At 40.0% G+C, this 249,791-nt stretch overlaps 3 protein-coding genes across 5 annotated transcripts; 2 read left to right on the forward strand and 1 right to left on the reverse strand.

The window, feature by feature from the left end:
* The first annotated feature begins 29,204 nt into the window (after nucleotides 1-29,204).
* On the forward strand, nucleotides 29,205-114,824 carry BAZ2B (bromodomain adjacent to zinc finger domain 2B). The gene is made up of 36 exons (XM_086466056.1): nucleotides 29,205-29,233; nucleotides 33,203-33,358; nucleotides 43,295-43,456; nucleotides 45,013-45,206; nucleotides 52,254-52,460; nucleotides 52,905-53,303; nucleotides 55,718-56,327; nucleotides 57,567-57,863; nucleotides 60,229-60,289; nucleotides 60,831-60,939; nucleotides 61,213-61,314; nucleotides 67,151-67,361; nucleotides 72,009-72,101; nucleotides 72,226-72,287; nucleotides 76,952-77,017; nucleotides 77,718-77,783; nucleotides 78,466-78,510; nucleotides 78,773-78,805; nucleotides 79,976-80,041; nucleotides 87,757-87,897; nucleotides 88,681-88,935; nucleotides 89,603-89,817; nucleotides 91,230-91,304; nucleotides 96,337-96,580; nucleotides 98,581-98,643; nucleotides 99,857-100,001; nucleotides 102,838-103,499; nucleotides 104,069-104,345; nucleotides 104,530-104,685; nucleotides 105,146-105,306; nucleotides 106,205-106,515; nucleotides 106,902-107,037; nucleotides 109,472-109,618; nucleotides 112,198-112,457; nucleotides 113,235-113,378; nucleotides 114,647-114,824. Exons 2-36 carry the CDS (start codon nucleotides 33,205-33,207, stop codon nucleotides 114,798-114,800), a joined length of 6,483 nt encoding a protein of 2,160 aa, XP_086322182.1. The 5' UTR covers nucleotides 29,205-29,233; nucleotides 33,203-33,204; the 3' UTR covers nucleotides 114,801-114,824.
* Nucleotides 114,825-120,126: 5,302 nt separating this feature from the next.
* WDSUB1 (WD repeat, sterile alpha motif and U-box domain containing 1) lies at nucleotides 120,127-144,779 on the forward strand. Of its 3 annotated transcripts, XM_009959473.2 has the most exons (11): nucleotides 120,127-120,367; nucleotides 122,641-123,062; nucleotides 126,367-126,551; nucleotides 130,799-130,891; nucleotides 131,705-131,798; nucleotides 133,980-134,013; nucleotides 135,610-135,650; nucleotides 135,748-135,854; nucleotides 136,747-136,926; nucleotides 141,470-141,604; nucleotides 144,329-144,779. In XM_009959473.2, the coding sequence occupies exons 2-11, from the start codon at nucleotides 122,665-122,667 to the stop codon at nucleotides 144,490-144,492; spliced, it is 1,431 nt and encodes a 476-aa protein (XP_009957775.1). In that variant the 5' UTR covers nucleotides 120,127-120,367; nucleotides 122,641-122,664; the 3' UTR covers nucleotides 144,493-144,779. The 3 variants fall into 3 exon arrangements, with proteins under 3 accessions (XP_009957775.1, XP_086322322.1, XP_086322323.1); XM_086466196.1 differs by lacking the exons at nucleotides 120,127-120,367; nucleotides 135,748-135,854 and having other exon boundaries at nucleotides 121,883-123,062; nucleotides 135,581-135,650; XM_086466197.1 differs by lacking the exons at nucleotides 120,127-120,367; nucleotides 133,980-134,013; nucleotides 135,748-135,854 and having other exon boundaries at nucleotides 121,883-123,062.
* Nucleotides 144,780-145,745: 966 nt separating this feature from the next.
* Nucleotides 145,746-204,876, reverse strand: TANC1 (tetratricopeptide repeat, ankyrin repeat and coiled-coil containing 1). Its single transcript, XM_009959474.2, has 25 exons — nucleotides 204,801-204,876; nucleotides 188,561-188,764; nucleotides 181,014-181,115; nucleotides 177,871-177,992; nucleotides 176,716-176,905; nucleotides 175,747-176,004; nucleotides 173,694-173,819; nucleotides 171,371-171,652; nucleotides 170,317-170,468; nucleotides 168,804-169,035; nucleotides 167,695-167,861; nucleotides 165,092-165,699; nucleotides 163,721-163,829; nucleotides 163,373-163,495; nucleotides 162,278-162,514; nucleotides 161,433-161,618; nucleotides 159,379-159,457; nucleotides 155,677-155,810; nucleotides 155,033-155,156; nucleotides 154,736-154,911; nucleotides 152,613-152,745; nucleotides 151,684-151,775; nucleotides 149,272-149,418; nucleotides 148,420-148,520; nucleotides 145,746-147,540 (listed from the first exon to the last, which is right to left on the reverse strand). The coding sequence occupies exons 1-25, from the start codon at nucleotides 204,859-204,861 to the stop codon at nucleotides 146,169-146,171; spliced, it is 5,517 nt and encodes a 1,838-aa protein (XP_009957776.2). The 5' UTR covers nucleotides 204,862-204,876; the 3' UTR covers nucleotides 145,746-146,168.
* Nucleotides 204,877-249,791: the final 44,915 nt, after the last annotated feature.

Consider the following 249,791-nt stretch of genomic DNA (forward strand, 5'->3'; position numbering starts at 1 on the left):
GCTTTATAGTTTACTGCAGGCATCAGACATTGTGAAACTTTCTGTAATACAGTAGTATACTGCCAGCTTCTGTAAGGTGAGCCAGTTTTAATGAAAAGCTTTCTTTTCATAAAAGCTGAACCCTGTTGGTTTTTTGTTAATGAGGTAAAGTTTTTTTTCTGGGACATACTGAAACTGAAAGAATGCTACTTTCCCAGTCTCCCTGTGTCTGAAGAAAGATGTTGAAACTTCTTAGAAGAAACTTCCAGTTTTGCAGGGGGTGGGGGGGGTGTAGTATCTAGTTTTAAACATTACCCATATCTTGGGCTTTAAAAAGCTAAACCTGCTAACTTTCTGACTTGTAAAATCTTGTTAAAAAAAAATTTAAAATTAGTCATTTTCCTTGGGAAGGAGATGCAATCCCATTGAGAATACAGATACATAGAAATGTGAGTTTGCTCACAGTTGCTCAAGTTGAAAATTTCTTTCTGACTTTTCTGAACACTCAAGTGTTACGAGGGCTCATTCCTCCTTAGTGTTTTGGGTGTTACTACCCACAAACAAGTTAGATTTATGGGACGGTTTTCCCTAGACCTACAACCACGGAATAAGAGCTGCTAGCTGGCTGCAGCTGACCTCTGTTATTCTGTGGAACAATCAGGATGAATACTGAACAAAAAAGTGCTTTACTCAGTAGAATAAGAAGAATGCTTCGTAAATGGTCAAGTTGACATGCATAATTTTCTCCCTTTAAATATGCTATTGCAGAAGAACAAGAGGAATTTATAGAAAGATTTGTGCTTTTTGATCAGTTTTCCCATGCACCTTAAAAAATGCAAAGGAAGCAATAGCCAGGTGTAGATCTCTCTCTTATTTTTAAGGCTGATTGTTTGTACTAACTCAGTGTACCAGTTTATTCTGCTTGTGTGTTTACGGCCAACTGTAAGTTACCTGATCCTTTTGTGAGGCATGAAAAAAGTCAAATCTCTGAAAAAGAAGAAAAAATGTATCCTTAGTCATCTCTTCTCCATCACTTCTGAAGGGTACAGTCAATTCTTTAGCCTACAGAACATACTTTATTATGAAGCAATAACAACCCTTCCATCCAAACAAAGAAAGCTTCAGTATGCATTCTGTTGCAACAAATAAGTTGCTCAAGGGAGAGCTTGAAAAGGTTAGGAAAAATAGCAAGTAATAATTCATCGAATCCTTGTACTTTGTGAGGTGTGTCCCGTGTTGTCCTATCTTGTGTCGTTCACCTCCCGTCTGTCCCGTCCCTCCCCACCCCGTTAAATTCATGCCGTTTTAGATACAAGGCTCTTGAGGATACCAATTTCGACTCCCAAAATATAAAATTCTTTTAATCCCTGATGATGGTCCTTTTTTATTTGTTCCAAAAGGGATATGTGTGTGTGTGTAATTCTTAGCAGTACTGCTTTACCTGTGGAAACAGAAATAATGTAGAATGTTGACACAGTACTTAAAAGTTACGCAGATAATACTTTATAAAATTTTTCTATGTGGTTGTAACTAAACAATTTATTGATGGCTATAACTAAACAAGTGATTTAAAAGATCAGCTGAGGAGAAGGCCGAACAAAATTTCCTAAAGAGTTAAAGTTAAGTTGAGGGGCCTCAGAATTTGACCAAAATTGTGATGACAAGTTACATTTATGAGAGATGTTGCTATTACAGCAATACTAGAGTTGGTGAATACTGCAGTAGCAGAAGAATCTTCATGGGTTTGATCTACACTTAAGTTTTTTCTGTTTTTGGGGAGGGAGGGTGGAGGAGGAAAAAAAAAAAAAATGACCAAAAACCTTAAGCAAAGAAGAGGAAGATATTACAGGAGTCGTAAATCATGGTTTCTACAGAAATGGAAGTAAGGATTTGGAAGGTTTTGAAAACTACCCAGTTTCTTTTCATAATAATGAAGTATGCATTGGCCTACTTTGAATTGGTGACTAGGAGGGTGAAGGTGAACAACAACAAAAAAAGTGTTTGAGGTTTTTTTGCTGTCAGACCCAGGAAAGATTTTATATATTTCAATTACTGGTTCTAAAACACAGAAGCAAATTGCCAAGAAAAGCTCTTCCTTTACAGGAAACTTAAATGCATGTAAATAGTAGCCTGTTTGCAAACAAAACCACAGCAGACTTGCAGAAACATGCAAGTTAGGCAGACATGTTTCTTTTTTTTAAAAAAAAGGTGTGCTTTATCACTTGTCAGCTGCTATGTCTCAGAACAAAAGAAATTGCACAAAAAATGTGATTGCGGAACTGTAAGTGAAATCTAATGAGACGTCTGGGAACTGGGAACTGATGAGACACGATTGATAAATTGGAACACACTGTATAGAGAGGTAAGGGGGAAAGAAGGAAGAAAAATTTGGTGAACTTGAGTTAACAAAAATAGTTCTGTGCTTTCATGGCAATTTGAGTGTATCCTTAGCTCCCTCCCCACAGCTAGGGGGCTGAAAGAGTTGGGATCGTTCAACCTGGAGAAGGCTCCGGGGAGACTTTATTGCAGCCTTTCAATATATAAAGGGGGATCATAAGAAAGACAGAGAGAGACTTTTTGCCAGGGCCTGTAGTGACAAGACAAGAGGCAGTGTCTTTAAACTGAAAGAGGGTAGGTTTAGACTGGGCATAAGGAAGAAATGTTTACTCTGAGGGTGGTGAGACGCTAGCACAGGCTGCCCAGAGCAGCCGTGGCTGCCCCCTCCCTGGCAGGGCTCAAGGCCAGGCTGGATGGGGCTGGGAGCAACCTGCTCTGGTGGGAGGTGTCCCTGCCCAGGGCAGGGAGGTGGGACTGGATGGTCTTTAAGATCCCTTCCAACCCAAAACCCTTCTGTGGTTCTATGAAAACTTGCTGTTCGTTGTTGGTAGTAATTATATTTGAAAAGTAGCAGTTTGGGTGTTTGACAGTGTAGATGGATGTACAGTTTGTCAAGCTCAGAAAAAATACAAAAGCTTCCAAAGCAGCTCATCCCCCAAAGAACTTGAGAATTTACTTCCTTCGTACATGTGTAACAACTGCAGATTTAATTATATCTTTACTTCAGTATAACAACAATTAGCATTGACTAAGAAACTACAAATAATATGATTTTAACAGTTTTATGTGCTTACAGTAGTTATACAGAGTGTCAATAAAAGGTAAAAGGCAATTACTCCTTTTTTTATACTTATTTTTGGATAGTTATTTTAGGAAAAGAATCTGATTAAAAAATTGAAATAAAAGTAGTTTACTGCTGTGGTTGCTGATTTGTCTGCAAATATGGTCATTGTGTGTGTACATGTATATACTTTCTTGTATGTGTGTGTTTAGAGTTATTTATCAAGGAGAACAAGTTAACATGCTAGATAAAACAGTTATGGAAGTAAAATTGCAAAGCGACTGAAAGTTTCAAGGAAAGAATGAATAAACCATGTATTTCTCTGTGGAATACCTACTTCTATTACAGTTTTCTTTTAAACTAATAGCCTACAGTTTGTGTTGTATTTTATAACAGGAAGGCAGTTTTAAAAAACAAACCAAACCAGAAAAGGCCCACTACTGACACAACTTCTGTAAGAGTTACTCCTGACTGTTTTAATATTGCTGCTGCAAACCAGATTTAATAACGGTTATTTGCTGAAAGGGTTAAAGAGCAGATTTTGATTATGTATTGTCAATCTGTGATTAGCATCTGTTAGGAGGAATAAGTGGTTTATTAAGCCTTACTGTACAGATGGCAACTGGAGGAGCTCAGATGTAAATTGAATTTTCAGTAGTATCACTGTATTGTTAAGACCAGCTGGTTTTATCTTTGCGGTCGCAGCGATCTGTTTGCACAAAAAAAGTGTTTTGGTTGTTTACAGTTCCTTCAAAAGTTTAAAAGTTCAGGAATCTTTCAAAATACATACGATTAGATAAGAGTTTTCACTTGGTTTGCTTTGGCTTTCTTATAGGAAGAAGTGTTCTTAGCATTTAAATACAAAGCTTTGTCTGCTTATGGCAAAAGAGAAATATTTTTTTCTAATTAAATTTCAGAGTCTTAATATACAGTAGCTCTGTAGTTTAGATGTTTAGGTTAAGATGGCATTTTCCTACTCTGAGGGTGGTGAGGCACTGGCACAGGTTGCCCATAGAACCTGTGGATGCCCCATCATTGGAAGCATTCAGGGTCAGGTTGTATGGGGCTTTGAGCAACCTGACCTAGTAAAAAATGTCCTTGCCCATGCCAGGAGTGTTGGACTAGATGATCTTTGAAGGTCCCTTCCAAATTGAACCAGTCTGTGGTTCTATGAAACATGGAAATAGGTGCTCAGAGAGCCTGCAAAATCCGTGTCTTTACTAGACAAGGCTCTGAGCAACTTGATGTATCTTTGAAGTTATCCATGCTTTCAGCAGGAGATGGGACCAGGTGACCTCTGTAAAATCCTTCCAATCTAAACAACTTTATGAGCTGTCTTACCTAGAAGGTTCTTAATTATTTTCCTTTTTTTCCCCTTTGTCTCTTTCCTCCCTAGGATTTTTAAAGGAGGAAGGCAGAGTTAGAAAGAGGCAGTAGCATCAAGGCATTGTTGAGTCAAGGTAGTGTTTCGTAGTGGGCAGTATGTGGTGGAAGACAGCTGACATTGTGTGAGACTGAGAGGTACTGGATTTCTAATAGTGACTGACTCTTGTTTTTTTCCACTGCCCTTCCACATCCTCAATGAGATCTTTCTTAGAGCAGCGCTGTCTCCCAGATCTGGCCATGCCTGAATACCTTACCTTGGTCTCCTCCTTAGCTCTGCTGCATTGTAGTACATCCTCTCAAAGATGTGTTCCTTAGCTTTTCTGGGCCTGGTTTTCTCCAGTTTGGGAACAATTGTCTTAAATTTGGATGCAGCATAGTTCCCTTCTTTGGGTTTGACTATTAGGTGTGAAAAATAGTGAACAATGAAGTGCTGGTCCATATTTGACTTGAGACAAGTATGTTTTGTGCAGGTGCTCCCTTGTATTCTATAGTTTGCCAAGCCACTTTAACATCACTAAACCCCAAAGTAATTAGCTAGTGGTAATGAGGAGATGAATAGCGGTAGCTGAATTGCAGGTGAGATAAGAAATGCCTGAAATGTATATTGATAGCAGGTGGAAAATTGAACTCAGGTTTGGTGGTGTATTTTTGTTTGGTTGGTTTTGGTTTTTTTTTTGGGTGAGAGATGTGATATGAGAATGTCAGGTGAATACCTGTAAGTCATAAAATGAACCTTTTGGATACATATCTGTGTATATCTGATCCTACCCTTTCTAAGGCAAGCACAAAGCTAATGCCTGAACTAGTTCAAACCTTATGCTGCAGCCTACTCAAGCCCTAGTGTGATTTAACTAGGGAGATTCTAGGGGGCAATGTATTTTGAGGGATGAAGAGACATTTTTTTCTATACAGATTTAGAAAAATACTCTTGGCTTAAATTGTGTTTGTTTGGAATATTAAAAGTAGCCTGAACAAAGTTAATAGTGGGCAGAGATCATGCAGAAATGGAACAGATTCATTTCATGAAGTGTGTGACTCTATTACTTCTGTAACGGGAAGAAGACATAGGCAATGAGAAGAAAGGATGGGAGGTAAACTTGAGATTGTGAAATATGTACTTTACAGGTGTTTATGAAGCAAATTTTCATACAGTTGCCTGCAAGTTTTGCCTGATGTTCAAATATTTTGTTCCTATACATGTAACATATTAAGTGTTTGTGTGGCAATAGTTGGACATCTAGCTATGTGATCGTATGTGTTTACATATATATTTGTAATACAAAATTGTTTCTCCTGTAGTCCAGTTCCATTGTAAAATCAAGATGCAAGTTTGCACGTTTAAAAATCACTGTAGAGTACTGACATCTACCTGAATTTCAAGACTCCAGAAGTTGCTATACAGTCATTAAAAGTCGTGATGTGATAAGCCTGATGGACTCTATATTCTCATACTTGATGGAGAGTGTGTGTGTGTGTGTTTATGTGTGTGTATACATGAATATATATAAAATTGGTTTTATTGATCCATGTATAATCTGTGTTATCTGAGGACCTAATTCTTTAGGTATTCATTCAGTAAGACAAGTTTCTCTTTCCTTTTTTGTCCCAGCTCTAACCTGGATTTTTTTTTTTTTTAAAATCAGTTTGTATATACATCAAGAGATGTAGGGCTGAATGCAGTTTTGTTGGTTTCAATGAAGCTATGGTAGTTTATTCTGCATGGTGGTCTGTAATAAGGATCTTACTAGGCATGCTTTGTTTATTTGGAAAAGAAAAAATAAATTGAGATTGTGTGCATGTGTGTTATGTAAATACAGATTTTAAAACAGTCAGATGTTTTCTAACTGTTTTTACATGTTTTGACAATATTTGAAAGGTTTTCTTTTTAGGTTTTCCAAAGTGATTTATTTAAAATGAGCACAGCGATGAAAAGGATGTAGAATTTGGAGTTTTAATGTTCTTGAACAATTCACAGGAAGTAAAGAAACAGTATGTTAGAGCACAGCTTAAATGCGTGTCAGTTGAATAAAGCATGGGCTTAAAGCTTGTAGAGGGGTTATATGTATCATCTGTTTTAGATGTATTGCAGAGGTGATGTCAAGGTGAAAACAGACTTGCAGAATGGTTGGAAATCATTGATATTCTGACTCTGAGGCTGTAAATGGCTCTCTGGCAGATGGAGTCTTTGTCAAGGAAGAAAAATGGCAGCTCTGGAACACTATACCTGTTTTTTGCTTAGCAGCTCAGCACATAGGCTGTGACCTTCCAGTATTCTGGAGTTCCTCCTATGCTTTAATAAATAGTCCTACACTTTTTTTCTCTAAAGGTAGACAAATAGTAATCTGTAATTCAGTACAATTTGGGGTATTTCATTATGAAAAAACCATGAGCATCCTTCACTGCCAGATTTTTTAAAAGTAAACTTTGAAGGATGCTTGCCATTTCTGCATGAAGTGCCAGAAATAGCTTTTAACTAAGCACTGTGCGTTACTGAAAATAAGGTGCACATGTGTGTATAGATCCAACTACTAGTACAACACAATACTAAAACTGTATGTGTGAACTCTTAATTCTCTGGAGAAACAGTAAGCTGGACGGTGATCATTTTTAGAATATGTTCAGACTGTGGGCTTGTATATCTGTGTGATTTATTCCAGCAAAATACAGAATTTTAGACTACATGCTGAAGAAGCTATTTTGGGTTAGTTCAGAGAGGATAAATACGGTTGATAAATTCAGTCTCATTGCTGAGTTCATGTTTTTTCTTTATTGATAAGAATTACGGTGTCCTTTAGCACCTGGCAGCATGTAATTCTGTGTGCTCTTGATATGGTTTCATCTGTGCTCTTCTATGAGGTTGACTAGAGAATAAGAGTTCACTTTAATCGTAGAGTAGCTGGTGTCTGTATTCTTATTGCTATTAATGAAACTTGCACCAAGTTGGGTAAGTTGTGAAGTTTGATGGCCTGTGCTTAAGATACATACATGGATGTCTAGTGTCGTGTACCAGAATCACATACTTCATATGTACAGTAGACTTGGATATCTTAAGAGTCTTTCTCATTTAATCGTTTGACTTGAGACTGTATCTTTTAATAGTTCTCTATATTCTTAGGTCCCATATACACTAGTTTGATCCCTATTAAAACCATTGATGTCAGTTGTTGTAGTATACAGCTTCAAGAGCCTGTAACGCCTTGTAGAAGATGCTAAATTGGATGGTTGACCTATATTACAGGGTAATAAGTCATTCTTAAAAGTGCACGCATCTCACAACTATCACCTGCCAGCCATACTCTTTAGCCTACTTGACAATTGTTAGAATTACAGAAAGTAATCACTGTTCATCACAGAAGAAAAGGACCTAGTACTTTCAAGGGTCAAGGTTGTTGCATTAGAGTTTCTCTTTCAAACCCTGGAGGGTGTATAGTCGTCTTTGCTTTTAAAGGTGAGCCCACTATGATTAAGTATACCTCTATCTATTCAGTATCAGTCATTTTGAGTTGTAATGTGGATGGCTTTTTTGCAGAAAGACAAATGCTCTGTAATTGAAACAGAAGCATTTTTGATAGTGTGCTCTTTGAAAATAGTCTTAATACATCTTTTTATTAGGACATCGTAATGCACAAATGAGAGTGAGACCGCTTCAGATGACCTAGATGTTTACATCATATAGCTGCTTATCTTTAAAAGTGAGAGAAATGGAAGGAAAAATAAGGCCAACTGTTAGATGCTTTCAGTTTTTAATGATGTAAGTGCTTGTTAACTTAAAAAGGAAGAATTGGAGCACGTATGAAGAGAGTTTATGGAAATTTTTATGCTTTCAATTACTTACCTAGTTCATTACATCCAGTATCTTGATGGTATTCTTCCTGGGTCATATAGTGACAATTTGATATGACTGGCTCCAGGGATGGTTAAGTCCATTTTCAGAGATTTCATTATTTTTCTCTATTTTTCAGTTGCCTCTTATGCCTTCTGTTTCTTTAGCAGTGTGGTGGGCATTGTAACTATAGAATGACTGAATTACTTCCTTATGCACTCAAGATAAAATGAGAAAACAAATTACAAATTACTTTTATTTATTCCAAAGGAGCTCTGCATGCAATTTTGCTATGCTAAAAGCAACTAACTAATTGGCAGTTTGTCTCCATGGAATTAGGATTTTGGACTGTTGGGAAAAAAAAAAAAAAAAAAGGAGGAAAACCAAGCAACCCCCCCACCCCCCCCAAGCAAAAAACCCCAACCCTACCAAACAAGCCAGTAAACATTTATTTTCTACTGTTTTGGTTAGTTTTTAGCATGACTTTGGAGCTTATCAACAATAATGCTAACTTGACAGTGGCACTGTAGTAGCAATATCTTACTTCTAGTCTTTAAATTAAAAAAATCCATAAAATGAGAACAGTGGAAAAATTTAGTGGTCCGTATTAATAGTTTTGTCATGAATTCAAAACAGTTTTGATACTCTTAAAGCTAGGGGTGTAAATAGGTTGCTTGTTACCTGTGAAGTATAAGGCAGCATATATCCTGCAAAACCCAACATATGATATTAGTATAATGAGAGAAAAATGTCTTTTAAGAGACTTCTGTCATGTTTTAATTTTTATAGTCAGCTCTGAGTAGTTGAATAAATAATTCCATTCAGTATTCATCTCTTTTTCAGTAAAGTGTTTTGCGTAACTGATGTGTATACTGCATGGAACTTGCTGGATTGTTTTACTTGGTTTTATGATGATTTTGCATGTTCATGCAAAGCAAGTACACTTTTATTTGTGTAATCGTCCTAAATTCTGTTCCTCTAATCATAAAATAAATGTAGAAGAGATTTTTTAAAATGTGTTGTTCTTGTATTGAATTCTTGTATTAATTGATGTGCAACTTTAGCTGTGTAAGTATAGTTTGTTCAAGTGACGCACAATTTTTATTAGATATGCCTGCTGTTTTGCAGAGAAATAAAACTGCTTTGTCTTCCTTAGCACCCATTGATTTTTCTTTCAAGGCTACGTTAACAATGCTAATAGAACCCGTGCAATTAGAATCTGCATTTAGCGATAAGTAGAGAAATAAATTTTGTAAAATAGAAAGTGCTGTACATACAGCGTTAACAAAATATTTTGCAATATTATTGTACCTGAAGCAGTGAAACCAGGAAGAGGACAAGTTACTGAAAGGTCGAGGAAAAATGAGAGAAAGAACAAACGATGCAAAAAGAAAATGACACTGAGGTCTTGGTTTAATACATATGTATTCCAGGTTGATGGCTGATTTCATTAGCAAATCTCATTGTTATGCAATGTCTGTTCTTCTGCAGCAAAATGAATATTGTATTCTCAGAAGGTCTGTGAGTGTGTATTTGCGTGTATTATGATGATAGATAAAGAATACATATTTATAGTTGTTCTAATCTTTCGAAACATCTGAAAATATATTTTCAAAATAATTTTCTATCACAATTTGCAAATCAAATGGTAAACTAATGGTTATTTTAATGGAAAATGGCACTTAAACCCTCCTTCTCTGTGCATTTCTTTGCCATGTTTGCTACTTGTACGATCTTTTCCCCAAAACCTTCAGTTTGACTAAATAACAGTTAATACTGAATTTACCATATCAAAAATATAAATTTAACTATAGGAATATCAGTTTCTGTAATGCTTTTTAAAATGTCTGATAGTAACATATATAGAAGAGTGAAAAAAACATCATCTCAGCCTGAAATCTCATCAAACTCAAATCACTATGTTTTAATGCAATATACTGAAAACCACTGAAAAATAATTATTGTAAGATAGATCAACTTTATTATGAAATTACATGTTTTGGTACACAGGACAATGGGTTTCTTAAGATACTGGTGTGCTTTATTTTCTTTTGTTTCCATGTTGCTAGTTAAAACTACTGTTTCTGTAATATGAAGACATTTTGATAAACAGTATTCAAAATGAGAAGGAACATTCAAGGAGGCTTTGATGCAGGAAAATTAAAATGCGCTGAAATTATTTCATTCAGGTATTTTTCTATGCTCTTTTGGAATTTATTACATATCTAAACTTTGTGGGGTTGAAATCTAGTAGCAAATGTGTGAAATGCTACTAAATAAGTGATAATTTGGGATTTGGAACACTTTTGTGATTAGTTCAAGATAACGAGCCAGCATGAAGAATGCTTTTGGGCACTGTAGTAATACAAAGAATAAACCAGTTTTCTGCGGTTTCATTTAAGTGACTTTTGCACACCTTGAAACAATTCTGTTCTTCTTAGGGTTTTGTTAGATGTGTTTAATTGTAGTAGAATATGGTTGGCTCTTTCTGAGTGACAGTTCTGTAGTAGCTACTGTGTTTATTCCAGTTCCAAGCTACTATTTTAAGGATCAAATTGATAGAGGAAGTGGCCATGTGTTTGGCAAATAATTCAATGGGGACCAAAGGGCCTTTAAAATGAAGCTAAATCATGAGCAATAGGACCGGTATATACGACCAGAATAAGGAGGAGGTAGAACAAAGAGAAGATTGCTGCCTCTCTTTTCCCCTGGGGAAAGGGAGCCTCTTTCCCTTTGCTTTGGTAGGGCTATAACCAGTATAAGGTTGCAGATTACTTGGTGTCAGCGGATGGGTTTTAGGGATCGGTTGGTTTAGTTGGTTTTGGTGGCGAGAATCTAATGGAAATGAGATACTCTGTCTGTTGCTGCATCTTAATGTTTTCGAATGTGGAGACCAATTTCAACATCCAGTGTTACACCGTGTAACTGGAACCCAAGGATGGTCTCTGTGCAGTAGCATACATGGGGAAAACATGATACTGAAGCTTGTGAATGTTGTCAGAATCTGCTTTGTAGGGACATAAATAGGACTTGCTTTGGCATGCTACTGTGTGAAGGCAGGGTACGAGCGGTAAAGGTGGTTGCTTAGTGTGTCTGTCCCCTGCCATCTTTTGCAGTTTACTTGGAGGTCACTTTTATTAACTTGTTAATTTTTCTTGAGTAGAAAGATGATTTAGAACTTCTGGTTCCCACCCCAGAAAACTATTTCTGTAAGTAATGAATTGTCCCTTTCGCCCCCTCCTGATTTGTCCATGCAACTAGTGTCAGAGGATTCCAGCTAAAATTGCTAGAAGCAAAAGAAAGTCTAATGCTGCATGTGAAACTTTTAGAAATAAATTTATTGATTTACTGCACTATAGAGTAAGTGTCTTCTGTAAGAAGCTGTTGATGTTTAAAAATGAAAAAAAAGTAAAAGTTTTTAGGATTTTGTATTTTCTTTATGACTGTAGATTTGATTCCCCTGGGCAATGTTTGAAATCTCAGTTAAAGAACACATCGATATTTTACTCACTGTATGTTAAAATATTTTTAATTTTCATATATTTAATTTATTTTTCAAGACCCATTTTTATAGCTATACCCATATTCAATACCCATAGTTAGAATTTGCTGTGTAGAAACTAATACTCTTTTGGACTCCACAGGTCGACGCTGTGCCATTTTACGAGGGCAGGTGCTGATGCGTATTTAAGATGTAGCTGGAATAGTGATTTATTTTATCACGCTTCAGTATCCTAGTAGGCCTGTTTTATAAACATATTTTTCTCACAGAGCTGAGGTGTTGGACCACCAGTGTTTTAGCAGCCTGTAGAATTTCTGCCCGAGAACATCAGTGCTGAACCATTATTCTTCTTGTCTTGCTGACTAACATGGAGGTGGTGCGTTGTCGTTCAGTATATTTAGCTTATCTAATGGTTGTTGCACTGGTAGAAAACAAATCCCTGCTTTTAATTATCTTGCACAGACTGTAATTGTGCTAGGGTCTGATTCAATCTGGAGTTCACAAAGTAAGTATGGACCTTCTGTTTGGTTGTTTACGGTGCCATATTTTTGTTTCCTTCCCCTTCATTGCTACCTCAATGCAAAACAGCTGTTCCACAGTAAATATTTTTTACATTATGAGCAATATGGATTGAAATAATTTTAGAAAAATTCATCATTCATGAGCTAGTATTTTATCATGTAGAACTATTGTACGTGGTTCTCCCTGAGTCCTATAAGGCTGAAATTCATTGTGGCTGTGTTTTAGCATGCAGATCTCTAGAACTGAGTAATTCCCAGATTGAGACCTTAGATCGTGTTCTCCTAAATCTGTGAGAGCTTGCTTGCAGTGATACTAGTACCAAACTTACCCTGATTAAATACGACATACATTGCTTTTTAAAACTCATTTAAGACTTCTTTGAAGAGTTCTGCTGATGCTCCTTGCCTTTGCAGAAGGCTTTTCGCATTTGATTGTTTGGATTTTTACTGTTTTCTTCAGAAACACTGTCTATTGTTTGACAAGACTGCTTTTTTGTAAGATGAGTAACAACAGAAAACGAGATGAGTGAAATGCTTAAGTTTTGATGTGGTTTTACTTAACGGAATGAGTTATATCCAAGTGTTTGATTAGGAAATTGTGGTTGTACTAATTATGCCTACAGCAAGCACAGCTTCCAAAAGTCCTACTTTGGGTGTTATTTTGGTTGCAGAGATCCCTCTTGTTAATATATCTTACCTTGTTTGGGAGGTGGTGGTGGCAGAATAACTCCTTCATTGGCATGAGCTGCATCTTTAGTAGCAGGTTTGCTGATTCAGGTACACCTTCTCATATTTCATGATCTTTCCAGTAATGCTTTCTGTATTTTTTTTTTTCTCATAGCTTTCCTTTGTTCCTTTTTTGAGCTTAATGTGAAAAACAGCTGCCATGTATTTGTGTCATTACTAGAAACTTCTTTATTGTTCTGTTCCTCAATTTGTTTCTTCAGACGTGTTACTTTGGTATATTCCCTAGGTTGTCTTGTTTCATGCGGCTGAGTTTCTGAGAGAGGGAGAATTGATTGATCAATCGATTCCCCTGCCCCACCCCGGCCTTTGCGTATTTTCTCTCGTATGCAAATACTCGTTCATCGTACGGCAAGTTTCAGCCGTTGTGCTGCTGTTTTAGGGTGCTGTAGCAGTTTCACTTGCATCGACCTGATGTGTAATAAGTTGACTGTATTTATCCCTTAAAGAGATTCTACCTTCTGTCAGCGGACCAAATGCTTTATTCTACTTGCTTAGGAGCAGCAGGCTTTTTCTTCTCTTAGCCAAGGGTGTTTTTGTGGGGGGTGGTTGTTGTTTGTTTGTGGGAAGTTGTTTTTTCTTTTTTTTTTTTTTTCCTTGTAATTTTCGTAGTAACCTAGGATCCTCTTCAGTTCCACTGTGAAAATCTGTTTTTTAAACTGGAACTTGTTGAAATTAATTGAGATCATAGGTAGGAAACAAGTAGCTTTTCTCACTGGATCACTGCCATGTGTATCTAGTCCATATGTGATTAGTTTTTTTGAGGAGGAAAAGTGTTAGGCAGTTTGAAAAAAAAAAAAAAGGGGGGGGCATTTTAATATTTTTCTTTTTAAAATTGTGCTCAGTACGTTAATTTTGGTAATATCTGAGTATTGTTAGTAATTTCTTTAACTGTGCTTTTCTTGGAATTAGTTAAATTGTGAACACGCCGATTAGCATTCGTTTTTGGCAGTTCCAGGTTTTCCAGGGCTGGTTCGGGTTCTCACTTCACAGCACTTTCTCCTGCCGAAACAACTTCGTGAGCAGCTTGGTCTGGGGGGGTGTGGGGTGTGGGTGTGGGGTGTGCGTGTGTGCGTGTACAGAAGCGTCGTTTGAAAGAAAACACTTTTCTTGGGCTTGGCTTAAGGAAGAAGACAGCCCCGGTGCCGTGCGGCGCTGTGGAGAAGACCCGCCGGCCGGCTCGGTTGCTTCCGTGCCTCCCCCCGCCGCGTTGCCCGGCGCGACCCAGGGCAGGTCCCGGCCGCGCTGGTGCCGGGCCGGGCCGGGGAGCCGGTGTCGTCGTCGCCGCCGCCCGGCTTCCCCCCCGCCCCCCCTGCCCCCGCGCCGTTCGCCGGGAAACCGAGGCGTGTACCCGGCAGGAAGCGCCGTTTGACCCTCTCCGGCAGCACCTCGTTACGATAATGGCTAATCCCCGAACGAGACCGCCATGTTTGTGTGTGAGGCGGCGGGGGGCTGTGGCGGGCGGTAGCGGCTGCTCGGGCTCGGCGCCGTGAACGCCCGCTGGAGTTCGCTCTCGGGGCAGCTCTCGGCAGCAGACAGCTGGCGACCCGCGGGCTCCACAGAGCTCGGGCACGGCGGCATATGTTCGTTCTTCCTTCTGGGCTGAGGGGAGAAACCAAACCCAAACCAAAAACCAGACCAACACCAAACGCACGGCTGGTTGTTTTGGAGCGCTGTCGTTGCTCTGGAGCGCCAGGATGATGGCTCCTGCCTGATAAACCACTCTCCACAGTAAGCTGTCCATGTCGTGTCTGTTCTCCGGTAATGCCCAGTGTTCGGGGCTTTTCTGTGCCTCCTGCCCTCTTCCCCCTCCCGCCCTCTTCCCCCTCCCTCCCTCTTCCCGGGTTAACAGTTTGGAATCTTTATAGACTGAAAAATAGATAGAGTTGCAGCTTCTGATTTTTCCATGTTCTAAGACATACAGCTGCTGCTTTTTTGTAATGCTTATTTGATAGTAGTGATGAGCAAATGTATCTGATTTGCGTGGGATTTAAAAAAATCCCACTAAAGTCTATTTAGGTGTATGACAAGTAGTATTAACTTTATGAAAATTTCTGATGAATACTCATTGGACAAATACAGTGACATAATATGTATGTGTTTCATACACATTCTGAAATACTGATATTTCGTAGCTTATTTTTATCACTTGCAGAACTGTTTTGTGTGTAACAAACTAGTCTTCAACTAAAACAAAACAGTTGTTTTGTCAAATTCTTTTATATGTATAGGAAATGCTGTGCTGTTTCTGTGTTTATTGTAGTTGATGCAGTATTTTTACTTACCAAGTAATTTCTTGGCTCTTGCTGATGAGGACTAGGTGGGTGTAACAGGGATCGCTCAGTGCATGAGTCCAGTTTTATTTTGCTCCAGAGTATCAGTCTGCCAGATTTCATATTGTGAAACGATGGTTGCAGTGCATTTTTGGTCTTAGTCTGCTCTGTTAAATGGGTCTACAATTAATTTTTTTTGAGGTTGGTCTTGTCTTATGCTAGTATAAGTGACAGAATTTGCAATATCATTGTATGTACCATGACAAACATTACTGAAGTTCTATACCAGATAATACCGATGCATGCTCTTGGTTGTTTTATGAAAATCTAGAAAGGCGCCTGGTCAAATTTTGCAGTTCCAATACAAATTTATATTAAAATAATACTGTGTTCTTGGTACCAAAGACGACTTGTCCTGTTTTTGGTTTTGGTGGGGTTTTTAAATTTTTTTTTTGTAAGCTAAAGTATGAAAAAACCCTGTAGTGAATTCCTAACCAAGTCATTGTTGCTCTTCAAAATGTCTACTTTTTCTATTATTGTATCTTACTATGGAAATAAAATTATGTGTAGTTTCTTTTAGTTACAGGAGGTATCCACTGTGTTGACAGATACTGGAACCGAAACTGAAATCTGGAGGGAAAACTGTGTCATTCAGTAAAATAAATAGATATTTTCATAATAGGTAGTTAATATATATTTTCAAATTAAATAGCCATTATTAGAAAACTTCTAAAGTAGACAGCACATACAGGAATTCCATGTTTGTTTACACTATGATAAAAACAAGTAGATGAGGAACAGAGACAGTATTCCTCCAGCTTGGGATAGAAAGGTTTTTGGAGATGCTTGACCTATTAGTTCACATGGGTTGTTATATATAGAGAAAAGGGTGCGGACAGTAGAGTGGCTAGAGCGTGTAGATACAGGTCTGTTTTGAGGGGAACAAGGCAGGAAAAATGCCATGGGCAAGAAAAGAAGAGGGATTCAACCTACATTAATTTGTGAAGTGGTGGTGAAGACCTGGTTTTTGGAAACTGTCGGTTTGCACATTTTTTTTTTTTTTATCCCAAAATACCCACATATTCTGAGGATTACTGCGGAATGAGTGCCAGTCAGCATTCTCTATGAAACTATGACCTCTTCATGTTGAGAGCATGAACTGCAAAACAAAGGTTTCATAGGATAGCCTTAGGTTTCTTACGCATGCTGCCTCCCTCGCAGGCCATTTAACAGTGGCTATTTAATTTGAAAGACCAGTGACTTGGAGTACTATTCTATACCTCTCTTAAAAAACAAGATCCCATTATTTTTTTTAACAAAATACTGAATCACTCCCATTACTAGATAATGTTTCGTATAACTTCATGTTCTAAGTAAGTTACAATAATGCTTGATATTGACCGTGTCTAAGAAGTGTCCTAATTTGGGTGTCAGCAAAACATGCATGTCTTCTTCCAGCAGGCTTTGTCTTCCCTCACCATATAGCTGTCTTTGTGTACCCCTGCTCAGTTTTTTCCAACGTCCTACAGTCCTGGTGTTTTAAAAATGTTTTGCTTGCTATTTTTAATCTTTTTGCGTACTCTGTCTCTATAGATGCTCTTAAACTCAAAGCTCGATGCCTCACAGCTGAACTCGTTGGCTCAAAACTTCAGCTTAGTTTACTTGACAAAACTAGATTCCTGTAAAACAGGACGTACAGCCCTGATGGGTGCTGCTGGAGCTACCGGTTCATGGGCTGCCTTTCAGCTCCTGTCAGAGAGGGAGGGGGAAGCAGGGGAGGCGTTCAGTCCAGGCGTATGACTGCTCTTGCTGCACAGAGAAGGGCAAATCCTAATCCAGGGTACAGTCATAGCCCGTCACTGTGCACTTCTTGTTGCTGTCCCCTTGAGGTGAATGCTATGTGGCAAGAGCTGGAGCTCCTTGCCCCCCACCCTGCAAAAGAGCTAGTTTTATCTGTTACTCAAATATGATCATGATGTACCAGGTTGCCCTTGCAGAGTACCTTTAAATTCTGAAAGGATGCTTTATGGGAATACTGTGTGTCATTGTTAATCTTTAAATGATTACCAAGCTTTGCCAAGAAAACAACATGTGATAGAGCTAAAATGGACTCCTGTATTTTAACTAACGTTCTTTAGTAATGTAGGAAAATGTAATTGTTTAGCGTGTGGCTTTGTTAGAAGCTGAAATCTAGATAGGGATTCTGACACGTACTTTTGGTTTTGTAGATGGAAATGTGGATGGTTTATTATCTTCTTCCTCTCCAGTGTGTGGAAATAAAAATGCAATCTGTCAGGTTTTTTTATGTCTAACTGCTTCCTTCAAGTGTGTAAATAACATTGAGATGTCAGATTTGCTTCTGCTTGGTTTGTAAGAATAATATTGTGAATGGAATCAGCAAGGATAGCCTTCTGACATGGTAATAGCTGCTGTGGCTTCTGTTGAAGCCTGGTTTTATTTCTTTGTATCTTAAGAACCCCATTATTATTCCTTCTAGTTACTCTGTTAAGGTAAACTTTAGTGGACTCTTTTTTTTGGGGGGGGGGGGGGGGGGGCGCGTGCACACAGTGGTTTTGTTTGTTTTGTTTTGCTTAAATGTGTCAGGTTTTTTAAAGATCATAATGCATTAAAACTGGAAGAAACAGTTAATTTAAGAAGGATATTTTGGAAATGAGGGTGGATGCCAGTGATGAAGCAGACTTAAATCAATGGCTAGTATGGCACAGAATACTTCCTTCTACAAGTGGTTCTGGGTTTCGAAAGAGCTATGTGAATGGAACAACATGAAAACATGGAAACCATTTATCTGCGTCTCAGCCTTGCTGCTTCAGACTATTGGTGGGAACCATTGCATTCCTGCTAGATGACACCACAAGGTGTTTTAAGAGTTAAAAATGGGGAATTAGCATTTCTCAATGTTAAGTTCCTTAGTCAAGGTGCCAAAACTCACTTAATGACATGAGAGGCTGATAGGCTTTTTCACTATCATATGGGCTAAAACTAGTCTTTGCTGGCATTGCAGAACTGAGTGTACAATTTAGATGCTTGGCTTTTTCTGTTTTTGTTTAAATGTACAACAATATTAATGTTAAAATAGTGAGACTGAAGCTTGGTGCTATTATAAAACAAAATCAGGACTCGGTGCAAAGCCTGAGACTGGTACATGTACAGATTGAAAAGATTTGTTTCTCTTTAATGCTTCTCTGGAGCTCTGACTTATTATCTAAGAACTAGTTTCTCGTCAGAGTATGCTGGTGGTTTTAGTTTTAGCAAATTTTAAGGGAATAAAATGGTATTGTAAATTGTTAAGATGAAAAATCTTAGTAAGTAGCAGCTAATCCTTGCTCTAGACCATATATTATGAAGGAGTTTGATTAACATCCGTGCCCTTTCTTACTCGTTGAGTACATGGGGTATTATGGTAGTCTGTAAGTTTAGGACTTCAGGGTAAAGGAATCCTTTTCTCTGCATTTTTATTCTTTGAAAGATTTACAGGGGAATGCCCATGAACTAGTTCAGAGGTGGTTACTTTGACTTATGTGGAGTTCATATGCACAAACAGATAATCTGGGTTTGTAGTTATTTCTTCCCAAAATTATCTTTCCCTTAGCTTATGCTTTTAAAGTTTGACTGTTTGGATTGACATTTTCTCTGCCTGCTCTTTTTTTTTTTTTTTTTTTTTTTTTTTTTTTTAATGCTCATTTTCCTACATGGAGCAAAATACTATACCAGGTGGGCAAAACATGTTGTTTGTAGTGATTTTTTTTGGAGAGTTTTTGTAGATTTATGTTAGAGCAGATACATTAGGTTTCACAAAGTAGCCTTTGTTTTAGTGCCTTCTATCGTTCTTTGGCAAAGATAGGCAAGGTTCAGTTATGGAAATACTAACCAGTGTGTTTGGCACAAGCATGAATTTTAACACTCCTGAATTTTAACAGTTCCCAGACAAACCTATGGCAGCTTTTGCCATCAAAGGTTCAGCAGGGCACTTCCCCTCTTAAGTTTTTTCTCAAGCTCTGTCGGTGCCTGTAATTGGAGCTAAGCCTAGATTTTTGAGCTTGAGGATCTGGCTTTTGAACCATGGGAAGAGGTGTGCAGTACAATGGCTAAACTGGAACTAAGGTTCTGAGTGACAGAATGTCAGGAGAAAAGCCGAAACTATGCTTCTGACAGATTGAAAGTTGGGTTTTGGAAAAGCACAAAGAAAAGGCATTGAGTTCAGCTGTCCTAGTTTCGAACTTCTTGGCCACAGTGTGTATTTCTCTTTTGTATTCTATTTCCCATTTAGTTCTGTATCTGCTCTGAGACAGTTCTGATAGAGTTAAAATACTTGACGTTATTGTCTTGTGCAAATGCACTGCTATATGTTTATTGGTAGGGGATGAAGAAAGAGATTCTGAGATTGAAAATAAAAGATTTCCTGAACTATTAAGCAGAATTTATTTAAAATCAATACATACTTTGACAGAAAGATGGTTACATGTTTTAGGGATTTTTCTTAATAAGAGGTGAGTTTTAATAGTTGTTTTAAACACTGAATATCTATTCAACTAACACAATGTTTTATTTGAGACCTGCTGTTTTTTTAAAATGCAGTGCTCATTAAGAATGCTTCTGGAAACTATGCTAGGGCACATGGAAAATAAGGAGGTGATGGGTGACAGCCAACATGGCTTCACTAAGGGCAAATCGTGCCTGACAAATTTAGTGGCCTTCTACGACAGGATTACAGCTTTGGTGGATAAGGGAAGAGCAACTGCTGTCATCTACCTGGAGTTGTGCAAAGCAGTTGACACTGTCCTGCACAACATCCTTGTCTCTAAACTGGAGAGACATGGATTTGATGGATGGACCACTTGGTGGATCAGGAATTGGTTAGATGGTTGCACCCAAAGAGTCATGGTCAGTGGCTTGATGTCCGAGTGGAGACCAGTGCTGAGTAGTGTTCCTCAGGGATTGGTACTGGGTCCGGTGCTGTTTAACACCTCTGTCGGCAGCATGGACAGTAGGATCGAGTGCACCCTCAGCAATTTGCCAACGACACCAAGCTGTGTGGTGCGGTGGACACGCTGGAGGGACCGGAGGCCATCCAGAGGGACCTGGACAGGCTGGAGAGGCGGGCCCGTGCAAACCTCATGAGGTTCGACAAGGCCAAGTGCAAGGTCCTGCACCTGGGTCAGGGCAATGCCAAGCACAGATAACAGGTTGGGCGAGGAGTGGATTGAGAGCAGCCCTGGGGAGAAGGACTTGGGAGTGCTGGCGGGTGAAAGACTGAATATGAGGCAGCAGTGTGCACTCGCAGCCCAGAAAGCCAACCACGTGAAAAGCAGCATGGCCAGCAAGTCGAGGGAGGGGATTCTGCCCCTCTACTCTGCTCTGGTGAGAGCCCCCCTGCAGGGCTGCCTCCAGCTCTGGGGCCCCCAGCACAAGACAGACACGGACCTACTTGAGTGGGTCCAGAGGAGGGTCATGAAGATGCTCAGGGGCTGGAGCACCTCCCCTGTGAGGACAGGCTGAGAGAGTTGGGGCTCTTCAGCCTGGAGAAGAGAAGGCTCCAGGGAGACCTTCTAGCGGCCTCCCAGTGCTTGAAGGGGGCTGCAGGAAAGGTGGGGAGGGACTCTTGATCAGGGAGGGTGGTGACAGGATGAGGGGTAACGGTTTCAAACTGAGAGAGGGGAGATTTAGGTCAGATATAGGGAAGGAGTTCTTCACCGTGAAGATGGTGAGGCACTGGCACAGGCTGCCCAGAGCAGCTGTGGCTGCCCCCTCCCTGGCAGTGCTCAAGGCCAGGCTGGATGGGGCTGGGAGCAACCTGGTCTGGTGGGAGGTGTCCCTGCCTATGGCAGGGGGGTTGGAACTGGATGCTCTTTAAGGTCACAGAATCACAGAACGTTAGGGGTTAAAAGGGTCCTTGAAAGATCACCTAGTCCAACCCCATTGCCAGAGCAGGACCACCCAGAGCAAGTCACAAAGGAACGCGTCCAGGCAGGTTTTGAATGTCTCCAGAGAAGGAGGCTCCACAACCTCTCTGGGCAGCCTGTTCAGTGCTCTGGCACCCTCACAGGGAAAAAGTTTTTCCTTATGTTAATGTGGAACCTCCTGTGCTCCAGCTTGCACTTGTTGCCCCTTGTCCTGTCACTGGACACCACCGAGAAGAGCCCGGCTCCATCCTCCTGACACTCGCCCTTCATGTATTTATAAACATTAATGAGGTCACCTTTCAGTCTCCTCCAAGCTAAAGAGACCCAGCTCCCTCAGCCTTTCATCAGAAGGGAGATGTTCCACCCCTTTAATCATCTTTGTGGCTCTACGCTGGACTCTTTCAAGTAGATACCTGTCTGTCTTGAACTGAGGGGCCTAGAACTGGGCACAACCCAAACTGTTCTGTGATTAGAGAAATGTATTAGAAAATTGTAGAAGAATCATACAATGATCAAGAATACCCAGCTGCTAAGCAGCACCGCTTCATCCTGTTTGTTGACTCTTTAATAATAAATACCATTACATAATAGTAAAGAGAGTTCGTGCTGAGAGCTACATGCATAAAAGTTGATTTCAGAGTATAACTATTAAGTTGATTTAGAAAACAGTCTGCATAGATTGCTTTTCTGTCTTTTATCATGATATTTGGGGCTAATATGCAGTTAAGAGAATTTGTTTAAATATAACCAAACTGGAAGTTTCTTAGAATTCTAGGATTTCTAACAATATTAGAAGAAAGAGTAATTTTTTGTTTCAAACTTGACTGACATTCATGTTTAATCAAAATAATATATATGAGAGTGTAGTGGCTGGTTCCCCCCATCCCCTGGCACCACCTCCCTTGTTTGGAGTCTTAGTGCAAAAGGTGAATTTTTTTTCTTGGTGCCGTTTGTTTCAGTTGTAGAGCTGGCAATGGAAAACATTTTATACAATACTAAGTATAGTTATGAGGGCAGGAATTTTTATGAAGTATAAATACAAAATACCAGTGCAATAATTTGACAGTAAGCTTTCAGAACTCATTACAAGAAATCCAAACGTTCTTTCTTGAAGGTGCACTTAAAGTTATATGTTATTTGAACTCCATTCAGTTGAGCATAACAATGGAGAATTTAGATATTTTCACTGGGCATTAATTTAAACTTTTTGTTTAGATAATAGACTGTTCGGTACTAACCATGCACATAACTTTATAAATGCATTGAGGCCAAAATAAGAATTAGAAAATAAAAGAATACTAGTTCAGCTCAGTAGATCACTTACAGTAGCTAGCAACCTTAAGTACTTGTTTCTACTTGCATTTAAAAATAAAACACATTTCAGTCAAGTATCAATAACATTTAGAATTATGTGTAAGGACTTCAATGAGTCAATTCTGTGTTTGTTTAAAAATAGCTTATATTGCTAAGATAATCAGGTTTAATTAGAAGGGCTTCACTGAAAGAAGAGCGGTTGCTTTAATGTCGCAGTCCTTGGACAGCTGCTATTTTGCTGCATGAATGTTGTCAGATGAAATAAAACAGAACAAAGTGTTGGAATATTTTATTTTTCCTTTCCCCCCCCCCCCCCCCCCCCAGGCTGTTTATCTTGAAAAGTCAGACACAAAATAGCTACTAGTAATCTTTCCCAACTGTTTATATGACTGTGCAAGAAACTATCGTTGCTTATTCAGGTTCGCTTCATCTTGACAAATCAAACATTGGTGCAGAGTCAAGCGAACCAGGGAGAGGTGTCATGGGTTGAGCTCTCTGGCGGCCTGCGCCCTGCGGTCCATGCCCGCGGCCCTCACACAGCCCTCAGCAGAGCCCAGAGGCTCCCTGCGAGCTCTCCTGCGACCTGCCCTTCCCGTTGCGGGTCTCTAGCGTTGGGTGAGCAGGTGGCTGCGCTCCTGCTGCTGTAGGCAACGGGTACAGGCCCTCCCCGCTCAGCGAACGGCTGGCAGACGCAGGCAGTTGCGGCCGACAGAAGTAAAAGGTGGCTGGTGCCAGCTATCGCTGTCAGCAGCGGGCCACCAGGAGTTCCTAAAAGCTCCTTAAGTAATTTCCTCCCAAAGCTCCCTGAAGAAGCAACCTGGTTAACTGCTGCAACAGTTGCACTGCCTCTGTCGGCTGCCTTGTTTGCTGTGCTGTCATAGGCAGGCTCAGAAAGCTGTGAAATGGTTTGTGGAGCCACGTTATGTATGTGACTGTCACCTGTTTTCAGTTTCATTTTAAAAGAGAGGATTTTGTAATTAGTGTTCCTTTCGCTGTTTCTTACAGTATATAACTAGGGGTAAGAAATTATTCTTTATGCTCAACTGAAGTATAATTTTTGTTTTTCAGACTATTATTTTCTCCTTCCTTCCTTGTAGAGAAAGATAAGGAGCACAAAATCAGGAGGTAGGTCTGTTACCAAGTGGCATATCTAGATAATAACACTGAAAAGATTAGAAAGTGCTGTCCTGAAATCCTGGTATGTGAGCTACTGTTACGTGATAATAGTTAGAAGTTAATTTCCCTCTTACCATCCTCAGTGGTGGTATTTACCAAGCTAACTGCAGGACACTCCTGTGTCATCAGTCTTGGAAAAAACTCTTCAGGATTATCCCATGAATGTCTAGGTCACTTAAAAGTGTGATACTGATTCTCATTTCACTTAATGAATAGGGACTTAGATGGAAAGAGCACTTCTCACCTGGTTCTCGTGTAATAAAGTATATTCAGGCGTTCTTCACTGAAGGGAAAATATCTCAGAGGAAAAATCAGGATGCAGAGGGAAGATAAACTTTTTTCTCAGGCACCTACTCAGGTATGTAATTACTGGAGATGAAGGCAATTTCAGGACATGTTAGTGTCACAGGCACCTCAGTGAAATGACTATGTAAACTTTCTGGAACATTTTCTGTTTTCAGTTGTTTCTGTCCTTTGCACACAGACTACTGTTATAGCATCTGTAATTCAATCTGTGGGCATCTGCACCTCCAAGTGATTCTAGATGGTGTGTCTGCAGAGAGGAGTTGGAAGACCCAAACCCAGTTCTTCATAGTGCTTTATAGCACCTCAATAACGTAGAGGCTTCAGGTGGATTAGAAAAGGATGCAGCATCAAAAATTGTCTGGCTCATAGTGATTTTAAAAAGCGTTAGTTCAGTAAAAGGTACACATCTTAATCTAGTATACCTGTTAAACTGGCTCGCTTCCCTGGGGAAAAAGGTTTTGGTGCTTTGGCCATTCTGACAACGGAGCTATTTTTTCACAGCTGGCTCGCTGTCTCCTATAGAAAATGAACTTCTCAGGAGCCTCTGTTGGTGTTAATGAAACAAAACAAGAGATTTACTGCAAGGCAATGTTCTTCCCTTTATTTTTTCATCCTACTGGACCATGATTTTATTGGATACTTTAAGTTGGAGGGAAAAAGTAACAGAGGAATTCAGTAGCTGTTTACATAGTTCAAGTACGAAGAGACCAATTAATACAGTTCTTAGTGGCAAGTCCCACTTAGTGTTCAGTCATGTGAGGCCCAGCATCTTTCTCACCTGGAGTTGCCAGTGTAGGATAACTGTCTTTTAGTATTAGAATGTCTTTTACTATTCGAGTGTCTGATGTCTTTAAAGCAATGACGGTGAGAATTTGAGACAGATAAATAAAAAATAACAGTTTTTATTTCACACTCTTGATTTTAATGGATTAGTCTGCCACAGGGATGTTCAGACACTTCTTTCCTCTTCCTTCCTCTTAAAGTCTGGTCAAAGCAATTCTTTGTCAGTGATATTATTTCGGCACACAAGTTTTGCTGCTTTAAAGACCTGCTCGAGAAGTGTCTTGAAAGAGACTGTGCTGCTGCACTTCACTGGTCATTCCAGTAGCATAATTTCTAAAATGACACTATTTTTTCTTGTCCCTTCTTGGTACATGAGGAAAAGGGTGGTAATATAAATATACATTCATACTTTCATGAATTCTAAATGCGTTTCTTCACTGTGAAGTATCTAAGCATTTTGTGCATAAGTAGTGCATAGGTGAATGAAAAGATTAGCTTGACAGACATGAAGGAAAAAATTTGGACGCATAATTCTGTGCAGGAATACTTGTTGCAGATACAAAGTTTTAAATATGACCAGGGAAGATAACCAAGTGATTCTCAGGAAACAAACCTTAAAAATTCCAGTTGTTCAGCTTAGAGAGGTGAAACGGAGAACAGGATACAAATAACCACAAAAGTAGGTAATGGTGCTTACTCTGTTCACAGAACGCTAGACTAGGTAGTGGCCACGTGACGTATTACTGGATAGCGCTATTTCTCCTAATAATGTTTGGAAACTGGGGGCCTGATGTTTGTAGTACGAGGAGCCCTAGCGCACAATTAGGTTTGTAAGACTGTAGAGCAAAATGCAATTCTTGTGAGTCCTTAAACATAAATTATGCTACCATGTGAAGAAATGCTTTGTAAAGGCCCCCCGCTCCCCCCAGTCTGAATCACTTTCTTGAGAATTGCTATAGGAAGCCTACTTACACATATATTTATGGATTTAATTCAGTTTTCTTGTTTGTAAGCTGCAATGAAAAGGGTATATCGACACTGTTGCCAGCAATGATGTAATGCATTGTCTTTTTAGCTCAGTGTTAAAAATTACCTGATTATCAAATGACTGGATAAATAGGGCACAGATCTATTGTGTGGTTCAAAATTAGGGGAAATAGAATGTTTAACACCTTATTTTTGAGTACATACAACAAAAAAAGTAAAAAATGGGCTTTTGAATACCTGAAATACTGCAAATAATTTTTATACTTCTTCATGTTAATGTTCTGATTTTTTTTGCAGCTATCCTTAGAAATGGAGTTTTTGTTTGATAGAGCCAGATAGTAATTTCTGTAAAAAGCATACTAGTGAAATTTGATTACTTGTAATTTATTTTCCGTGCTTCTTCAACACTTCCTGATTTTCAAAGTATTGTTGGCTTTCTAATGTGGGTTCCTGTTAGCTATTTCAGAGCTACCCTAAGAAGGAATTTTTGCAGTATGTTTAAAAAATATTGTATTGAGCATAAGTATGCAAATACTGAGTAATACTTGATGATTTAAAAAATTACAGAGGTAGTTAGAGATACAGTTTGCTCAGTGCCCTCGCAAACTTCAGTAATAGTACAGAATGCTTCTGTAGAATAAGATGTAGTAGCACTAGAGTCTAGTGCAGATGAACCAAGTATCGAAGTCTCATAATCAGGATATGAAAAAAATAGTTATGTGGGGAATGAAAGATTGGCTTTTACACAGAAAATGGAAACATGTTTTTAATCTGTTTAAACTGTCATGCACAAAAATATAATCGTTAAAAGCTGCTACTCATCCCAAGTCAATATGAAATATTGCAGTGATGAATTTTTTTAATTTTTTCTTAGTACGGAAAGGTTTGTGAAATGTCAGTTGTGAAATGATGAAACGTTTGTTTCAGTTTGGGTCAGAATCTGGCAGAATTGCCTCTTTTGGACACTTGTCAAACTGATACCAGAGAATCCTTGCGTTTGAATGTTCTTCAGATACTATTATTCCAGTCTCTGCAGTCATGGCAGAGTCCAGGCTCTGCATCAGTTTTAGGTAGTGCCAATACTTACTTGCTGTGTAGGATCTGCTTAGAAGTGTTGGAATACAGACTTGTAGTCACGTCATCTCCACTCCATGAGCTATGTCTCTGTGAGCCTTGATGTTATCTCCACAGAATTGCATTGTACCATTGTCATTCTGCTATCTAAAGCACAAGTGGTCATCATCTTGAGCGGAGAGAATTGTACAGCTTTTCTGTTGCCAAAATTCAGTCCTGTGATGGGGTCCTTTTCTTGTCACCTGATTGAAATTTGCAGTGCTGCAAGGAGTGGTTCATGCAGATTAATTGCACTAGCAGACTGCTTTTGTAGGATAAGCATTGCTGATTGAAGGTGTTTACATCTCTGTAAGAAGTTATCTGCACTAATCTGGTTTTGTGTTTTGAGCATGGTGGTGTCAGCTTTTCCTGTCATGTAAGTGAGAACACGAGAAGGTGAAGGGGTGCTTATTTGAAATAAAAGTGGTGATTGCTAAACATACATGTATAAAATTGATAACCTCATACAGAATAACAAATAATATGGATAGATTTGCCATTCTTATTTATTTAAACTAGACTCTGGGTTTGAAATGTTTGTTTTAAATAGACTTGGGTCACTTCAACAGTAAGTGACACCCTGCGGTGCTGCATTGCTTGATGGGTACCTGGTACGGCCATTCACTTTTTGTGGTACAAATTGGATAGATTGTGTTTCTTGCCCAGTGTTATGCAGCTTTGAGGAATATATTCTGAGATTTATCCAGAAGCAAGGACCATGGAGGATTGTAATTTAAGCTGACCTGTGTGCCCCTACTCCCTCCGTGGAATCTAAAGCTACCGAATTATAATGCCCTCTGTGATTTGTATGTATTCTTCCTTTACCGTAATCATGCAGATCATGAAATGTGTGAATGCAGGAGTATTTGAAGTGAGGTTTATTTCTAATAACACAATTACTGGTAAAATAGGAGAAAATAAGATTTTGAGTCGCAACTTAATTTGCATGTCTCAATGGTGAGTTTATATTGTCTATCAGATAGAGTCAAAACAGATGCATTTTTAAAAATGTCATATTTTATCCTGAGTCTATTTAAAACAGCCATGGCATGTAATCAGGTAGTAGAATGGCAATTGATTCTCTTCTCTGTTTCTATTTTTGCCAGGCCAGACCTAACTTGGTTATGCCAAGCTTAAGACTTGGATGTGCTTTTACGTGGCTTTTAGTGAGTCACCTTATGTGGGTGAAGACTGTTAAACATTTGTGGAATTGTGATGTGATATATTTGTGATTTTATGAATATGCTATGGATTCCGATGCAATAAACAGTGAGGTTTTGTACCAGTGATTGAATCTGGCCTGGTATTGGAAAGGGGAGGGCTATAAAGGCTTTAGAGCATAATGTAGCAATGTGCTGTGTGCCTCACATAGCGTAACTGTAATATATTAAGGTTATTTGTGGATAGAAGTGTCTTTGCAGTTGGTATGATATCTGTGAAACACAAGCCAATCTTCCTGTTGATTTACTAAGAAGAGTTTTATTGTAATGGTTGATTTAGTAAAAAAAGTTTTATTGTGGTGGCGTTTTTATCTAAAGTGCTTAGAGTATTGACATAATTACAGTGAAGTTCTGCAAAACTTGGAATATTTTGCACTTAACGTGGCCGTTAAGGCTTGTACAGCATTCAAGACATACAAAGTGAATCTCATTCATTATGTTGACACTTGTATTTGAGTTTGAAGATCTCAGATATGTAAAACGTTGTAGCAGTAGTAGGCTGCCTGTTGGAAGGTCTGTGACCAGACCTGGTCACTAGAGCAGGGAGCATTGCTGGGAGCCTGGGGTGTTCATAGCTTGTCTGTAAAGAACCGCACCCGTTCCTGTGGGGTTTTGGCCAGAGTACTTGCTTGTTTTGTGTGTTTTTTGGCACATCACTGCTTTTACACCCACTCCTTCTTGGTTCTGCAGCCCCTGTGGCATCGCTGTGCAGAACCCAGGGGTGCCACTTTGCTTGCTGGGTTGCCCAGAGACTCTGGCGTGCTTCCCTTCAGCAGCCGTACGATCTTCAGCATCAGAGCACTCATATTGACTGAAAAAGAAGCTACAGACTGACAGCGTTATGATACAATGCGATTAAATACCTTGCTGTAAGGCAAGAGAACACCAAATGGTATAGGACTCTTCTCCAGTTCACTTGTCAAATAGTTGTTAGAAATTTCACTTGGTCATTGAAGAAGACTGAAGTGTGTTTTTACTCTTGGGCTTTCAGCTTTTTTCAACTAGAGGTAATCACTGAAATAATGAAGCAATACATGGGAGTGTAGAGCTTAAACTGGAAGTTGGAGGTAAGTCTACTGTTTAGATTTTTTTCAAGACCCACTTTATAGTATTCACACATCTTAAATTGACAGGATACTGTTCTATCCATGATAGTATCATGTGAAGGGAGTTATTTGTTAATACCTAGCAAAGATTTTGAGCATGGGATTGGTAGGTAATTTAGTTTTAAAGAAATTTCATCTTGTTAAATGTGAAAAGAATTTGATTGTTGTTTCCGTTGGTAAACCTTTACCTATTTTTTAGTGTTCTTATTTTTATTAAACATTAGTACCCCCCCACACCTTTTTTTTTTTTTTTTTGGAGAAAAGACAACACTTTCCTTGTGTAAAGCAGCACATAATTCCCCTTTGTTCCTTTTTAATGAGAGATTGCTTTCTGTTTTCATTGGGTTCGCTTGCATTCATGATTATTCACTATGGAAAAGTCTGGGAAAATAACTGGACTTTCAGGCAAAGCATTGAGAGGAACTGACACAAATCACTGCACCTGGAAAATAAAGTGTGTCAGGTTTTTTTTTTTTGATAGTTTTACTTACTCTGTTTCTCTTTTACAAATATGAGAGTTTAAAAAGCAGTCATAAAGTTCATTGTAAGTGTTGACTGGCAAAATACACTAAAAGGGAACAAATGTCTAATTTATACTTGAGGTTAGAAAGAATATAGATCTGCTGTAACTGGTATGGACTTTTTTAGTCACAGAATGTGTTTAGGTTTACAGTGTAATTCTTGCTGATCCTGACTAATGACTGTTTCGGGGATTATCTCTTCTGGAGTTAGCCATCTGCTGTGGTTAAAGTAATTAACTAAACATAAAATTAAGGGTTGACTTAGTTTGAAAGCAAGAGTATGTATGTCTCTAGGAGAAGAATATAATTTCTTCAGTTCAAAATCATTCAGAAATATCAATATTCCAGTTTTCTATTAATGACATTAAACAAGGAGCTGAATTAAAGGTTGAAACCCCTCCAAAAACACTGCCCAACCCTCTGCAAACTGAAACAGAACGAGAGGGGAGAGGGGGAGGAAGGAGGGGAGCCTTAAAAGGGCAGTTTATTACTCTTCTCTCAGTTCTTATTTGATGCTATATTACCAGTTCAAACAGATGGCTTCCGTTGGTTAAAAGCTTGCAAGCGTAGCTAAATTTACATTTCTGTATTAAAAAAAGTATTGATTTACCAGGATATCTTCCCATTTGTGACATAAATGCAGATTGCTTATAGGTGGTTCTTAACTGTGCTTATTTATAAAATACATTAGATGGTAAAGACTTTAATGCTATATTATTACACACAGCACGACACCAATTTTTTTTTTTAGAAATTGGAGAGTTCTGGATGTTTTTGTCAGGAAACATAAGTAAAATACCGATTTTCAATCTTGAGTTTTGAATGCAGTGCATTAAAGCTTAGAAATACCTTCCCTTTTGCAGGCGATTTACTGTAATAATACCATTATGATGTGTTTCTAATTTCCCTTATGCCGTCTGTCTATACAGTAAATTCACTGTGGCCATGCGTACAACAGTGAATACCAAAATGCAACAAAGCCATAGGTGCAAGGACTGCCTGTTGGCCTCACCTAAGTTCAATCATTCATAGTGTCTAAAATGTACTTTGTTATATTCATTTATGTCTGTCTACTGATCTCTATATATTAAAGATTTTTTGTAGCATGAAATAATGCATCTGTTTGCAATGCTACAGACTTAAATCTGTAGATACAGACTTAAATCATAATCCCTTATGAAAGGGATTTCTAACAATTGTTATCCTTAGGAATAATTGTAAAATTTAATGAACATAATATAACATTTGAACTCTACAGTACATACAGTATTTTTTGGTGGCCTGCTTCCACTGAGTAGCAGTTTAGCTGAATTATGTTCACAGATTACTAAAACTCAATGAAGTATTTTTAACTGTGGACAGAAAATGTTTAATTGGAGAAAAGTATGGATTTAGGAGTCTTGAATTAAAAATGTAAAATGTTTAATAATATTTTGCCTTGATGAAGTCTCTGAAGTAAAACAGTTTTTGTGATTGCTACTGTTGTTCTGAAAGAAAAGTTGATAGCCCTCAATTCAATATAGTAATAGATACATTGATATGGTACAAAAAAGTAAGTAGTTGATTTTTCTGTATTTGCAGAAAAAAATAGTTTTCTTCTGCATGCATGAAAATCATGTGTGATAAATTGGACTGTAAAGAATAAAAGCTATGAAGTCTTTCAATGCTTTTTTCTGCAGAGTGGTTGGTTGCAGTTTGTGTGAAGGGTAGGCAGTTCTGTATGATATTCTACAGTTCCCTTGTTAGCAGAATTTTCACTTTGGGGAACTGGTATCTTTTCTTCTGCTAGCTAGGAAGTCTAGAGACTTTATCCGCTACATAGAAATTGCCATGTATAAAAATTATTAGTTAAAAGGAATTAATGGTTTAGTTGGCATAGTGTATGTTCCAGATATGTTGTGTGTTTCTTCATGACTTTCGCTTTTGTATTTTCTTTGGCTTTTTAAGATTAATTTTTACTGACTGAGAGGATACAAGGATGCTGCATCTTTCTGGAGAACTAGATAACAGCTTTTATAGGCTGGCTTTCCAAATGAGTGTTTGGGAAGTCTGTTTAACATTGAATCAGAATTTCTGTTTTACACATCAGTTTTCAAATTGATTAAAATAGAATTTGGAAAAGCGTCTCTCTTGTGTACTTGGCATTCTTTTTTACAGAGACTGGGAGTGATGTTTTACAGCAGCTGTTTGACTTACATGTAGTACTGGGCCTCGTCACGTTGCCCGAAAAAGGGTACTGCCTCTGCAGCTGAACGAGACTCTAGGACCGGAACCAGTTTCTCAGGAGTTTCCCTGTTAGGAGTTGACTGCGCTTAGTCTCCTTGCTTTTGTAATAATAAATGGACTCTGAAAAGATTTCTCCCCACCTTATTTATACTCTGACCCTGACGCACCATCAGCTGCAGTTCTGGCAGATTGAGTCAGATCAGTCTTTTGACTCTGCTACTGCTGTGCTTAGACATCATTTGCTTGGCCACAGTTTTTAAGGATTTGAGAAACAACTTCTGAACAAGTGGTATTTTTAATGATAATTTTACGGTGTGATTTTCTTAAAATATACGTGCTTGTTCAGTGACACGAAAGTTTTCGTTTAGGCAATTCGTGGCACAAATAAGAATGACTTAATTTATATGAAAAGCTCACCAGGAAAAAGAAAAAAGCCAGCAACTTACAGGAGTTCTTCTATTTATACTATCTACCAATAATTGCTGGGTCTTCCCCTAAATTGAGCGACTAGATATGGACCTTTTGGCATGCATTACAGGTTCCTTAAAGCTGGGATCTGTCAGGGAGCAGCAGGAACAGGGCTGCTCTGCCAGGAGGGACAAGCTGGCGGTCCAGGATGACACAGGCAGTGCTTTTCCGGACCCTGGCACAGTCCCACAGGATCTGAACCCTGTGCTGGTCACAGGGTCCAGGTGAAAGAAAGGAGTCTGTTGGGCCCAGGGTCCGTCCGTCTGATCATCAGCAGCAGAAGGTAGGGGCTGATGCTGGCCCAAAGGGAGGCTATAACATGAGACATGGGATCTAGCCAGCAGGCATGGGTGCGGACCAAGCTGCAGAGCTGTGACCTGACTCAGGCAAGGGCTGAAGGTGCCTGCCTGAGGCCAGATGGAGCTCCTGAGCAGAGGGTGTGGGTGGTGGTCCCAGGCGAGGCTGTTGGCATCCAGATCGAAATGTGATGTCGCTCTCAACAGCACTACCCAGTTCCCTTACTGTTGCCGTTGTGCTGGGTCCCCCTGATGACTGAGTGCTGTTCATGTGACGTACCTCTGCTGTGAAGGTCTTGTAGGAGCCACTCAAGAATTGAGTGCGGATCCTGGAACATGGTCAGCACAGACACTTCTGTAGTTCCCTTGTGATCTCATTTGCTGCCATAGAGGACAGATGTTTATCTTCCCTCTTACAGATATGGAGTCTGGAGAGCGGTTAACGTCGTCGTCAGTCTCCTCTACTGCTGCTGCTTCGACTCCAGTGTCTTCTACACCATCTGTAGCTTCAGCAATATCGAAAGGTGGCCTTCCCGCTGGAGCTGCATCACTGAGTTCCACGATCAACACATGTGGTAAAAATTACTTAATTATATATTGCAATGTGATTTTAGTGTTTGTCAACACGGGTAATTATTACTACAGGTCAAATAATAAGGTTGCACAGATGCATTGAAGAAAAAGAGGGGGTTTTTTGCTAAGCAAAATTTATATCATGTGAATGCATTTTACATAGTGCTTGTTTATTGAAGGAATGAAATTGATTTAAAATTGCCGATTTCAAATGTGAAAGAAATTTTCAGTTTGCAAAGCTGCCTTGGAAGCAAGGGTCAAATTAAGGATTGATGTAGCAAATATTGTGCCACTTTCAAATTAAGATCTGATAACTAGCTTCTTGGATATACATTGTGTTCCCAGCATTCAAGCTCAATCCATATTGTATTTTTATATCTGGAGGAATAGTGTCTCCTAAGGGAACTTGAGATTGAAAAGGTGAATTTCAAAATGTCATAGTCTTAGATAGTCTTGACTAGTGAAGCATCTTGGCTTGAATCACAAAGTTATATGGAAGATTTCTCCATGCAAGAATCTCATTTTTATGAATGAAACTTGTATTTCAACTGAATAATGCGTATGTCATCAACAGAAGAAGAAATAGTGAATAACTTTTCCTTGCCGTTCTGTCTTCAGTTTGGAGAACAGATCATATACTTCTTTTTTGTAGACCTGAGTACTACTGATTCTTATATACAGCAAATAGGAAGTTTTTCAGCTTAAATTCATGGTAATCCACTACTTCACAACAAACTTGGTTCTTGCAGTGGAGTGAGGAAGTGTGTATTCTCCAAATTGGAAAACTCTTCTGCCCTGATACTGTACAACCGGTAGATTGAGTGCCCTACTACAGCGTGCATTGGTTCATTTGCAGCTTCCTTGAGAAGAAAAATAGAAACCAGGATGTCTGCATACCTAGAATTATGTCTCAATTGTTTATTTTAATTACGCTAAAATCAACCAGAAAAGTTCTTAACTAAAACTAATCTGGAACAAATAACAGTGTGTTTTATTTTTCAGTACCCCACTACAAAGTCAACTCCAAAAGACTTCTGTGTCTTTCGTTCATTAGCCTGTGCCATTTGAAGTGGTTCTCTGTGATGGTTCCCAGAATGTAGTAGGAGTTCATTTACATACGGCTATAAATGTGCAGTCCCAAACTGAGGATTTATGTGACTCGTTTACTTCTCCTTGCTGCTTTTGCTTTACAGATATATAGGTTATATATTTGGTCTGTCTGTAGTAAGCAGATGAATAATGTAATAAAGATACTAAACTGTAAGTGTCTGTCTTCCTTAGAGTCCAGGTAGTCCTTTTCTTAAGTAGGTTTTAAAATTTTGTTCTCAACTTTTATTTAAAAAAAAAAAAAAAAAGTTTCTGTCTGATAGCTGATAGGTTCAAAGACTGGTAGTAGTTCCCAGTATTCACGGATTGTTTCCTTTTAGGTTTTTTTTTTTAATGGCCATATCCTTTGCCCAGCTGCAACTGATCTTTAAGAATGTGTATATTTTCTCAAGGACACTTTGTATTCCTAAAACCAGGCTGGAATATAGTTTACTATTATTACTGTCCTATCAGTTATATTTATGAGTATATCCATTTCTCTACCTGACACAGTACACTATGGTTACTGTGACATCCACTCTGTAAAGGTATACACTGTCCTAGAGAAACTTCACAGAAGTGTTCATCCTGTCAACCAGACAAAGACTGTTTTCCCATGAATGACCTATGGCTGGAATGGCAATTCCATAGAGTCAAAACTTTCTTGAATTTTCAAGATATGCTGTAGTCAAGATTGACTAGTATCCTACCCTGTCCCTGAACTGAGATGTTACTCACTTCTGTGATATTTAAAAAAAAGTTATGACAATGTCTCAACCTGATAATTAAATTATCATCACGTTTAAGAATACATTGCTCTACTATCTATAAAATAATTGTTTAAGAATGATCAATTATTCTTACTAAGAAAAGGTAAAGGCATCTTAATCTATGCGTTAAATTAGAGAGGTTCTTTTCATTCCAATTAATCTATTTATTTTCTTTGAAGCAATCAATAGTCTGTTAAGTAGTCTCCACAATAAACTTGATTGCGTACCCTGTCAGGTCTCCGCGATGCATGGTGAGTTAGGACTGGGAGTCTTTATGATTTGCCAGGGAGATTACACTAGAAATAAATTATTTTGGCATATTCCCAGGTCAAATAGACAAAGCACCTGTGTGAAACCGTTATGGAACATATCACATACTGTTAGTTTAATTGGTTAATACAGCACTAGTTCCTGAATAAATGAAGCATTCCAGTCAAATAAACAGATACTTTACTTGCTTTCTTCTTAATTACCCTTTGTTGAAAATAAGAAGGTGCTTTGGAAAAGAAAACTGACTCTGGAAAGAGGTTTAAATTCATCCTGATGACAACATTAGCAACTTTGGAAGAATATAAATTAACAGCCTTCTCTCACATGACTAAATGATATCACAATTCAGTGTTTTGTCTTTATGAGGGGCATTAATACCAGCATGTGAAACTGTTCAAAGCTAAACAATTAAGTCTTGCTCTTTTGATATTATCAGACCTGAAGGGTTCTTTATTTTTAATTTTCAAGAAAGGATGTTCATTAACTTTTTATTAAAAAAAAGAAAAAGAAAAAGAAAAAAAAATTTTCTCCAAACCAGAAGCTGCTTATATCGAAGCAAAAATCTTTAGTCTTTTTTGGAGTACACTATTTATCCTTAAATGAGACCCAGAAGAATTTTTTAATTGTGGACATAAATGCACAAAGTCACAGAATTGTTTTAATTGGAAAAGTCTTTCTTTAATTTTCTACTTGATTTTTATGATTTCTAGTAACAATGACTTTTTTTTTTAACACCAGCTTTTTTTTTTTTGTCTCAGTCTTTGTATAAAAATTACAGTGTGGCTCCTGAAATAAATGTTGAGAAAGATGAGGTTTAGTGCCTAAAATGTAAAACCATATAAACAAATTCCTTTTGTGGTGTTTTTTATAGTCCTTGGTTCTGTCAAAAGTTTCATCTGGGGCTTGTAGGTATTTCTTGACTTCTTGAGATTTTAAGGATTCTGAATGCCAAGTAACAGTAGCAAAATTGAAATGGATATGTAAAAACAGCGGTGATTCACAGTTTGTGGAGTGTACAACAGTTTCAAATTTTGAGGGAGAATGTGATGGTAATAGTTAAAGCGATGCAGATGCTTGAAGTACAAGGATGTGAACAGTAGTAGAGTACAATTTCCAGTTCTGATACTAATGGTGTGCCCGTAGTGTTATACAGTCGACATCACAAGTTCCCAAGTTTTGGAAATCAATGTTAAGAAGGTGAGAAAATTTCAATTTTAGTGTCTTATATACGTATCGTTAAGAAGCAGACTGTAGTTTTGTTATTGTCAATAATTCTTTCAACACGATACCAGCCTTGTTTAGGCTTCCTGTGTTTTAAAATTCTATCTCATCTGATACTTGCTATAAGGACTACACAGATGAGTGAACAATTTTGAGTATTGTTTGGACATGGAATTTTACCTTTGTCAGGAAAGGACTTAGTAGAAACATCATTGAAAGAAAAACAATTTCATCCATTGCTTTTTGGATGTTGAAGATTAAATGAAACCATTGTATTCGAGCACCTAAATAATATCATTGAAAACCACATCAAGCACCTCGTAGTTCTCATGTTAAAGCAAGCATCATTGAGAGTTGCCATGTGATTGATACTGTTTAAAATATGGCTTTGTAGGTCTGTGCTCTGTGTATGTTCCTTGTATTCTTACTCAGCAATTGTGCCTAAGTTGTGTATCAGCTTCTCAGTAGAGTTCAATCCCTTTTGAAATTTATGTATTTTTTTAGAAAATTAGTCCACTATTAGCTTCTTTTAACCTATGATTCAGGAAGGAAAGTTAAAGATATGAGAGTCCTTGCAATTGCATTCATGTTTGTTACCTGTGCACTTGCTTCTGTGAGACCATATTCAGAGTTTATTAAAATGCTATGTTTTTTTTAAATGCTTTAATGAGGTAGCCAGTGCTTTGCTCTCAATTTAGATTAACAGATATTTTTGACGTTTCTCTGTTCAGATGAGGGGTTTTGTTTTTTAAACCAATGATAAGAGTGGATGACTGTTACTTATGTATATATAAACAATTTCTAGCCTTTTCTGTGCTTTCCAGCTTTTTACATTGAGGAACATTCACCAGTACCATGAGTCATGCTTACAAGTAGTTTGGAATCAGGCATATAAGGAGTTTGGAAGACTGGTGTTGGGAGCCATGTAGAAGGCAAACTTTCCTAGCGCTGTAATGATTAAAGAACAACACAGAAAGGAGGAAAATACACAGTAATTTCTGTCACCCTAAGAGTTCTCTAGATTTGCTGTGTGAGTTGAAATGCCCTTAGCATTGTTAGAAATACCACATTATTTTTGTATTTCTGCTGGTTGAGGCATTGATGCTTTGTATTTTAAGGCATTATTTAAGTATTTATTCCTTTTCAGCTCTTTTGAAAACCCTATATTGCACCGTGAAGTTCATTAATATTAACAAAGGCCTTCACAGTTGCCGTTCCTTGTTACTAAGAGACCAGCATTGCTGAAATGTATGTTGCCCTTTGGAGTAATGCTTTCAATCATTTATCTGTGTAGTGGCTAGTAGAATTTCAAAAGCTGTGCTCAAAAATATTTAACCTGTTTGAAGTAAGTCAAGAATGTTAAGGAGTACACTTTAATATGATTGATTGAAGGCCAGGACAATTTTGATGGGAAGAAACGTATTGGCTGAGTTCCTCAGCAGTAGTGTTTTCACAGTAGTCTTGTAAGAAACAAAGTAGTGCTTGAGATCCTTTCTATTCTTTCCATCACAAGGTAACATCCTTCTTCGTTAAGTGGGTGTGTTGATTGCAAAACCACAGTTCTTGAAAGAACTCAGCTGGTAATAAGGTGGACTTGTTTTCCCTCATAAATGTGCTTTTTTGTCTGTTAGACCTCATAGGGGAAGTTCTATCCAAACTTGGTCAAGGAAATTTCATTTGACTTTTTGTGAGCTCAATGATTTTTTTTTTCTTTCTCCATTTTCCCCCAGTTTACATCTATACTGTGCTGTGACAGGGAAATAAGTGTAACTCTGGAAAGTGGGGTGGCCTGACCCTATAAGCATCAGTGTGGAACTGTATCTGAACTGCTCCTAATAAAAGATATGTCATCTTAGTTTGAATGCAGTTCTTCCTCGATGTGAGTGTTCTTCTCTTGTGGTGCTGTAGCTCAGTGGACAATGCTGTATTGCAAAATACACCTTAGGTAAACAGATGTTTTTTTTCTCAAAAAGCAAATAGTAGATTGTAGAAAGCCGGAGGAATTTAAAAACGTTGTACTATTACAGACATATCATTTGTCTGTAATAGGATTGTCCAGCATGATCTTAATTCTTACTTTATTTTATTCATAATTAAAGGAAGTTTTTTTGGTGGTGTCTTGTAAAGTCAGTAGTCTCCTGTCCTTTAAAATGCCAACATATTGCACAAGAGAGATAAATACAGAATGGTGCATCTGACTTCCACCGTTGTCAGTTACTCAGCCGGTGTTTTCCAGTCTTGCATTCTGTCAATCTTGCATCTGAGAACAAAGCTTTCTAAAGTAAGTTAAATACTGTAAGGCATTCTCCAAAGCATGCAGTAAGTCAAGATGCTTCTTAATTCACTTTTTCTGTAGTTTGAAGAAAAGGTATTCCTGCCAGAAAGTGAATATCTTGGAGACCTCCCCTTTCCTTGGCTGGCCAGGCCCTGCATGTCCCCTTCCCCCCTGGCAGAATTTAGGATTGTGAGGTCCCACCACCAGTAGAGTTTTAGGAGTGCAGGATCAGGTACTGGTAAAAAACTTCAGCAAATATTGCAAAGAGATCTTTATTTGATATAAATAGAGAATTTTGTTGTAGTTACTAATGCCAGAGGAGTAAAAGCAGAGCTTTGATTACTGGGAGGATAATGAAATACTATAAACACACCTACGTAAAGAAGAAATGCATGACACTGAAAGAAATGCGTGTAGAGGTGGTGTAAGGAAGGGTAGAATACTTCAAAAAGCAGTGAATACCGATTCGTTTGTAATGTTCTTACTGAGTGGTTGTTTTTTGGGATGTTGTTTTTTTTTTTTATTATATGAAAAGATTCATTCAGTTGTAAGAGCCATCTGATGCGTGTTAGCGCAGCATGGTTAACGTGTACTTGCTTTAAGCATTGCTGTAAGGGGTGGTAGTTGTCCATGGTTTCCATTGACATTGTTCCAATTTGCAGGAGAAACTTCCTTTCACTGAGAATATTTTATTTTTGCTGAAGTAGGAATGAAAGAGCTCTGCATCTGACCTTAGACAATTTTCTGACCTTCTGAGGGGTTCTTAAAAGTTGCAACTAAAAATTGAGACACTCATGTCTGTAAAGATAGGATTTTGGTATTCGTGTATCTGGGTAAGTAAGCATGGTGGGGGGTGGGGGGGGGGTGTGATCTTAAAATTTTGGTTTTGCTGACTCACTGAAGGGCAGTATTTTCCATAGATCTCGATAATATGATAAATAGCTTGAAAGTTATCTTAAGCAGTCTAGCTGTATGTAGTTGTTACAATCTTGCTTAAGCCTTTGTATGGCACATTTGTCCTTAATTTAGTAGCAATTTGTCTGCATGTGTACTGGTTTACATATATTGGCCAGTGGCTGTTGTTCATACACTTCTTGGTTAGTACATTCCAAGGCAATGGTTCTGTAACTTTGTGGGACCACTCAGAATACATACAAAATTACTGGGTATCACTATGCTCAAATTCCAAATTTAAGATAATAGAATAACGTGACGTTTTTTGCAGATCTATTACAGTCTGCTTATCATACCACAGTGAAAGTTTTTGAATTGTTGCTGTATTGTCCAGTCTTCTGTTTTCATCGCTGGTCTTCTAGCAATGTAGAATCTTTCATTTATAACATTTTAAAATCACTGATGATGATACTGAAATACTGGATCAATAACTCTCTAACACAAATTTGTAGGTATTAGAAAGCAAGGCATTCTTTTATTGAAGTGCTGGGCACACACACAAATCATTTTGCAAAAGTGAGCTTTTTGGTTGCATGGTTACAGCCTTTATAGACCTTTCTCATTATACATTTATTATCTTTCCCCAAAAAGGCGGTGTTATTCTAATGATTTCCCAGAAATTTTTTACATAGGTTCCTTCCCCCTTGCACATGCTCTGTCAAGCAGAACTAAATGAGTCGGTGGTCTTTTGAGGGTCTCTAGTGGTTGTCCATAGTCTTCCTCACGATGTCCTCTAGTTGAATCCTCCTTCTTGAGCACAAGCCAGGGCCCCTTTTCTGATGCAACCTCTTGTTTGTTCTGCAAGCCTAACAATCAGTCCTGGAGGTGTTTGCTAGGTGTCTTCTTAACATCTGGCATGTGTAGATAGCTTTGTCTCCTTGATGTCTCCTTAGTATCTGGAGATAGCTTTGAGGGAGCTCCTGTGGTTCCTGCAGTTTCCGTACATTCCTCTTTCATCAGCAAACAGGCTATGCAGAGTTTCGCGACTCAAAGTTTCACATAGTTTCACAACCCCTAATTCAAATGTTAGCAGAACCAAAATTCATCCAAAAGTAGAAAATTTTACTTCGTGAATGTATGTTCCTACAATTTCAGTGTCTGTTGACACTGGCAGGTTAAAATTTGTTTATTAGCATTGTTCAAGCTTAATTTATGTATTCATTAAAAGTCTTACTTACTGTGTATTTAACATCCTTATACTTACTTAGCTATTTGTTACTTTCCTTACCTTAATGTGTTTTATAGCAATATAAAATAACTGTATGAAAATACATTAGGCTAAACCCTGCTCCACTATATGGTTTAATTCTTTTAATCACACTGGTGGTGTACGTGTATAAGATAGCAGAATTTATATACTTAGAGCACAGTTCTTGTCCTTGTAATGTACAAAACTTTTTTTTTTTTAAATTTTAAGTAATAAAGAATGCCAGTGAGAGCAAAATCTGTGTTTTGGCCTTCTCAGGTGTTCACAGGGATGGATATTATGCAAAACTGTTTCTGTCCTGAATGTATGCCACAACTTAATCTATGCTTCAGGGGTAAAAAAAAAAAAAATCATAGTTGCACTTAAGCCCTAAAGAAATAATGTTTAAGGAGAGGAAAAGCAGGCAGTCACAGAAGTCCAAAAAGACTTGCTTGCCATCTACTCCGTCCTGTTACTTCTGTAGATCGTGTCTTCCAGTGTATTTCTAGTGTTTAGTTTTACGTAATAAAGTTTTCACTATAAGACTGGAAAGTGTTCTCACAAATCTGATATTTTAAGCATAAAAAGGGCAAAAAAGCGCACTATTTTAAGAACTTTTTTGTACAAGTCAGCTGTACTAAAATACTCACCGTTGCTGCCTTTTAAACACCTTCACAGAGTTGTATGGGCAGTATAGGACCTAGCCAAGAGATAACCATCTCTCCCATGACTTTAATTATTTTATGTGCACTTGCTTGTTAGGTTTAGGTTTTATGTAGACCAAACCTCTGTTTCTAACCCTTGTGACAATGGCATTTGTGTGTCATGTTTCTGATTCTTGTGCTTCTTGTAATGTGGTGTTTTGTGTTGATTGGTGGTAGGTGGGGAGAGTTAGTTTTAAGAGAAGTTTTTAAGAAGAGATTTTCTTTCCTGACAAAATATTACTGCATTTTTTTCCGAACACATGCATTCTCTCTCTCACATATATAATTTTTAACATAGGATCTTCTTTCAAAAGTTTCTTTCAGTTCAGAGGGATTTGAAAGGTGGTTCTTTAATCACACTTTGTGTTTCTTCAGTTGTTGACTAATAAATGTGTTACAACATGTTTTTATAGCTACTGCAACAGCTGTTACAAAAGACAGCCCTACAAGTTTTAAGTAATTCCTCTATGGAAATCTGCACGCCGTTTCTGGGCTCCTGTTTAAGCACAGAAAACTATGACAAGAGCAGTGCACTGGATATTTGCATCTTACATAGTTGATTAGGCTTAGCAGTGCCTTACACAAAAAATAAGTCAATTTGGTCTTGCATAGTTTCAAGAACCTGCGGAAAATAATTATATACGGGTTGCATAAATATTCTGAATAGTTGCTGCTATAATAAAGAATTTTAAACATTGGAAGTTGTAGGGACCGTATCAACTCATTTGAAGTTCATTTTCCTGGAAAACAAAAATCACTAACTCTTTAAGAGGAAAGTTTAGAACAGCAACAAAACCAAAAATAATATTAGATTGTTTTTAAAGTAAGAAATCTTTATTCCTTGCTCAACCACTTCAATGTATGTAACAAGCAGCACAGAGCAGCCCTGTTTCTGCTTGTGAAACAACCATTTTAATAGGGATGTTACAGGTAAAAATAAGAGACTGCTTTGTTCTGATCCAGTGTCAAACTCCAGAGTAGAAACCTCTTGGAGTGTGTATAGAGTTACTGTAGAGTAGCTAGGGATTCCTATGTTAAACAGGTAATTTCACAGGGAACTGCTTCAGGTGTGGTTTTGTGGTTGGAGGCCTTGCAGTACAACACAGATTGCGGAGGTGACTTAAAACTGTTGTGCTTTGCCATAATTCCGATGTAGGAACAATGCTGAGGTAATAATGAATGTTCAAGAGCAGTTCTGTTTTGGGGTGATCAGCGTCACGTAGCTTTCTATTAAGTATGTATTTTCAGAATGCATTTAAGTAAAACTGCATTAAAAGCTTTACCGGAATGGCTTTAATGACTTCAGACCAGAACTGCTGCAGGACATTCATGCCATTTAAGAAGTTGTGTTTTCTTCTTATTTCCAGGTTTAGTAAATCTGCTCTAGGCTATGCACAGCAACGTGCTTACAGAAATATTTAAATATATTGCTAGAATGACTAAAGTTTGTTTTTATTTCCTTTGCGGTGCAGAATGGTGGCGAACTGCGGACACGCACTCTCGTCCCGGAACAGCTTTTTTCCCACCACTCTTGGGAATTCCCCCACTGTTTGCACCTCCTGCACAGAATCATGATTCCGCTTCATTCCACTCCAGAGGTACAGGAAAAAATAGTCGGAGTAGTACAGAAAAAGGTAATGGCTAAAGCTGTAGAGGGAGTAATCATATCAAACATCTGCACGTGCAGAAAGATGTGGAATTTGATCGTTACCTCTCATCATACTTGCCATTCCCAAACAGTTCTATAAAAATTGATCCTGTTAGATAAGCATGAGACATACAAGTATGGGCTTTCAATAATGAAATACTCTTTCTACTAATATCTGCCCCCCCGTCCCCCCTCTTTTCCTTAGGTAGTTTTTCTGGGACTGAGTGGCAGCGAAGAGTTTTCTTTTAAAGCTTGTGTTTTGATTTAGGAGGCCTTGTACTTCTGTTGTGAATACCTTTCCTCTGCATATAAGAAGCAGGCATCAGTAGTTTGTGGGGGGGTGGCAACGGCTACAGGATCTCAGTGGAAATAGCCCAGTGACATTAGACATTGGAACGTTTTCTTGCGTTTCAAACCAGTATATTACGTATTGGTGTCACGTGCCTTTTGAAGAGGTGAGGTGTCTTTGTTCGATGTTTGATAGGAGGTTTGCTCAGCTTAGAGGAGAGGAGCCTGAGGGGTGGCCTCAGGGTTGCTGCCTGTGGCTTCCTTGTGAGGGGGAGTGGAGAGGGAGGTGCTCTTGCCTCTGGCATCCTGTGGCAGGGGATGGCTTACAGCTGCACCATGGGAAGGTCATGTTGCCTGTTAGACAAATGATGTAAACTGGAGGGTGAGCAAGCTTGCCAGGGAAGTGGTCATGGCCCCAGGCCTGTCTGTGTTCAAGAAGCTTTTGGACAGTGCTTTTAAATCTGTTGTTTAATATTTTAAATTTGTCCTGTGTGGAGTCAGGAGTTGGACTTGGTGATCCTTGTGGATCCCTTCCAACTCGGGGATATTCTGTTCTGTGATTCAGTGGTGTACAAAGCTACTTTTTTCAAGTTTTGGTAGGTTTACCACCTGATTTTAGAATCAATCTGATAATAGTCCTGGGATTGCAGAGTAACAAGTTTGTGTGGTTAGGGCTATTTTTTTAGAAAACAACAGTTGTCTTGACAGATAAGTAAGGAGGCTTGAATGTGGACGTTATTTCAAATAGCTTTCCCAAACACACCCCCCCCCCCCGCCCCATTTTACACATTGCAAAACTCATAGAATACCATAGAATATGTTGGGCTTCATGCGGTTTTCTTTGGACCTGATTGATACTTCAAAATTGTAAACAAATTATGCAATGAGATATATACTGAAATGTATATTTTTGTGTCTGTCTGTCTTCACAATCTTATTTTTCTGCCCCTGACTAAACTGAAGGATGGTTTGGGCTTAAAAATGGACAATTTCAGATATTGCCCCCCAGTGTTAAATGTGTTTATCCTTTAAATTGTGAGTGCTCTGCATGTTTTAATGAAAATCACTCCAAGAGCAAGTCAAAGTGACTCTTGGATGGCAAATTTTTCGTGTGTTGGGAGTAACCTGTGAATAGTCTAGTATCTTGTTACGTGTTTATGGAAGCTAGGTTACTGTGACTGGAACAGCTCAAAGAAAGTATCTGCTACTTCAGATTTTTTTTTAAGTGTCACTTTGTGTAACTGTCATCTTAAGGTATAAATGGATCACTGAATGGGAACAGTACCACTGCAGTATCTGGTATCAGCACATCTGTACTATCCACTAGCATTGCTGCATCACCAGGGCAAGGGAAAGCTGTAACCTCAGGAGCAGGAGTCCGCAAGTACAACCAGGAGCAAAGCAAAGTTCAGCTTTTGGACACCAGAGCTGACAAAATCAAAGACAAGGTAAATATACAGAAAAAAACTTAAGATTCAGACAAAAAAATGACATGGTAAGTGTTCTGATTGTGCACACAGCAAAATTTTAAGTGTTCTCTCCCAGTAAAAAATGTTTTGGGTTTTTCTTACAATTTATTGTATATATACAGCAAGATCTGTACCATTGTATCTGTGTGGAGTCTGTTTGTGTTTGGTGTTTTTTGACATATGTATAAACCAAAAACTACCGTTAGCACTAATTCCACTAGTTAATGGCTGTATGAGATAACATTTATTTTTAATTTATGTAATTATAAAAATAAAGTATATTATTTTTAGCACAAGTATTTGACATTATTATATTACATTATAAATTACAACCTATTATAAATTATATGTTTATTATGTTTTCATGTAACTTAAAATATAAAAAATTTCAGAAACAAAATGAAATTTTTGGACATTAAAAGAAAAATGCATTTCTGGGAGTAATTTCCTATTTATCAGCAGAAGGAAGTATTATTGTTGGCTGTAATTCAGCAAAAAACTTAGCCATCTAATATGAAAGATGTGAGTAGTCTCAGTGAGTTAGTACACCTCCTTATATACTGACCCAAGTACTCCTTAAGAACTTTGCTACTCTTGGAATCAAAACCACTTAGTCAAAACGCAGGAAATACGGGATACTGGGAAATTGGTTACTGTCAGAATAGAAGCTAAGGGAGTCATTCCCTACTGGCAGCTATCTAGGCTAAAACTACTTTTATTTCTTGATATTTATATTTTTGATATGTGAGTGAATTCGACCTGTTGCTTGCTTTCTCAGTTACTGCGTTACATTGAGCTCCCAAATCTAAGTGCTCTTGGGTGAGCGGTTGTCATTTTCAAAGGACAGTTGGTGTTTGCATGTAGCAGTTAGCACTAAAATGGTTAATTATATTTGTGTAGTGATACAGTGTTTAATATAGTGACAACAGGGAAATTATTAGCATTTTCCCCTCAAAACATTCTTCATGTATTCAACAGTCGACAACTTTTGATGATATTAAGGGTTTCTTTAAGCCCTTTTCAGGCTTAAATACTAGAAATAGCTCTTTGATTTCTGAAATTCTGCTTTTATCCTGGATATTTATGCACAAAGCGTAAGCTTTGTGTCTATGGTGCAGAGCTAAAGCTTTTTTCCAGATGACATCTCTGCATTTCTGACTATTTCTGCAGTTATGCAGAGTACCAGATAAATGACTTATCTTTTACTATCTCCAAATACCTTCCCAGAAGTTTATATTGTAATTAAATGAACAGACTCTTTTCTGTTCTCTTCTTGATTCTTTGCCTTATTCAGAAAACTGAGCTGGTGAAGTTAGTTGTTAATACGAGTATCACTGAGTATTTCACCTCTTTTTGCCTTTTTTTCAAATTTCAGTCAGGATGTTTGTCAGCATTGTTATCTTCTCCTTTGTATTACCATTTGTTTTTAAGTATAAGTTCTGTATCCTTGATAGATTTTCTTTTGGTGTGGGTGCTGTTTCAAACTCTGTTTCAATTTGCTGAATACTGAGTTGCTGTAAACAGTGTACTCGATCAATTAGTGTACCTCCTTCCTTAACTTTGTTTAGTTTTGTATCTTAGCATTTAAATAGTCTATCTAATGTAGATAAATTTCAGGTTGTCAGCAGTTTTGCGTCCTCAGTTTTTTAGTGATTTTTCTAATACTGAAGTGGAGTTTGTTGTTCCTGGTCCTACTCAATATGCTGGCATTCTAGACATTCCTCTAATCCTTACTCTTAACTTCTTTTCCTCTGAAACTTTGAGTTTTGAGTCAATGGTTTGAGCAACCTTTCCAGTCAAAACATACAGACTACTCTAAATGAGAACTCCAACAGGCAGAGAAGATAGAGGTTTGATTTAAAAAAATTTAAAAAATAAAAAATAAAAAATCAGTATTTTTATTTTGGTATGTTAGAACAAAGCCACAACTGGAACTGTAGGCAGAGGAGTAAGCAGGGGGCAGTAGGCAGATGGATTATTTTGTGCTGGGCTTTGTACAAGTGATGTTATGTTTTTAAATTTCAAAATGTAACAACACTTGTCTCTTTTTTGAAAGAGCACGGTTTATTTTAAAACATTTTAGTTATATTTCTCTAAATGCTCCTTTCTTTAGAGTTTTATTTTTTCAATATTCATCTGCTGTTTTCTTCAATCATATCCTTAGTTGTAATTTTCTTTTGAGGTTGGTATTTAATTTTTTTTTTTTTTTTTTTAAAAGGAAGTGAAAAGGCAAAGCTGGTACTAAGCTGTGTTTGCAGTTGATGAAAAATCTGAAGAGTTACTTTTGGTGCAATGTGTTCTTCCTGGTTTAATTCCAGTTCTATTGTCCTACTATCTTAGGGAATCCTAAAGTGCAGTCTGATAGTAACTTGTATAAATTTTTTTTTGCCTGTAGCGTGTGAAAAACAACTTCTGAGTTGATAGAAGCATCTGATGTTCAAAGCTGTTGTTGTTAGAAGTTCTCATCCAGTTCCTTTTGTCTAGGGTGTGTGTTTGACCATTCAGAGAGCTATACATATTGAGCAATGATAAACGAGAATCACAGAATCTTAGGGGTGGGAAGGGACCTCGGAAGACCATCTAGTCCAACCCCCTGCCAGAGCAGGACCACCTAGAGCAGGTCATACAGGAACGCGTCCAGGCGGGTTTTGAATGTCTCCAGAGAAGGGGACTCCACAACCTCTCTGGGCAGCCTCTTCCAGTGCTCTGGCACCCTCTGAAACATGAGTATAAAGTTGTGCCAAATCCCCACTCATTGCTGTATATTTGTGGCCTATCATGTTATGTCTGTTGAGCATAATGATGTGGTACTGAAGGAAGATGTCATCATGAGGTGATACACTGTCCATGACTTATTTGGTAACTGCGTTACCTGTTACTTTGCTGGGTTAGTCACTGTGTTGATCACTTCAGCATGCTTTGTCATCTTTTACATCTGCGCAGTTTGTGGCCAAGATGAAACTGAATAAGCGGATACACTTTATAAATAATCATTCATCGGAATGTGCTGCTTCAGCCTCACAAAAGAAGTGTAAAAATGACTTGCCCCTCTGATGATTGCATTAGAGAATTTCTAGGATGAGGGAGGTCAGCAAGATCTTTACATTGATAAAGCAACAGTCTCTGGGAAAAGAAGGCATAACTCGGGAACTTGAGTCTCATTTGGCTTAGAGAAAGTCTGCTACTGTTATGGGCAGCCAGTGAGATGGGAATCCCCTCCAAGATCTTGCGTTGGGGGCTTTTACTTAACCTGGATTCCAGAATTAGCATCAGGACGCTGGGTTATTAATTAGTCACATCCTTTACATTTAATACCTCTTCTTGGCAGTTGCCATGTTGTGTTTCCTTTATAAACTTGAGTACATGACTAAAATATTTCTGAACTATCACTTTAGTGACCTTTTTATGGGACTACCCCATTGGGTCATTAAGGTCGAGCAACTTTTCTTGGTGCTCATATTCAGTCTAGATTGTGGCTTTCTGAACAATGGACTTTTTCAATTAGCAAATCTGCTGGATGATTATGCTAAAGTCAGTGAACCAAAATCAAATAGGAAATTTATCTTAATTGAACCCACTCTTGCTTCGACTTTCATGACTGTATTGTTGCCAATAGAGGAACGAGTTGAATTGAGATTTGCTCTTTTAATATAACTTAAATTTTTTATTGAGTGTATTTCTTGAAGTGTCTTTTAGTATTTTTTTCTAAATAATATGGTTTTTAATATTCTATAAATATCTGCCTGTCTTACATGTATCTTCAGAAGTCTAATGCTCTCTTTTTTTCTTTCTAGTATATTTCAAAGGAAGTAAAACAGTACGCACTTTTTGGTCTGTACTTTTCCTTCTCTCTTTTGACTATTTTCTCTCGTGTCAGCAAGCTTTTATAGTTTCTTTCCAGTAATTTTTGTTGTTCTAAATGTCTTTACAGAGAGATTTTTCTTAATGGTTTCCTTATTTTCCTTCTGGCTTAAGTTATTTGATCTAGTCTGAATTATTTCTTCCCTGTGCAGTTTACTGGTGGCTGGCCGCCCGCCCCCCCCCCCCCCCCCCAGCTGCTCTGCCTTTTGTGGTGGATTTGATAGAAGCTTCTCAATCAAGATTGATCCTTTTATATCCGCTAAATGCACAAGTTTAAATTTTCCCTCTCATTACGTTTTCTTTAAGCTACTAATTTACCATCCCTTCTTGTGGAATCCTACTAAGCCAACTTCTTTGTATTGGTTTTGTCAGTGTCAAAAGATTCTATTTGTTTATGAAGTAAAAACTCCGAGGGAAGCAATTGTGTTTCACACTGTAGTTAAGTGCCTGATTTGGTTTGAAGCATTTGATTGCTTACAAGTTATACTAAATTTTATGTCAAAATTGTCTGTCTCTTGCCTTTCTTGAGGTGGTTCTTTGTGAATCAGACTTAAGTATTGGATGTTGCTTGGTGCTTGCCACCTCCTTTTTCACAAGAATATTATGACTTCTTTTTTGGTACGGTAATTCTCTTGTGTTCTTGGCTGCAATATGAAAAGATAGATTTGTAAGATGCAGCAGCTAACACATTTTGTAAAGGTAGATGGGCAGCAAAGTTTTAAAATGTTGATGAGGGGAAGCAAACACTGTGAGCTAAGTACGCCCGTTGACATACTCTTCTTTTTCCAGACTGTTACATGCATCTCTTAAGAAGCTGATGTTACAAATCAGTATTTCATCAGCATTGTGAATAAACTGGATACTATCGGTTTTAGTATTATTGCAGTGTTTTGGGTATTTCCATTTCCACATATAGAGTTAAATAGAGAACCATGAAGGGGAAAAACTAAAATAGGATCCTAGAGGTGTGATTCCAGGAGGCATTGTTACTTTTGTTGCTTCAGATCATGGTCTTGTCCTTCATTTTATGGTCTTAACCTTCATGAAGAAATACTCTGCATCTGTGCCAAGTATTACACAGGAAGATACTCAAATGTGATGGAAAGGACACCAGCAATGAAACCTATAGGACCTACCATAGACTGGCATGGTTATTTAGATTTGTTACTTTTTAACCGTCTGCCTGCATTCAGATTGTTGTCCCTCACGTGAAGTATCAACAGATTTCTGAGTTGAGCAGAGAAACAATAAAGCAAAATAAATACACTTAAATTCTCAAGATTTCCCAGCCATGCATGTGACAGTATGCAGAAGGTATGATGGTATTAAGTATTACTGTGTTCATCACAGGAGTGGATAAAGAGAAGCTAGGTTAAAAAAAATGATATGGATATCAGCCAACTGACAAATAGATGAGACTTGATCTACCTGCAGCTCCCACATTTCATAGCTATTTCACAAAGTAAACTGAATCCCATTGTTGTGGTTTAACGCGGGTGGGCAGCTCAGCCCCACGCAGCCACTCGCTCACTCCCTCCCAGTGGGACGGGGAGAGAATTGAAGGCAGACTCGCGGGTTGAGACAAAGGCAATTGAACAGAGAAAGCACGAGCTGTGTGTGCAAGCAAGGCAAAAGGAGGAAGAATTCATTCCCTGCTTCCCATCAGCAGGCAGGTGTTCGACCATTTCCAGGAAAGCAGGGCTCCATCGCGCGTAACGGTGGCCTGGAAAGGCAAATGCCCTAAGTCTGAACGACCGCCCCTTCCTCCTCCTTTTGAGCAGCTGTTAGTGCTGAGCACGATGCCGTATGGCGTGGAATATCCTTGGGTCGGTCAGGGTCAGCTGTCCCCACTTTCGGTGCCCCCCAGCCTGCTCCTGGTGGGGGTGTGGGGAGCAGAACAGCCCCTGGCACTGTGCAAGCGCTGCTCAGCAGAAACTAACCCATCCCTGGGGGATCAATGCCACTTTGGTATCAAATCCAAAATACAGCACCAGGGGAGCTAGTATGAAACATTAACTCTGACCCATCCAAAAGCAGTGCAGGCACTTATAAGAATGTTCATATGTTCTCCCTCAAGAATCTTTGACATAAAATTGCTCTTTCTTTGTAGCCTCTTGTTTTATAATATACCTGCCATAATAAAATAGATTTGAAAAATAAACTTTTGGGTAAAGTTTTGTTAAGAGGGCATATATTTTTAAAGCACTATTTCTCTGATGCTCCTGTCTGCACTGTTATCTAGAATTGCAACTTTTTTGCCCTCCAGTCACCTACTTTTGCTGTCCATGTATCTTCCTTTTGACTAAGCTTAACCTTACAGTTCCCTCAGTGACTCCACATGCCCTGTTTAGGTGCCACATAACAATCTGCTGCTGCTGCTTGACATCTGTAATAGTGCTTCACGTGTGTCTCTATCTTCCAGCATCATTCTGTGAACTCTCTTCAATGATTAAATACGCTTTAATGCAGTCATACGTACTTTCAAGTCTCTTCTCACAGGCTACCATCATAACACTCAAGTCCATGAGCACCTCCTTCAGATGTGTTTGTGAAATACACATGTTCATTTTAGTTGACTCCCCGAAAAGCTAGCTTTCATAGAATCATAGACTGGTTTGAGTTGGAAGGGACCTTAAAGCTCATCCAGTTCCACCCTCCCCGCCACGGGCAGGGACACCTCCCACCAGAGCAAGTTGCTCCCAGCCCCATCCAGCCTGGCCTTGAGCACTGCCAGGGAGGGGGCAGCCACAGCTTCTCTGGGCAACCTGCTAACTGTCCTCATCTACTGCCCTTTACAAGGTGGTCTTGCAGTGTCAACATTTTGGAGCTCCTGTGGTTTTTGCACCTTTCTTCTTCTTCGGCATTCTTGTGTGCTGCTGCTTTTACTTTCCCGTTCTGGTCTGCAAATTTGTTCTTTCCGAGAATTTAAACATGATATAGTTGTCAGAGTATTTCAGCAGATTTTGGTCCATTTTTCAGAAGCAAATCCCAGAAGCAATTTGATGAGCATATTCTTTTCAGTCCTTAAAACCTTACGTTGCTGAACAGCACATACTTTGAAATTACAAGTTAATTACTGTTTTTTGTTTTAAAGATTATATGTAATAATATGATGATAAACAGATTAAAACTGAACCATTAATAGAGCATTCATCTTCCTGGTAGAAGCCCAGAAAAAAAGCAGTGGAAAGCTCTAGTAACAGCGACAGCGATTCGGGCTCCTCTTCAGACACCTCAAGTGAAGGCATAAGTAGTAGTGACTCTGATGATCTAGAGGAGGATGAAGAGGAGGAGGAGGATCAGAGTGCTGAAGAGAGTGAAGATGATGAATCTGATTCAGAAAATGAAGCACATCACAAAACCAAGAACAAGGTATCACATGTCACTCTGCTGCTCACAGTCTTGTCACAAAGAAAGTGCTGTGTGCTGATAACGTATTGGAAATATATCCTTCTATGGATATTGCTTTGGCACTTGTTTTTTTCCTAGTAGAGTGGTTACTTTTCCTGGTAGCCAATAGAAGAACAAGATTGGAATCTTGGATAGTCTGTTAATTTACAATCAAAAACACATTTAAAAACAGCCATGGCTTAGTACTCCTCTACTAAGCATTGTCTTCACATGCTGAAACTATATGGGGAAAAAAACCACCTAAACAACAAATATGTGACAAGATTGATTTAAAAATTATTATTGTACATCCTCTGCCAAGAACAGTACAATTGTTTCATGGGACTGATGATGTAGTTGTTGGGGTTTTTTTTAAAGGATCCTTACCTGCTCTAATACGAACAGTCAAAAATACATGTTTTGCAGGTGCTAATGCATAGTGGCGTAACAGATATGAAAACTGATGGACAAAAACCACACGAAAAGTCCCAAGAAAAAAGAACACACCAGCAGATACCTCTTGTGTCTGATTCGCAGACTCACTCATCATTCCAGTCCCAGCAGAAGCAGCCTCAGGTTTTGTCACAGCAGCTTCCGTTTATTTTCCAAAGCTCTCAGGCAAAGGAGGAATCTGTGAACAAACACACAAGTGTAATACAGTCTACGGGATTGGTTCCCAATGTGAAACCTTTGTCTTTGGTACATCAAGCCAAAAAGGAAACCTATTTAAAACTCATAGTTCCTTCCCCTGATCTACTCAAAGCAGGGAATAAAAATACCTCTGAAGAATCTGTCTCTTTGACCAGCGATGTAAGATCAAAACGGGTGAGTGAAAAATCACTGTGTTTTTGATTGTTTGTAACCTGCATTGCCTGCTTAACAAGTTGCAACATGGTACTATCAAGCTCTTTTAAATATGGTATTTTAAAATAATATTTTTATTTATTTTCATACCATCTGTTTTTGACATGTTTTTAGAGTTGATACAGATTTATGAATGATGTGATTAATCAAAATTGTGTGGGTAGTATGTGCTCCTAACTGCGGTGGTTGGTTTTTTTCGGGTGGGTTTTTTTTGGTGGTGTGGTGGGGTTTTTTTTGTTTTGTTTTGTTTTGTTTTCAAAAAGCAGCAAATAGTTATGCTTCTGTGTACATTACAAGTGTCCTGAACTATTCCATGACTATCTCAGAGAAACGTAATCTACTTGGTGATGCATTTGCATGTATGCGTACCCTAATGTATCCCTGGTGTAATCATACACACAACTTACTGTCACATAATGCCAAACATGAGTTTCATGCTCGTCACATAGTGGAACTTCACAGCTCTGCTGGAAAGCAGTCAATGTGCTGGTGAGGGTAATGGGCAAAGGATTTTATCATGCATCTCTTAAGGACAGTGAGCGGCTAAAATCAGTATCAAAATAAAAACAGTAGCATGGGTAAATTGTGTGGCCTGGATATTCTTCCTGTGCTTCTCCTCATTTCTATCAGCGTGCCGATTAATATTTTTCCATTCTACTATGTAAGAATGGATTTGCTTTCTTTCAAGTTGGATGGTTTTAAGTCAAAATAGTTAAAATTACCTATTTTAATCATGATTTTAAACAAAGTAGCTGAAAGCCTTTTTTAAAAAAAGTTGGATTTAATCTTGGGTTTTGTTTGCTCTTGAAAAGACAGAACAATACTCATGCACTGATAGCTATTAAAACTCGTTATGGCAATTGCAATACATTGATCTTCCTTTTTACTGGTCAGGGCTCTACAGTATGTTTACATGTGTCTGTCGTAGCAGTTCTGTACCGTACAAAAATTCTTTGTAGATTTTCAGTTTGCTTATTTTGTTAATAGTGATTATGGTGAGTAGTGATGAATTTTCATAATTTCTGTTCAGTTCGATTTGAATGAGAATTAGAAGGAAATAAAAATTCCCATTTGAGGAATGGTGAGGCTTGAGATAGGTATATATATTTATAGGGGGATGTGTGTATGTATATATATATATTAAGAGGTACATTTACCAAGGTAAGTTTTATTATAAAAAACAAACTTTGTTTTAAACCTAAGTAGCGTTGGAGAAGAGTAAACTGAACTATGATTTGCAGCTAACGCGGAGTCCTCATTGAGGACTGAAAAATATTTTTATCACATAGTTTTTATTCCTAGACCAGAAGAGAGAAACTGTTTTTCCTTTGAAGTCCCAGTTAGTTCATAAAGTTCAAATTAGCCAGTCATTTACCTGAAAAGTTAAATAAGTTATAATTATGAAAACATATGTCTTTGCCATTGGAAGAGGCTTCTGCTGTCAAATTTAGATTATGAGACTTTAGCTGATGATACATCACCCATTCAGTGGTTTGATTTATTTAAAACTTTTACTGGGAACATGCACCATATGAATATTTATTTTATAGGTTTTTGTAATTTCACATTCAGTTTTAAATATTAGTAACTTCAAGAATGTATTGTGTTGATTAAAAGTTGATTTGAAATGTACCATCTTTATCCATTCTGTCATTTTTTTCTTCCATCAAAGAGGATGTGTTTTCTTTTTTCCTTGGAAGAGTCTTGAGACTAAAGACAGTGCATTACATGCATTTCTGAGCCACTACTGGTTAAGGTTTACCTGAAGAACTTGCAAGTACTACTTTTTCAGAGTTAAAAAACTAGCGTATCACAGTACTTCTGAGTAATACCTTTTTTCCCATGTATTTTTTTTCTTAAAAATTTTGGTATGCCAAGAGCCTTCTCTTGGTTTTCTGCTAATTTTGTAGCCATTAGTATGTTGTATTTACCTTGTGCTTGAAAATGAACAAATTACTGAACTAGTTTTACATCCACTAATGAGATTTTTAGATGCTGAAATGAGTAAAAAGGGGGAGTTTTCCTATGCCAGTACATAAGAGTAATCTCTTTTTGAAAGTGTCTTTTTTCAAGATGCTGAATATCTTTATGAAAACCACTGTCTAGAGTGAAAAAGCCTCCCTACATAATTTAGATCAGCTTCCTCTTGAGTTCAATTTGTCTTTTCCAAATTGATTTACAGTGAAAATCAGAAGAGAGACTTATGTAACTTGTAGTTACTCCTCTCTTCTGATGTAGCTAGCACTACTTTTGACCTACTAAAAATAGCTTAGCAGATGTTTAAGACTTCATAGAGTTCACCTGCCTGAATACTAAAAAATAAATAAATTTTAAAAAATTTCCACATTTTATTCCTCTGTTTCTTATTTCTTTAGGAACAAAACAAACAGACTTTCCCAACAGCACAGCTAAAGAAACAGGAATCATCTAAGAACCTGAAGAAGGTTATTGCAGCTTTGTCAAGCCCCAAACCAACATCTAGTTCACCAGCTCATCAAAAACTCACATCCCTGGAAAACAACCATTCTAATCCATTCCTGACAAATGCACTTTTAGGTAATCACCAACCCAATGGAGTTATTCAGAGCGTCATCCAGGAGGCTCCTCTTGCACTTACTACGAAACTGAAATCCCAGACCAAGATCAATGAAAGTGTAGCGATTTCTAGTAGTGCCCCCTTTTCTTTGCCAGTAAACTTGAGTGCATGTGGGAAAAAACCAGCTGGTAACCGGACACCTGTTATGCCCTCTACCTCTCCTGTGTTACCTGGTTCAGGAAAGGATAAAGCAGTCAGCAATAATGCAGTAAATGCAGTAAAAACACAACACCGCCATCATTCTGCAAAACTGGTGGTGGAGCAGTTCAGAGGGGTAGACTCAGATGCCCCCAGCAGTAAGGACTCTGACGACTCAAATGATGATGATGACGACGATGAAGATGAAGATGAGGACGATGAAGATGATGATTCTGATGATAGCCAATCAGGTGGTTTAACCTTTTTAATAGGAAAAGCAGAAACTTTATTTTTTGAGTATTGAAAACATGCATTTACCACCATATTTTAAAATAGGGGTAAGAAGTTTTGGGGCAGCATGACTCACACAGTGTCCTACAGAAACCCGCACGTCTTCCAGTCCCCCATTATATCATAGCCAAAATCATGTTTTGGGTATTCTCATCCTTGGTCACATGGCAAATGTGCTTTCAGCTGTCCTGGTAAGATGGCTCCACAGCCTTCTAGAAAGGCTGTCAGAGACTACTTTCCAGATCAGTCACCCAGCCTGCAGTTCATGTACTGCTCATGTGGCAAGGTGCCCAGGAGGGGGATGGAGGGAATAGGCTAGTTGATGGTTGATTTTTCTGGCAGGCAGAACCCATCTGCAGAACAGATGAGGGAATAAACAAAGGCCTTCAAATTGTCAAGAGTGGCAAGAAAGCACGTTTCTGTGCTTCGTTCAGGAGCATGGTAGTCAATAAACAAGATTAGACAAAAGTACCAGGACAGTTGTAAGGCCTGTAGTGTTCATAGTGTTCAGACTACTATTTTAAAGGCTGTTAAGCAATTAAAAAAGACAAGGGCTGTTTTAAAGAGTTGGTTGTGCTGATATCCCTTGGGTCCAGCTCCACCTTCATCATTCTTTTCCCCCCCCTCTTGTCCACAAACCCTATACTAATCCTTTTTTTCTCACAGCTGTAGCCTATCTTCAGTTCTTTGTTCTGTCTGCCCTTTACCTCTGACTCTTCCTTTGCCCAGATTGCCACACTTCCAATTCTGACACCTTTCAGTCTGTACCCAGGTCCATCGTTTGCTCCCTCTTCATGCTAGATTTCACAACCTGTGGAGTGCCCTTCCTGTGGCAATGTTCAACCACTGCCTGGGTCACAGGGGATGTCTTAACTGTGTCTCATTCTAGGGTAAACAATCTCTTAAAGTACTGCAGCTTCTGTCTCTCATCTCCTCATGGAAAACCAAAGAATTCTGTCCAAAACAACAGTGCATTATCGTGCAGAATTACTTTATGCTGTCATATTTTGGTAATTTTAAAGTTTAGGTGGTTAATTGTAACCTTCTATTTATACTCAAGAGATGTTATTAAAAAAATTGAGGTCAGAAAAGCTGCTTATTTAATAAGACAAAAGACTTTGCCAGTGTTAGAACTTAAATGTATTTGCTATTAGTTATCAAGTCATAATGTGCCTTTTGCCACACTTTTTTTAAAACAGAGTCTGACAGTAATTCTGAGTCAGATACAGAAGGGTCTGAGGATGAAGATGATGAGGATGATAAAGATCAAGATGAGTCGGATACAGACACTGAGGGAGAAAAATCTCCGCTGAAATTGAATAAAACTTCATCCTCCGTGAAGAGCTCTTCCATTGCTCTTGCAGCTCATTCTACCCCGCTTAACCTCCAAGTAGCAAAGACCCCAAGCTCTGCACCAGCTGCCTTATGTCCTGAGTCCCAGCCTGCGGTTTTTCTTGGGACAGCACCATCTACTCTTACACCAAGTACACACTGTGGTATCTGAATGTCTTTTGTTATAGTACAATGTAATATCTAAGTGGCATGTGTTGTAAAAGTAGTTACAAAATTAGTTTAGACACGGGTATCAAATGATACCTTGATATAAGAAATTTTTTACAGTAAGAAAAATCATTCACTGGAACAACCTCCCCAGGGATGTGTGGAGTCCCCGTCACTGGAGGTTTTCAAGATGCAGTTGGACAGGGTGCTAGATAATCTCATCTAGGCTCCCTTTCCCATGAAAGGTTGGACCAGATGATGTTTTGAAATCCCTTTCAACCTGGGCTGTTCTGTGGTCCTTTCACAGGTGTTTGCAACAGACATTAATATCAGTCAGCAGAATTGCAAGTTCTCAAGACCTGAACATTACACTTAGTCCAGAACATTTCAGGTCCTGTAGTTATTTGAGAGAAGATAGGATGAAATAACCAGAGTTCATATTTATTACATTAAAACTCTTCATTATTTAGTCTTTGTTATTTACAATTTTTATTTATTTACAATTCTTATTTATTTTTAATTTCTACACATGATAATTTCCATTCTGAATCTTCTGTTTCTGCCCCTTCCTCAACAAATTTAATGACTGTATTTAGTTAAATTATAACTTTATTTATTATTCTTTCAAAATTCTCAGTAGAATCTGTGGACTAGGTGCAAGGAATTATTTTTAAAATATGGAAAGTACATTTAGCATTTGCCTGATGTTATATAGTGTTTATTATCCTTACTTTGGTGAGTAATTTGTTAGATTTAGTAATAATACTGCTACAGAGAAGAATGTTTTTCTGAAAGTCACACTTCTCAATTTGCATGATAACCATTAAACAAAATAGCATATTTACTACTTTGAATTAGACACTTGATAGTTAATTAACATGCAAGTAAGTAGATTTTAAATGGGGATGTTGGCTCATAAATTTTTTTTTTATATTTGGATTCAGTAGACCAGGAATTTCGTTCCCTGTCATCAAGAGCATTAACTTTGAAGCACTGTTATGTGATCTACTTCATATTTTTTTCCCAGAAACAGACCTATTCATCGCACAGTTTGTAAAAGTTTTCCCATGCATTAGGAGTAATCCAAATTGTTAAAATACAAAGTTAATTTTTTTGCTCAGGAATCTGTGTTGATTTATGATGCTTTGAAAAGGCTGATAGATTTTTGGTTTTTTTTTTTTTGGTCTGTTTACAGAGGTGGAAGGTAGAATAAATTAATTTAATATCCTTGTTTTCGGTGTAGTACTTTTTTCCTAATACAAGTCACAGTAATACAATTAAAATATTTTTGTACCCATTTTACCTAAAGCTGGTCAGTTGATGAAGAGGTCTTGTGTCTCATCTCTGTATCTGTTTTTCACTGGACAACTCATTTTTCTCAGTTCACTTGTATTTGGACAAGCAATCTCCCTCCCTCCACTGTGACACTTAGAAGTAACGTAATAGTCAGTCCTGTTAGTTTAAGACTGCAGACCGGTGTCCGAGAAGTTTGGCATTCAAGCACGGGCAGTTCCTCAGTGCTTTCTGTAGAGGACTCTTAGCGGTTGCTTCCAGATCATGCAGGTATCTGATATGGAAATCTGCACCATGACACCGTACGACACTCCTGGCTGTAGGAGGTTGGAGCAAGTTTCAGGGGTTCAGCCTGATAACGATACTCTCTCACGTCCATTTCCACAGGGAGGAGAATCTGTCACATTCTTTACACAAGGTCCAAACTTCCTTTTTGAGAAATGCCTGTGTACATAGTTCATGTCCTACAGTTCTCCCAGAGGCCTGAGAAAATTATCAGCCTTCGGCATTCCATAAAACACGTTTGGCAATCGTCTCTCTCATATCATTGATTCAGTCTCCTGACTAGTGCCAAACACAGCATCTGTTTGAACTTTGAAAAGCTGGAATAATCCTGAAAGTTTTCCGCACTTGGCAGCGGACCACAATTCACAGTGCTCCTTGAAGGCTGAGCCTATTGTGTATGAATTTTTAAAGTACAGAGTGTTTTCATTTTCATCTTCTGTACTGAAAAAAATTTAAATGTGGTCTAGTATAGAAAAACAGGTGTGCAAGGAATTATTTTAGCAGTATCTGAGAGAACCTAACAAGGCAAGCAGTTCAGTATACCATAATTGGGTTTTCTTCTGTTCACAGTGTTAGAAGAAGAGGTTAAAGTAAACTTAGTGGAAAATTTATTTCAAAAGGAGGATAGTTATATTAATTTTCTTGCTACGTGAAGTGTGTCATGGCTAGAATGCCAAAATGCTTTGTCTTTTCATTAAGGGATATAAGGCTAAAAAGTGTATTTTAAGAACATGTTTTCATTTTGTAAATTATCTTAGGTGTTAATCAGAAATTCTGTTCTAGGTATTTCAAAAAGACGAAGAGTGACAGATGAACGGGAGCTGCGTGTTCCTCTTGAATACGGGTAAGTTATAGGTTGATATTCCTTAAAAGGAGATAATACCTTCAGAAGTCATTTGATAAAGAAACGACAGTTTAGAATTTTTTGAGGCTGAATAATAGAGAAGGGGCTTCAACAATTTAGATTATCAACTCACAGTGACTGGATCTCTTGGAAAAAAAAGCGTCGACATTTAATGTTAATTTTTGTGTATCAAATTTGCCCTTTTGCAAACATGACTTGTTTAGCAGTTTTGCCACTGGAAATTAATCCCAATGGCTAGATCTGAGCCAGTTCAGACGCCAAATAACTCCTCGAAATAACAGTTCTAAGCTGTTTAAAAACTGGTAATATGCATGTAGCTTGATATAAATAAATCCGTATATAGTCAGAGTTTGGACTATCAACATAATAACAGTTTCTGGTTTTGCCTATTTGATTTGTGATACACTTGTCACAGCTAGATATGTGCCTTTTTCCTTTCGTATAAAAGTCTTAAATTGACATAAATGACTTGTTTTTTAAAAAGTGTATTGTTGTATGCAATTATTTCATATTCCTCTAGCTGGCAGAGAGAAACCCGCATAAGAAACTTCGGTGGTCGTCTTCAAGGAGAAGTGGCATATTTTGCACCTTGTGGGAAGAAGCTGCGACAGTATCCTGAAGTAGTAAAGGTACACCCCTTTTTTTAACTGTTGTGTTCTAATGTTACTAAGCATGCTTGCAGTTTAAAAATGCCGGTTTTTTCCCTCCAATAAAGATACTTATTTCAAAATACCTGTGATATGAGGCGTAATGTATCTCAGTCTGTTACTGATTTGATCTCCTATAAATGCATATCCCTTTAATAGAATATGCAAAACATTACACTCACAAAGTTAGCTGTACATCAAAGCTGGGTTGTAATTATTTACAAGCTGAAGTGGAAAAATATGTGATTTTTTCAGTATCTCAGCAGAAATGGAATAATGGATATCTCAAGGGACAATTTCAGCTTCAGTGCAAAAATAGGAGTGGGTGACTTCTATGAAGCCAGAGATGGACCGCAGGTATCCGCTTTTTAAAAAGTAAAGTCTTTGATCCAAGGAACATTAACTTAAATTTAGGTGAAGTAATTTTCACTACAATCTGAAGCGTTGCCTGTTTTTAGCTAATTCTTTCTAAACATTGTGCGTGTTTCTTAATAGTAGTTACATTGAGATGCTGAGAGCTTGATCCTGGGCAGTGTTGAAAACTGCTCCTCTTAGTAATTTTATTAGGAGGTTGCAGGAGTTCGGCATGCCTTATGATCAGCTCTGAGCCTGGATTTGCCTAGTATGAAAGAACTCTGAGCTACGCATTTTATCTTTGTCAGATGTTTCTGACTGGAACCCTATTTCTTCCTTTACTTTATAAACTTAATATTGATAGTAATTTATGTGTATGCGTTAAATCACACTCTTCTCATCTATTCATGTGCATAATTTACATAAAATACGTGTTTAAATGCAAGTGTTTCCTGTATCGAGAATGCTGTCTGAGCTTCCCGAAGCATGAGATTTTTACAGGTAGAACTCTTAGACTTTGTGTAGACAAAGTGCACAAGAATAAGTAAAATCAGAATTTTAAGGAAATTAATGCTATGTTTGTGCCATACTGTGTTATTGCATTTTGGTCACGTTGCCATTTCTTCAGGATGTGCGTGAAAGTTTCTGACTTTTGTCAGTGAATATATTTACTTCTTCAAAAGATAAGTATCCTGAACGTGTTACTACAGGAATGTGCACAGACACCACACTCTTAGTCTTGAACTCAGGTTCTAGTTAGGCCTTATGTCCTTGTGATACCCTGTAGAAACACTTCATGTTTACATAGTGTAAATTTGAAAGCAATAAAGACTGAGTTCATAGTGAGCAGCAGCTTCTAAGTGGTGCTTCCTGGTTCCTGGCTTGCAGGGTAAAACATTGCTAAACCCTCTTCATGTTTGGCCTTCATAAAACAACAATTACAAGTTCATGTAGTTGTGAACTTCATTACATACCTGAATGGCTTGATGGAAATAATTCCTTATAATGTGAACGTAATGCAATGTCAAGGTATCTGCTCTGTTTTTACCTTTTGTGTCTGTTGCCCATATTATTTCATTAATCTTGTCCGCTTTTCTAGTTATCTCTTTCTTCTCCCTTTAATTCTTGAGATGATTTACAGATTTTGTCCTCCTTTGATACTACAATGCTTCATAATGAAGGCATTGGGGAGGGCAGGTTTCTGTAGGCAGGGTTGGCAATATGAATAGTAAGTTGCTGTACATCTTACTGTAGTTTCTACTTGTATCATTTGTGGTAGGTTCCGTTGAGACTTGGTTAGACAAAGGAAAAGTTTTCTTGTAAGTAAAAAAAAAAAAAAAAAGGACCGAGGGCAGCTGTTTCAGATGTGCTAAAATGTATTTGCATTTTACGTATGAGATTTTGAATTAGAAGATTATAAACAGTTGAGCTACACTCAGGCTGATAATATGCACTTAGCAAAACAGTGTGTGATACTGATACTTCATGAAGAGAATTTGCACCTTTTTTTACTAATATTTTTTTGATTATCCAGCCTATGGTTACTCTTCCTTTTCTTTGTTACATATTTCTGTCATCTTTTCAGACATGCAGCGTGCATCCAAAGTGATAGGGTAAGTTTCAGAAAGCTCAAAGACAGAACAAGATGTGAAGAAAATTATCTAAGGGCTATATCAGTTATATTGAAGAATTACATATAGCAAGCCAAAAATGCATGGATTACCTGCTTCTGATAGCACCTGTGTTTGTCTCTTCTGGTGCACAAGCAACCAAATGTTATGGGTCATTCAAAGTGGTGATTAACTACTTTAACAGAGAAGTGTGTCTGGCAGAAGTGGGCCATGAAATAGTAGGGTTAGAGGAATGTTTGAAGTCTGGCAAATGTGGAAATTCAGTGGCGAGACCCAGGGGCTTTAAACCGCTATGGTTTAGAAAGATTAGTGTGAATGTGATTTGAGGTGATGGAGAGGGCATGGGTCCTTATGAGTTCAAGTAATATGGATAGGAATACTACATCAAGTAGTAGGTGGAAGAGGGAGTTGTGGAGTGATACTGAGCTGCGCCTTAAGATTGCATCATGCTGGCTTTGATTAATATATAACAGCAGGAGCATCCATTGCAGGATCACAGAATGGCTGAGGTCGGAAGGGACCTCTGGAGATCACCTTGTCGAAGCCCCCCTGCTCAAAAAGGGTCACCTAGAGCCAGTTACCCAGGACCATGTCCAGACAGCCGTTGAAAATCTCTGTGGGAGACCCCATCACCTCCCTGGGCCACCTGTGTCAGTGCTCAGTCACCACTGTGGTGACAAAGTGTTGCCTGGTGCTCAGAGGAACCTCCTGGGTTTCAGTTTGTGCCATTGCCTCTGGTCCTGTCACTGGGCCCCTCTGAGAGGAGCCTGGGTCTGTCGCCTCTGCACCCTCCTTCCAGGTATTTGCACACATCGATGAGATTCCCCTGAGCCTCCTCTTCTCCAGGCTGAACAGTCCCAGCGCTCTCAGCCCTCCCCTTCACAGAGTCATTATGTAGTTAGAGAAAACTTGACCCTTCATGCAGCTCAGTTTGGATCCATTTTAGTTGAATGTGAAATACCAGTAAGGGCAAAATACAGATGTTTTAACCTGGATATAGTTCTCTGTGAGTAATTGTTAAGTCACGGTAAGCATGGCATGCGCTTTTTTTCCCCAGTAAGATTTTGCATAAAGCTGTGAGAATAATGCTTTGATTTCTGCCCCTCCCCTTCTCCCTCCACCCCCACCCCCACCCACCCCCCCCCGCCACGAGTCTCAATGCTTGCCTAGGAATTCGGGAATGGGAAAGGATGAAAGTGCTTAAAGTACTTTTTCCTGTCTCCTTAGTGAATAGTAACTCCTATGTACATTGGTATTTCTGAGGGTACTTGTTTATGGTGCTGCCTCAGAACAAATACAGCATCTTTATAAGCTGTGAAGTCTACCTCTTAAGCTTACTGTTGTTTCCTTAAGAGACTTACTCTGTGAATAGGTATTTGGAAGTCTAATAAAATGTTTATTACAGATACAATAGAAATACCGTACAGAACAGCCGACTATATAATCAGCTGTCGTATGCATTTGTAATGTAGTAGTAATTATTTGCTTCCTTTTCTAGAAACTGGAATTGAAAATGTTCTATGCTGAATTCTGCAATTAAGTTTAGAAAGCTTTGTTGTTAATTTTTTCTCACAAATCTTAAGTTGAAATTAATGAGGACGTCTCCTTCTTGCAAAATGCTTGTGGTTTTGTTCGTTAGTTTGGTTAACGGTCTTTGAGCTTGATTCTGCTTCCACGCATAGTTATCTGGTGCCTTTCTGGCAAATGGCCTGATTACAGAACAGTATTGCGATAGAAGGTGGATTCCTGAAGGTGAGAAATAGAGCCAAGTCCTTGCTTTGATGAGTTTCAACAATGAAATACAACATTTCACGGTGTTATTCCTGGTTTTATTCGAATGTTTGCGTAGTGAAGTTTGGATTTTATGGAAGCCTCTGATTCTCCTATGTTGGGGCACAACCCTCATTTTTTTTCTTTGGAGTATTGAAAATCCACAGAATATCAGATTGTACATTCTTTTATTAGAAATTTATTTTGGGTCAGATTTTAAGATATCTGAGCAAATAATATAGATGGTCAATTAGCACCTGCTTAACCCTTAATGGGTCTTTTCTGGACTATTTTTGTCTTGTCTTCTCTTAAACTTGTGGGAACTTGTTGCATCCACAGTGTCCTTTGGCAGGACATTAAACAGTCTTCTCCTTGTTCCTTGAAACGCCAGCTCCTTTTGCTTATTGAACATTCTACTAGCTTCATTTGGTGGCATCTAGTTTCTCTTGCGGGAGACGTTAGGAAAATGTAATATACATCCATGGTCTCTGTGGCACTAATGATCTTGACAACATCTATCTTTTCTGCATATTTGTTGTCATTAGTATCATTAATCACAGAAAATAATAACACAGAGCAAGAGCAGTCTCCATTGCAGGATCTAAGTTACTTCTTGAACTATGGCTGCTTCTCTTCCTTTTCTTTGAATTCTACTTTGACTTCCCCCATGCCACCCCACCCAGGGTCTTGCAGTTTTTGAGGTAAGATTTCCTAGATTGGAGGTTGGTGTAAGTGATAAGTACGGTATTAAATCTAGCTTACATTGCTCAACAGACTGAACCTGTGGTAAATCGTTAAGTCAGGTGCTAGACAGTGAAATGAAAGTGCATGCCGAAGTAGTACTCTTAAAGATAGAAAATTAATTAACTTCTCTTTAAGTGATAGAGGTAACTATTTTGGATTGAAAAGTCCTTCGAGATGATGCATTGTACACATAGTGATACGATCATGATGCTGAACAGGTGGTTTTCAGGATCATAGCTAATAACAAAGCCCTTTGGAATGTCTGTGTGTGAGATGTACTTTGGGGGTGGTCTTAACTGGGAGTGATTCAGACTTCAAAAAAAGGTGTCTTTGCAGATACTGACAGCTTCCTTGGAATCTGAACGTTTCATTAGCAAAAATGGCATTTCTCTTGTCAAATCTTATATTAAATGTTTGTAATTATGACACATGAGCAGAAAGAAGGTAAATTGTCAGAATGAGCAAATAAAAATGTGTTTTATGGTACAGCAAATTTGATTTCAGTGTTTATGTACTATAATTGTGAAAACTTTGATAATGTAAATTATTTTTTCTGAACAGATATTTAACTAATGTGTTTTATAAGTTACCAACTTTCATTCTTGCCTTTGCAGACATTTTCAAAATCTTTTACAAACCTTTTTAAGGCAGATTATGGAGTAGTCCCTAAGGGTACTTAGCTTACATTTTCCCCCCACATTTTTCAAAAACTTGGAAAAGTGTTAAAAGATCTTACAATTTTTAAATACTCATGTTCAATCAAATGGGATCGGATAGACCATGCTCCTGTTCTGCTCAGTAGATGCAATAAACTCTACTTTTTATCAGTTAAAGTAAAGCTGTTTCTGTGTGAGGACTAACTTGGGTATTTGTATTAACAAAGTGTTTCACTATTTGTTTTTGAGATTTCATGAAAAACCAGTCATAGTAGTGAAAGACTGTGTTGAATGTATTGCTGCATTTGTTTAGTTTGAGAATATAGTTAATACAACTTCTGGTTCAGATAGATGGATTCTTAAAAGTTACCAACTTCCAATTGCTTCAAGTTGACGCAGAAATTAATTTGCTTGCAGTGGATGAGGGGAGAAATAAATTGTACTAAATAAAACTTCAAGATTAAAATGAGTTTGTTTTTTCAACTTTGTTTACATCTACAACACCCCAGAAAGCAATATTTGAAAATACGTTACTGCATTTGCTTGTCATGTATGTCAAAAACTCGGCAAACGCTAACAGTTGGAAGACAGTGACTCGTAGCTTGACGTGTTTTCTCATTCACGTTGAGCAGTGGATTATGTGAGAGCAGAGTAGTTATTTTTGAGTTTACGTAATAAGGAAGAATCCATTAGTCCTTTTAAAAAGGGTTGAGCAATAAGTGATTTGGTCAGAAATAATTAAAAATAACATGGTAGTGGTATACCTGCTAGGTAATACCTGTGTGTCACTGCATAGTCTTCAAAATCTTGCATAGTAATGATAAGTGTTCAATATATAGCTTCTATGCGTCATCAAAATGTTGTACTACCCAAGTAGTGCATCACAGCTCTTGCATATTTTGTATATATAACTTACTTAGGAAAAAAAAAACAACCACGACATCTCTTGCTGTTCATGTTCTCAATTGTCATAGATTTATTTTTCCTTTTTTTAGTCTGTGCTTGTAATACCTGTCTCTGAAATGTGTCAATTAAAAGGGTGTGCAGTGGTGTCTTCTGAAGGAAGAGGAAGTCATTCCCCGTATCAGAGCTATGGAAGGGCGTAGAGGACGACCACCAAATCCCGACAGACAGCACTCTAGAGAGGAGTCAAGAATGAGACGACGCAAAGGCCGACCTCCAAATGTTGGTAGCACTGAGTTTCTAGACAACACTGATGCAAAGCTTTTAAGAAAGCTCCAGGCTCAAGGTAGGTAGTATGTTGCTGTTTTCATGAACAGAGGGTGTCAGTATATAGAGAGTTAATACTTTTTCTGAAGAGGAGTGATATGTGTCACTAGGATATTACTATACAACATTTTGTTTTGGAAATTTGTCACATGCTTTTATTAAAGCCTTTTTCAAGATCAGTAGAGTATATATGATTCAAAGGAAGAAGTGTGTGTGTAAATGCGTGTGTAAGAGCTTACTCTACAGTTGCTTTATTTAGATTTATAAAATTTAAAAAAGCAGACATCCAATAGTCTGGTTACCACTGATGTAATTTTTTTAAATTGGCAAAAATGAACAGATCTTTGTTTTCTCCTGTATCAGCTCAAACAACAGTGGACATAGAGATTGAAATTGTGATCTGAAGTTAGCATTTCTGTGAAGCTTTTGGCTTCACAGTGAAAATGCTATTCTTGTAAAATCTCTGATAGTGACAAGATTTAAATGCCCATAAGGTTGAATAGGCTCCTGTAATAAGGAGTACCAATGTTGACAGTGGAACTTCCATGGTGTCAGGTACTACTATATATAAAAAGCATGAGGACCTGATTTTAATTAACACCAGGTATGTAATTTTCGAATTTCAGTTCTTCAGTCCATAACCGTATCGTATTTTCTGAATGCATCTAATCCAGTATGAAAAACTCTTACAGGATGTTTGTTTTAACTTAGGACTTCACTGTTCTTTCATATGCTGACTGTGGACATGTTTGGGGAGCAACATTGTGTTTTGCATAGTGTCCTTGCTAACAGTACGTGTGCCGTTAATACCTGCCTTGGTGCGATTCTTTGCATCTTTTTCCCTTGTTGCCTGCAAAGAGTACTGTTCTATACAGAAATGTTTAAGGTATGCAGCCAAATAAGGTAATTCTTTGGACCCATGGACAGAGAGAAAGCAGTTTTATAAATACCTTAATTTGTGGTATGTCTTGTAGTGTTGCACAGCTATTTTACCTGTGTTAAGGTCACCGCCACCTTTGGTTCGGTCATGAGAATTAGGAAACTGTAAGTGTCAGCTGAGAATTAGGAAACTGTGTCAACTGCTGAAGCATCGTAGCATTTGCTGAGAGGCTGTGTGTTTATTGTTGAGGCACAGTGACTAATTCCAGAAGTCTTTTCTTCTCAGTGGGAAAAGATAAGCCCTAGTCACTAAGCCATTTTGTTTCACTTTGCAACTTCTCTTTCCCTGTATTGGTCGCTGTAAGGGGTGGAGGAGAAGTATTTAGGTACGTTCTCCCATGTCTGTTTTCCCACCATGCACTGTAGCATTTAGTAAAATGAACAAAAACGTGGTCTATAGATACAAGAAGATTCAGGATGTATAATATTTCATGTTAGTTTATTCATATCTACCCTGCTTTTTTCCCCTCATGAGAACATTAGAAATGTCTCAGTGGCTCAGCCCAGCAGTTCATCTAGTGCAGAACACTGTCTCCCATAGTGGCCATGGGAGAAAGCATGTGAACCTGATCACTTCTTGGTCCATTTATTTCCTCGTACTGTGGCATCCTGAGTTGTTTTATGAGTGATGTTGTAGAGTACATTTTTTTTCTTGTTCCATTTATTTTCAGTTTATAGAACTGCTGCACGTGAATTAGTCTGTTGTTTGTTTTTTAACCTCCTGACAACGTTTGCTCTATCAGCCTCTGGTGGCAACAGGTTCCAGAAGTCTGCTAACTACTGTACCATTTTAGTTTTTAAAAAATGACCTTCTGTTACCATTGGTGGGTGTTCCTGCAGGGTTTGGAGAGTAACGGTTCTCCAAATTGCTATCCACCACTTTAATGATTTTGCATACCTTAATCCTCTCTGTTCTTAGTCTTCTCCTCTCCAAACTGAAAAACCTCAAGTATTTTCAGGTTTTTTTCTCAGAAGATTGTTCCATCCCTTTGATCCTCTTGTGTGTCCTCTAATTTCAGTATTTCTTTTCTAGGTGTGTTACCTTACATTTACCTATGATGAAGCTCTTCTGCTACCTTTGCCCACTGTTTTTCAGGGCTCTTCCAGAGTTTCTTGCTGTCAGCACAGCCTTGGATTTTCCAGAGTGCTTAATATTGTCTTCACATTTTGGAATTTAACTTTGCAGTCCCCTTTCCAGGTTCCGCTGATGAAAAAGTATTAAATAAAGCTGGTTGTAATACTGATTTGTGAAGAAACTCTCTGCTAACTCTTCTTCATCACAAAAGGTGACTGCTGAGCTCTGCCTTTTGTTTGCTATCATTTAAAGAGCTTTCAGTCTGTGAAGCTTGCCTTCAATGACATAACAGCTTAGTTTTACTAATAACGTTTGACTTAGAACCTAGTAAAATACTTTCTGAAATTCCAAATACATTATATCTATTAGATTGTCTTTATCTCCCTGTTACTGACGCTCTCGTTGAAACCTGAAATTAGGCAGAAATTTCCCTTTGTAGAAGCCATGCCGCCTGTCTGAACTGATAGTGTTTTATAATGTACTCAGTAAGTATATATAAGATATCATATGTGCAATAAGATCCTACCACCTCAAACAGGAAAGGAAAATCAGACTAACTGATCTGCAGTTCCCAAGACTTCTGCTAGAGCCCTTTTTTTGTTGTTGATGAGAGTTGCCAATCCTATGACACAGTGGCTATTGTTAATAATACAGTAAACAGCCAGATGTCTCTGTGGTTTCACGTTAGTGTTCCTTCAGATTTCTCAGCTTAATCTGTCACGTCCTAGTCATCTGTTAACATCTGACTTACCTTCTTGATGTAATGCTTCTTTTGTATTTACCTCAAATTCATGTAGTTCTTCTGACTTGTCTGCTGTAGATGACGCTCCGAGTAGGGGAATCTGCCCGGCATCTTCAGCAGTAGAGACTGGCACAAGTAATTCATTAAGCTTTTTTTCCTAAGGCTCTATTTTTTATCCTGTTCACCGTTAGGTCCCACTGATTGTATTTCTGACTTCCTGTTGTGATGTATGTAAAGATCTTTTACAATCTGCTCAGGCGTCCTTTGCAAGGTGCTCTTCAAATTCTTTTTTAGCCTTTCTCACTCATTCTTTAAGTTTGGTCTGTCATAGGCTTTTCTGTTCTTACTTGAACACGCTTCTAGTTTTTTACATGCTTACTGTTTTCCTATGACAGCCTCCTTTTCTAAAGAACGACACATGGACTACCTTTTTCCGTTTTTAAACGGCTCAGTATTTAGCTGGACAAGCATATGTTTTTTTTGAACTGCCTGTAGATTGCTCACTTGAAGTATGCGTGCGTGAAGACTGCTTTTGTATAGCTTCTTTTAGGGTTCCACCAAATGGACTACACAGATGTTTCTTCATTCATCATTTTTACACTATGTGACTTGATACTGCACTTTGCATAGAAAGCACGTCTTCTGCCTTACATCTCATTCTGATATTCCTGTAACGTTCGTACTTGGTAACAACATGTATTATTAATTATCCTTCTACTGTGTCTGTGATACGTCCGTTACATCTGAGTTGTCATTTGGTACCAGGAATTCTAGTTTCCCTAATTTCTTTTTACATTTCTTGGCTTGATTTACAAGGCCTTACATTTTGCTCAATACAGCACGTACTAGTTGAATGGAAATACAAGTGGTCTGATTTGTCATCCCTGTTTTTTGCACTATAGGTGTTTCTTTCCCATCTGTCCTTTTCAAACGCATGCCGAATATTAATTGCATCCTCCTTGTGGATTGTGTCAATTCAGACTAAGCGGTCTTCTGCATCTGTTGGCCTTTCCATAGTTCATAGTTTAATTTCTCCTCTGTGATGTAAATTCTGATTTCCAGCTACTGGTTCTGTTTCGATTAAGGTGTAACTTCTTCTGTATGGTTTCTCCTTGGCCCTGAAGGTTTCACTGTTGTTGTGTACCTATTTACACTACCCTTGCTATCTATGGCATCATCTTACCTGTACGTGGATTTTCCATGCGTCTGCCTGCATCTTGGTCATTGCACAAGAAGCTGACAGTATTTTGGAGGATGCTGTCGGAGACATTCTGGACATCAGTCCTTTGAATAGCATGCTGTCCTACAGCTGTCTTACATCAGTGTGGCCGTGCACAGTTCATGCAAATCCCATAAATATTCTTACTTAAAATAGTGGAATGCTTCAGGAAGTGACTAATTAGTGGAAGAGTGGCTGGCTGTAGGTAGCCACAGTACAGAGAGGTGTGACCCAGATGAGTCTTGTGTGCTCTTACTGCATTCGTAAAAAATTCGTAATTACAGGAGGTGACTTCTAAAGAAGACAGTAATTCCATGCTTTCTGAATAAAATGTTGATTTAGTACTCTGAGAAAAATGGGTTTTGCTTTAAAAAGAAAGAAGAAATCAATTTTTAAGTGAAGCAGCATTATTGGCCCAATGCTGTCACTTAATAGGTATTTTTTTCCTCCAAAAATAGTATTTTCTTTTAAGTAGAAAACATCCATGTTCATTTGCGCTGTTGATGTACTTACTGATACATGAGAGACCACTAAAAGTAGTTTATAGTGAAAAGTTGTCAAGATAAAGATAGAGAAAACAGTGGATCTGTTTTGCACATATTTAACTCATGAAAATGTCTGGAATATGAGCTATATCTTTATTGTTGGACAGCACTGGTTTTATGACATTAATATTTTCTTTTTGTTACAGAAATAGCTAGGCAAGCAGCACAAATAAAGCTACTGAGAAAGCTCCAGAAGCAGGAACAAGCTCGAGCTGCCAAAGAAGCAAAAAAACAGCAAGGTAGGTATTACTTGTGAAACTTTGGGCATGCTAGCAGATTATTTTGAAAAGTATTAGTGAAAAGTTAGCTATCTCTTGTCATGTTCTGCTGATACTAATTTTTTTGTTTGCTTTTGTCCTTTAGCTATTATGGCAGCTGAAGAAAAACGAAAGCAAAAGGAGCAGATAAAGATAATGAAGCAGCAGGTAAACTTATGTGATTGCTAAATGAGCTCCTTAAATTATGTTTTGAATTACTGAATTAGGGGAATTTTTAATTAGTAAATTATTAAGTATGCTGATTACAAAGTGAATGTTTGAAATCTAGTTTTAAAGAGCACACAATGTATATTATTTAGAATTCTAAACTCTGTAGTAGCTGTTCGTATTGTCAGGACATAGCAATTTTGTCTGTTGATTTAAGCGACCCAGCATATGTAATTGCTTGCCAATATTGGTAAGAAATTAAAAAACTGCTACTGAAGTAGTGTGATGTGGTCTTCCTTTATTTGGTTCTAAATACTGGAGTAGTGTTCGTCAGTGATTCTGGCTGGCTAATAATTTGCATCCAAAAATGTATATGTGTGTATGGTTGGCTTTTTATATTCATTCTGTTCAGTATGAAACTTAGAGTACAGAAATTAAATACTTCATCTCGCAGCAATCAAAGGACAAGTTTTTTTAGCTTTCAGTGAGAAGACATTTTTGTGTTCAGTACCATTACTGCTTAAGATTTTTACCCTCTTAACAGTGGCAGCAAATAAGAATATAGAACCTTACAAAAGGAGAAAAAGTTGACTTCAGTTGGCCAGTTCAACCTGTACGACTGCTGAATTAGTATGTGTGTGCATAGTACAGACAGTACATTCAATTATTTTTAAAAAGAAAGTCTAAATATTGTTGGAATTATGTTCCCTGTTCATGTTCTTACTACAGTATTATTTATAGAGGCTTAAATTAAAGGGATATATGGAGATGGAAATGATGAACATTTACTATTATAACCAATAACTTATTTGTGATACAAACTTTCACTGAAATTTCCATGAAGTTCTATAAATATTTGGACTTGATGATATGCTACTTTGTAATGTAATGTGTATTTTTAGCTCTAAATAGAATTTTGAATTTGGACATGGGAGGAGAGGATTCCAGGTTTGACTTCCTGCATCAGCTTGGGGCTGATTTAAAATACCTTGTGCCTTTCATACAGGGTAGAGCTGAAGTCAGTTGCAGGGAAAATCTTTCTTCAGTGGTGCAGTGTATTCACTGTAGTCTCAAGACTGGTTTCTATTTATATTGTACTTCACTTGTGTTTTTTCTAGAGATGGTTCAATTGTAATTTTTTTGAGCTCTAGTTACATGTTTTCAACCTGTTGTGTTAGGTGCTGTAGAGTAATTTTATTTTGCAGCTAAGTTGCATTTAGATCCCCAGAGAAGCTTCACATCTAGCATTCAGATTCAGAAATCAGCAAATCAAAACGTGTCTATATTTGATTTATTTTGTTTGTGGCTTTTTAAATCTCAGAGAACAATTAGTATGAAATAATAGAATCACAGAATCATTTAGGTTGGAAAGGACCTTCAAGATCATGGAGTCCAACCATTAACCCAGCACTGCCAAGCCCAAAACTAAACCCTGTCCCAAAGCACCATGTGTACCTGTTTTTAAATCCCTCCAAGGATGGTGACTCCACCAGTTCTCTGGGCAGCCTTTTCCAGTGCTTGACAGCCCTTTCAGTAAAGAAATTTTTCCTGATGTCCGATCTCAACCTCCCCTGGTGCAACTTCAGGCCATTTCCTCTCATCCTATCACTTGTTACTTGGGAGAAGAGACCGACCCCCACCTCACCACAACCTCCTTTCAGGCCGTTGCAGAGAGCAATGAGGTCTCCCCTCAGCCTCATCTTCTCCAGGCTGAACAACCCCAGTTCCCTCAGCTGCTCCTGGTAAGACCTGTTCTTGAGACCGTTCACCAGCTTCGTTGCCCTTCTCTGCACACGCTCCAGCACCTCAATGTCTTTGTATGATCTTATCATCCCACCACTTAGAAAATAATACTGGTAAAACAGATCTCTCATGATTTTGCCTATAAGCGGCATCCTGAGGTGTTAAGAACACCAATGAAAATATCAAAGCCTTTTGCATCTTTGAAATCCAGACATTAAACGTAACATACTTTTTTTTTTGGTAAGTACTTAACCAAAATTGTTGTTACTGCTGACTGCCTTAAATATCCCAGGAATAGATAACAATTAATCCTTGTCAGTAACTGTTTAGATTTTTCGATGAAAAAAAGTGCTCAGTATAGTAGACACTGGGCTAGAAGTTGTCACTCTGCCATCTCTGAGCTAAACTAGGAAGGGCTGAGAGCGCTGGGACTGTTCAGCCTGAAGAAGAGGAGGCTCAGGGGAATCGATGGTCCTTTCCAACCTAAATGATTCTGTGATTCTATTATTTCATACTAATTGTTCTCTGAGATTTAAAAATCGATGTGTGCAAATACTTGGAGGGAGAGTGCAGAGAGGACAGACCCAGGCTCCTCTCAGAGGGGCCCAGTGACAGGACCAGAGGCAATGGGCACAAACTGAAACCCAGGAGGTTCCTCTGAGCACCAGGCAACACTTTGTCACCACAGTGGTGACTGAGCACTGACACAGGTGGCCCAGGGAGGTGATGGGGTCTCCCACAGAGATTTTCAACGGCTGTCTGGACATGGTCCTGGGTAACTGGCTCTAGGTGACCCTTTTTGAGCAGGGGGGCTTGGAGAAGGTGATCTCCAGAGGTCTCTTCCGGCCTCAGCCATTCTGAACTTTTGTAGATTGTGACAGCTTCAAAGTTTCCACTTCTGAAGGCAACCCTTACTTGTTAAGGAAGGACAAATAATGCAGGCTTTTTTTTTTTTTTTTTTTTTTTTCTTTTCAGAGCGTTGGACTTGTATCCATTCACATCACCCTATGATTATAAAGTAGTCCTTATATTCCTAAGTGTTCAGGACGCAAGAATTGCTTAATCAAATCCAGACCTTGTTTATCGCCACCATATTCCTTCTTGATGTATAAACTGATAAAATTTTCATTATTCCAATGTGTAGAATATTTCTTTTCTTCTCCGAGATACTTCTTTTCTCTCTTTTCTGCTGAAAAATTTGTTCTGTATTAACTCTGACCTTTGTTAAATTGAGAGAGTATAGTGCATGCTCTCAACTTTTGTACAGTTTTGTTTGTAAAGTATAATGGGGGATAACAGAGACTTAAGGTCCATGCCATGAGCTTTGCATGTTGAAAATAAAAGTTCAACACTGTATTATCAAGGGCCCTGAATGAATTTGCTGGATAAGGTAGTCTTATGTTGAACTTCTCGACAGTTAAAGAGCTGGTAACATTTGCCTGAAGTTTGTAAGACCTCATGAGGTCTTCTTGTATTGGAGCTCTATTCTTCAGGAAATTTTGTATGCCTTTCTTCTGTGATTGCTCATTTTCTCTTAAATATTTTATATTGCCTTTTGTTGGAGGCTTGGTTTTGGCTTCAGTTATTTTTTTGATAAAGTATATATATTACTATGTGTTCTCTAGAAAGTAAAATTTTGGAGTAGTGCATATTCTAGAGTCTCAGACCAGCTCACAAGAAGACAGTGTCTTCACTACAGGTGGGCTTTACACTCACTGTTGGGACATCTGCTGTTCCAGAGAAGAGCATTGAGCTCCATTTCAGGCTTCTGATTTAGGCCTCCCAGCTTGCAGGGCTTTTTCGTGGCCTCGGTTTTGCTGTTAAAACTTAACAGCAAGTCCAGCTGAATGTATTCCTACACTGCTTGTCATAATGGTCCCTTCCTAGCCCCTGTGGCTTAAGCAGCTTTTTTTGAGATCAGGAAACCACGAATAATGTGCTAAGAAATTTTTGATATGAACTTGGGTTGCTGCTATTTAAGAGCCAAAACCCATGCAGCACACGAAATGTGAACTAATACCAAAGTTCGCAATGATTGCATTTCTAAAACAATGTAATAAGATTATTATAGATTTTAGGAACTAATTCCTGAAAAAGAATAAATTAGAATATGGTTACATAGCACCCATCTGTGGAGTGCATAGCGTGATCATTTTCTTCTTACCACGATGAAACATGCTGAAATGTGTCATACTGCCTGTGGCTGCTGTTTCAGTTACTTTTTTTGTTATTCAGCTCTTCAGCATGTGTAAAACTGTCCCCTACACTACATATTAAGGCATCCAAACTGATTGTCAATTACCTGAATGCTTTAAAAATCTGGGGAAACTGAAGTGTACTTAACTGTGAAAATAATACCCAAATTGCATGTGGGTAACTTACTGGCTGACAGAGTGTGTGCTTTGATTTTCACAGTACTCAGGTTTTCCATGTTGCCCGTGGTACCATAATGAACTGAAAGGCTGCTAGAACTAAGGGAGAAAGTAGTGGTTTGACAGAACCCCATGTTTCTTATTCAGGGAAATACCATCAAAACATGGTGGGTTTTATGCCATAGCTGCCATTTCCATTCATTCCTAAATAACTCCACCGTTGCAAAGCTAGAATTTGAGTGCTGCTAGCTTGATGACATTGTCATTAATCTGGTCCCCTTAAAGCTGTTAAAAAAATAAATACTATGATGACTTAAACATGAGCACCTATGCATAGTGTTGGTTCATTCCGGGATATACCAGACATCATCTAGTGCTAGTAAAAATGCTGAAGGTGCATTGTCATGTGGCAGCAATTGACTACAATGGGTGTGAGGCTTGGTAACAAAATGTATCTGTGCATAGACTTGGTCATTTTTAAAAATGTAAACGTAAATTTACTTTCTCAGTTTTTTTTTTAAAAAGAAATAACTTTTTTTCCTCTTGTAGGAAAAAATTAAGCGAATCCAGCAAATCAGAATGGAGAAAGAACTTCGAGCTCAGCAAATTTTAGAGGTAAAAATAGTGGCTCAAATACAATTCCTTGTGTTGCCATTTTAAACAGCGTTGTATTTTAATAGTCACACATGCAGTTGGGAATGCAACTAAATATAACAGCTCTAACAACCTGGACTTCCAAAGGCCAGTTCAAAAACATGTCTTAAAATGTTTTTCTTAAAAAATCTGTGTTAACTGCGACCCAGATCTCGCAAAGTTAACAGCTTAACTATTCCTTTAGAAATAGTTAGAAAACAAGTTTGCAATTAATAGAACATTGCAGCAGTATCACTTTACTCTGTATGAGGTGCAGTGGATTTAAAATCCTAAGTTTATGTATATGCCAGAATATACCTCTATACCATACTAGTCTGCTACTATATTACCAAAGATAATTTGTTAGTTTTCACGTGTCCATTAATGGAAAAATTAATGGTAATCTTGTTGCCATTTATGTTTTATTGCTTATTTGTATACTTACTTCCTTAGCTATAATAGCCAGGTGAAGCAAATTTGATTTGGACTTGAAATTCTGGCTTAATTTTTAAAAAGTTAATGAATTGTGAGTTCATTGATTGTGAAAGCTGCGTTGGAGAAGGAATCTGTTGCAATGATACACGATGATGTTTTCAACTTTTAAAGGCATGTAACTATTTCTAGTCAGATTATTTCCAAGTTGTAATGATGCTATTGTGTGGAATGTGTTTCACATGCACAGGCAAAAAAGAAAAAGAAGGAAGAAGCAGCAAATGCCAAATTATTGGAGGCCGAAAAACGAATAAAGGTTGGTTTAGAGGAGCTCTAAGACCAAGAACTGTGTTATTGTGCGTATGTGTTGATGTGTAAGAGCAGTAAATTTGGAAGAATATTCATTGATAATGGAACTGTCAATAGAGATGGCGTGTGAATACTGCATACGTATGAAATGCATGAAGCGTATGCTGAAAGTTGGTGTATATGTGACATACACAAACACAGGTGCACATACGTACATTCGTACATACTACACACGTGAGTATAGAGAGAGATGGTAAGCTTTTGCGTGCCATTACCATGAGTTTTGCTTACATGATGCTTGGTTTGCATAACTTAAAATGCCCATGTAGTAACATTCACAGTATTGTTTTCAGCACACTGTGTCAAAAGACTGTTGCTTCTCAACAAGCATAGTCTTTCTAGGTTGTAAGTATACAAGGCTACAGAACTCTTTTACAAACAATGAAAAATACTGTTTATATATGTGCTTCTATTTCTGCTTTGGCATTCTTGCTGTATTTTAACGTGGAACTCCCAACTCAATAGACCTGCTGTCACGTATACCATGTATACTTCTCTGCGGTCAGTTTATGGGGAGTGGGGAAGTAAGAATTTAGTTCAGATCTACTGCTTTAGCATGGCAAAAATCTGCAACTTGGTAGGTAAATTCTGATAGGTATTTTAAATACATTTTTGTTCTTTTGTTTAAGGAAAAAGAGATGCGAAGGCAGCAAGCTGTTCTTCTGAAACACCAGGTTGGTATACATTCAGTTGACCAAACAGGCAGAATGCCAGTTGCGATCTGCTACTACTTAAGCTATAGGGGGGGGGGGGGGGGGGCGGCAAATCTTCAAAATATGACCTTTTTAAATTTCCCGGTTTGATTTCTGCACAAATTTTCTTTCACCTTACGATTTGTTGCTTTGCTTTGGTATTGGGGTCTTTTGGGGGATTATGAAGTGGTTTTATGACTTTGTGATTTCTGTTTCATAATATTGTGCCAACTCTTTCTACCAGGAGTTGGAGAGGCATAGACTAGATATGGTATGGGTATGTTTATTTTTGTACATCTAACACCGCATTGTGATTTGGTTGTGATATGGTTGTCATAGCAATGCATAAAATGTAGCACTGGCTGCTGTCATATTACATACTGCTGCATGGCTTTACAGCACAGTGCATTGCATACATCTGCTTGTCTTGTCTGTTAAGGAAAAAAAAATGACGTCTTGAACATGGCAATAAATAAATGAGATTTTTAACCAGAAATCCATGTTACTGATGTCCCAGTAGAAATTGGACTACTGTATAAAATCAGGGATTAATTAATGCAAAATTATAGGTAGTCACTTGGATAATTTTTGCAAGCCTTGTCCCATGTATGGGAGTGAATCCAGACATTTTAAATACAATTTGAATTAATCTGTTTTAGAAATCGGGATGATGTCTTTTCGAAGTTTATAAGGTGATGAGGAAATTAGCTTTCAGTTGGTGGTAAATACATAAAGTTATAAGTACAGAACGAAACATTAGAATGTAATCCTACCCTCACTGAATTAGATGATAAAATTTCCATAGCCTTTACTGGGGCAAGAATTACTCTACAACTTTTAAGACAAAACCCTCATACTTAATGCTCTAGAATACTGCTCCTTAGTGCATTTGAAGTTACTGACATAATTTGTTGAGGGACAGGCATCGCTAAATGCAAGTGTCATTGCGTACGTATATGCACCACCACTAGTTTGATTAAAACTGATCTAGAGCCGAGAAAATTAATCATATTAATTTGTTGTTTGGTTACAAAAATGTTAATGTTTGCAATACTTGAAAATGAGCAGTTTAAAATTTCTGCTTAATTGGCTATTGAGGAAGTAAATTGCAAGTTCCATAATAGCAGATGTAAGGTAACTGACCTGTTCCAGCCAACCATTATGCTTTTTGTTCTGCCAGCTTATGAAGGAGCATCACAACTGACCATAAGTAAATCTGTATGCTTCTTTTTTACACTGTCTCCATGTTCATTGCTTTACCTTTTTGCTTTTGATTGTTCTGTATTTGCTTTCTAAACCTGAACTAAAACATGCACAGACTTGGCCATTCTTGTCCTATATTTAGTATTTACTGTGACTTGTCTATTAATGCTAAATTTGTTACTCAGCTTTTTTACTGATTTGAAAATGTGGATTAGTTTTGTTCTAATCTTACCTGCTTCAATAGGAACGAGAAAGGAGAAGACAGCATATGATGCTTATGAAAGCCATGGAAGCACGTAAAAAAGCAGAAGTGAGTATTAACCCCTGAAAGTTTGAAGTTTTTCTGGTTTTCGTTCTGCAGTGATCTGTGGAAGAGCAGTGTCTTTGATGTACCTGTATGTATAATTTTGTTTGTATACATGGCAGTGGCAGGACAAGAAACGACAGGCACAAATTGAAATACCGGAAATTCTGTTTAAACTGAAGAAGAAATTTTTATTTTGAGGCTGATGGTTGAACACTGTCACAGATTGCCCAGCTAGGTTGTTGAGTTGCAACCTGCTGTAGCTGATACCGCTGGGAGGGACGGATGATGGCAGGGACAGAACACACACGGGGATGGGGATGGGGACTGGATGATGTCAAGAGATCCCTTCCATCCTCAGTGATTCTGAACAAGAAGCCAATAATTGCACAGTCACTTCAGAGACCTTAGTATTTCCTGGGAAGGAAGCTTTATTTTCTCCTCTTCGTGTTGTTCATGAGCATAAGAAGAGTAAGGACTTCATTATACTGACTTGTCAGACTTGCTGGACAGGCTTTCCTCAATGCTTATCCAGGGGTAAAAGCACGCATCTTATTCCAGTCCAGGTGTCTTAGAACTTGTGGATTTTGTAGATGACTCTAGATTTGGAGCATGATGAAACCAAGCAAATAGGATTATTATGCCTTAATAATTTTATTTTTTCTCCTTCAGTAGAGTGTACTGCTGCACTACAGAGAATAGGTGCTTCATTTGTCATTTTATTTTACTAAAAATGTCAGAAATTCTGAACCAAGAGGTAGAGAAGCCTAGAGTCTTAAACGCATATGTGTCATTTAGTGTACAATTGTTTTACATTGTCCATCTCTGAATCTAGATATTTAACTTGTTTTCTTTTTTGAACACAGTGACATTAAGCTGATAACAAAAACCTGACTGATTTCAGTTTCCAAAATTTCAGGCTTTGTTGATGCTGATCATCTAAACATCTACATTATTTTGTTCTGTCCTGTTTCTGAAAATAAGATTATTTTCAAAATAGCTGCACTTCCTTATGATGTGTGCTTCTTATTCTGGTGACTGCTTTCATTTATATAAATCTGGTATAGATCTAATAATCTAGAGGATTATTAGGATCTAATAATACTTGCTTATTGTGAGGATTAATGCTAAAGATTAGATAGACATTCTGTGCTATTAAATCGGGTGTTTGTTGGGCAACTGAATTAAACTGTTCCTTTTAAAATACTGCAAGATGGAAATGTTTTTCGTAGTTCAAACAATTACTTTGCTTACAAATTAAGGAACTCTAGCTAATTTACTTAGAGGGGAAAAAAATATTCAAGAAATACTGGTAGTCCTTATTGGCACAGCCTTACCCCAAATCCTTCAAAATATTTTCGTTGAGTTGACTAATCAGGCCTTTAACTAGTGAAGTTTTACTCTTAGCCTTACTATCACATGAAAGACACTGAAGTTCCCCTGCTATTAAGCTAATATAATAGTGGTTTTGTAATAGAACTTCTTCTTATAAGCAATTGAGAGGTAGCAATTTCTTTAGAAGGTTGTGGAAGGAGATGAGGGCAAAGGTCTTTAGCTTTGCCTTGAAAAGGAGTATTAACCTCATTGCTTATGTTCATGACTGAGGTAGCTTGAGAGGAAGCCTCTCTTAACACGAATACCATGTCCTGCTTATTCAGGTTACACTGCAGTAAATAAAATGTCACTAGCAACATTTTTAGCTTCATTGGTTTGAAATAATACAGTAGTTTATGTTGCATTATAGGTGGTTAAAAAAAAAAATCTAAACAAAAGTACATGGTGGAATAGCATTGATGATAAAACTAGAGCTGTACAGTGTGATTGATGAAACTTTTGTTAGACCGTATCTAATTTACATCTTAATCCTGAGGCTGTCTTCAGTTTTAACTCTGATGTTATCTTAAGGGAGGACTATCAATGCTAAAACATAATGGCTAACTTTTTTATTTTACTTTTTATATATTTCTCTATAACCTGAGACTTTAATGAATAAAGTACAGATAGCTAAGAGATTGAGGTAAAATAACCATCATTATGGCATCTGGTTGTCAAAGAAATTGATAAAAATTTTCTCTTAAGTATGTTTCTAAATTTAAATGAAAGTGACAGACCAAAGGAAAATTGAATTATACTTCAGTGCAAGGAAGTAAAAAACTGGCTGGGCAGCCAAGCACAGAGGGTGGTGATGAATGGAGTTAAATCCAGCTGGCAGTCGCTCACAAGCAGTGTCCCCCAGGGCTCAGTATTGGGGCCAGTCTTGTTTAACGCCTTTATGGATGATCTGGATAAGGGGATTGCGTGCCTCCTCAGTAACTTAGCAGACGACACCAAGCTGGGTGGGAGTGTTGACCTGCCCGAGGGCAGGAAGGCTCTGCAGAGGGACCTGGACAGGCTGGATCGATGGGCTGAGGCCAATGCCATGAGGTTCAACAGTCCAAGTGCCGGGTCCTGCCCTTGGGTCACACCAACCCCATGCAGCGCTACAGGCTGGGGAGGAGCGGCTGGAAAGTGCCCGGTGGGAAAGGAGCTGGAGGTGCTGGTCGGCAGTTGGCTGAAAGTGAGCCGGCCGTGTGCCCGAGTGGGCAAGGCGGCCAACAGCATCCTGGCCTGTGTCAGCCACGGTGTGGCCAGCAGGAGCAGGGAGGCGATTGTGCCCCTGGACTGGGCACTGGTGAGGCTGCCCCTCGAATGCTGGGTGCAGTTTTGGGCCCCTCACTGCAAGACAGACACTGAGGTGCTGGAGTGTGTCCAGAGAAGGGCAACGAAGCTGGTGAAGGGTGATAGGACAAGAGGAAATGGCCTCAAGTTGTGGCAGAGTAGGTTTAGATTGGACATTAGGAAAAATTTCTTCACTGAAAGGGTTGTTAAGCACTGGCACAGGCTGCCCAGGGAAGTGGTGGAGTCACTGTCCCTGGAGGTGTTCAGAAAACATGTAGATGTGGCACTCTGGGATATGGTTTAGTGGGCATGGTGGTGTTTTGTAGATGGTTGGACTTGATAATCTTAGAGGTCTTTTCCAACCTAATGATTCTGTGATTCTGCGAAGAATTTCAGGGTTAACTTTTAAGCCAACTGGGAAAGGTGTCCTCCTGGGTTTCTTATATGTATATGGAGGGACTCGTGGGTGAAATGGTGATTGGTGGCTGTCTTGGTCACAGTGACCATTAACTAGTTGAGTTTCAAATCGTTGGTGATAGGAGAAAAACTGCCAGCAAAGTTTCAACCCTGGATATGGGAAGAGCAGACTTGGGGCTGTTGAAGGAGCTAGTTAGTAAGGTCCCCTGGGAATCTGCTTTTGAAGGTATTTGGGTCCATGAATGCTGGTTACTTTTTAAGAGCTGTCTCTTAAAAGCACAGGAGGAGGCAATTCCAAAGTGTGGGAAGCCAAGCAAGCAGGGCAGAATGCCGGCTTGGCTGACCGGAACTAGAACTTGGGTGGAAAAGGAAAGTGTATTGGAAGCAAGGACAGGCAATATGGGAGGACTATTGGGGAGCTATTCACCACTGTAGGGAGAAAATTCGTGCAGCCAAAGCTCGATTAGAGTTCAAGCTGGCAAGTACTGTGAAGGTCAACAAAAGGGCTTTTTAAAATATGTTAGCAGCAGAAGGAAGATCAGAGATAACATTGGTTTGTTACTTGATGAGGTCAGTCACCTCACCAATAGCGATGTAGAAAAAGTGAAGACCTTTAATGCCTTCTTTGCCTTTGTCTTTAACACTGATGATGGGCCCTGGGACGCCCAGAGCCCTGTGCTAGAAGACTGACTGGGGGTATGATGAACTCCCAGACGACTCTGAATGTGTTGGAGACTTGCTGCTCCAGCTGGGTGCCCAAAAGGCGATGGGGCCTGATGGGATTAATCCCAGGGTACTGCAAGAGCTGGCTGACATTATCGTGGGACCTCTCTCCATTATTTTTCAATGGCCTTGGGAATCTGGAGAGGTTCCAGTCGACTGGAAGCTGGCAAATGTTGTCCCAGTTTTCAAGAAGGGAAAGAAGGAAGAGCCTGGCAATTACAGGCCTGTCAGTCTCACTTCAGTGCCTGGTAAAATTATGGAAAAGTTTATTCTGGGAGTTATTGAGAAACATTTGAGAGACAATGCAGTTCTTGGTCATAGCCAGCATGGGTTCAAAGTCCTGCTTTTTTCTTTTATAAAAGTCCAACGTGATTTCCTTTTATGACAAGGTCACACATCTAGTGGACCAAAGGAAGCCAGTAGATGTGAGGTTTTAATATTTTAGCAAAGCTTTTGGTACTGTCTCACAGTATCTTTCTCAAAACCGTGTCCAGCATACAGCTAGACAAGCGCATAATATGTTCAGTGAACAGCTGGCTGATGGGTCGGGCTCAAAGAGTTTTAATAAATAGAGTCACATCGGGCTGGCAGCCAGGCACCGGTGAAGTTCCTCAGGGCTCAGTTTTAGGGACAGTGTTCTTTATTTATAAAAACATTAATCTGGATGCGGGACTAGTGAATGTACATAAAGTAAGTTTGCCAGTGATACTAAACTAGGAGGAGCTGTGGACTCCCTCGAGGACAGAGTGTTACAGAGAGGTCTGGACAGGCTAGAGAGCTGGGCAGTCACCAACTGCATGAAGTTTAACAAGAGTCAAATTCTCCACCTGGGACGGGGCAGTCCTCATTGTACATACAAACTGGGGGACGAGAGACTGGACAGCAGTCTTGTGGAAAGATATCTGGTTGATGGCAAGTTAAATATGAGTCAACAGTGTGCCCTGGCAGCCAAAAGAGCCAACCATGTCCTGGGTTGCATCAAGCACAGCATTGCTAGCTGGTCGAGGCGGGTGGATGATTGTTGCACTCTACACTGCACTGGAGCAGCCCCACCCTGAGTACAGTGTGCAGTTTTGGGCTCCTCAGTGTAAGAAGGACATCAGACTATTAGAGCGTGTCTAGAGAAGAGCAGCCAAGATGGGAAGGCTCTCAAAGGCAAGACTTAAGAGGAGCAGCTGAGGTCACTTGGTTTGTTCAGCTTGGAGAAGAGAAGACTGAGCGGTGCCATCATTTGCAGTTTGCAAGTTCCTCAGGGGGGGTGACGGAGGGGGAGGTGCTGATCTCCTGGAGCTCTGATGACCAGCGACAGGACATGTGGAAGTGGAATGAAGCTGCATCAGGGGAAGTGCAGATTGGACATAAGGAAAAGGTTCTTCACTGAGAGGGTGGTTGGTCACTAGAACAGGCTCCGCAGGGAAGCGGCCATGGCACCAAGCCTGTCAGAGTTCAAGGAGTGTCTGGACGATGGTCTTAGTGATATGGTTCAGTGTTAGGTAGTCCTGCCAGGAGCAGGGGGCTGGACTTGATGATCCTTATGAGTCCCTTCCCTCGAGATATTACATGATAAATCTTTGTTAAAAAGTTAGATTAAGTTGTTTCTGATCTTCCTACTAGTATCCCATAATACAAACTAGAAAAGAAAATAATGGCAGTTTTGTTGATAATATTTTCATAAACTAAAATCAGGAAATCTGTTTCTGACCTATATCATGCTGGTAAGTTAAAATTGTGCAAATAAAGCTACTGAGAGCTGAGTATTCTGAAGATGTTTTTTCCACAGCAGCTGTAAATAAGAATAGAATTCAAAAAACCAGTATGTTCCATTTTTAAAACTGTGTTGTCCTCTCCATGTTCTCCACATCCTTGAGGTGGAGGACTCAAAACTGGACATTATTCCAGATGCTGTTTCATCATCACTGAGTAGAGGAAGATCATACCCTGAGCACCAGGTCCATTGTTGGAAATCAGGATGCTAGGCTAAATGGTTGTATGGTCTGATCCAGTGCTGTAATTGTATTCTTACTCTCAAGGAAATAGAATAGCAAATGTTTATTGCAGCCAGAAAAAGTAATCTCTAAATACATTCATGAAACTTAGCATGCTTAAGGTTTGCATTTTTAATCATAACTGCAAATTAATATGTTTCCACCTAAATATCCATATGTACTTCTCTTGTTTTCTGTTGACATAGAATGTTTTTAGTTGTCAAAAACAACTTGTAGGAAATGCCAGTTGGCTTTGAGACCTTGCCATAGGTTAAGATAAAAGACAGTGAACCATTTAAAAAAGTAAGTCAGGGAGTATTTTCCATTTTAAAATAAAATTATTGATTTTGTGTGCTGCTTTAGTGTATTGTGATTTTTCCATACAAGATGTATGCTGTTAAAGGGAGAAAACCATGAATAAGCGACGTATCCCTTATGAAATCGTCACGGATATGAGGGCCTGCGTTGTCAATACAGAGGATGCTGACACCGCTGCAAAGCAGCAGTTGGACAGATGGGTAGTTCTATATGTGACTGCCTTTTATCTGCCAGTATAAGGTTGCTAGTCCAACCCGTTCTTTGTGTCCAACTCTGACCTCTGTCTTGCCTAAAATCCACTGAAGACTGTAGTAGTAGAGGTCAGCTGCTTTGTGCAGTCATCGTGTTATCACCAGTGGTGTAGTAATACTCAGTACAGAATCAAAACAAGGAATAAACAGCCATGGGGCCTGACAGAACTATGTCGTGAAGTCAGCAGTTAATGCTGTTCTACAAATGCAGCCAGGTCCTGAATTACAGTTATAGCCCATGCCTTTATTTATGCAAAATTTGTTAGCGGTACGCTGAAGAGACTAGAGCGGTTTCTTAAACTGACAGAATAATGGGGAGTGATTCTTAATTATATGAATCAGCTTATCTTGGTTCTTTAGCCTGTCTGCGTCCACAGGTGAAAAGCACGTATAATGTCTTCAGCTTTGTGTCGTGTCAGGGTCTTACGTTGTCACGTGCACATGCGTGTGTGTATAAGCACGCAGTTCTGTGATCTAAAGAGGTAGCACTGGTATATGGCAGATTCCACGCATGGTTTCTTACTCAGTATTTGCCTTCAATATCAGCTGGACAGAGGTGTGTAATGGGTTGTGTAGGCAGACCAGCATATCGATGCTGGGCCTGTGCTAGCAGAACCCCTAGAGTTGGGGATGGGAAAGGCAATTGGAGCTCCAAATTCAGAGCTTGTCTTAGCAGGTTGGAGAGAGAGTATAATATTCTGTGTGAGATCAATGCAGAGGGTGTTGGAAGAGAAAAATAATTGAGGGTCTGGCTTCCTACTTGATTATCCCTGTGATCATGTTGTACCGAATAAGATGCTAAGACTGTTCAGTTTTCAGATTGGATGATGCTATGTACACGGTAATTCAAGGCCAGAAGCTATATGTGTTGAAAAGATCAGTTGTGGTTTGTAAGCTATTTGTATCCAGGTTATGTATTATGGGCTTTTTTAAACCATGTGTTGTCCAGAGATGTTTTCCCACCTACCTCTTTCTTGAGCAGTCTCTGCTTTAGCAGATGCATATTGATGATAGCAGCATGTAAGCAGGGCCTTTAAAATCAGATGCCTTGCCTGTATGGCAGTTCTTTGCTATGTTTTCAGTCAGTCAGCTTTCTGAAATGTTACTCCAAAGATCTCTCAATGTAAACAAACTCAATACCCATGGCCATGTGGACAGAAGAGAAAAAAAGTGAATCTTAGATTTGCTAACAAATTCAATGGTTTTGTTCTATTTCTGTAGTTTCTCCCTTACCTTTAGTTGAATGCACGTTCCTTAATTGCTGTGGTAATTATTAAGATTACGTAAGTGGTGCTCTTCAAATTCTTAGATTGTTCCATTGTAAGCATAATACCTGGGGTTTATTTTCTGCCTTTTGATTCTATTTAAGGAAAAAGAGCGGTTAAAGCAAGAGAAGCGTGATGAAAAAAGGTTAAATAAAGAACGTAAACTGGAACAGCGAAGATTGGAATTAGAAATGGCAAAGGAGCTAAAGAAGCCTAATGAAGATATGTGCTTAGCAGACCAGAAGGTAATCATAATAATGTAAATTTATTTTTCTGGCTCTTGTTTCTGTATTTTGCCATTGTGACAATAACATTTTTCTTGCAGCCACTCCCAAAGCATTGAAGTTTTGGCCTAGAAAATTAGATAACTATTTGAGATATGTACAAATACAGGTGCTACAAACACTAAAGTAGCGTATGTTTAGTTATGAAGAGCGTTTTGTTTAAAAGTGGCCTGCTTCACAAAAAGCATTTGCGTGATTTTTTTTTTCAGTTACTCTTTAGTTATTTATATAGCTGGAACGTGCATCCTGTCTCAGTACACAGACCGTAGATAGAACTTTTCTCTTATGTGTAACTATTCTAAAAACTACTCAAAAAAATTACTCTCCCGGTCTTCTCTTTTCTTAGTTCCTGTCCTTCAGGGCTTAACATACCTCAGGTTCAGGCTCCCTCTGTTCCAGAGAATTTCCCTCCCTGTGTCCCCCAAATATTTTTATACCACCGTTTATAGTATTTTGCTCAGAATAGAGCCTGAGAGCATCTCCTGAACAAAAAGTGAGTATTTATTGATCTCTTGCCTCCTATAATATGTGAAAAGGTAAATATGTTTCAGCTTTAAATTAAATTTACTAGATGGAATGGGGGGGGGAGGAGGGCGGGCGGGCAGCTTCCCAGTAGGCTTTAGCTTCTGTCATTGTCATGCTGTAGGCCGTATGGAAGCATCAGCCAATTTCCTAGCTAGTATCAAAAAAGTTTTCTTTTGAAGTATACCTCTGAATCTTTCATTGTTTTTCTTTACTTTTCAGCCATTGCCAGAGTTGCCTCGCATCCCAGGCCTTGTTCTCGATGGAAGCACGTTTTCAGATTCTCTCATGGTAGTGCAGTTCCTGCGTAACTTTGGTAAAGTTCTTGGCTTTGATGTAAATGTGGATGTCCCTTCCCTGAGTGTTCTTCAAGAGGGCTTGCTAAACATAGGGGACAGCATGGGAGAAGTACAAGACTTGCTTGTAAAGCTTGTCTCTGCAGCTGTTTGTGATCCAGGACTTGTTACAGGATACAAGGTAAAAAAAAAAAAAAATTAGGATTTTTTAAATTTATGAATGCATTCTTCATAATGTGTCTTTGTCACCTCTCTGATTTGAGTTCTCTTTCCTGATTCTTTTTGGTGTCACTGTTCTAATGTTACTGGGCATTTTCTCTACCCTCCCCAGTTTTTTATTTGGACCTCTTATATAGGGCACTATCATATCTGTGGCCATGTCTTTTAACTCCTTTTTTTTCCCCCCTTTTCATTCTTACCCTCATGTATACTCTTGCCATTTCTTTCTCCAAAGTCTGCTCTTACGTCAGTGCATCAGAACTGTTTCATTCATGGTTCTTTCCTATTATCCTTTTTCAAGCCAACATAGCTCTTCTCTACTCTAGAACTGTCGCAAGTTTGTACAAAACAGTATCCATCCAGTTTCAGTTGGACCATGTATTTTTTCATTTAACCTACTTCATTAATACTATCTCTGCTCTTAAAAACTTAGAGGTGAAGACATTCTAATTTGTTACTCTATTCAAGATTCACATTTGAATAGTTTTAAAGAAAAATCCTGATTAAAGTCCTTAGGTAAAAATGCAAACAAATGCACCCACCCTACTGTTTTATGAACAACAGTATAGCCTGCAGAGGAAAATAGTATTTTTAATTGTGATTGTTTGAAACTTCTTTGTCCTTTTTAGGCTAAAACTATTCTTGGGGAACACTTACTGAATGTTGGTATCAATAGAGATAACGTTTCCGAGATTCTACAGATTTTCATGGAGGCTCACTGTGGGCAAACTGAGCTGACGGAGAGCTTGAAGACAAAAGCTTTTCAGGCACATACTCCAGCTCAGAAAGCATCAGTACTTGCGTTCCTTGTCAATGAGTTAGCATGCAGCAAAAGTGTAGTAAGGTAAGACTTTTCTCAAACAGGTCTGCAAAAATAAATTTATAAAAATGTTAATAGTTCAAAAATACTGTACACACTGTTCTGCCACAGGAGGGTTCTTGATGTTTCAATAGTGAAAGATGAAATTTTCTGTGTTACTGCTTCTTACCTTTATATACTTCTGATATGATGGAAGAGTAGAACTTTTCAATGTTTGATTTGTAAGTTTGTTTTCAAAGCTTCCACCAATATTTCTGCAGCTATTTTTGGAGTAAAAGATGAGGTTTAATACAAAGAAATTTATTAGGTATTCTAGGGAATAATGTAGAAGATTCATATAAGGCTTCTGTAGTACTGTTTTCCCTTTTTTCCTTTTGTTTTTTTAAGACCTCTTTTGTCCAGATACTTTAACTAGGGCCATAAACTGAGGTGGCAAGCCTGATTTATCATGGTAGTAATTCAAGGAAGTGTGTACTTCATTTGTGGTCAGTAATGTATAGCATTCTATAATTAAAAACCCTCTATGTTAAACAACATTTTAGAACCCAACAACATGCAATAAAAACTTAGGAAATGCCAAGGAAACTTGAGATACCTCTACCTTCGCATACTTACTTTTGTTTTATTACCTAATTGAGTGCTGTTGTGTTCCCTGGTGAGTTCTGCTGCTTTTGATGTTGCATGCTGCAAAAATGAATCGGGGTTGTGTAAGGCAAGAATGAAAGAGATGCTTCATTTTTTCCAAAGCTGAAAAACAGCAGAAGTGGGCAGTGCAAGTGCTGTGCGTGTACTGTGCAAGAGAGTTCATGTCTATTAATCAAATTCGTCATCGTAAGAAATTTTATCATATTGCAGATGATGAACTGTTAAGTCAGATTTGTAGAAATAATCATTCAGAACTTGAGTTTCTATATTTCGATCATAGAAACTAGTATAACCTGCTAAGTTGTTGAGACTGGAATGTCTCAGAAGTGGGCTTGCAGACAGTCACTGTACTGCAGCGCTTTTTCTGGTTCTTCAGTTTCTACAATGAAAAGTGAACATTAGTTTTTAGATCACGTGGATCCTAGTTAGAATACTGTAGATATACCAGTGATAACTTGCTTTCAGCGCAGGGCTGGATGCTTTGTGGCAAATACATCTGGAGGCTTGACATTGAATTAGAACTATGGAAAGAAATGTCAAATGCTTTGAATGATACACTTCTTACAGAAAGAAAGCTTACTGATACTGTAAATAAAGACTGCCTGACACAGGTACAGCAGTACGCTACATTGGTGTTCCTAGCATTGGAATTTCCTAGCTTTAAAATTATTTATTTTGATTTTTAAACATTTCTCCAAGATAGTTATTTGAGACAAAGTATCTGTACGTAAATGTCTTGTCAGAAAAAGATCTGTACGCTCACAGTTAATGGGTTATTTTGTCTTTGACAGTGAAATTGATAAAAACATTGATTATATGTCAAACTTAAGGAGAGATAAATGGATGGTTGAAGGCAAACTTCGGAAGTAAGTTTTGTTTCCTTAAATATTACAATATATTGCTTTTTTGCATTTGCACAGATATGCTGCTATATAGGCAATCGATTCTAAGGACGGACTACAGGTTTACCAAGAAGTCAGTAGCTGAACTGCTTGATTTAGATGGAAGTGGATTTAGAATGGGGCGGCACCAGTCTTTTACAGTCCATTAAAGATGCATGAGATTCAGAGGGTTACTGTCTCAAAAATGAAGCAAAGTCAAGTCCATTTTGCATTCTTTGGAAGAAAGTAAAAAAATTTTTATTGGAGTATTACAGGAGCTGTCAAATCGCTATGGACGTTACCAAAGTTTATTTGGACCTACCATAATTACCAGTGTTCATCCTGAAAGGCGTTTTAAGAAGAGATGGTTTTCGTACAACAATTACCAATTGAATTTTGTTAGTTTATATTATGTTATCTTAGCATTTCCCATCTGTCAGTTCAGTTGTTCCCTATAGCTAGGGATCATATGTCGAATGCAAACTCTGAGGTTTTTAATATTTTTATTTAAGGTAAAATTGGAACTTTTTAACGGTTGTGAGTTTCATATCCACTGTTCTCCCATCCTACAAGACAAAATTCCATACAGCAAGCGTAACGGCTCCAACTACCAGGAAGCTAGAAGGCATAAAGTTCATGAATCACAGGGGGTAAAAATACATGGCCAGACTCTACTTTATGGTTTTTGGTTTTGTTTGGTTGTTTATTTGTTTTTTTTGTGTTTTTTGTTTTTTTTTTTTTTCTGTCATCTTTGCCTCTTACTAGGAATGGTGAATCCTTTCTTAGTCCTTGCTTTAGGTATTTGTGTTTCTAATCTTATGTCTCCCTTTTTTCCCTTTAATGTATCTCAGAAGGAAGAAGGAAAGAAGTGAAGAAGAAGGACGAGAGGGAGGTAGAGGAAAAAATTAGACCAATAAAAAAAATTTCTCTACTAAAACTGCGGATCCAGTCTGCACAGTGTTAATATATTTTCTCTTTTAGGACAATCCAAATACATTTTCATGTCTTCATCTGTAATCCCCTCTAGGGTTATAGTTTAAAAAGTGTTTCTGAAGTTCTGATGTAGCCAACGGTCTATTAGTGGAATGGGACCCTTACCTGTCCTTGTCTCCTTAGGGATGCTTAGTCTTTCTCTCCCTCCATCGAACTGTAAGTACTTGTAGTTGTAGGAGCCTTCCTTTTTGTCATGATCTCTGTCTTCTTCCCTTTCAAATAGTAGGCGTAATACCCTGAAGTCTCAAGCCCTTCTTCCTTTCTACAATCATTTTCTCTCTTTCTTGTGTTTGCCCCTCATGTGTGGATTTCAGGTTCCAGTAGTGCTGTCCCTGTTTTCAAGCGTAAGTATGGTGGGAATGCTCAGAAACGATCTTCCGCTTCTTTAAATTTACTAGATTCGATGCATCTCTCTCACCTTTGGTTCAAAATCTTTGGATTTTCCACTGTTTTTCTGATGAACTCTTAAGAAGCTGTTTAGAAGACCCTTCTTTGATCACTTTTAAACAACATTTTCTTCTTTATTATGTTAGTTGGTGTTTTTCATAAGCTCTTAGAACTGCTCTGGGGCTTCTCTGAAAAGAAATCTGTCCATTTCAGCCGTCTGTTTGGTCTTTTTTTTCTGCTTCCAGGCTTCATTCTTATGTATGTTATCATCCCCATCCATTCCAAAGCACAGTCTAGGTTTTAAGCATCCCAGTCCCAAACAGTTTCGCATAGGAATATCTGTTTTCTTGCCTGTTTGCCATGTGATCGAGAGATGTGTAATCTTTTCATAGCATACAGGCCTTTACGTGACCCTCAACACAAGCCCATCGTATGTGGAAGTTGTGTAGTGATAGAATAACGGATGCTGAGGAAAGGGTTTATTTCATCTCAGCCTGATTCACCAGTGTTTGTGGTGGTAAATCTTCATACCACTATGTCCAGACTGCCTTGAATTGTATCCAAGTGGGATGAGAAAAGATTGTACCTGTGATCACTACGTGATTTTTCTCTGCTTACGTGCTCACTTTTTATGTAGAGTAGCTCCTCAGCTGGATACTGGCATTGGGGGAGCATAAAAAAAAAACAAACAGGAAAACCTGTGTTTGTAAGATACAAAAAAGCAACATTAAAATCCCAGGTTGGAAAAAGGAATCATTGTATAAAAGCCTTGCCTGGACTGTTTCTGCTGGGCTGATGGTTAGTGAGAGGTTGCACCTAATTCCTTCTCTGTCACACTTAGATGTGAATCTTGGTACTAATCGCCCTTTTTGTAAAGGTACCCGTCTCATACAGTCAGTTCATCTTTCTTTGTGCTTTCTGTATCATGACTGTACTCAGGAAACTGTCTCACCTGAGATGATTCAGCTATTTTTTAACAAGATAATCGCAATCTCAGCATTTCCTTTTCCATTACATGTGTTCTCCGTGGCATCTCTTTTGTAGTTTTATAAATATGAAAAGGAATAAAATTAAAATGGAGCTACTTGAGGGATTAGGTAATACCTGTTTCTTCACAAGACTTCAAATGCTGAAGAACAAGGTTTTTCACTGCAACGATGTTGGTTTTTTTTTAACATGTCAGTTTTTTGGCATACTCCTTGTAAGTTAATTTCCGACAAGGCCATCTCCACTGTAAATGATGCTAGTGTTTCAAAAGCAGTATTACATGAGGGGAGATACTGCACCCTGAGTTTGGGTGGGAGGTGGTAGTGCTGATTTGGGAAGCTTCCATTTTTTTGTGAATATGCTGAAGTATGTTAAAAGTGCATTAAAAGTGCGATGTTAAGAAATTCTTTGCCTTGCTGCTACTTAATAGGCATGAAAATTAAGTCAAAAGGTGAATTTTCCTTCTGTGCTCTGGTAAAGATTACAGATCAGATTAGAGCAGCCTTAAATCAAAGGTCTGATTATCTGATGGGCCACTTGCTCTTTTTATAGGTCAGTAAACTTTATATCAACAGTGCAGGTGTCATTTTGGTATATACCTGAAAGTGAGTAAGATGAAACAGTTTTCTAAGTGAAGGTTTTCTTCTCTCAGTGAGCCATATGTCTAGGTAGCAACAGAAAATTATGCTATCTCTTCAGGTACCTGAACATTTCATAAGTTATGCTTTCTTTGATTTCTGCTTCTACACTACTTCAGACACAGACTCCTGCCTTCTTATGCTTATGGTGCTGTTAGGAGAGCATCTTTGATTCATTTCCATCCTTATAATTTGTAGCATCATGCAGGCTTCCTTTAGTGCGTGACAACACTTTATTTCTATTTTTGATTTCAGCAAAAGTAGCCTTTTTTTGCTGCTTCTCATTTCTTTTAGGTATATGAAAGAGGTGTTTGCTGGTGATTGATCTTCCTGCCAGCTTTATTATTGATTTGTCTTCAAGATTATCTTAGTCTAACTTGTCTCTAAAATTGTCCAGTCATGCAGCAGTCAATCCAGTCATTGACTAGTGGCTTTGTTTGATAGTTAATTCCTTTGTACGGGCAGGAACTTCCAGTCCAGATGAAGAGAATTTCATGGTTTGAAGTTGTCTTCATAAAAAGGAATTTTTTTTTTCTAAAAACCTTCACTCCGTGGAGGCCTGAGTAGTATTGGTACTCAATGAGACTAAGGCTTTTTGCACCAGACCTGAAAACGTTACTTGCTTCCAAATTCATTGGGAAGCTTGAGAAATTTTTTTATCAAAAAATATTTCAAATCATTAAAATAGCTAAATATCCATTTGTATCGCAAAAATAAAAAGTGTAAAACTTTCTGAATTCTCCAGTGGATTAATTCCTGCGTTTAAAAAAAAAAAAAATCCAAAACCCACCACACACAAAAATCAACACCCAACTGTTTTCAAGCAAACAGAAGTCCCCTTGATGATTTCTTGCTAATGGTCTTTTTAAAAAGTGCTGCTACCAGTTGAGCAGTGACAGCTTCATTTAAATCTGTGCTGTTGAGTACTGGCTTTGTTATCAGTGTTTTAGAAGGCTGATGCATCTGTCAGTGTGCCCAGAAGCTGGTACCTCTACAACACTCATACTTGTAGCCACTTGCTGTATGGAATATTGTTTTGTAGGATGGGAAGAGAGAGAAGTATGACAAGGAAAAATTACGTACTGGTAATTGTGTTTGTCGTTACCGTTCTACTTTTCCCATCCTACCTTCTTCAGTCATCTCTTAAAAAAATCTTTGTCTTTTCTACACGTGTTTATGAATCTCTTCTGAGTCAGTTGCATTTTTGGTCTGCATTAGAAGGGAGTCGTTAGGCCTGGCTATTTATACCTCCTGTGATTCAGCATGTTTGCCTGCTAGCTCCCTGGTAGGTGGAACTATAATTTCTGCTGTGTGGAATCTTGTCTTATAGGGTTTTTATAGAAGAAGAAGGTCTACTACAACCATAATTACTGGTATGTAAGTTTCCATTTTCTTTCATAAAAGGAAAAATGAGAGTTTGATTGAGTAATCTCCTAGTAGTTTAGGTAGCTAAGATTTCTCAGAAAAGAAAGTATGTCCTAGCTGAAGGACTGAAGTCAAATAATAATATATAATAAATTAAAAATGCTTAAAAATCTGAAATGAAAAAGAAAAAGTTAAACCAACCTTGCTGTCGCCATGCGAATGTGAATAATTTCATACCTCCAACTGAGAATTTTTGCCAGCCCCTCCCCTTCAGACACAGGTATTTTATGATCATATTCTTAAATGCATGAAACAGAAGATAAAGATGTTGAAATGGATCTTTATTCTAATTGTCTTTCCTGACTTTTCAGAATCTCTCTTGTATTTCATTTCTTCAAAATAGTTACGCAATAAAATTCACCTAGGAGAAACTAGTTCATAACTGAATAAGAGGCTTAAGACTTTTATAACCTTAATTTTTCTTGTTGATTAATGGCAAGAAATATTGAGAAAATGCAATGTCATATTAGAACAGAAGAGCTAATTTGAATCTAAAGTGTATGATTTACTTTGAGTCACCTAGGAAGAAAGGTATGTTGGTGCTACAGCCATACTCCATAATTTCAACCCTTGTCATATGTTTCAAGGCTTAGAATCATTCATGCCAAGAAAACTGGCAAAAGAGATGCTACAGGAGGTGGTGATGTAGGAGAGGAACAGCACTCTTTGGAAACACCAACACCAGGCCGCAAACGCAGACGAAAGGCAGGGGACAGTGATTACGATGATGACGACGATGATGACAGTGATGATCAGGCAGATGAGGATGAAGAGGATGAAGAGGACAAAGAAGATAAAAAAGGAAAGAAGGCAGAAGTTTGTGAGGATGAGGTGGGAGATTTTAACTAAGTTAAAACTAAGAATTAACTAAGTTAAAACTTGTTTTCCTTCTGTTTCTGTGCAATATGGTACTGCTTCCCCAAAATCTCACAATAAAAAGGAAAGAAGAATAACTTCCCTCCAATATTTTTAAATTTTTGGAGTAAGTTTATTTTCTGGAGTATTTTTTTTTCTTTTCTTTTTTTTTTATAGCTATCTTAATAGGGTTTGGTGGGGGTTTTTGGTTGGTTGGTTTGGTTTGGTTTAGGTTTGGTGGGGTTTTTTTTTTGGTTGGGTTGTTTTGTTTTGGTTTTTTATTTCCTGCTTACTTGTTTTGATTTAGTCTTAATTTTTCTGAAATTCTGAAGGATTGTACCAGATCCAGAGAATTGCAGCTTTGCTAGCGAATGAGCCTAACTGTAATTTTCTTTTAGGGGAGAATAAAGATTATTTATTAGTTAACAAAATAATAAAGAAGTGTAAAGTTATATTTAACGTTATATGTTGCAAAGCTTGCCTGTGACCTTCCTGTGTGTTTTTTTCATAACTTTTCTAGGGTGGTCACTGCCTGACTGTATTTGATCACAAGATGATAAATATTACTAGTCAATATCAGCTAAGATACAGGGAGGATTACTGAAACATTTTTAGCATGTTGAGCTGAATCGTATCTAAAACAGTAAAAAGGTTTTTTTACTGGAAGTGCCACAGGCCTGTAAGATTCACTGTAGAACTCTCGAATTCTCTACTAGATGAAACCTGATAAAGACAAGCAGTATCGATTACTACATTTTAGCACACTAGGTGTTGCACTGTTTGCCAGAAAGCGATCTATTTGTGCAAGGTTATTGAAGTTCAGAGTAAGGTTTTATGGGTGCTGTGGATATGGCCACTTGAGCAATGCGTGTGTACAACGTACGTGACCTCAAATCTTTGCAAACACTCTTCATTAGAAACCCGGATAGTTTCTAGGGTAGGATCAGCCCTTTGTGCTTTTATTCTGGATTTATTTCAAGTAGTAAAACATGTATGAATTTGAGAGCATACCTTAGAGGCATAGCAGCATAGCACAAAATTCTTACAAATTAATACTTCGGAATTAAAAATAAGTAGTACTTAGGTATCTGATCTCACATCCATCCCTTAATCTTTTTCCTTTAGTACAAGCTCCTGTTTTGGCGCAGTGGGCATTGCATAGACAAAAGTCCTGTAACTCCTGTAGAGAGATTAATATGTTAACAGAAGTTCCATTGCATTCGTGCTATATGTGGTATTTCAGAAGGCTTCACTCTGGTATATTTTTACAGAGCCAGGAAATACAAGACCAGTATCCTACGGTGCAGGTGATTGGGAGCTCCTAGGATATTGGTTGTATTCTTTTGGAAACTTACTGCTATGCCCAGAGACTTTCTTGAACTAAATTAAAACTCTCTTTATGGAAATGACTTTCATTTTTAAACTGTGTCAAGAAGGGAACCCTGCACTTAATCGTGTGTGCATTCCTCTTCAAAAATCAGCAAGATTGATACTGGAACTTTTATAGCAGACCTACAATTTGTTGTAAACATTGAAGTAAAATGGAAGTGTGCACTGATGAAGAACTGATAAGATTTCGTCAAATTCCATTATTTCATGCATGAAAAACACTTAGAAATTAATTTGAATATCCAAAAAGCTTCCTAGAAATGAAGATTAAATTCTGTAGTCTTAAGTGTTCATGCACAAACTGAATTATTTCTTCCAGTAAAAGAATGTTTTCAGTGCACATTTGGCCACAAGCTTTCTCCTTCATGTGCCTCTGGGTTGGTTTGAAAAGGTTCAGGATAGATCTTTTTCCAGTTGTGTTGTTCCTAGTCAAATATATTGAACAAGCACAAAATTTGAACTTTTTTACCCTTAGAATTTGCTTCTATGTTTTCTGTTACATCTTTTTACTGTAATGTTAGTAAGACATGGTAGCATGATTTTATGCTGAAATAAATTTGGTGTGACAGTATATTTGGTGATTACAGGATGATGGAGACCAGACAGCAAGTGTTGAAGAACTAGAGAAGCAGATTGAAAAACTGACAAAGGTGAGAGGTTGTTTGTCTTTGTTACACTACAAATTTGATCACTGGATATCATGGGTTAGAATGTTAACTATCGTTTTCAGTGCTCTAACTTAATATAACTTGAAATAAGGATAAGCTTTTGTTTCATGAAAATATGAACGATGCTACTGTTCATGACACCTGAATTGTGAGTTCAGTCAAGCAGCTCTAAGCCAATATGACTCAAAAGATAGTTAGAAAGCTGTTGATAATATATTTGCACATCTCAGAATAAAAAGTAATATAATTTTTATCTGGGCCTAATATATATATACTTCAGTTTGTTGATGTTAGAAAATGATGATAAATTTTGTGTACGAGAAGCAATGACTTTTCCATTTTACAAACGATTGCAGTTCTCATTCCCTCCTGCCGCTGGCTAACTTCTGCAGCTGTGTTCCAAGCCAATACAGAGAGCTGTCTTTGCTTCAGTTTTTGAACGGAAAAACAATGGAATAGGAAGAGAACCGTAAATGAGAAAGATAGAATGCTGTAGATAATACTCATGGCCCACGTTTTTATTCTTTGTATTAGAAAATTCATCCTTTAAGACTTTACCTCTTGGTTTCTCTCACGTTCCAAATTGCAGTAAGTTAGTAGTCCAGAAATGCATCTGTCTTCCAGCAGTGTCAATTTAGCAGAGGAAGAATTGAATAAATAAACTCAAATTCTTGTTGGCCCCCTCAGAGAACAGTTTGTGTTCAAATACAGGATTTATTTTCAGACATTATTGTTCTCATTCTTTTATGAAGCAGTTAAAATATCTCATTCATTTCCCATCAGGAGCTGCAGTAGTAGCTATCTTCAGTGCTCTGTTTACCATTTGCTCTTACTGTATAATTGATAGGATTTCAGCTGTTCTTGTGCAATGAAATCTTTGGTCCTATTGTTCTCTGAGTCAGTTTAAAAAGAAAGGACCTACCATTGCAAAATGTGTTTTTAAAGGAAGACTGATAGACTTAACCTGAACTAGAAAGGGATTGAATTGATTTTCTTTTCAAAGGGAGCTCTGTAAGTAAAACCATCAAGGTGGCAACTGTGAGTAGAATATCGCAAACGAACACACAGAATCTCTTAAGAGAGCCTTCTCATGTGACCCTTGAACTTCTACTCAGTCTGGCAGCCAGTAGATGTTTTCTGTTATAACTAATTTTTTTCCCCTGTTGACTTACAATGCTTTCCCTTTTTAAAACAGCAACAAAGCCAGTACAGAAAGAAGTTATTTGAAGCCTCACACTGTTTGCGTTCAATGATGTTTGGTCAAGATCGTTACAGGCGCCGATACTGGATTCTCCCCCAGTGTGGTGGTATTTTTGTGGAAGGCATGGAAAGTGGTGAAGGTGAGAAACATAAAGGAATAACGTCACACCAAGGCATGCTATGCCAAGATATACTGCCCATCTCTGTAGGCTATAATGTTGTGCAGCAAGGTCTTTAGGCTTCACCTTCAACCAGAGGCTAAACAGGCTACTGTTAGTAGACCTCTCTATTCACACGGTGCTCTCTGGTACTTTCTGGTTATGAAATATCAGTCAGTATTTTTCAAAGTGAGGATTAGTATTTTGGAAGTTTTCAGTCGTTACAGTTCTATATGTTTTGCTTTTACAGATTTATCTATGTGAGATATTTTTTGGCTCTTTTTGAACTATTTCACATTTCCCTATGGCAGTGAACTCTGCATATGAAAACTAGGATGACCATAGAAAGCAAAAAAATTCCTTTTCATGTTCAGTTTTTACGTTTTGTGTAAATACACAGACTGTTCTGTGCTTTGAGATTTGATATGTGTCTGCAAAAATATGAAAACTTTTCACACAGCGAAGTACTGTATTTTCTAATCAACAATATGATACAGTCTCTGTATTTTACCAACTGATCTTTCTTCCAATCCAGCAAATGCTGAAGTTTTTTTTGCTAAAATTAAAATGTAATTTTGTGGTTGTGACAGTTGTATGCTGTGATCGAATTTATCACACACTTTAGATGGGTTAGATGCAGAAAATAGGTATTAATCTAACCTTTTTGTGTTACTAGAATTTTTAATTAGAAGCCTTCATTTTGATCACAGAAAAATCCTTTCTAATTCTGATACAGATGAAGCAAACCCCCATTAATCTCACAATTTCCCCCCCTAAAAATAACAACAAAAAAAATCTCTGATACACATCAGAATTGCATGATCTCATGAGGATTGCATCATTCTGGAAGAGCTATTTAATGAAAGTAACTGTAACATTAAAGCATGGTATGAAATGTGACCCCTGTTTTGGCCCCAAAAATAAGCCATAGAACTTTTCCTAAATCTAATTTTGATCTTAAAGTTACCTTTCTAAAATGGGTAGCATAAAAAATAATTTCTCTGTGTCTCCTGTTCTGCATTATTTTATGCTCTGTGTTAGGAACTGTTTTGCACATGAGTAGCTGAGTACAGAAGGTAAACTGTCATATGCTGTACTGCTTGCATTTCTTTTGTTCACTGCATTTTATTTATTGTATTTTAACCAGATGAGTCCTCAATTGCTTCGTAAACTTGTACACAAAGAAAAATCATTGAAATACACCTACCTGTCTTAAAGACAGTAAAAACAAACGAAAAAAAACACATGAAAGTTTTAGCCAAGAACTGTAGAGCAAACCTGTATTTTTTAAATTATTGTCTTAATGAAAGTTTATCTCCCTGAATAGCGTAATGGACAATGTTCTTAAATTCTCAACTTCTTCCTCTTCCCCTCAGCTCTTAGTTTGCTGTTTCAGTAAATTCTATAGTTTATCCACTCCTGATTCCTTTATCTAAACATTGGAAATGTGAGACACAAACTGTTGAATGATCTGTCCATTTAAAAAATACCTCTTCCCTCTTTGTGTAGTCATTTTGGTTCTTATGCTGATCCTCAAGTTGTTTATATCTTGACATACACCATAGCTGTGGACACATTTTGAAGTTTTAATGGCAGGGGATATTATTTTCTTTAATGGATTATCTTTGTAGAAATTATGATTTTCCAGAATGAGCAAGTAAACTTTTGTGGATGTTCTGGCCATAAATCATAAGCAAGACCTTTCGTCTATTTACGATTGCAGTATCTGATGGAAATAATTTAAGAAGTTGGAATGTTGGATTTTCTACTTCCCCCCCTTTTCCTGACATTTTTCCATCCCATTTTATACTTTTTAAGACTTTTCATCTAAGCTGATACATCAGTGTAAGTGTAGAAGAGACATCATAGAATCACAGACTGGTTTGGCTTGGAAGGGACCTCAAAGATCATCCAGTTCCAACCCCCCTGCCATGGCAGGGACACCTCCTACTAGGCCAGGTTGCTCAAGGCTTCATCCAGCCTGGCCTTGAGCACTGCCGGGGATGGAGCATCCACGACTTAGGAGAGCAAAGAGGACAGAAAAATGTTGTTCCTTCTCATAAAAGATAGATATTTTGCACCTCATATGTTGAAGAAGCTGGTTTTTGCAATGAACTTCTGCTTGTTGTACTTTAAATTGCTCAGATGCAATCAGACAGCATAGCTTCTGTCTGCCTAGCTGTGTGTAGAGTCCCAGTCGTCACGGGGGTGGCTTTTGAAAGAGTTTTAAACTTTAAATAACGTTGACATTGTTTCACAAAGTTGTTAATGATTTTTAAAGAAAGAGGTAAAATATTTAATGTTGTGTTTCAATATTTGGGGAATATTTGATTTCACAGAGGGAATTTTGGTCCTCCTTTTTTGTTGTTGGCTGTGAGTTTAATGAAATCGTCTTTTGTAAAAATAAGCTTTAGGGCCGTAAACATTGTACCCTCTTGATATAAACAGGAATTTTTTCCATAAAGCATGGAGAGTCCTGCAAAAAAGAAAGCTGCCAAAAATTTGTCCCTTTCAAAGACTTTATACTGGCAAACAGCTTCATATATACATGCATCTTAAGGGAGAATACTACAGCAGGTTAACTATGTTGAGGTTATTTTTCCTTCAGGTGCTTAGCAGGGTTTAAATCTGGGTGCACAGAAGCTTGTTTCCTTCTGCAAAGTGTTCTGTAATGTGAGAAATGATTTCATTAAAAAAAGAGGAAAAGACATTGTGATCTAGCCAAAAATGAAGTAATTTTTTATTTAACTATGATGATAAAAATGGTCTGAATTAGTTGGTCTGTTATATTCCATCTATGTTTCTTGTACATTTTTAGGCCTAGAAGAAATTGCAAAAGAAAAGGAGAAGTTAAAAAAGGTGGAAAGCATGCATATCAAAGAAGAATTTGAGACAGAAGAAAAATTACACTGCTTAAATACAGTTCACTGTGAGCAAAAGGAAGATCTGAAAGAAAAGGACAACACTAATTTGTTTTTACAAAAGCCCGGGTCATTTTCAAAACTAAGCAAACTGTTAGAGGTAGCAAAAATGCCACCTGAATCTGACATTATGTCCCCAAAACCTAACGGCAGTGCAGGAAATGGCTGTACGTTATCTTACCCAAGTAACTCAAAAAACTCCCTCTGCAGTCTTCAGCCCACTGTATCACAAAGCAGCATTGAGAAGTCTGATTCTAACAATCTTTTCAGTCCTAATGCAAGTGGGACAGGAAAGTTTTACAGTTCTCCACTAATTCCAAATGACCAGTTGTTAAAGACTCTTACTGAAAAGAGCAGACAGTGGTTCAGCCTTTTACCGAGAGTACCCTGTGATGACATGTCTGTTACCCATATAGATACACTGGCTACTACAACTTCACTTGCTCCTCAGTCACATCCACCATCAAAGTCACCTTCACCTGTTCCATCACCACTTCTGGGCTCAACCTCTGCACAGAGTCCAATGGGATTAAGTCCTTTTGCATTGTCACCACTGCAGGTAAATAAATGAATTTTTGAATAGTCTGAATTTGCTGTGCTTATGTGGGCAGAATTTTGGTTTAGAAAAATTGTTTCACAGAAGTGGCATCATTATATCTTCATTTCTTCATTTTTTTTCCTGTTTCTAAGTGTTAATAACTAATTCCATGTTACAGATGTTTTATAATACCAGAAGGTTTTTTGATAAAAAATTATTAGGATAGGTAAAATTAGGTATGCCAGTGTATGATATTTTTGTACGTGTATTTCAGTAATTTAATTTGGCTTTTAGGAGGTTGGCCCAGTGGTATTAAATGAAAATAAATAAGTGAAATAAATAAAAACTGCTTCTCAGAAATTTGACATATCACACCCTCACTTTAAAAGCTGTTTTTTAAGCGTTAGCAGAGCCCCAATAAGGAGTATTACAGCTTAGTTCACCTTAGTTTTTCTTAAACTAGTCAAAGAACGGAGCAAAGGCCTCCTTTATGTTTTGATTATTGTTTGACAAGCAGCATGCCACTTGTAACTCTGTTTTCTTGGTTTATAAAGGTAGTTGTGCTTGTGTTAACAATATGTTCTGTGTAGCAGATGAAGACTGGACTGCCTGTAATGGGACTTCAGTTTTGTGGGTGGCCTACAGGAGTTCTTACTTCGAACGTTCCGTTTTCATCTCCTTTACCTGCTCTTGGATCAGGGTTGGGATTGTCAGAAGTGAATGGTAACTCATTCTTGGCATCTAGTGTTCCTGCAAGTAAAAGCGAATCAGCAGCACTACAGACTGAAAAAATAGCTTCTGCCCCTTCTACAGCAGTTGAAGTGGCCAAGCCAGTAGATTATCCTAACCCAAAACCTATACCGGAAGGTAAGTATAATACAACAATACGATGGATCTATGTGAAGGACAATGTCTACGTGCCACTATGACATTACAATTTATTTCTTTTTATCATTTGCCTATTGAATTTGGCTAGATGATTTTTGTAAACTGATTGTGTGTGATCGCGTAAAAATGCCTGCAAAGTGTTTATACGTTTGTCTCAATTTAGAAATGCAGTATGGGTGGTGGAGGATTACTGATCCGGAGGACCTAAAATCTTTGCTTAAAGTGCTGCATCTCAGGGGAATAAGAGAAAAGGCCTTACAAAAGCAAATACAGAAACACATGGATTATATCACTCTGGCCTGCATCAAAAATAAGGATGGTATGTGATGGATATTTACATTATGCATGGTGGTGGGGCGTAAGATGACTGGCATAGAGTTCTGTGAGATGTGTTTAGATAGAGAGTTAGAGTAGTGGCTGGAGAAAAAAAGGTAAAGGACTCGTCTATAGTTGCCTTTTCACTAGCCTTACTCTGGAAGGTTACAGGATTGGAGAAATCCCATTTAATATAAACTGCTGTAGTGGCATAAATGTCAGTAACCTTTTTAAGCTCTTTCCATCTCTAACACTCTAGCTCAGCCTCTCCTTCCCCTTCTTGCCTTTAAATTGCAAATTTGAAAGCCTGCAGAGTTTGTTGTCCATATTTGGTATCTTAAGAGTAGTACACTTTTGCAACAGTTCTTCAGTATTGGACTGGAGTGACACGTGAATCAGCTTGAATTTACTCAGAGAAGTTATAATACTAATTAAAATAATAAAAATGTGATTCTCAAATACAGTTGCAATTATTGATATCAATGAAAATGAAGATAACCAGGTAACTCGGGATGTTGTGGAAAACTGGTCAGTAGAAGAACAAGCAATGGAGATGGATCTTGCTATTCTTCAGCAGGTGGAAGATCTAGAGAGGAGAGTTGCATCAGCTAGTTTACAAGTTAAGGTAAAACCACCTTTTAGTAAAATGTATCTTTAAAATAAATGGTAAGAATTTGAAGTAGATAGTAGCAGTCCTTTTGCTGTTGGTAAGTGCCTTCCTATTCCATCTCTAATGGTCTGCAAATGAAACAAATCCACTCCAGCAGTATCATGGATATTTGTGTTTGAAGCATTTTATTGCAGTGAAATCTTCAGCTGAACAGCAGTTCCTGGAGAGTATTCTTGCACACTGTGTAGTTCCCTACGCATTTTGTTAACCTTATATGAATGCAAAGGTTTTATTTGGTATAGACTGCTTAATGATAGCGAGTTTTGCCACAGTTCTGCCTCACTTGGATGATTGTTGCTGTTAATGCTTTCAGAAAAGCCTAATACTTCGCTCGAGTATTGTAGAGTCACAGAGAACGTGTGATGGTTGTGAGTGTGAAAGAATTAAGAATTCACTGGCTGTTGTTACAATTTGGAATTTTTCCAAGGTGGGTGTAAGGATATCAAATTGCATATGTTTGGTTATAGTACAGATGTCGTTTTTGGGATCCAGCTTGTTCTAGGGGTCGACGTTATTTCTGTGTGACCAATTGATACTGTCTGCTGAACCTGTTGGACAGATATAGATCTATTCTGGTATTTCGGCCGGTAGAACAGGGTACTGCAAAAGGAGATAAGAAAGCAGACTGTTGCAGAAAGGTCCCTTCAGAAAGTCTGGTAATGCTTGTGTTTTTTGATTAATTATTTTAGTTCTCTGGATATTTTGGAAACTGTCTCTACAGATGGATTACAAGTAACCAAGATCTACTGGAAACAGCGCTTCAGTTACTTAGTTTGATTCCATAAAACAGTTCCTCTGTTACGCACTAAGTTAACAGCAACCAATAAATGCACAAACCTTTCTATTAACATAGGGTTGGCTGTGTCCTGAACCGGCATCAGAGAGAGACGACTTGGTATATCGTGAACATAAGTCAATTACTAGATTGCACAAGAAGCACGATGGAGATTGTGCTGGAGGTGGAGAAGGCAATACCAGCTCTCTAGAGCGGAAGAGTGACAACCCTCTAGATATAGCTGTAACCAGGCTTGCTGACTTGGAGCGGAACATAGAGCGAAGGTATCTGAAGAGCCCCTTAAGTACCACCATTCAGATCAAACTGGATAATGTGGGCACAGTTACTGTCCCTGCTCCTGCACCATCCATTAGTGGTGATGGTGACGGGTAGGTTATTGAGATTAACTTGAAAAATTATTGTGCTTCTTTGCTAATTGGAGCCTATTTTCTTATTGCCTGTTATCTATGTACTTTCTTGTATGTCTGTGATCCATATGGATCATGTTATTCTGCATGGTGCTTTGTAAAGATATTTTTTGTTATGTTTGTTGATAATCTTGCAAAGTTATCTTACATTTAACTGGTTGTGACTAAGCTTTGAGGCACGTAGCCACAGTCTGTGCACTACATGAAATTTAGTTGCTTAAACCTTATACTTATTGGCTGTGTATGTTTTGTCATTGCTTGGCTTTCAATGTGATAATGATTGTTCCACATTTAAACATAAGCAAACACGGATGTGACCTACTTAATTTCTATATATTTCAATGCAGAACTGAAGAGGATATTGCTCCAGGGCTAAGGGTATGGAGAAGGGCATTGTCAGAAGCGCGCAGTGCTGCACAGGTAGCTCTGTGCATTCAGCAGTTACAGAAATCAATAGCATGGGAAAAATCTATTATGAAAGTTGTAAGTGGTTTTAATTTTTTTTTTTAAAATACTATAGCTAAACTATTTTTCCTCTGTCTTATTTTCCCACTTTAAGCAGTTTAAAATACCATGGTTAATAATGCATTTCTTACTACTGCGTGTAAAACTTTAAATACAGTTAAACTGTCCATTGTGCACAGATAAATATAAGCCTAATGGAAAAGATTGTCTCTTGCTTGCCAAATTCGGCATCCTGACGTTTCTAAGATAAAAAGCCCCTGTAATGGGTTGCTTTATTTAAGACGGTAATTACTCTGTGTTGTTAACATTTAGATAAAAAAAGAGTAATTTCTGGCTCTATCTGATGGAAGATACTCTATCTGATGAATATTTCTGATCTCATCCGTGACATAAGCTTTGTGGAGGTTCAGCATCACATATCCCAATTTAAGGACTTCATTTTTCAGAAAGTTGAGATGCTCCAAACGTGTGGCTTCTTTGCATGCACACTTCTCACAACTGAACATACAAATTGGGCAAGTGTGTGAGCAAATAGCCTGAAATACCTGTTTCCTTGTAGACTTAACAAGTAGATCTGTGTTAAAGGCAGCATGCAAAATGCATGTGTCAAAATTTGCATGGACCTTTGAACCTCCAGTTTCTGAAAACAAAACTATTACTACAGCAATAGTGATTATGATGGGATTAAGTATCACATTAAGTATGGCCAGTGCTATGTAGTGGATAGCAAAGGTGATTCTTTTATTAGTGGTCTTTTACCCAATTTTTTTAATTTCTGCCAGTCCTACGCAGTTTCTAATTATGTCTGGACAATTAAAGGATGATTTAAATAAAAACTATAGAATCATAGAATTATTAAGGTTGGAAAAGACCTCTAAGATCATCAAGTCTGTTCCAATGTTTGACCACTCTTTCAGTGAAGAAATTTTCCCTCATGTCCAATCTAAAGCTCCCCTGACACAACTTGAGGCCATTTCCTCTCGTCCTGTCGCTTGTTACTTTGGAGAAGAGACTGACCCCCACCTCACCACAACCCCCTCTCAGGCAGTTGCAGAGAGCGGTGAGGTCTCCCCTCAGCCTCTTCTTCTCCAGGCTGAACAACCCCAGTTCCCTCAGCCGCTCCCCATCAGACCTGTTCTCCAGACCCCTCATCAGCTCTGCTCCCCTTCTTTGGACACGCTCCAGCACCTCAATGCCCTCTTGCAGTGAGGGGCCCAAAACTGCACCCAGCATTCGAGGGGCAGCCTCACCAGTTGCCCAGTCCAGGGGCACGATCACCTCCCTGCTCCTGCTGGCCACACCATGGCTGACACAGGCCAGGATGCTGTTGGCCGCCTTGCCCACCCGGGCACACAGCCAGCTCACCTTCAGCCGACTGCCGACCAGCACCCCCAGCTCCTTTCCCGCTGGGCGCTTTCCAGCCACTCCTCCCCAGCCTGTAGCACTGCATGGGGTTGGTGTGACCCAAGGGCAGGACCCGGCACTTGGACTGTTGAACCTCATGGCATTGGCCTCAGCCCATCGTTCCAGCCTGTCCAGGTCCCTCTGCAGAGCTTTCCTGCCCTCGGGCAGGTTAACACTCCCACCCAATGTAGTGTCATGTGCTGTGTCAGATTGAGTTTATATAGCTATAAATTTAAAGCTATATCTTTAGAGCAAAAAGTCTACGAATTTTAGTAGGAGCATCTGAAAAGGCATTTGAATATTTCAAGATGTAGTAATTTATTATCCAGAAAAAAATGCATAGTATCTTTCTCAATTTGATTGAAATGGTCTATGTGTATAATTACACAGTAAATGTCGGTATTTGGTGAAAACACGTGGAGGTCTTTTAAGTTCCTGAAAAAGAAGTCCAGATATAGGAGAGTATCAGAATCACACAATGTATGTAAGAAAATTGACAGTACATTTAGGTATTTTTAGTTAGTGTGAATTTTAGGAAGTGCTAGGATTATTTGTGTTGCCTTACTGAATTTGTTCGTGGCGGGTTTTGGATCAGATCCTTACTGATTATTATTTGAAAATACTGTCATAAAATCTAAATTATTTTTATGAAATACTAACTTACATATGCAGTAGGAGCATAAATGAAGAGAAGATTACTAAGGTAGTATGTGTGGGCCAAGTGATTTTCATGGGTATAAGATACCTTTACTTCTTGTGGACATTAATGAAATATAAAAAGCATTCATAGCTTTCTGTGCTGTAGGACACCTATCTTACAATGAATGACTTTTCAAATGTGTTCCCAAGTGTAGCCTTTATATTAGTTCCTCCCATACTGCATATATTCTTTTACAAATGTGATCATTAGTAGACTCTGATCATGGTAAAATGAAAGGAAAATAATTTTGAGAGTGAATTTGTGTGTTTGGAGGGGAAGGGTAATTCAAGTACTTCCTGTGCTTCAAATTTTAAAAATTGAATTAAAGCCATTTTCCATGTATTATAGTACTGCCAAATTTGTCGAAAGGGAGATAATGAGGAACTGCTGCTCCTTTGTGATGGCTGCGATAAAGGCTGTCATACCTACTGCCACAGACCCAAGATCACTACCATACCAGATGGTGACTGGTTTTGTCCTGCTTGCATAGCAAAGGTAATACTAACCATAAAGGTGAAGGGACTTGTAGCGGCCTTTTTACACATGGTAGAGTTACAGGTCTACCAGTGCTTTTTTCAATGAAAATATTGGTCTATATGTTTTATGTCAGGGTGCCATTAAATAATTAATGGTTTTATTTAACATGGATTTTAGTGGCAGTAAAGGTTACAGTTTTATTTATTTTAAACTATTTTTCTTTAATGTAAGTACAGAATTTTCTTGCTGATTCAATACTGCAGTTTTTTATTTCTCTTCTAGAATTTTCTTCAGTATTTGTTTTTCGAGCTTCATTGTTAAGTGTTGACAGACCAATGTCTTAGATTCTGTTTGAAAAGAAAAATTTGAGAAAATACTTAGTAAATATTTTTTGTCATTTTTGTACAGCATATTTTAGTTTTACTTTTTTGATATACAGTACCTTTGAGAGAGAGGCTATGTATGTTTCCTATGTGAGGTTTGGGGTTTTTTCCCCTCCCAAGAAAAACAGTCTAAATAAAACTTTAGGATAGTTCTATTCAAGTGACTGAATTAGCAGTTAGTATTGTTTAAAAGTCCACAACTTTCACATCCCTAGTTAGTCCTAAAATTAAATGTGTTTTTTGCTGACCTTGTTTTCTACCATTACGTGTGAATACTGTAACTGAAGAAGTAGCTTTACAGTAAATACTCAGGTTTGTATTTTCTTTGGGTATTGTCAATGTGATCCTTTTTTTTCTGTGCATCTTTCACAAAGTAATAAGGAAGACAAACTTTTTTAAATGATTACGTGCAATAGAAGTAATAAAAACAGGTTACTGTTGAGAATCAATTGTGTAGTAGTTTATAAGAGGTAACTTTTGTCATTATCATGGTTATATCACAACTTGTTATCAAGATAGAAATTACCCTGTCATGCTATAACTTCTCATGATGTTCTGCACCCTGTTATGTCAACCCCTGCCCCCAGCTACTGGACTTAGTACAGGAAGACTTTTCTTTCTCAGGTTTTTTTCCATCCCAAATTTGGCTGAAAAGCTGGAGATCTAAAGGTAGCAGAAGTTAAAGGTGAAATTCCAGTAGAACTTTAGAACATGTTGAATATTGATTCAAAATTCTGCAAAACATAGAAACAGTTTTGTTGAAGACTAGGTATAAACTATGCCGTCCTAATTTAACTCAGCTTTAATTTTTTTTCTTGTCTAAAACAATAAAAATGGCAGGTGCCATTCCCACCTACTCAGAATTAACATTCACAGAACATCTCAAAGTCAGGCCTTAGGTGGTGACAGTTGATCTTTTCTCATTGCCTTACATTGTGTTTTTAACTAAGTGGCTGAAAATCAACATTCCTCTTCAATTGCCATGTGAACAGACCATACTTGACTTTCTGTCCTTGGACCAAGGACATAATCATCATATAGAGTAGTGTTAAGACAGTACAATTATTTACAAATCCTTCTAGTGTTCTGTGTTAAGCAAAGGGAATTCTATATACAGCATATATTTTTCCGCATTCATGCATGTATTCATCATTTGATTTGTACAAACTGGCTTACGTTTTTCACCATGGTAGTTACAATCAGTGCCAAATGCTCAAGAAGGTTATTTATGACATTCATGGAATAAAGGAATTGTGTTGTAGTGATTTTGTAGTAGGTAGGAAAATCTGAGTATTTTTAATTCTGAAAAAATATATTATAAAAATACAGGTTTAGACAACTTTAAAACCAAATAGTATTTTGATAGGACAGTATAAAAGTTATAGTTTAAAAATGGTTCAAACTATCTAAAGTAGTCTTAGTAGAACAGGCAGAGTTTAATACTTTTGATGCTGGCTGTCTGTCTTTATGAAAGTAGTTTTCTATCTTTTCATTCTGTCAGTGAGTCTTCTCAATGACGTCATGTGCTTGACTTGAGATTCTGCAAAGTTCGTATTCTAACAGGAATGGACTTCAAACTGTGCTGCGTTATGATGCTGCCAATACGCATAATAACTTACTATTTCATCTTAAATATACCCCTTAGTTTCATTAAACTGTCTATAAATAGTTCTGTATTAAATAGTGTTCCTTTTCTCCCCAGTTTGTGGCATTCTTGTATTGTCATACTCCTTCTATGTTCTCCTGTAGTTGTCTTGTAGTCAAGCCATCTATATCTTTCATATCTAGCTTTTAATCTTTAAATAATTTTAATCCTGCCCCTGACTTTTTAAAAACTCTTTTTCCAGTTTTACATATCTTGCAAATAACAATGGTTGCTTGAAATTGAGTCTACTATTCCAGCTGTGGTTACATCAGTCTTTGAGGAATAGACAAATACTTGTCTATATCTGTGCCAGCCTGGTTTGTTAGGAGGTACTGATTTGCCAGTCTGAAGGTCAGGTGCTTTTATATTGTCACAAGTTGAGAACCTAAATCACTAGTTTACAGCCTTACTTGCCTTTAGAGAAGAGCAAAAAGCAAATAATCTCTGATATTAAATATTTCAGTTGTTTTGGTGCTTCTGTTTGTCTCATCTTCATTGCTGTCTATCAGTAGTAACAGAGGTTTCTGTAATGTCTCGGTTATTGCTTATTTCAGTTCTCTCTATTGTAGGCAAGTGGTCAAACTCTAAAAGTAAAAAAACTTCAAGTCAAAGGGAAAAAAATTAATGAACAAAAGAGAAGCAGGAAATTAGCAGGAGATACAGAGGATGAAGATTCTGCGACTACAAGCACCTCTTTAAAAAGAGGAAAAACAGACCCTAAAAAAAGAAAAATGGATGAAAATGTTTCTGTGAGCCAATTAAAGCAAGAAAATACCACTGCTATGAAGAAGCCTAAAAGAGATGACTCCAAGGACCTGGCTATATGCAGGTAAAGTGACAAATTCTAAACTTGGGTAAGTCTTGTCGAAACAAGTAGTGCCTGGTTCTTTTTATCTGTGTTCTGGGGAACAAGAACTCTATTCTTTGTCATGTATCCCATACAGGTTGTGATAATTTGAGTGTACGTGTAAAGGATTTAATGTGTCATGCTGGGGGTAGCTGTTGCATTTGGTAATGAAGCCTGAGAGGAAAGCACCTAATGTTAGAATGTGGTCTGTGAAATCTACTCCTCCGTACCCTTCCAAGGACGGGAAGAGAGAACCCTGACAGCAGTGGTACCAACAGCTTTCTCAAGGGTAGCAAAGGTGATTCCCCACTCTGTCCGAAAGGCCTTGCATTACAGAGGAGGAGACAGTAATAGGAATGCGTCTTCTTTCGTAGTATTGCTGGTCAGTCAAAAGTGACATGGTTTAGCCTTGTCACAGTTTTGGGAAGCCAGTATTAGCACCCCTTTTACTGATTTGCAAATGGTTCACATTGAGGTTGGAAGTATTGAAGTTGCAGGGCTGTGTTTTTCTTTTAGAATGTGGATCACTAGAATTTCACCTTGCATAGGTTGCCTGGAGAGAACTTCATGCTATTTTAAATGCTCAATTAAGATGTCTGCCTTTATTGTTCTCAGCCTTGCAAAGAGCACAGAATAAAGTGCTTCCCTTTTATAAAGTGAATATGTTGGCAGTACCTGATGCATTTCTGGAACGGTGAAAAACCTCTGTAAATATATGAACAGCTTAAAAATACTGATTTAATACCTCACTTTATTCAGCATGATTCTCTCGGAATTGGAAACTCATGAAGATGCCTGGCCTTTCTTACTTCCTGTAAACTTGAAACTTGTTCCTGGTTATAAGAAAGTTATTAAAAAGCCTATGGACTTTTCCACCATTAGAGACAAGCTGAGCAGTGGACAGTAAGTAAACCTATTGTAAATTTTACTTTACATTTTAAAAGTATTTAAACATTGAAGTACAGTACTTTTTAAAATATCAGTTAAACTGTTTTGATCTGCCTGCTCTGGCACCTCTGAGATTGCTTTTACAGTCAAAACAAAAATTCTGAACTTGTATACTTCTGTCTTTGCTGTATCAAAGTGAAATAGTGTGTCAGGTGGGAGAACCTGTGGAACTGGGTGAAAAACAATAAAACTGCCAGAATCAATCAACAGGAAAAACTTTTTTCCTCATCTTTTCTCAGTGAGACATCTTAGTGTTGTCACATGTAAGCAGGAACCGCTTGTGTGGGCATTAAGCTAATGGAGTGCCTGTAAATTATGTTGTAGCTGTGGAGTGAATTGGTACCCCTGTTGTGGGAAGCTAGGTAACATTCCAGTAGTGGTGGTTAATCATTTTATAGTCCTAGAAGGAGACTGCACAACTTCCTAAAAAAGAGGACGACACTATATGGCTCTGTTCCCCTTCCCTCCTTGTTACATCCCTGTGCTCTAGTGACTCGCCCCCACCAAAGAAAACTTGGTCATCTGTAAACATTGACCCTCTTCAGTGTCTCTCAGCTCCACACAAAGCAAGTTTCCTGGGATAACACAAGGGGCTTTTTAGCCTCTTCAGGCTTTTTCTACCTTGAATCTCAGATCTAAACACTCCACACGTGCTCATTGGTATCAGTAGACTTCTGACTTTTACTGCCTTATTGGAGAGCTATTCAGGCCATGTATGATCAGGCTAATAAAAAGAATATTACAGACAATGTTACAGGATTGGTCTGGGCAGCCCTTTTTTGTACCCGGCTGCTCCTGTTTTAAGTAAATGCATCTGTACTCAGCACTTACTTCGAAAGGACTTGAGCCCAAGAATAGATGAGTAAATGGAAAAGAGACAAGCGTTTTAACTAGAAAGCCACTGAAGGGAAGGGGGAAGTTAATTTTTAAAGAGTTGGTTTTCCAGTACAGGCTTGAAATTCTGCCTTGCAGAGTCTTTGAGGAAAATAACAAATACAATGACAAGAGAGCATTTCCTTCCACTGATGTTCATTTTCTTGTTAATATTAAATCAGAATTAAAAAATTGAAAGTATAATTAACTTGTAAAGCATTCATTGAATATTCTGTGGCTGGTTGTAAATTCACACCTGATGTTAAGGTAGTTGTTTCTCATGTAGTTGAAGTGGTTTTCCCCTTTGATTCTCCATGTGCCAAAAATCATTCACCTTTTTCTTCTTTCAGGTACCCTAATCTTGAAGCATTTTCGCTAGATGTCAGGCTTGTTTTTGACAACTGTGAAACCTTTAATGAAGATGATTCTGACATAGGCAGGGCTGGCCACAACATGAGGAAGTATTTTGAAAAAAAATGGACAGAGATTTTCAAAGTGAGCTGAAGTTGCCAGAACTCTTTTCTTTTTCTTTTTTTCATTAAATGAGGACTGATGAGACCAGCAATGTGAACTGTATTTATATGAACGTGCAAGGCACATGCGTAACTAATGACTGTTTTTTTCCTTTAAAATATCACGGAGTTGTGATACTAGTTCTAAAGGCTTCACTCCTACAACAACCGTGGCCCCTTGGTTATTGGTTTGTGTGTTTTAACAAACTAATTTAGGTAGAACAGGGAAGCACACCCAAAGAATTTCAAAGGGGTGTTATAGTGCAATAGCAATTTAAAATATATCAAAACGCACTGAATATTCAACCACCAGAGCTCTACTCGGGGAAATGGTTCTCTTTTCCCTTTCAATAAATATCTATTTTTCATTTTTTTTACTTTGTAGTTTATTTTTTAGTGAATGTATTTAATTTTATGAATTATTTATGATTATACAGCATTCAGAATCTTCGTTTTCTGTGAAAAGGAAGAATTAGAAAATTGCTTTAAATCTTGAAAATACAACAAGGAATGTTTTAAAATATAAAACAAAGCCAAGTAAAACTGTTTACACTGATGTGCTGTAAAAGCACTAAAAATTAAACTTTACTGTAGAGTTACAAGTACATTTATATATATGTTGCTGCATCTCTTGTGTAGTTAAATTGTATTTCAAGACAGTGAAGAAAAATTGAAACATGTATATACTGTTCATTATTGTTTATATTAAGTCTTGTTTTAAATATGTATGATGTGTACATATTGTTTGCAGACATTATTGTTTATGCCTTAGGAGGACGGTAGCATTTTATTTTAGTCTTAAGGTAATTATAGCTATATGGCTTGTACAGTAATTATCCTCTACCAACACTGTGGAGTCTCCTTAATCTTGGTAGTGCCTGCCTTTAAAACAGGGTGTAGGGGATATTAGTTTTCCATTTTTCTATTTTGTTATATAATTTCAAGCCACCACGGCCTCAAATTCAAGTATAATCATTTGTATCCATGTGGAATAAAATTGTGACGATTTCCTACGCACACAGTATTTTTTCATAGAAACATTTCCCTCCATTTGCCTTGCCACAGAAATAACAAAAAAGACATTTGTAACCACTGTGTTTTATCTACTGTGTGTTGTGGTGGCCTGTTGGGGCAGATAGATCAGAATTTTTTTTGTACTAACGTAAGAGTACTTGAAGTTTTATTTAAAAGAAATGTTGTGGAAAGGTAGCATTCTCTTTCTTTTCCTTTTTTAGGAGTGTTATTTTTCACTAGTATGTGTGGCACGGATACAATAAAAGACTGTTTTGCAAACCAGATTTTCTTGGCGATTTTAATACTTCAGATCCTGTGTATACAGGAGTTTTTTTAATAATATCTTGGGAGTCTTGCATTTAACATTTAGTTCTTACTGTGATGCATCTAATTCTCCTGGCCTTTCAGTGGCAGTTCAGAAAGGAGCAGTCGCCAGGCAGTCAGGGCGCAGTTCAACCGCCTGTTCGAATGGGCGTGAGTGCTGTTTGCTGGGGCTGTGGGTGAAACCCTTGGACTGCCTGGCGTGTGACCTGCTTCTGCCAGTTCTGTTCACCATTGTCACTGTGTTAATGCACGTGGTAATGTAAATACATGCCACGCGCAATGTCCCTTAAATCCACGGTCTCTTTTTGTCCTTTTTTGGTCTGTAGAAGGGCATGAGTCGTAATCCTTGTTCTGACTGAAGAAGACAGAGGAATTACAAATGAACATTGTGGAACCCCAATACCTATAGCTTCCTGACCGAGTAATGTTTTGGGCTTTCTTCAGGGGGGCGAGGGAGGTGTGTGTTCTTTTTTGCTTTCAAACTAGGCCTTGGAGTCTTAGAGCCTTGTTTTATACTTGCTTGACTTTGTATTTCTTCCCTCAGCTGAGAAAGAACAGTCAGTGCCTGGTTTTTAATAAAATTTTTGTTTCCATTGCCTTCCCCAAAACATCTTGTTCAAGAATATTTTTCTTTTCTAGAGTCCTGTTAGAATAACTTGTGTTACCTAGAATAAAAAACTCACATTTGGGTGTCAGGCAGTCTTGCGTTCTAACATGAGCTCCACCGCTGACTGCTTCATGCCTTTCGTTTTCGTTTCTGAAGTCTTCAGTAGAAAGGTTTTCTGACATAGAACCACAGAATGGTTTGGGTTGGAAGGGACCTTAAAGCTCATCCAGTTCCAACCCCCTGCCCTGGGCTGGGACACCTTCCACCAGACCAGGTTGCTCCCAGCCCCATCCAGCTTGGCCTTGAGCACTGCCAGGGAGGGGGCAGCCACAGCCTCTCTGCGCAACCTGTGCCAGTGTCTCACCACCCTCACGGTGAAGAATTTCTTCCCTCCTCTGGACCCACTCGAGCAGATCCATGTCTGTCCTGTGCTGGGGGCCCCAGAGCTGGACGCAGCACTACGGGTGGGGTCTCACGAGGGCAGACCAGAGGGGGATGTTGCAGAGAAGTGAAGGTTAATCAGTGTTTTGAATATCGGATGGTAGGCCTTAGAAGTTTGCTTGGATTATTGGGAAAACTGTTCCTTTGATTCAAAACAATTGGCTTTTTCTCAGATTCTGTACTGGTTAATGCTTTGTCTGCCATGCTAGATCTAGTATTAGTTTTCTGAAAAGTCAGAATGTTACTAGCTACAGTGCGTACATATTTGCATTCTTCAGCTTGTATCCTAATTCAGCTGAACAGCTGGGAACGTTAAGGCAGTAATGGCTGGTACAGCTATGACAGCGAGACAAGCATCACCTCTCTTGGCTTGACAGTACCAATGTATTGCTTTGCTCACTAGCAGCCAGTGTCTTGATTACTATTTCAGTAAAACTAAATTTACAGGAATTATTATGTTTGAATGGCAAGCTTGAATCATACACATGCCATTATATTTTTCTGTAGAAAAGAGCAGGGGTTTAACTGCTAGAAAAATGTGCTTAACCTTTCTTCTTTGCTAACTTTCTCTCCTGTCTGTCTGTTTTCTTGGAGGAAAAGTTTTCCCATGTGCTCTCTTCCTTTTTAAATCAAGTATGCTGGTCTTAGTTTAGAGAATTTATTGACAAGCTTTCAAACTTGTATTTTAAAGGACTGTTAATGGTGCTCAAGGAAGAGTGTTCTGGTTGTGAGTGTGAGTTCTCTCTAGTCTCTTGGCATCTCTTTGAAAAAAATCAGATGATATAAAAGCAGCTGAAAACCAGGAGTTGTAGTTGTCTTGGTCAAAATATGTATCTTTAAAAAGAGGTCTAAAAGCTTTGTCTTTAATCTTTTTATATGATTTCTGTAGTTTCCTAATGACAATTGGAAGGGTGGAGGTGCTCTGTTAAGTGTGAATGGGCACAGATGTCTGACGAACATATATAATATGCTGAATGGGGGCCTTGGAGACTTTGTTTATTGAACTTGTATCATTCCTAGATGTCTTAGATTTACCCAAACGTGCCTGCAAACTGAGGGCTAGAGACCAAAACCAGGAACACCACAATTTCGCTATTTGATTATGTAACTGGTTTTGAACTACCTTGAGCTTAGAACTTCAAATTTAACCAGAAATTTTATAGCTAGTATGTACATTCAGAAAAATGAATGTTATCTTCTATTCCATCAATTTCTATTGCTTGTACTGTCCAAACTAACCATCATTACTAGAACTGATAGTAGCTAAATTTCTGGGCATGTTACTGATTCATCAGCGTCTTATTTAGCAAGTAATTTCAAGTTTCCCATCTGCCAAGAGGTCGGAGCTGATGATCTCAAAGGTCTTTTCCAACCTGAATTATTTCTACGAAAATACTATGGAACAGCCTTTAAATGTATGGGTGTGGTATTCACAGTGCACACAATTTGAGTGTGTGGTATTCACAATCGACTGTCTGCTCTCCTCCTCAGTAAGGACATCTCTGACAATTGAGGCAAAGTTCTTTTCAGGCCACGAGGTGTTTTATTTAGTAACATACAATCTCACGCATTGCTACATCCGTGCAGCACACACGAAATAGACTGGAGGCTAGCCCTCACCTAGGGCCGTCATCAGCCAGTGAATCAAACGGAGTGCAATCAAGTAGCGTAGTATAAAACAGCATGCAGGATCATGCAGGTTCAGACAGGGACGGTGAGACCTTTTACATAAAAGGGAATGTTTCCTGAGCACAGAGTGACTCCAAGACTATGCCTTTGTTTTTTGTCACACATTCTCTTGCGCTCTCGCCCCTGGTTCGCCGGCTGGGCCGCAGCTGGGGGCAAGCCCTGCCCTTCTGCTCTGGAGCAGGGGCCCACGCGCCTCCTGGTGGCAGCCGGGCGGCGCAGAGACAGGCACCCATGTCGCCATGCCCGCTGGTTCCTCCGGCCGTGGGCGCAGTCCTGCAGCCCTGGGTGACGTACCCACCTGGCGCTGAAGCATGTGGCCCCGCAGCGACGGGAGGTTCGGCACGTCGCGGAGCCCATCCGCCCCGCGGCGGCCTGCGCCGGCCCCAGCGGCCCCTTTCCCCCCTCTGGGCCTGCGGCTCTCGCCGCCGGTACCGGCCCCCTTCCAGCGCCCGCCCGCGGAGGTCACACCGCCACACAGCGCACCCCAGCAGCGAAAACCACCGCGGGCATCCGGCGGATCTGAGCGGTGGAAAGGGCTTGGACGGGAGTCGTGGGCGCGGCCGGACGAAAGCACCACCCAGGCCGACGCAGCTCCAGTGAGGGGAACGACGGAGGCGGGAAGTAGCGAGTCGGTCACCGCGGTGACACCGCCCCCCCTTCCGGCCTTCCCGTCGTCCTGCAGCCCAGGCCCGGGGAAGCCGCTTTGCGCGTGCGTAGCGATGCTGACCTGCGCAGCGGGAGGGCTCCGGGGCGGGACGGCTGGCAGAGGGTCTGCGGCGGGCGGGGTCCTCCCGCCGGGGGGTTACGGAGGGCGGGCGGCGGGCCGCCCCGGGCGTGCTCATGCTACGGGAGGCGGCCGGCCGGGCTCCGTCGCTGCGGCCTCCCTCCCTAAGTCCGGTCGGCCCCTCTCCCTGAGGCCTCCCTCCCTAAGGCCGCCTCTCCGCGCCGGGCGGGCGGGCGTGACCTGTCGCTGCCGTTGCGGCAGGGCTGCGGAGGCCTTGCGGGCCGCCGCGGGCAGCTGCAGCAGGGCCCTTCCCGGGCGATTCCCTGGAACCCGCCTTGAGTTCGGGGTGAGGTCGCGGCCGTCCTCCCGAGGCGTTTCCCTGGCCGCGCCTCCGGTGCGGCGGCGTTAGATGGTGACGGGCTGCAGGCGGCGGCGACGGGAAAGGGGGTCTCGGGGGTGCCTAGAATTGCTGCAGTCTTTTGTGTGAGCAGCTGCCGGTGGCTTATGGGTCAGGAGAGAATGGTGGTTGCTCGAGAAGGTAGTGCTGGTGCTGAACGTCTCTTTGGTGACTGGTGCCGGAGTCTCGTTGCGCCCTCAGCGAGTCTAAACTACCGATACCCAAACCGTCTGGTTCCTAGATGTGCTGTTCTGCGGTGAGCTCCTAAAGATCTCAGATAACGAGGTGAAGTTGCCTTCTTCAGCCTCATCTTTACAGATGTGGAGCTTTGTCTGACTCTCCAGTTTCTCACAGTTGGAGGAAGTATGTTGATTTTCCCTCTACAGATAAAGAGATGTTGATATTATGTAATCTGTTTAATGGTTTTAAAGAGCATAGTAGTAAAACTGGGAGAATCCTGAAGCTAGAGTATTCAAAGGTCTGATCTTTAACTAAAGTGGTGTGCCGTATGCTGCCTGAAGTGAACAGTTGTTTGCCCCTACATATACCTTTATCTGCATATATATATATTACCTCTTAACTCTGAAATTATTGTTCAGAATGAAGCACATCTGCTGTTTTAAGTTAACTGAATATAGATAGCATTGCTGCTTCTGTTGAGCATAAACAACATTCAAGAGTTTTAGGCACTTCCTTTTGGCTCTGTGCTTCCTTATTCTCACAAAGCTTGCCTGTGATCAGCATGGGGAGGAACTGGTTGGAATGCACCTTTTTTTTTTTTTTTTAGGGGCTTTCCCAGTCATCAGCCGTGTTAATCACTTGTTAGATGCTGAGATCTAAATTGGTCCCTGCAGACTTAAGTACTGGGATAATGTGTATGGAGTTCATATTTTCTTGTGTTGTTTTATGTAGCAGCAGATGCAATTTCTGGAGAGGTTCAGATTCTGATCCCCCTCATAGTATTCACATTTTGACTTGGACTTAAATGTGTCACTTGGTATGGGATGTTTGATTTACATGTTATTTGGGCCAAATCTCTTGACTGGCAACACAGGCCTGTTGCTGGTACTACCCTGATGTGTTGGCGTTACCGTGATGTTTTTGCTGTCATAGAATCACAGGCTTGTTCAGGTTGGAAAAGGCCTTTAAGGTTATTGAGTCCAACCGTAACACTAATGCTGCTGCCTAACTGAAAGGTAGCAGAATTTTTGAAAGGAGCATATCAGCTGTTGAATCTGCAAAACTGCAAGGTATAAACATATTTCAACAAGCTTCAGATTAGAATAATTTCCAGGAATCTTTTTGATACTGCTTCCTGATTAATTTTTTTTGGGGTCAGTGATGACACACAAACGTACTTTTTTGGAGTTGTAAGTGGGAAGAGAAAGATTGCTGAGTACATGTGGTTATAGTTGCTGAAAGTGTCTGTATAAAAGTGTAAGATGATTTTTTGAATACTCTTGGTATAGCTGAAGCATTGCTTTTGGGTCTATACTGTACTAATTGTTTTCTGTTAGAGTGAAGGATAGTTGAGGACCTGTCTTACAATAATGGATCAAGGCGAATAAAGAGTGAACAGTGTCTTTGCTTCTGTAGGACTCTCCTAATGTTTATATTTTACTTTAAAACATTTTGAACAGGCAACCCTTGATTCTGTGCTCAGTTATTCTATTTTTTTGTCTCTACTTGCTTCTTTTTAGGTAACTTTGTAAGTTTGTTGGTACAAGACTTCTTTTCTCTGTGTTACATTAAAAACAGTGGGGTCTCATCCTGGTTGCACCCTCTATGCGCTGTAGTGCATACAAATGACAGAGCTTCTTGGCAGTACAAAGAAGGCACTGTGCTTACACCCACCTGAAATTTTATCCAGCTGTCAGTTCATGTTTTCTGTCATAATGTTTTTAGTCTTTGTAAGTCTTCTGCAGTACTCTGATCAGCTCTGTTCCCGCCTGCCCCCTGCTCAGTAGTTTAGATTCCCATCTCTGTATGTGTCCCTCTCCTGCTCCTCTCTGTCTCCCTCTGGATCCTTGCTTCTCGCTGTGCATAAAAATGAGTACTGCTTATTTCCTCTTTTCCTTGTTACCACCGAGAAAAAAGAGAAGGGGTGGGGAGTTAAGAAGGAACAGAATAACCTCCCCATGGCAGGAGGGTTGGAACTAGATGATCTCTGAAAGTCCCTTGAACTCAAACCGTTCTATGATTCCGCATTTGTGGTGCAACCCTACTTAATGCTTTGACTGTCTTCATCAGTGCCCATTTACTCCGTTCTGTCTAGTGTAGATGCAAATAATAACAAATGTGAACAGGAACTTCGTAGCATAAATTAGGTAACTAAAATAGCTCGTTTTGCCACTGCTTTAAGACCAAGTATCTGCTCTGCGATCTTGCATGTGGTACTGCAAAATTGCAAGTTGACATTAAATGTTTAGATAAGTTAATTCCAACCAAGTCATAAACCCCTCATCTCATTGCTGTGGTTGATCTCTGATTTAAGTAATAGATAAACAATGCTCAGATTAAAAATCTGCCTCTACAAATGAATTTACTACTTTTTTCCCGGAGAACGTCTTGTTAAGGTGGTATGTTTCATTTACAAAATAGGAGAGATAAGTCTTAACTGTCAAACTTTCTTTCAGATTTTTTTATTGAAAGTAGATAAAATGGCGACGTTAATTCACACTTTAGCAGACCATAGCGATGATGTCAACTACTGTGCCTTCTCATCGTCATGCTTGGCTACTTGTTCCTTGGATAAAACGGTTCGCGTTTATTCTTTAAAGAACTTTGCCGAGCTCCCCTACTCGCCTTTAAAAGGTCATACATATGCTGTCCACTGCTGCTGCTTCTCTCCGTCGGGACACGCTTTGGCTTCATGTTCGACAGACGGCACTACCGTGGTCTGGGACACTCGCGATGGTCGGATGCTGGCGGCGCTAGAGCAGCCCAGCGGCAGTCCTGTGAGAGTCTGCCGCTTTTCTCCTGAGTCCACGTATCTGGTGTCGGGGGCAGCGGATGGGAGTGTAGTTCTTTGGAACATGCAGTCTTTGAAACTGTACAGGTGAGTGCCAGATACTTTTTGACAGCCTCGTTTGCAATGATAAGAGTATAATTTAAGTAGTACGCTGTGCTGTGTACAAGACTTGCAGGCTTACACCACTGGTTGGTATCGTGAAGAAACAGGAATAGGATTTGGAAGACCAAAAGATTATCAATAGGAGAGGGAGAAGTGCTGAGTCTTTTTTTTTTTTTTTTTTTTTAAAGTTAAACAGTGCAAAAGCCAGAGGCTTTAAGTGTCGCTAAGTTATCTTTCATCTGAATCCTGATTTTGTTTAAGTTCATAGAAGTGTTTTCCTTGGTTTGACATGAAAACGGGATGTATTGCATACCGCGTGCATCTGGATTCTAAACAGTGGATCAGCAAACTGATATGTAATACACAGTTAGTGCAGGCTGACCATGCTGTGTGCCTTGTATTGCATTATACGTAGTGGGTTTTAATTAAGTATTTAATTAGAAGGCTATTTGGAGTCCAGGAAGGTCTTAGAAGATGGATAGTAATCCAGCAATCATGGAGTTTGGAAACTACTGATGTATCCTGAAACCATACAGCTTAAGACATAACAGTGGCAGACAAGAGTATCAGAGCTGAGTGTGCTAAGTGTGATGGTCAGTGGTTCACGTGGGTTTCCAATAAATATTTGAAACAAAGCAAGTGAGCATTTTTAGTGATGTTGCACTGTTAAAGGCATGAACCTCAGGGTGATCTTCCAAGTCCTCCTCTGCAGCTCTGTATGTCAGTAAAGTCTTCAGGCCAGTCATACTCTGAACTTAGGCAAGACATTATTTCGGTTTTAGAGCAGCAATTACACAACGTCTCTCTAAAGTTAGGGGAGAAGTTAAGAACTGGAGAGAATTGATGAGATGTTTCACTTGGGATGAGGGAGCGGCCGTTTCTGAAAGCCAAACTTGGCTTGATTTTGGTAATCCCCTGGCAGACATGTTACTGCTTTTGTGGCCCTTGCCTCCCACAGCAGTGATTTAGACGGTAATGGTAACGCTTTTCAAAATGATTGGTTATAGTTATCTGAAATCATGTAAATCTGGAAACCTGTCCATAAACTGATAGAATTCTAATAGACTTTTGCCACCTTGTTGTTTGTAATGCATACAGAAACACTGAAATGGTTGTTTTGTTTGCAGAGAATAGAGAGGTATTGATTACATATAATTTCTTAGTTTTATCTTTAAGAAAAATAGGGATTTCAGTCATTAGTATTCTGAAGTCTTAAGTGTTTTATCTATTTTGAGCTATTACTAGTGAAGAGTGGTTTGGTTTGGTTTGGTTTTGGTTTTTGTTCAGAATACTTATTACTGATAGGGTAAAACCCAGAAACACTAAAAAGTAATTTCTTACAAGTATATGCTATTAATATATGCAGTGATGCGTATTTTAGACCTACATCCTTAATTTCCTCCTAGTTGAATGGTGGATATATAATGACTATGTAGAAACTATATTGTTGTTTTAAGCAGAAATTACTCTACTTTGGTGTTTCCACTGTAAACAAACAAGAAAGAACTTGAACATTCCAATACTGTCCCCTTCACTTCGCTTTTAAAAGTTCCTTTCAAAGTGTTAATGTGTCAGCAGTAGTTGGCTTAACTTTAATTGTATGTATTTTGGGATGTGTGTGTGTGTATGTATTTTCAGCTGATGAATTTTTATTATTGTCATTTGTAATTGCAGATAGAAAAGTGCACCTGTCCTGTTTTCCTAAAGCTGAGATCAATATTACTTAAGAATTATCAAGGTACTTAAAAGTTTTATGTCAGAGGATTTTAGTTAACCATCTAATGTCAGTCTGTGGTCCTCTGTTTCTTCTGCAACAGTTGATTGTGTGGGTGCTAAAAAAGAGAACACCTTTTACCGCACTACTGTGTCGCCTGACTCAGTGTATGGAGGGCAATTACAACAAAGGTACCCGGTTACTCCTCCTCACCTCAGCTGTTGTAACTGACTGTTCAAATTGAGAAGTCAGATGGCTATTTAAATCAGCTCTATGATGGATGTGAACAACATGACAGCAAGTTAATATGTATGTTTCTTAAAGTGTTCTCTGTTTCCTGTTCAGTAGTTATGATACTGATACCTGGCCTGAAAGTCTTAAATGCATACTCTGAACACGTACAGTGCTATTTATTTTACTGTTACGTTTTCAGAGCAGAATCTGCAGCTCTTTTTATGAAAGGAAAATGTCAAAAGCTACACTAAGGAAAAAGAATTGTACATATAAAACTAGGAAGCAGTGTAGTGTATTTGATAGTATTCTTAATGATAGAATTAAGGGAGTTAATGCTTTTTTGAAGGTCCTGGGTCTGATTAGAGAGGCTCTCAGGAAAGTTTATTGACTTGTCTTCTGTGGCATCAAGTTTGACACCTCTGGCAGTAAATAAAATATCTATCAGCAAAAGAGAATGAGCAGCTGTTCTACACAGTACAATGACAGACTAAATAAGACTGACATTTCTTGCTGTATGGCTGTTGCTTATGGCTCTGATTTTTTTCCCACACTTAAAGATTAAACTCTGCGTGCCGGGGCAGTGTCCATTAAAAGGAGTGAAACACCTTCAATTGACTGTAGGTTACTGTCAGATAACCTAAAGGCTGTTAGATTGACCCCGCTTCCTTCCCAAGGATTGACCACACTTCCATGTCTGCCAGGACTTTTCTTTTATGATCAGTTTTACAAAGTGCTTTGGCCAACTTAGTTAAAATATAGAAACCAATTTTTTTACATTGCTGTCTTTTATGTACGAGTAGTCCAAAATTAACCTATATTATAAATCACAAAGTATTCTGCACAGCTACATCTTATCTTGTGGGTTAGTAGGTGCACTGTTTTGTCCTTAAAAACAGAAGAGAGAAATTGTTGGAGTCTGTCTGTCTTCCCCCCCCCCCATTTGTATACGTGTAAATGTGTGATATTATTGTGTTGTGTATTTATCTTTGACTTTTAACACTTATCCTGCCGTATAATTTTAACAGTGCATTTCAAATGGTAAGTCCGTACAAATCGTCTTTAATTTGAAAATTATTTTATCACTCAGTCAAAATTATTGCCTTGGGGTGCCATCTCATTTTTTTTCCTCCTGCAGTCCACAAGCAGGTCCTGGTTCCTGCAGCTGTGCTTATTTTGCATCTCTTTCCACACCTGGTGTGAGTTTTTCTCCCTTCTGTTAACGAGCTCCAAAGTGCAAAACTTAGAACAGTTTGGCTTATTGTATCAGATTGCATTTTAGAGGTCACTTCTTCAGAGCATTACTTATTCTAAATTCACATCCTGTGTACTCTTGCTTTTCAGATCTGGGAATGTTGAAGATGGTTCTTTGGTGGCCTGTGCATTTTCTCCTAATGGAAATTTCTTTGTCACTGGATCATCGTGCGGTGATTTAACCATTTGGGATGATAAAATGAGATGCCTGTATAATGAAAAAGCACATGACCTTGGCGTTACCTGCTGTGATATTTCTTCACAGTCAGTTTCTGGTTAGTTATTGACTTGTCAGGGGAGGAATATGAAAAAAAAGGGGTTACTTTTTTTCTTTCTAGCTCTTGTTTTCGTATTCTTTTTGTCATCGATGCTAAAGATATAAATGACATGGGGAAGAGCTGATTTGTTAAAATATTCTGAATGTTCTTGAGTAAACATTGTGGTCAGGTTAATGACAAGGAGCGTACTAGGTCAGCAGCAAGGTGATTAGCATGCTTATGATAGCTTTCAGCAGCCAGTTATCATGTCAGAGTTTTGGAAAATGTTTGGGCAGTGCCTGTAAGTGAAGCCTATCCCTGGGGCCGAGAAGGGTGTTAGGAGCTGCAGTACCTGATTACCTTTCCCACTTTACTCTTTCATACTTTGGTTCCCCAAGGAGCAGGACTGGACTGAAGCAGTGCGGAAGTGTAAACCTGATAAGCTGAATGCTTGAGCTGTGGGATATGAATAGGTAGACTGTTTTCGTGAACCTGACTTTCTCAGTTGGAGGAATCTGGGGGAGCAGTGAGCCCAGAATCTCATGTGTCCCACTAAGATGTGGTACTGTGGTACAGCTGTTTTAGCTGACCTCTCGCTGTACGTTGCATTTCAATTTTGTCGTTATGCGCTTCTTCACAGTTGTAATGGGTAAGAACTTAGTTTTTTCTTTTGAGAATGAAATCTGATATTCTTGTATGTTTGGTTATAGAGATCAAAAACATAAGGCATACATAGCCTAGGCCTTTCTCTGGGCTGATTTGCTTATTATGTTCAGTTTTCATTCGTTTCACATTTGTAAGACTTTCTGTGGAACTAAAATAATTAGAACCTAGATTTCTCTATATGCAAAAACATGTATACTGAAAATTGCATGTTTAAACTTCCAGCTGTCTCAGGGGAAGCTTTGTGTTTGTGTGTACAGGCTTTTAAAATTATTGTTGTGGTTTGACGCGGGTGGGCAGCTTAGCCCCATGCAGCCGCTCGCTCACTCCCCCCCAGTGGGACGGGGAGAGAATCGAAGGCAGACTCGTGGGTTGAGACAAAGGCAGTTGAACAGAGAAAGCACGAGCTGCGTGTGCAAGCAAGGCAAAAGGAGGAAGAATTCATTCCCTGCTTCCCGTCAGCAGGCAGGTGTTCGACCATTTCCAGGAAAGCAGGGCTCCATCGCGCGTAACGGTGGCCTGGAAAGGCAAATGCCCTAAGTCTGAACGACCGCCCCTTCCTCCTCCTTTTGAGCAGCTGTTAGTGCTGAGCACGATGCCGTATGGCGTGGAATATCCTTGGGTCGGTCAGGGTCAGCTGTCCCCACTTTCGGTGCCCCCCAGCCTGCTCCTGGTGGGGGTGTGGGGAGCAGAACAGCCCCTGGCACTGTGCAAGCGCTGCTCAGCAGAAGCTAACCCATCCCTGGGGGATCAACGCCACTTTGGTATCAAATCCAAAATACAGCACCAGGGGAGCTACTGTCCCCGTTAAAACCAGTACAACTATGTCACAACACAGACTTTTTGTATAGTTGTGTGGGAATACTGAAGAGTTGCTTGTCTAAACTTACATAGCTTATATAGTGGGAAGCAACATTTATACAAACAAGAACTTCTATTTCAAATATCTTGGTAGAAATTAATTGCAGTACAGGGAAGTGTCATAGCTGAACAACCAAATAATGTAAATTCTGAAATATTTGCAAGAGGTTGAAAAGCTGAAAGGTTAATTTATATAAATTTTTGTCAGGTAAAAGTGTGTAATAAAGAGAAAATAATGTAGTCATCTGCTTTTGATGGAGGTTGGGAAATTGGACAGAAGCCTCATTGTCAGATGTAGGAAGTAATGCTGTAACTTGTCTTAACAAACTTGTAGGTATACATTTGGGCTTTTCAGATCTACTACAGAGACAAAGTGGTCTCCGTAAAGAGACGTAGGCTTCTGTTTTCAGAGTACACGTGAGTTGCTCTTTCAAAGGTACCAAAAATTGTAACTGAGCAGCCACTGGCATCTTTCAGTGCTAAACACAGCACTAAGTACTGCTCTCTGTGTACCACCTTGTCTAAGAAGGTGGCACAGAGCAGGAAGAAAGCCGGCGAAAAAAAGCAGGACAGAAGCAGGAGAAAGCTGAGGAAGTAGGATGTGGGCATGTACTGAAGTACAGAGTTAGTGACTGAAAGTACCAAATCAGTCAAATGTGCGTCCACTGAAAGGTGTAGGGACAGCATTGAATTAATCTGTCGCAATAGAAAGGGGATTAATCTTTAAATAGCACCTCTAGATCTTTCTTGGTGAAAATACTACCCAAAAAACTCCACGTGAACTGAGCTGCATCTGAGGGCAAAGGAACACGTTGAAGCTGAAACAGATCAGTGTGATTGCTGCTGCTCCATTTCCTGTGGAGATTATTTTCTTGGTTTAAAAAAGTATGTTACCAGCCCTTTGGCCTTCTGCCAAGACAGAGAGAAATAGGCAAGAATGCAAGCATTTCCTACACTGTGGAGTTTTTTAGCTGATTTATGATCGTTCTTAATTTTATTTAAGCCATGTGCTATTGAAAGTCAACATTTTTCCTTTTTGTGTGTTTCTTTTTAATCATCAAGGATTGAAACTTCTGGGATTGCTGGCAGATTTAACACATCACAAAATCCATACAAGTAGTGCTTATCTAGTACAAGACAGTTTTAGATTGAGACTCTCTTTACCTGCTTAATTCAGAGCAAGTCAGAACCGGAGTTTCTCATTGGTTCTCAGTGCTTCAGACTATTTGTAACAGATGATTCTCCTACACTTCAAGTGGATTCAGCCACGGTGGCGTAGACACTCGTTGGATCTAGAGCAGTTGTACTGCTGTGCGGGCTTCCCCATCTGCTGCAAAGTTTCAGTACTGCCCTCCTCCTGAATAAGCAGACTTCAGTGAAATGACCTAGTGGTACTGGTAAAAAATGGACAGATCTTGCTAAAATTTTCTCGTGAACCTCAGTGGAAGACTGTGTAGTCCTCCTCCAGGTTATCCCAACAAGCTCTGCGTGTACAATGCTGTAACAGCCCATTAACAAGTTTGCAAGTTGGTGACTTGTAAGAAGGTGTCACGGTCTGTGCATCATGCTGTTAGTTACCAAGAAACATGTGTCTTTACAACATGATAGCTAATGTGTGCTACTGATCTCAGACCCAAATCTTACACTGTAAAATCCTAGCAAAAATGATGCACTTTGATGCTTTAATGTTTAATAGATTTGAGGTAAGTCCTAAGATCTGCCACAATCATAGCAGATCTGATTGTTCCTGTGAACAAACAGGTCTGTGTATACGAGGATTTTATTGTGATGACCGTATGAAATTAAAATCCACTGTATGTGGTGGAAAAATGGAGAAAAAATCTTTGGGGTTACTTTTATAAGGCACTTGACAGTAAACATTTTGACATTTCTGGTAACTACAGAGCTGGAAAGATGAGCCCTTAAATGTCTGTTACAATTTTCTGGTTTCCAGCCTTAATCCTGGTGATTCTTGTAGGAATTCTGACTTGGTACTGGCAGAGGTAATGGCATTGAAGGATTGTTATGGTGACTTGTGTCAAGCAGGTATGGCAGCTCAGTGCAGTAGAACAGCAGAACTAGTTTGGCACAGGACTTAAGAATAATTTAAAAAAAAAATTATAATGGACTGAAACAACACATTTGAAATGGAACGTGGTAACTCAGAAATGTTGATAGCTACTGAACAGAGAGGGGAGAGCTGTAAAACTATTACTGTTGAATTTCATCTTTAATGCAGTATGTCTCAAGTGGTTGGCTGGTCTGCAGTCATGAAATATCACTTAGTTTATAAAAATGAAAAGTTGAACATTTGAAATTATGAACATACTGTGTCAGATACTCTCAAATTTTGTACATGCATATGTGGTTAAGTTTGAGAACTACTGTAGAGGAAATGGGTATAAGCACATAACTTAGGTTGAAAGACTAATATCGTTGCACTCGCTAGATAGAGGAATCAAGTATTTACCATCAAGGAAACTTAGAATATGAACCCAGTTTTGGTCTTTATCTGCTTGTACAGAAAACAGTATAACGGTGATACCTATTTCTTCCGTCTAAATGGTTTTAGAACTTCTGCAGTTGTTATTATGTACACTTTTTAGAAGTAGTACTGAGATAAAGGAAATGTACCAAATTCCAATGTAAGAATACTGATGTAGTTTACTGATATGCTGTATATACTGATATACTGATTTTCAGTGCTTCTGATTTCCATTAATATATTTGAATTTTGTCAGATGGTGAACATGGATTCAGATACTTCCAGTTGGCTTCTTGTGGTCAAGATAATCAAATCAAACTCTGGCTTATTTTGTGTGCAGATTTTTTAGGTGTGTATTGTGATGGTTTTTTCATACTCCAATGTCTTAAGTCTTTAGTGACAGTTTACATCTAAGATCAAATTTATACTGCTGTCATGGATTCACAGCCAAACTAACCACAAATTGAAATTTTCCTTTTAATTGTTTAGCAGGAGAGCAGCTAAAGCATGCAGCACTTCGTGAGGTTGTGCCCTGTAGATTTTATTTAGCAATCTATTTATTGATAATTGTAAAAATAAAGATTTGAAAAAAAAATTTCCCCCAATTCCCTCAAGCTTAATGTTATGATAAACATTTGGTTTTAATTAGTATTTCTGTCTTTTGATAACTAGCAACATTTCTACTGTGGCCTTTGAGCAGGTTGATAGGTTGAAACCTCTTACTCTGCCAGGCCAGAGGGAGGTTTCCTTTCATCTTTCAGTACATCTTGGCCCTTGAGCAAGAGCCAGAGACATTAAAACCATGTTGGCTCCTGCTAAAAAAGCAATGTAGATATGTAACTGCTATGTAGAGACTAGGCAGATGGCCAAAGACATGTTCAGTGGGTATTTTTTTGTAATCTCTCTTATGTAGAATTCTGTAAGGATGAATATTTTGTGTACAGATACACATTTAATTATCTGAAACGCTGTTAGACGTGCTAAGATTACAAAGTGAGAAAGTCAGAGATGTTTAAATTGTCTTTGTGATCTTTTATGTCCTTTTTTTGTAGACAGTATGTTAGAGTCAGATCTTTGGTGCACCTTTACGCTTACAAAAGCAACTTGTCTTATACCTTGTCAAATATGTCCATAGGTAATAATTTTCTTTTTGTATTTTTAGGTGTTGAATTAAAATATAAATGCACATTGAATGGACATTCTGCCCCAGTTCTGGCTTGTGCATTCTCTTATGATGGGCAGATGTTAGTTTCAGGGTAAGCAGTATCTTGTTTAAATGTCATGCAGATGGCTGTCCAGGTTCACACTTCAGTAACACAGAAAGTTCAAAAGAATTGGAGATTTCAAAATACATTTCCAGTAATTAAGGACTAGTTCTGTGACCTCCAGAACTATTGAAGTGTCTTTCAGATTGGTCTGTGTCTTGTGGGTGATGGAGTTTGAAATCTAGGATGTTGTGAGCTCTCTTCTCTTGAGTACTGTAATGAGATTCATGATTTCCTTTTGGGGGGCATTTATGTGGTCTTCCGTGGGGATCCTCTAGCATCAATTAGAAACACAATTCTACATTGCAGTCTTACTGTCTCTTTGGGACACCATTTAGGATTTCTTTCTCACTCATGCACTTTCAAGAACTTTTTAGGAAGTTAACTATCTTGAGATTTTTTGTCTTTGATAGATTTGGTTTAAATTAAAATTTTTTTCACTGATCCACACCCAGACTATGGCAACATAAGCACTTTTTTCCTAAAAAGTGCATGATTGAGATAACTGTAGACCTGTGTGTTTGATGTCAGCCCTACAGAATAATGGTTAAGACCCAAATTAATCATGGACCATCAGTTAGAGACTAGTATTATTATTAGTCTTTGTTGGAGGGTGTTAAGGGAGTTGCCAGTGCCATTGCAAAGTCACTCTATTATGTTTGAAGGGCCCAGGAAGGTGGAGGTGATGGGAAGATTCCTGATGACTGGAAAGATGCAGAAGTCCCACTTAACCCCAAGAAGGGCAAGGTAGAGGATCTGGGGAGCTACAGGCCAGTCAGCCTAACTCCAGTCTCTGGGAAGGGTGTGGAGCAAATCCTTCCAGTGGGCTTGGAAGCCATTTCCAAGCACAGTGTGTTTGGAGAAGGCAGCAGGAATTGAACGAGGGCAGTGCCTGCCTTCTGTGGTGAGGAGGCTGGCTGTGTGAACACGGGGAGAGCAGCGTGCATGTTACACCCCAACTTCAGCGAGGCTTTTGACATGGTCTCCCAGTGTAGTCTTATAGCCAAATTGGGGAGATGCAGATCAGAAACGTGGACGGTAAGTTGTGTGGAAAAATGATGGGACCGTCAGGCTCAAATGGTTGTTGGTGATCAGCAACACAAAGATAAACTGGCAGCTGGTTACCATTGACTTTCCTTAGGGATCAAGCTGTTGAAAGAGGAGATTATGAATAAGGTAGATGTAATCATTTATGTTTTTATGAATATTAATGACTGTATGCTTTTATTCTGCACTTTTCATGAAAAGTGCTTGATCACTTCTAAAACAGTGCTTAATCGCTTGTCTAAGTGACAACTTGAAATAGCAAATAAAATGGTTCAACTCTAATTGTCTTTTTTACAAAGACTTTCTAAACTGAAACAGGAAAACTGATGTCTTGCAAAGAAAAAAGACTACAGGAGCCAGCAAATAAATTTAAAGCTATACAAACCCCCAGAGACAATAACTTGCTTTGACATTTTGCTTTGTATTCTTTTTAAGGGAGTCTTTTTCAGTGTTTGAAGATGGTTACGAATGTTTGTGATCTAGGGTTATTTTCCATTAGATGTACGGATTATTGTTTTTGCTTAAATTGTCAGAAGTGAAATGTCTATCCCATAAGTCTTTCAGGAAACACTGCTGTCATGGTAAATAGCTGTGCAATTTGTATTTCATTAAATATTTTATGTATTGGTTGCATTGCACCACTGTATTTTATGCGTTGCATTGCACTTCTTCCTCTAGCTTGCTTTGCAGATGAAGAAGTTTCAAAAATAAATAGAAGTGCTTAGAATAGATTGTGAATAGACAGATTCTGTGGATCTGCTTTACAGGTACTGCTTGCAAAGACATAAAGTAGATAGGGTGCAGACAGTGGGGAGCAGTGGGAGTAGGGGCCCAGTTTGTGTGGGCACTGTGCAAATGTTCTACATCAGAAATTCTCATGGAAGTGCAGGGTTTACGTATTGAACTACTGTTCTTTACATCCTGGAGGAACAGCTGATCAGTGGTGGTGTTTTATGGTGGACATGGGTGGAGGGGATTAGATACCTAAGCTTTTCAGGAAGTGGTGTTAAGAAATCTGATGGCTCTTATTTTGTTTTTGGAAAAGGGTTTTTTCTTCCTCCTTAATTAAAGATTGTTTCCTTTTTCCTTTCTGCATCATTTTAATGGGATGTGTTTTTTTAAAAGGTCTGTGGACAAGTGTGTCATCATATATGAAACTGTAAGTATAGTGTAGTGCAACATTATTCATTGGATTGTGGTCTTTAAATATCAGCAACTGCTTCTGTGCAGTGTCTTATCAACGTAAAGAAATACTAAAGAATAGAACCTATATAAACCTAAAATATTTACTGTGCATTTGGGGAGGGTGGGGAGGAGTTTGAGGAAAAATGTGTCTCGAGAACTGATCACACTTTCACACTTTTTATTTACATTTTTTTGATGGGTTTGTTACTTTATTTCTCTACAGTAGCATATTATTCAATGAATTCCATACTTACATGTTACCTTCATATTGAAGTAGAAGGATTCTTTGTTATCCTAAATTTATCTTAGCTTCCAAAGCAAGAAAGACTGTAGCTTTTGACATAAAATCGGGAATGGTGATCATAGAAATTCTTTAGTTAATTATATATAAAGTGAGCAAAAAATAGAAGCATAATAAAGAATTCCAGAGATTTTTTGTTAAATACAATGTCTTTTCTTTAAAACATATGTTTAGGGATTTTCTGTAGTACTGTTCTTACATCCTTCGTGGTTCATCGTAAGTGGTATTTACCTTTAGTACTTTATAGTATTAAAAATAATAATAATTTTTCTGAAAATGAAGGATGAACGAATTTTAAGCTGCTCCAGCTTGCTCCACACATACTATTGTACCAATACAATTTTTCAATTAGGGTTGAAGTTTTGATACCTTTCCAATTTTTGGCCCAATAATTTTAGTAGTTTGAAGCTTAGACAGGTACATAAGAACTTCCCTAGATTTTTGGAACCCCAGGAAACTGGAAGAAGCAGAAAACTACAGCGTAAGTATTTCTCAATACTATTTGACACCTTTTGTGGCCTTAGGTTTTTACCAAATGGGACAGTAACTTTTATAGCTGTTGAGGAGAAGTAGGGACAATAAACCTTCATGGGAAGGAGAGAGATTTCAGCCTAAAACAGGGAACTTTCCTCATCATGGACAGCTCAAAACTGGAGTGCTGACCGATCAATTAGGGATTCAGAAGACTTTGCTCTTCATCTTTCTAATCTGTCTGTACCTGTCAAAGCAATAGTATCTGTCGTAAGAAGGAAATGTTTCAAATCGTAAGTTAAAACTATGCGGAAATTCAGGAATTTGTTTTTTGGCATCTAGTGGCCACCTAGGAGAACCACAAGTGGGGTTAATTACCGCCCCCATTGAAGGGCTGTAGCACGGATTCCATTTGAATTTCAGTTACCTCTTCACTGCTGGTCATGTCTAATCCGAGATGGGCAGAAGAAATGTTTTTATGCCCATGAGCAACCAGCCAATATGGATGTAATTAATGTGGCTGGTGTTTCTGGCCCTGGTCTGCTGAAAGGTCCGTGCTGGCTGGTTGTTGAAGGATAGCAGTGTTCCAGTGAATTGAACAGAGGGCTTCAAGTGGAAATTCAAGTTGCATTTCTGACTGCTGCTGATCGGCTTTGGCAAGGTTGTGTAACTTCTCTGAAGGTAACTTCTGTCGTCTTCCAAGAAGCGATATTATTCCGTGTTTTGAAAGAAGGTATACAAACGAATGAACATTCTTCTTATTCTTTAGGATTTAAAATCACAAATCTTCTTTTACAGAGTACTGGCAATACCCTTCATACTTTGTCTCAGCATACCAGGTGAGAATTCAGTATGATTATCCTGTTTTATTGTTAATAAATAAAAGAAATGAAATAATTTTCTTGTGAATTGTCACACATTTATCTGTATTTGTAGGTATGTTACAACTTGTGCTTTTGCACCATGTAGTCCCTTACTTGCCACAGGTTCAATGGATAAAACTGTGAACATATGGCAGTTTGACTGTAAGCAACCCTGTGCAGGTTAGTGTGTGCAGTATTTGTAACCTGTTCTCTAAATTTAAAGCACAACACTGTTGAACACCTTCAGAAGATGTGCAAAACCCCACTTTTTCTTACATGCAGTTAGTTTGTAACCTAAGGATTATGTGCACGTTATTTATCTTTTCTCTGAACTGATCTTATTAATGTCCTACAGAGGTGTTATCTTTGTTTTTTTAAAGAAAAGCTATAGTAGGAGTATTTTAATTTTATTAATCTGCTATATCTTCTTTTCTGATATTTGCTGTTTCTTACTCTCTGGACAGCATTTAAGAGATGAATATTATTCCCAGAATGCTGAAAAACATTTTGGATAAGTATCATTGGTGAAGAGTTAAACAGAAAATAGGCTAATTTTAAGCATAATTGCCAGCAAGAAATGCAGCTTACCGGTTGTTATAGGTTAAAAAACCAGGGTAATTAATCTTACAAAATATCGCAGCACCTAAAATGTGTGGAACAAACGTACGTAGATCTTTGTTCAAAGCACAAGAGTAAGTCTGGACTTTGGTCTGCTTTTCTAAGGAGGTGTGAGACTTGGGTTTAGTGTCTGCTGATGCTTTTCTTTTAGTTCAGATTTGACAGAAGTGTAGGCATCTGAGAGATTAAATTCCTCTAAACTTTGAAAAATTTTAGGTAAAGGACAAACCCAACTTATTGCCCCCCACTGAAGTAATGTCTAATAAGCATTTCTTTTATCAGATGTTGGGGAATGTGTAGTACTGAGAACACTTGACAAACAGCTTTCACTGCTGGCTTTGTTCTTAGAACTGGAGAGTTTTGTTTTGTTTTGTTTTTCGGGGGGAGGCGGGGAGGGAGTGAGAGTGTTGTTTGTGGGTTTTTTAAATCTGTCTTTTATCTTTCCTTTCCAAAGGGAATATTGTAGAAAATGAATCTAAGGTGGCTGTTGAGGACTGGTCAGAGGATGATGTTTCAGCCTGGCTTTGTGCACAAGACTTAACAGACTTCGTTGGGCTTTTCAAAACAAATAACATTGATGGAAAGGAGCTACTGAATCTTACTAAAGAAAGTCTGACTAATGAATTAAAAATTGGTAAGAGTACAGAAATCCAAATAGCTTTTAATCTTTTAGAGTACGTGTGATATGCTGGGATGAAAGCGAGTTAGGAGTTACGTGGGGGGGGGGGGGGGTGTGTTTCGCTGAAATGCATTCAGAATCTTTTTTTTTTTTTTTTTTTTTGGTGTATGTGTGTGTGTTGCTTCCACCAACCATGCTGTGTTAAGTGGTCTTACCTGCTTTTGTTTCTATTTTCCTTTTTAGATCTTGTATCATTAAGCTGTGGAAAAGGAATTTCAGCTTTTATGTAGACCTAATGATTCTGACTTTGGTAAATAGGGTACTCTCTAGTTTTCCCTATCAGTCTGCAAAAGTGACATGTTTATAATACTATATGGTCAACTACCTTGAATTAAGCAGGGAAATTCTTCAGTATGCTGTTACCGTAATAGAAAAACAGAGGGTGTGTTTTAGTTTTTACTTTGGAGATGAAGCATTTGATGGTGACCTTTAGTAAGGATCATACAAAGCTTGCCTGGCTCAGACACTTTATAATTCGTCAGGTGTCCTAGTTAATACATTATCTTGTCACTTTATTGCAAAACTGTGATTACATTTTAGAAGAATCACAAGGAAGTGCCGTATTAATAGTGATTCCACAGTGGTAGTTCTGAAATAAGAAATTTAAGGATAGTGAACTGCACTGGAACTTTCTGGATATAAGTTCTCTGATCACTTTGATGGCTAGATTTAGGTGTAACTTAGGTGCTGGTGTGTTTGCCAAAGTGAGATCAAGTATAGCAAAAGGCTGAATGAGTTAAGAAAGCTTTTAAAAAGTGCAGGTTTATTTTTGAAAGTTAGTATTCTTCATTGTAGGAAGACTGCTCCCTTCCTTTTTTGTTTCATGTGTGTATGTGGTACCAGTCTATATCACATCATGGCACTCTGTGTATCGACTAGCTTTGTTGAATTCTAGAAATCAGCAGAGATGCTGGGAATCTGTCAGAAATTGTCATCCCTGAAAGACACTCGGCTTAATCAGTTTCTGCACACGTGTTCTTGAACATTGGAGTAGCCTAAAGCTCTGTTGCAGCAATCACCTGCTGAGGCTAATCAGATAATGCTGACCAGAAAGTTATATGGGGATTGCATGATGAGAACCGACCTGCTGAGTGTAGCATTCTCGATGGGGGGAAACCCAACAACGGCGTGTGTTGCCTGATAGGTTTGTAATGATGCTGTCAAACTCAAATAACAAAATAAAATCTGAGCCCATGGTGAGGCAGGCTGTAAGAGGCAAAGGGTGGATGTGGCTTTAGACAGAGCGCACGTAGAATACTGGCTGATTCTGGGACGCTGTTGCGTTCTGGCTCTTTAATTTGCTCTAGAAGGATGCCGTAAGGATTGATTGTACACATGAGCTGAAGTAGCTTCAGTATGTTCTTTCCCATTATCAGGTAAAATGCTCATTGCTCAGTAGTCTCTGTTCTCAAGACTTTGGTCTTTTACTTTTTCTTCGGTAGGTACTTTAACACCCATCATAAGATTGTAGGAGTCAGATTTTCACAGGTATCAGGCAGCTGTAAGAAATTTTTTTTAAAACTCTAACTGAAATCACTTGCTTTCTTAAACATAAGCTACTCCACAAACATGAACCAGCAGATATACGATGTGAAGCAATGAGTTCCGCTTTAATGGTTATATGAAAGAGGTTTTTAAAACAAAACAATGAGATATACTATTGAAAGTAAATGCTTCTGATTCTGCTTCTAAGTATCAGTCTACAGCTGTAATTGACACAGAATAGAAATCACAGCCTGATATGTTTGACTTGAGGAATTGCTGTCTGTGTGCCATGGCTCACACATTTACGAAATAGGAAAATACTGTCTGCCTAAAACTTAGCAGCTTTTCAGCGTTAGTCAGATTCCAGTTTAACTAAATTTTACGAGTCTGTCGCTGTACAGGTACTTGAATGAGCACGTCCTTTCTCTCCTTGGTAACCTGTTTTCTTTGCTTGAAAAATGCAACATTTACGAGTTCCATAAAGTCTTGCCAAAGAACTCTTGAGGTTTTTTACAGTCTTTGCAAAGGGAGTTTTTTTTAGACTTTTTTGGTTGATGATCGATAGGATGGGAGCTTTTTCTTCTGTTATTTTTTATTAGTCCTGTTAGTCTTTGCTTCAGCTCTGATTTGCATTTAATAAAAAGGATATTCTCATGCCTTTGAAGGCGTTTGATCTAAGAGAAAGTGATCAGCAAGTGGTTCACATGACATTTCATTAGCTGCTTTGATTGTTTTGACAGCTTTTTGAAAGAAAGCTTCATTACCATGCAAATGGAACTAGCCTCTTTCCAGCCTAATTGTCATATAACATAAATAACACCGTATTGAACTCTGTAAGGTGTTGAGCAAAAGTAAAGTGACAGTTATGTACATTTTGTCTGAAAAGCTTGTGTACATCCAACAGAGTTCAGGATTTCTCATTCTTACAGACACAACGACTCATTCATTGCAATTCTGTGATGGGGTTGAGTCAGGATAAAAGGAATACACTTCCTCTCCCAATTCAGAATAGAAGGTGCGGTACGTTGTTCCATGCCTGCATGCTCTTCTTCCTGTCGGGCTAACTGAATTTGTTAATGTAAGGTGAATTTTGACTTCGTTTTGCTTGCAGAAGATCGGCAGGAGGTGAGACTAGGTCTAATTTTCTGAAAACCAAACCTTCAGTTCAGGGGTTAGTGCCAATTTTGTACTGTAATACCAGAAATGGTAAAGGAAGTTGGAGGCATTCCAAATACTTCCCCTTCTTCTGCAGCACATTGAGAAGGCTTCTTTTCATGTGACTCTATCCTGATCTGGGGTAGGTATGTAAAGAGAACAGATACTCTTAAAAACAGTTCAGCCCTTTCCTCACTTACTGCAGGGTGTCCTTAGAACATAAACCAAGGATGAATATGCATATGAACTGAATTTTGAGATCTCTAATCAGGCTGACTTTGTCTGCTCTTCATCAGCAATGTGCTATCAAAGACATGGGGTTTTTGTCGTCTTCTTTTGTATGAGGACGTTCTTTCCTGTTTCACGTCTTTATCAAGAAACTCTGTGTGTGAGAATAAGCTTGAACACAACATTTTGGAGCAGAATTTAAATCACTTGTGATTCACCATGCCTTACATTATAAGGGAAAACTTCCCTGTGAGGGTGCCAGAGCACTGGAACAGGCTGCCTGGGGAGGTTGTAGAGTCTCCTCCTCTGGAAACATTCAAAACCTGCCTGGACGTGTTCCTGTGTGACCTGTTCTGGCAGGGGTTTGGACTAGGTGATCTTTCGAGGTCCCTTCCCACCCCTGACATTCTGTGATTCTGTGATAAGTGTGATGCACTTTTTCTCAGGAGAGGAATACCAGTGTTACCACTTACGGTGGTGGTGAATGCATGTATTAATGGTGGCCTGAATTCAAGAAGTAGGAACGTGGTTCTGGATCTCCAGTAACAGAGTCACAAGAACCCAAAAGGCCTGGATGCAAAGTGTCAGAACCTCTGTGCAAGTCTAATTGTGTCAAAGGTAGAAGATTAAACATATGCTGGTAAGCTTATACTTGAGCAAATGGTTCCACTTCGTGTGGTTTTTCTGCAGTTATGCAGTGCAAAGAGAGTCAGGAACAGGGACCAGAACCTCTTAATGGAGTCTTGTGATCCTGCTACAGTGTCAGTGAATTTTCCTTGGTGTGATATTCTACTAGAATAGTGGTTGATGTGTACGCTTGGGAAGTGAGAGGTGGACTGGATGCTGCACAGCCCGAGGCACACTGGAATCCAGGCTGCCAGGTGCCTGGGCATGGTGCTAAACCCCCAAGCTGTTACACAGAGGGCTGAAAGTGGAGTAAATACCGTCCTTCTCATCTTGTTTTGTGTAATGCTGCACCAATGGCAGAGTCCTTATGTTGTGTGCTCAGCCTTACTGGAATTAGACTTTTTGGGAGATCAAGCAACATCTAAATGCCTCCCTACTGATCTGTGATAAACTTATGTCCGTAATGATGACATGAATATGACCCTGTGCCAAACTGCAGGGCGAACCTGGTCCGAGGGTAGTGAGTCCTCGCTCAGGTGCTTTGGTGTTAGGTAGTGTTCTGTTTGGAGGTGATGGCACTTGTGCACTCTTGTACCTTCATGCTGTTATTTATATGGTCCAGTTTCAAGGGAGAAACACTGCTGTCTTCCACTCTGTCCCAGTTTTACCTACAGTTAGCTTTGCATGTGCAGCAGCATGTGCAGTTCTATGATGCATCAACTGAAACGCTGTCCTGCCAGGTAGCCGTGTCTTTGCAGCAGTTGTGCACTAGCACTTGCTTGACTTGTTTTCATTACTCCACAAAGTTACTGCTAGCCAGCAGGAGTGACCTGCTGCAGTTGAGCTGGTTGTGGCAGCCAGGGGTGTCTGCAGCTCTTCTGTGTTAGGTGAGGGTGGCGAGATGGAGCTGTGTCTGCTGTAACACAGCTGCTAGTCAGTGCAAGACCTGACCTCTTTGCCTTGCGTGTCTGTGTTGTCCACTTACGTACGAATAACTTTTCAGAGTCTCTAGGCCTGCGCAGTAAAATCCTCCAGAAGATCGAAGAACTGAGGATGAAAATGACCCGTGTTACTGTCCCTGATGAGTTTTTGTGTCCTATAACAAGGGAGCTTATGAAGGATCCTGTCATTGCAGCAGGTATGTCTTTAAATGGTGTTGACTAAAATGAATTACTTAAGGGTAAAGACAGGTGTGGGCACACAAAAATGGGCATATCTTCTTAGTTGTAGAAAGATAAACTGTTCTAAATAGCTGTTGCAACAAAATAGAGCTGTGGTAAATATTTAATTTGCCAAATTACATCTCTGGTATGGAGCAAAATACTGTATCAAGCAATTTGCGTAGTGTCAGCTCTGCTGATAAGGCTGTATGCAATTTTTTTTTTTAATATTCCTTCCTTTATGTTCTTTTTCAAATATAATTACAGTCCTAGTTTCAGAGTTGTCTCAGTAAGTGCAAAATGAAATTGTGGACATGGGGAGGGACAAAACAAACCCCAGGTTCGTTTCTGCTCCTGGCACACCTTGTATGTGGCACTTATGTAAAGGTTGCATAGAACAAGATTAATCTAAATTCAACAGGACCTTGGAACTGAGATGTGCAAGGCTCAGAAGATGTTAGGTGGTTAAAACATTTTATGAAGAACTAGTGTTTTATAGTTCTAATCCTGGGGGTGGGGCACATGCTCATCAAAAGCCCAGTGTATCTCTGTGCTCTGTACAGTTCTGAGGTGTCAGGCCAGACTTTTAGGAATTAAAGCATTCAAAATACAAAAACATTTGCTAACTGCTGGAGTGGTTAAGCACTGCACTTAACAGCTTCTAAACACTAGCAGTAGGAGGACAGCCTTGCTTATCACTTTTTTAATATAATTTTGAAATAAGGATACATAGGTTTAGAGCAGGATAGTGTTGAAAAGGTGAACATTACTGCCAGTCTTTATTCACATGTATATTACAAAATCAAATTGGCATTTTTAGGAGAAACTGTTGACCTTTTAAAATAAAATGTTCACAGTGTGTATGTGATCAGTTACAGAATTTACTGTCTAATAAATATTGCTTGTGTGCCATTCAGCGTTCGTGTGTCCTGAAACATGGGATTCCTCTGCCTTTCAGAACACAGGGTGGGTGTATCTGGGAGTTCCTCACACAGCAGTTTATTTTATAGGAGCTGATGAGTAATAATGGAAATGTTGGCGATTGCAGCAGGAGGAGGGCTGGTTTGTGGCAAGACAGGGGGAGGAAAGTATAGTTTTGTGTTTGGAAACTTCGGTATTCGCTAGCTGCGTCACTGCCCGGCACTGTGGAACTGCAGCTCCTGCAGAGGGTGAGCATGGCTGACTGTAAGGTGTGGGCAGTTTTGCAGTCAAACTGGAGCAATTAGGTATTTCTGAAATTGGAAAGTAACTGAAGTGAGCTGGGTAGTTTGTTCAGTTCAGTAAGCGAAGTAAAAGTTGAGTAAAACTCTTATGCCTCGGTGCGGTGTAGAATTTAAGGGAAAGCACAAAGGCAGGATGCCGAACTGCCTGTTCCCTTTACTCAGGTGACCAGCTGAGATGGATTTTTTTTTTTTTTCCCCATGTTGAGTGGCTCAGTTGATAAAGGCAAAGGAAACGGCGTGTAGCCATGTGTTGGAGGGGGGGAGGGCATGGGTTTGTGCTTCCTCGGATGGAGGTGCTCCAGGGTGAGGGCGTGAATAGCAGGTGGGGGCTGTGGTTTATGCCTCTGGCTCAGCTGTTCTTTAGGGAACACCTTGGTTCGGTGCCGACTGCAGTCCTGGAACTAGACCGGTGTCGAGGGCTGCGTGCGTGCCCGAGTCGGGGCTCGGCAGCCACCCGCTGCCAGCAGCAGCGCCAGGCCTTGCGTTAGCGTTGGGTGTTGACGAGCTGTTACTTCACACGGTGGAGTGTGCAAACTTGGAAAGAAAGTCTCATTTAACATGGGCGGCATGTATTTTGGTGCTTTGCAGTCAGAACAGAAACATGAAACTAGCCTGAGCTGTTCATGTTCATGGTCACCTTTCATTATGTTTTTTGGGCTGGGTTTTTTTGGGGGGTTGTGTTGTTTTTGTGTTGTGTGGTTTGTTTTTTTTTTTTTTTTTCTTAACTAGGAAGGGTACCTGAAGTGAAAATTCTTTTTTAAGAAGTTGCTCAAAAGAACTTTAGATCCAGCTAAATGGAAATGTTTGCTTAAGTTGTGATTAAGGCATGCACTAACTTTAACACCAATATGCCATTTATGTTTTTTTTTTTTTTGTTGGTAAAGTACAGCTTTGTTTTGGGACTGTTTTTGTTTGGGTTGGTTTTTTTTCCCCTCTGGCAGGGAGAACTTTCCCCCCCTTAGGCACACTTTTAACTGGTTTTTTGTTTTGTTTTGTTTTTTTAACTGACATGCTGGTTATTACCAGCTGTGTTTCAGGTAGTGATGGTTCAGTACTCTTTGTTTCCGTTCCCATTGTCCTTAACAAACAAACACAACCATGGTGACACATTTCTGTAAGGATTGGGGTGGGGAGAATATAACTTGCAGATGCTTGGTGAGGCTCGACAAGGTCGAGCATGGTGTCTGTGAGTAATTTAGAACTGAGCATCATGAACTGAGCTAAGCAACTGCATTTGCAGCAACTTGGTGAGCATCATCTGATTTTCTTTCTTTGAAGGCACTTTTTTTAAAGGTCCCCCTGTAAGGGCTGTTGTTCCAGGTGCCAGTGGTTTCCTGGCTTGTCACCTCACTGTTTCTGGGGTTTTTGCTCTTTTGGAAATACCGATTCCCTTACATCCCTTTATGACTGGCCAAAATCTGTAGTGTAACAGGGCCCAGGCCCCCGTAAAGTAAGTGTTTGATGATGGTTTCTTTGCAGATGGTTATTCCTATGAAAAGGAAGCAATGGAAAACTGGATCAGCAATAAAAGACGATCTAGCCCCATGACGAATCTTCCTCTCCACTCTCTGCTGCTCACACCAAACAGGACACTAAAAATGGCTATCAGTCGCTGGCTGGAGACTCAGCAGAAATATAGTTAAACCAGTTAGTTTTGAAGTTGTTAAAATTAATTGAAATGAAATTGTAGGTAGCTAAAGGAAATAACTGTATCAGAAACAACTGGGAAGGAAAAATTGTGGATCTGTTCTAATCTGTGGCTGTCATGTAAATATTTGCTAGAAAGAAAATCCTCACTGTTGGAAGCTCCTAGAAAATTAGTGAAAAACTTCTAAGTTATTGGTAATTCTACTTCGTGGTATTTCTGTTTAAGAAATTAAGTATTCAGATTCAGTTTTTCAAATAAAGTTTTCTTAAAATTTTCACTACATTTGTGAGAAGTTTTGCGTCTTGATCTTGCCAAGTTAGTCTTTCAGAAGATAAGAAATAGCAAAGTACGTAATCCCTATTTCTAATTTAAGAAACAAAAATGTGTCTTTCTCTGTTCCCTGTTATGGAGCATGTAGTTGGAAAAGTTGAGAGAGAGTTTCTCCTGTAACCACCAGTGACTGCATCTCATCCCACAGGTATATTAATTACCTTTATTTTGTACGGAAAAAATACAGTAGCTGTGCAAAAATAGAACTACAGGACAAGACTAATATAGGACTTGTACAAAATATCAGAGAAACAGTAAACAATAAATAAGCTAAAGCGTAATGATGCCAACTCAGAATTTGTAAAAATGGGTATGGCTGTTTACAATGTACATAAAACACTGCAGACGAACAAGAACATGAAACGTGACCACGTAACATTGACCACTCCAGCCTAATTGCACTCGTAGGAATGTCATACAGCTGTTTATTTTTAGAACGTTCTTGCCAATATAAAACCTTATTTCCTCTGAAAACCTTCACAACTTCATCCTGGCGTGCAACTGCACATACATACACTTTTCCTCAAACTTTCATCTTCATCAATTTCTTGGGTTTCCCATAAAAACACTTACTAAACATTTCATTGCTGTACCTTTTTTCTTGGACAAACAATAAATCATTTTGCTTTAAGATAGCACCCAAAGGTGTTATATAGATAAACTACATAAAGTGCGATTATTGTTAACATGCCATAATATTGTGTTCTTCAGTGCAATAACCAATATGGTCAAAGCCTTTCAATACACATGCAAATGTCACTGTTTATTTGATTTCTTCTAGTTACTAAAAATAGTTATATTTACATGTCAAAGCATGGCTGCTTATAGCTTACTCATACACAAATTATTTATGCTTCCTAAATGTACATCATGCAACCCAGATTAGATCCCACTAGAAAAGTGATAAAATTCTTTGATTTTTTAAAAAAACGCATACATATACAGATCTGACTAGTTTGCAGCAGACGGGTATCTTTCTTAACACTGTTCTGAGAAGTAAGCACTTACTTAAGCATTATAGAGGCACGATTATGATGCAAGGGGTGAGATGTAACCAAAGGCCACAATTAAAGCCCTACGTAAAAGGAAAGTCTTATTTAATGGCAAAATGTAATGGGCAGGGTTTCTCTGCTTGAGGTCCTGTTCTGGTGGAGTGATCGTTCTAATTGACTGTTTCTACACAAATCTGCTGTTCCAGTTACTGTAACTGCCCTGTGATGGTGGGAACAGTTTAAAGTGGTTGCATCCCATTGAGTACTGGCCAGTCCGTGTTCGTGTAGCAGTAACACCCTACGATGAGGGAGCCAAGTTGTACAACCCCATAAAGACACCAAACAGTATTTATACATTTGATTCAATGAACGAGCGCTTTGGTTTTGTAGACGTGACATGACTTAAGTGGCCTTCCTTACCGACCTGCGACTGCTGGTGTGACGCAGCAGCTGGGTATAAACGCGAGGCTTGGTTCGGTGCTCTGTTGTCTTGACAGTGGGTGGACGTTTGGCACTTAAACTCCTCGCGTTCTTTAGCTTGTACGCCATTCTGGTTGCTCTCTCCTGGGGCAGCACTGGCAGAGGACAGTTTAGTTTGGTAGTGTTTGACTGAGAACTGCTCAAAATTTGAGGACAGAATGCCCCCAGAAGCAACACTCGTTGACAATCCATCCGATGCCTGCGAGTGCCAAGTGCGACTGGATTGAGTACTCTGCTGCTGAAACCTGGCAGTCTTATCCATGATTCCCATAAACGGGGTATGGCGAGGTCTGTGCTCAGCACCAGTGCCCTGAACTTGGTTGTTAATGCTGTTGTCCTTGAGGCGCACGTCAGGGCCTAGCCCCTTAGGGCTATCAGAAAGACTACCCGCTGAAGTTAAGCTGCTGGTTGAGCTGGCAAGAATCATACTACTGGATGGAGACCCAGAGGAGACCCTGCTGGTTGCAGGACTCTGCTGCCTTGCTTCACTGAAACTCGCTGGAGGAGGGGCTGTGAACCTGTCTGGGGGTTTAGACTTACTTGGGAAAGAATGAGAAGGGAGATGCTCGTTATGCTGCGAGTGGGAACAGGGGCCGGACGGAAACTTCTCATTGTACAGTTCAGAACTAGGGCCCGTGGAAGCACTTCCAGATGACAATGTGCTTATCCCATCCATGTGCTGGATTTTAGAGTGCCGGCCCGGCAGGGGACTTTGGGGAAGATGCTGAAAAGATGACTGTGTCTTTGTATTACAGTGACCACCTCCCACTTTCGGTCCAGGCTGGATGGTGTTCAGGTGCTGATTAGTTTTTACAATCTGTGCCTGCTTTGTGGGCTGCACAATCAAGCCTGGCTCTCTCAAGTATTTATTGCCTGTTCTGCTTTGAGGGGACACAGATCTACCTTTCTGCTGAACGCCTTCTTGAAGGGTCCTGCTGTACGATGAAGCAGCTAAGGAATGCTGCAGCCTTTGTGGAGAGGCAATGGATTCGTCGGGCTGTGGCAGCTCATCCTCCTCTTGAAGATGAAAATTATCATTCACACCTTGTATAATGGCCTCCTCCTCGTTATCAGAGTTGTTAATTTGCTGTAGTAGCTGTGGAGACTGATGCTTCTGTTGCTGTGTTTTCTGGAACTGTTTGCATTCCTCTTCTACTCGAGCCAGGAGACGTTTTATCTCTTGATTGCTAGGACACAGCTGTGTGGCTTCACGCAAGTCAGCAAGAGCAGCAAGTAGTTTCCTGTTTAGGAAGGAAAAAAAAGAAAAGGCAAGCTGCTTAAAAACCTGGGGCAGATCTGAGTCTCAGCATTGCCCACTACTAATCCACCTCCACCACTTTCAGAGAAATAGTCTGATTTGTCATCTCCTGCTGCAGGTGGTGACAATGTCAGGACTGGACATTCCCCAACCCAGGAAATTCTTTCCTACAGTGAAAGCGCAAACCCAGCCCCAAACCCTTCCCCCTGTAGTAGCAGCTTTTTCAGGCAGACAGCTGATAGCACTAGGAACTGACGCTTTGCCTCACAAGCCCTTTACTGTTACCCTCAGAGTGGGTGACTTGCTGAACTGTGCTTGGTGACCATTTATTGTTCTGCTTAGAAAAGCCATGGTGAATCAAGAAGGCACCTCTCCCTCCACTTCAACTATACCACTACAGTCTGGTATTTTGCCAGCTTGAAGAAATGGTTCCTCCCTCTCCCCTTGTTTCCACCTTGAACTGCTGATGATTCAACACACCCTGTCCTGTAAAGCACCCAGTTGCTCTCGGTAATAACTAACGTGGTGCTGGAGTTTGTGGCACACTGCTGACAGCGTTCTTCTCAGTCACACGAAGCAGCAGTCCTATTCACTCTTACACGTAAAATAATCCCTCTTCATATCAATTTGTTCCTTTCTGGACTGCCTGATAATTACCTGAATAGAGTATTCAATACTGCTTTTGGGGTTTGGTTGGCTTTAACAGATACAGAGACCTAATACAGATGGAAAGTGCACAAGGAAAGTAACTTTTTCTTTGCAAATTCCAAATACGACTAGCAGAAAGAAAAGAAAAAAAGTTACTGAAGTGTTAGGAAGTTAAAAACATCTGTGCAGACAGATGCACAGAATCAAACAGTACCTGCTGTTCCGCTTGGCTCGTGCTCTAGCATAATAGGCTTCGTAAGACTTGGGTTTCAGATCCAACGCTTTGGTAGCAAACTCCTCAGCCATACCGAAGTCCTGGTAATTTAAACACATGGACTCACTATACGTTGACAGTGAAAGAAAGCTGCATGCGCTTTGCTCATGGGGCTGCTTCAAAACTGCAGCTAGCTTATACAGCAGGTATTTCCTGAATGACTGGGCACAGACTCATCTTGCTAACCTTGTCTCTCGTGTCTGAGGGAAACTGACTCCAAGCTGGCTGAAGAGCAATGCTAATACAGGTAAGGAATGTTTATTTTCAACCCAAAGATGTTAAAACGCTAGACGGCGCTGCATGTTTAACAAGATAGATAATGACCACCTCGGACAGCAAGGCTTCAGAATGTGTTTTGAAAAAAAAGGCCAGTTAAAGACCTAGGGATGTAAAGAACAAGAAAAATGAGAAAATGGGTTGGACTAGTCCAGAGCGTGCTTCGATAGGGGATGTGAAACTTTTAGAATAGCATTTAGTAGGTTTTGCTGTATGGTAACACAGGGTAGTGGTGGTGGCACTTTCCATTTAGTCTTTTTAAAGTACCAAACCCAAAAGTTCCAAAATAACTGGATTAGACCAGAACAGCTGTAATAGGTCCCCCATGCAACATGCCCCCTCATCTTATGGACTGTCCCCATTTGTTGACACCACAAGGCCCAAAATCAGGATACAGTGAAAAGGATTCTAAACCAGCAAAAAACAGACGTCCACGTACAAACGCAGTAATGTGGCAGAACGGAAATCTGAGATTCCCAATGCCAGAGAGGCAACAGATTGACAGCAAGAGCTTACGTTTGTTTTTCGGCGACATCGTGATAAATTCAGGTACAATGAAACTCTCAGCTCATTGAACGCCTTCATTTCTTCTCCAAACCCTTCCCTCGGAAACTTCCTCAGGGCGTACTGGTAGCGCTGTGCGGCTTCCTTCATCTTACCCTTCTACAAATGCAGCGAACAAGAGGCTTTTCAGAAACTCTTAATATTGCAATACTGGTGCAGAAAAGCACATTTCTATCTGACATTACCAACAGGGGATCTTCCAGCGGAACACGGAGAGCCAGATTTTTGAAAAGATCAATATATACAGTATGACTTACACTTCCAGACACCATGGGAGAATCTGCGTGTTAACCACAGTCTGTGTGTGTTTCCAAACTCGTACCTTTAATGGCATTTCACCAGGACAGCATCTACATTATTGCATACTACTGGCACCAGAAAATGTCATGCCTGTACAATTCACGTATGATACCATTCTTTCTTTGTTTTTTCAAACAGAGCAGTCAAAGATCTGATGATGTAGCTGACAAAAACCAAAAGGCCCAGGTGCTCCAAGGACAGCCCATCCTCCGTTGGGCATGGTGTACGTTCAATCAGGTGGCAATGCTGCAGGACGAGCTCTGGCACCGGGGGGCTGGTTGGGTGAGGGACAAGGAGCCCACCCAGCGTTCAGACCGGCAGCCCAGCGACTGCCCGGCCCAGCCAGGTGTCCCAGCCATGGTGCGCTGGGTGACAGAAGGGATGGCTGGGAAGTTGTCACAGGTCTCGCTCTTGCTGCTCGGCAGAGGCTGAGTTGCCTCCCTAGGGCAACCGAACAATCCGCCCTTGCACTGAAAATACTCGGACCCTCTGAGAGACGCTTGGAGAACGTCTCCGCAATAAACTGCAGATCAGAAACAGTTTTGCTATAAAACACTGAAATCCTCGTGCAAGAAGAAAAGAAAATCTTTTAGTTGCCAGATGAAGAAATTTTTCTCTTTAGGGATATTTTACAAGTTAATTTCTTTTCATAAACATTGGGCAGGTTTTATTACTTAATTCATCTTATCACTCAAAGTGGTCAAAATTTACTGCTGAAACTGACAAAGGAAATAAGGTTCATCTTGTTTTATTCAGCTCAAGAGCTGAAAAGTTGTTACTGTATACTGTGAGCACACTCCAATACGTGTTACTCTGCAAAATAACTCTCCATTTAAAACACTGTGGCAAATAAATAAATCAGAGTATACTGGAAAAAGTTTAAACAAGCTAACTGACATACTATAGCTTTAGCAAGTCCACTCAAATTACTGTAATAAAATTAAGCACTCTAAAAATAGGTACCAGCAGGGAATTCAGCCTCTTGTAAAAAGTTGTAAAACATGTTAGAGTGCCAAGTCCTGCCATGTTACTGTGTGGTCTGAGAGTCCAGGTGGGGTTCAACCTGTAAAGCAACTTGAGGAGAAACTGAAGAAAATTAATTAGTGCTGATGACACGGTGGCACCTCTCTCCCGGAACGCCCAGCGAGTCGCATCAGCACACCACTGGAGAAGCGTGACACAGGAGAGGCTTCCCAGGGATGGCAGAACTGCCTTCGTAGCATAAAATCTGTTATCCTTGAGGCTGAAAGATGTCCCATGCTTAAAGGCACCTGCTTGCACATAAAGCGCTGAACCCACTTCAGGGTCAGTAAACTTGATAAATTATCCAGATGTATTCACAAGACTCCTGTACTGAATTTGGGGGGAATCTAAGCAGGTCCACCCCGATCCATGACAGCAAAGACTCAAGGGTCTCTCTTCTGTACTATGCAAAGCCATTTGATACAGAACAAAGATCAGATGTAAGGTGGCAGATATTTGAGGGCCCTTGTAAAAAAGCCCTACAAATCACAGGTCGTGTAGCCAGGGCAGACTTTGAGTGATGCTTGTATCGGCCGTGCAGCACTAGGGAACGCAGCCGTACCACACCAGAATAACGCCGGTCTCTCTTCTGAGCAAGGTATCGTCACGAGTAAAAAGAATGTTATCGGAAGAGCTGTCACTTTCCTCATTATATATTTAAATAGCACACAAAAGAACATTATCCTACAGAAAAGGATATGCCTAAATGTCACTGAATGCAACAAGGCGAACGAGCACCATCATTCTGAGTTGCTCTTAGGAAGCAACTGACTGCTACAAACGTTCACAGAATGAATTGCTCAACATAAAGGAAATGTACTTATCCACCTTTAACTTCTTGTTTATCTATTTTACACAGGAGTTTTCAATGATTCTTTCCCAGGGTTCTCAAGAGTTCTTGGTCCCATTGCCAACATGGAGAGGATGTGCAAGTACGCATCTTGTTTGAACAGGAAAGGAGGTTGAAAGAACTTTAATCTGCCTTCAGACCAAAGTCCAACTATAATGTTCTGCTATCAGAAAAAATAAAAATCGACCTACTTTGTACAGTATATTTCCTTCTTCCATCAGTTTCTGCAGCAGAATAAGGAGAATATCGGGTTTTGAGGTGGCCATTGCCCATGCTGCATTCCCTGCAAGTTAAATTTTAAAGATCTCTGACAAAAGGGAAGGAAGTGTGTCTCTGATACCTATTCACACGAGAAAGCCTAACCTTACTTCAGTAGATATTCCACCTGCATGGAACTACTATTATCCATGTGTGCACATGTATTTAAAACGCATGCATACCCCTGCCGCCCCACACTGAGAGCAGCCAGGTATTAAATGGTCCGATTCATTTCACCCCTGCTCTAGAGCCAGTGTAGGACAGTGTGAAAGTCATGGTGAAGTTCAGGCCTAAGTCAGGATCTGAACTTGATCATTCTTAGCACCCAAATAATAACGAATGATGATTTAAAGGTACTACAGATGCAGTGATCTGCGCCACCTGCTTGCCTGCTGATAATGCAGCAGTACATGGACATACATTTTTTGCTCACCCTTTGCAAAAATGTATGATTCTGTGATTTATTAAAAGAATGTTACTTAAGTGTAAAACTTACTAATCTGAATCATTAATAGTGTCAGAATTAAGTATCACTAATACATAATCATCCGTTTCTTGTTTGATTGAGCATATCATGATTGAGTAACCACGTAGAGGCTGACTCCTCCAGACCTTCTCATCAACACACGTCAAAGAAAGGAACAGAATAGAACTACTTCCATTCCCTCACTTCTGAAGTGAGTCTTGAGTGTCTGCCTTTAAAAAGAAAGAGATTGATTCCTTTGGCATCTGAAACCACAAAACCTACAAAAAACCTAGTGTATTTCAAGATTTATTTATTTAATCTACTTTGCAGAACCGACAGTAATTCTAACAGCAGATACTCGGTTGGTTCTCTGGAGTATGGGATAGTTCTACTAACCTAGTTTAGCTCCTTTTCTCAGCAGCATAACCACTACTGATGTATTACGACAGCCGATGGCTCTGTCCAGTGGCCGCATGCCGCTGTGGTCAACGTGCTCAATCATCGCTCCTTTCTCTACCAAATACTGCACCTGTGGAAGGAAACAAGACAAGCCTTGTAACGTTATTGTTGGCAGAAGAGGCAGAACAGGGAAATATTTAAGCTACCACCTCATCTTCCCTTAAGTGTACGAGTACACACTCCGGAGTATCCTAAAGCCATTTTAAACCCATTGAACTGAGCCCACTGCAGTCAACACGGGAACACCATCGAACTGCACTGAAGAGCCGCAGTTATGGAATTACAGAAAACCAACACCCAGATTCCTGGAAGTACCGGTGTCAGAAAAACACCAAGACCAACACAGTATGCTTGTTCCCTCCCCTGTTCATGTTCCACACGCCAACATGCAGGCAGGGCAATGCCAGCCTAAGGGCAGTAAGCTCAGCTGAAAACAGCAGCCATGCGGGCCCTGTGGTTTCAGCCCCAAGTGCTCCGCAACACTACCCTGACAAGCGCCAAGCGCGGTACCAGAACATGCTTCTGGTGTAGGACACCGTGCTGTGCAAGTACAGTAAGCAGAAAACACCAGGCTACTAGCACGTAACGTGAGACATTTAAAACATTCTAGTTAATAGAAATACAAGTTACAGTGCTGAGGGACCACTCCTTGCTCTATACAAAGAAAAACATACTTGTGATTTTACTAATTTCTTAACTATGTATTACAGCAGTCTAATGCTGCAGCTTGACATAAACGGAGCAAAGGCAAGTAGGACACTTTAAGCAGGCAAAGTAAGTATGCCAGAGACCATCAGCTTCAACCAAGCAATCACCAAGCATCCAGAGCATGGAGTAATTCTGGTAACTGTCCATCAGCAATGCTAATTAAAACTGCAATACCCAGGAAATGACAGCGATGGTGGGTTTGACGTAAGCAACAGTTCTTTCACATAACCACTGCTTGCCCAAATGTGATGGGCAGCAAGCTCGTCAGGAAAGCAGTATTAACAACCCTTCCCGCTGACAGGCTGCCAAGACCCACAGCTGCTGGCCTGTGGATCTCTTCACGAGTACTGCTCCACCGGTGTCTGCTGCCGTAGCGCAAAGACTGGGCTGTTCCGCCCTGCGAACCGCCAACGTGGCCAGTCTATCCGGTGAACTGGCAGCCTGTACTACTGCAACGCAGCAGCCTACGGTAAAAGCATGGACAGGAGCCTGGCTATCCCTCATTCCCAAGCAGGAAAGAAGCCCCTCTCCAGTACCCAGCATCAACCAGAAACACTCGCAGCGGCAGGAACATTTATTATAGAGGAAGAAGGAAGTACGTGAGAAAGGTACAGGACCAAAAAACGAACTTCAGTTGTTCTACTTCTGAAACGACCTGTGGAACAAACTGAGACAAACTGAATTTAGACCTCAGGCCTTGTATTTCCACTTTATAGACTGGACAGTAACACTAAGATGAGCTCAGTGCCATCTTCACAAGATGGAAACCGTAAGGATTTCCAACAGTTGTTCCGTCATGCAAAGCATGTAAGATACCTATCAAAGACAAGCAATGCGGCCTTAAGATGGAGAAGCAGAATCTTTCTGCATTTCATCTATTCTGGCAATATTATTATTCTTCCTAAACCTCTAACTTGGGGGTTCTGTTCCACTAGGGCACCCAATGGACTGGGACCCTGTCAGGTTACCCTGATGGGTTTGCAGAGGCTGAAAAAGGGTATTTTCCTTTCATGTCCCACAGGCTTTTTTATTGTTATTATTCCAGTTCACCCAACACAGAAATTGTACATGCTACTTTTTATTGAGATTTAAAACACTCACAATGAAGTACAACAGCACGCTGTAAAACATAATGGCATCATGCTGGGTTCTATCACAGCCACCTTGGTACTAAAACCTTATCTAGAACATGCTTTTCTGAGTAACCACATGCACTGCAGTCAAGATGCTAGCAGTGTAAGCGTCTTGGCTACTTCATCAAATTTCCTTTCTATTTTGGTTGGCAGTATTTTTTCTAAGTAATTTTGCTTCGTGTTACGAAAATTCAATATATGCTCATTTTTTCTACTTACAATATCAGCATCTCCATAAAAAGCTGCCAGGTCTAGGGGCGTTCGGCCATTTTTGTCTGTCTGATCAGTTGTTGCACCTTTCTCAACTAAGTACTGAACCACTTCCCTGTGGCCTTTTAGACATGCCCAGCTCAAAGCTGTCAGTCCTTCTTTGTCCAGAGATGAAATAGCTGCACCTGTAAAACAAAAATCAACTTTGTTATATGGTTGTCCTGTTTAATAAGCAAAACTACCTAACTCGCAGAGAGGCAGTCTCTGGTACAGCTGTGCAGCCTTGAACTGCTATTCGTTTTCTACCTTTGGAAAGCAGAAATTCCACAGTGCTCAGATGTCCTTCACAAGAAGCCACCATAAGTGGAGTTCGGCCCTGCTTGTCGCTTAAATTCACATCAGACCCATGCTCCACCAGAAGTTTAGCAATCTGAAACAGAAAATAGCAATTTAAAAAGAAATCGGCAGATTCAAGTTTTAGCTGTAACAGCATGAACTTTTAAAGAAGAGGGCCAAGGCATTGTTTACAGCAGTCACTGAGAAATCCTGTGCAACTCCAGTCTTAACTGTTCGCAGTTCAAGGCCTTCTCCTGACAGGAGTGGCCAGCATGAGGGGGGCTCCTGACTCTTAAGGGTCTCTCTCCATTGATACAGGAGCAGTATAGAGGATCTGAAATTGCCTCTGTTCTTGGTCTAGGAAACAAAACGTCTTAACTCCCGTATATAAATTTTCAGGTATCTCATAACTAAGGTTGTCACACAGCTGATACACTTTGAGCCTTTTGTACCACTTTAAGTAGCTTAAAAAAGGAGCGTCTGAACACGTCCCTTTGAAGTTGATGCAGATGCGTATTAGCAAATTGATGCTAATTTATTACGGGACTAAAGATAAGGGGAGTCAAGTACTGCCTCCTAAAGGAATCCATTTAATTCGCGAAGATGCGTCAGACCTGCCAGTGCCCCTGCCGTACTGCACAGAAAAGTGGAGGAATCCCCCTCCTGTTAGCTCTCGTCACAACTGCTCCATGTTGAAGAAGTAATTCACAGACCTCCAGTTTTCCTCTTCCTGCAGCAGCTGTCAGGGCTAAAGAAAGCATTTTCATCAGCATCATCTCTTAGCTGTTTTACCACATCTTTTGACCCATGCACATTATGGGATTGTTACTGAATCCCCAATATTTTTTTCAACTCAGTGGCTCCGTAAGATTTTCATAACTATTTTCAGACTCAAACAAATTAGTCAGAATCAGGTTAAGTCAATACACCACGCACATTCCCTGGTAAATAAAATAGTGGCTCTCAAAGATAATAAATGTATCACGTGCCTAGCTTGTAGGTTGAAAGGAATCTTTATGAAAGTTTTGGATAAACCCACCAGCCTGAGGCAGTTCTAGTTCCTTTCTCATTAACCATTTTTTTCATGACAAGAACGCTTCATCTCTTTCCATCAGGCCTTTCCCAAAGGTGCAGATGATAACAGTTCTGGGATTCGACAAATCTCAAGTTTCAGGAAGTACTGTTTACTCGATCCCTAGCAGTGATCTATTACCAAATGTCACGTATTTAGATCTCTGCACAAAGCCTGTATCTTGGACAATTTAGCTTCATTCTGCAATAGTTAGAATTGTCTTCCCTGTTTTTCATGGTGAAAACCACAGTAGGTTATCGACCAATAGTTCCAATTCCTTTGCATTAACCCTTGCTCTAGACTTCAAGGGATCACTGTACATCCTTCAGCACACAGGAGACATCAACGTTCTACTTCACTTCAAAGTCTTTTTTGAACGGAGCAGTGTATGTTGTCAAGAGCGAGCGCTCCTGGCCTCCAGTTAAAACGCAGTGATGGTGCTGCTGCTTCCCGCAGGGGGTCACGACTGCCAGGAGGCGCCGTCCGCACGCCCACGCTGGGCACGGAGCAGGCCAACACGACCAAGTGCCACGTGTGTCCAGAGAGCACAATAACCATTGGTTACGACCTGTGCTGTAGACTTCGATAAGGTACAAATTACTGCACGTCTGTGTTCACAGTAGGGGGCTTATGAGCAAGCAGGTAATTTGCAAACACTCGGCACTAATATTTTGTGACTCTACTCAGTACCACAACACCGAGGCGCTGCTGTAAGGCTATACATGTAAACAACTTGCCACCTTCTCCTACAGCTTATTATACTGCTGCTTTTCACTATGACACTCATAGAAGCATGACAATAAAACATTTTTCCCATCATGATTTTTCCCCCCTCTTTCACTTAGCTCGCATCAACTTATTGTGTGTTTTAAATGGAGCTTGAAATTAAAATGTTTTTGTTGTTCTTGGTGTTGAAGCATCATCAGTAACGTTAACACCATTTAGAAAATGGGTTCATGTGCTGACTTCTGCAAAAATCAGAAAGGACTGGCCCCTCCATTTTCTAAATCCTAAAGCCATATATTTTCCAGTAAGAAGTGAGTCAAATTGTGAATGTCTTGTTACTCGTTTTTTAGCATTTTCAAACATGGTAAAGTACAATTTTTAAGAACTCCAATGGATGCTAACAGTAAATGAAATTACAAACACTGCAGGAAGTAGTAAATTCATTATTTTTTTAACAACAACATCTAACCTGTTCACTTTTCCCTCACTGACACTTCTCTGTGTTACAGTTACATCAACTGTTCAGATCAGACAACTGCAAAGTAACTGTTACAGACATCGACATCAAAGACAAAACAAACTACCGTGTTCAAAAACATCACATTTTTTATTCTGTCAGTACCTGCATTTTAGCTCACGGTGTAGCTCACATCACCACAACCATATAACTCTCTATACCTCATCCATGTGTAAGACGACTAAACAATTCCTCCAGTCTGCTTAAACAACATCGGACTAAACCCTGCTCAGGAATTCCAGCTATTCTACTCAAAAGGATCACCTCTAGTCTGCCTATGGGTACCCTGCAAAAGTTGAGAGCAGACAAAACGATGCTAGTTTCTATCACTTTTACTAGCTGGTAAGTAATGCTCAAAATCGGCTAATCTGTATAGAATGTATGAGGCTGGAAAAACGTCTCACTGATGTCTTTAACCTAAGATCGTCTTTTCCAACTAAGACATAGTAATACTGATTTTGAAAAGGGTAAACTAAGGAAATTTAGAAAACAGGCTTAAGAGTCTCCCATTCCTACATCCTCTCATATCACGTGTTATGTGGCTTTTTTTTCTGCCCCACTTTAATTTGCTATTTAACTTGCCATGAACCTGCACTTCAAACATGGCCTTCAGCTATGTTAATGTGATAAAATATCGGGAATGGCAATGATGATCTTAAGCTGTCTTTCCCTCTAAAAGATTCACAATACAAAATGCTACTGAAACAGCCCCCATAATGAGCAGAACCAACTCATGATTCAAGCAGATAATGGCAGTACAAACATATGAACAGAAACAAGCTGTTCCTGTACGAAAAGGAACGATCTGTAAGGTTGTTCTATGCTGTATCAAGGTGTGATGGATTTCCCTTTTCAAAACAGGGACTCACAAAACACGCTGCTCCTCGCTCCGTCTGCCTCATGAAACTCTAAGTTTTATCACTACCCAGTTCCATATCATGATCCCATTTACACAATAGATGGCAAAGAACCACGCAGGACAGTGCAAATGTAAGTTCACCCACACATGCAAAACACTGAAGATTCCAGCAGCACGTAAATCCGCATCCTTTCCACGTAAGTTTTTTTACATTCAGTAACTGAAGAGTAATATTTCCTGTAAAACTCATCCTGTGGCTATCCTGACTCGCTCTACAACATGTTTTTCTTGTCCCAGACTTACTACTCTATCTCAGAGAGCACAAAATTACCACAGGCAACTGCTCGTAGCTCTCTGGACTCGGACCTTCACCTCCACCACAAGCTGGGACTGCACAAGGAAGGACGCGCTTAATGAGCAGAGACTCCTGACACATAAAGCAAGAATATCAATACAAAATGTTGACAAGGAAATATTAAAGGAAAATTAACTTAGAAACAGCGGTATGCTTTTTGGAATTCATTGGATTTGCAACAGGAGGTTTGTACGCATGGGAATAAAGAACATTTGCGTCTCCAGTATGTGGAGGAGGCTACTGACAATCACTAGAGACTGTTTTCCCCACCTGCTTGTGCAGTCTTGGCTGTTTAAATGAAATCCAGATGCTACTCATATGGTAAAACAGGAAAACTTTCAGCTGCAAGCTGCAATTTGCAGTCTGTCTTTAAAAAAATATTGGGCATTTCCCATATACACAAAGGCATGTCTTTTTACCCACTGCCTAATTACAACAAATGAAGCAGTTGCCTAGCATTTCCTGCAAACACATGAGATCAAAAAAAAAGTTCTCAAACAGATAATCCTATGAAATCCTACACTAGAGCTTGAAGCTTTGTATTTCCACAGAGAATTTTCCATTTAATTAGAAAGTCAGTAATTTACAGTAATTTTAATACAAATTAACTCTTCCTTTCAATACATGAGATGAGTTTAAGAAGTTAAAAACTCTATACTGCATTTTATTAATAAAACTGTTTTTTTTCCCCGTGACTTTTATCACCCCCCAAAAAAATATTTAAAAATCAAAATGAAAACCCCTTACTTCTCAACTCTAATTAGGGAAAACATGAGAAAGGAAATACCTGTTTCTCCCCACAAGGCATCGGTATCATTGATGTCTACATCATGGTCCTTTTCAGTTGTCAAGATGTAACAAACCACCTGTCAACAGCAGTTGGCAGAGATGTAGTGAGTCACAAAAACCATCGGCTGTTACTTGCAAGATACAGCAACCCGTCAAAGATTTCAAACAGTGAAAGTGCTTCTCCCTCAATCCGTATGAACCAAAGAAAATTAATATTGCTCATAATCCATCAAAGCAAGTCCAGTATGACTTTTAGTATGCCTTGAAGATGACTGAGCATTGCTGAAAAGTTTAAAAAAAGCCCAGTGCCCTTCTGTGAATTGGTTCAGGGTGTTTTACGTGATTATGATTCAATGAGCTCCTGTGTGACCTACATATACCAGAATAATCAAGACAAACAATGCCAAAACCAAAAATAAAGCATCCCAGTTCAGCGAGGAAATTCCATATTGTCTGAAACCAAGGGGAAAAAAGAGAATATTTACATACATCTTGTAAAATGGCGATTCCTATGTTTTTCCTTTTACATTGTTTATATCTTGGCTGTTTTTCAAAATTTCTTCACAGAATGGTTTAACTGTACATTGTTAAACACTAATTTTTAAACTTGAGATGAGTTATAAATTAAGTTTTGCTGTGTTTTTAGTTTATTAAGGAAATCTATATTTTGTAACCACAAGCTAATAAAAGATTAGTAAATTAAAATCTCTTCTAATGGCTATTTTAAACAGATTTTCTAATGGGGGACATGGTCATTGAGACTGCAGCAAGCAGGTAAGGGAGTAGAACCACACCAACTGACATTTTTGATGTTATGGGAAAAGCAAAGGTAGGAAAGGAGAAAGTATATGGATATTCTCAGGCTGTATGAGAAGTGTTGTACACAATGTATAGAAACCCCTGAAATTCAAAATGCTAGAACATAATTTATTTTAAATTCACGGAATGCACAGGTCTTTTTTCTAGCTAAGAAGAATTAAGCTTCTTATTGTCCTAAAAATAGAGAAAGATGGACATTGGTAAGAGTAAGTATTCATGATTAATGTGATCTATTTTGCTGATATTCAGGAGCTGCCTGCTGTCATTTAATCAGGGGATAGCAAACAAGAACTTTTATGAAAGTGAAGGAATTATCCATTAATTCAAGTTACCAATTAATTCAGGTTAGTTCAAAATCCTCAAATTTACATTGTGAGAAAGTGATGGCTTACGTATCATAAAATAAATTATTTGTGCATAGACATTTCTATGTTTGAATCATGGAAACAACTTTAAAGATCAGATACTTGATCTTATAGCAACTAAAAAAATAGATTTAAAAGAAGTAAATATTGAAATGGTTTTATTGGAGAGATTTTAAGTTTCCACTTTTGGCACATCACTTATAATACACTGGAGATGCCATCGGCCTAGTGTGATCTTCATTCAAGTATCTTTACTTACTGATTACTTTACATCTAGGTTAAGATTTATTTTCCCAATGAACAGAAGACATACTCATATTACCCAAATACCTAAAGCATTTTGAGTATTTCTTATGTGTTTACTTTTAGAGTTTCTTTTACTGAATACTCCTGAATGCTGACAAACACTTCTTTCATCACATATATAGGTAAACCCCCAAATTTCTGTCTTAAGTGACATTAAGCTGAAGTCTGTAACTTGATGTGCATCAGGTTAAAAAGTTAAGCATGTGCAAGTATGTGCAACTTAAAATTTGTTACACTATGAAAAACAAAAATTTCAACCTGAAGTAGAAACATACTGGGTGGATCACTGATACAGTATAACATTATTAACACTAGAGATTTAGGACAACCTCCAAGAACAGAGAGGAAAAAGCAGACAGAAAATTAGAAATCCTGAAGGAAATAGTATTATTGGATAATTAACTACAAGCATCTAAAATAGCTGCTAGAATCCATACTGCTATAAACATCAGAAGTTTCAATAGTTCTGCTTTCCAAACCTCTTTTAAAAATAGCCGCAGGCACTGTTGCACAATTCTCACAAATTGAAACAGATTTGGAAATACTTGAACGATCAGCCTACCTGACAGTGTCCCATACTGGAAGCTGCTGTTAGAGCTTGTTGCAGTGCCTGGCTTTTTCTTAGGGAATTTTGCTCTTGGGAAGGAGTTACCCAAACAACATTGAGCAAGTATTCAAGGATATCACAATGCCCTCGCAATGCACTATGGACCAAAGCACACTGGCCTTTCTTGTCTACGTAGTCAGCCTGCATTGGGAAAAAAATGTTTGCAGTTAAAAACTGTAGTGAAAAGCCACAGGGAGGAGAAGCTCCTGCGCACTGAAAAAGAGCGAATGTCACTCCTGTCTTCAAGAAGAGCAAGAAGGAAGATCTGGGGAGTTACAGGCCAAAGAGCCTCACCTCAGTTGCTGGGAAGGTGGTGGAAAAACTAATACTGGAAACCACTTCCAGACACATGAAGGACAAGAAATGATCGGGAGTAGTCAGCATGGGTTTACCAAGGGGAAATCATGCTTAACCAACCTGACAGCCTTCTACAATGAGATGACTGGCTTGGTGGATGTTGCTGTTGGGAGAGCTGTGGATGCTGTCTACCTTGACTTTAGTAAGGCTTCTGACACTGTCTTCCGTAACACCATCATGGCCAAGCTGATGAAGTACAGGTTACACAAGTGAACAGTGGGGTGGACCCAAAACTGGCTGAACAGATAGGCCAGAGGGTTGTGATCAGCGGCACACACAGAAAATGTTCCATGAAAGTCTGCACAGACATTCTGGACCCCCTCGCTGCTCCGCCCCAAGGCTTTGTGTGTTAATTAGGTACTTCCGTAATCAATAACAGCTTTCTTAGGCCTTTGCGTTACTTTTTTGGCTGCAAACATTGCAAACTCTGTGCATCAGCTTACCTTTGCACCTTTTTTGCAGAGCAGTGAAACAATGTTCATGTGACCTGCAGCAGCTGCATAACTAAGTGCTGTCATCCCATTTTCTGAAGCTCCATCAATAGCAGCTCCGAATTCCAGTAAAAGAGTGACCACTTCTTCATGTCCAAGGTGCGACTGAACACACAGCACTGGAGCATTATTTAGTACTTCAGTCCTATAATTCACATTTGCTCCTGCCAAGATCAGCAGCCGACTCACCTAAAATTTCATTTAATCAAAACAATTTTTTCCTCAGATTTGTCTGAATTTATTAAGAGACTTTGACATCTTGATTCAGATACTCCTATGTTACTCCCTAATTTTGATGCAGATTTTATTGGCAGACATTGACTTTATCACATATACAGCGACATGAAAGTTTAAAATAATCTGTTAGCAAATAGATTATTGTTTTACTGAACTATGTACTCCTAATAGAAGACTTGCCTCTCCCTTGAAACTCACTACTCTCTTAGCACAATTTCATCTGAGTGAGGTGCTACTACTCTGCAGATTTATGTAACTGACTCCATTAACAGAGAACCAGATTGCATAAAAAGCAATCTCAAAAAAATGAGCAAAGCACATGTGTGTGTGCGCGTGCACACCCAAACTTCCAAATAAAAGGCTCCAAAGTTGGCTAAAATTGCAACTTGTCAACTTGGATTTCCCTATCCATAATCCAGGGATTCAAAGAATAGTGCAAGGTTCTGGGATTTTATAACGTTTCACTCTCAGAGTATATCCCCTTTCACAATTCCCTTGATACTTTCCCATACAAGAAAACATGGCTGGAGTCTGCCCAGCACATCAGGCTGGTACATCTGACCCCCTGAAAATGCATCCACACACTTATCAATGCTACAGAGTGCGGCTACATCAGAATCAGGGTGAAATCCTTCTTTCCATCAAAACTATCAAGGAAAACTGAACTGGAATTTAACAACAGCTTAAAGAAGTACATGAAGACTTGTTACAAAGGAGTTCAGTTACAGCTGCATAGTGGTAGCTTTTTGTCAACAGACAGCAACAGTGGCAGATGAAGCACTGACTGTAAATGATCGCTGATTTTCTTACCTTCACATTGGGTGTATACATGTTTCTCAGAGAAGCAAGGGCTGCAGACAGTCCATCAGTACTGTAACCAATCCACAACGCCTGAAGATGACTGGAAGAAATCCCAGTCCTTTTACTGAGACCCTAACAGAAACGATACAACAGGAAATCTCTCTGTAGGATTAGAAATACTATTTATATCTACACCTCATCAGTATAAAGAGAAGTAACAACTTTGTTTGTTAGCACTAGCAAGTATTTTGCATAAGCTTCTAACAAATTATTAAATAAACTCAGAGGACAATCAGACAATCTCTAAGACACATCCATATGAACAGATCATACAACCTATTAAGCTGTAAGCCTTACCTTAAAAATGTGAGCTTTAAGTATATGATGACCAAGTTCCATAGTCTGTTGGCGGTTTAACTTTCCCTCTTGTCGAGAAAACATGAAAGCCAGTAGAGCGTGTCCATTCCTAGTAAAAAGGATTAAGAGAGAACTGCTTTTATAACTATACTTTCAGTAAATACCCTAACACATCTGCATGCCTGTCGTAACAGCTCAACTTTCTCTGTCAGACTACTGAAACATACCATTACATCTAAACAAAATTCTTCCATGCTCCCCTTTTGTGTTGTTTCATCTCACAGTCAGAAACTGCAGGTACTTCAGATAAAACCCAATCCTTTTAGAAGCAGATGATCTGAATCCTTTTGAAATTTGAGATAAAATGTGCATTTAGTAACTCTGCATCTACATTAGGCAGTGGTCAGTGTTCTAGGAAACAGTTGAAATGGAATAACCCTGAGAAAACAAGGTTATTATACACTATACATTGATCAGACTATATACTGGAGCTGGACAATTAACCATATGCTAATCAGACTATTCATCTGGGCAATGAAGTTGCAGGGGGCTTCTCACCCCACCTTCACAAATTTCTGAACAGAACCTTTCAAAAATGGAAGCTTGAAGACTAGGCAAGACTCCATCTTCTGTTGAGGCATGCACTGCCCATCAGTACTGAGCAGGCCCAGGGTGCAGCTTGCAACGCTGAAACACAGCAGGGGCCAAACAGTCTGCGACCCTGGTAATTCCACCTGCTGAACTGGTTTTGCTATATCCACTTGAAAGCACAGAGAAGTCTTGGGTCAGTGATAAGTTTAAGTGCCAGTATTATTTATTTGTTTGTAAAACCAAAAAACCTAAACCCCTGAAGAACATGAACAACGCGGGAGATGCAGACTGCGAGAGTGGGCACGTACAACCATCACTTACTGTCTCCGATTTAATTGCTTCATGCTCTTCAAGTCAAAGAAGATGACATAGAACAAACTGAAACAATGCCATGAGGATATAATTATAGAATGAAATGTCTTAACATTTTTATGTTTAAAGGAGCCCAAATGATCTGTTCTTTTTGTTCCTGTACTCTGAACAGACAAGGTGCTGCTGCACATAATTCTCAGCAATCTTGCTGTACTAGTAACTGTCATTTCTCCATGAAGGCAACAAATTCAAATACAAATCTGCAAATTCCACAAAGTCAATTATGCATTGTAACCTCCGATACTTCTGGTCAAGTCTACCTCTAAACATAATAAAAGTTTTAATTTTGGAAAAAATTAGGCATGCTTGTGTTTTAACATTACTCTTTCACCTAACAAATTGTTGCAACCAATTATAGAAAACACAATGGCATTTATTTGAACATGATTTACCGCAAGTTTCATTTACCTTGGCTCACACAAGAAGTCAGTATTTTCCCCGTCTGCTCTCCAAACAAGCCATTCCCTGAAGGAAGGATGGCAGAACATACGTGTTTTGTCACGTCTTTTTATCAGAAAACATGAAAGGGTTTCCATCCTTTGGCTGAAGTCTTCCCATTGTTGTTCACCGTTTATTTGGCCGGCATGAATAGCTTGGAAAATCTGGTCATCTGTCATGGGATGTAGGGATGCCAGTGCCACATTTAATATCGGCAGGGCTCGCTCAAAAGCAGAGTTTGTCATGAACTTCATATTGCACTGAAGTAAGTACAGTTCTGATAGAGACACTGGAACAACCTTGTAGCTTGCACTTTTGATTACTAAGTGACCTTTTTGGAAAAGATCCAGCGTGAGTTTCAAATAGAGGTAAGATCCTAGGCTTCTCATGATCAGGTGGTTACTCACTTTCCCAATAATAGCTGCATCAGCTTTGCCATTTAAAGAGATGTTGTTTATAATTTCCTGGCTGTTATTAATTCTGTACTGAATATAAGCATCCAAGTCATCATGAATTTCCTTGTTGTCTGGAAAATTGTCCAGGGATATTGCAATAAAGGGCAGTGAACTTACTACTTCCTATGAGGGTGCAAGGGAAAAAAAAGGAAAAAAATCACCACAGAGGCATGACAGTATTCCAGCACTGAAAACTCAACAATGCATTTTTGCTGTATTTCTCTTCTGTAATTAGTATCAGACAAACTAAAGAGAAATTCAGTATATCTGTGATGGCTTTGCAAATATTGTCCCCAATAACAGGTAGAACAGTAATTCTACATTTCATCATTTTTCATAAGAAGGTCTCAAATATTTTACTGACCATCCAGCAAGGGAACTGAAGGGGATAAGCTATAGAAATGATCACGTCAAAATTAAGGGAACAGGAAACAGTCACCAGAATTGGACCCTAAAACAGGCCAGGGGGAGTGGGGAGGTAGAAGGAATGATTTATTAAGAAATATGACCAAAAAAAAAAAAAGAGATAAAAGAATCTCCTCATTGTTACATCTTCCAGTAACAACATGCTAGAAAGGCACCACCCATACACACGCAGCCCCATTTAGTTTAAGGCAAGTACCAAGCGTGGCACAGTCAGACACTTCAACAGGTTTGCCTGAACACATCTGAACGTTTACGTCACACAGAACGCATTTATGTTTATGCAAATGAAGATCCAAAAGACCTAAAATTTCTTACATAGAGGCACCTATCAGAAGCATTTAACAAACTTCTCAACACTGTCACAACACACAAAGGAACTCTCTATTCCACTTCAGTTACATGAATTTCAGAAAGCCAAACTTTTGGGCTAATGAGACGCTTTGATCACAGATGCACACTTCTCCACAGAGGAAACAGTCCCTACTGCAGAAATCCTTTGTTAAAAATAAAAATTTACTTGAGACTAAACTGTTCGGCCAGTTAAATGCTCAAGAGTCCCAGTGGCAAGAACGCAGACATGAAATAACCTCTCAGAAGGCCGTCCTGAAGCACACCTGTGACCTAACACTGTCAAAACAGATGCAGAATCATAGAATAGTTTGGGTTGGAAGGCACCTTTAGAGGTCATGTAGTCCAACCCCATCACACATTGGCAGTGTCTTGCACCTTCTCATCTTGGTGCACAGCCCAACTCTGGAGCCACCTGCCTACTTCTGACCAGACACATTCTCCATTGCTTTAGGAAACAGCTACTATAGAGCTGGACTCAGTCCTCCTTCATGTCTTCTCTGGGGGATGCCTAGTCAAGCAGCAGCACAGAACTGGTAGAGCTGCATCTCAAGCACTGTCAAAACATATAAAGGGTGCTAACTCAGAGATACGGTAAAAGACTAAAACAGATACCCCTTCTTTCTTGAGCTGAAGGTGACTGTCTTAAAACAGCCTGACCAGTGCTGGAAACAAAACCAGAACTTTGTTCGGAACATTGCTGTGCAGCACAGAAAAACAGGAATTCTGTATGGCCTCACTTAAAACACTCTCAGGATTTCTGCAAGTATCTCTTAGCTGCTTAATTCTGACAAAATGCTTTAACCAGAAATTTTGAGGCTGTTTTTTTTTTTTTCCAGGGGCAGCAAACAGACAAAGAGATGCAGAGACATCAAGGGTAACAGGGCCAGAAATCAATCTCACCAACATAGCAGAATTGTGGCTTATCCCTTCCTAAAAAGCAAAAATCTAAGGCTTAATACCAGCAGAAACACACTCCAACAAGTAAACATTAAGGGGAAATTCACTATGGGCTTCTAATTACTTCCTTTTTTTAAGCTTTCAATCCTTCAGTTGCCCATTTCACTCTTGAAGGCCAAGGAAACATACTCTGGTTTCACCACTCCTTGTGTTATCAGTTCTACTAGCATACTCAAGAAAGTGATTCAAACCAAAAAAGGCCTCCAATGTCATACTTGTGCACTGGAAATAAACATGCAATGACAAAGGAAAGAAGGAAAAAAAACCCCAAGAGACTTTAGTTTGACTCCTTTAAAACCAGTGTTTTTCATAATAGTGCAGATGCACCAATAGACAAGATCACTTAATCTTTGAGGGTAAGAAAAAAGTTAAAGGTGTTTTTACCTGGAAGTTAGTTCTTACAGTCACAATGAGCTTCAGCCAGGGAGGAAACTTACAGATTATGTTTGTGATAAATGAAGAAAGTGTGTCACCATAATCAGGTTTATGAAATTCAGCATCATTTAAACCATCTATCAAAATTAGGTAGTCTTCCTCAGGAATTTTCTGCTCTGAAATATGAAAATAAAAAAGGAAAGAATGAACACAAATTCTCCTATTAACTGACATATTTTTATCCCCAAATTTTGAACATGAAGAAACAAAAATGTTATCTTTATGCACAGCAATACATCCTACGGCATTTAAGCAATATTTAGGAGATTAAAAACATTAGGAGATACAAACCGACATCGCTATAAAATGATAAAAAGTAGAAGCAATATTCATTTTGAGCACTTGTTAAGGATGAAAATCTCAGGGGTAAACATAAGATTTGCTAATGGATTTCACAGGAATTTTGTTGACTGTCAACAAAGTTCAAGAACTGCAAACCAGTTTTCACAGGAATGACACATGGTCTGTTCACACACAGGCAAATCTCCTCCCCCGCCTTGCCACAGATCAAGTATGGCATATACTGCTCAAGGTGGCATACACTGTGTGGCCAGCTGTTTTCAAGGAGGAGTTTGCTAGGTTTATTTTAAATACAAAAATCACGCTGTTGCACACTCCCTCAGAAAACTGCCATATCAATTTTAAAAGCAAGCAAAAACCACATCTGCTTGGCAGGTGTTCAGGCACAGAAGAAAATTACAAACAAAAAACTGTGACAAAACTCAAAAGCGTGTGAAAACAAAATCTTCTAATGCAAATCTGCCAGCCTTAACTTCAAGCTACAAAAGTTACCCCTGAGTTTCCTAGCAAAAAAAATAAAATAAAAAAGGTAAAGTTCCCACAATCTTTAATAAGTTTCACAGAATTTTATTTTAAAACATGAAACAACTGTTTAAAACCTATTATTGTTACAAACAACTACCACAATTCAGAAATCCCTTTCTCCAGGATGTTCTGATTTATTTGTTTCTTTTAGAGCATTAGAATACTTAGACTTTTTTTTTCCACTTTTTATGCAGTTTACATTCAGCTTCCAAGTCACGTCCTGCTTAACGTACCTTTCCTGAGGTTTGAAAGTGGTTCCAACACTCCCCTTTTAAAAGCTACTGCTGGATCTTGTACACAAGATCTCAGGCTAAGCATGCTTTGTAAGTGAGGCTCTTTTATTAGAAGATCTCTGTATGCTGTTAATTGATTTGAACGACAAAGTAAAGCTGCAATACTGTGCACGAATTCTGGGACGAGACACGTGTATGTGTTGTCAGCTTGACAGTAGTGATAAGCAACGACCTAGAGAATTTAAAAAAAAAAAAAAAAGTGTTACTGCTTCAGTATTTAAGTTGGTTACTGGTTAGTCCAATTACAACACAGCATTACTACATTTCTCCTTCAACTACAAAGTATTTGCAGTGTTAGAATAATTACCCAACTCCACAACTGCTCTCAGACAGCCTGTGTCAGAGACACAGAGAAGGAAGACACAACACTGATTTTGACCTTGGAGGGCGTGCAAAGAGGAAAAGAAATCCAAATGTCAGGTTCTGGCATGAAAACATAGTAATCTGGGTTTGTGCCATTTGGATACTGTGGGTAAACATCTAAGTAACTAAGTAGCAGAAGAAAAATAACTTGAGGCTCTGATTAACCAACCTATTAGCTAGAATTCAACAACATTGCGTCACACGCTGCAATGACCCAAGGACTAATTTGATCATCAGGCAAAAGCGAAGGACAGACAGCTATTGAAGACATCCTCATATAGCAAACAGAAAGAGGACAACTGGCTTGATTCTGATTATTACAAAGGTGTGTATTACTTAAAAATATAACATAACCTAGGCCATATTTCTTTGGGGGGGAAAAAAAAAATAAATCAAACCACAAGGAAAACATGGTGTTCACAATACATAACAAGTTGGCACTCCAGTGGCTTTCATATCCTTGTTTCCAAATAATACACATCACCTTAAAGACTGCAACAATAACCTCACGTTTTCCTCACAACTATTTGCATAAAGTATGCAATTCAGGCATTAATTATTTTTACTACTTAGGCAAAAAATAAAACACCTATCATAACAATCTAATGCAAAAATAACTTTTAATTACTTATTTCAGACTCTCAGAGTATGGAAAATAGACTACATTCAAACTCAACCTGTACTATGGAATATAGATGGATTTTACACAGATCAAACATTTTACCTTCTTTTTTTTCCAGAATTTTGCTTTTGGAAGGTATATGAGCATCTACCTGTAGAGAGCACATTGCCCCTTTTGCAAGTGAATGTTCCCAACTCCCCATACACACATAGAAAAGACGTGAAATTTATAACACAACTCTTCCTATGACCGAGCAGAATTCAAGCAATAACTTGAAAGGTAGAAAAGGTGGGTAGCTGGTTTCACCAGTGACAAGACGTACACATCTTTTAGAAGTGACCAAGGTACTTACCTGTTCTCCCACCATGGACCACTGGCATGCCCACCAGGCTTTGCAAAGCAGACTGTCTCCCCCCAGGTTAGGGGTTTTCTAACATACTGAAATTCTATCAGTAAGTGAAAACTCACCTTTGAAGCAAGGCGTCTCACAGAATCACCTGTTTGATTTTGGTATTCAGGAGTACCAGGACAATTCAGAGTCTTCATTGTATTGGTACCACTTGTTGAAGGAGCAGATGGGGGTAACTGACTTAAGGGAATCTCCTGACTGGAGTCACCACCTGTTTTTAAAAGGCAACAAATACAAAAGAGACCAAATTTGCTGATAGCCGATTGTTTTACAGGAAAACATCATGGAACATCTTTACTGCTAGGGTAAAAATTAAAACTGAACAATACCATTAGAAGAAGCCTGCTGATAAACTAGTCTGATATATACAGGCACATATTGGCAGCTTTACAATTTTAAAACAATTAACTGACTTAAATCGAAACTACAGAACTTCTGAAAGCAAAACCACGCTGATGTGAAGAGTTTCCTTATGAAAATTACATATGCGATGACCCGTTTAAACTAATAGTTATTACATGACTGAACTCTTGGGAAATGTAAACAATTTATTATTATTAACAATAATAGCATTATTTGAAGTGTCAGCAGGGGACGTAGCAGTAACTACAGTCACACCATCCCTCCACTTAACGGAGGCACTGGACTGGTCAGGTGACAGAATCCTACGGATCCCAGCAGAAGACAGAATGGGTTTCTCCATAGCTTTACTCTTGCCTCGATTGAAATCCTATGGAAAACGCGTGGTACTGAAAAGCTTGTGGTACACAGTGGGGAAGAAACATGTCACTTCTCTCTTCCCAGGCTAATGAGAGAAGAAGTTACTACAGTCACACTACAGAGTTGAGGGTACCCACTGCCTGACAGAAGGAAGAGGTTCTATATATTGCCTCCATTTTACCATCCCTTTCAATGGGCTGAGCCTACGCTACATTATGTGGAAGGTATTGTCAAAGCATACAATTTTAACAATTTAATTCCTCCTTGCTAGAGGAAATAAGTATTTGCCAAGGAATTGATGAGGCCCAACTACCTTAAGCCAAAAAAGCAAACAACATTCGACTCTTGTTATCAGTACAGTAACCCAAACAATTTCTCAGAAAAAGAACATACTTCTGGGGGATGAATTAGGGCTATTTGAAGCTATTTGCCTCATGCGACTTCCATGGCAGCTAAGTGCCACCAGCCGTGAAATTACTGCAGTCTTCCCAAATCCCACATTTCCAGTAATGACTGCTCCCCTGTTCTCTGCTGGATCAGTGTTCTTCAATGTTTCCTCAATCGCATGAAACAGCCATTCTCTTCCAACAAACACCGAGTCTGTTGTTATGCTTGGTATTTCAAACAATAGTGGCTTCAGCAAAATATCTTGAGGCTTATAAGGGATGAAACGAGCTGAGAAGAGGTGGCAGGGAGAAAAGTTTATTAGAAGAAGCTCGACACGCAGTAAAACAGCACTGTTTCAGAAGATCATTTAATTCAGTGACCTTGTTAATAGCGTTCATAATCAGACTTCTTAGAGCTTTCATCATGAAAAAAACAGACTGATTTGCTCAGTTCAGGTCACCTCCATTAATTCCCATGTGAATTAAATTCTAGAGGAGAGAACCTACAAGTATAATTTGAGGAATTTTTTACAATTGAATTCGAGTTGTTGCAGAATCCAAAAGTTTTCTTAAAAATGCATTAATAATTCTATAAATGGGGAAGTGCCAAACATTTTTCAGTTTAGAGTGAACTACACTGCTGAGCACCTCAGTCTCAGGTCATTAGATCTGTAAAGACATTTACAGAGAAACAGGAAAAGATACAGACAATAAATTAATATTTCTGTTTAACACCCCCCCCCCCCCCCCATATTTTTAAAGTAATGTAAAAAGAGATTACTATCCTGTTTTCTGTACTTTTGAAGTCACAAGAACAGAAATCACACAGCACAGCTGAAAGCGTAGTCATGTTTGATTACTTAAATCTATACATTTGGCAAACACCTGACAAACACCTGACCTGAATAATTTGGGTTTGGTTGTATAAAACACGTTAAAATGTACAGAAATAATAATAATGTTCACTAATATAATGCTCTAAGGATTCATTAACAAAGTCTGATGTTACACAAATGCTGTTTCAGCCCTAATCTATGACTATGAAAAATCATAAGTGAAAGAGGACAGCATAACATCTACATACGATCTCAAGATCAGTTTTACCAGGAATTTGCTTAAATGTTTCTGCTTTTAATTGCTACTGGTTGTGATGCATGCACCTGACTCCCTGGCCAAACTCACGGCAGTGTGGTTGAGGCTCCAAAGGAGGTCAGGGCCTGAGCCGTAAGCAGGCCAAGAGCCCTCCAGCTCCAGTCCGTTCTCTGGACACCACGAAGGAGCAGAGTGAGCCAGTGAGTGTCAGTGCGCGTGAGCTCGGCACACTGGTCACGCGGCTAACAGAGGGTGGCTTTCGAAGACTCATTCATCAAGGGACAAAGCAAGCTGTGGGTACAAGGAGTCTCATGCATGTCTTTTCTACCACACGTAATTTCCTCGAGGTTGCTCCTCGAGGCAGAGAGACCTCCCACACGCTGCAGATCTTTTGTCAGTGGACGATATCACATGACACCTTGTGTTATGGTGCACTGAGATTTTGTCTTGGTAACTTTTATTTTTGTCTTGGTAGTTTTGAATCATTGTTACATGCTTTGTGCAGTAAGTGACAAAGTGAACCGTGCCAAACTTTCCAAAGTCGTACTTTTACAACATCATATTTCAATAAAACCACTTTTGCTGATACCTCAGACAGTGGTTCTTTAAGTGGTCTAGATCACCCATTTGTGACATTGGTCTTTGAGTCCACAAATAGCAGGTTTATATTAAATGCAAGTGATGTACGTGATTTTTTGCGTTCTCCTCTTAACTAAGTCATCTGCAGGTCCTGTTAATTGACCAGAGATATCAAAGTATATATTAGCCATAAATAAGTCTAATGGTATTAGATCAGTTTTCTTCCTAAAGCAGAATTCTAATGACAGGCTCTTGAAGATTTTAAATCCAGCAGAGTATTTCTTAAGCTGCAGCACACTCTTATCTGAACGTCACGTGATAAAATCTGGCAGTCAAGAAAACACTGAACACTGGTATTACACAACTTCAATCTGGAGATTCGCATGACCTCCACTGCACCACCCAGGCTCACTTAGATAAGCAATATACCCATTTCTTATTAAGAGCCATCCGTTAAGTTTCTAAACCAGAGGATTATGCAGAAAAAAGTGTAAGCGAACACCTTATTTTCAGACATGTTGAGTGATCTGTCAGGAGCACTCCAAAATCACACTTTGTGGCACAGGGGTGTTTACAAAGATTTCAGAACATCCATGTTACAAAACTACTGAAGAAGAGCCTGACTGTGCCAAGACAGATGCAGATGTAAGTATGTATACCTTTGCTTTCCTGCTGCCCTCTTCCGCCAGCAGTGTTGTGCCAAGGTAAGCGAATTGAAGTGCGTAAAGGAGTATTTCTTTGTCCGTCCAAATAACTCAGGTCTTCAAGTTTGGTTGAACTTGTTGCTAGAGTATTAAAGGATTGAAGCTTATTTTTCTCTCAGCATAAGTTACAAAGAACATTATTAATTACAGTTCTTACCTCTACATAGTACTTAAGAGATAAGTTTTTCTAGACAATGGCAGTGGTTGAAGCCATTCACATTATAACACTTACAAAATGCTCTTCAATCAAGTTCACTAAAGATTTAGTTGGATTTTTGCCCTTTCAGATGGCCCTCACGTCTGCCTTAACTTCCTCACGTGGCAAACAGTTCTCATGTTAATACAGTTTCCTTTTTTACTATGAGAATAAGCATTATCGGTGAGGTCAGAAGTGTTAGGAACAGGTTCAGGTAGTAGCTGCTAGTACACTGTCTGTGAGGAAATATTTACATTCTTTTTGTATCAAACGCTACAGAATTCTGGATAACATCTTTTTATTTTCTTCAATTTTTAAACCAAAGTGATAGCTATACAAAAGAAGAACTGAAAATCCAGAGAACATATTTGCCAAGTTTTATCAGGGACATACACTTTTTCACCAGAAATAAACCAAATTAATATTCACATTATAAAAAGCAGTTTTCAAATTGATATCAAATCCAAACTCTTCTGTCTGTTGGAGGGACACCACAGCAGGGCATAAGCAATTCAGATTTCTGGAGTGGACTGACAACAACTTCCTGACACAGGCGACTGCAAAGCCAAAAAGGAAAGATGCCCTGCTGGACCTGATACAAACAAGGAAGAACTTGTCATAGATGTGAAAGTTGAGGTCAGTCTTGTCTGCAGTGACCATGAGATGGTGGAGTTTAGGATCCTAATATGAGGGAGCAGAGCAAAAAGCAGGAGCACACCACCAGATTTCAGAGGCACAGACTTTAACCCCTTAAGAATTCTGCTTAGAAGAATCCCATGGCATATAGTCCTGGAGAGAAGATGGATCCAAAAGAGCTGGTTGACACTCAAGGATAACCTCCTGTAAACTCAAGAAAGGGTCATACTGACAAGTAGGAAATAAAGCAAACATGGCAGGAGGCCTGCATGGATAAGCAAGGAGCTCTTAATTGAACACAAGCCAGAAGGGGCTTTCAGCAACCTGACCTAGTGAAAGATGTCCTTGTCCACAGCAGGGAGGTTGGAACTAGATGATCTTTAAAGGTCCCTTCCAACCCAAACCATTCTGTAATTCTATGATACTATCAGATGACCGGCTTGGTGGATGGATGCTGTCTATCCTGGAATCACCAACTCCCACGCCCTAACCTCAACCAGTGAAGTTTTCTTCACCCTTCATTTACCAAGTTTTTTAACTTTGAATCTTTAAGTAGCTAAACATATATGGCACCCACACTTCTGAACTCTATCAGAACATTTTTCTTGCAGGGTTATATTTCTGCAAGTGAACGGCTCACTACTGTTAGAATCTGACGGGCTCTACATCAGACATGCGTGTTTAGAGATTCGGAAAAGTAATGGGACGGTCATGTGTATCTATTGCAAGTGAAGAGACTCACATTTTCTGAATGAATGGTTCAACTAGAAGGCAGAATTTCACATACCTCTTTAAAAAGTATATATACGTCACTTGTTCAACAGAGATAAAAGTGTGATTTTGGTCTTGGTGTTAGCCAGATTTACAGATCTGACAAATGTGAGCGTACACAAAAGCAACAACCTCAAGGATTAGTTGACACCAGATACAGTCCTAGAACGACTGATGGACTTTTAAAGTGTTCCAAAAGTCCTGATCTAACCAATACCTAATAAGAAGCGTGACAAAAGCCCTCCGTGTGACAATTTTAAATAACTTGGGTAATGCTCACCTATTCAGTTTAGAACTTGGGCTTTTTTCTTTTTGTTCCATAAAAATACTTTCATACTAACAACATGACTTCAATAGAAACGTCCTGTCATTGAGAACACCCTTTACTCTACCTCAGAACTTTACCTGCAACGGAGTTTGGACGAGGCATTATTAAAGAGCCAGAACTTTGAGCATAAGGAAGGGGACCCTCTCCTGTTGGTACTTCTTTTGGCAAATTCTCAGCAGATCCAACAGCTTCCTCTTCTGCAACTGGTGAACAACTATCTGTTCTTCGATCGTGACTAATCCCTTGATGTTTTCCAGCTCTGAGACTCCCATCCTTGCTCCATTCCAAACTCGATCCACTACGATCGTCATTTTCTGATGAACTTGTTATAGTTGCTGAAACAGACAGAAAAAAAACCCTGAAAACAGCACCCATCAGAGGAAAATGGCACACTCCAGTTAGTATGTGTCTTAATTTTCACACCCAAATGGCATTTTGGGCCAGCAGATATTCAATTATTTCTTCACTAGATATTTTGTTATATTTAAGGAATATTATTTATCTAAAATAGCTGAACAACACAGCTCCTCAGATTGGGAAAAACACCTCAGAAAGGAGGCAAGAAAATGTTCTGAAGAATCCAGAGGTATTTTTAGATTCATGTAATTTGTGCTGAGGGGGGGTAAAAAAAAAAACCAACAAAAAACCCAACCGAAACATTTATACCTTTATAAGAAGAATCTACTACTTCACCAAAACATCTCAACTTCTTCTAAAAATTAAAATTCTGTAATATATAATGACATATATAATGGAAAAGGGAAAAGACAGAAGAAAGTAAGAAATGGAGCAGAAGAGAGGAAATTAGTTATTTTAAAGGCAAACACAGCAAAATTAGAACTGCACCAGGAAAACAAGAGAAATGCACACCTAACAGCAACTGTTATAGCCAAAAAGTACAACTTCAATCTTTTCAAGTACAGAGGATCTGAAATGGGATCCATAGACAGCATAAAATTGAACAGTGACATGAAGCAGCTATCCAAACTCGTACTATTCAAAGAAGACTAATTTCTATTAATTTCATTACTAATTAAGATTCTTACCTATAATTCCACTGTCCTTGCTCTCCAGGGTGGAGCTAGGGCTGCTAATGGTTCCACAGGGACTGCCTTTGCTAGCTGCTGGTTTGCCCACACAGCTATTGAGGGTGGAGCAGGGGCTATCAGTGCTGGGTGACGTAGTGCTGCTTGTGAGGGTAGAACACGGACTCACTCCTTGACTGGCTACTGTACACTGCAACATGAAGAAAAATGAACAGTTATTGCACAGGAGGCTGCACACCACTGTGCTGAAAATTAGAAACATCGAGGTGAAGTAGACCGAGAACAAAGCAAAGAGCTCATTTTTTCAAGCAAAGACTTCAAGAAGCAGAAGCTTTATTTTCATGGGGAACCTTAATGACATGTTTCCAGATTACTCTTAAAAAGTGACTTCTGAAGAACAAAGGGAACTTCACAGCTCAGTGGAAGAGTTGCACTGATGCAGATTCCTTCTCTATTAAACATTTTACAGGATACCACTCCCCTCCACCCCTGGTATTTATTCTTTGGGTTAAAAACATGAGAACTGCAGTCTTACTCACATTTCACTATCAATGAAACCCAAACTGATGCACTAAGATTTACAAGGCCTGGGAATAAAAGTGGAGAGAGGAACGGGAAGAACTTGGTAGTCACTGTGCAGTTTTGGTCAGCAGAGGAGTTTCATATGGATAGTAACTGCTTGCTTCTCGCCAATTGCTCCACCCCCAAATGACAGACTATCAAATGGAAGCAAATATCTCAGCAAAAACCAAACACACACGCCCCAAAAGCATGCTCCTATTCTACAAAACCACTGACATTTTCCATTCTCATAAATCATTTAGAATGGTTGGGAAAAAAGTTCCTCCTAAAATAAGGCAGAGAGAACCTAGAAGCTATTCACATTCATAGTAGGTTAGATTTAACTTTGAGGAATGATGAGGAGTCTATTCTTTTTTTTTTTTTTTTTTTTAAGAATGCAAGATGAACTTGCAATTTCAAAACAAACACACACACACTTGTTATAATTAATTTACAATTCTATTACCATATCTTTATCAAAATTTATTGTATTTTGGTAATATCAAGTAACTGCAGCTAGCAAATAGAGGACATAACATTAGTTCTCTCAGAAATTGGATGAACATGAAATATATTAATTTTCCATTATCTTACCATGACTTCATTTTTCTCTTCTATATGAGCAGAAGTTGGGATCCCTTCTCCCAGTAAAAAACCCAATCTCGTCATCAATTCTTGTGCTGCAGGAGAACAGCTTGAGTCTTTATCAGGCTTTGCTTTGGAGTCGGGGAAAAAAATTGGTGAAGATTAGAGTCTCATATTTGGAAACTGTTAGAAGAGGCAGAAAAAGTACAATCAAATGTAAACACCAGTTCTTCCGTCAGTAATGTATCTAACAGAGAAACTAATGCCATGTAAACCTTTCGTCCATTAGATTCTAAATTGTTGGTAGATCTTGGATACTCTGCATATCTGCACAAATCTAGGGGAGAAAAAACCTCCCTGCCAGTCAAACCAGAAACATTTAAGTGAACCAGTTCATCACAGGACTTACGACTGACGTCATTATTCTCCTAACAGCAGCATTAAACTCAACGCTATCAAAGCTCAGTGGCAGACTGGAATTCTGCTCCAGTAATTTTTTTATAAAGTTTTCTGTAGTGTTAAAAAGGTGAAGAGTAGAGGTTAATAATACAGATGTTTGGTAATCTCACAGGTAGCATGACAACTAATACCACACACTTCTGTTGTGCTCGCTGTGCAAAGGATGTGACACTAGCTCTAAACGTCCCAGCTTTTCTGGTTGCATTTTACCAGTACAGTGCTTTAAAATGCCTTTTGGTGTCCACAGATATAATGAGACAACGTTCAAATGAGGCAACCTCCAGCAAAACCAGTCAGTCACAGATCTGCTCAGGGAAAACACCTGTTGCCAATATAATCTCAGAAAACAGCATCTTCTGCCATTTCCTTTCTCTGATGCCAACGGCTTGGCATCACCTACCAACTTGCAATGCTCTTCCCTAGCAGAAACGTTTATACAGTATTTATTTCTTTTGTCCATCGAAAAGGAATAGTATGTAGGCCTGATATTTGTCCATCCTCAGGTATAAACAGTCATGTTAATTAAAGAGCATCATCTAACCACTCTGAAGAAGAGCTCACAGCAGGAATTCCCAGCTACAGAACTGCTGGCTGCAGCAGCTACCACCTGACTCTGCAAAGAGAGGAAGAGCCAGGAGCGCCTGTACTGCAGCTTCCCACCAGCGCCGTCTGGGCACCGCACTGGGCTTCTGGAAGTCCTCCCCACACAGCGGGAACAGCAGGGACATCCAAACAGTTTTGTCAGCTTAAAATGTGGAGACTTCAGGCAACAAAAAGTTCCTAATTGCTAAGGAACGCCTCAGAGGAAGAGTGAAGAAAGGAGAGAGGTGTAAGTGCATACGACTCCCTGGTGAAGCTAAAGAGGACAGACAAACCTCTCAGCTGCATGACCTTCGACACCATCAACAAGCCGGGGCAGGGTGGAGGAAAAAAAAGGCTGAACTGCCCCTTTTGCCTCTTTTACTGTGACCCTTCCTTTATTGCTTCACTAAGCCAAATGAGCACCAGGCCAGTATTTACTCTTGTGAAAAGCACATGGTATCCAACCACGTAAGATGTAGCTGAAATTCTGTGGTATTTGCAATAAATAGCACATTTCTCCCCAAGCTGCAGACTGTAAGAAAATGGTTTTAACTGAGCAGGTATACCAGTAAGCATCACTTCAACAATGTTTCAATTTTATGAGTGACATGAAACCCACGGGTGGCAAACAGGAGCAGTTTACTAGTCAACCACCCTTTATCTCATTCCAGCTCAATGCCTACTGAACGCACATATTCCTTAATTTTGTGGACAGCTTAGAGGTTTTACTCTGGAAGATTGAATTACGTGATTCTCACTTAATCTCAAGAGGAAGATGTCTATGAAATGGCGTCTTTTTTGAAAGCAGATCTTAGAATATTTGACTGAAAAACATCATTTCTCTGTAAAATTGTCATTTTGAGGATTACACTTGATCTTTAAAATTACAATGCTGGAAATTGCAGAGTTTGTGAAATCAACATCTTCATTCTTCTACTGAAGTTACAAAACCCTATCATTATTATATTTAAATTCTAATCTTTGACAAGTCTGAGTAAACGTTAGGCATAGTACCAAATTCAGTTCAGCAACAGAGATACAAGCCAAGAGTCTAAGGTGTCCAACCCAGCAACCACTGTTTAATCTGTAGTTGTAGTTTTGACCTTCTGCAGTCTGCCTGTCTGGCAGTACAACTCTGCGAAGAGGAGGCTCAGCATGAGATGGTAACCTTCAGATCATGGAAATGAGGACTACAAACTCTCCCAGCTGGATGTAAAATTTTAATGCCAGCACTAAGATAGCTGTGGAGATGGAGGCACGGGGCAGGGAAGAAAGACCAGGGTAACTATAACATAGCAAATAGGGCATACAGAAGATGATGGTGAAAACAATTACTATGAGTTCTATTTTCACCAGTAAGTATCAAAAATAAGGGGCTTTTATAAAAAAGAAAATATTGGCTTTCAAAACTGTAGTTTTCCTTTACAATTGAAGCAAAAGGAAAACAAAAAATTGTTCAGCTTGGGACCTCATCAGTTAGATTCAGTGACTTTTATCAGGTCAACTAAACTGAAAAATTAATCTAAAAATACAGAAGGCATATTAAATCCATGTTACAGTGCCTATAGTCATATACCAACATAGGGGCCATTTGCTTTGACCATGACATTCACTGTCAAAGCCACGCTCTGTTATGCACTAGTCAACTTTAACGAACACAAAACTTTCCAAGAATACCAATTAGCTCTAGGGAGGTAGCTTTTCCCAGCTTTGCCAACACAGGAGTCTACTGTTACTGCTGCCTTATTAAGCAAGCTTTTACAAAGTTTCTAAAATGAAGCATTGTACCCAGTGCAGAGCTGCACACCTGGAATCGATTTACACTAAAAACAAGTTCAAAGAAATTCTAGCAGGCCTTTGAGGTATACAGCAATCAACAGCACTTGGACATGACTTTGCCTGCAGTACATGCACAGCTCCAAGCACTGAGAGTTATAAAGATCACGTTAGTATAATGGCAAGCATCTCCTCCTTGCCACTGGAATGTTAAATCTGCAAAACATTCTTAAAAACGAAGAATGAGATTCTCTTACCATGCAGGCTCCTCTGTATCACTCCGTCTGAAACAACAGCTGCTTGACCAAACAGAGTATCACTGAACAGACTCTTACCATTTTGATGGGGTTCTCCTTGCTCTGATCCTTTTCTCAGCGGTAGGACTGCCTCACCTGGCACTCTAGGACTTTCCACATATTTGGGCTTCCTGACTGGACCTGCAATGGGAATAAGCTGAGTGTATCTAATTTTCTCCAGATGGACCGCAAGCTTCGTATGTACAGTGTCTATCCTCCACGATGCAAAAAAAGTAGAGGAATTATTTCTTACATACACAGCTGCTACCATAAAGACTAGTGAGCTGCTGCATGTACTGTCTTGTGAGAAATAACCACTCTCTTTAGGGTTTTTGGAATGCAAAGCCTGCTGGAAAACAAAACCAATCTGCTTGCTGTGGCAAACCTGACAAGGTTTCCTGTATATGTAAAGTGAGTGACTTTTTCATATTCAAACTCACACAACTTTCAATGGCCCTCCTCAGTTCAGAGCTTTTATTTTCCATTATGATAGGAAGATAACAAAATTATCAGCATCTTTGAAGCTAGGAGAAGATTACTACAGGCAGACAGCTTGCAACACCAACATGCTAAATAATTCAAACCCAAGAGGCTTTATATTACAGTGTACTTTCTCCAAATACTGACACATGCCCTGATCACAAGGAAAGGTGAAGACGAGTTCAAAGAAAGCAAAAAACCGTCAACTAATGGTTTCTGGTTTCCTTAAACAGCAGCATTCCCAGTTCAAGTACATACTAAGTTCAATCACACCACCTTCAGTATTACAAAGAACGGTTTATTCACACACACGTGCGCATACTTTTAAAAAATTAAACTGATTCACCGTTTACTCTCACTTTTACCTTCATGCTTTGGTTTCAGGTTGTTTATGATCTATTACTTTGCTAAATACAGTTTAGGAGCCACCACAGGAAATGTTAACTACACAGCTTACCCGACATAAGGGAAACATGCTGCCCTCTAAAGGTTTACCAGAAAAAGTATACTGGTACTATTGCATCAACAAATGCCTGCTTGCACTGCAAACTCAGGGTGAAATTCTGATCTTAATTCAGCAACTGATAGTACTGGCAGGTAGACTGCTACACTGGTGCACAATATGTTATAGAACTGAAACTCCACCATATACTTATCCACATCGTGAAAACAGGTCAACAGAATTTTATATCAATAAAGGCATTTGCAACGCTAAGGATTTTGGAAAAGCATGAACAGGGAAACTTACAAAGTCACACACTGGAAAGCTAAGATATTTAAATGGCATAGGAAATGGAAACATCATCATCAGTGGTACCGAAAACTTATACACAAATTTTTGTCCTAGATTTTCATTAAGACAATCTTCTAACGCATGTAAAAAAGCCACCTGAAACTTTCAAAGTCTTGGTGAGCTTGAGGTGTGGTAGGGATTCCAATGTTTCATCCAGAAGAACGTAAGTATTAACTGGAAGTCCCTAGAAACAGTCCGTTGCTGGGCTTAACAAAATACTGAAACAGAGGTATTTCTATGGATTCCCTCCCGCTTTGGCAATAGACAGTGATTCTCCCTTCTTATTCAAATACCACCTCTTGTTATATTACAGAGCTACAATCTCAGGTTCTCTCTGTCATGTAACGCTGTTGTAAGAGTAGGAAAGGAAGTTTCCTCACTTGAAAATACGTCTGACATGCTGCAGCCAAATGATTTTTAAATAGGTACATCAGGCCACCGTGACAAAGCACAAGAGAAAACCATTCTCCTGGCAGCATTCTACTTTCACATCTTGCATGTTTGCATATTACTCTTCTAAAAATTTATTCATCATAATAATAATAAAATCAGAGTCTCAAAAGCAAGCATGTAGAATTTGGCATACTTCACAAAGAACGTTTCTTGTGATACCCCACAGAATCCTGAACTTGCACTTATGTGGCCACTTTTTTTTTTTTTTTTTTAAAATCGAAGAACCTCAAAGCTGAATCCTATCAAATTCAAATGGGAAAAGCTGAAATGCTGGAACTCAACCCAAATACTGTATTGTATCTACAGTCTTAAGTGTTAGATTACATTACATATCCTGGGAAAGAAGCAAATACAACCACAAAATGTCAGCAATATTAGGAACTCTAAAAAGTGAATGTTTTTCACCTCTGACCAATAAGAGAGGTGTTACACCAAACATGTACCTCTAATGAACACTCCAAAGGTTTATGGAAAAGGCTGTGATGAATGTAGATGTAGTACTAAATATCAGAGAACCAGACCACAAAGAAGTTCATAACTTTAAGCTATTCAAATTCTTTAACCCAGAATTGTTTGAAAAGAATCAGTCACTGGAACAGGCTCCCAGGGAAGGCCATGGCACAAAACCTGTCAGAGTTCGAGCTGCTGGACAACGCTCTTAGTTGTATGGTTCAGTGTTAGGTAGTCCTGCCAGGAGCTGCGAGCTGGACTCGATGATCCTTACGATTCTCTTCCAGCTCGAGATATTCTATGATTCTAAGAAGGCACGGAAGGTACCAGACCCTCATACTGAACAATAAAATGGAGAAAACCGCTTGAATGTAAGCGCTTACTAAGTGAGCCCCATTCGTCCCCACAGTTACGTGTGTGAGTCGCGTGCTGCAAACAACCCCAGGAGGCTGGCTTCCCTCCTCTCTGCCTCCTTATTGCTACAGTACAACTCAGGACTGCATTTTAGAGTTTCAACTTTTCCTCCTTTCTCTGGTCTGCAACCTCCCTCGCTAACAAAGCAAACCCCAGTCAGACAGCACTGGAGAGAGACTAACTAACGCTAACTGTACCACATCACCCTTGATAAGGTAGCTCTTCTTGTCTTTAATTCGGGTCTTCAAATAGCATCCCTCTACTTGGCTCCAAATCCAAGGCCACGCCGAAGTTCTCTCAGACATCCCACATTTGCTTACTAAAAACCCACAGTGTACGTAGGCTATGACACTCGCAGTCATACCAAGCATCCCGTCCTTCCTTGTGGCAGCAGGCTCAGATGCTACAGTAAGGCTCTGAAAACGACACTGATTTCTTGCTTATTTTCGCGAGTACTGCAAGGCTGACGACTGCTTTTAAAGACAAGCTGCTACTCTCCATTTTGGCGTTAGGCTCCCCAGGGTAACATGCTGCCCCCTCACACTGCCACTGATCTGAAGAAGCGTGGCCTGCTCCACCACAGCCAACAAATATCATGTTATGCCCAGCTGCAATCTGGCTCTGCAAGTGCACCAAGGCATTTTGTTACTGGACTTATCTGTTCTTTCGGATTTCCACCTAGAAGTGAAATATCATGATAACCTGATTTCCTAGCTCAGAAATACTGGGCAGGGAATGCAAGTCATACATGAACATATGTTTCTATCTCTACCTAGAGACAATGAGATGATTACACTATTTTAAACTAAAAGATAGCTTAGTTAGCAGCCACCACCAGAGGGTGCTCTTTCAACGCTATTTCATAGCAAAAATAAGGGGCATTGGCTCTGGTGAAAGCAGCTAAAAATACATTCCTTTGAAACAAAATCACATTCTTTAAGGAGACAATAGTCCAAATCTGTCATTTATAAGCAGAAGTATAATTAGATGTACTAAAGTTGAACAACAAAAAGCAACCATTCTAAAAGAACCAGAACAACATGCAGCAGTCATGTAAAATGGATCAGAATGGAAATACCTCCAGGATGCATTTTTAACACTCACCTCACACTTTAAGCTGTGGAGGAGACTCTTCCTTGAATTTTCTTCCTCACAAACTAATGTGGAAGTGACTTACAGTACTTGCAAATCTGACACACAACGTTGCAGTAACTAGGAAAATTCACGTTAAGTTTATTTTCATGCACTAATCTAGAATAGGACGCATAAATTAGCCCATGGATAAAAAAGGACCCATTTAGATGTGACCTGTATCTGCACAATGGAAGCTCTTTTCCAGAAGCATAAGATGGCTGAACAGGGTCTAATAAAAGATTCACCTGGGACAGTATTTTATCGGCAGCAAACAGCAGAGAAGTTAGGGAAAACATACTTCCCTGGTACACTTTTCCTGACTGTGTTAAGTGGCTTATCGTTTCCTGAGTCAGAAGTGGTCACTTTCTATTTAAGAAAAGTTCTAGATGGATTTTCCTTCCAAGAACTTATCCCAGTCTTTCTTTAACAATCTGCACCATCCACAAGTTAACTCAACATTGCATGAAATAGTAATCATACTGTCTCCTCTTCCCACCAATTGTCCTTCTTCCAGGCAGAAAAATACCAGCTGAGTCTATTTAAATAATTTCTCCTTCAGAGCCATTCCACACCTTTAGTCATCCCTGCAGCCCTCCTCTAGCTCTCTCCTGGCTCTACTGTACATTTTTGAATTTGGCATCACTAGAGCTACACCAGTATCTTCCTGAGGCAGATGAACTACAGATTTATATGATTCCACAACAATACTTCTTTTTAGTTTATGATCTATTGCTTTCCTAGTAATTTTTAATGCTTTTTTGACTGCAGAAGAGACGATTTTCCACAAGATTGTTGTAACTTGTGCATCTCCTTCCTAATCATCTGAACTGGCTTTTCCTCCCATCAGTGCTAAACGAATCTATACCTGTATTGATACTGGGGACTGCCCGACCCCGGTAAAGGATCCTGCACTTGGGTAGCTTGTTGCGTGCAAGAGGAACTGCTTCCCAGTGTTCTCAAGGCTGCTGCATAGAATTGAAGCCTTTGGTGAAACCACATTTCTCACAAAGTTTAGTTTCAAGTATCAGGTATGCTGATTGATTTGTTTATTAATTAAAAGTTTTTATTAAAGTTTAATTTTAAAACTAACTAAAAGTTCCATTGCACATCTACGTAAGACTCTTCCAGCAGTCATCTTTGGCATTCACTGATGTCTTTAAAAGGAAAGCTGCTTCCTTTCTCTGTACAAACATGATGATATCAATAGTTTAAGTCAGTAAACATTTACTTCAAGGGTAGTAGCAGTATCTTTCATTCACATCTAAAACTCCAACAACCAATTTTTTTGGAACCTCCTTTATAAATCAGTATTCTTATTCTTTCAGTTGACCCTCCTAAATCAGAGTACAGTCAACTATTACTCCTTTAAGTATGAATACTGGTTTAGTTGTAAATTACCAATCCAAGCAATGTTCATTCTAGCTTTATAGTAGAAGAAATTCTACTTACTGCAATAGTTTTTCATTTATTGCTCCCCTTCCTAGAGCTGTCCTGGTGACAACTTTTTCCTTGTTCTGTTTGTTTCTGCTCTTTTATCCACCTCCTCCTCAATGAACTACTTCATTAAGGAAGCCTTTGACTCCAAATGAACTGGTCGCTTTAGTTCTGCCAATAACTTTAGGCTCCTTAGTAATTTAAGATATAGTTTATCTCCTCCCTTCTCTTAGAGTTAGAGTTGAGGACTGAACTGGGGACAGAAGCACGGGTACTCTTCCAAGCTCTTCTCACACAGAAAAAACTCCCCCACCTCCTATGCAAATAATTAAAACTCAATGTCACTCACAGTAGACGGTGCGAACAGGACTGTGCACTTTCCACTGAAGAAGTTCAGCTTGCTCTCCCGTGGTTTTGCCTGCCGATGTGTTATGAGGTTCTAGTGGCTGACCTACTTGCAGATGGACGGGCAAAAAAGCAGCTATGACCGCATGTGTGCTGCAGCAAAGAAGCCTGTCTTGGTTGTCTATCATCATGCTATCCACTGTGACAGGAACAACAAAAGAGCTAACACTGCTAACATACTGGTCTCCCACCACGTGAGGGCTACCAGTTCAGTCTGAAGCCTGAAGCCCTACTAGAGGGGCAGCAAACAATGAAAAATAGGATGCTGGAGATCAGGAGAGCAGTTTCAAAGAGACACCAAACCCAAAAGGTCCTGTGTTGGTCCAGGGGATCCCCCAGACCAGCAATTTCCAAATCTGTTCTGAACAGATACCTCTAACTTGCTAAATCAGTGAGATGAGTCCAAACCTGAGAATGGATGATTACATTATTCATGGAGCGAATCCTTTCTTCCTCGATCCACCATATCCTGAAAAATCTTCAGCTTGCTATTTGTAAAATCAGTACATTAGCACACTCTCTTTTTTTATTACTTCTGTCCCAGATGCTAGACAGATAATTTATATTCATTATCTTCCATCAGCTAGTGTTTGTTCAAAGTCAAAGGAATAGCATAGAACGTTTCCATCAGCATCCTATCCCCTGGTTAGGTATTTGTACAAAGCAATGCTCCACAAAGGCCAATGCATTCGCAGCACTTCATAACCTTAAGAAATTTTTTCCTTTGGCTGTATCTCACAGTGGAATGACTTTGACGTCATCATGAATATGGCTTTTCATTCAAAATTTATCAACTGTTACACATTTTCTGGAAGAGAAACAGCAGCCTATACTCTGGTTATAAAAATGCTTGTCAGTAAACTAAAGCATAGAGTGGGAAGGTTGGTAAGATATTATTTCAAATGTACCTAGAATGCAGTTAAGTTTTCCAACAGCAACAAAACTAAGAGTTAGAGCCTGACCTTCCTTAAGTCTTTGGCAAAAATCCCATTTCCTTCTCCACTACAAGGACTTCACCTTATCTTTTGAAGTTGTTTAGCACACAAATCACTTGTAGCAAGAGACAAAACAACAAAATACCATTCTGTGGCTCAAAATTTTTACGTGAACTGTCAAAACTAAGCCAAAATTATTTAATAGTGAAGCAAGGTTATTATTTTTAAATTTTGAAAGGAAAAAATAAATATTGATAGGCAACTTAAACCAAGAATACTTTCTATGAATTGTATCTACTATCCTGTGGCAATTCTTTGAGCAAATTTTTCTTTCATTTTATGTAAAATGGGTTATGAACCAAGACATTTCTCAGTGCTGATGAAAACCAACTTTCGACACTCTTTGTTCCTAGAACTTAGAAACTTTACAACAAAGAACCTCAAAACTGTTGAGTGTCTCCACAAGCAATAGGAACATGGACAATTTCACTTGACGCTCAAGCTTTGACCCGAATGAACCCAAGTGATGCGAGCGTGTTGGAATGATTTACATGTACAGAATGCTGATAAAACGGGAACCAGACGGAGCACCTTATTTGGCAAGGCTCACACATAAGTATGCGGTCATTACTAAGGATGCAACCGCTGAAAATTAACAAGTTTCCTGTCGCAATTTCAGCAGCAATTTATCTATTAAAACATGTATGCATGTCGATACGAGTAAAATAAATGAACTGGAAAAGCCACAAACAACATTCACTCTTACAGTCACTAACATAGGCATAAACAAAGGTTTTTGCAGCTGTCTTCTACCTAACTGATACACTAATCACAAATAACCAGTTTCAAACATATTCAGACATTTTAATATAGGTATTTGAGATAACAATTAGAATAATTCTTCACCATATGAAATAATATATTCTATTTAATCACGGATTACCTTTTTTCCCTGGGAACATGGAAAAAGCATTCACTGCTCTTGTTCTTATTGCAAAATATTAACATGATTTTACTGTGTTACTTCTACATCAAAAACTGACTTACAGTGCTATGAAGATTTTAGTTGCTCATCAGTTTCACTTTACCTGGAGACTTTTTGCTTGATCTTGACTGCATCAAATAGGACTGGCGTGGCAGCAGAGGTGAAGATGGCAGCGACATTGAGACTCCTTTAGCCAAGTTCATTCTATAAGTGTCCTCAGAGACTGGCTGATCGCCAATGGGAAAATCTGCATTGTGGCCAGATGTTGCTATAACCTGCACGGCATTCTCGGGGCGGGAGTCATCTGCTAAAAATAAAATTTTGTCATCCATTATGTGATATATCAAAACTAAAAGCATAGAGTTGCAATGAAATACAAGTATTAACAAGGGAAAACATTTGCCAGCAACAATTCAGCATGACTCATCTTACTGTGCACCCTCCACTGCAGAACCCAGACAACCACTAGAAAAATTTAAATATGCATCTAAGCAAGATTTTGTTTTACTGTAACAGAGACAGCAAGGGGGAAGAAAAACCTCACTTTTGACAAAGTAAGTCCCTTCCAGATTTCATCCTTGGAGGTAAAACCAAGTTTACTATGAAGATAAAAGTACTTTTACAGCTGAAAAGGTAATTTAGGATCACTGCGATATCCTGAAAGTCAAGACCCTCTGAAAGTATTGTTTACTGAACTAGTTCCAGGAGGAATTTGGTTGGGTTACCCCTTTCACTCAATGAAAAGGTGGATCACTGAAAGGTACACTCACAGATGGCCATTCTAAGCATTACTTTTCTGTTTTAAAATGGAGAGGCACAGTTATGTGCAATTTAACAGCAACAGTGATTTTTTTAATCTAAGGGTAAAATAAGCTATTGGTTCACAACACACTAAGTGGCACACTAAAACAGGGAACTACACTCAAAACAAGAGAAATTTCTTGCTGGTGCAGGAAATGCCATTTCAGCTAAATCAAGAATATATTTTCAAAACAACAGGAAAATATATTGCTTACAGTAATGATTTAACGAAAGAAAAAATACATGTTTTTCCTAGTCAGATGACAGAAACAGAGCAGAAAACCAAAAGTTAACAACTAACTACAGCTTTTTTTAACGTCCAAATTAGGGTATTGCTCAATAATTTACAAGAACTATTGTTGAAATTGAATTGGTATAACCAAAGATGAAAAACAGCAACACAAAACCGATGTGAGAGGAAAGAGAATGCCAGAACATTTTTCGGAAAAGTCCATTAGCAGCATGGTCGAAGTGCTGGAACCCAAAGCACAACCAGAAGAAAAGACAAACAAAGGAGAAGCAGTATCTTTCCAAATGCAAACCCCTCATACCAGGTTTATTTTCTCACAGTAAGGAAACACTTCAGATAAAGGTGGTTCTACAAGATCCGCATCTCTTGTCCATTTGATTGCTGCCTTCCATTTCTAACAGCCGTTCTCCCGCCACATTCCACTACAGGCAGCATTCACAGCACACAACGCACTTCCACATGGGGTCAGAAGGAAAAAGATAAAAACTTAACCCTTTGAGAAAAGTAAAAATATTTTCATCAATTTCACTACTTCTCTCTTTTTAGAAGTATGCATGGAAGATAAAGTCAAACATGTCTGAATGTTAAAGTCTAACTCCCCACTTCTGAAGGTGTAGGTATTTAAGATTATTTGGGGTTTTTTTTCCTAGTCATAATTTTTTCCTGACAAGAACCACACATCAGGGCCATGTATGATACACAATGTTGAAGAACGCTATGCTAGATTCAAACTTTTCTTGACATTTCATAATGTTAAAACTTACTCTCTTATTCCTCTGAAACCAACTAAACTACCACCTTCCAAAAGTTCTCCTCTCTAGTCAAACAAAATTCATAGCAATAGGTAATGATTTTAAGGAAACAACTCCAGTTTCATCAAGATGGAAATGAAAAACCAAGTAATTGTAATTTTATATTGTTTTTCGAAGTCCATTGCAACTATTATAGGAGTATAACTATTGGTTTAAAATCCTGGGAACTAGAAAAGCAGCTTCAAAGTTTTAGCAAGCTAGCTGTAACACACCATTCTTTAAAAAAAAAAAAAAATACAGTCTAAGTACATATTTAAAATAAAAGACTAAACATTTTAGACACTATAATCACATATATAAGATTTTTTTTTGAAACACCAAGATATCTAAATTACTGAGTTCCCATTCACTTTTAGTGGAAATCAAGAGGCTAAGGATTTTCTTTCTCTATCCTTTCATAAATTAAACTGTTGCAGTAGCTGTTTTTAAACACAGATTTAACATCAGGTATATCATTATTGATTTTTCAGTGCGGTAGATGTGAATTTGCTTCATAAATTGTTGAAAAATGCACAGAGAAACTTGTCCATGTTTTCTTTTGAACATATGCAAAAAGCAAGAAAGTAGCACGGTAATGCAGCTGACTACAATTAGAAAACACGAGCATTCTTGTTAAGAGTTTTTTACCACATATATTGTCAAGGTTGTAATTTGGAATTTGGGTGCGTATTCCAGCCAGAATGCTAGAGCAGGGGTGCAAGAGATGGGAGAACAACAACCAAAAGTTACCACCTCCCCCTTCAGGGTTAGTAAGCCCACCTACAATTCTCCAATTTCTATTTCCCCTTTTACTGTGACACAAACAATCAGCGTTTAATTCATTGTCTTCTTAGTAGACTTTTGAATTACAGAATCACAGAATCACAGAATGGTAGGAGTTGGAAGGGGCCTCTGAAGATCATCTGGTCCAACTCTGTCCCTTCATCTAGGTCACTGATAAATATATTGAGTAAGACAGGCCCTAGCACTGACCCCTGGGGAACATCACTAATGACAGGCCTCCAGCTGGACTCAGCACCCCTGATCACAACCCTCTGAGCTCTGTCCTTCAGACAGTTCTCAACCCACCTCACTGTCCACTCATCTATCCCACACTTCCTAAGCTTACCTATGAGGATGTGGTGGGAGACCATGTCAAAGGCCTTACTAAGGTGAAGGTAGACCACACCCACTGCCCTCCCCTCATCTATCCAGCCAGCCATTTTATCACAGAAGGCTATCAGATTGGTCAAGCATGATTTCCCCTTAGTGAATTCACACTGACTCCTCCTGATCATCTTCTCTTCTTCCATGTGCTTGGATATAACAGCCAGAATGAGCTGTTCCATCACCTTCCCAGGAATGGACATGAGGCTGACTGGCCAGTAGTTTCCCAGGTCCTCCTTGCCCTTCTTGAAGATTGCAGTTACACTGGCTATCCTCCAGTCCTCGGCCACCTCTCCTGTCCTCCACGACCTTTCAAAGACAATGGAGACAATGGCATTTGCCAGCTCCCTCAACACTCGTGGGTGCATCCCATCAGGACCCATGGATTTGTGGGTGTCTAGTTTACCTAAAAGATCCCTAACCCAATCCTCCTTGACCAAGGGCTAGTCTTCTTTTCTTCTGACTTCTTCCCCTTCTGCCACAGGCAGGGATTCCTGAGGGCCAGCTTTAGTAGCAAAGACTGAGGCAAAGGCGGCATTCAACAACTCCGCCTTCTCCATATTCTCCACCACCAGGTTACCCACCTCATTCAGCAGTTTCACTGGTCTTTCTTTTACTACCACTGTATTTGAAGAAGCCCGTCTTGTTTTTGACATCTTTGGCTAGATTTAATTCCAAGTGGGCCTTAGCTTTCCTTGTTGCACCCCTGCATTCTCTGGCAGTGTTTCTACATTCCTCCCAAATTAATTTTCATTTATCCTTCTCTACGGTATATGAATTAATTTTCAGTTATCCTTCTCTATGGATATGAAATGTTACACAATGGAAGAGCGCCCTAGATGGGGCTAAATACACTGCTGGCATTACTCTAAACAATAAGTTTAGATTATTTGATCATCACAGTTACTTGAAAGATATTTTACAGTCTAGATATATACACACCACTGTATCTTAGCAATTTTTGTTACAGCAGTACTCTGATTTTTCTTATCATGACATCTTCTCTACAGCACCGCAGATACTGCAGGGAGCGGTTACAAAGACCGGGCTTTCATGACTCAGATTCTAAGAGCAGTGCGACTTAAAAAAACAAAACCCCAAAATGTGTACCACAGAAATTCTCCTTTTCAATCACTTATTTTCCTAATTTTTACAACAAGCTTTTGCTTATTGTCACTTGCACACCCGTGCAGTTAAGATACAATGGCTCTTCAGGAAAAAAAAAATAAAAATCACACCTCAAGAAAATCCAACCATACTGGCTTCAACCTATGAGGACATCATATCCTCAGTGATGTTGGAACACGTTTAAACAGTAATGTATTCTGCTGAAGTAGAAAAAAGCATGCTATAAATGAAAAATGGTTAGGATACTACAGAACAGGAGACAGCTATTAGACACAAATTGTTCCAAGAAAGCAGAAACTGCACAGTGGCTCCTCCAGGACCTTCCTAAAAAGCTGTTAACTAAATGCAACACCAGCTAACAGGCCAATCCCACATTTGTGACCCCAAAAAACACAAACAAAAGGAACAGAAGGGAATCCATAGAACTCATACACCACAACCCTCTGGATACTGTCCCAGCCATAGGCACAAACCAGATCTTCTACCAGGAGAACAACCCCCCATAGACCCCCATGACCCAAGAAGGACTCTGATAGTAATACGTGGTAAATGGAAACCTGTGGCGTTTGAGTGTGAAAGCCTTACACTGGCTCAAGGGGCTGTTCACAGAGAAGTCATCTGTTGATGGCAACCAGAAGCTTCTTTCAGTTGAGGAGGTCCCAGAGTCCATAAGGAGAGGCTGGTAGCAGGGTAAGCAGGAGAGCTGCTTGCTTTATTTTCTTTCTTTCCCCCACACCTCTGCAGGGTTAATCTTCCCACTGGCTTTCTCCCTAACAGACGGAAATGTCTTCTCACCCCTCAAAAGAGAGCAGGAGGCAAAGAAAGAGCCTGTGGGGGCACAAAGAAGTCAGTGTGTAGGAGGGCAGAACTGGGCAGAAGATTTGGAAGCACACCCCGTCTCTAGCTGATGGCAGGACGAGGTGCACCTTTCTTCACCACATGGAACGGCACCACAGTGGGAGGAACAGCTGCTTCATACCAAGTTAAGGCTGCGAGATACCACGTTCCCAGAGACAATCCCGTTCAACTGAACATTAAAGCTCTTGCCTCAGACACCGGTGATTTTATAACGGGCTCATGGGTCTATATCGCAGTGACAGTCACGGGACCAAATCAGAGGCAGATGACCGCTACCCCTTGGGTCCTATGGGCTCTCTACATGGACCTACAAAACTTATTACTCTTGCAGTACAGCAAGAAGAGAGGGTCTTTATCCACACAAGTAACATTATTTATGGCTGGCTATAGCTAAATTACACGTGGGACAATGCGGGATGCCAAGCTCCATTTTATATGCTTATAGCATCCTTTCCTAAGTCTCTGAATCTATCCTGTGTATTTAATTTACCCTAATCCTGCGTTTTCTACTTTGTAGACATTGGGCTGATGACCAAATCTACACACTTCATTCAATGTACAGCAAAATTCCTGTAAGATACTTGGACTTACATACATGACAAGACAGACAGAAAATTAAGAAGCTTGTGGGATCCACAAGGTAATACATTATGCTTTCCACACAACAACTTGAGATTAGGGAAACAATACTAGAAAAATGTATGGGTAATAGCTGTCAAAATACAACTTGTTACCTCGCTCGAGTATAACCAGGTGCCATACACTGATGCACACAGAAAACTGGAATTATTCATCTTAAAGGTCAAGTAATTTCAAATATTTTAGCTCCCAGAATATTGTAAATTTACATTTCTTGGTCTCTATCCCATTGTAAAACAGACAAACACCAGTTCTGGAATAGGAGGAAGATGACCTCTCATGAGTTTTTTAGTAATGTCAAACTAAAACATAAGGCAAGGTCCTGTGAAATCCCACTTCCTTATTTTTAAATCCTCTGAGTTGTACATTTTCCACGGCCAAGTAGTCTCCGGACAAGAAAGTTTCATAAGCATCAATCAACACCAGAGTCCTTATCCAGTGGTGACAGTAACCATGGAAACAACTTAATAGCTTTTTAAACCACACAAAAAGCTTTGAGAATGGAAAATAAATCCCAGTTTAGTTGCACCTAGGGATGCAACTGAAAGGCATAATCTGATTAACAAACTATTTTTTTCCCATTAAGATACAAAAAGATACAAGGATGGCTGACTAAAGTCGTGATTTTGTAGAGTCTAATACCCTAAAAGCAAACTTGAACTTCAAGATTAAACTAATCCTGCTATTGAAGAGAGACAATAACTAAAATGAAAAACTTACAGTATATGTGTCAGTATTAAACATAATAAAATACACCTAATTCTGTATTCAATATAGGTTGCTTAAGAAACCAGAAGAATGCTACTTTACCAACGTATGCGTAAAGTGGAGTTTGGTGCAGATGTTGGGATTCAGATTATTTTAACATGAAGGAACAGGACTGCAACCTTCAAAACAGTGAAAGGTAAAACAGTGAGAATGCAGACTGCTTATGTCTGAACATTGACAGCGACTGCAGAACAATGTTCCACAGACTTCTCTCAATATGTATTTCTAGGACAGTTGATTTTGTCTTTTCTCCCCTAACCTATGTACTAAAGTGAAACAAAAGACTCTCAACCCACTTAAAACATATATCTGATATAAAATTGTTTGCTATAAAAGAAGAAATTTTAAATTCATTTCTGAAGTTCTGATAAAGATTTTATAACACAACAACAACCACCAAACCAATCAACCAACCAAAACCAACAACAAAACCAAACCAAACACCTGTTAACACTACAGGATCCTGTTGCTGGAAAAGGTTCCTCACCAGCACCACAGGGTGAAGCGTGCCGACAACACCTCCCAAAGCAATGAGAGCTGACTGCAACAGCCCAGCTCTGGCATCAACTGGAAAGCAAAGCAGCAGGAAACAAACTCTGCCATCTAACAGCTGCAAACTTGCATTTTTGTAACACATTTGGGGCAGGAGACCAGAAGGTGACAAAAGCCTGGCTACCATGGCTGGCTGTCCTTCGAAAGAGAACGGTAGTGGAACCAGTCTAGGGCTACGTGTCTGCCAAGGCCACTGCTGGCTTGTGTCAACACTGCTGAGACCAATACACGGTGGAGACAAGAAAGAAACCAGCGTTCTCTACCAAAGAGAACACGACCAGCGCTAAACCTGGTGGCTGGCTCAGCCAACCTGCACGGAACCGATCTCTCTGCAAACTGCCCTGGCATTTCTGCTGGAATAGAGGAATCGCCGAATTTGTCAGCCACTCGTGTACTGTTGTGGTTAATAACTGTGAGGGTGGTAGAGCAGTGGAAAAGGTTGCCCAGGCTGGCTGCAGAGTGTCCAGAGATGGACACAGCCCTGGGTAACCGTGGTGCTGCAATTCTGTGGTAATAACTGTATAGACAGCCATCACTGACACTCTTGTAAAGCTCTTCGGAGAATCTTTACCAGTGAAAGCTTAAAAGGTGAGCTTAAGAGGTGTAATTCGTTTGCTCTTTTGGAGCAAGCATAATGGTCTGAGTCCAGACGGAATTAAATCATGCGGACATGGGGAGCATGCAAAAGATTGTTAACGACAATAACTACTGCTGGGTTGTTCTGTTAGCTGCTTTCCATAAGGCTTCTGTTCTCGTCACACCGAGCGCCCCATAATATCTCTGTGAAAACTGCTGAGTTTTGAACAACAGCACAAGTAGCAAACTGTACTGATCTACATGCACACGCAGCACTACGAAACGAAAGACTGTCTCTGCAAACAGGAATAGCCAACATTTGGACGTGCTTACACATTACTACTGACAGTCTTATTAAACTTCATTCTGCTTCATAGCACGCATTTCATCCTAACAAATGTCAAGAAAAGATGAGCCTTTACAGACAAGTTCAGAAGGAAATTATGAGTGTAGAAAAGAAATTAGTTGTATGGCATGAGGAAAACCATACAGCTGGAAAGCACTTTCCAGAATGAGGCATCACAACGTCTAAGTAATAAGAAACTGTTTAAGGATTACAAAAACCTGTGGTTTTGATATTTTAAAAAACCAGCTTTCTTCCACATTCCATTCCCATCCTATTTCTCAACAGAATTGACAGGCAACTGTCAATAGCATGGTTCAATAAGTGTGCATAAGGTGCTTTATTTTAATTGCAAAACACTGATAATGCCCTTTAAAGGACCTGTGTCTTTCAAAATTAAAACGCTTACGTGCGTGTGTACTTGTACATACACAGCCAGTCCAACTTAGTGAGAAGGTGATGGAGGAGGACAGAAGGAGCCAAGTGACCTGGTCTTTCCAGTTAGGACAAGGTAACCACTCACACTGCTACCAACAGCGATCAGGAGCTGAAGAAAAATTCATGGTGAGTGAAGCAGTTCATCAGGTAGCCTTCCGGGATAAGAAAACAGGCTTCTGTCATGCAAAATACATGCATTAGGGAAGATCAACATTTAATTCTTTTGCTCTTGAGACTCTGGTGAGACCAGAAAAAGAGAGAAGCTAGCCTGGAATGGGAAGAAAACTCATTACAGCCTGAATGCAGTGAAGTGCATTGAGTGAGAAACAAACCAAGTAAAGATTAGAATAAAAGGCCCAAATGGACATTCTTTGCCAACTATGCTCGTGCTGACATTATTTGCTCACTTTCTGGCATTTATTTCTGGACTCTGGATTACTTTTCCAGTACACAAAATACTAATGTTCTCTTGTAGTGCTTTCTTAAAAAAACAACCAATTTTTAAAGAAAACAGTGATAAACAGAGGTTATTAGGACCACTGAAGTAATTTCTATTTATGTGTTTCAAGGGCAGGATTTTTTTTTTCTGTTTATATGTACATGGGATATATCACTGGAATTAGCTTCTGGGAAAAGACATTCACCACATACTCACTGCTCAGCAAAAAAAAGGAGTTTAAACTCTTAAATAACTGTCAACAGCCACAGAAACTGGGCAAAGCAACACAGAATAATCAAAAACAGCTCCATATTTTAAGCATGAAACAATGCTTCTTCTGTTGCAAGATATTTTTAGAGTAACAACAAAAAGTCAAACTGAAGCTTGAAAGTATTCCAGTAGAAGTCCAATGTTCCAGCTAGTGGATGTGTATTTTATGCACACAAAGTCCCCTCGCACTTAAAATTCAAAACCTAATATCATAGAAAATTTGGGCAGAAAAAACCAATTGAATTTGCATATTTGGTTTTAAATGCAAACTTATTTTATTTAATAATTTCAAGCCTTTCAATTTGCCAGATGGATATCTGAAGTTCTTGATGCTCTCAGCTTGATTAGAAGTACATTAGTCAGACAGAAACGTTCAACGAGACATAATGCAAGAAAGACGGGGTTCAAATATGCATTTAACTAAAGTTCAGCTGAGAGGCGAACCTTTACTGCTACAGGGAAACAACTCTGAAAACAATTTTAAAATAATAATAAGTAGTGGGTCTTAACAGAAGATTAGGTCTTCTTGCATAGCAGCTTTGCTTTTATTTTACAGCAGCAATTTAGTTGCCATTAGCAAAAAAATACTTGTCAGTGAGTTTAAGCACATTTACGTTTATCACTCAAAGTGCCGCACATCAGGCTTGTCACAGGGGCCTATGCCAACAGAAAGAACAAGAATGAACATCATACAAGCAATCACAGCTTGCGCCTTCGAAAGTCATTTTATTTTTCAAAAAGAATACCAAGTATAATCTCAATCTCTTAGTTGTATCTGATCATATGTAAAAAAGGGAAGAAACGTAAATTTACAGATTTCATCCAACTTCCTTATCATAAAATGTTGATAAAGAGCAAGGCATGCAAACAAAATAACTAAGAGTATGCCAACCTACAGCACAACATAATGCAGAAATAAAAGCATCCACTCTATCTTAACATTCAAAAACTTCGTATGCTCCTATTTAGGTCAAAGATACTTATATAAAGATACTGGAACACAAGAAGGAGGAAAATCAAAGGAAACTAAGTCTCAAAAGAGTATTGTAAAAAATTAAGTCTGACCTACAAGAGAATCAAACAAGGTCCAAGAAAGATTTATTAATATGGAACTCTTTTGTAGCCCAAATTATAAAAAATCTGAATACGAAGACAATCACTGAAATACAATGCACACGAATATATAAGTACTTCAATACCTTTTATTTCATCATCCAGAAATCAAAAACACAGATCTCATTTCTCCAGATTATCTACCTTTAAAGCACTACAGTATTAAATTTTAAACATTATCTTTCTGTTGACATAGTAATCTGTCCCTTGTTATCGGAGCACTGCAAGAATGTCTAACAAGCCTTTAAGCTGGAAAACCTAAAAGTCCCGACTACTTACCACATTAATTTCTACTGAAATCAACGAAGTTTTCATGCATACTGTGTACTACATTTGATGTTAAACTTCTGATGGGATTTAGTGCAGGAAGAACACTGCAAACTAAGCACAATACTTCCATTATTCATGTTCCTTCAGGCCTGATATTGGGTCAACAGAACAGAATGCTCATGCTACTAAAAAGCCATCTGAAATACTTGAGCATGTTTTGTAGAAATTCAACATATAGGATTTTCTTTTCAAGTTGAAATACATTAGAAGGATTATATATTGAATGGTCTTTTGCTCAGTAAGTAAAAAAAAAAAAAAAAAAAGCAGATTCCCAGAATGCAGGCAAGTTGCTGGCTTTAGGACAGTTAAGGAAAACAAACATAATTATACACTATAAAGCAGCTGGCAGCATATAAAACCAACAGGAAATACTAATACAAATCTATCTCCAAAGCATTTTTAAGCATTTAAGAATGAGTAGCTGAGTAGAATTTCTACTAAAACAATCATAATTAAAAAGTATTTTTTGTTTATATTCTGAAACTTATTATGTATATTCTTTATACTATCACCTCACCATGGACACAGACATGACTTGCAGGTAACCCTGCAGAACAACAGTCTTCTGACTCAGATTTCTGGAATTGTGACACTAAAATACAAATTTTCTGTGCTATACTAACATAAAAAAGGTCAGCTCCTTCCAAGAGAGGCCAGAGGCAGAGAATCTCCCAGTGGCTACAGAGGTGAACTTAAAAACATCAAGGGAAGAAACTGGAAAACACACAATCCACAATCAACTATGAAAACAATACAGAAGAGAGAGCAGAAAGAAATTCCCAAGGCAGTTAAAAGGAAATGCAGGGTAGAAATAAAGACAAAGAGATGAGATTATCTTAAATATAGAAAACAAAGTCCATTACCAAAACACAGGCAAAAGACAAAGAATAAGCAAAGAAAACATGTGCCCTAAACAGAAGCCATAAGGACTAGTGAGACCTACACTAACAAGACTCCAAATCAAGAAGTCTCAGTCTGCCAGCTCTTACTAGAAAGACACCTTCTAAGGAACCTCTAAAGGACTTGGAAACTCTTTCAGGGTTTAGGGAGATAGTATTTATTTGATTATAATAACCTGACAAAGAGGAGAAAACACCAAACTTCTACTCTGTTTCTGAGACTGAATGAAAACCTTGAGAAGCAAAGAGAAACTGTGAGAGTAATCGCTGTACATTTCCAGCTCAGTGTACACAAGACAGTAAAAATCTCAGATTACTTTCCGGGACACAAAAGTTAATGTTCCTGTTTGCCCTCTTCCTGCTTGGTTCCAAACATGCACAAAATAGTTTTCTGCTACTTTAATGTGACAGGTGCAGATTGTGGGTTTTTTCCCCTCGAGATCTGTCTGTTACCAAGTATGTAGGAAGGGGGACAAGACAAAACAAAAATCGACTTACAGATACTTATTTCCATACAACAGAAGTAACTATATCTGCAGGGGTGTAAATACAGATTGCTTCATACTGTAGAAAACCTGAAGAAAAGCTAGATGCAGAAAAAGTTGGAAGCCTGGCCCAAAAAATTGGTTTGTTGGAAATTCTGTTCCTTTGGCACATCAGCTTACTTAAATACAATATCAACTACCTTGTCTTCTAATCCAGGTTTAGAAGTAAGTTTTGTTTTGGAAAGCTGTTCTATGCATAAACAACATGCTGTCAACACTGCTCTCTTTTCATCCATATCACATTTGTTTGCACACACTAATACACACTCGTGTAATTATGTACTCACGTAATTATGTACGTGCATCTTCAGACACACAAACTTTGCTTCATTTAGATTTTACCTAATCCTGCAACAGCCACCTACCTATTAAAGCCTCCCAGACACACCTAAATACACCCATTTCAATGAAAGAATTGTAGGAGAAAGGATTATTCCTGAAGCAGGATCTCCTGCTTCACAGATCTGCAGGATTTGTGCCCAGCTATGTGTGGCTAGCATACCGCTACTGGAGTAGCCTAAGGTGCTATTTCTCCATCCAAAGTGAGATTCCCACATGACAGTCTTCCACCTCATTAGAGCAGAAGGCGTTTATATAAAGTCCCTCATGCTAAAGACTGGCACTTCAGTCTCTCCTCCAAAAGCATCAATGCTAATTCTTGCAACCCTCATTTTCAAGATAAACCTGAATTTAAAAAGTTATTTAAAATGGAAATTAACATACTCAGCAGCTAGATTTCAAAAATGTTATGCACTTATGTCAGGGCAAATTAGGAAATTATAACCTTAAAAACCATACAAGCTATTTTTAAAAAAAGCATTTCTTTTTGTTCTTTATTACAGATTTTTTAATACTGCAGTTGTGCCTCCAAATCATTCCTATTTGCACTGGTTCCGCAAGGCTAACAGATGTAAAACCACTAAGAAATAGTTAATGCACAAACAGGAAGTTCTGTTCAGCAGAACAGGAATCATCCCACTCAGATCTGAATTACACACACTTCCAGGCGTTCCTTTCATGCACAAGCAAACCCGTGGGACAATAGGGGTTACTTCAGTTTAAGAATAAACTATTGCAGTTTAGCCAAAGTCTCTTCCAGTCTGACTTCAGTTAGAGTGAAACAACCACAAGTGGCCACGACAGAGCTTTCGGGATTACCACTCCCTAGCTGCAACTCCACACCTCAGCGTCTCTCTCTACTGGGATGCACAGCACAACAGATCTATCCACGCACCTTAGCAGAAGTTGGCAAGCACATTCATACAGTCAATTTTGAAATGGCTACAGCAGCTTAAGATTTTACTACCTTCTAGCTGTTCAGCATTACTCCTGAACCGGGTATATACTGAAAAAAAAAAAATCACAGAAGTCTTCCTAATCGGGCTCAAATTAGCTGCACTGCCAGCTGCGCTCTCGCATCTACTTCCTGCTACACTCTGAAGCCCTGAAAAAACAGAAAACTTTTTCAAAACTTCACCAGCAAAAAAATTAAATCTATGTGCCCGTGAAGCTGAGAGAAACATCTAAATTTACTGTTGCCTTACTCTCTGAAATGGTGGCTGGAAGGATGGATGTTCACACATTAACTGTCCCTCAAGTCAGCTTCCATCATCGCCATGCCTTCTCACTCTCTTCTCAGCTCTTTAGAAAGCAGTAAATTTTAAGGGCTGTTGTTGTTGTTATTAGGGACCTGAAGGACCATGAAATGGGAAAACTCTACATTAAAAAACATCTCCATTTCTCATTGCTTGGAGGACCAGGGAGAGGAGCAAGCAAAAAAATAAGCTCTACGAAGACCAATGTTAGAATCATTTAGGTTTGAAAATACCTTTAAGATCATCAAGTCCAACCATTACCCTAACACTGCCAAGCCCACCACTAAACCATGTCCTCTTGCAGTGAGGGGCCCAAACCTGCACCCACCGTTCAAGGGGTGGCCTCATCAGTGCCCAGTCCAGAGGCACGATCCCCTCCCTGCTCCTGCTGGCCACACCATGGCTGACACAGGCCAGGATGCTGTTGGCCTTCTTGGCCACCTGAGCACACAGCCGGCTCACCTTCAGCTGACTGCCGACCAGCACCCCCAGCTCCTTTCCTGCTGGGCGCTTTCCAGCCACTCCTCCCCAGCCTGTAGCGCTGCTGGGGTTGGTGTGACCCAAGGGCAGGACCCAGCACTTGGACTGTTGAACCTCATGGCATTGGCCTCAGTCCATCGATCCAGCCTGTCCAGGTCCCTCTGCAGAGCCTCTCTGCCCTTGGGCAGGTCAACGCTCCCACTTAATTTTCCTGTCATCTGTTCTTCGCCTTGCTTCACATCTCCTCTAAAAGCTGAGAAATGTCTTACAGCTGAAAGAACTGGAGGGGTCTTTGGAACTATTAAACTGAGCACAACTTTACACAAAGCCCTGGATGTAACACAGAACGGAACTTTTCACATCTTCAAATACGAAATAAGACAAAATCTCTGGAATCTACTGTATAAATTAATTCCTTCCTTTTAAAAAGCGACTTCTGCACTCCTCCTTACTCTAGCTTTCACCAGCCAGGCATTATTCACCGAATTTTCCCAATACTTTGTTTCCGTAACATTCAATTCATACATGAAACTCTAGAGTTTCGCTTAAAAACCAAAACAAAAAAATAAAACCGAAAATGAAACAAAAAAACCTTCTACACTCTAACATTCCCCTTGGTGTTCAGAAATACAGCAGCATTGTATCTGTAAAAACAAAGGGAGAAAATCCTTTCTTTTGCACACATTAATCCAGACAGATGTGATGAGATCCTAAAATAAAAAAATATGTGTTTTCTGACCTAAAGGGAAAAGGCTTTTCAAGCTTCAGATTTTAATCAAAGCCTGGTCAAAGCTCCGTTTCAAATAGCCTGATGTTCCTTTTGAGCTGAAACCAATTTCCATCCAGTATTTTAAGGAAAAAACGCACCAACGAAAGCCTCACCACAGGAATCTTTAGCCTACTATGTTTAAACAACTGCAGCTGGTAACTTCCAATTCAGCAGTACATATAAAATTAACAGGATGCCTTTCGTCTTGCTCTGTGATCACTTCTGTGCATCTTTGATCTAGTTCAATGCTTTTTCTTTTCAGGCTAGCTCTCATCATTCAGTCACTTAGAAAGAAACCGTGGTAGAGCGCAAACTTCAGAAGACTGCAAGAATTTCGTGAAGAACACATTACCTGCCAGATGAACACAGAACTGCTTTTTGCACAAGAACACTTAAAATACCCTCCCCTTGGAGGACTCAGTATAACTCAGTATAATTTTAAAAGCTGCAATGCAAAACAAGTACATAACTTGTTTGTCAAAGAAAGTATGACTGCACTGTTCTGACAAAGGTGAATGTGGTAGTCTATATTGCATTCTGTACTTAACACATTAAAGGAATATTTGGGTTTACTTTTTTTTTTTATTCTGGGAGTAGTAAACCTGTTTTGTCAAAGAGCACAAATTCACTCTGATAGATAATTTAGGGTCTAACTCGTCAGAAAATCAGACGTACGAGTCCACAGTAATAGTTTGAAGTTAAAAATTTAGCTATGAAGAAAAGGTAACTGTCACTCAGGTCCATCAGCTTTGTAGCCATTGCAGCAAAGAATTCAGCATGACCTACACACAGCAGGCAGGTTTAATACTCAGCCACCAACACCTGCACTTCTAGAACTAGTACTCCTTCTTGGAGGGCATGGCTGGTCATTCTCTGCCCTCCAAAATGACAATTAGAGTTCTTAGTCACCCTTTTTTCTGAAAGGCAACACAGAAAAGTAGCAGCCTACTAAATTTATGATTAATAGTGAAACTAATTTTATTTTTTTAAAGTAAATTTGTTGATGATTACTCTTACCTTCAGAAATCTCTGTAGTTAAAGCAAAAAACAGATCATGACAGAAGTGTGATAATCAACCTTAAAACTCTTCACAATTTATTTTCAATAATTTTTTTTCTAAATACATGAATAATAAAAATTCTATCACCCATAATACATAACCTTTTTCTTCTATAATATAATTGAGTACGTAGTTTAAAATATATTTCTGTAGTTCAGGGTTCTGAACCTCTGGCCTTGGGCCATGTTTAAGCTGGCAGGCCAATGCATACAGCCTGCTCTCGGTATTTCCGTGGTAGGAACCGAGAGAAAGCTGCTCCCATCTGTCCTGCCCGGCAGCGATTCAGGAGCGAGTGCACTGGATCCACCTTCCAGGACACTTCAGACCTGCTGCTCCTGCTCCCCACGTATGTGTCCGGCCAAACCGGAGGGGAGGGCTGGTGGCCTGGGGACCCCCCTGCAGCTGGCATCAGCAACAGAAGTACCCACAGCCCCACCAACGGGGCACCCCTGCTGCCACAGAACACACTTCACTGCTGGGTTTGCAATGCACAACTTGTCTACATTACAAAATATTTTATTAATATGCATACCTGAGTCTTTCTTGTTCCCTTTTCCACCCTCTCGGCTCTTTTTTAAAACTGCCTTTAACATTTTAAATGTTGCTCCTAAAGGATAACAGAAAGAAACAAAAACAAATGCAACATTAATAACGTCCATTCACACAAAACCAAACAAAATAAAGATAGGATCAATACAAATAAAGCAGTGAGGTAATTAGAAGCAACTTTTTGGTGATTACATTTATTTTTTACAGCGTAGCTAGGTTAAGCAAAGTTCTGCTGCACAAGGAATGTTGTAATACTTGAACTAAGCAATTAAGAGTTCACTGTCTTCTTACATGGAGAAATAACACAGCATTCTCCACATTCCACATATAATTAAGGTTATAAGGCTAAACCCTGTAAGTTACTGTAAGACACTGGCAAAAATAAAACAGAATAAAGGTCTAACTCCTGACCGGAGTTCACCTGCACAGCTGGGGGAGCAGGCAACGTGTTAGAAACCTCCCGTCAGCTGGGGACTCCCAACTGCAGGAGCGTAAAACAGCTGGGTGACAACAGGACATGGTATCTCCACACAACTGTTCTTTACCTCTGTGCCACACAGTTGACCACCACCAAAAACGCTGAACAAATCTCCTAAATCACTACGCTGCTATGTACATCCCTATGTGCCCACACACCCATGCCTGCAAGCCCATGCATTTCTGTCTTCCACACCTCAAATTTAACAATCAACCTCAAGTGAGCAGCAGTTGCAGATTTCAGAGGATTATTAATTATCAGAAAAATACATCTGGGATGTAAACCTGGAATACAGTTAAGTTGTTTCCAATAACAATCTTCAGCTACAAAGCAAGGAAAATGGAATGAAAGGAATGATGAAGAGCGCCTCTTTCTCAAAAAGCTTTCTGGAGCATCTATACATTCTAATTTCATGTGTTTTCTCCATTGAAAAATTCCACAAAGATCTCATTTTAGAAAACCTGAAGTACAGAATATGCAACAAGAAAGAAAAGTAACCTGACCATGCTGCCTTATGTCCAGATCGCTGTAAAACCACACGCGGAGGTTGGAGGGACGGGTGCCAGCGAGGGCCCTCAGCCTGTCACTCAGTCGTGCTGGCTACACTGCGGCACACCTGAAGTCTTACGGAGGTGAGCCAGGGGCTCCTGAGGCAACAGGAGCCAACAGGGAAACACTGGGGACATAGCTCAAAGGAACTGTGGGCTGTTCCTCTCAGAGGGTGACGCAGCCGGCAGCCTGGCTGAAGCGCCTCTACACTGATGCGCGCAGCACAGGCAACAAACGGGAGGAGCGGGAAGCCACGTGCTGCTAGAGATCTATGACCCGGTTGCCGCTACTGAAACTTGGCGGGACAAATCCCATGACTGGAGTGCGGCTATCGACGGCTAAAGGCTGTTCAGAAGGGACAGGCCAGGAAGGAGGGGCAGAGGTGTTGCCCTCTACATAGAGAGTGAAGAGCTGTCTCTGAAGAACAGCCACGAGCAGGTTCAAAGCTTATGGCTAAGAATCAGAGACTGAGGCAACAACGGGAACCTTGTAGCAGGTGTCTGCTCCAGGCCACCCTATCAAGGGGAGCTTATGGATGAAGTCTTCTTCCTCTGGCTACAAGAGGCTTCGCGCTTGCAGGCTCTCGTCCTGCTGGGGACTTTAACCACCTCGACATCTGCTGGGAAAGTAGCATGGCGAGTGCTGTAGGCAATCCAGAAGACTCCTGGAGTGCACGGAGGAGAACTTCTTAAGCCAGGTAATAGCCCTACCAGAGGGGATGTGAAACTGGACCTCTTGGTCACCAACACAAGTGAGCTAATTGGTGATGTCAAGCTTGGAGGCAGCCTGGGCTGCAGTGATCACGCACTGGTGGAGTTTGCAGCCGTCAGGGATATGAGTCAGCTGAAGAGTAAAGTCAAGACCCTGAATTTTAGGAAAGTAAAATTCCAGCTCTTCAAGGAGTTAGTCAATAGGACCCCTGGGGAAACTGCCCTCAGGGACAAGGGCGCAGAAGAGAGCTGGTAGATCTTTAAGGGTGCTTTCCATAGAGCACAAGAGCTCTTGATCCCCAGCTGTAAGAGATCAGGAAAGGAAGGGAAGAGACCAGCATGGATGAGTTGAGACCTGCTGGCCAAAATAAAGGGCAAGAAGGAAATGCACAGGCAGTGGAAGCAGGGACAGGTATCCTGGGAAGAGTACAGGGACTCTGCCTGATTGTGTAGGGATGGGATGAGGAAGGCCAAGGTGCACCTGAGGCTGAACTTGGTAAGCGGTGCAAAGAATCATATGAAAGGATACTACAGGCATGTCAGCCAGAAAAGGAAGGTCAAAGAAAGCATACCTGCCCTGAAGAACACAACTGGCAAACTGGGAACAACGGACGAGGAGAAGGCCGAGGTACTTAACAACTTTTTACGTCAGTCTTCAATAGCAACCTCTCTTCCCACACCTCTCGTGTGGATGGACCACAAGATGGGGACTGGGGGAGCAAAGTCCCTCCCACTGTAAGAGAAGATCAGATTCGTGACCACCTGAGGAATCTGAACATACATAAGTCTATGGCACCTGACGAGATGCATCCCAGAGTCCTGAGGGAACTGGCTGATGTAGCTGCCAACCCACTCTTCATGATACTTGAAAAGTCCTGGCAGTCAGGTGAAGACCCAGGTGACGGGAAAAAGGGAAACACTGCATCCATTTTTAAAAAGGGTAGAAAGGAGGACCCTGGGAACTACCAGCTGTCAGACTCCCCTCTGTGCCTGGGAAGATCAGGGAACAGATCCTCCTAGAGTTTATGCACCGATCCTCCTAGAGTTTATGCTAAGGCACATGGAGGACAGGGAGGTGATTCCAGACGGCCAGCATGGCTTCACCAAGGGCAAGTCCTGCCTGACCAACCTATATAGTGGCCTTCTATAATGAAGTGCTTACATTAGTGGACCAGGGAAACGCTACGGATGTCATCTGTCTGGACTTTTGTAAGGCCTTTGACACAGTCCCCCACGACATCCTTATCTCTGAATTGGAGAGATGGATTTGATGGTAGGACTGTTGGGTGGATGAGGAATTGGTTGAACAGTCACATCCATAGGAGAGTGGTCAACGGCTTAGTGTCCAGATGGAGACTGGTAACGAGTGGTGTCCCTCAGGTGTCCATATTGGGACCAGTATTGTTTAATATTTTAATCACTGACACAGACAGCAGGATCAAGTGCACCCTCAGCAAGTTTGCAGACAACACAAAGCTGAATGGTACAGTCAACAAGCTGGAGGGATGGGAGGCCATCCAGAGGGAACTGGACAAGCTCAAGAAGTGGGCCTCTGTGAACTTCATGAGGTTCAAGGCCAAGTGCAAGGTCCTGCACTGGGTCAGGGCAACCTCCAGTATCAACACAGGCTGGGGGATGAAGAGATTGAGAGCAGCCCTGGGGAGAAGGACCTGGGGGTGCTGGTGGGTGGGAAGATCAACACGACCCAGCAGTGTGCGCTCACGGCCCAGAAAGCCAACCGCCTCCTGGGCTGCATCCAGAGCAGCGTGGGCAGCAGGGCGAGGGAGGGGATTCTGCCCCTCTGCTCCGCTCTGGAGAGAGCCCCCCTGCAGGGCTGCCTCCAGCTCTGGGGCCCCCAGCACAAGACACACATGGATCTGCTCGAGCGGGTCCAGAGGAGGGTCATGAAGATGCTCAGGGGCTGGAGCACCTCCCCTGTGAGGACAGGCTGAGAGAGTCGGGGCTTTTCAGCCTGGAGAAGAGAAGGCTCCAGGGAGACCTTCTAGCGGCCTTCCAGTGCTTGAAGGGGGCTGCAGGAAAGGTGGGGAGGGACTCTTGATCAGGGAGGGTGGTGACAGGATGAGGGGTAACGGTTTCAAACTGAAGAAGGGGAGATTTAGATGAGATATAGGGAAGGAGTTCTTCACTGTGAAGATGGTGAGGCACTGGCACAGGCTGCCCAGAGAAGTGGTAGAAGCCCCATCCCTGGAAACATTCAAGGGCAGGCTGGAAAGGGCTGGGAGCAACCTGATGTAGCTAAAGATGTCCCTGCTGATTGCAGGGGGTTGGACTAGATGACTTTTAAAGGTCCTTTCCCACCGAAATTGTTCTATGATTCTATGATTCTAATTCTAAGCATTTTTTCTAAATATAATCAAACACCCTCTCGCAGATAACCTCCTAAGCCAAGACAAAGAAATAAAAGTCCCAATGTATTTACTACACTTTGGTTTTCAAATAAAAAGATTTTTTTTTCTTTTCCACACAAAAAACATACGCCATGTTAGAAAGTCTGCATTATGCAATGGTAAGATCTGGAGCTGTTAATGAATTTCAGAATCTAATAATTACATTCTACATACATAGCTAGAATACAGTGTCAATCAAAAAAACTCCTATAAACGAATACCTGAAAACCTGTGTGTTATATTTATCTTTCTTCTTGTTTTGCAAACATGACAAGTATAAATTTTCAATTAACCAGAAGAGAGAGGCTTGACATAGAAATGAAAGTTTACAGTATATGTCTTTCCTATTCTTAGGACATAGGTAAAGGGTAATAAGAGATTAATTAAAAGGAATCAAGGACAACTCCATCCTAGATTTTCTCTTTTTGGAATTGAGGCCAACTTCCCTACTGTGCCTACGGTTCTTCAAAGATCTATTCCCACACTTGTTTGTACATACTGTGAAACTTTATGACATATATCCAAAAGCATTTCAGATTCAGGTAAAAAATTTCTTCATACCCATCTTTCACACTTCAAGAAGACTGATCAAACTGAAAAACTGAATGGCAATACTGTACATTTACATTTCCTCATTGCTTGAAACAGACATGAGATATTGGATCTTGTTTTATTTTAAAGAATTTGTATTAATAGGATATTTTCCATAATGCTGGCATCTTCTCTTTTCTAAGCACATTGTATTTCCTCTTGCTCCACAATTAAATAACATCATTCACTGACTAGGATTTTGGAAACACTTTCGGCTATTTTAGCTTTGGTAAACAATTCAGTTTTAGATTTTCTTGGCTCCAATTTTTTAAATTCTGCCCTGAAACCACCTGTTTGTTGTTTGGTTGCATTAGTTTGTTTTTTTTTTAAAGATTTCAAGGTCTTTTAAAAACTTGAACTATCATTTCCGTTTTTAAAACGGATACCAGATGTGGACTTGTTATCTAAGGGTTGATATTAATAATGTCACATAAAAAGCAAAATACCTCAACACTCTTTTGCTTATGCAATCAAACATCAGTTAGCTGCTTACAAAACTGGATCCCCCACCCCAGCTCACGTCAAATATATTTTAAAACGGCTGCTGCCCTCCCACCAGCTCAACTGTTTGTCTTGAGACACACAAGACTTTTCATACAATTGCCTCATACTCAGAGCGTGAAGGGAAGGAGCGGAAAGTCCCTTGATTTAAGAATTTGTATGATCAGCTTTTTTATAAATGAGGGACTCCAAAACAAAGCCAGGTTTATAAAATACGAATGCTAGTTTATGTGAAGAGTTGGGAGCACAGACATACACAACATTTTACTTCATTCCTAATCCTAATCTTAACTTCACTACCTAGAGAATCCCCTCTGAAAAGCAAAAACACACACACAAAAAATATCTCCACATTTTCACTGCCTTAAAACTCAGCAACTTCCTTGCACGAGAATATATTCCACATAGGGCTGCTAAGGACAGATACTAACATCAGTAACAAGATGATTCATAGTTTTTCTTCATGTTCTTAACTTGTGTCCCACCTTCCTTGAAGGTTTGCAGCATGCATGCTTTATATATCTTACCTATCAGAGTGGGTTATTTGCAAAGATCTATCCACAAGAGTTCATCACTTCCGGAGAGGTCAAATAAACTAACCCTACATGGTATGTAACCAGCTGAGTAATGCCCGTGAACTCCACATTTACCTGCTTCCCAAAGTTGTGTTGTTCAATCTCTCCATATTTAAATCCTGAAAAACAGCTGGCATGTATTTGCAAAGAAATAGAGGTGGAACATCTTAGTCATTCTGCCATTCACACAGAAGTACTTAAGGACTTACCATCTTTCAGTGTAGGATTTATTAAGCACATACTTCAAAAAAGCTGTATTTTTAAAAAATGTATTTTGTAAATATCCCAAGATTCAGTCCTTAGGTTTGCAGAAAGCTTCGTTTAGTCACAATTGCTTTCACTGCCTTTAAATGCATCAAGAATTTAATTGTTTACACACAGAAAAGTTTCACTATTTCCCTTTTCTGGCAAATTTGAATTCCTTTAGCTTAACTGTAATTTTCAAACAAGAGGAAAACAACAACAACAAAAAAGCATTTAAACCAGCAAGGTGTTACTGATGTAACACAAATCTAGACAGTAAGTAAAAAATCCTTTAAAATTAGTACATTTTGAGTCATCAGTACATAACGTTTTATAATAAACAGAGGGCATATTCCCAGATCTAAGACACTCCTAATTAAAGAATGAACAAACACATGTGAAAACAAGAGAACACTGGTTTTTACTTTCTTTTTTTTTAAGGTGAAACTTCTGATGACATATATTTGTTTCATTATTATTCACATAATGAATGAAATGGTAAAACAGATACACTGAAGAGGTCTGTCTCTGATTTCCCACAATAAAAAAGTAAATGGCATATATGATGTTTCCAGTGGGCTATATTTAGCCAAATCTAAACCAACTCACTGAAGTTAAACAGCTATTATTGAAATATTTTTCTACAGTACCCTAAACAATTATGGTCTTTACCCTTTGTAGATACTTCTTATGCAGGAAGATCAATACAGATACAAAACTGACAAGCTATAATGCATTTCTTTCATCTGTTGCTCACTCAATAACCTAATTATTATTAAACTAACCCATGAGATACTCTGCATCCATTCCCCCACCCCCCACCCCTTATCTGTCACCCCCGAAAGCCATGTGTTAATTTAATAGGAGACTGCAAAAGAACACCCAAATTGCTGCTCACTTCTCAGTAGTGGAATTATGCCCTGAAGCACTACTGAAACACAATGAATGAGGTGAAAGATGAGGAAGCGTGAGAGAAACCTCATTACCATGTTAGCTATTAGAATGTGCTTTTGCAGTAGCTTTTTTCCCACCAGTTTGGTTCTAGACTTGACTCCCAGTGTCACAGATGTACTTATTCTATCCCGCAATCACCCAGTTTTCACCCTTATACACTGTCACTGATAGTTGTGGCCAGTGTCTCCAAGGACTGCCAACATAGGGGAGACGATAGTCTCTTCACTTGACTGCTGTCCAAAAATCCTTGGTCAGGTGCCAGATACTGCAGAAACGGCTGTTTATCCGTTTCAAAGACTACTGTTCCCCAGCTTCTTGTTACTGCCCTGAAGCGCTGAAGCAACTGATCTCGCACTGAAGCAGATGCAGAGCACTCATAGAAACACTAACTGCAAATGTCATAAGCACTCGTCAGAACTAACCTGAGCGATGCAGCAATGATGTGGATGAAGAATCATCAGTTGAGTCATTTGCCTGTCTACACTGGGGGAAAAGAGCAGCAGTTGTCAACAGGGGAACCATAAAATCCTAAAGATTTGCAGCTGTTTCTCATATGAAAAATATCTGACCACAGACGAAATGTAGATAAATTTCTTTTTCCCTTTCTCTTACCATTCTGCTGAGTCGCTTCAAAGAAAATGCCAAGTCCATAGCCTTCTACTATTTTCTACAGAATTTCCCCTTTCTTCAGTTACGACTTACAAAAAAACCCCAAAGCAACCAACTGACCAAACCCAAAAATCCCAAGAAAAACAACCCTGCTTCTTATCCCTACTGAATTTATCAAATTTATCCTTGCTATTTAGGCTTCTTTCTGAACCTTACCCCTCTAGCTCTTGTCATTTACTGCCAGATACTGCCAAACTCTTCAAAGGACCAAAAGAGCCACTGTGCTTTCCTAGTGTCATCTCACTTTGCCTGTCTCCACTCTCACCAGGGCTGTTTTCTCCCTTCAACTTTATCTTTAGGTATCACAGAAGTAAGTTACCCTCTACCACTGCACCGCTGTTTATTTCTAAATTCAATTAATTATCTTTCCTCTCCTCCAGCTTTGCAAGACAGGGATCAGTGCACATAGATTACACCAGAAAAGAAGTTTTTGCTTCAGGGGCAAGAAGCAGGTAGATGGGTGTGCTGAGAGCAGAATAATGAAAGATGGGTAAGTGGAAGACTGCTTGCTACTTGTCTTCAGCAATAATCCTCACCTCAATAAAAAGGTTTCAAATAATAAAGCTGGCCCTCCTTTAAGTGGAAGATCACTACTTGGAGAGGTGTTCTGGAATGAGATGAAGTCACAAGGTTTAAAAAAAAAAAAAAAAAAAAAAAGTCCTGAGGAAACACCATTCTGACCATCCCAGCCAGCAACCCCTGGGAACCAGTGGACACCACAGACATATGCACTGAGGCAGGAGTGAACAAAGAAAAATGAAATATAAAAAATAGATAGTATTTTCTCTTGCCTTTGTCATAATGGCCACTTTCATTCCATCTCTCTCCATCCTCCCATGTCAAACACAGAAAAAGTGAAAAACCCCATACTTCAAAATCGACTATGAAAGGGTCAAAACACTATGCAAGAAAACTCATCACTTCCCAGCTGGCAGAAGTGACACCCTGCACACACTGACAGCACAAAACCAAGAGCCTAAAACTACAAGAAAACTAGGTCAGAAACTGCCATTTCAGCTTTACTAGCACACAGAAAATGAAGATAAAAATCATGCTAACCAAAACCCTGGCCCAACTCATAGTAATCAAATCTTATTTTACCAAATAGTTGTATGCTTGTTGTGACAGCACCATCGTCTCCAGAATGCTGAGAAAGAAGATGAGGACTACAGAAATAAAATGCATCTCCAGTTTCTCAGCTGTCCTAGATACAGTCCTGATTTCCAGATGATCTTCAGTAAGCTGCTTGTGAAACAACACAACCATTCACTCTGAACAGCCAAAATCCAATGTGATGCAGAATGCATCTATCTTACATTGCACAGGCTACAGTTCACAGAACTCAGTTTTCCTTCAGCCCACCATTCTACATCAGTTAAAACCTGCTTCCTCAAGACTGCTGCAATTCCAGACACTGCTTCACGACCCACAAAACTGAAGACAGGGTTGATCTAGCAAAGTAAAAATGGGGACAGATAGCACATTGGTATCTACATGAATTGACCCTAATATTTTAACAGACTCGATCTCTGGACTATTCAGGCATCATGCAGTTTCCGGTATATCCATTAGAAGAGCTATGGGTTCTCCCGCTTCTAAAAAAAAGAAAAAAAAGGCTCAACGGGCAGCCTGTGTGGGTTAGTCTTTGCAATTTGTATTTAAGGAATCTTTTTGCTCCTGTTAAACTACATGTACTACTAAGGAATCACCATGGTCTATAAAGTGAAGTGGGAGAAGAAGCAGAAGAAATCGATCTAGACGTAACAAGTATTTCCAGTGTTAAAGACAAGCAATAACCAGAAGTAATACCTACTTTGCAAAAGAATCTATTACTACAGAACAGGCTGCAAACTTCATATAACAGCACCAAAATGACTGGCCACACATCAAACCTGTAATAATTTTGGGCAGGATTTTCAAAGGGCTACAACACCTACTTCTGATCAGGGATCCTCTCTTCTTTGTGCTGCAGCAAAGTGAAAATACAGTTTCTCCGACGGCACCAGGACTGATGTCTTCATCCCACGAAAGTTCTGGGCCCAAAGACAATTCATTTCACATCTGCCTGGCAACGTAATCCTACCAGCTGATTCAGAAACACTACCTGGCACATTGGGTTCACCGCACTTTAAAACTCACATGGCCATCTCCTCCAGCTGTGCATGCAATTTGCAAACTCTCCTCCACAGGAGAAAAAGACCAAATTTCATTCAGCAGACAGCAAAAGTAACATCATGACAGTTGAATTATTATGAACCTTTGGTACAGGACAGTCTTTTGAGATGGTCAGTGCTTCCTCATCAGACAGCATACACAAAATATGTCTACTACCATAATCCAGGATAGAACTGGATTAACCAAAACTCAGCATTGTTTAAGTCATACCATTTCTACTCAGACTGCCCTCAAAGGATGGGCAAGCTCTCCAGTCACATGATGGGTGAGTAGCCAAGGGCTACATATATTTCCCTCATATGTCACTACTGAGAAGACTATAAGGTCCACTCAGTAAGGTTGAATACTAATGACTTAACCTTCGTAGACTTACGAAGTATCACTAAAATCCATGAGCCTCACAAATGAACTAATGCAACTGAGACAGGTGAACCACCATCTGCTTTTTTATTGTGGCTTTTAGGTACAGCTCACATAGAGAAACGAATAAATTAATATTTATTCCAACCACCTTAGAACTTCAAGGGAAGGAAGTTATCCCATGTAAGGGGATTTACTGTTGTAAAATACTTTATTAGAAGGAAACATTAGGCTAAATAGCAAGGGGATAAAGTTAATAAGTTTCACTGTCAACATGCCAAATACTGCCGACAAGAAATTCTATATATAAAAAAATCCTACTTAATCCTATCCAGTTACGTGCCTGCATGGAGTCTTGTTTTCAGATTTAAGATGTGTATTTGTAACTCAGACCTTGCAAAGCAGCCACTTCTGTTCCTTTTCAGTCCAAAGAACACCAACCAAGCTTTTATCAGCTCCAATATTAAAAAAAAAAAAAAAAAAGAAAGAAAGAAAGAGAAAAGAATCACAGACTATCTTTCCCAAAATCAGACCTGAACAAAATGAGTAACATCTTGAGAATTTCAGTGGAGTACACTGGTAAGTTAAGGCAGCTCTCAAAACAGTATTCTAGACAATATTCCAAAAAATGTGACTTCAAAGTGATCTAACACCACAGGTCTCTTCTGGACAGAGTATAATAGCATATGGATCAACAAACATATTAATTTCCATATTTGTTTCTTCTGTCTACAAAGCTACAAATAACAAACCAGAAAACCAAAACAGGAATAAAGAAAAAAAAAACAAAACCATTATGCAGCTCCAGATTTGAAGAAACTTTGCTGTACCTCAAAATGAGATGATTCTACCACCAAACTACATATAAACATGCAGCATGACTGCCTTCAGTCACGTTTTTAAAAAGGGGATGTTTTTGTACACCTAAAATGCCACCTGCTGCATCTACTGTATCTAATCTGACAATGGTACTACTTGGTACCTAAAAAAAAAAAAAAAAAAAATCATCGAATTCCAAAGACGTCAACAGACTAGCCAATGATCCTTTCAGAAAAGGAAAATAAATTCCCTCCAAAAGCTAAATGAAATCATTTGATACCAAGCCAAAGCAGGCAGGAGTGACGCCTAGAAGTATTTGATTAGTAGCTGCATATAGCTCAAGGAAAATATTGTAGGACAAAATATAAAAATATATGCTTAGCGTCTGGAAGTGAAGGCTTCTTCCACCATTTCTTTCATCCACTGAAAAGCAAATTTGCCATAATCATGGATGGTTTTCCTCACAGAATTACTCTATGCAACAATAGGTAAGGGGAATTAAGTCAGAATACTGCTGAATTTACAGGGTGCTGATAGGTACTTGCACCGTACACCACCTGCCGAAAGCCATTGCCCGACAGCTTGCTTCCTTTCAGAGTCTTCAGCCCTGTCTGGCTGCAGCTGACGCAGCAGGGCAGATTACTACAGATGCAAAGAAGATCTCTCAGAAAAGGGAAAAATGTTGAGATAGTTGACAGTCACTCTACCGAGGAATCTGACTTTGAAAACAACACTGAAATGAATCTACAAGCGGAGGAGGCAGCAACACTGCTCCCTTCAGTCTCTCCACGCTGGTACATCACCGCTGCTGTTAGGCGCCAGCTGTTTAACTTCCAATGCTACACCCAAACCAAAGCTGGTCTATTCCTGGGTACTGTTACTGATACATTAAAGGAAACTATACCAGCAAAACCATCAACAGCATTAACCAAGTACCATCATCCCCAGCTGAGTGCAGCAAACTGGCAAGGGAGCAGTTTTGTTGGTGCTGGGGCACCCTGCAGCCCCCCACGCTCAGCAGGCCCGGGGCACCCCACAGCCCCCACAGGTGTAGCTGTGGCAGCCCCAGAACGCCATTGCCCCAGCCAGAGCCCCTCGCACAACGCAGCTGCTCAGGAGGCGAAGCAGTGCCACCCTCCTGCGCTGCTGTGCCCGACTGACCGCCGCAAGGAGAGACCCCTCTGACAAGCCTGGCCACAGACAAAGCGAAGCTGTCAAAGTCGGTATGATGTCCAGAACACAGAAAAGGTGGCTTTTTCGTCAATCACAGCTACTTTCCAAGTTTCCAATGAATCTAGTATGCCTGAGATTATCCTTTTTTATAAAAAAAGTCACACTAATATAAACAGCTGTATTTCTTTGCATGGCGGTAAGATGGTGCTGATAGAACTCACAGCTTTTTTCTCTTTTAGTTCCTTATCATATCTAGTTCCAGATCTCCTATAGTCTTCATCCATCCTACCAGATTATTTTCAGGATTTTATGCTCTGCTTTTTCATGGAATCTTCCTCCCTTTCAAAAAAGCAGAAATGTTCCCCCCACTCCTGTTTTACTAATACCTTTCTCCAAACACTGCAGGTCTCTATTTTAGATATCAATGTCCAATACATGTGAATGTTCTGGTCTATTTTTTTCGCCACGTCAGCTATCCTTAGAAGTTCTGGAACAGTATGTTTGCTATAATCCCTAACCATAAAATACCTGATCTTGAAAGAGCTGGGAATCACACCCATCCACTTTTGCCAGAAATCAAATGCAGACTTCCATCCAAACTCTGTATATTCCTTCAGAGAATGCAACTGCCTAAATGGATCTGTTAACAAACACATTCCTCCCCCCCAAAAAAAGGAGGGGGGAGGGGGCAAGATGCAACTCCCAGGAGACCCTAAACCACAGAAATTACTAGGAACACAAGGCTGAAACATACTGGGACTGTTTACCATTGTCCAGGACAGGTCAGCACAATTACACACACACACACACACACAAAAGAAGGGTATAAAGCAGTAATCTAAGCGGATAAAATAAATTAGCAAACTCAGGAACTTAACATTAACATTCTTGAGGCTGTCTAGAGACGCGACATTGAAGTTACATCATCTACAAGGTACGCCAATCAGAAGGTACCTTAGGCACCTCTCTACACTGTCTCTTCCTCCTCAGAGCATCTCAACACATACTGTAGCTCATAAAAGCCTGCAGGGAGGGTAGTAGTGCTATTTCCATTTTACTTAAGAGAAGCAAAATACTCAAGGTCATAATGGGCGAGCCTTTACGAGCTGGCCAAAGGCATCAGCTGCATATTGCTGCTGCACCACGCCAGCACCGACACAGCTTCCTCCATGTTTACTGAGCTGCAGTGCAGAGTCAGGTGAGCAACAGAGATGCCACGGGCAAAAGAGCAGGATCTCATGGCAGGTACAGAAGGAAGGAAAACCACTCCTTTGAATCACAACAAACTGTCAGATTGCCTCAACTGTCTCCTGAAATCTCACCCATAGGAATGTGGCAAAGCAGAAATATCACCCTCCCTACTTCCCATCTCAAATCCTGGGATGCTGCCTTTTTCCACCTCTTGTGAAATGTAAACCTTCTGGTTTTAACTAATTGGTTACATTGTTTTATGGACAAGACTCAGGCATTCTTGTATAGCGAGGAAACACTAACACACGTATTCTTCCAACACCTTTCCCCTTAAAGCACTTTTCATTTTAATGTACAGTGAAGCAGCATCAAGAGACCTTGTTGCAGTGCTAAGAGCTCTATTCGAACACTGATGACAGGCAGTATCTACCACAATGGGCTTACAAGCAAGCCACCAATCCTGTCCCAATCCAGCATGTGTGTACTCTCTTCACACAAGTAGACCACGGAAACAAATAAGATTATTCACAAGAACTGGATACACGCTTTAGGTGTCATTCCTGGTCAGCTGTGAGTCCACCACAGAGCTCCAACAAGGGACAAGAACATACATGGAACATCTCAGAGTTTGCTCTTGAAAAATTAAAGACTTGTCTATACAAGGCGAAAAGTGCTTCACGTTCACACCCTGCCTCATTCTGCAATAACTCCCTGGTGTAGACAAGATCTTACACGCTCTTACCAAAAATATGAAATGCCCGGCAAGCCCATATTTATTAATATTTTACAGTTGTCCTATTGCTTTCAGTAATTAAACAGCCAACCACTGCTAAAGCCTCTAATTCAGATGCCAGAAAGCATTCGCCCCACAGGCAAGTGTCCAAACAAAAAATTTAAATCCTCACAACCAGAAGTTAAATCGTAGAGGAATACAAACTTGTATACTTCAAAAAAATGAGTTATTCATTAAAATCATAGGTCTGTGTAAATCTTTACAAGTTTGCCAAGATGGTATATACTGCCTCACCTTAACCTGTAATGAGATGCTTGCAAGCCCCATGTAAATCAAATTAGGTGAGTTCACTGATTTATGAAGAGATGTAACAGCAACAAGAACTCGCTTAGCTCAAAATCCTGCGAACAGAAGAAAAACTGCAAAGAAACAAAATTAAATTTTTCTGCTGGGGAAAAACTAAGAACTGAAGAAAGGAGGCTCAAGCAAGGCTTGCTAAGGCAAAAAGCATTTGTTTTTCTTATTAGCAGACATGATGAAAATAGGAAGAAAAGAATCTTGTTTCTGCCAGATTGAGGGATGGTGTTAGATTTCTGAGATGCCAGTTAGCCACATTCTTGGAACACTTTTCTAATAAAACGAGCTCTCTCAAGAAGCCCATTTCCCCAGCGTGACCCAAGACACAACTCTGGTGGTACACACTGCTGCTGAGGATGCAAGAGCCTTGGAAGAACCCTCTGCGCAGGCACGGGCGGGGAAGAAAAAGAAAAAAGTCCTCTCTGACAAACCATGCAGTATATTCCTCTGGTGCAGACTTTTACAAAGCTTTGAACTCTAGCCGACCAAAATAACTTCATTCCACTTTTATCCTCCTTTCCATATTGTCTTTTAAAGATAAAGTACAGCACTTTTGGATAGGAAAAAAAAAACCACGTCAACAGTAATTAGATCTTTTTCCCCCAAACTTTCCAAATACGCCTAGTACCTCTGAATGAGTGTAAAACTTTTTATATGTCACTCATTGATTGGCATACTGCAAACTTACACAAAATACATCTGCTAACGTACCTCAGTGGCACAAAAAATAGCTTAGACAGAGAATAAACAGAAACTCGATACAGACCAGCTCTGTATTCCCAGAGTTTTAAATGTATCAATGAATTCTGAAACTGTACATTAGTTTGGTACATCATGCTAGAAGGCACAATGTTCCACTACTCCACTCTACCTTTGCCAAGTATAATTTATCAGAGGATAAAGTTTTCTCCTGATGTCTTTTCATTGTCTCTTGGACTTCTCAAAGTAATTCTTGCATGCACACACAGATTCTGTATCGGTAGTTGGGAAGCACTGAAAATTTTACTTGGTCATAGCAAAACCATGTCTACACTTTGTGGCAGTAATATTCCTCCCTCTTTTCTTCAAACTTGCAGTTCCTGGCAAATACTGAGGAAAAATCCAGGAATTCAGTTGTTATTAACACAAAAAAATCCCTTTGTGACCTCAGTGGGAATTTAGCCCAGTGTAAAACAGCCTTGAAGCATATTAACTAAATAATCAACTCAGCTCAAAGGCATTTCTGGTGTAAAACATAAAAAGTCTCCCTCCAAAATTCATTTTAAGAATATTTTGTGTTTTGTCATTCTTGTTCAAAACCAACAAGAACAACAAAAAAACAAAACAAAGCAAAACACCCAAACACAAAAAAAGCAAAACCAACAAGTCTGAACTAAACCCAACCCACATATTAAATGCTCTAGCAACTTCCATCTCATTCAAGTTTCAAAAAGCAAAGGTCGTATTTTGCTTCTATTTATTCTTGTATATTATTCAAATCCTGATTTGTTAAAGCTATGGTCAGCAATACAGAGTCTAAGGAAAGGACATCTGTTAAGAAAGAAATGGATTAGTTTCATTGTAAATGACTGAAAGAAGAAAAGCACTAGATTATTCAAATTTTAGTATTTTTCCAGATAAAACAAAGCTGAAGCGGTTTAATCTGGACTCTTGTCTTTTCAGCAATTAAACACCTCAGCTATTTTAAGCACAATAGCTTTGAATTTGACTTAAAACTTGACAAGTCATAGATATTTAATAATTAATACTTAATTATATTAAGTACATGGCAGCAAAGTTCCACCAGAACCTCATACCACATTTAAAGATGCCAAACTATTCCAAACTAAACCGAGCTCCCCGCACTAACTCCAGCCATATAGCTGCAGAGTTCACATTCACACACAAACACACACATCAAAAATTGTCTTTCAGGGCGTTTCCTGTGCTGCTAACAAGTTCCAGCTTCTCTCCTGCTGGATCTAAGTTTAACTAAGACTAAGATCAAGTCTTAAAAAAAACAAAACAAAACAAAGAACAACAAACCAAACAAAAAGCCCCACCAACAAAGCAGAAACAAAACAAAAAACCCAATCCACACCATACATGCAACTTCAATGCAATGCAGCAAACGTTTTACAGGCACCTTTGTTTTTAAAGCTGTTAATTATCAAATAGATGAAAATGCAGCAAACACGTAGCGGCCCCTCATCCTTTCGCCCTACACACTTCTGAAACTGTACTTTATACGCCACTAGGCACAGAAAATGTATGTGCTAATAACAGCTGCTAATTCAATAAACGTCGGTAAAAAAGAGTGACCTTGACTGGGGAAGCCGAAGTTCAGCCGGAAGCCAAGGCTCCCTGCTACAGCCAAGAGTGCTTTGCTCTCCAACTTAGAGGACTAACCACAGTAGTAGCTCAGACTAAGCAGAAAACTCCTTACAAAGCCTTCAGACTTTGTTACAAACATGTTAATTCCTGAACATTTAAATTAACGATTTCCCTGAGCTAGATAGGGGGAACGTGCAGGTAGAAGGGAGAGGGTAAGAAACAACGTGAAGTGAAGAAGGTTCAACATTCAAGCTCCTGACTCCAGTCATGAACTCGCACGTTCACACTCCACCACTGTCCCGAGAGGCACTTGCCAATGTGGCTCCTTCTCGAGACTGCCCACGCAGGCCATTCCTGCTCCATCAGCAGGACGATTTCACTTCCCACGCAACGCAGCGCACCTCACACACTCACCTGGCACACCTTGCTGCGATAGGTTAATTCTCATAGTGCTGGAATATGGTTCATCTTTTTTTAAAAAAAGGTGTTAAACTTGAGTAACACTTGGATCACTAATCAGAAGGCCAAGATGAGACCGTGAACAACCCTACCGTAGGCTATGGAGTTTTTGCTCTTCTGACACCACCCTATATTTCAGAAATCTAAACCATGGAAATCTGTGTTTATTGATAATTCACAAGTTCTAACTTTAAAGCAACACCATGAATTTAAGGTGGCTGATAAAAAATGCACAGGGAGGTGCACAGAGGTTCAAAATATGTATCTGTAGCTTTGTGCCTTCCGTGGTTACAAAATTTAAGATCACTGGAACTCTAAGTTGCATCTAGTTTTCCAATTTCATACAAGTCTAGATACAGCTGAATTCACCAAGGCACATGAGGAAGAACTAGATGACTTCAAGATCAGCCCTATTCCCAAAATTATTTTGGTCATCTGGATTGCAGAAGTGTCTGGAAGCACTTCACAAAGCAGTGCTTCACCACGTAAGGCACCACACAAACACTAAAAAACCATAACCTCTACGCCTATTGACACAGAGTATTTACAGAAAAAGGTCAAATGTGCAGTATTTATTGAGCATTGCCACCAACTTCAACAGTACCAAGATCCTAAAGCAGCTCTTGATTTGACTTCAAAGGCATTTAAATCTCTGCTAACGGCTATGCAAAGAACTCATTTACTGTATCATGGAACTGATCCCTGTTTAAGATCCAGCAAGATCATCAAGCTGAAAGCATTATATAGTCTATGGAACCTCGCAAACTGTTCTCTGCGAACACTTCAGAAGTGACATCCCACGCTACAAGACACCCATGAGTAGACACTTCAAATCTGGCAAGCTGACTGACCTGCAAGGCATTTCATCCAACACACTAGTGGAACTTCTGTTCTCAAATTGGCACTCTCACTAGACATTATCATTCCAGACCAAGAAGAGGAAAGAAAACAAGTGAAAAGCTAAACTGGAGATGGCACTGCCTCAGGAAATAAAGCGTGTATTCCAGCAACTACTCCAAGTCACACAATGGAGAAATAACTCTAACAGGCACAGTTTGTTATCCAGCCTTCTGCTTCCAGACTCCCATGAATATTACTCAGGCACAGGAGTGTCTCTGTACATTATACAGGGAGGCCAAGCACTGAAGTTAAGCCATTAAGATAGCGGTCGGTATTGGGACCGGCACTGTTTAACACCTCTGTCGGCAACATGGACAGTGGGATCGAGTGCACCCTCAGCAATTTGCCAACGACACCAAGCTGTGTGGTGCGGTGGACACGCTGGAGGGACCGGAGGCCATCCAGAGAGACCTGGACAGGCTGGAGAGGCGGGCCCGTGCAAACCTCATGAGGTTCGACAAGGCCAAGTGCAAGGTCCTGCACCTGGGTCAGGGCAATGCCAAGCACAGATAACAGGTTGGGCGAGGAGTGGATTGAGAGCAGCCCTGGGGAGAAGGACTTGGGGGTGCTGGCGGGTGAAAGACTGAATATGAGGCAGCAGTGTGCACTCGCAGCCCAGAAAGCCAACCACGTGAAAAGCAGCATGGCCAGCAAGTCGAGGGAGGGGATTCTGCCCCTCTACTCTGCTCTGGTGAGAGCCCCCCTGCAGGGCTGCCTCCAGCTCTGGGGCCCCCAGCACAAGACACACATGGATCTGCTCGAGCGGGTCCAGAGGAGGGTCATGAAGATGCTCAGGGGCTGGAGCACCTCCCCTGTGAGGACAGGCTGAGAGAGTTGGGGCTCTTCAGCCTGGAGAAGAGAAGGCTCCAGGGAGACCTTCTAGCGGCCTCCCAGTGCTTGAAGGGGGCTGCAGGAAAGGTGGGGAGGGACTCTTGATCAGGGAGGGTGGTGACAGGATGAGGGGTAACGGTTTCAAACTGAAAGAGGGGAGAATTAGATGAGATATGGGGAAGGAGTTCTTCACCCTGAGGGTGGTGAGACACTGGCACAGGTTGCCCAGAGAGGCTGTGGCTGCCCCCTCCCTGGCAGTGCTCAAGGCCAGGCTGGATGGGGCTGGGAGCAACCTGGTCTGGTGGGAGGTGTCCCTGCCCAGGGCAGGGGTTTGGAACTGGATGAGCTTCAAGGTCCCTTACAATGCAAACTGTTCTGTGATACTGCAAATTTTAACATTCCAGTACCAAAGTCCCTTTACAGATTAAGCCTATAGCTTAACGGGCCTCTCTGAGAGAGTGGGGAGGAGGAAACAAAAACAGAATTCCCAAAATATGGCAAGAGAAACAGGACTTTTAAAAAAGTTGAAGTCATCACATTAACATGAACTGCAATGTATGTATGTCAAGATGCAAGAATGACAAGGATGGACGAAAAAGAAGTCTGTACAGTGATGTATCCCCTGTCCAGCACAGAAACCTGAATTAACCACAAAGCAAACTCTGCAGGGTTACTCTCTTTATAAAGCTGAAGGGGGGCGGGGCAGCAGGACATTTTAGCTATGATAAGAAGATCAAAGGCCCACTGTTCTCTGAAGCACAAAACTGGATGGCAGAAAACCTGTGTTTCAGTTCAGACTCTCCCTACTTAAATTTGTCTCCATCCCAAGTAAGCAGAAAGGTAAGCTGCACTAGACTCTTACAGGTATATGGTGCACTAAATACAGAATGCAGAGCATCTCAGGATCTCTGTAGTGTATTTTACACTTAGATAAATAATCTCATCAGGTAAGCACGGTGAAACATCCTTACAGAATTTCCCAAATACAATGAATGCTAAACAGTGAATTTTAAAAGGAGAAGGTAGTAAGAGATAGCATAGGAAGCAGATACACTAATTAATATTAAGCCACACAATAGATATTTTGCATTAATGAGCAACTGATCCCTTTATTTACTGCCCTTCAGGACATGATCAGAGTTTAAGGCTCCACCAAAACAAACTTTTTTTTTCCTTTTTTAATTTAAAAATCAAACAAACAAACAACAACAAAAAAAAAACCCCAAGGCACTTCCGAAACTCAAGTTCAACACAAAACCAAATGCAGTGTGGGTCATGGACTGTTTCAGTGCTTGCTTCAGGGTTTTTTTCAGCTTGGTGTATACTGTGCCTTACTTACTACTCAGAAGTCTGTTTTCTAACAGTGGTGCCTCCTATACACAAACATCTTTTTAAAAAATAAGACTTTATGCACCTGTTAGGCCCTGTGCTTTTTTCCTTTTTCCATTGCCACAGCTTTGTGGCAAATAAACTCCCCAACTGCCATGTTAAGTCTTCAGAGCTGAAAGCAATCAAAAGACATGAACTAACCCAGTTTTCTCAAACCTTACCCACATACAAAACCCAAAGCTGACCTTTCTCTGTTTTTCTGGAAAACATGGCGATCTAGATCCTGATAGAGTTCAAAATACCAATTTTTAGTCAAAACAGCGTATCTACAGAAAAACTGAATTTTAAAACCATTAACATAAATTTCAATTTACAGACATTTATGGGTGTCATTACAAATAACCAACAGGTCAGGCTGATGTTCTTACACACAAGAGTTTTAAGCCTTGATGATTAATCTTTCATCTTCGAAGAAAGTTTTAGTCTTGATGACAGTAAGAAGTTCAGCTAAAGAAAACCAGAGCAGCTCTGCTAAGACTGCTTAGCTGTCTTCAAAAGTACATACTCAGATCACAAAGTTGCTATGGCATCAACTTCAGGACTGTGGTTAGACACACAAAATGTCTTTTTCCTACAGACTGTTATGGGAAGCTGAGCAACTTTGGCCATGAACCAAATATGTTTTGGCTCTAAAGCAGACATAAGTCATCACCATTTGGACATTCCAATGGTTAGCTAAACTGAGAAAGCAAGACAACCAGCACTTTAGAGCATCCATGCAAACAAAGCTCTAAATACACTGCCCTAGCAACAGCAAAAAGAAATTGTATTTGCGCTCACCTTGTTTATCAGCATTATTTGTTACCATAATGCTATTTTTCCAGCACTTAACTCTCTGATCAGAACAAATGGGAAAGGCTCATTTTTGGCAGCTGCATATCAAACTACAGTGGGAGGAAATTCTGTAGGATCCAAGGTATCACGTTTATTTCCCTTATTCCCTGGTATGTTTACTTTTATAAGCATCAGGCTATTTTTAAGCAACAGCTATCAAAAATGAGAGCTAACATAGGACTTTTGCACGCACTGAATAATCCCGCAAAACTCTGAAGTAGCCTGGATGAGTAAAACATTTAACATACTCTAAACCAATACACCTCTTCCAATCTGTTTGGCACACAGCAATGACAGAAGCCCAGAGCAAACCTCCCACATCCCCAACTGTTAGCTTTCCAAATGGTAAAGCAGCTTCATCAGTCAGAAAACACAACCTCTGAAGCAGACCAGACGAGTGCCACTTTCACTGCGCCACAAAGGGGGAAAAGAAGGTGGTTACAGAGCAGAGCACAGGGTCAAGGAGACCCACTCAATATCACACCGGGGCAGAGCTAAACCCCCTTCTTCCTCCCAAGACTCATCCTCACAGAAAGATGTATCCAGTTACATTCTGGTTTTGAAAACAGTCATTTAGGACCCAGTTTACCCTCTGTCCAATAAATATGTGTTACGAGGCTAAGGCAAACAAATAATTGAAGTAACCATAAGCCAGCAATGTGCCCTTGTGGCCAAGGAGGCCAGTGGTGTCCTGGGGTGCATGAAGAGGAGTGTGGCCAGCAGGTCGAGGGAGGTTCTCCTCCCCTTCTGCTCTGCCCTGGTGAGGCCACATCTGGAGTGCTGTGTCCAGTTCTGGGCCCCTCAGTTCAAGAGGGACGGGGAATTACTGGAGAGAGTCCAGCAGAGGGCTACAAAGACGATGAGGGGGCTGGAGCATCTCTCCTACAAGGAGAGGCTGAGAGACCTGGGGCTCTTTAGCCTGGAGAAGAGAAGACTGAGAGAGGACTTTATCAATGCTCATAAATACTTAAAGGGTGAGTGTTAGGAAGAGGGGGCCAGTCTTTTTTTAGTAGTGCCCAGTAATGGGCACAGACTTGAACACAGGAGGTTCCATCTAAACATGAGGAGGAACTTCTCTACTTTGAGGGTGACAGAGCCCTGGAACAGGATGCCCAGGGGGTTGTGGAGTCTCTGTCCCTGGAGACGTTCAAAACCTGCCTGGACATTGTCCTGTGCCACCTGCTCTGGGTGATCTTGCTCTAGAAGGGCGTTGGATTAGATGATCTCCAGGGTCCCTTCCAACCCCTGCCAGTCTGTGATTCTGTGTGACATGTAACACTACTGAGAAATCAGAAAGCTTTAAAAAGTGTATTATAAAATACAGTTACTACACATTATTAGTTAATAATTTAATTAATATTAAAAGACAAAACAAATTCTTGTTTTATCATTTTATTCTCGGGATCACAGCAGGCAACACTGGTGACCACAAGGGCAGGACCTTCCATTTCAGTAGCCAAAACAAGGTCATTGCCAATGGGTGCCCACGTGCCCTCATACCATCCGGTCCCATCTAACAAGGTAAACCACTGAACATCTCCCATCTTGCCAGCTCGGACACCTCATGCAGATCTGCCACCTGACATGGCCACCCCTGCCACCTTCGGTAACTTCAGCTCCCACACTACTAACGAGAGGATCATGGCACGTTTTCTGTTCTTAGCAATGTCTTCTCCACATTTTACTCTCAAAAACAAGTAACCACAAAGAAATCAAGTTTTCCCGAAAGCAAGATTTTTCTTTCCAGAATCTCTACTAATAAAGGAATGAGAACGGCACTAGTCACAGAAACGTGGAAGTATGTGCTGGGGAGGCGGAAATCCCGTCCGCGCAGACAGCTCCGGGCCTCGCCCCCGCCGGAGCACCCGGGGAGCGCCACCTCCTCCTCCTGCCCCGGCCCCAGCCCCGGCCGGGCCTCGCCGCCCGCCCGGGGCCCCGGCCCCGGCCAGCACCCCGCCGGCCCCGGGCCCCCCGGCCTCCTCGGCCGCCCCACGCCGCGCCTTCCCGCCCTCCCTGCCCTGCCCTGCCCCCACCTGCGCCGGCCGCGGCCCAGGCCCCGCCGCGCCGGCCCGGGGACAAGCGCCGCCTCCGCCCCGCCACCCCGCCGGCCGCCTCGGCCCCCGCCCCGTGCCCGCCGGCCGCGGCAGCTCGACGTGCCCGTACACACTCGTCGGCCACAAAGTTTCACTCGCGGACCCGCTCCCGCCCAGCCCCCGCGCAGCCCTCCGGACAGGCCGGGCCACGAGCGCGCCTCACAGGCACCGGCGGAGAGCAGAGGAGAGAGCAGAGGAGGGGAGGGAAGCGGAGGGGAGGGGAGGAGGGCTTACCTCCGCCCGCGGGGCCCGGCCCCCTCGCCCAGGGGCTCCGGCGGCGCGGCGCGGCCCAGCCGAGGCAGGGCTCCTCCGCGGCCAGCCCGGCGCGGCGGCGGGATGAGCTCCCTGGGAGCAGGCGGCCCAGTCCCCGCCCCGCGCACCCCCGCGGCCGCCCCTCCACGGGACCGGCTCCGCGGGGCGGGCAGCGCCCGGGACGGGGCGGAGCAGAGCGGGGCCGGGCGCCGGGGCAGGTCCCGCAGCTGCCTCGGCACAGCCCGCGCCAGGGCCGAGGCTGCCGCAGCCCCGCCGGACAGCGGCGGCGAGGGGAGCGGCGGGGGCACGCCCGGGCGCTGCCCGCCCAGCGGGGCCTGGGGAGGGGGGGGGGGGGGGGGGGGGGGCGGCCACCGCCGCCTTCCTCCATGGGCGTCTCACCGGCCCGCGACGCGCTGCCGTCGCCGCAGCCGCCACGGCTCCGCCAGGCAGAGTCGGGCCCCGCCGGCCCGCTGACCTCAGGCACACCTACCCGGACCCCTGGGCCTCTGCTCCGTGCGCGGCCTCTCACCGTGCTCACGGCGGGCTGCTCGGGTGCCGGCGGTCACAGGCAGGCCGCGGAAGCTGACGAGCGCGGCCCGGGTCTGCGAGGCTCCGGCTCGGGGCCACTGAACCGCTCGGAACGACCCGCCCGAGGCCGCGTGAAGGCCCGTGCCGCAGCGCAGGCCCGGCCATCGCCCCTGCGGTAAGGCAGCCGTCCTCAGCCTAACCCGACCGTAATGACAATTCCAGAGGACAAAGAGGCGGGTGACATACAGTAATAATAGCAGAAGATCTCCCAGAGTGACCCAAGGTACTTGCCAAACAGCACCGGGCAAGGCACTTTAAGACAGCCAGACTGGAAACCACACGTTCAGGAACAACGCCCCTGCCCGCTATACACAAAGGGACGTTTTCTGTCCTGGAAAGCAGCACCTTTGAAAGGATTTGGGGCTTTCCGGGTAACGATAAAGCCATACAGCATGACTGCCGCTCCACCCAGATAAGCTAGTGCATTCCTCGCCTATATAAAGGAGGGGCTGGGGAGCACCTGGAGCTCGAGAGGTGGCATTGCCGCCAAACCGAGCTTTGGTAAAACCAGCAGTGGAACAGTGCTCCCAGTCTCTCTATCCATATCTACTAAGATACTGAAAGATCAGGGTAGAGAAGAGAATGGCAAAAGTGATAGGCTAAAGATGATGCCCAGCAGTAAGAGCATTAAAATACTCAGTTCCTCAAAAAGATGGCTCAAAAGGGGGCTTATGAGAAAGAAAATGAGGTACTGATGTGTTTACTTCGGTACACGCGACCAAGGTCAACACTACCTGTGGTAGCCACTACAGAGCATTATCTCTAGCTTATTTTTTTTACATTTAGATGTAAAACAAATCTCATATTAATGCTTTTACCATTAAAGTGTGGGGGTGTTTTTGAATATTAAGACATAGGGTTAACAGCAATGGTGTCAATGCAATCATTATGAGCACAACAGTTAATAACGTTAGCAGAAGTACTCATCTGATGTGTTTTTCTCTCCTAACCTCAAACTGCTTGCCTCTTCCACCCCAACTGTCCAATACTCTATCTATTCCCCATGTAGAGGCCAAAGTGCTTAGCTTCCCTACAAGTAACTTCTACAATAACTTCATGTAATTAATTTAAAAAATCAGTCCTACTCACACCAAAAAAAGGAAAATGAAGGGATAATCCAAAATACATTTATAAATAATAGTAAGGGTTTGCTGGGCAAACTATGGTTTATTCCCATATATAATTCATAATGAAAAACTAAACCTGAACTTAACTGCAAAACAATTATGACGGTGCCAGAGTATTCCACAACGTCTTCTACGCTATGCATGCATCACAGAGCATCTCTCAGTGTGTCTGCAAGGGGTACAAAAGAGGATCCAATATGTGTTCAGAAACAAGTTACAGTACGAGAGGAGCACCCTCTCAGAACATCTGATACAATTGCCTTGTACGGCACTAAAAGCAAAGTAATGTGGAGACGAAGCCTCTCACGGGTACAACAGCAGAGGCTGGGCTATCTTACGCTTCTTTCATGGTGAATACAGCAGCTTAGTAGCTGAAGGCTTGTCCCAAAACAAGGACAGGATGCTGTGTGTGACTCAGCCAGCAGCTTTTCTTTCTGCCGGTGGAGAATCCTCTTAATCACATTCTCTTCCCTCTGTTTTGCCCATGTGATGAGGTGTACATCTGGAAAGAAAGGATTTTTCTCTCTCTCAGAGGACATGTCTTGGTTCTGGTAGCCTTTTATGATTTTGTCTTTGTCTCTGAAATCTGAGACATAAAACTGAGCCATGACTCCACCGTTCTGGGATCTATTCCTCATCAGGCCCGGGGCTCGCTCACTCTTCCCCTGTATGTGAGCCCAGCTTTGAAATAGTATTTACAGTCAATTTGGTTTAGGGCCCGCTGTTCCACAGGAAAGCTCAGAATCAAAGTATTTTTAACTGGGGCTTGATTTTTATGCTTTCCTATTTGTTAGTAGAGTGATGCTTTTGCTACCAGTGACATACAGATCTTTCATTGGCAGCTTCCTTTGGGGAAGAATTTAGCCCACATCTGTTTTTCTGCTTCAACTGTTCTGCCCTCTGCTCCTTCCACTTGTTTGTTCAGATGATCTGTCCATTCCCAGCCACTGAAAATCTTCAGCTCTTCCTTTTTTTTTTTTTCTTGCAAAGATTATGGCCATCCTCAGTCTCACACTTAACATACAAGCTTCTAGTAGTTTTAAAGCCTTTTTTTAAAAAAAACAAACCAAAACAAAACAAAACAAAAAACCAAAACTAAACCCCACACAATGGGAACCTTAGACCAAGCTGAAATATAATGGTAGCAGCATTCACTGTCATGCTGGGGACCAGGGAAATAAATCACACTTCCTACTTTTTCTGCTCAGCTTCAGTGTTATGCTAGCTTGGGCTTCTCATCTTATCCTACTATTTCCATTCTTGGTTTTGGAGGGCTCCTTCAAAGAAGAGAATTTTGTACATTTTAGGAGCTCCCTTTCAATGCAGCTGCTTTTATCCCATCAGAGTCATTCTTATGCAAAATAATAATTTAGTAGAAAATTCTCAATTTACTGATTTTTAAGAAAACAACTTGTTCTGTAACTAGCACAATCAGCACTGCCTTATACTCAGTAGCTTTGTGACTGTTGGATTTGCAGATACCTAAGAAGGTGTAAGTTCTGATTTATGGTTTTTGTCGGTAAAAGTGGCATTCATAACATCTATCCAATATGCTGTTATGTCTCAGTCTGCTTTGCTTGTGACGCCACCTTTGCCTGGTGGGAGCGTGGTGGGAGGCAGTCTCATCTGGGCTACCTGTTTTCAAGTAATACCATTGTGTTGAAGAATTGCTCTCAGTTGATTTTACTTGAAAGGAACCAAGTGGTTCTAAAGCCAGTGGGGAAAGAGAGGAAGGGGAAGAAGTAGGTCTGCACGCAGGGATTACATATAGGCCTGTTTTCCCCCTGAAACCAGACTAGAAGTTGGTCACAGGGCTTTACAGGGCAAAGCAAGAGTGAAGCTTAATACCACTTTACAAACAACACCTATGTCAAACTACTTCATGATCACTACATGCACCAGGCTTAGGTCTTGGCAGTTGCTGTCGGCAGCAGACTCTGTACAGAGCCTCGGTAATTTCACTGATAACACATCACACCTTAACCGTATTTGTGATGTTTAATCTTTTATGATACTGGTTTGTCAACAGCTCCCATAGGGGTAGATGCCACTTTGTAAATATGTTAATAGGATAAATAGTAAAAAAAAAAAAAAAAAAAATATCAGTGATATCAACTAAAAGTATTCCGAATGCCATGACATTTATTGCAATTGCTTCCATTAATAACTTGTTCCCTGTGCTCCTTCTGTCCACTCTTTTCAATTATTGTGCTTCCCTATGCTTTGCTTCCATTCTGTCCACCTACTCCCAACTCCTTCCATTATGTACTTTAAGAAAAAAATATCGGGAACTGACCTCTGTCGAAGGTCTAGTCTTGCAGACAGCAGCGTGACAAACTTGGCACTAGTGTGTGCTATTTTCTTGTCTGTGTGTCAGGAGTACGCTTCTGAGAGGCATAGCGAGGTAGACAACAAATAAGCCTTACCATTTATCACAGGAATTGCTGATCTAAAGTCTAAGTGGAGGGGGCAGGGACTCATTCTGTGAATACACACTTATACCTGAATGATTTTCCATTTAAGTATTACTTTTCAGCCTGAATCCACAGAGGTTCATTACACAAAACCAGATGCTGCTTAGAAAAGAAAGAAAAAGATAAGAAGCACATCTCCTATCTCACTACAGACGATAGACTGACAATGAACACAGCAGGCTAAAGCAATTTTAAGTCAGAGGTTAAGTACTGCAGTATTGTAGATCTAAGTTACCCAACAAGTTTTTTATTTCATCTGCAGATAAGCATTAATTCCTTATTTAACTTTTGCATGATTTTTTGGAGACTGCGTGGGAGATTGTGTCTTTCCTGTTGCTTCAGTGAATCAGAAAAACAGGAAGAGATGAGTAGCAAACTTTGGAATAAGAAAAGAAACGTCGTTACTCAATTCGTGCAGGTGGGATAATCTGTGAATACATACACAGGCACTGCTCAAGGATAGCCAAGTGCATGTGTGCAGCAGCAGGACCAACACCTAGGACACAGCTCTTCAAACATGTGTTTATGCCAGCAGTCTGCAGTCAGAGAGAGAGGGAGTTACAGGGGAAGTCGAATAGCTGAACAGCATACTGCAGGTCCCACGAATGTCAGTAGGTAATGCAGATCCTCCGTGATGCCAAAAGCAGGTCTTGTACTTTCAAAACAAGCAGAATCTGGATTGCAGCCCTGCTTCTATGGATAATTTGCAGCATGGTCACGCCTCTGAACTCCTGAGGAGCCACTGATTGGTGAAGTTTTGGTAAGGGCTACCAATTAGGAAAATCATAATACATTGTCTCAGTCGCAGCAACATAGCTAACTAACACCAGGGAATCTTTTAAGGGAACATAACAGATTGTATTTTAAAAATTGCTCTTGGTCACAAGAAACAACAACAACAAAAAGCAATACAATTTAGAAAAAAAACGTAGGGTACAAGTTTTAGTGCACTTTATGTAGCCTCCTGCTTGAAGTCCAGGAAAGCACAGGACAAATCCCTACACTGATGACAATTCTTGTTCATTTGGAATTTCTCATGTAGCCCTCTTAACTTAGGCAGCTCTAAAGGCAGTTACTGGAAATGAGTGAGCAGTTATTCATTGCCTATGCACAAAAATATATAGATGCTGAGAAGTTAGAACTAATGATCTGAGACATTTAAAGGTCTGAACAAGGGAATCTTTTACGTGATACACATGGATTTTTAATTACTGTTCAAGCAGTAAGAGGTGATTAGGCTACCTAGACTGCCTATGGATTGTGCATGCCAAAACCAGCCTTTTATATGTAGATAAATAACTATATAAACCACTTAAGTGAAAACTGTATTCACATACCTGAAAGAATTAGGTCCAGTCATTAAGACCTTTTATCTCCTTAGGTTTTCCTGTCTCTCTGCTCCTTCTATGACAATTCATCTACTGTCTACTGACACTCAAGCATTCCAATGTCTTTATAGAGTCATTTGAAGGAAAAAAAAAAAACAGTATGATGATAGAATATAATGGTGGAAGCAAAACTGCTGCAAAAGGCAGCAAGAAGACGACACTAAGTAACATGTTCTAGAGTCCAATCTGAGACAAGCTAGAGCCCAAATGGCACTCTCCCTTTCCTTCCCTGTACCAAAATAACTAATATAAACTGGTGCAAAGGGCAGGGTTTGGGTTTGTTTGGGGGGTTTTAGACTTTTTTTTTAAATATATTTTGCTTTTGTTATTTTAGTGTATTTATTTAACATAGAACATCAGTTCAGAAAATGCAATTTTAAAAATGGAAGAAAGTTTTCAGATCGTAGTTTGTGAGAAGCTTACTGTATCTGAAACAGGTTCTCCAACCTCTGCTAAAATCATAGAGTAAGGGACACACATGCTTTATACTTGAAGAACTACTATTACTGTTTGTCTGGAAATTAATCCCTGTATGGAAAATACTGAATGCAGTAGTAGTTTCAAGAGAAAACAAGATTTTGATTTGTAGGAAATAATGCCTTGTAACACCTTATACTTCAGTAATCCCCAGGATGTAACAGAAAAATTAAAAACCCCTCCAAACAACTGATGTCTTGAAAAGCTGGAAGCACTAGAAACATCCATCTGATGAAAACGGTCTTGAAAGTAAGGAGGGCTGTGCTTATGGCTAGTAATTTGTGCTGTTTCACTACTGCATTTTTTCTTTGTACTTCTATGGCAATAGGTCTGACATACAGTATTAATTTATGTTTCTGAGGATTCTGTTGGGAAAGACTGGCTCAAAAGAGGCTGCCAGAATTCTTTGGTTAGTACAGTTCAGCTCTGTAAGCACACTGCTGAGAAGACGAGTGCCACTGAGGTCCTTCTCAGGAATAGGGATTTTTTTGCTCCACTTAGCTGGAGCCAAAGCATAGCAAAACCAGTATTCTTTCACATTTTCGTTACAAATATTAGGGACTGTTCTTTAAAATGAGAGCTTGGTTTTAATCAGTGAGCCATAAAACATACCCCTCCATGCCTCGCTGGCAGTGTGTGAAGGTGCAATGCATACACCAGGCTACTGAAAGATTGTACATGAGCTGGGGAAAGTACCAGAGGCAAGCAGTCCTTGCTGCTCCTTTTGAAAGGAAAAATAGGGTTAATTAAAAAACAATTCTGAGTTCATTACATTCTACCATCCCTACCAGCTTCAAACTTAAGGTTCTTCAATTCATGAAATGTGAGCTTATTAGTTTAGAACAGTATATACATTGAAAACAGCAGATGCGAGCAGTATACCAAATTTTGCCAGCCAAATTGCTAAATTCCATACAGCCAAGGCCTGCAGAGATCTGGGACATTCTGCCACTCCTCCTCCTCTCCCGCCTTTTTTTTTTTTTTCTCCTTTTTTCCTTTTATTCATTACAATTCAAGGTAACAGGGCCAATTTTAGGCTGCTACTGAAGGACTAGCAGCTAGAGTTTTCAACATAATTGGAGGGCTCTTTGTAACATATTTTAAAGCACTGTCTTTAGAAACCTCGAAAAGCTTTTGTACAGAAGAGTTCAGGCACATACACACTGTGGACAAGCAATTATATGCCTCTCTATCTCTGACTGACATCTGTGAACAGCTCCAACAAAATCAACTCATTCTAAATTTGGCTTTTTGACTTGTTTTACTTTTTAAGGCTGAGATCCATAGAATAAACCAAGTTGAAAGTTTTCAATTTCAGTTGGTTTTTTACTACCTAATCTTTCTTTTCATTGTTTTTGACATGTTTCTTGTTTCTTGATAGTAACATATAAAGAATAAATATTTCAGGCTGGTGTAGCTTAAAGACAGCTCAGAGTTTGCTCCAACTCTAACTTTGAAAAAAAACATACCAAATATGGAAAATTTAAACAAAAAGGAATTTCAGAAAGTCATGAACAATGAAAGTAGAATGTTGGATTTAAATTTTTAAGTCAATCTTCATTTTAGTGACTGTTCTATTTCAGTATACAGTAAATGCGTATTGTGCAACTAAAGTGATGGCTATTATATAAAACATTTGTAATAATCGCTTAGGAGAAGTCTTATTCACTTACATAAAAATAACCTCTGAATTAATCACCAGAAGTAAACCCAGAATACGAGAGAAGGGACTGTGTATAAACGAAGTCAGTTCAGAAACTTCATCCCTTTTCAGGTTACTGTTGGACACGAAATGCTGTATCCAGCTTTTCAGTGTTGCCTGGTTCATGAAGCAATGAATTTGTTCTGAAGTGACCACATTTAGAAACACAGTATGAAAGCACCTACAAACCAGCAAACCTTAATTAACTATCTAAATTTACCGATACCAATACAATACACACATTACCCTGCTCCTTGTTCTACCTTTCATTTGTTATCGACCACAGCTGTGAATGCAGAGAGCGGCGGAAGGGTCAGGAACCAGACACCACTTCCTACCACCAAGTTATGCCCTCTCTATCTGTACAACTTCTAGGGAGCCATGTCCTCTGTGAAATACCATATGATGCTTTCATAAACTAATCTATTTTTTTCCTTTGAAACTTTTCCAGCAGACTAAAACATACCTCCTTGTGAGAAAATAGCTGTGTTTTCCGAGGCTAGCTCAGCTGGCGGAGCCTGAATAAGCTGTAGGCATACAGCAGCCTCTTGTGGCAAGAGGAGTATACACCTAGTAATGAAGAACTATTGACATTTCTTAGGCTACTCTTGTGATATGAGTATAAACCTCTATAAAATCTTAAGTGTTAGTAAACAACTGGAGAGTTGGAGAGTCTCTGTCAGCTGGAGAGTCTCTCTCAGCCAGAGAGTCACCAGTACTCAGACTTCAGAATTGTAACAGTCCTTCTCTTCAACTGAAGAATGTCGTAAACATTGGTAGCCTGTTATAAATGAAGTGCCAGACTGAAATTTCTGTTAATAAAACTGTCTAAAAGTTTTTCATTAAAATTCAGCACGAGTGGAATAACGGACAGGAGCAGAATCCGTGGCCAGGATTGACAAGATAATAAACATGCGATTATGCTGAATCATTGCTCTCTGCTAGGTGTGGCTGAATGAAGGGAAAGCTGACTGCCTTCATCAGGGAAGTCAAAGGGCCTTTAGATTTTACAGTAGCTGAGAACCAAGGGCATGCCTGGTTCACTAATGTTCTGCAGAATGCTGACACAGCAGCAGCCCTTCAGCTGACAGTGGGGAGGACAAGGCCTGGAAGGCAAAACAAATGGAACCCTGGTATCTGCAAAGAATCCCACAGCACCGACCCTCTCTGAAAAGGTCTTAACTTAAACGACTTAACCCACAAGTGGTCCAAAAGCGCGTCGTGCACGTTCCTCCAGCTAAACTGACGGGCCGTAAATACCTGTCCTGCTCCCACCAAGCTGGGGAGGACAGTCTAGAAGACGCAGGAAGCGAACAGCAGGAATGGCAGCACCTGGAAACAATGGTCCTCAAGGACAGCGAGGCTTTCAAAGCCAAGAGGTGCCCTACTGTGAACCTGTTAGGGAGCTACGCGCAACAGCAACAATCACAGTATGGGTATGGCAGGTGACGCCAATTAGACCAAGGAGGATTTTTCTACATTCTGGAAATACACTCCTCTACCACGGAAACTAAAAGTGAGCTCAGTAAATGCTTGGGCTCGTGTGTGTACCAGTCACCAGAACTTTTGGGGTTTGTGTGCCAGGGAGAGGTTACTGTGCTTGGAATGATTTGCAAATCTGTGCATACTACTTGGAGAGGAACAGGCTGAACAAGTAGATCTTGGAAGGGATAGAGGCTTTAAACAACAGTTAATATTTAGTTATTAAAATTAAGTCTTTTGTTTTACTTCTCTCTTATTGTAGCTGCCCAGATCTGCCACGTGTAATTTCTTTGCCATTTCATGTGCTGTAGTGAAATACCTTATCTTTCCTTTTCCGGGAGGTTTAGCGTTTTTCTCCACAGGTCTGTTTTCTTGCTTTTTAGACACTCTCATACCTCCAGCTTTGACTGAAAGAAGAAAATACGATTTATGTAAAAATGTCTACAGAATTACATACTACATTATGTACACTCAGAGAAGAAAAAATGCTTATACCCCAGATAGTTGTTAACGAGAAATAATTTTTCAATATTTAACTCTATGCTTCACTTTTAAACACACACATACACAGAAGTAAACCAAGAGATCCAACAAAGACTTTAAACTTCTGTGTCACGGCACAGTGAATCAACTTCCAAATACTATAATCAAGAAGTCAGAGGGGCTTTGGTCACTGCTGACTACATTAAATCTTAACACTTTATCATGTTAACAGGTGTTCTTCCCCCATAGATCTCAGATGCGATAGTTTCCATTTTAAATGTAAAAAAAGCAAACCAAACCAACCAACCAACCTCTAAACACTTTGCGGCTGTCAAACAGTGTCACTAACAGCAATAAAGGTTTAATGATTTGCTCAAGGTATTCTAGAATAAACCTAATAATGCAGATAAGAACCAGATGCATACTTATCTTGTACTTGTGTTCTAACATGTTCAATTATATTTTATTAAGGTATCTGCCAATCACAAAACCAATTAGCACTAATGAAGCTACAGACAACCTAACAATGACAATGTAAGTTCCAAGGCACGTCAGAAAACTCCGTTCTGAACAAAGAGTATGTAAAATTATTTAAAACATCTTGTTGAAAGAAACACCTTCTCCCAGTTCATGAGAGTATTTTAAGTTTTAAAGCTGTGAGTGAGAAAGAACAAACTTAGTATGCATTTCTCATTATCCTGAATAAGTTGCTTCATCTTATAGCAAGGTTCCTATTCTTACCATAAATAATCACGACTACAGTTTTCAAACTCAAATGCTTCAGGGCGGGAGTGAATAGGGAATGCAGAAAACTTTCAAGAATGACTCAGCTAAAAACCATGAGAAATTTGTTTGGCCATTTTCAGGGGAGCAGATGCGTCCATCTGTAACACTCATTTTCTATCAAATCTGACTAGTTGCCTTGTATTTCCTGGTTGCAGGTGTAGTTTTAGAAACAAGAATTCTCTTTCACTCATGTCCAAAGCAGCCTTTTAGGGCTGGCGTTCTGAAATACCTAGACTTGACTTTTCTTTTTAAAATTACATACATAGTTGATTACACCGCTGTGCAATATGCCTAGCCATCTTACAGCTGCAAATACACTACAGATCTAGACTGAACCAAAGTCCTTTGGGAGTCTAACTGCAAAATGAAAAGTCCTCTCAAATAGAAGTGTCAACCATTTCCAATTACCTACTAGCAAAGAGAATCAAGATTCTAAATACCCTCAGCTCAAAAGTCGTGAAACTCATCCTTGTAAGCAGGAGATAACGAGAGGCATCTTTAAACAGGAATGACAAAAGATTTAAAAAACCAACCAAACAAACAGAAAAACACCACCACCAACAACAACCAAAACAAACCACAAAAAGCCCTGGAAGATTTCAAGATCTTAGACTGATGTCTTCTTGACATTGCATTCCCTTTATAACAAGTTCATCCAGACCACCAGTGCAAGTTATCCCAAGCATTCTTCCATGTCTTCTTAGGTGCTTCAGTTTTCTGGCTTATTAGGAACAAGTCAAACCGCAAATACAAAGCCAACTACAATTCTGGAAGTAGACAAAAACCGGTAACTGAACCTAGACCCATGACCTTTGGTTTGGGATCTTCACGAAGAATACACATGCATGACTGACGATTTCTAGATACAAGCATTTTTCATAGTTTTAATTTAGCAGGGTGAAGAGATCCGGACGCACAGGGAGGCAAAGACACTTTAACACTATGAAGCTTTACAAAGAGCACAAGGGGGAGCTGGTGTGTTGGGAGGGAAGGACAGAGATACCCAAAATGGGAGATTTTCAAACACTAAGTGGCCAATCAGGAATCGTGTCCACTACCAACAAGCCCACAGAAGTTACTTATAATGATTAGAAATAATTCAGGACTTATTTAAATCTTTTCACTGACTTGAAAATAGCTGCTAGTTGCAGCTGTCAAACCTGCTTATACACATCCATGGCAGTGGAAGAGTTAAATATAGATGCCTCTGGAATGCACCAGAAAGCTGTTCTGCAATTTGTGGGATTTTTTCCCAAAACAATTAAGAGAAATGTCAAAGTCTTAACAGAGAGTTCAATTTTTGGATTTTTGTAAGTGCCCTGTAATCTAACAGCTAAGAACTAAGTGCCAAAATCTTTACTGATAATCTCCATATTTAAGCCACCATATATTTTTAAAGAAAGAAAGAAGGGAAGAACATTCCCCTCCCCCCCCCCAAAAAAAAAAAAAACAAGAACAAACAAACTAAAACCAAACAGACCAAACCCAAAACCCCAAATGGAAAACAAAGGCACCATTGAATCCCAAGGTTGCTTATGGATGCTGTGGTCAGAATAAAGGCGTCCACCTTCAACCTGCGTTACTCACTACGTGCACAGCTGAAACAGTGTATTCCTGCCACCCTTACTCCTCTGCTGCACAGTCACCCCCACTGCAGTGACAGATAACCCTCATCAAGATGCCGCTTACTGTCACGCATATCAAGAAAAACCAGTGCCCACACTGGGTCACTGAGCGCAGTGGTTTAAAGGCCCTTCCAGGTGCAGCTCAACCGCCCCTGCCACACACACAGACACACAAACCCAGGAACGGACAAAGGACAAGCGAAGCTGAAAAAAAAAAAACCTACTTACATCACGAATCCATGTAAAAGCATGCTTAAAAAAATAAACTGTCAAGAAAACAAACCATATTTCAGGGGCAGGGTGAGACACACGAGTCATTTGTGCTCCTCAGGCAGCAGCTGCTCCTCACACCCCGGGGGACGGGACCCACGACCCTGCCCGGCTCGGGCTGAGCAGCGACTGGGCCGCAGCTCCGCGCCCCCAGCCCGTGCGGGAACCAGCCGAGCTCCAGCGCCGACTTCAAGGGAGGTGCCGGCCCCGCACCGCCAGCGGGCGGGCAGCGCGGTAGCCGGTCACCGTCCCGCTGCACCCGGGAGCTCTCCGGCGAGCTTGGGCCTGCGCCTGGGTACTCAGGGTTACAGGGTTAAACGCCCGGTGCAGGGCAGCGGTGGGGGCACACGCCGAACGCCCACCAGCCCGCACTCCAGGGCACCGCTTGGTCAGACAGAGAACTCCCTCGGAGCTGGGGAAAACCCTGAAAGGTTTTCACCTTAAGACAGGAGGTGAGGAATAAGACTGTAACATAAAAGAAGTAACTCTTTAGACGTTAACCGCTCCTCCCTCTATTACTCGGTAACGCATTCCGGACCAAGCGAGCAGCACACCCTCACGCCGCCCTGCTCTACCAGAGCCACAGGCAGCTCAAGTTCAAACGCAGCGGAGCGGGAGCAGCGCCGCGCACCGAGGTGCTGCGTCCTTGGAGGGAGCGGGGAAGGCCGAGCGCAACAGGACAGCTCTGCCCGCGCCAGGGCGAGCGGCGGCAGCTGCAGAAGCGCTCCTCCGGCAGAAAGCCCGGCCCCGGCTCGGCCAGCCCGGCGGCGCCGGCAGAAGGGGACGGGACGGCCTCGGCCGCTCGGCGCCCGCCGATCCCGTCCTCCCGAGCCCCCGCTGCCAGCGCCGCTCCACAGCCCCTCATGAGGGGCAGGCCAGAGCCCGCAGGTGCGGGAGCGCCGGCTGCGGCGGGGCAGCGCGGCGCGGCTCGACCCGGCAGCTCGGCGGCTGCCAGGCGGTACCAGGCGGCGCCTTTGTCGGGAACGCGTCAGCGGCCGCGCCCCTGAGGAGACCCGCCCGCGCCGAGGAGAGCGGCCGCCGCGGAGCACGAGCGCCCCTCACGCCATTTCCCGCGCAGGCAGCCCGGGGCGGCCACAGCCCCTACCTGCAGGAGGGCGCCCGCCCAGCGGCGGGAACGGCGAAACGCGCCTCCTCCGCGCCATGGTGGGGCCGGGGACGAGGCGGCCGCGGACAACACACACCGCGCCGCGCGGCAGCACCCTTGTGCGGGGGGGCAGGCGGAGCGCGAGGGCTAGGGCGGGACGGCGGGAGCGGCGCGGTGAGGGGCGGAGAAGGGGAGGTGAGGGGCGGGGAGCGGCAGTGGGCGCTGCAGCGTGGAGGCAGTATGTCAGGCCTGAAGGTGGAGGTGGGTGACTAAAGGAAGAAAATTAACTACGTGAGGCGCTGGTATTAGACTGACTGCTGCCCCTCGCACTGGTGGACACCTCGATCAAGTCGCCCTGTCTTTGTTCCTTTTTCCTATTTTGTCGTGGTTGTTGATCCCAGACTTTTAAAGTGCCGTGGACTCACAGTTTCCTTCAGCCTATTTTACTCTCCGTGGTATTTGGCTTAGGATTTTTCTCACTTGCATGTGTCTCGAGTTGGGTTTTTTTTTAATTGTTGTTTTTAGAATTTTATCATTGCTTTTGTTAATTTTTTGTTTCATTAAGTTTTTTAGCTGGGTTTTCTACAGAATTAGACATTACGCACTCAGCTCTTGTGTTTTGATGCGTTCCTCCCTGCGGCTGAGAACTTTTGAAGTCACCCGGGTGCTCGTGGCCACATTTGACAAGAGGGCTAGAGACTGCAGATAGAGTTAGGTGCTCTAAATTTAGTGAAAATTAATTTCTGGGTAGAGGAGTACCTCAGTTGCGGGAAAGGCTCTAGTAGGAGTTCCCACCCTGGCAGACAGTAGAGAGTCGCAGTGCTCCAGGACATCTCATTTGGCATTCAAGTCCCCCCAGAACCAGAGCCAGTCACTGGCTATCTACTCCATGGAAACATCTTCTAGTACGTACATTGGTGAGGGAAAAGTCTGGTTTAGTCAGTGAAGTCAATGCTGACTTAAGTGGTACAGACGGAAAATTTCATTTATAGTACCAGGTATTGTATTAGAGCATCTCATTTTTTGCTGTCTCAGTGATAATGTGTATTTACATGTTTTGCTATGCTATTTTGCTGTGCCTGCTAACTACTTCTGACGAAAATAATGTAGTTAGTGTAAAGTTGGGTATGACTTTGTATCCTGACTGAAGAAAGCATTCTCTTCGGGGACAAAAACTAGCTATTGGTTTCTCTTGGAGTTTTTAAGTGGTACTGCAGCAGAACTTGGTTTTAACTGTTGATGATATGAAGTTCAACTGTGGATCTGTGGTCTGAATTTTAAGACTGGTGTCTGATGTTGTAATAGTTTTGAACAACCTTCATACTGTTGTGAATATACATAACTGTTCATTTGTCTGCTAGGTTTCTATGACCAATGTCTGGGCGAAAAGCCTCTAAATTATACATTTTTGGTCTCTAGAGAAGTCTTGAAGGCTTTTTGTTCCACTGCTCAGGAGATGCACATATATTCAAGGAAAACTTGACCTCTAGAGTTAATTCTTATTTGTTGGGGGAAGCCATAGTGAAGTACCCTGAGGGAACTGGTGGATGAAGTTGGTAAGCCGCTATCCATCACATCTGAGAAGGTGTGGCAATCCACCAAAGCTCCTGCTGACTCCAAAAGGGGAAACACAACCCTCATTTTTAAAAAGGGAAAAAAGGAAGTCCCAGGGAATTATAGGCCGGTCAGTCTCACCTCTGTGCCCGGCAGGATCATGGAGCAGATCCTCCGGGAACCTGTGCTAGGGCACATGGAAAATGAGATGATTTGGGACAGCCAACAGGGCTTCACCCAGGGCAAGTTGTGCCTGAGAGATCTGGTGGCCTTCTACGACGGGGTTACAGCGTTGGTGAAAAGGGAAGAGCAGCTGATGTCATCTACCTAGGCTGTCCTGCACGGCATGAGGTTCAGCAAGGCCAAGTGCAAGGTCCTGCACTGGGTCAGGGCAACCCCAGTATCAACTCATAGAAAGGCTGGGCAGGGAGTGGATCGAGAGCAGCCCTGGGGAGAAGGACCTGGGGGTGCTGGTGGGTGCTTTTTTTTAAAGTGGGATATATTAGGAATTTATAATCATGGGGGTAAGGAAAATGTGGGACAGGAAGATAAGGAACAAATGGGCTGTCAAGAACATGTGTCTCTGGATTGATGAGGGAGTTCTCAGTCTCACAGGCCAAGGTGCTGATGCTAAAAAGGCATGACTTCTCCCTGGCAAGAGGTGATTCCATCTCTAGACGAAAACAGAAATGGGAAAAGCAGCGAGCTGTAGGTGTTTGCATATGCTTCTATTTACTGCCAGTGTTTAAAAATTACCTTTTTTTTTAATGAAAACATGCATTTTGGATCAATCAGCCTTGATTTGAAGCCTGCAGTTGTTGCTCAAAAACGACTCAAATGGGCTGGTTCCAATGGAAAGAGAGCTTCCTAGAAGTGTGTGAGTGCTATGCAAAGGCGGTAGTCTCTAAACGCTAGTTTAGCTGTTATTCTGGATGGCTAGAACCCTAAATGTTAGAAAGAGGAGGCCACATTGTGTGTATCAGCTTGAAAAGGCGGTATTTGCTGGTCCTTATGTAGAAGCAGAAAGCTGATTCAATGCCATTTGCAACTGCTGTGGAGATGAGCGAGTTCTTAGTGCTTTTTCCATCTGTGGAAAGACAAAGAACAGGCGCGTTTTTCCATGCAGTTCAAAAGGACCCTCGTTTTGTTCTGCCATTTACCACTCAGGCTGTGGACTGGGCACGGCCCCTTGCACCTCCCTAGACGTAGCTGGCCCACAGCGTTAGTGACGTACATACGTACCAGCTTGTGCTGCGCTGACCCTGCCATTTTCCACAATAGTTCAGCTCCTGTGGGGAAGGCCATGGCCGAATTTTAGCTTAGCTTCAAACACATAATCACTGCCGTGTACTTTCTTGTCACCTTAAGAACAGGCCATTAATGGTATCTGTAAAGATACTCAGAACACACAGACTACTTTTTGCTGTAAAAAAACCCAATCCTGAAATACAAGTTTTTACGCTCTATTTTTTTATATCCAACAGTACAAAACCTGTAGATTCAGCTCAGTTTCTTCCCTTAATTTGACCCTGTCCCACAGGAGATATACTTTTCATGTGGTCAGATCTGGAAGTTCACATCCCATTCGCTACACCTGTGTTGAAAACCATCCCTGTTCTGGCTATTAATCAGGGGAAGAACATTTAAAGATATGTTTCTGATCTTCAAACTAAAATAAATAAGGGAGAAACAGGCATTAATGTAACTATCCCCACATAAAGTGTGTAACGCACACATGCCTCGCAAGCTAGACCCATCTCCTTCTGTAGAGATACTTGGCTTGTATTTACGTTCCAGTTCTTTCATAAGGATGATAAATACGATTGTTGTTCTGATGTTTTTCTGAAAAACAAACAGCTTTGCAATCAGTACCGATCAAAATAAAGCAAGAAAATGAGAAAGTGATTTATGTCAAAGTTCCAGCTACTTTTTGTCATAATGGCCACTACCTACTGGGAATTTCAGTAATTATTCTTAATGTGCTAAATGACTCTAAACTTAACTTGTTTTACATAAAAAAATAAATCTCAATAAGTATCTCAAAATATTTCTTTTTCCTTCTCTTGATGTTTCTAAGCTTTCCTGCTCTCTCATCACTTTAGCTCATTAACCTAAGGCACTAGGGAACTCTGTCCTCTTTACCTTCACTCCTGAAGGTTAGTGACAGAATGCACAAGCTTTTGATGAGACAAGCAGACTTCGGAGGCATATTGTAATAGATTTTTTTTTTTTTAATGTGGTACAGTAGCCCATAGACAGATGAAATATTGAAGCTGTAGCATTAAGGCGGTACCTCTCGGGCCCTAGTGCGGCAAGCCAGGAAGAACACGCAACAGAGTCGGTGTGGTCGTTTGCACTAAGCCGCTGTGCACCGGCACGACTGGAGCAGTCTGGGGCCTCTGCTATTGCCACCCCCGGTGAGCCTTGGTGACACAGATGAGCTGCTGGCACATAATGGTAACAGGAGAACCCGTTCAAGAGCTTAACTAACGAGCTTGTTGATAGTCATAATCCCTAAAGCCTAACTGTGAGCTGCTCACCGTGCACGCTTGCAGCATAATTCAGAGCATGTTCGCAGCAGTGCCCACTGCAGGCAGCTGCTTTAGGGCCTTTCAGTAGCCCTGGTGGTTTTTTAAAACTCTGCTAAGTGTTTTTTTTTTATCGGTGGAGGGGTGAGTTGCAGTGCTGTGCCTGTGGGATGAGTCGCAGTGCTGTGTCTATTGTTCCATTAGCACGGCAGCAAATGATTACACCAGCAGAGACGGAGGAAGGGTGTCCTCTGGACCAGTCTGAAGAATACGTGAAAAAATACTTAGTCCCTGCTTGCTGCTGTCTTTCTGGCAGCAGCTAGAAGAAGCCTGGTGAAGAACTGCAGTTTTGTCTGGAGCAAGGCACTGTATGTCAGTGGTAGCAACAATCTCTGCAAACAAGGTGTTAAAATGCTTCATTCGGGCTTTGCATAAAGGTGTAAGTTGATGAAATGTTAGGTATAGAGAGTCTGAATTCCTTGGTGTGCAAACAAATCTGGACTAGCCTTAGCTGAATCCATACAGCAGTCAGACTCTGCATTAAACTTTGTTGCACAAGGTGATCATCATAATTAAAAAAAAATTACTTGATAACAATCCCTCAAATCTGAAAAATATTAGAAAAAAGTTTATTCCAAATTCTGCATCTATTCCATGACACTGGAGCAAGGTTTGTATTTTTCCAGAATGTTTAAAAATTTCTATTGGAAATAGTCCCCAGGCAAAGTGTGTACACATGGGTAGGTCCAGGTATTTTTGAGATCAAGTTGGTTACAATTATTTAGTGTTACAGGATCTGGCTATGTTGGATTTGGTCTGAGGATATGAATTGGTGTTGCCTATGCTGCAAGCAGAGCAAAACACGTGCAAATGCAGGCAGTCTATCAACCCAGACTTTTAGAAGTCAAAAGCGCAATTCATCAGCTTATTTCCCCCTGGTAACTCATTGAAAATAATGTTTTATGTATCTTTGATCTTCAAAAATGCTATTGTCCACCTTGAACCTAGCAACAGCTTTACCCCCTCAGAGAAAAGACCTGAGCACTTTGCTCTGATGGTGACCTGTTGGACTTGGCTAGGGAACAGGCGAGGACAGGCTTATTAAACTCTCGCTGCCTTCAGGGGCTGCATTAATAAATGACAGAAGGCTTCACCTGGTAATTTTGCGGAGTACATGACATTTTAATATCTGTATTATCATATTATTCTGGGGCAAGGGGATATATGCGTTAGATGTTTGGCATTTCCTTATTTTTTTTTCTTCCCCTTTAGCACCTTCAAGTATACCTTTGTCCGACTTACTGTTTCTTCAATATTTGGGAAAGTATTAGTTTTTAAAATCCCTTCTCCAGTCAAGCTTTTTTTTGGCAGAGATTACTGTATTTTTTTTTTGCATTTAACCAACCAAATGTTTTGACTCTTTTTCCTCATTTTCACATAACTGCAGTCTCCTGAAGGACTGATGTTCACTTCTCTCTTACGCCATTATCTTGCTGTTTAATCATAGTAGATTTTATCTTTTTGAAATGTCTCGATAGATATCATCCATTAGCTTTGAGCCTATAACACAGTGTCATTAAGTCCTTCAGTTCACAAACACCTCTTTCACAGTGCTTTTTAAATTATTATTTTTTTACAAACTTCCAGTTTTTATGTAATTGCCATTTTTAATGTAAAAATCATAATAATAGCTATCTGGCCTTTCCTTAGCCTTTAAAAAAAATCTAAATGGCACAGTGAAAACGCCAGTTCCTGAGTACTAGCTCTGGTACGCTGTAGTCACTGCATGTGCCATTTCAATGTCAACATTTTGGAGCGGGATCTGGGTGTTTAGGAGCAAGTCAGGAGTTACTTCCCCTCTGATGGAGAAATGCCTTTTTTTCCTAGGGAGAGGTTGCTTCCCTCCCCACCCCCAAGTGGCAGTCTGTTGTGGTATGCAGAAAATCAGTCTGGGCATCACACCACGTTGTGGCATTTCCAGATAGGATTAATCTCCTTTTTAAGCGTGTCGTATCTAGGCTTTTCACAAGAGAGAGAATCACGGACACACGTTACTTCAGGCACTTGCTTCCTGTCGCTCTCTGGCATTACTGAGCGCAGCTGTTCCACCGAGGTCAACACGACTTCCAGTCGTCCTCCGTGGGAGCGAGTTCCACAAAAGGACACCTACCAGTCTGCTGTTGAGTCTCCCTGCTCATCACCTCAGTCTGTTCTAATCCAAATCGTACTGAACTCCCTGCTTTTGAAGTTTAATTCCTCTTTTCCTTTCACCGTATTGGCAATTCTTAGAAAGGTGGAAACACAAAGGTGACTTTTCCAGGGCACGATTATTGTTTAACTTCCAAGTTAGCATCGCCTTCTCTGAAGGACATCCAATTTTTCAATTTCTGATCTTTCTCAGTGGAGTATCAATCTGAATACAAAACTGTGAATACAACACATTTTAAAAGCATTCAGGTTAAATTCATGCTCCTCAAGTTTTGAAACAGGCCCAAAAGCCAGACTGCACTATGAAAGTGAACAATGAAATGAAATTGTGCCCTATTTCTTCCCCCCTTCCACACCTTCAGTCTGAAACTACATATAAAAGAAAACTAACCAACATATATACAGATAATTTTAATCAGTATAGCACCAAGACATAACATGTAAAAATACATAAATAAATGAGACCAATAAAACAATGAACACACTCTCTCTCTCTCTCTCTCTCTCTCTTTTCTACAGCATGAAAGATCCAAACTGGGGTGCTTTCCCAAATCTTGCTGGATTTGATCTTGCTGGAACTGCCTCAGATGGGAAGCAAGCATCATTCCGTCACCCAGCTGTCCTGTTGAAAGGCTACCTCCCTCTTTTTTGGCGAGTTACTAGCAGATGCAAAGCAGCAAGTAACAACAGACTATGACCATGTTGGTCTAGTACTTTGTTATCTGAAGCTAATTCACATCTTCCTGGGACCAAGAAATGCCAAGTAAGCGTATTTGGCTCAGAGGCCTTACCCCCTCTAGTAGGTTGTGGGCATACCGGATACTACGCATCGACCTGCATCCATCTGTGTACTAGAGCTCCCACGTGACTCTCAAGGTCATTAGCCCAACAGTGGAAGATCAGCTGCAAAAGTGTTGTTACAAAAATAAACTCCAAGGGAAGCAAATAGAAACTATTTTCTATCTTAAAAGTCTTCTAGGGAAGAAAAGGCACCCTCTGCACGGTGCTGGCCCTCAGCAACACACGTGGCCCTGTGCTCAGGAACTGCACGGCTGTACAGCACAGTTCAGACCTAACCCTCTGGTTTGCTGTGCTGCTTGCCCCTTTGTTTCTTTTCCCTTTCACAGTCAAGGGCTGGAGTAGGGCAACCAATTAAGGAAAAGTGAATTTGCCTTATATTCTGAACTTGGAGCAGTTCTGTTTACCTTTGTGGTTTTCACTGATGCAATCGGGATGTTTGGAAACACTGAAAACGAAAGAAAATCACAGTGATGGGGACAGTAATTATGACTGTAGACAGCATAAAGTTAACAGACTCTACAGCACGAGGAAAATATGTGATTTAGTTACTTAAAATAATTAAAGATTTTTATTGTAAATAAATCCAAGCAGAATGTAGTCAAAATGGAGGCCGTAATTCCTATGAAAGCAAGATCATCTTAATTTTCTTGGGGAGAGCAAGGGGAGGAGTAGAGGAGGGATGGGAGGAAAACAGGATAGAGTTCTGAAATACCTTGGATTGCCCATATCAAAAGTAAAAATACTAGTCTAAGGAATACAGGGAGGAAGGTGCAGAATCTCACACTTTGGTCTGCCAGCCTCACAAATTCAGAATATATA

The sequence above is a fragment of the Leptosomus discolor genome, chromosome 5 (assembly GCF_034619465.1).
Source record: "Leptosomus discolor isolate bLepDis1 chromosome 5, bLepDis1.hap2, whole genome shotgun sequence".
NCBI lineage: Eukaryota > Metazoa > Chordata > Aves > Leptosomiformes > Leptosomidae > Leptosomus > Leptosomus discolor.

Excerpts from the sequence above, each read along its gene's own strand:
- TANC1 (XM_009959474.2), bottom strand. The coding sequence starts at position 204,861 with ATGTTAAAGGCAGTTTTAAAAAAGAGCCGAGAGGGTGGAAAAGGGAAC. Across the intron at positions 171,653-173,693 it reads AGGGCAGCAGGAAAGCAAAG|CTCGTTTCATCCCTTATAAG; the intron begins GTATACATACTT and ends ACCTCTTCTCAG. Across the intron at positions 161,619-162,277 it reads TCTGCAAAAAAGGTGCAAAG|GCTGACTACGTAGACAAGAA; the intron begins GTAAGCTGATGC and ends TTCCCAATGCAG.
- WDSUB1 (XM_009959473.2), top strand. The coding sequence starts at position 122,665 with ATGGCGACGTTAATTCACACTTTAGCAGACCATAGCGATGATGTCAAC. Across the intron at positions 123,063-126,366 it reads CAGTCTTTGAAACTGTACAG|ATCTGGGAATGTTGAAGATG; the intron begins GTGAGTGCCAGA and ends CTTGCTTTTCAG. Across the intron at positions 135,855-136,746 it reads CTGTAAGCAACCCTGTGCAG|GGAATATTGTAGAAAATGAA; the intron begins GTTAGTGTGTGC and ends TCCTTTCCAAAG.
- BAZ2B (XM_086466056.1), top strand. The coding sequence starts at position 33,205 with ATGGAGTCTGGAGAGCGGTTAACGTCGTCGTCAGTCTCCTCTACTGCT. Across the intron at positions 52,461-52,904 it reads ATCACAAAACCAAGAACAAG|GTGCTAATGCATAGTGGCGT; the intron begins GTATCACATGTC and ends CATGTTTTGCAG. Across the intron at positions 96,581-98,580 it reads CAGAAGTTTGTGAGGATGAG|GATGATGGAGACCAGACAGC; the intron begins GTGGGAGATTTT and ends TGGTGATTACAG.